This window comes from Schistocerca gregaria, chromosome X (genome assembly GCF_023897955.1).
Source record: "Schistocerca gregaria isolate iqSchGreg1 chromosome X, iqSchGreg1.2, whole genome shotgun sequence".
NCBI classification, from domain to species: domain Eukaryota; kingdom Metazoa; phylum Arthropoda; class Insecta; order Orthoptera; family Acrididae; genus Schistocerca; species Schistocerca gregaria.
The window spans coordinates 779,557,877-779,812,415 of record NC_064931.1 but is presented as its reverse complement, the minus strand read 5'-3'; the positions used below and the strand labels follow the sequence as shown (position 1 = coordinate 779,812,415).

The window sequence follows — 254,539 nt, the reverse complement described above, 5'->3', positions numbered from 1 at the left end:
AGTACATAAGCTTGGGCGGGGGGAGGGGGGGCGAAAGGGAGGGGAGTAGGGGGTAGGGCAGGGGGAGATGTGTTCTGGTGTAGAGTAAGTCACCTATGATGTCACTGGTAATTCATCGGATTTCCCCACCCCTTCCCTCTCCACCTTTATGATGTTCACCAATTTCCCTATGCATAAAATTGTGAGAAATTAAAAAATGGCGGAAATTAAAAACAGCCCTGTTGTACTTGCTACAGCGTTCCCCCCCCCCCCCCCCCAATAATATGTTGTCACTGTGGAAGTAGGGTTGTTGTCCTAAGTATAAATTGGTTGGAATTTCAAAAATTTGAGATGGTTCTTTGTCATGTTGGTAGAAGTAGATTTCTTGTGCTAAATATATAACCCAAGATGGCCACTGGGTTTTCCCCTTAAATCATTGTGGAAGTAGTGGTAGGTCACTTGCGCTAAGTAAACAATTCTCTGGGATACAGGCATAGGTCCTATGATGTCAGAATCCAAGAGGCTACGACAAATGGATGTAACCAGTCTGCTGACCTACTTAAAAAAATGTTCAAATGTGTGTGAAATGTTATGAGACTTAACTGCTAAGGTCATCAGTCCCTAAGCTTACACACTACTTAACCTAAGGATAAACACTCTCACCCATGCCCAAGAGAGGACTCGAACCTCCGCCGGGACCAGCCGCACAGTCCATGACTGCACTGCCTTAGAGTGCTCGGCTAATCCCACGCAGTGCTGACCTACATAACATGATTCCTGATGCTATCGTTCTCTCTGACATGTATGGTTACTTGTAGCAGTCAGGTCACTTGCAGAAATCGAGGGTTTTCCTCTCTGACATCACCATTTAAATAGCTTTCAGCCAAAGTTTAAGTTTTGTGGAACATTCAAAATGGTCAACACATATGTCTACAGCATTGTGTTATTTCAATTCAAATATCCTAAGGCCACTTTTCCCCTAAGTTTAAACAACTGCACCCTGGCGTTATAATTTAGACAGGTTGCTGTGGAGCTGATTTTAAAACTGCATGGTTGTCACTATCACGTGTACTGTCCCGTTCTGTGCTATGTTTGAACAATACTCTCTGACAGTAAAGTTTAAACAATTCTGCCCCTCACCACTCTGACATAACAGTTCAAACAATTTAACCGCCTACCAGCTAGGTTTCAAACCCAAGAGATCACTTCTCCTAAGTTTAAAATGCCAGGTAAATTCACAAAATTTTTTTGCCTTAGTTTTTAAAATGGGTGGGGGGAAGTAGAGAGCACTTTCCTTAACTTTACAACTGTACAACTCACTGATGCAGCAGCACTTGTCACTGTTGTGTCTCGTGGGAAAAGGAATAGGAGAGGTACTCTTTACTAAACAAACACCACACAGGAAAGGACCTCTTCCATGTGCATCATGAAGCTTAGCATTGGTCACAACCGCCGCTTTGCAGCTGTTAATTGTCCTGTACGCAAGGCAGCACTCGGGCCGCTGCCGCCGCCACCACTACCAGCAAAGGTGGCATCGTGCTCTGTGTCAGTCCATGGCTGTCTTCAAACTGTCAATAATCCCTGGCACTCAAATGCGCGATTCACTGTTATAGAGATGTCTCTCTTGTCTAGAACAGCCGGCGCGATTTCGTACAGTTATGAATGCAAGCAAAGCGCTCCTATTGTCCACTAAGGCAGTGCACCCCCAACAGTCGGCACCCTCTGTGAGATGACACAACTCAGGTAGATTCCTAAGGCTACAAGATTTTGCACTGAAATATGCTCTAATTTCTATTTTGAGTCCCTGACATTCACATTGCAAGTTTCTCTTGTACGAAGCTCCACACATTATGGTTCCAAACTTTAAGAGGATGAAACTACTGTCTCATACAACAAACACGGTTTCGATTCTGTCTGACACAAACCATTTATAGGTTTCTAGAGGTGTACAGCGTCAACTGTTTACGAAATTCACATCTGATTACGGTTCGGAATTTATGGTATGTTCACATCATTCCAATAATATGATTGTCTGCCACAGTAAATGAGATAAATGTCCCATACCCTCCATATCTATGGCATTTCAACATGAAGAAACTGGAATCAGTGTCAGATGCTAGACGAAGACACGTCCCTACCGAACGAAATACACATCGAAATCACAATCCAATGCCGTGGCGATCATTCGGCAAAAGCTGTAGGACAGATACTATTATTATCCTAGCAAAGCGTCTCTGATTTCGTTCGATAACCGTCGTCATACACTCTAGAACTGATTGTATTAGTGTCCTCAAAGCCATTTTTCCTTTACAATACATGTATTTTTCTGAGAACCATTCCAGGAAATCTAAATCCACCATCCGCTGCTCCTGTACTTTATAAAGTCAATGCCACTACATAGCAAACAAATTGTCGTTAAATATAGTTATTCCACCAGTTATAAAACCAATGCAATGAAAGCGAACTCGTTGACAGAAATATGCGAGTGCAGTACAGTTGCGTTTGACGTTTGAAGTTAAAATGTACACTGCACTAACATCGTGAACAAGAACTGAACGCCAGACCGCCACAATCTCTCTCTTTCACACAATAACTGTAAATAAATGGCTAGAGTAACGTATGCATAGAGCTGACAGAAAGTCATCGCATCCTGTCACTTAGAATAGTTTCATCTATGAAACTGAATGACTCAATTTAAGAGGGTGGTTTGATATGTCTTGTAAATTTCCATGAAAGAATGATACATTTCTAATGCACTTTCATGGTTGGAAAACTTGATTATTCCATGGATTTATGAAGAATTTCGACAATCTACAGTGTGCAGTTTATTGTTGACATATGTCTGAATGGGTCAGGGTATCAACTGCAATCAAAAAAGGAGAGAACACAGTTTTGTGCTGTTCAAAAATGGAGTGGGGGGAAGTAGAGAAGGGCTGGGCAGCCTCACAGTTCAAAAAAAAAGCACTGGGAGAAGTACATGCTAATTCTGCACCATGATTGAAGGCCACTTATTTTTGGATTAATGAATTTACACAGGGTTGGATAAGCACAAAAGACGAAATGCACTCCAGCCTTCTAGTTGAGATCGCCACAAAGAAAACCACTGACAAAACCCATGATGTGGTAAAGCAAGGCGGCCGAATAAAAATTCGTGACATTGCTGGGACAGTAGGTTTCTCAAATGAGCGACTGCATAATATTCTGGACGGAGAATTACCTATAGAGGGGCTCTGTGCGAGGAGGGTGCCACGATTGCTCACAGCCGACAAAAAGCACAACATTACAACACAACATCTGGTGATGTTTAATCGCAACACGCAATACTTTTCACCCCGATTTGTTACTGTTGATGAAACCTGGGTCCAAAATAACGCACCAGAGTCAAAAGGGCAGTCAAAGCAATGGACAAAGGCAGTTGAAAGTGCTCTGAAGAAGGCAAAGTCCATTCTTTTAGCTGGTGAGGTGAAAGCCATTGTTTTTTGGGATTCCCAAAGAAGAATCCTAATAGATTACTTGAAAAAGATAGAAACATAAGTGGACTCTATCATGATTCATTTTTGGATCTTTTGAAAAAATGCCAGGGTTGGAATGTAAAAAGCGTTGTTTCACCAGGATAAAGCACCAGGCCACACTTCAGCGATAACAATGGCAGAAGTGCATGAATTGAGTTTTAAACTGGTTCCTCATCCGCCCTATTCACCAGACGTTGTCCAAAATGATTTCTGACTGTTTTCTGACTTGAAACTTTGGCATGCTGGGAAGAAAATTACATCAAATGAAATGATAGTTGCAGTCAACGAGGATTTTGCAGAGTTTGACGGAACATATTTTTCCGATGAACAAAGAAGCTGGGGGATTGTTGGACCAAGTGCATATACCTCAAAGGTGGCTATTTCTGAAACAAACAGTTTCCAGACTTATCAAACCACCCAGTAAATCCTGAATGTTACAGGGCAATAGCATACTTAACCAAATCCCACATGCTTGTTGGACACTTAAGGTCTAGAGAGAATGCAACTTCAATTTCAGTTTAGCGTCAGAAAGGAGGATATTTACTTTGAAATAGGTTTAAAGTGGTTTGTATCTAACCTAAAGCAATCATGGTTCACATAGTCACATTTCAGCTTAGCAGAAGTAGTGTGAAAGCCTTGGACTTATAAGTGTTGAAAATAGTTCTAGATGTGGTAGACTATCCATTTTGATTTAGACTGTGAATGTTCCACATCTGATTGTACATAAAAGATTGACATAGACATCAAATATTTTTAAGGGATTTCTGATTAATTATAAGGGTTTTCGTACAGCAAATGTGCCATATAGTTTATACAGACGTGTGGTCCCTATGGCTCAGTTGGTAGAGCAGTAATGGTTGTAGTAGTGGTACTACATTCAGTAGATTGAAACAGTATGTCCAGTGGAAAATTCAGGAAGGTAGATTCTTACTATAGATTGCAGCAGGTTCCAGCTAGCTGTAGAAGTAGTTTCGTACCATGGTGTCTCAGCGAGCTGCGCAAGAGCGATCACACTTTCTTTCAATAGGTGACAGTATTAACTGACTGATTTTCGGTGTAGGTACGATTTCATGTGATAGAAATTTGATATCAATGTAGACGAAGAGTTGAACTTCAACCTACATTCCTATGAACAGATTGTGATCTAAGGTACAGGCTAGTACTATATTTTAAAGTGATTCCTCATATCATTTATAAGTGTTTTATACTGCACATTGGACCTCAAACATTCCCAGTTGATTTCTATCCACAACTCAACCCTAGCATCCAGGCTAATTAACCCTCAAGAATATATTGGAGCGGCATATAGAACTGCCTCCAGACAAACTCCGTTATACGCTAGAGTAGAGCACACAGAATTGTTTCCAGACTTTCAGTTTCCACTGTTTCCAATGTCTACACTATTAGCATCATGTAGTGCACCAGTCAATGTGGTGGTCATCTCTGTTCTATTAGATGTGTTATGATGGGATTGTCATCAGCTCAAGAGTTCAATGTAGTGTTAATTTATGAAAATCCACAATTTGCTGACATGAAAGTAGTGCAGTCAGATTGTAATTGGTATCAATTCTGTTGGGATTCAGCACAAATAATTGCAATGTTCAACTCTCAACTGCTGATAGTGTTACTGTATTATAGAGTATAAGAACCACTGAAGAACAGTGAAAATATGCATCAGTAATGAGAATACCACGCAATGGACTCACTTTCAGAAACCTGAGACGTCAGTAAAACCATCTAACATGTGATATCCTTACATGTCCAAATTTTATGGAAATATTTATGAAGCCTTATGGAACCCACCCACCAGAAAACATCAGAAGTAGTCTGGTATGAATGTCCAGAATGTTATTAAAAAACAATGCAGGTAGTAATCAGGATGAGCTTGTATAAACTAGAAGCACATTCAGTCAGCTATTTCTAGCTGATGTACTTCCCCCCAATACTATTTCAAGTCTACAAACACGTTATTCATTCGTATGGAATGTAACACAGCAAACCATTTAGCAGGGTAATGGTATTTCTACGATGTCACCGTACAGGTACTAACCTGCATGGTTCTAAGTTTAGAATGCAAGATAGCAATCCATAACATCATAGAAGATGTCAGAATCCAAGACAGCTGACCTGGGGATATAAGCAGAATCCAAAATAGTTGTTCTAATTTCTGCGCCACTGCGGTTGTCGACCCCCATCATTCATCTCAAGTGTCCAGGCTTTCTGGTCATTAGGCTATGCTCCATAGCGAAAGGTTGATCATCATGATGAGGCGTTATCAGAGATCTACCACCTCCAGACAGAAAAGATTGTCTCATGCACTCGAGTGTGAGTATTAAACCATTACTCTCCCGCAAAGTGTGCATTTTTCATGGTTTCCTTTTGTTTCTCTCTCAGTTCAACAGCTCCCTGGCACATCCAGTGCAGTTCCTGAAACATTTGAGCAGCAGCAGCTGCAGCAGCAGTAGCAGATATCAAGCCAGCACACTGATGCACTTCCCAACATGTTGGAGTGGAAATCAACTCAGCATGCAGACTGTTTTCACTATACCCATCAATGGCACCACTGAGTTGCCACACAGACAAGCTCACTGATGTAGTGCCTGATATTTCAGAGTTGGACATGTAATTGCTTCCACACTCTCCGTCCCCACTATATCCAAAGCCTGCTCCACTCACTGAGCCCTAGATACGTCATTTCACAATGCTCTTGTTCAATACTTTATAGCAATTGACCACCAATGGTTTGAAGTGTGTTAATGTCAGTTTAGCACCTGACATAGACCTCAAAGTTATAGAAGAAATAGATAATGTCCACTGGGGTACAAAAGTTCAGTTTAGTGATATGGAGTGGGATCGAATGTGCAGCATACTGAAATACATCGAGGATATCATGGCAATTAAGTACAATTCATTCGCTCAAGACATCAATATTTTCAGCAACAACATATTTAGGGGTGATACAATGACTGTAAAATCTGAAGACCCAACACGGTGTGAATATTTAAAGTGACCAAATGTCTAGAACCTGTATGGCTTGTACGGTGCAAAACGAATCTCTATGGAAAGGCTTAGTCTATTGTGGTTGTGTGTGTAACTTCTCTTTGATGATATTGTCAAGTATCTATTGGAACGTTAAGTTCATGATGACAAAGATGAGTTAAATGTGTGTATAGCATACCAGTGCATACTGTCATAAATCAAGTACTGTAATTGCATGTATGCTAATATTACTCATATAAACAGAAATTCCATAAACTGGAGTTTACAGATGGCATTCCTAAGTCCATTAGTGCTCCAATCGATTTGTGTGAAGTACACTCTGAATTTAAAGCATATAAAAACCAATTGTTTGGGAAGTACTGCAGAGTGATGAACAGGATCGATGTAGAAAAAGGATAATGTAAATGTTTTTTAATGACAGTGATTTATTTCCCACCGTTCACAAAGTACAAAATGCTTATTAACAATGTACAGAAGCTGTATATAATAAATAATATTTTTACAAGTTGTAATATGCTTTAACCATCATATACATATCCTGTGAGACACAATAGTACAGATGTTGGAGAGAGAGCTTTAGTGGTTCATATACTTGCAATGTGAGAGAGACTTTACAGTTCAGTTCTTGCTATATCAAAGAGACTTTTTATGTGAGATGAAACTTAAGAATTCAAATGCTCAAAAATGTTCAAATGTGTTTGAAATCTTATGGGACTTAACTGCCAAGGTCATCAGTCCCTAAGCTTACACACTACATAACCTAAATTATCCTAAGAACAAACACACACACCCATGCCCAAGGGAGGACTCGAACCTCCGCTGGGACCAGCCACACAGAACAGTTCCGCTGTTACAATATCAGAGAGACTTAACACTTTTTCTAGCATGTTGTTCACGTGTGACATTCCACCACAATGGACCACTTGAATGAAGCATGCTATTTCTCATCTACAGTCCCTAGTTCTGGTACAGAACGTCCCACTTTCATTCAACATAAGATCATTAACCATTACTTTTCTATAACATTCCTACAGAGGTGGGAAGAGTCTGTGACACATTCTGCTGTTGGGAAGGTAGATTTGCAATGAGGTAGCTAATAGATGTTTGAAATTCTAAGAAAAAAGCAGGAAAAGAATTGTAATAAAAACATGTACAAGAAAATACAAGAAATCGTTAGAATGTAAGTTCAACTGCGAGATGCTTTGATCCAAAAGGGATAAGACAAGGTTGCAGTCACACTAACCTACAGTTGATCATGTACACAAAGCAGAGCCATGCCTGAAACTTGGTATCCTCAGGACACTCTCGATACTGTGGTTTTTGGAATATTGAATTTCCAAACGATTTCTGAAATGGAATGTCTCATGCACCTAGCTCAAACTACAATTCCGTCTTCAAATTGTGTTAATTCCTGTCGTGCAGTCATAATCAAGTTGGATACTTTTCACATGAATCACCTGTGTGCAAATGACAGTTCCACCACTGAACTGCCCTTTTACACCATGTGTATGTGATGCTACCGCTATCTATATATATGTGTATCAGAATCCCATGATTTTTGTAACCTCAGTGTATAATCTCTAAGTATAAAAGGCAATGTCCTCACTGACAGTCATTATCATCCTGTCCGAACCACTAAGGATACAAACTTGAAATCTGGAAAGGGTGTTGATTTTATACTGTAGGTACTTTTTAAGAAGGGATTTTTCAAAAGTTCGACCCTAAGGGGTGAATAGTGGATGAAATAATTTTTTTTGAGAAATGACGCTATTAATGCAATTTTGAAGCTGGAACTACGAAAATTGGTATTTGGTTTCTCAGTCAAAAATAAAGATATACATGTTTCAGCATTTTTGGAAATCTAACCGCTATAGGGGTTAAATAGTTGGTGAAAGGTTTCTGAAAACAAACCATCATTAAAGAATTACTAAATCATTTTTAAACCTACACCTGTGAACAATGGTATTTGACTTCTCGGTTAGAAACGAAAAAAAAATATGTTTCAGTGTTTTTGGAAATTCAAGCTCTAAGGGGATTAAACAGGAGATGAAATTTTTTATTGAAATATTTCATCATATATGTTGTATGTTGTATGCTAACCGGGAACCTAGAAACGATGGAGAGGCTCCGTTCCCACAGCAGTGGTCCACAACCCCACGACGACCACCGCAGTTCACTATACCCCTCCACCACCCCACACCGAACCCAGGGTTATTGTGTGGTTTGGCCCCTGGTGGACTCCCCCGCCCCCCCCCCTGCAGGAATATCTCAAGCCACATGAGTGTAAACCCTATGTTTGCGTGGTAGAGTAATGGTGGTTTACGTGTACATGGAGAACTTGTTTGCTCAGCGATCGCCAACATAGTGTAGCTGAGGCAGAATAAGGGGAACCAGCCCGCATTCACTGAGGCACATGGGAAACTGCCTAAAAACCATTCACAGACTGTCCGGCTCAGGTCTGCTGGGGACCAGGTTGCCTCCCCACTCCGGAAAGCCGTGCGTTAGACCACTCGGGTAACTCGGTGGGCTTTCACTATGTAAGGAATTTTGAAAGTAAATCTCAGAAAGCTTGTATATGGCTTCTCAGTTAGAAATTTAAAAAATACATGTTTCAAGGTTTTTTGGGAATTCAGCCCCTAATAAGATGAAATAGAAGATGAAAATGTTTTTGAAAATATTTCATAATGAAAGTATTTTCTAAGCTGAACCTAAGAAAATTTGTATTTAGCCTCTGGATTAGAAATAAGAACACATGTATTTCAGTATTTTGGGAAATTCAGCCACTAATGTAGTCAAACAGGGGATTAAGGTTTTTATGTAAATATTTCAATAAAGCTAAATCTATTAATCTTTTATTTGGCTTCTTGGTGAGAAATAAAAAATAAGTGTTTCATGGGTTTTAGTTTTTATGGAAATATTTCATTAGAAAATAATTTTTGAAAGTAAATCTCTGAACATTTGTATTTGGTTTCACAATTAGAAATAATAATAATATTCATTTCGGTGTTTTTTTTTGGGAACTCATTCCCTAAGGGGGGTCAAATCAGGGATGAAAATCTTTACAAAAATATTTCATTATGAAATTATTTTTAAGATGAATCAAAGAAAATTTGTATTTGGCTTCTTGCTCGGAAATAAGGAAATATGTATTTCAGTGTTTTTTGTGAATTCAACCGCTAAGGAGACGAAATAGGGTATGAAATTTTTTATGAAAATAATCTGTAATGTTAAAACATTTTTAAAGTTAAATCTATAAAAACAGATATTTGACTTCTAAAGAAATATATGTCAGAGGATAAATGCTCCTATGGAATTATCATGACAAGTGCTCCAAAGGCAGGATTAACAAACACATCTGACTCTAGCTGCCAGAATCGCTTTTTGGTCAGAAGTACATTCGGAAAACACTATGTTCCATGGCCTTAATTAGCGTGAAAACTTTAGAAGATGTTCCAGTTTGTGAACAGCATAAAAACTTGATTGAAGGAAAAGAAAAAAATCTGTACATAGCAAACAGTCAGTATGAGTAAAGTAGTGAGGGCTAAGCTAGTAATGTATGTTCATGTGGCTCTACTGTTCTTTGTAATTACATTTTTGTTTCACTTTATACTCCTACATTTACTTTCGCTTTTTTAATTTATTCTGTAATTTAACTTCTTTTGTGTAGATACCTCTGACATTGCAAGTTGCTATTTTGAGAATGTTTTGCTACTCCAAACAATTGAACTTGATCCTTGCCGATGTTGTGTCTGTTAAATGTGTCCAGGTTTCTTGTTACTTGAGGCTTATGAATGAAGTTCTTTTTATGTGGGCGAGACCACAACCCAGACACATGACCCACAACCTGGAGAGCTGGTGGAGATTTCTGTTGGAGCATTGGATCCTTAGATGGCTGCCTTTCTTAGGCCTCAGACAGTCCACTTTCTGGATTATTTTCAGAGTTTCCTTCTCCTCCCATGTATAAAACTGCACGGAAAGGGCAGTTACGTATATTCCTTATGCTGAAGTGGGGATCACATGGTCTCACGTCTTCCGTAGCTTGGGGAAGTAGAAGATGAAGAGAAAAATGAAAGACACTCTTGGTCCTACAAAGCAAATATCATTGGTACTGAAAGAAACAAGAGTTGACCAAGGGAAGCAAAAAGAAAAGATAACCTAAAAAAATGTTACACAAGTATGCGGAACCAGTGTCAGACTTAGCTAAGGGTTATGTGGTTGCCGCCACATAACCTCAAGTAGGGAGACCCCTATGAGGCTACCCTTTGTCTGGTCACTCACCTACTGTACAGTATGGCATGGATGACCCTACCAGTAGCATATCTCCAGCCAGTGAAGCTCTGTGGATCATTGAAAAACACAAACCTCTTCACTAACTTAAGGTGACAGTCCATGAAAAGGATCGAACAACACCAACCTTCATAAAATCTTCATGGGTTCCTTGCTACATAAGCTCGCAATGTGAGTGAGATGTCTTCTGGTGAAGACAAAATATTAATCAGTGACAGATGATTTTGGAAGAGGTATTTACAGCTTGGCCATATGAAGTGTGCACCTGGAGGCAGCACTGTGCTGCATTGTGCTGTGGCGAGAAGGAGAAAAAGCTAGATGAGAATCAAATGCAAATAAGAAATAGAACAGTTGGTGTGATTCTCCTTCTTGGAAAAATAATACAAATATGTAACGAACTAAGACATCTAGTTATTACTGAAGACGGTTTATTGACGACGAAATGTCGAAATATGAATACAGTGTAATTAAAGTTAAACGTTTAATAGTTATTGCTTTATGCTAATGTAATTTACAGCACTCAAAAATGATGCAATGGATTATGCAAATGCTAACACAGAAAGAAAGTGAATAAGAGTTATTGATCATTAAAAACCATCTGAGAGACCTGAGTTTCTCCTGGCGTATACAACTTTCAAATAACTTCCGGGAATTCAGCCAGGTAACACTTTCAGCAACCGCCGATATTTCGGCGGGAGAACACCCCGCCATTTTCAAGGCAAACTGCAACGGACAGGCGGCGTACAGCTATTGGGACAGTGTTATTAGGGAGGCAGTTGAGGTTAAATTAGCGAGCAACCTCGTTAACAGGGATAGAGGTTTCTGTTTAAACTCTGTTTGGAATCCGGCTCTCTCCCTTGTCAAAAAACAGAGGGACAGAGTCAATGCTGCCTCACCTGCGAATTCATAGTCTCACTATCGATAGCTCTGACTTTGGTCATCTTTGGTGGCACTAGTGTTCTGTGTGTGTGTGTGTGTGTGTGTGTGTGTGTGTGTGTGTGTGTGTTATCTTTCCTGCTTCTGTCCGAGAACCGAGGTATTAAATTTGCATGTACGCCGCCGGTCCGTTGCAGTTTGCCTTGAAAATGGCGGGGTGTTCTCCCGCCGAAATATCGGCGGTCGCTGAAATTGTTACCTGGCTGAATTATTTGAAACATCTGAGAGAGTAAACAGACAAAAATATTTTAGTTCTTAGTGAAAAACCTCGCATTTGTAGACTTAGAGAAAACTTTTGACAATGTTGACTGGAATACTCTCTTTCAAATTCTGAAGGTTGCAGGCGCAAAATGCAGTGAGTGAAAGGCTATCTACAATTTGTACAGAAACCAGATGGCAGCTATACGAGTCGAGGGACATGAAAGTGAAGCAGTGGTTAAGAAGGGAGTGAGACAGGGTTATGTTATTCAATCTGTATATTGAGCAAGCAGTAAAGGAAACAAAAGAAAAGTTCCCAGTGGGTATTAAAATCCATGCAGAAGAAATAAAAACTTTGTGGTTCGCTGATGACATTGTAATTCTTTCAGAGACAGCAAAGGACTTGGAAGAGCAGTTGAACGGAATGGGCAGTGTCTTTAAAGGAGGGTATAAGATGAACATCAACAAAAGCAAAACGAGGATAATGGACTGTAGTCGAATTAAGTTGGGTGATGCTGCGGGAATTAGATTAGGAAGTGGGACACTTAAAGTAGTAAATGAGTTTTGCTATTTAGGGACAAAATAACTGATGATGGTCGAAGTAGAGAGGACATAAAATGTAGGCTGGCAATGGCAAGGAAAGCGTTTCTGAAGAAGAGAAATTTGTTAACATCGAGTATAGATTTAAGTGTCAGGAACTCATTTCTGAAAGTATTTGTATGGAGTGTAGTCATGTATGGAAGTGAAACGTGGATGATAAATAGTTTAGACAAGAAGACAATAGAAGTTTCCAAATATGGTGCTACAGAAGAATGCTGAAGATTAGATGGGTTGATCACATAACTAATGAGGAGGCATTGAATGCAATTGGGGAGAAGAGAAATTTGTGGGGCATATTCTGAGGCATCAAGGGATCACCAATTTAGTATTGGAGGTCAGCGTGGAGGGTAAAAATCACAGAGGGAGACCAAGAGATGAATACACTAAACAGATTCAGAAGGATGTAGGTTGCAGTAAGTACTGGGAGATGGAGAAGGTTGCACAGGATAGAATAGCATGGAGAGCTGCATCAAACCAGTCTCTGGACTGAAGACCACAACAACAACAGTGAAAAATGGTCTTGCACAGCAACTGGTAAGAATAATAGAAATAAGAACTGAGATTCCTTAGAAGTGTAGTGAGCTGTACCTCATTAGATAGGAATAGAAGTGGAAACATTAGAAGAGAATTGAAGAAATTTAACCTGAATGAAGAAATAATGAAATACTGAAAGAAATGGAATGAACATATGTCAGTAATGGCTAGAGTCCGAATACTAACCTTTAACTACGGTAGTGGCAAACATGGAACACTAATACCATGGTCTGGTCAATATGACCTTTTAATTATAGGTGGGCGTAATGTTAACAATTTGAATCCCTTCGAAATTCTCTGTTTTGCATATGGCAGAGTCTTTAATACAATGTAAACAATCATGAAAATACGAAACATAAACATTAAATAATTATTGATGTTGACTGCACATCTCGTAAACTAATAGATTTATATGTTTTTCATAAGCTAACAACGAAATTAATTCTTCGATAGATTTTGTATTTCTTCTTGGAGAACTAATGTAACAATAATTGTACTGTAATGTTTTTAACCTGAAAAAATACCTCGTAAAAAATCAGTGCCCTCGAAATCAGAATTTTTCACAACAGTGCTTGCAGACCTGGGAACAGCACTGAATGGATATTGGTGTCTTGCAGATGTAGCAAACATGCGAAGTCTTCCTTTTCTTGCTGGGCAGATTCTTCACGTTTTCCTATTCCTAGGACCTAATTCTGCTTCCTTTGCTTCTTCTATTGGAGCACTGGGGACTAAAATCCGGCCGGTCATCCACTCTCCTGAAGAAGATATGCATTTACTGTGCTGATGTCCAATAACCAGACTGCAAGAGTATGTGAATCACTTTTTGTCCACTTCGTCGACATCTCCAGTAGTGGCGTTGTAGTATCATGTTATTTCTGGTTTCTGAAAAGTTATCCTCAGCTGGGCTGCGATGCATGGAAGAGACAAGAAAAACCGCTTTGTTTGTCTTTGGTACATGCGACAACAGAGTGGTGCCTTGTGTGAAACCGTACGAAGACGAACCAACTGGCCTATGCTTATTTGGTTGGAACTCTTGCGGAATCTCTCATTCTTTTTTAAATTTCCAACAAAATTCAATCCTTTTTTCCGTAACTCCTCTACAGCCTGTATTGAGCTAAACTGGCAGCAGTAATGTTGCGATTACTGCCATAGATTGGTTTACACAATAGCAACAGAGACTGCGTTGGTGTCATCAGTTTCTTATCTTTGTCCGGCAAACTATCGCCATCAGAGCATTTTCCAGTATACATATACCCATCATTAATGTAACTGGCCCTTGCGTCACACAAGGACATTGTTTTAAACCGTATTTACAGGCTTCTTTGGCATGTAGACCATAAACGAGTATTTACCACGGAAGAAAACTAGTTACTCATCTACAGTAGCACATGTGCCTAAACTGAAACATTTTTGGGAATTTTCCACAATTTTTCTAAAGAGAAAAGAGGCTGTTGCCATTTTGCCAATTGCTGGAGCCCACCCACGGTCATCTTGTAGACATCTATTTAAGGATCTAGGGATCCTCACAGTAACCTCACAGTATATATATTCACTTATGAAATTTGTTGTTAATAATCCAGCCCAGTTCAAAAGTAATAGCAGTGTTCATAGCTATAACACCAGGAGACAGGATGATCTTCACTATGCAGGGTTAAATCTGTCTTTGGCACAGAAGGGGATAAATTATGCTGCCACAAAAGTCTTTGGTCACCTACTAAACAGCATCAAAAGCCTGACAGATAGTCAACCAACATTTAAAAATAAATTAAAAGAATTTCTAGATGACAACTCCTTCTACTCATTAGCTGAATTTTTAGATATAAATTAAGGGAGGGAAAAAAACTAACTTAAACATTAGTGTCATGCAATATTTTGTGTAATGTAATAACTTGTACAGACATCTTTCATTAACCTGACACGTTCCACATCATTACGAAGTGTCGTATTCATGATCTATGGAACAAGTATTAATCTAATCTAATCTAATCTAATCTTGACAACTTTAAAACTCTCTTTTCTAGTACAAAAGTCATCAAACCGTAAGCAGTTTTCTCTGCCTCGTGATGACTGGGTGTTGTGTGATGTCCTTAAGTTAGTTAGGTTTAAGTAGTTCTAAGTTCTAGGGGACTGATGACCATAGATTTTAAGTCTCATAGTGCTCAGAGCCAGCCCGTAAGCAGTTGAATAACATTAGGAAATGGTTGCTAGACATTACACATTTAAAAATTTCCCGACCTGAACAATCGGTTGCAAATACGTAATTTACATTTTCATGGTTGGATTTACAGATAGAAGAATATATCAGAAGTCCTAAAAAAGCCGAAAGTTCATCCAAATCAGGTTCTGAAGTTTAGCTTTGCTTTTGTCAGAGTACTTCTGCCTGAGACAATCCATTTTAGAATTTGTCCACAGTAGGATGTGATCGAGAACTTCGTCATCAACATGGAGATGCCACAATGAAAATGGGCCTTTTGGATCTCCTGTAGTCAACGTGGTGGATGTAAATTGTTTGATGATGTTATGGCGAGGAGTTCTAACAACTCGGATTCGAGGTGCTTTGGCCTATTTGTTCTCATTCTTGCCATAGAAGTAATTGCTTCTTCGTTGCTCATCATATGGATCACTACTTTCATCAGAGTAATTTTCTGTTGCATTTTGTCATTACAGAGTTTCATGCTCACTCACAATTGGTTCAGTTTCTTCAGGATTATCGTCACAGGCACTATCGTCTGATTCCTCTAACCATCTGCTCACAGTTTCCTCAAAGTTTCGGTCTGAAGTGTTCAAGTTGTCTGCTACTTGCATGAGATCATTGACCTGTAGAATTACTATGTTCCGCGATATTTCAGAAGCTGTGAAATGGAAAATATTGAGAACATGTAAGGAAAGAAATTGCAGAAAGAATTACATAGACAAGTAGTGCTGTCAAAATGACCGCGAGCGATTTTCAAAAGGACATCACTCACATTATAGAAACTCTGGAATAACACCACATGCGTTGCCGGTCCACTCGAAGCTAACGAGCCGAGGGCCGAAAAAATGGGTATGGAACAGGCTAAATCGCAATTGTCAAAAGCATGCGATAAAATAGACCGCACCACGTTAGTTGAAGGCTAAACATGTCGTTCAACTACACAAAATACGTAAGAAGCAAAATCGAACGAAAAAAGGAGAGATTATTAGACTAAAACTTTCGAGGGCAGAACAAACCAAGAATTCTTCAATTCTTCACAATGATGGTGATTCTCTGTTCTGTGGCATGTGTTGAGCATGACACACTTGCACATGATACATAACTCGCTCTAGTTCAAAATGCGCCAGTGACACTTCAGAGACACACTTCGTTATGTCGAACTGTGCGAGATTTAAAACTTTTTCAAACCATGTCGACCACTATCATTTCGCATGCTGCAAAGCTTGCCTTCAAATTCTGTAGTTCAGGGATAGCGATAATATTAATGTATTAGGTATACTGGGCTAATATAAATGATTCATTCGTTTTCAAAGTTCTATTTTTTTTCCAAAGTATTACATGCACAGATATGGTTGAAGTATGAATAGAAGCATAAACTCACCGAATTAGCTTTGTGTCCACCAATTGGCGTTACGACAGCAATGCCTTGACAAAATAGAGGCAATGCAAGAAAAGGGTTTGTGTGTGTTGGAATGTGTATCTTTTAGAACAGTCCAGTGTGCATTCAAAAGGAATTATGGGAAAGAACTGCCATGTAGACAGAGCATTGCGCGGTGGTATCCACAGCTTAGGGACAGTGGTTGTCTGTCTCGACAGAGAAATACCAGTAGACCAAATATGCCAGATGCAACCATATAAGGTGAGGGAAAGTTTCATTTACAGTTCCAAAAAAATGAGCAGCCTGCACAAACCATGGACTTCGAATACAAAGCAACCTGTGTGGAAAATTTTTAAATGGCGGTTACATTTCAGACTGCACCATCTGCAGCTGATGCAACAATTAAAACTGAAAGATTGTGACCGTCTCCTTCCGTTTGAACATTTCGCATCCAAAGTGGTATTCAGCTACGAAGCAACCTTCTATTTATCTGGAAAGGTTAATCATTACAATGCTAGAATGTTGAGCACTGGAAATCTTCATGAAATTGTGATGCATTAACGCGTATCACTGAAGGTTAATGTTTTCTGTCCAATGTAACAGACGAAGCTGCATGGGCCAGTTTACTTCTGCAATAAGACTGTGACAGGTACCTCTTACCTTATTATGTTGGCTGCTGATAGAGAGAATTTAGTCTTCCAGCAAGACAGGGTACCTCAGTCCAATGGGATGTACACTGGATCAGTTTAGGGAACGCATCAATGCTGTTGTGATGACCATTGACATGATTTTGCTACATATGATACAGGACGAACTTGACTACAACTTGGATATGTGGCGTGTGAGCAGAGGGGCAATCACAGAACATTTTTAGGGTGCAAACTGTGACTTTATGGCACTATTCAAGCAAAAATCATATTTATACATGTAATACTGCAGTAAAAATAGAGCTTCGAAAACGAATGCATCATGCATAGTAGCCCTACACCTAGATTACAAAACACGATAACGGAGACAATTACTTCAGTATTTGTAATTGGAAATGTTATCTGTAAAATAAAAAAGAGCCCAAAATGACTAACTTTCATTCACTTCAGAAAGAAAAATCTTAGCTATCACAGCTGTAAAAAATTAACAGGCGATTTTTCATCAGATCAGAAAGAGAGAGAGAGAGAGAGAGAGAGAGAGAGAGAGAGAGATATACACCAAACAGAGCGGGCAAATGACGAAAATGAGTTGCACGGCTTTCCAGCAGTGTAGTGCTGCAAACTTGAGTGGCTCCCGCCAGCAGGGAAAAGTGCAGTCACTACACTCTGATCATAGTGACCCGGACATTTATGCCAACAATGAGTTTATATTCCTCCACGCGTGTTGTTATGTCGTTGGAGTGTTCTCTTCGCGTACAGTTGCATATGATTGTGGAGGGTGATACTACGTCGTAGCTGCTGGCACATCGCCGACACTGTCCGGTAGCGTCATTTGCTACTGAAGTAATCGTCTCCGTTTTCGGGTTTTGTAATCGAAAGACAGGGCTACTATGAATGATTCAGTCGTTTTCGAAGCTCTATTTTTACTGCAGTATGACAGGTAATAGCTGAATACCACTTTGGAGGCGAAATGTTCATCCTTAAGTGCTGGATGTATTGTGACGCATTGAAACAGACTCTTCAGTGAGACTCGGTGAAAGAAATACATGGGTTAAACGTTTAGCCTAGCAATTAACAAAGTAACATACGACTTGAGTTACTTTAGGACGTGACAGAATTTCATTCGTGCGAGAATAGCAACAACAGACCTAATCCATAAGTAAGGCCAACGTCCAATATTCTGACAAAAGATGCCTGAGCAATGAAGACATAAAAACATATGTTTGTTTCCATGAGGTTTTAACATACCTTATCCCCTCCACCTATTTTGCTTGCTTGCTTCTCACTTCAGTAATCAGTCTGCAGAAATCGCCAAAAATTGGAAACGTTCAGTCAACTAACATATTTGTTTCAGTACTACCTCGCTGACACTTGAGATCCTATATTACCATAACAAAGTGGCAGCAAGAACTCCAGAGCTGAACATGAGTGAGAGCTCTGTAGGCAGCAGTTAGGTGAAGTTGTTTCTTTATGACGCTACAGAAATAACAGTGAAACGACAGCGTGCATTTACAGTGCTGTGTCGAGCTTCAACTCGTTGACAGAAGTTTGGTTCACAAGAGTTAGGATAATTCATGTACCTCACCAATTAATTCTTACACAGATTCTTTTTCTTTTTTTCTCCCCCATGGTCAGCTTTTGGGGCCTCTCTGTGCCTGCGCCTTTGACATGTGCCAGTCTCGCCATGCCCTCGGTACAGACCTGGACAGGATCACTCTTCCCCATGTACATAAATGGTCCATCAGAAACGGTGAGCAGAAATCTGAGATTGTTTACTAGTAATGTTGTTGTGTACAGGAAACTGTCATCATTGAGGGATTGTTGAGACTTTCAGAGAGACATGGATAAGAGTTCTATTTTGATGTAATAAATGGCAAAAGTGATTTAATTAAGACGTGTAGAAGAAACATTCGAATAATGCCCAATTACAGTGTTAATACTATGCAGTTTGACTCAGCTGTGTTGATTAAATACACTGACGGAAAAAACGCACACCATAAAATAACTAGAAGAGTAACGAAATTTTGGCAATACATTTGTCTAGGTAAGTGATTAACACAACAAGATCACAGATTAATGTAAGTGCGAGATAGCCATTGCAAATGTGAAGTGCTGGTACATTAATAACTGGTGTAACCGCCAGAATGAAAGGCATGAAAATGTGCATATATTGTGCTGTACACGTGTCTAATGTCAGTTTGGGAATGAGGTTCCATGACTGTTACACTTGGTCAGTCAATACAGGGACTTTTAACGCTGTTTGTAGATGATGCTGGAGTTGTCCGATGGTGTCCCAGATGTCCACGATTGGAGACAAATCTGGTGATCGAGCAGGCCAAAGCAACATGTAAACACTATGTAGAACATGTTGGGTTACAACAGCTGTATGTGGGCGAGCGATATCCTGTTGGAAAACAACCCCTTGAACTCTAACGCTGTTTGAATGGCAGTACAACAGGCGAATCGCCAGACTGATGCACAAATTTGCAGTCAGGGTGCAGGTGATAACCACGAGAGTGCTCCTGCTGTTATACAAAATCACACCCCAGACCGTAACTCCAGGTGTAAGTCCAGTGCGTGTAGCACACACGAAGGTTGGTTGCAAGCCCTGAACTGGACTTCTACTAACCAACACACAGCTACCACTGGCACCTAGGCAGAACTATGTTTCATTAGAAAACGCAAGAGACCTCTCAGTCCAGTCGCAACTGGCGATGGTTTTGGTCAATGGAATGCACGCTACAGGGGGTGTGGCTCGGAGGTGTCCTTGAAGTAACCGAGTTGTAACAGTTCATTGTGACACTGGTGCCAAATGCTGCTCGGATAGCAGCTGTCGATGTAGTCTCATGCGCCAGACTCATACGCTGAGCACAATGGTCCCCCCCTCTCAGTAGTGACACGTGACTATCCAGAGCCTGGTCCGCTTGCAGCTGTACATTCTTGTGACCACCTCTCAAATTATGTGCAGTGACTATATTTCTACCAAGTCTTTCTGCAGTATCACAGAAGGACGATCCAGCTTCTAATAGCCCTATTACACCACCTTGTTCAAACTCAGTGAGCTGTTGCTAATGGTGGTCACCTTAAAGACATTCTTGCCTAACATCAACTAACCACATCCAACTAACGCTAACGTCTGTTACGGGATGTATGTAAAGCAATCCTGATTTGAATCCTCATGGTGGCACTACTAGCGCCACTCTTATGCTACTCATGTGAAATTGGAACAGGCATCATCTTACAGATGTGGAAACATATCTAGCAACTTTCGTTGTACAAGTCTCACTTGGTGTTTTTTTTTTTCTCGTCAGTGTATCGACATGTAGTGTCGCGAAATGAAATGGAACAAGCAACACGCCAGTATGTCTTCACCACTGACATCCTGGACACATTGTATGTTACTGAAGCGACAGAAGACCAGTGTTGAATGCGCATTATGCCACAAGATGTTAACCATTACAACAGGCCTATTGATGTGTCATCTTCACACGATTGTAGTCGACCTGTGGGACGAAGCTTATTGCCGTACCCTGGACGACGTCACTCTCCAACACGCCATAGCCACTCCCCATCGCAGTAAAGAGGTAACAGTTGCTCGCCTAAAAGCACAATTCAGAAAAACTAAGTGAGATGACCATCTGTGGAGGTGAGGCCACCACAGATGAAAATCTGCGTGGCCATTAGTTACCAAGTTGACAGGAAATCTCATCAATGGTCAACCAGGTTGAGCGCTAGTCGACTCAGTGGCTCCTTTTACCATAATGTCATATGCTTACTATCGCCAGCTAAGAAAGAATAAGTTCTGCGATACGAAAGCAACTATGCTAAAGGTCGTAAATGGGAACTACGTCCAGCTTTAGAAACTTGTATTGCAAGAATAACTGTCAATGACAGAGCGCCGACTTTCAAATTTATCGTTTTAACAGAATGTAGTCCTGGTGGTTTTCTGGGATGGGACTTCTTGCACGTATAACAAGCTCTCAGACTGTGGATATGAGCTCCAGATAGATGAAGCTGTTCCAACAAACACACCTGACAAAGAGTGCTCTGGGTAGTAGTCCATTGAAGACATTGTTGTCCCACCATCATCAACGAGAAAAGTTCCAGTGAAACTGTGATGCTTTTGTTGACTGCAGAAAGCTGTTCTGGCTCACAGAAGAAATCTACATGCCAGTGAGAATCATAAAAGTTGTAGGTGGTCAAGGAAAAATTTGGATCACTAATTGTCATGCACATCCATAACTCATCCCTAAAGATATTTGTAGGAGCCAAACGATTCCAGGAAGGGCAGCTTAGTGCCGTCGGCAAAGAACCATTCTCCGCTACCTCTACAGACAATGTATGGGAGGAAACCACTGTCGAACTGCCAAACAATCTGGCCTAACCAAGGAACAATGTCAGTGAGTAATAGTTATTGTGCATCAAGTTTTAGATGCTTTCAAATCTGGAGCAAAGAAAAGATAGACCAAGTGGATCATGATGAAGCCGGCCGCTGTGCCCGAGCGGTTCTGGGCGTTTCAGTCCGGAACTGCGCTGCTGCTATGGTAGCAGGTTCGAATCCTGCCTCGGGCATGGACGTGTGTGATGTCCTTAGGTTAGTTAGGTTTAAGTAATTCTAAGTCTAGGGGACTGATGTCCTCAGATGTTAAGTCCCATAGCGCTTAGAGCCATTTTTTTGATCATGATGAAACACCCTAGCAACATTGGGTACATCTACCAATTAGCAAGTGTTCATATAGATTGTCACTGGCTGAGCTACGGATAACACGGGAGGAACTGGAGAATATTCTGCAAGAACTTTCATACAGTCCTTGGTGTACTCTGGTGATCACTGAAGGAAAGGACAGCACATGACATTTCTTCATTGCTATAGACGACTGAATAAAATCACAAAGAAAGACGTCTGCGCATTGCTGTGCATTGACGACACGTTCAACTGCTTTAAGGGAACAAACATTTCTTGCTACTGGCGTATTTAGGCTGACGAGGCTAACTGGGAAAAGACTGTCTTAACCACCTTCTAGCATAGGCTGACGAGGCTAACTGGGAAAAGACTGTCTTAACCACCTTCTAGCATACTATGAACAACCTGCTTTGACACTTAACTGGAAGTGGCCACCACAATAATGAATACACTCGTTTTCTGATCTAAATACATACGCTTCCACAGCCAGTGTCAGTCTCATTAATATCATTCTCGATGTACTGCACATCATCTTATAAAGTACTTAAAATGCAAAGTAGTAAAACAACAACAAACATTTCAGCCATTTTGCAGTGGCCTTCCTGGGGGCATAGACTAATGAGCTTGGTAATATTTGCTTCAATGTGCATTTCTGACAGTGTTGGTTCAAATGGCTCTGAGCACTATGGGACTTAACTACAGTAGTCATCAGTCCCCTAGAACTTAGAACTACTTAAACCTAACTAACCTAAGGACATCACACACATCCATGCCCGAGGCAGGATTCGAACCTGCGACCGTAGCAGTCGCGCGGTTCCGGACTGCGCGCCTAGAATCGCTAGAACACCACGGCCGGCCCTGACAGTGTCGTAAGACCACTACCATCATGCTTTTAAGATTTTATCGGCCCTAAAACATCACTGGTTGGTGTCAGGAGAGAGGAAGATGGTACGTGGCACACTATTTATGGATTACATAGTTTGCTGGTAATTCCTCACCAACTAAATAAACCAATTGGTTCAGAAGGGGTTATGCAATTCTTTTGACTCTTGTTTGATACTATTTTCAGCACTAATGTGGGAGCTCGGGTGGTCAGAACACCTTTGAGCTAGATGAAGTCGGCTTCAGCCTTTATGTAATGGTTGATGTGGGTATGTTTGCAATAGACCTTGTGTCCCAGTCTGACATGGGAGTTATGTAGATCTTCACGTTCGGAAATGGTATCACACCATTACTTTTCTGTTCTAGTCTGAACTGGATGTTTTTGTGCAGGCTGTAAATATTCTAATGTAACTTCTGCAGTGCTGCTTCTCTGCGCGGCCACATGGTGAAATTATTCACATATTGTAGCCAACAGCATAGGCAGAACTACTTGTAGTAGCTTTAAGCAGTTTACTCAAATGCTTGCATGAAGATGTCTTCTACTATCAGGGAGGGAGGGAGAATGAAATATGTTCCATAACTCTAAATCAGAATGATGTCAACGACATAGATCTATAATTGTGTACATCTGTTCTGCTGCCCTTCTTGAAAACAGGAAAGACTTCCACTTCTTTCCAGTCACTAGGCACCTATCATCGTGCAGTGATCTACAATCAACTGCTTCTAGAAGGGAAGTAAGTTCTTTAGCATTGTGTTTCTGTAATCTTATAGGTATCTCATCTGGTATGGAGACCTTTTTCACTTGTAAGTGGTTGTAGTTGCTTTTCTGTTCTGCAACCACTTGTTTCAATATCTGCCATTTCAACATTCATATGATGATTGAAAGGAGGGATTATGTTACGATCTTCCACAGCAAAATAATTTCAGAAGAGTGAAGTCATTATTTCAGCCTTCTCTCTGTTATCTTACATTCTGCTGCTAGTACGGCATTTGAGTGAACGAAGTGAATATATGATTTCAAACCAACTACTAATTTTACACAATACCAAAACATCTTAGGGTTTTTACTCAGATCGACTGACAACATTTTACTTACAGTCATTGAAACTTCTTTCTTTACGCTCATTTTCACTTTGTTCGGCTTTTGTTTGTTAGCTAGGTTTAGACTTCTCTTGAACTGTTGAATTGTGATGAAGCTCTCTTTGACTGTGGAGCAGTTTTATAACACAGTGGGTCTTTCCCATCTCTTACGATGTTGCTCGGAACATACTTGTCTAAGGCATATTGAAGGATGTTTTAGAATTTTTTCATTTGTGCTCCACATCTTCATCCCCATCACTGAATATCTGATGATAAGTACTCAGATACTCTGCAATTTGTGTCCTGTCACTCTTGCTAAGCAAAAATATCTTCCTGCCTTTCTTAGCATTCCTTGTACAGTCTGAAATCATACACTCCTGGAAATGGAAAAAAGAACACATTGACACCGGTGTGTCAGACCCACCATACTTGCTCCGGACACTGCGAGAGGGCTGTACAAGCAATGATCACACACACGGCACAGCGGACACACCAGGAACCGCGGTGTTGGCCGTCGAATGGCGCTAGCTGCGCAGCATTTGTGCACCGCCGCCGTCAGTGTCAGCCAGTTTGCCGTGGCATACGAAGCTCCATCGCAGTCTTTAACACTGGTAGCATGCCGCGACAGCGTGGACGTGAACCGTATGTGCAGTTTACAGACTTTGAGCGAGGGCGTATAGTGGGCATGCGGGAGGCCGGGTGGACGTACCGCCGAATTGCTCAACACGTGGGGCGTGAGGTCTCCACAGTACATCGATGTTGTCGCCAGTGGTCGGGGGAAGGTGCACGTGTCCGTCGACCTGGGACCGGACCGCAGCGACGCACGGATGCACGCCAAGACCGTAGGATCCTACGCAGTGCCGTAGGGGACCGCACCGCCACTTCCCAGCAAATTAGGGACACTGTTGCTCCTGAGGTATCAGCGAGGACCATTCGCAACCGTCTCCATGAAGCTGGGCTACGGTCCCGCACACCGTTAGGCCGTCTTCCGCTCACGCCCCAACATCGTGCAGCCCGCCTCCAGCGTTGTCGCGACAGGCGTGAATGGAGGGACGAATGGAGACGTGACGTCTTCAGCGATGAGAGTCGCTTCTGCCTTGGTGCCAATGATGGTCATATGCGTGTTTGGCGCCGTGCAGGTGAGCGCCACTATCAGGACTGCATACGACCGAGGCACACAGGGCCAACACCCGGCATCATGGTGTGGGGAGTGACCTCCTACACTGGCCGTACACCTCTGGTGATCGTCGAGGGGACACTGAATAGTGCACGGTACATCCAAACCGTCATCGAACCCATCGTTCTACCATTCCTAGACCGGCAAGGGAACTTGCTGTTCCAACAGGACAATGCACGTCCGCATGTATCCCGTGCCACCCAACGTGCTCTAGAAGGTGTAAGTCAACTACCCTGGCCAGCAAGATCTCCGGATCTGTCCCCCATTGAGCATGTTTGGGACTGCATGAAGCGTCGTCTCACGCGGTCTGCACATCCAGCACGAACGCTGGTCCAACTGAGGCGCCAGGTGGAAATGGCATGGCAAGCCGTTCCACAGGACTACATCCAGCATCTCTACGATCGTCTCCATGGGAGAATAGCAGCCTGCATTGCTGCGAAAGGTGGATATACACTGTACTAGTGCCGACATCGTGCATGCTCTGTTGCCTGTGTCTATGTGCCTGTGGTTCTGTCAGTGTGATCATGTGATGTATCTGACCCCAGGAATGTGTCAATAAAGTTTTCCCTTCCTGGGACAATGAATTCACGGTGTTCTTATTTCAATTTCCAGGAGTGTAGTTGCTAGGCCTATCACAGCAATATGATCACTTACACCTCCTTCTACATTAACTGATTCGATATGTTCAGGTATGTTTATTGGTAGGAGGTCTAAGATGTTACAATCACGTGTCGGTTCTCTAACTATCTGCTCAGAGTAATTTTTGGACGAGACATTCAGAATAATGTCACATGAATCCCTGTCTCTGGCATCAGTTTTGATAGCATGACTCTCCCAATCTCTATCAGGAAAATTGAAGTCACTCGCTTTACAACAGCATGATCAGGAAAATTATTAATGATATTCTGCAAGTTCTCTGAAGTGCTCTATTACTACAGTCCCCGATCCTGGTGCTCCATAAAAGCATCCGATTACCATTTTTGACTAAACTTTGATGCTTAACTTCAACCAGATTAATTCATAGTTGGGATCCATGATAACTTCACTAGATATAATAGAGTTCTTTCCTGCAATAAATAAGCTGCCCCACTACCCTTGGTGACTAACCTATCCTTACAATGAATATTCCAATTTGAACTTACGATTTCGTCACTATTCCCTTCTTCGGATTTCAACCAACTTTCTGTTCCTATTACTATCTGGGCATTATAACCTTCAATAACCGATCCTAACTGTGGAACCTTTCATTTGCTGTGAACATTGCAGCTGATGTAATTTCAATTTTGGATTCAATTCATCTCTGATCCCAAGGGGGGGGGGGGGGGATGTCCTCTAACCTAAAAACCTCCCATGTGCATGATACACACACTCTACTACCCTAGTGGCCACTTGATGATGATGATTGGTTTGTGGGGTGCTCAACTGTGAGGTCATCAGCGCCTTTACAAAGTCCCAATTTTTATACAACCCAATTTCTGTACACAGTCCAATGTAGCCGCTGTCACAAATGATGGTGAAATGACGAGGACAACACAAACACCCAGCCTCCAGCAGATAAAATCCTCAACCCGGCAGGGAGCCAAACCCAGCACCCCTGATCCAGAGGCAGCAACGCTAGCCATTATACCACGAGCTGCGGACGATAGTGGCCACTTCTTGCATGTAGTGCATGACTGATCTATTAAGAGGAACCATAGAATTCTCTACCTGATAGCGTTGGTTGAAAATTCGCAACACAATACTATCACCGAGTCATCTGAGCCTCTGGTTTAGACCTTCCACTCAGCTCCAAACCAGAAGACTGTGATAGACCCTGGGCATGATGCTATAAATAGACAGTTTACCTGCACCCTGTATGTGATGCTAGTTGCCTTCACCAAAGCAGCCATCTTGCAAAAGGAGATCAGGATGGCCTCAGAACACAAGTGGCAGGTGTCATTCATGCTGGTTGCACCCAGAGCACTTTATAGCTGCTGACAGGGTCTTATCCATGTCACTGACAAGACCCCCTGGAATTCTTTCCTATCCTGCTTCCCTTAGGGGCACCACAACCCCCTAATGTTGGAGCTCCCAGTGACCAGCATATGCACCCTCTGCACTTGGCAGTACTGGGCATGAGAACTGGCCACTGGCCTAACAGGTGAGGCATCCTGTGCCTCGCTCAGAAGTATTATCAGCTCTAGGTAGCACATTGTACCAGATGCTAATGCATAAGGAACTAACAGATTAGATTAGATTAATACTTGTTCCATAGATCATGAATACGACACTTCGTAATGATGTGGAACGTGTCAGGTTAATAAAAGATGTCTGTACAAGAAAATACATTACACAAAATATTGCATGACACTAATGATTAAGTTTTTTTTTTTTTTTTTTTTTTTTTTTTTTTTTTTTTTTTACTTAGTTTATATCTAAAAATTCAGCCAATGAGTAGAAGGAGTTGTCATCTAGAAATTCTTTTAATTTATTTTTAAATGTTAGTTGGCTATCTGTCAGGCTTTTGATGCTGTTTGGTAGGTGCCCAAAGACTTTTGTGGCAGCATAATTTACCCCTTTCTGTGCCAAAGTCAGATTTAACCCTGCATAGTGAAGATCATCCTTTCTCCTGGTGTTATAGGTATGCACACTGCTATTACTTTTGAATTGGGTTGGATTATTATCAACAAATTTCATAAGGGAATATATATACTGTGAGGTTACTGTGAGGATCCCTAGATCCTTAAATAGATGTCTGCAAGATGACCGTGGGTGGGCTCCAGCAATTATTCTGATTACACGTTTTTGTGCAATGAATACTTTTCTACTCAATGATGAATTACCCCAGAATATGATGCCATACTAAAGCAATGAATGAAAGTAGGCATAGTAAGCTAATTTACTGAGATTCTTATCACCAAAATTTGCAATAACCCTAATAGCATACGTAGCTGAACTCAGACGTTTCAGCAGACCATCAATGTGTTGCTTCCAGTTTAACCTCTCATCAATGGACACACCTAAAAATTTAGAAAATTCTACCTTAGCTACAGACTTCTGTTCAAATTCTATATTTATTACTGGAGTTGTGCCATTTACTGTACGGAACTGTATATACTGTGTTTTATCAAAATTTAAAGAGAGTCCGTTTGCTGAGAACCACTTAATAATTTTGTGAAAAACATCATTTACAATTACATCAGTTAGTTCTTGGTTTTTGGATGTTATTACTATACTTGTATCATCAGCAAAAAGAACTAACTTTGCATCTTCATCAATGTGGAATGGTAAGTAATTAATGTATATCAAGAACAGTAAAGGACCTAAGACCGAACCCTGTGGGACACCGTGCTTGATAGCACCCCAGTTTCAGGAATCAGCTGTTGTTTTAACATTACACGAACCACTTATTTCAACTTTCTGCATTCTTCCAGTTAAGTATGAATTAAACCATTTGTGCACTGCCCCACTCAAACCATAATGATTTAGCTTATCTAAAAGAATCCCGTGATTTACACAATTAAAGGCCTTTGAGAGATCACAAAAAATACCAATGGGTGATGTCCGGTTATTCAGAGCATTTAATATTTGATCAGTGAAACCATATATAGCATTTTCTGTTGAAAAGCCTTTCTGAAAACCAAACTGACATTTTGTTAGTACTTTATTTCTACAAATATGGGAGGCTACTCTTGAATACATTACTTTCTCAAAAATTTTTGATAGAGCTGTCAGAAGAGAGATTGGGCAATAGTTGTTGACATCCGACGTATCCCCCTTTTTATGCAATGGTTTTACAATGGCATATTTCAGTCTATCAGGGAAAACACCCTGCTCCAAAGAGCTATTACATACGTGGCTGAGAATCCTACTTATCTGTGGGGAACAAGCTTTAAGTACTTTGCTGGAAATGCCATCAATTCCGTAAGAGCTTTTACTTTTCAGTGAGTTTATTATTTTACTGATTTCAGAGGGAGAGGTTGGTGGAATTACAGTTGTTTCAAACTGCACAGGTATGGCCTCTTCTATTAGAAGCCTTGCCTCTTCTACTGAAGATCTAGATCCTATTTTCTCCACAACATTTAAAAAATGATTATTCAAAATATTTTCAATTTCTGATTGTTTGTTAGTGCACTTGTCATTCAGTTTTATTGCACTAAAGTCTTCCTGTGCTCTTGGTTGCCCTGTTTCCCTTTCAATAATATTCCAAATTGCTTTAATTTTATTATCAGAATTACTGATCTCAGACATGATACACATGCTTCTGGACTTTTTAATAACTTTTCTTAGTACCGCACATTAGTTTTTATAATATTGAACAATTTCGGGGTCAGTACTCCCTCTTGCTGTTAGATACAGTTCTCTTTTACGGTTGCAAGTTACTCTTATTCCTTTAGTTAGCCAAGGTTTTTTGTATGTTTTCTTGGAATTATGTTTAACTATTTTCTTGGGAAAACAATTTTCAAATACCCTTAAAAATGTATTGTGAAATAAGTTATATTTCAAGTTTGCATCGGGTTCCTTATACACTTCATCCCAGTCTAGCTGCTGTAGGCTTTCCCTAAAGTTTGCAATATTTATATTGTTAATTGAACGCACTGCTTTGAAAGTCTGATTTATTATACTGCATGGAGCTATGTCATGTACTGTAACAAGCTGTGCACTATGATCTGAAAGACCATTCTCAACAGGATAAGCATTTATGTCCTTAAACTTATCTTGGTCTATAAAAAAGTTATCTATCAATGTACTGCTGTTCTTTGTTATCCAAGTAGGAAAATCAATGACGGAGCTCAAATTGAAAGAACTGAGTAATACTAAAAGGTCATTCTTCCTATTACACTCTTTCAGGGAATCAACATTGAAATCCCCACAAATGATAATTTGCTTCCCCCTGTCTGACAGATAGCACAACAAAGCATCCAAGTTTTCTAGAAATAGCTGGAAATTCCCTGAGGGGGACCTATACACTGTTACAATTATGAAAGTGCCATCATTTAGTTTAAGTTCAGTGGCACATGCTTCCATATGTTGCTCTACACAAAATTTTTTAGTTTCTAAATTTTTTGCACTGTGGAAGCTTTTGACATATATGGCAACTCCTCCTCTCATCATATTATCTCTACTTACATGTGCAGCTAATTTGTACCCATTGATGCTAACCTTTTGCATATCAGTGACAATGTGATGCTCAGACAGGCATAGTATATCTATTACATTCTTGGTTTCTATATCTTCTAAACAAAGCAGAAGCTCATCAATTTTATTCTTCAATCCCCCAATATTTTGATGAAATATACTAACAGTATTTTTCACTTTACTTTTGTGAGTATCTTGAACTTTTTTAACATCTTTAGTACTTGCCTGGCTGAGTTTCCCACTGGACACTGATCTTACACTAAAAAAGAGTTTCCACCATGAGATGTAGTTCCTCCCCCCTTTAAATTTCCTGCTATCAGCCCAGCCAGTTTACCCTTCCCTTTCCTGTTGAGGTGTAGGCCATGTCTAGTATAGTCCCACCTACAGAGTGAATCAACAGGAACCACACCAATGTGTGACCCTGCACCAGATCCAAGTAGCCGTTCCAACTCCAAATTAACTCTCCTGACAGAAGAGGTCAAATGAGGTCGGTCGTGGCGCTCCAGAACCGACACAAACCCAACACTGGTATGATTTGATGCCGATGCAATCTTTGCCAGGTCACACTTTATGCTGTACCCCGGTTCTCTGTCAATACTGTTGCCCGGCCCACCCACAATAACCACGGTGTCTTCCTTAGTAAAACCTTTACATAGTGAACCTAAATCCTCTGTAACCTGCCCAAGTTCAGCACTAGGTTTGAAAAAACTTGTGACCTGGTAATCCAACCCTAATTCATCCTGCAGAAGTTGGCCCACACCCCTAGCATGCGAACTACCTAGCAACAAGACTTTCTTTCTCTTTGCAGACTTCCCTACATTCTTAATCAATTTGCTGCTGAAAGCTTGTTGAGCCCTGTCTACATCTACTTCTGTGAGAGGCTCATCAGTTTCTGACTCAGGCAACAGGTCAAACCTATTTTGTACATTAATAACAAAGCTGTCAGAAGAATTTCTTGGCCTGTTCCTCATGCCTGTTGCCTGTTGCCACTTCCCACCCCTGTTTACCCTTCTCCCCCCTTAACCTGCCCAGTTCTCGCCTAGCCTCATCTAACTCAGCCTGAAGGGCAGCAATTTTCCCCTCCTGTTCCACAATCTTCCTATCTCTACTGCATAGCCTACAGAACCACTGATGAGTCTCGCTCATTTTCCCAATTCCCACGCCACTACAGTCGCCCCAATGAAAAAAGTTACTACATCCATCACACCAGACCCCGGAGCTAACGATCCTACGGCACGTCAGGCACTTTACACTCATGGTACAAATCGATTTTAGTGACAGAAAGACAATTAAGTTACCGGAAAACAATGAAAATACGTGTACGAAAAATTAGGCCTACTCGCGACTATGTAAACAGTGGTTCAGAAGTTTTTTACTGGAAATTACTTAAGAGATGACGATACTCTACAGATATAAAGGGGCAGCAAACGTATTTAGCACACTAAACTATCAGTAAATGCACTTAAGATTGCGGTATGAAGTTTAATCTGAAAACTCAAAAGTTCGGCCTGGCCGCGATATGTAAACAAAACGAACTTTACGTGATTACTGTGAAAATACGCGAGTAAGACAAAAACCTTTAATGGTACGCTTGCAGAGCACTATAATTAACGTAATAAATTAGTTTAAAGTGTTAAAAAACAGTTTATTACTACTTAAATTACTTATCTTGTACAAGAGCTGTGACTCAGACGTCCGTGTAGCAGGCGCAGGGCTACCAACAACCAACAGTGCAGCCTATTCTCTCTTTTGCCTTCTGCTCAGTTACATGCAAACTCACCTTTGTCCAGTACTCACTCAGAGTGAGAACAGAGTGGTCAGATGTTGTGTATCAGAAGATTTAGCAACAACCAGGTCAACAAGGAATTCCAATGACCCCAAAGGTGTTGCAGGTCTCATTCTCTGTGTCCTGAAACTGCTGCACCTTTGACATTAGCAAGAAATCTGTCATATGTAGCCAGCACAGCTTTCAGCCATTTACTGACAGCAACCAATTCTTCTTGTGCCCACTCACAGCAAGCACTGTCGTTATCCGTGTAGTATTGAGTAAAAAATTGATCTATCTCAAAAAATACAAAAAAAGCAGCCAGGATCAACATAGAAAGTACTAGCGGACCCTGCAAAATAGACCATTACACGACTGTGGCACTACTGAGATTGAAATGTAGGTGAAATACAATGAGGAGAATAAACAAACACTGCTCTGCAACCTTCTCACTACAGCCTGAAGTCCCAAACTCTTAAAACAGATATTAATTTCTCTACTGAAAATGGATGTATCAACAGTTGCTTTTTACTAGAATCTTTGCTATCAAAAGCTGCTGCTGGAAATCAATATGCAAACTCCAATGCACTGATCTAAACTATATGCTGTGTATTACTGTCAGATTTAAACATAGAAATGTGATGTGGTATTTCTGGAGTCAGAATGTTACTTGAAGAATCCACCTTGCACAAGGATACGCACTAAGATTTATGCAAAAACAAAAATGTAAGTGTAATTTGCTAAACACTAATCCACACAGTAAAATACATAAGTATATTTCACTTCTTCACAAAAGTACATGAAAAAACAAAGAACACAAACCAAACTAGATTATTGTGTATCATATAACTACTGATACTGCGCCAACTGCTGCTTTTGCTGTTACTGCTACAAGTGTATCCTCTCATCTCGGCCTCTCTGCTGGACTGACTGTTGAAGCTCTGGAGTCAATAGTCACCCTATTAAAACTGAGCCAAGTTACAGGTGATGTGGTCGCTGTGAAATGTACCCCCTTGGAGAATAACAACATACTGCCTTGTTGATGATCTGTGACAACATGTTTAAAATGGTTTAGGGTGCCTCCAGTTGTGTCCTTGTACTATGTATCTTCCTCGTTAGTCCATTCAGGTCACTGATACAAATATGTTGTGCCATTGCCATGTAGCTTCCTCACCAGCCAGTGTTGGGACCAGCTAAGGAAATAGAAAATGCACAACTGGTGCCATTCTTCACAATTAACAAAAGGAAAAACTGACCCCCAGAAGTTTGTCTACTACCAGAAACCCTTGTGATCCACAAATAGTCTGCCACACATCCCTCTCCCCTTCCCTAATACTAAGGAGTGGTATTTTAGGCCTAATAAAATCTTAGAAATGTGATCTCCAAGGTCTTATGACAATTTTAGAAATGCTATATACTGAAGCACCCACTCACTAGTAAACTAGTCTATTCTCTGAAGAACGCCACTGCAACATGCCAAAGTGTCTGTTATTTTAGTACTTCACCATTTTAAGTATTTTATAAGATGGCAGTACATCCAGAATCAATTTAGTGAGACTCTTGGTTTCATTGTGGCATGAAAACAAACAGCCTCTGAATGTCATCCTGAGGAATTTCTTCCCATGCCTGAAACAAATGCCACATCAGTTCATGAAGAACGCTGGCTGGAAGCTGGTATGAAAGTATACATCTTCTTGTCACATCCCAGAATGCTCTATGGGTGAAAAATTAGGGGCCCGGACAGGCCAGTCAAGAATCTGCACATTCCTCATGATGTGTTTAGTGTGAACTGCAGTGTGGAGTCTTCTGTTGGGTGGGGCAAATAAAAGTGGACTTCAGTTTCTCCTGGTGTATACAACTTTCAAATAACTTCTGGGAATTCAGACAGGTAACACTTTCAGCGACCGCCAATATTTCGGCGGGAGAACATCTCCAGTTTTCATTGAAAATAGCTGGGTGTTCTCCCACCAAAATATCGGCGATCGCTGAAAGTGTTACCTGGCTGAATTCCCGGAAGTTATTTGAGAAAGGGGACTTGATGAGTGTATACAATTGGAAGTGAATGTATGCATATAACCACAAGTGCGGGTTGTGTCAGTGTGAGTGAAACAGTGCAAAGGGGACGATGGTATTCACAGTGGAAGAGCAGATGTTTGTTGTGGAAAGTTATGTGCTGACAAAGTCATGGAAACGGAGTGGTCAGTTGTTTGTTGAGGATTTTAATGGTATCAAAGTGTCAGCAAAGAGTGCGATGCAATACTTACTCTGAAAAGTGGTGTCAGACAGGATCTATTCTGAACAAATCAAAAAGTGTTTCAAAATGTGCCCGCACAAAAGAAAATGTGGCTGAAGATAACCAGAAAATGCTTCAGAGTCCAAGCAAATCAACCTGACAACTGTCGCAAGAGACCAGCATATCACATCGATGATGCAGACAAATACTCCACCTCGACCTGGACACACATCCCTACAAAGTGCCTGCTGTTTGGGCATTAAAACCAGCACCTCCAGTTTTGTGAGTGGTTGTTCATTGTGATAGCAATGAATGGCTTGGACATAAATCTGTTCTTCATGTCTGAAGAAGCCTTGTGTCACCTTAGAGGTTATGTCAACTCACAGAATCACAGGTTCTGGGCAGCGGAGAATCCACATAACTTCCACGAAACACCATTGCATGATCAGAAGGTTGGGGTTTGGTGTGCAGTGTCTGCATGTCGCATGATCTGTCCCAGCTTCTTTCATCAGACACTGACTTCAGCGAGTTACATTGACAACATTTTGAAAGCATTTGTAGCAGCATTAACGGAGAAGGAAAAGACCTTCAGTTACTTCAAACAGGATGGAGCAACTGCCCATACAGCCGGCTGAACCTTTACACAATCTTCATGCCTGACAGAGGTGTTAGCAGAAGTCAGTCTGGTCACGGCCCTAGCTGGCCACCCAGGCCACCTGATCTGTCAGTGTTTTATTACATTGTGTGAGGAGCCCTCAAGTATAAGGTGTATCACAAAACCTTCATAGTCTTCAAGAACTGCTGCAGAACATTTCAGATGAGACTGCAGCAATTCCAGCAGTCCAGCTACAATCTGCCTTCAGCAACTTGCCGATTGGGTTGTCAAAAGTGCCAAGCGATACTGGCTAGTCACTTTCAACATCTGCTAAAGTCAGGTTAGTACTGTATTTCCTTTCCACTGCTGTTTTTATTTGTACTCTGGAACTTTGTTCTCCAGGTCACTTTCATTTGTCCCACCCTACATTATTCTGCTGGAATATGCCCATTTGGTACACTGGTCATGAAAGGTATGACCACAGGGTTTCCCACACTTGCTACGTGCTGGCAACAGCTTGGTTCCCCTTCAACAATTACCAAATCAGTTATGCTGTCATATCAAATAGCTTCCCGCCACACGATTCCAGGAGCTGGTTAGGTATGACATCCAAGTCTAGACAACTGCCACTTCCTTTGACTTTTCACATAATCTACAAATTGGAATCAATCTGACCACCATAAACAGAAGTTAAGACTCATCACTGAACACCACAGAATGCAACACACTGTCCCATTTAACTCTGGATCTACGCCATGGACCATGTTGTCGATGTCGCGTCAGCAGTAAATGATGAAGGCAACTTGAGATCTCACCCCAGCTTTCACTGATCTGTGCCAGCAGTTTTTGACAACACTCTGCTGTAACCTCCACCTGGATTTCAGATTTTTTCATTTGTCTATTCATAGGGGCTAGTCGAACAACACTACAATTTTCTGCTAATGTAATCTTCTGGGAGGACGTGTACCTACTCTTCATTCCTCATAGCTGTCAGAGTCATGTAGTCAGCACTCTTTCTGCATTCATTGCACTACAGCAAACTGACTGTATGATCTGTTTATATGATGTTCCAATGTTTCTCATGCCAAGGATTCAATCTTCCTCAAAGCCTGAAAGATGGCACTAGGCTGCACATGCACCTCCTTTGGGCATGCTACGTTCTGATCTCTACCTAACTTACAGTGACATTAGACACAAGCAATAACCATCATGTACTTACAAAATTCTTCATCTGTAACAATGTCTTTTTTTCTGTACTGAAAATAAGCTCACATAAGGATGAAATTTTAAATCAACCTACAAGGCAAGGAACTACTGGAGTATCAGTTTGGTAGCACTCAGTCAAGGTGTTCATGATGTAACACTTTCCATTTCCAGCTGCCACGTCCACTGCACGTAAGTCATCCAAACACGGACATTGATTGATTTCAGGACAACTATACAAAATCTAAATCTAGATGTGGACAAGGGTTTGAACATTGCTCCTCTCAAATGAGAGTCTAGTGTGTTAACCACAGCATTACCTAGCTCAGTAGATATTGCTGGAGTTTTTCCTTAGCTTCTCTAGTAAACATATTTGATTAGTTGAATCAAATAACTTTCAAATTATTCTTGTTCTGTTTGTATGCTTCCTTTTAAACCAATACACCTATTGGTGATTTTACAAGAACACCTTCAGAGTTCCACAAAATAAAATTGTGTTGCCAATATGTATTCAGAATATGTAAGAACTAGTAACTCCTATTCTAAGCTGTGTTTCAGTGTCTAGCACATGAACTTCTGACTAGATAGTTTTAATATGGCCTATAAAATTTGAAATTTTGGTTTTGAGTCACTCCTTCAGTGTGACAGAGAGAAACTTTCGATTGAGGAAATATTTTTCTATCCCCATATATTTGTTAAAAAGTAACTTATGGTTCCATAGTGCCCATGATATACAAATTTCAGTACATAACATTTCATGTTCAGATGAAAGATCCATTCTAAATCTATTTGGAGACCTATCCTGTATTCCGAGTGACGATAAAAGTGTGGAGCTTAGTTCCAAAATCATGTGTGTCTTTGCCTTGATAAGCATTTGAGGTGAAGGATTTACTATATTGTCCTGTCTTAAGCACACTCAAGTCCAAATAGTAAAGGTGGGCCGACAACGAACTCACACTTACCATTGAAAGCAAGTTTATTAAGGCCACTTGTAAAGTTGGAACAGAACTGATCTCCGGGATAACATGTCCAGTTATTTAAATGAACATTGAATATTCCAGAAAGCTAGTATTTGTACAGTCATTGAATATTCCACATATACTTTCAATAAGGTATTTCAAGACTATTCCAGAAATGATAAATATGAAATAACAAATAATTGTTGGTGGTCAGGTTTGAATCGGCAACCCACAACACAGCAGGCAGTGCTGCTAATCAGTACACCACCCTGAGGGCACCAGAGCTTGTGGTATTGTTCCCTTTCATGAAGAACAGTGACCTGCTGTTTCAGAAGGCCTCAGTGGAGCCAATTACACCACCCCGTACTAGATCTCAGCAACAAAGTGCATAACAGTGAGATTTTGCAGCCATTTTTGTAAAGCACTCAAAAACTGGTATTACTCTTGACCACTGTATTTATTAATTTTATACTGCCTTATGTGTTTTGGCCTTATGCCATTCTCACAGGCTCTACAAGAGAAAATACATGAAAGGGTACCAGCGAAAATACTCTGGTACAATTACATAAAATGTACTTTGTACCATCAGTGAAAAACATTGATAAAATACATGAAACACACATAATAAAGAAAGCACTAAAGAGAGGCTGAACTCATCAAAATGTGTATAATAAACTCTTAAGTAAAACAAAACTGTTTTTGTCAAATATGGATTTCACTGAGTGCCTGTTTCTCCTACTCGTATGAAGTATGTCACACTGTAGCAGAGTATTTTCACCAATACCCTTTCATGTATATCTCTTGTAGAGCCTTTGAGAACGGCATAAGGCCTAAACGCCAAAGGCAGTATAAAATTAATAAATACAGTGGTCAAGACTACAATCAGTTTTTGACTGGATCTAGATCTTGTCACTGGTCCTCTGTATGGTGGTGCCTGTGGATCTAGTGTTCTGATAATATTGTTGTATCCTCTTTGCTATGATGAGCATCACTACTAGTCTCTTCCACTTTACAACCATTGGGTGGATCTTCAGTTTCCTTTAACCTACCATTGTCAGTTTTAGCCTCTAGACTGTAGTATGGGACATGGACAATATCTCTGCACTTTGTCTGCCTGATGTAGAGTCATAACTTCACATGTGACAGCTGACAAATGATGAAGGATACAACAGGGCTCAATACTTTACTAGCTTTTACAACACTCCCACTTCCTGCACAGGTTTAAAAATGCATACCAAGTCTCCCCAGCTGTATCTCACTTGCCGGTGGTAGGCGTTATAGAGCTCTCTCCGTCTTTCTCTTGCGCAACCAGAATTCGTGTGCAAGCCATCTGCCTTGCTTTTCTGGTCCTGGTGATGAGTCTGCAACATTCCCGTTATCTGTACCGCCCTTGGATTCTCTCTTCTTGAGGTCTCATATCTTGCTTACTGAATTATACTGAAAACTGGCTTTAGGGAGATAGTGCAAATAATGTACACTGTTCAGATGTTTAACACTTCAAGTGACAGTGGTTTCTGGCTGAAATCACAATTTGATTAATTTTTTATTGAAGTACCAGTGCCTTTCGCACGAAACCACTGATGCTGTTGCAAGACAGGGATAGCCAGTGGTATTTCTATGAATGTAGTGCACTGTAGCAGTCATTCACAGTGTTGAAAACAACAGTTGGCATGGGGATTATGCTACATGATTGTAGGAGATTGTGATCTCTCCCACCCTCCCCCCTTTTTTTTCCTTTTTCACAGTGGTCATATTGAGATAATTCATAGTGAAGTAAGTAAGAACATATAAAATTATTGTAATGTAAATTTGGGTTTGCACTACTGCTTTTATGAGTGGTTTCAAAATGAATAACCTGGAGCAGTGAGTGGGATTGTGTCTAGGAAAAAAGCAAAATTGCTTTTAAATATGTGACATGAAATGATGGGTGGTTGAAAACTGTATGTCCCAGTGGTTCCATAGTGAAACCACAACTTTAAAACAATTGATGGTTTCCTTTTTGCCGATTTCTTCCTGTGTTCATTGCTTACTGTGACAATAAAGACCAATTATGTGAAAAATTTTAAAATTAATCTTTTAAAATATTTTTGGAACTCAAACATTTAATTTTAGTGACCTTTCCAATTTTTATTAGCATTATGAATATTGTGGTGGCCAGTTCTAGCTTGAAAGTGCACAGTTTATATTAGTAAAGAGAGAGACCTCTTCATCCATTTACATGTCTATAATAGGATAACTCAATTATAATACAACAAAGGAAAATCCAAGATGGAATGTAACAATATTATGAGAAGAAAAGTTGCTACTCACCATGCAGCGGAGATGCCAAGTAGCAGATAGGCACAACTAAAAAATTTTGGCAATTAAAGCTCTTGGTCATTGGCCTTTGTCAACACTAGACACACATACGGGCGCATGCCGAAGTGTCAAGTCAGAATCTAACAAACACACACACACACACACACACACACACACACACACACACACACACAGGCAAAATCAGAAAGAGAAAATTTGAATGTAAGGACTTAATTTTAAGTAATTCAAAGTAAGATTTCAGAATGAGTGGGGTAACAGTGTGAGAAAGCTAAGTTAATCATTTATAATATATTTATGTAAGTGTCACAAACCATGCAAGTATCTACATTTAAAATAGAATATAATTGAGAAAATAAATTAATTATTGATGGGAGTAGAAATCATAACAGATTGAATGTTTCACAGAGTCATCCTGAGTAACATCCAGTTTAAACTGGAGCAGCATATTCACAGTCATTTTAGCTGTGGAGTAGAAAGAACAGTGTGAAGCCTGTAGTGTGTGCTTCGCTACATTGTATACAAATGCCATGATGGCCAGTATTGTATCCCATTCTCTCTGACAGACATCAACATACATTCAAAGCGTATATGGCAAAATCTTATTAAAGCATCTGTAAATGGTAAGCATTCATCCTGCAGGTAGTGTAACAATAGGGAATTATCTCCGACGTTTGGTTTGAATGGAAAAATTATACATGTTCAGAGATCATCACACAGGTTGCTCTGTGCTTTAAAAGGGTGTCTTCTACCAGAAACCTTGCAATTTTTGGCGTTTTGGCAGTCAGTACAGCTTTGGTGACAGCATAGCGAGTGAGGTAGTCTGTGCACACTATTATCCACCTGTTCCCATTTGTCGACTAAGGGAACCTCATCACGAGATTGATTCCAATTTGACGGGATGACACTGCTGCAGATAGGATTGGTACAAGGCACCTCAGAGGTAACTGAAGCACGTGCTTCCATCCTTCGAATTGCTTACAGTGGCTCACATTGTGCCTAACATATTGGTAGAACCTGGCCAGTGACACCTGCATCTCACTGAGTCTAGAGTCTTCTTGAATCCCAGGTGACCAGATGTTGGAGTATTGTGAAAATGCTTCAGGATCACTGGCTGGAGATGAGCTAGGATGATAAGCAACCATTTCTGCCCCATTGGATAGTAGTTCCTCCCAGTGATTCCATTTACTAACTGGAATCCTCCTTTGGTCAGTTCCTCATTCTTTAAGGCTTCTATGGTTTTCAGTAATGATGGATCTTTCTTCTGCTCAGCAGCAGTATCATTCAATGCAGCAATGACAGATTTTATCCACAATACTATCTTCTGCCAAAGGATTCCATGAAAGGCAATGTCCTTGTGTTTGCATCCACTTTTTGTATACCATTGTGACGTCATACTCTCAAAGCTTTATGGCCCATCTCACCTAATGATTGAAGGAATCCTTCAGGCACACCATCCAGTTCCGAGAATGGTGGTGAGCCATTACAATGGTGAATGGTTTGCCAAATAAATATGACCAGAACTTGTTCATCTCCATCTCCATACAGACTAGACAAACTATCAACAGTGGAAGGCACACTGTACCACTACTAGCCATTTTATTTTCCTGTACCACTCACAAATAGAATGAGGAAAAAATGACTGTATATACACCTCCATACGAGTCCTAATTTCTATGTTTGTGCTCCTTACACGACATGTATGTTTTCAGCAGTAGAATCATTCTGCAGTCAATTACAAATGCTGGTTCTTGAAATTTTCTCGACTGTCCTCCTTGAAAAGAACATTGTCTTCCCTCCAAAGAATCCCATTTGAGTTCTCGAGGCATCTCCATAATACTTGTGTGTTGCTTGAACCCAGCAGTAACAAATCTAGCAGCCTGATTCTGAATTGTAATTTCTTCCTTTAATTTGATCTGGTGCAGACCCCAAACACTTTATCAATACTGAATAAAAGGTTGTACTAGCATTCTATATGCGGTCTCCTTTACAGATGAACCCCTTCCCTTTTCCAAAATTCTTCCAGTAACCAGAAGTTGACCATTTGCATTTCCTACCACAATCCTCTCATGCTTCTTCCATTTCATATCTCTTTGATGGCCCAAACAACTGCAAGACACTCTTTCTCATTTGTATAGCAGTAGTTCTCAGGTCTGGAGAACTTTAAAATATTTTAATGGTTTTAAAAATGAGACATCAAATTTGGAAGACTGTTTCCATACAATATTGAGCCTGAACCCACTTTCATAACTTTTCATGTCTATACAGACTGGTGAGTTAAGCTTACCAATCAAATAAATGGCACCGAGAACAACAGGCTTAACTTACCAAACTTTATAGGCACGAAACATCGTTAGAGTGGTGTATTTTAGGTTCATGCAGAATATTCTATAGGAATTTAGTCTTACAAAATTTGACATCTCTTTATTATAGCCATGAAGATATTTTATCAATGGAGTAATATTTTAACATTCTGTTGGACATATGCTTCTACATCAATAACTTAATGTTTTATTATTGACATCTGCTCTGCACTCACTTTTTGAGGGGTGAAAGAATAAAATTCCACAGTGTGATAAAAACCATACATGTATGGATGATAATTTACAACTTGTGTGAATATATGCTATTTGTTGTGAATATAGAGCTTTGTCACAAGTAGTTCAGAGGCAGATGTACCTCCAATAATTATTCGTTACCTCTAATGGGTCCAATTCTATGTAATGGTTTTATAGCTGTGTCATTTTACCACTGCCTTGTCGGATTTTAATGGAACTGTTTTATACTTGCCTGTGTGATTTTATTTGAATGGAATGTGGCTTATACTTGACTATATGGTTTACCACTAATGGCTACCTTTAATAATCATTTTACACCTGAATGTATGGTTTTAATAATATTAGAGTTTCTTATCTTTTCTTAGCTTTCTTTTTAGTAATGTTGGAGCTCCTTACCTTGCCGTATTGTACATGATTGCCTCAAAAAAATTAATAATAATAACAATAATAATAATAATAATAATAATACTGGAACAGAGCCATTATAACAGATAAAACAACACCACATAACAAACCTGACATCATACTCACCAATAAAAAGAAGAAATTAACACAACTAATTGAAATATCCATACCCAATACAACAAATATACAGAAGAAAACAGGAGAAAAAATTGAAAAATACATTCCACTGGCTGAGGAAGTCAAGGACATGTGGCATCAGGATAAAGTTGACATTATACCAATTATACTATCAACTACAGCAGTCATACCACACAGTATCCACCAGTACATCAACGCAATACAGCCACATCCAAACGTATATATACAACTACAGAAATCTGTAATTATTGATACATCTTCAATTACCCGAAAGTTCCTAAATACAATGTAACATATACCATACAGTTAAAAGGAAATCACGCTTGATCAAGGTCCGCGTCACTTTCCATTTTTAACCAGACATAACGTCTGAGAATGGAAAGAAATAATAATAATAATAATAATAATAATAATAATAATCTGAAAAAAGAAAATATGTAAAATAAATCTGCTGAAAGACTGTGCAGTTCCAAAAAGTGCCCCCAATCCTAGTCTTTCTAATACCTTCCACATTTTGATGTCTCCATAAGAGAGAAATTCAGCCCTGCACTACTTTACAATGGTGTTTTTAACTAAAACAGTCATAACTGGTAGTATGGCATAGCTTAGTGGTATGTACCAGTTATCATCAGTTACCTTTGCAGTGTGGCATTGCTTTGCAATGTACAGAGTACTCATGGTTTGGTTTCTGTTTTATATGATATTTGATAATGAGCTTAGGGCTTGAAACAAATTCATATTGCAACTTTGACAGTTTTTTTTTTCCTTGCATAATTTGGTTATGATATACTGTGCAATTGAACTGTGCAACATGTAAATAACTAATGAACTCTGGGATGAGGGAGTCAGAATACCATTTTCAGAACAAAGAAAATCCTGAAATATCACACTTATTAAAACAATTAAAAGAGGATTCCATTCTTCAGAGTAGTTTATACAGCATCAATCTATTTTTTTGCTCTTTGGATTACTGTATTCCAATAAACATGTGCAAAGCCTTCAAATTGTTAATTTTCATTACTTCCAGTACCTCAAGGAATGGAAGTGATATCTACACAACTATTCTGCATTTTGCTTTCACAGAGACAGTAATTATGTCAGTATTCAGAGGTTCCAAGTGATTAGTGCAATTTGAGAAAAGAAACCAAATTTCTTAGAATTGAGGTTATCTTAGAGTGTGTAGGGCATCTATCAGTAACAGTAACCATTTTTTTTACCTGCTGCACACATCTCAGTCTCATGGGTAAGTATGAGGATGACGATGTTTTGTTACCAAACTTAGCATCTTGTCCATCAGTTCTAATTAGTCTTCCTCCTGTTAACCCAAGATGCTCTCTCTCACCAGGTAGCTGTCTGCTTCTGAGCAGGCAGTACTGTGGACCACTACGTATCCCTCTCAGTACTACTTGTCTGCCATATTATCTTGCTAGTTACTTGGATTCTAATGTATGCATGAGGAGAAATGGCAAATGTCATTAACCTCATTTCCCAAAAACTTCGTTCAGTGAAAGAGGAGGGGAAAAAAAAGGGAACTCATCTCGGCTTAACCATAGATACTCAACCATTTCTGAGAAAATAACTGTCAATGTTTTTGATGCAATTTAGCTGCCTTTTCGTGTGCGATAAGCTCAGCCCAACTGGTGGAATAGTAGCTAATGATACAGTCTCTCACTTTTGTGTGTTTGAAACCTGATTATTGTATTTATTTTTTTCCATTTATCTACCCAGGTCTAAGGAAGGTTACTACAGTTCGTGAGATGGGTGAGTGGTATTGACAGTTCAGGCAGGCAGAAGGCAATGTCGACAAACGTGGCTTACGGCACTCTGCGCCCTGTCTCTAGCAGCAGAAGCAAAAGAATTTAACATGCAGGTCATATTTGTGCGTGTGAATTTATTTACAGTTGCTAATAGTAATACATAATCTTGAAAAATTGAAAAGAGCTATTTAGTATCTAATATGTTGAAATATCATTATTTGTCAAACTTCGCAACATAAATGAAAACTATTTTCTCAAATTCTACCATGAGCGACTGAATAATCTATCAGTATATTAACAGTTATAATCTGAATATGGTTCTCACAATATGATGCTAAGTCGATGGCATGTTCACTCCTTACATTCTTGAGTGTGTTATTGTTATGCTAATGGGAGAACACCACTCTCATTACTGTCAGAATCTGATTTAAAATAGTCTTCTTCAGCACTGCTTGAACTATCACGGCTCCCTCCCAGTTGTATAATTAAATTTTCTTAGCATTATTCCACAACACTTTCATTTTTAGCTGCCTCTCTGAATTCACTTGCAGCACTGTTCACAATTTTTGTTCACGTCTCGCTTGTCACTTCATTGGTAGCTGTTACAAGAAGATTTTTCAGCTTCCGACATCATGGATTTTTATTGTTTGCACCAGCGTAAGTTTTTATTCATGCCCAAACCCCTTCAATGGCATTGAAGTGACAATGGTATGGAGGGAGCTGAACAATTTCATGCTCGTGTCTTTTGGAAAGCTCATCACTCACACGTGTCGGAAATCTTAGTTTCTTTTGTGCCACAATTTCAAGTAATTCTGCCTCCTCCATATCTTCTCTGAAATACACTTTTCTTCATTTCAGCCACTGAATAATATCTTCTTTTTTCATTCCCAAAGTTGGTGTCCTATTGTGAATAGTGGACTGATAAGGGGCATTATCCATGACCACCACTGATGGACTTGTCAGATTTGTCATAAGTTATGTTTGAAACCACTTTTGAAAAACCACACTGTTCGTCTCTTTGTGGTAATCACTTGTCTTTTTTGAACAAAACATTAACAAACAGTTTGGCTCAAAATCGTCCAATGTTCCTGCATTCAAAACAATAATTCACCCTCCTTTTCCAACAGGCACTGCCATAGTTCCCTCAGGTGTTCCATCACTTTAGCCTCTGCATAATGAATGACTGGCATTAACCCAAGTTTCATCTAGCCAATCTATATTTTTGAATCTCACACCAATGAGTCTGCTTACGAATCTGTACTGCCATGCAACTACATCTGTCCTTTCCATCAATATTTTGCATCCGTTAAACATTGAATAGCTGAAAGCCTCTGTCTCTCAGCACTGTATATAATGAAAATTAGATACAGTGGGATTTTACCTTTTCTTATAACAGCTATGTATATGACAACAAATAGCATCTTTCTGGAAATTGTCCAAAGCGGTCACTTGCTTCTTCCTTGGCTGCTTCTTTCATGGTGTGTGCAGGTTTGTTGTGCCACTCTCACCACAGTGTATACTGTACTACTGTTCCTTCTCTATTGTTACAACAGTGTTCTTGCTTATTTTCAATACTGCTTCAGTCCTCTTAACAACATGAGCAACAGGAAATAAGGGCCCACCTTTTTCTTTTCTTTTTCAAACTAGTCTCTCATCAAACACATGAATTTGTGTGCCTGGCTGCATAGCACTCTTTTCTTCCTCTGTTTCAATTCACGTGTTGGGCTGGCAGTACTCATTGCACTGGACATTGTTTAAAAGGAAACAAGCAAATGAACACTAATAACAATAAAAACGACAAACTATGAACTGAACTATTAACAGAAATTATGAAATGACAACACTGGTTGCACATGAGACACTTACTGGTATGTTTCTGGGGAGTGTGTGTCATGTTTGCAGAGTGACAATGTGGCTGCTGGTACCTGCTCGAGTGCAGTCCATTGTTGGCTGGCTACTTGCGGTGGCTAGGCAATGGAACGATGCTACTGAGCTTTCAGTACCAAAGAGTCTTCTCTCAGACTACACATGAATGTTTCTTATCGAGTTAGGGGATACAAGGGCACTATATTAATTGTAAAATTGCAACTGGGTTTCACAATAAGTGTCATATTTATTATATAATGTATGTGTGTGTGTGTTGTATTTTCAGGGGTTACTGTCTTTTTAAATTCTCATATTCTTATGTTTCATTCTAATATCAATTCTTAATTCTTATATTTTATTCTTATGTACATTCTTCAGGAGTCTTTGGTGATACTGATTGCGAAAACATTTGTAACAGAAAAATTCTGAACACCATGAACATTACATGAAGGCAGGTTTTCCACAATGACATTTCTTTATATGAATCTCACTCAGAAAAGAAACAGTGCTAACATTGCTGAAGATCTCATGCGTTGGCAATAATTTTGTGCTAAACTATCCACAACAGATCACTTTTCAAATAATTGATGCTTGCAGTTGATTACGAAGCAAGAAACTCTACAGGAATTTCACCGAAAATAATTTCAAGTAGTTTTTCCACTAATTTATATTTTTTTTTCCTTTTCTTTGTTTTTGTAAATTCAGTTACAAGACATACAATTAGTAGACACATAAGGACATTATTATTTCAATAAACACTGGAAAATATTTGTATAGTGACCTTCTATGGAAATAGGTACGTAAATGAAAAACAAAAATAAAAATAATAATTGAGTTTCGAACACAGGGGGCAAAAGTGTGAAGCTGCTATGCTAGTCACTGTGCAATCACTCACTAGAAGGCACCTAAAGTATCTGAGAATGGTCGAATATCTAAAGATAAGCCACGATGTGTGTCTTTTTTGACCCCTCTTCAACTGAGTAAGTTTCTGGGAAATTGGGTTTGGCACTTACTGTGTTCTGCTCGTCTGCTAAATACTTATTCCATTTCCTGATTTTGTAGCAGCAGAAGGAAGTAGTGATTTATCTGGAATATTTTGGTCTGTCCATTACATGAGCTGAATCACATCTAGAACTCTGACAGAACTGGAGGAAGCAGCATTTTATACATTCAATGCACCTGGGAGCATTCTACACAAACATGAAAAATGGCATGCCCCAACATGTTGTGCATGGGCATTACGTATGTACTAGATCCCATAAGCTTGTTGGCCCAAAACAGAGTTGCCATTCAATTTATGGTCAAGGACTATCACCTATTAGAGATAGCGTGGTAATACAACTGTTCCCCAATTTATCTATGGCTATCCTAAATGATTCCTTCATGGTGTTACAATGACCAACCACACCCATATGTGGTTCAGTGACAATCAAACCAGAATCTTACAAGGCTCCACAAAATTGGAGTGGACAACTGGCATTGAGCTCTAAATTTTCCATTAATTTGTTGAGAATGGATGTTTTAAAAATTAACAACACACATATTGATCTGCTTAGGGGGAGGAAGTTATATACTGTGTATAACTACTGTAGTCTTTGATGGCTGCCTATGACTTGACTCAATTTATATGTGTTGCCCTTTTGTAGGTATATTTACAGGAGCAGATAATGACCATGGCATAAATGTCAGTGTCAAAGTGACATATTTTTATGCAATACTCTTCATACACCAGAAATGACATTAAAAAGTTAGTGGTTGTGCACCAGGAAAGTGGGATAAGACCACTCTTATTCTCCACATACATACATGATCTGACAGATAGGTTGACCAGCAGCCTGTGACTGTTTGCTGATGATGCTGTAGTGTATGGCTAAGTGTCATCACTGAATAATGGTCGGAGGATATGGGCTGACTTACATAGAATTTATATTTGGTGTGAAGGCTGCCAGCTTGCTCTAAATGTAGAAAAATGTAAGTTAATGCAGATGAGCAGGAAAATCAATTCTGTTGATAAAATACCTAGATGTAGTGCTGCAAAGCAATATGAAATGGAACGAGCACATAAGGTCCGTAGCAGGGATGGCGAATGGTCAATTTTGGTTTATAGGGAGAATTCTACAGAAGTGTATCTCATCTATACAACAAAGTCCACATACATAACAATAGTGCAACCCTTTGGTGAATACTGCTTCAGTGGTTGGGATCGCCAACAGGTCAGTTTAAAGGAAGATATCTAAGCAGTTCGGAGGTGCTCTGCTAGAGTTGTTACCAGTAGGTTCAATCAACACGGAAATATTTCAGAGATGATTCATGAACTCAAATGGAAATATAAACTATTTTACTGACAAAGTATGTGCCTGAAAAATTAACATTATATATTTTCTAAATTTATGCCATTTATTGATTGTCTACATTTTCATAATGTAAGGAGAAATAAAATAAATGAAAAGAAATGGTCTACATTAATTTGTGGACCAATTTCTTTTCTACCTTTTTTGCTTATGAACCATGTTGTCAGTGGTATCACTATTTTTAATCATCATACTAATAGCACAGCTGTGAAATTTATATCTTCATTGTCACAAATATTTGGCTGTTTCTTCTGAACATGTTGCAATTTCTCAGGTTGTGTTTACCTTGGGACCTAATAACACAGCTGTTTTTATCTGAAAACATACTGGATTTCACTTCTATAATGATGTGAAAATGTTACGTTGTCCCTTGCTTCCCAACATATGGTCTGCCCACTGCTCTTTCATTGACTGCGTAGAATCAGCAGCTGATGTGCTCTTTTGTTCCCATCATACATCACAGTGAGTGTCAACAACATTACAGCACGAAACATGTGAGTAGGCCATGGGCTCCTATCTACACTTTTGCCACCTCCTATAGAAATCAATACTATTCTGGAGTATTTACCCGTTTTAAAGTCAATTCAATTCCAACTACAAATGGATTCAGACACACTACAGTTTAAATGTGGTAGGTGTTCCAAAAAGCCAAAGTATGGGCTATAGATTCCCTTAGTTGGCAATGTGATAAAACTTGCTGCTCACTCACAAACCCCCTCCCAGCACTCACGAAGTCCTCAGCCAAGTTTGTATCACTACTCGCCTTCCAACCTTTCCGTAGTACCATATTCGAACAACTGTATAACATGGACTGCAATATCTTCTAGGGTGGAAGTCATATGTAACAACAGGAACTAATACATGAATAAAATATTGCAATTATGATTTAGCCCAGTTCTCAAACTTTTGCTGTCCCGTTATCAACTAACAGCTGTTTCTACTAACTCCACGATGGATTTTGGAGCTGTAATTTATTCTCGAGACAACAATGACAGTCACTTTAATATTCTTTATTTCATTTGTTAAACATTTCATTCTGGATTTATTTTCCTTCTTGTTTCATCTGAATGTCACCATCATGTTGTAAAGCTGATTAAAAGCTGGTAACATTCTACTATGTAAAAAGTGACCAAATTTCTCATTTGTGACGCACTTAGTAAATAATTTAATTGGATAGATAAAAAATCTACTCATCAAATGGCGGCAGAACACACACATAAAAGATGGTTGTAATTGGCATGCTTTCGGAGCCAGTGGCTCCTCCTGCCTCAACAAGGGGCCACTGGCTCTGAAAGCTTGCCAATTACAACTGTCTTATGTGTGTGTTCTGCCACCACTTGGTGAGGAGATTTTTTTGTCTATTAAATTGAATAATTTTGTCAATAATTGATTGTTTTAGTTATTATATTAGCCCACTTAGTAAACAGTTTCAGTTGCTCACAATCAAAGAAATAATGATCTGTGTTCAGAATCAAGATATGTTTTTGGAGGACAACATTAACATTTGTTCACAGTATCCATACATGTAAGAGAAGTGTTGTTGCAAACCTGTTCAACAAAATTGACAAATTTTAAGCAGAGCAATAGACTGTTATGACGGCTAATTCATAGTTACTCATATACCCTTTGCACTACTGCTACGACTCAGCTGTCATGTGATTGTCCGAGCAACACATCGATGCTGTATTGAGAGTTTCAGCACATCGAGAAGTCTCAAGCCTATTCAAGCACAAGCATTGCTTGCTAAACCCTACCCTTTGGAATTCTTAAAAATAAATTTGTACAAAATCTCAATAACCACAGTATCATCTGTGAAAGTAACACAACCCCTATATTTATCTTTAACCAACATAAAAATGTTAACCTTAGCAGCAATAGTTTAATCTGTGAATATAAGACCACCCTGTAGTTTTCGAATGACGAATCTGAGAAAAAAACTCGTCTTATAATTGGGTGGATATGGTAGGTATGTACACGTAGCCTTCTTTAATTCTGCTGTATAGCATATACTTGGCGACTTCAATATCCTGTTCCCCCCCTCCTTTCAGTAATAGTACTGCATCATAGAACAAATGCAAGAGTCTGTAAATGAACAAGATATTTTTGGTCCATATGATGTTTCTCTCCATGCAAGTGTACAGTGTCCAAAACACAAGTATTTTAAACATCTTAAAGGGTCTGGTATATAAAATAATACAATCAAGCTGATAAACACTTCTTTTATGTACTTTGATATGATGTGTGCATTGAAAGTCAATAGAAACACTGCCATTTTCTGCAGTTAACTGCTTATTTCATTGTATGTTTTGCACTGGTGACAGCAAATTATTGTTCATTTTATATAAATATGTTCATAAAATTGAATGAGAATATTATAGCTGAACATAATTGAAAAATTGGGACTTCAATAAGAAAAACACAAAGTTAAGCATTCTATTTATCTTGAGTATTACAAAATTGAGATCAAATCAAACACAACAACGTATAATAAGCCTATTTACAAATAAATACATTAATGCAAAAGCATTTGAATAATAAATTATGACACTTTCTTAGTGTTGACTAGACTGGTAAAAATTATGGCATAAATAATGCCACTGAAACTGTAGAAATAATTCAGCTGCAAAGTGTAACTTATGGTGCGATGTCTTACTTTTTAGTAGGTGTTTCTAACACTTCATATTTTAAGGCAAAGTGGCACTCAATGACAAATAAAATATTTGGAAAGCCTCAGAAGAACATAAAAAATTGTTCATATTTACAATTTTTTTCATAGTTGTGGGCACTTTGATGAAGTTTATTTGGGTACAAGCCCCCGGGCTTTTGGGAACACAGCACCGGAAACTGTAACATTCGTTGCTTGGTCCAATGCAGTCTTCAAGAATCTCCCTCTGGAAATAAAGAAAAAAAAATCAACTCTAGAATCAAGTAAAATTTACTGTGGTTCTTAATTTGCAGCTATTTACTTAATCTTTTCTTGGACCTGTACAGGATTTCATGATGTGACCACAAAATTAATGGCTATAACTTAGGAGTGTAACACAGAACAAGTAGGCAATTAACGTTCATTTTAGTAGTAAGTACTTCATGATATGAGGGAAGCATATAATGTGTAATGTGTGGTGTACTTCATTAAGCAGGATGTAGTCCAGTGAAAGCAAAAATTCTCACCTACACTGTGGTTTAAAATTAATCCATGAACAAAGCTAGTCATACGTGGAACTCTGTAGTAAAAAAAAAAAAAAAAAAAAAAAAAAAAAAAAAAAAAAAAAAAAAAAAAAAAAAAAAAAGAGGACGAAATACTAATGTGTTTGTGGATATTCTTCCCAAATGTACTGCACAATGTGTGAAAGCTTTGGTTTGCCTAACAATTAATAGTTCAATCATTTACGTAACAGTTTATAAAACTGCAAGCATAAATCATTTTGAGTAGATATGTTAGCACTTATTGCTCCCTTTTCACGGAAGACAGCTCAAGCTTTCAATTCAGATTCACAATCTTGAACTATCACTAATAGGGGAATTTTATTCAAAATGTTCATACTCTCTCTTCTTATCTCAGCTATTATAGAGTTTTTCACATCTCTAACTCAGCCTTGACCCTGGCAGGGTTTGTCTTTTCCAAGCAAAACATAAACTAGAACTTTACAGTAAAAATGTCCTATGTCAGAAAGTATGATGCAGATTTTCCACTTTGTACCTATTGGATGGATACATTCACTGAAAACTTGGTAAAAGAGGGAGAGAGAGAAGTATAAGATATTTCATACAGTTTAATGACACATGCAGGAGATGCAATTAGATTCAGAACTTAAGACAGCAAAGTCAATAGTATAAAGCCTGAAATGAAAAGGAAAGGACATACAAAGAATAAAGTAGCAAATCATTATATACTCAACTACATCACTGTGAATCAAACTCCAAGGAAAGTGCCAATACCTGGAGAACTTAACACCACACTGGTGTGAAAGCCTTCATGAGGAAAGAACATTGTTAACAATTATTGTGTTAGGACTAATGGTTTTCTCAATGACCAGTAAATTAATTGCAGTGAACATCAGTCTCTTTCAGTAGAAAATCCATTTACCTGCAAGGGAGCCACCCAGCCAGGATCAACATCCCACAACAAATGGTTACGAGTAAAGAGAAAGTAAACAAGCTAATGGATGGGAATGTGGAAAAGTTGAAGATTGAGATCATCAGTACAAGTAAATACAAGAATATCATCATAGTATCAATGGGCAAGATTTGTTAACACTTGGGTACCTTGACTCATTCATCTATTCAGCACTGGAGTTTGAGCTCAGAAAGATAGTATAAGCAGTGATTTGGGACATAAAATTAATTCCAGGCAAAACCAAGATTTTATAAAAACTCTTAAGTCAGCCGAGGATACCACAGTAACTAAGCATTAAGAAAGACATCAAAGAGTGCAAAAGACTGCCACCAACACAAAATGATACATTACAGTCTTGCTTAGCAGTTGTGTGGCCAGGACATTGATAGTGAGATCAGTATAACCCTGGCTGTGGAGATCAGAAAATTACAGGAAGTAGTACAGGCAAATTATAGGAGGTAAAATACATGGTGAACTCAGGTGCGGCATCCTCTGAAGAAGACCAGAAAAGGACAATAATTAAAATGGTCTGGGACATGTGCAATGATGCCAAAAGACTATTTCAAAATTAATAAAAGAACTGAAGGAGGCAGAACAAAAGAACACTAATTTACGTTAACGTGTGCAGTTTGAAACTCAGAAAAACACCATGGGACAGGCAAACATTTCCTGTTTTTGGTACCACTTATCCTTTCCCGGCTCATAAAATAAATTCCTAACAAAACCAAGATTTTAAGTAAACCGTAAGTCAGTCCAGGATACCACAATAACTAAGCATTAAAGTTACAATGAGCTAAGGAAGAATACTATTAGAATACTTAGCAAAACATTATAACTTGGAAACATTTATCTAATTTTGACAAAAAATTTACTATTATTATATACTGAGCAGTCAAACTGATCAAGCATATAATTAGACACACAAAGTTGAAACTGCATGATGTTCAAAGACTGTCACAGGAGCAAAACTCAAGAATTGAGCACAAATTTGAAAACTTGTACACAACAAACAGATTGGCTACCACACAAAATGAAAGTGTGTTTAGTACAGACACACACTAAAAATTTTACATTTGCCTTGAACATTAAATTAAAGAACAAAGAAATTTCAAATACTTACCTGACTTTAGCAGATCTAGTATGTTTATCTTTCCGGGCAGTTTTGGTTTTTGTTGAATAATGGTAATTTATACTTGAAGCATCAAATTCAAGATCCCCTTCATCTCGCAGTGCTTCTTCAAGCAATGCCTGAATTTTTGGTGCAACTACTGGCCCTTGATAATCACTTGTAGTTCTAGTGTGTGATTCGATGTCCAAACTTAAAATATTTTCACCCTAGAAAGAACACAAGGAATGATCAAACAAGGCAGTGGGAATAAATGTCAACTGTAAGGTCATGCCCAAAGGCAAGCAAAACACCCCAATACTCATGCTGCTTCTTCTTCTTTCATCAGTGAACACACATATGAAAGAGGTTTGGATGGTGAAGGAAGGAAAAATGATTAGGAGCCACCAATAAGGTCATTACAAATGAATTTGGTGATGATACCTGTTTTCAATATGCACTGTTCATAAAATTCTTTAGCAATGTTAACGAAAATAAAATACATATGAAATTTACGGATAAAGTTAGACTAGGTAAAGAGGTTTCAAAGATTCAAGAAACAGTCATACACATTTGATGCCATCCCTCACTGCCATTTAGTGAAAAAAATTATGAGCTTACTGAGTATCAGACCAGATTTGTGAGTGGTTTCAAGACTCCTTTGCAGACAGAACTTAATGTGTTGCTCTTAATGGAACAATATTGACAGATGTGAAGGTAATTTCCAGAGCACCCAAGGAAGTGTGACAGGATCCTTACTGTTTACAATGTATATAAATTTATTTATTTAGTGCCTGTATTATCACATTCATGATATTGTACTTGTCAAAGTACAGGACAGTATAAAATATTACACATTTACATCAGGTACAAAATCTTATCATTGGTATCAACACATCTTTATAACAAAAACATTATTCTGCTTACATACATAGATAGAAGGAAAGCTTGCATAAACCCCTTGGTTGATTTTACTAAAACTATCAAATACCAGTACTTTAGTTTACTAGGCATAGTAACATACAGCACAAAAGCTAGCTCCATAATTACATATATACATGGATGAAAGAAGTTTGGTTTTATCTAAGTATGGTTGCTAATTATGAATTTTTGTTTACAGTTATGAAGTAGACCTACAGATATGAGCAAAATTCCAGATATTAGTTAATGCTGTAGAAGCTGTTATTTATTAGTAGATTTTTTAGTTCTTTTTGACTGTATTACTGTTTGGTCTTTTTTGATGCTATCTGGCAATGCACTGTACAGAATTTTTGGTTAGTAAACAGCACTGTCCTGATATATTTATTTTCTGTGCACATCCCTATCATAGTAATCCCTGTTCCTTGTTTGATAATGGTGGACCTCACTACTCAAAGCTGAAACTGGATGGTTTTTAATGAAGCATATGCTTTCAAATATAAATATAAATGGTAAAGTCATGATTTTTTAATTCCTTAAAGAGACCGCAACATGGTGCTTTGTAAGCAACATCACTAATCTTAAAGCTTTCTTTTGAAGTTTAAAAGACTGCTTTGGAAAAGAGGTATTTTCCCCAGAACACTATTCCATACTTTAGTAGACTACGCATGTATGTGTAATAAGCACTTAACACTGTTTTGGTATTGCAGCAATCTTTAAGCACTCTTAATATGTAACAGTACTTGCTTAATTTTTTGTTAAGCATTTCTACATGTTTTTCCCGTCTTAGATGCTCATCCACCCATAATCATAAAATATTTGTGTGATTCTTTTGCTAAATTTGGCTATTCGATAATGTGAATTTTACATTGGCCCTATTTTTGTTCCTCATATGGTTGAAGTTCATCCATACACTTTTCTTGTCATTGACAACTAGACAGTTATCTTTAAACCATATTTCTTCTACTTCTGCTGTTGTGTCAACTTTTGCTGCACCTCATAATCATTTTTCCCTTTTATAATGAAGCTGGTATCATCCGTAAATAATATGGTATCAGCTGTGGAAAACTGTTGTGGTAGGTCATTAATAAAAATCAAGAATAACAATGGTCCCAATAATGAGCCCTGGGGCACCCCATAATTAACTTTTTTATGTTCAGAATGGCACAAATTTCCAGCATGAGAAATTTGTACTCTTTTCCTATCAGTTAAATATGACTTGAACCACTGATCGGAAATTCCATGGACACCATAGTTATACAGTTTTGACAGCAGTAGTTTATGATTTATAAGATCGAACATTTTGGATAGGTCCAAAAACATCCCACAGATCAGTTCCTTGTACTCAATAGCTTTGTAAAGCACTCGTCTGGTATAAAATGTTCCCGAGGAGGGGAGTCCACTGAGGGCCGAACCGCACAATAACCCTGGGTTTGGTGTGGGGCGGCGGTGGGGTGGGTGGACTGCTGTGGCTTGGGGTTGGGAACCACTGAGGGCTACGGCAGGATAAAGCCTCTTCATCATTTCTAGGTATCTGGTTTAATACATACATACATACATACATACCCTCTATCATACACTGTTAACAGGGAACGGGTATCAGTTATTTGTAACAGAAGTACCCTCCATCACACACTGATAAGTAGTTTTTGATATAGATCTTTAGGTTGTGTATTTGTATAGTTGGCATGTACCACACAGCTCTCAAAATAATTCTTAAATGGCTGATTTTACAATATCTATGCTTGTGTGGCACATTTAAAGTGTTGCTCTAAACTTCTGACCAATAGTAGGTAACTGTCAGGAAAACAGCCATATCCATCAATGTTTCGGAAGGAAGTACGCAAATTAAGTACAACTTAAGAGAGCGTCTGGAGCAAGGTATGAAATGCAAATAATTAGATAAACAGTTGTAGCATTTGAATGGACTGAACTGATCCTGCTGAATGAGGGCGGTAAATAGACTACTGCAACATAAAATACACAATACTGCTTGCATGACTAAGGAGCCATTTGTGTCCTACATTGAAAGCAAAGATCACTAACAGAACTGGTGCCACTAACCAGCCCCCAGCTCCATTTCTATATGTTCACCACACTAGTGGTCACCCCCATCATCCAGTGGTTAACACTGCTGGATAACAGCACTGAGGTGTGGCAAATGTGGGCATGGGCACTAAGCTGTTCAGAGATCACACCTGTTTAATGGGGTATAAATTGAAACAGAATGGCTTAGATAATGATCAGTTCAACTAGTTTTTCTTCACTTGGTTTCACAGTTGTGAAAAACTTTAAAAAAGTGCATCATCATTGCCTACAACTGTTAAAATAATTTAATTTTATAAAATATTCTGTTCAATTTTCTCTTATGAAACATCACAGACAACAGATCTCGACACCATGATGCAAAGGTCGATCCTGTGCCACTTTCTGATACACACTGATAGTTGATATAGTACTGTTTGATACTATATTCCCAAAACACCATCACTGACCCCACACCAGAATCTGTTATCACTAAACACAACCTTGCACCATTCATCCCTTCAGTTGCATTTTTCACTATACCATCAGAGGCAGGCTGTTTCATTATAAGGAATGACAATAAGCCTGGTAAGTGGCAGTATTGTTCACAAACCACAAAGGATTTTTGATGGTGACACTTTATGTACTAGTTCTCATTTCTTCTTTGGTCACCGCACAATCATCAAAGGCTGCTCATCAGATGCAACAGTCTTGGCACATATGTTTGCTGCTGCTGCCCAGAAGCAGGGAGAGGAACATATTAAATCAAATGGAATAGAAATTGTCTCTGTACACAAAATGGTAGTCATGATTAACTACCAAGTGTACGCTGAAAGTAGTAATTGGATTCTTCAACTGGTCAGAAATAACAGAAAATTTCAAAGAATGCTTCGTATCACATCAATCCCACCCTTTTTAGCACCCTATTTATGACAATGAACAAATCAAAAACTTTACTGAAGCAAGCATGATTGGTACCGAAAGGCAAGCAACAATAACAAGATCATGACAGAATTGCTGAATATGAGATGGGTAGAGCATTACTATGTACTAAAGGACTTAGCTGGTAACATTAAATGCACACTGCTTTTCTACCGATGACTAAATTATGTATTTGGACATGTTACCTGACAATAATTTTAGTAATATCAAGTGAAACCTGGACAGAATACCAACTTAGTGCCAGGATTACCCAAGTTACAAATAGTGATACTATGGGTCAAGACATGTAGTGGAACAATTACACAGGTTCATCTATAAGTATACAATGACTGGAAATCTTTGACTTACTTATAAGATACTCGATAACAGGCGTTCCTAAGAAAAAAGATTTTTTACTAAACACTTCTAAGGCACATACGGGATACTACTAAAGCTTGCAAATCAAAATCAGGTTTCATGTCAAGGGCCATTGTTTACAGGTATCACACTTAAACTTTTGAATGCCAATATCTCTGGAACCACAATATAAATTAAAAAATGGCATTCATGGGTATGAATGTACAGCTGGGGCTCACAAAATTAAATACTACGAGACATTCTAAACTGTGTGCAAATATTGGTTTCAACACAAACTTATTTTCTTTTAGTCAACACCTTATATTATTCCATGTGCAATCAATAACACGAGAAACCACAATAATAATGGTGTTGGATGCAACACAATAAGTCAGTCACATTCCAAGAACGCAAAGTTAATGCATGAAATGAATGAAGCGCACCACTATTGCACTTCCAGTGATGCAAGCGTGACCTGCACGTTGCTAGTCATTGTCGTGTATGCTTTGCACCATCTGCAAAAGTTCAACTGTGTGGCAGTCATTAAAGATGTTCAGTGACATGTCTTTTACATGTCATGTACCATTTCGTAATTGATGTACAACTATGTACAAATAGCATATATCCCTCTGTGCATCCCTTTGATAGCTATTAATTTGATTTACTCTGGCCAGTGGTTATCAGTATTTTATTACTGTTATGACTATTGTGGTGCTGTTGAAAAGTTCAGTAAAGCATGTCCGAGTAAACCGTGTATTTGTTTTCATTGTGGGAGACTGGACATCCGTATGTTTCCTATGCCATGTTCTAACAGTGTACATAGCAATATGTAAGTACACCATGTGTCACATCATAATAGTATGTCAATCACATTGCAATTACGAGCAACATGCGGGTCATGCTTGCATCACGAGAAGTGCAATACTGAAGCATTTAGTTCATTTCTCGCGTCAACTTTGCCTTGCAATTTCTTGTGATATAATTGACGTATTGTAATGAAACCAATGCTAGCCCCTGCCATACATCATACCCGTGAAAGCCATTTATCAATATCTTTTGTGATTCCAGAGGTATGGGCAGTGAGAAGTTAAGGTGGGACACCTTTTTACAAATAAGAGCTGGTACAAAGCGTTATCAATTTATTTGACAAACAAAAAAATCTCAACTGGCATACACAATATAAAAGATACTAGCACTTTGCAGAAATCAACACAAAATTCCAGGAAACAATTTTCAGACTGACATTTGAGACTATCCTTCAACCCCTATGTATCACCCATGTACAGACAATGAAGATAAAACCAACAACAGCACCTGTAGAGGTATTCTTCCCCAGTGCAACAGCAAATGGAACAAGAAGTGACACAAAGATTCACCACTATCTGCCATACATTTTACAGCAATTCACAGTCGATGAATGTATTTAAATTGGTATCTACACACTGCAAACCACTGTGAAGGAGCACTGAGCTGTTACCACTGTACTACATTTTAGGCATTCATCCCCTTCCATTTTCATATTGCACATAGGAAGAATGATTGCTTAAATGCTGTGTGTGGACTGTAATTAGTGTAATCTTGTCTGTGATCCCCTTGGGAGAGTTAACTGGAGGGTTCTACTATATTTCTCGGTTCCCCTTTTACACTGACTCTTGAAACTTTGTAAGTTGTTTTTGTAGGATAGTTCGCATCTACCTTCATCTATATACCCACTCAGGCTTTTTGGTTACCCCATGATACTCTCCTAAGGATCAGACAAACCTGTGACCATTCATCCTGCTCTTCCTTGTATATGTTCAGTGCCCCATGTCAGTCCTACCTGGTACTGGTTCAACACACTTAAACAATATTCTAAGATAGGTACTTTGTAGACTGACTGCATTTTCCCAGTAGCCTACCAATCAACCAAAGTCTGCCAGCTGCTTTACTTATAACTGGGCTTCTGTGAGCATTTCATATCCCTAATAAGTTTACATCCAAGTATTTGTACAGAATGACCTGATTATAATTATGACACACTGATACTGTAGTAATAGGATACTACATTTTTTTAAGTGCATAACTTTACACTTCTGAACATTTAAAACAAGCTGTCAGTCTTTGCACTACTTTGAAATCTTACCAAGCTCTGACTATATTTGTGCAGCTTTCTTTCACATAGTACTTCATTACAGATAATTGTATCATCTGCAAAATTTTTTATTACTATTAATATTGTCTGCCAAAGTGAGAAAATCATGAGATGCGTTTCACATGACAGACATTTTCATAATCCATGCTGGCATGTACGTCAGTCAGTTTGAGATGCTAATTATGTTTGACCTTACAATATGTTCTACAATTCAGCACCAAATGGATGTCAAAGACATCAGCCAATCTTTTGTGTATCACTTCTGCTACCCTTCTTTTAGATGGGTGTGACCTGTACTTTCTTCCAACTACTGGACATGGTTCCTTGGATCTAATGATCTACACTCTATTATGGTTAAAAGAGGTAATTAAGACACCAATTCTGTATAAAATCTTATAGGGATTCATTTGGGACCAGGAGTTTTGTTTAATTTTGCGATTTCAGCTGTTCCTCAACACAAATAACAAATATCTACATCTTTCATCTTTGCTATGCTGTGATAATTAAACAGTAGCTGAACTCCTGGAGTTTAATTTATAAAGGAAAATTTAAAATTGGAGTTCAGCAATTTTGTTTTTGCTTTGCTACATACAGTTTTGATTTTATGGCATCAATGAGTATCTGGACACTAACTTTGATGGCAGTGAAATGCTATGCATATGATCAGAAACTGCACCCCCACTTCGCCCCAGTACTGTGGGCCAGGAAAGAGCTGGCAGTTGAATGAGCACAATGTAGGAAGAGAGGTGTGTGTGTGTTTGCGTACGTGTGCGGGCATGTGCATGCATGCTTCTCCTACAGCTTGAGCAAGGAATTTCATTCTGAAAGCTAGCAAAACAAAATTCTGTACCTTTTGTTTTGGTATCTGTCGACAGCACAGCGCTTCTGCCTTCCGGTGAGTTGTCTCTTTATTCCTAAATAATTCATTATTTTCAACCAGAACTTTCTGCGCATTATGAGAATTTCTTTGATTTTTGCTAGTGGTCTTTTCAAAAGATTCTGCATGATGGTCATTAAATCCTTCGCACAGTGGCCTTTTAACTATCAAAATTTATCTCTGTATACTCCCATGGAACATAAAACAATAGAAAATCTGGGATGGAAAAACAAAACATGAAAAGGATAGATTGCTACTGACCACATGACAAAGACATTGAGTTGACGACAGAGACATTGAAAGAAGATAGCTTCATATTATTTGGCCATCGGATAAAGTCCTTCATCAAATGTATCTGACTGTGTGTGTGTGTGTGTGTGTGTGTGTGTGTGTGTGTGTGTGTGTGTGTGTGTGTGTGTGTGTCTCATCTGATGAAAGAATTAGTGTGACAGGTAAAACATGTCTTGCAAGTTTTTTCAGTGTGCACTTATGCCCTCCACACATCATCTATGTGGTGAGTAGCAATCTGTCCTTTTTGTATTGTTGTTGTACTCCTATGTTTTTCATTTACAGCAACATGTACAGCAGAAGGTTTTTAAAAAGAAGACTATCCATGATTTTATAGAACTGTATATTGAAATTTCCTCATGTTTGGTCTATGTATATCTTCACAAATAAATTGCAGTTAAGCTTGTGTTTACAGATCAAACTGATTGCCTTGCTGTTGTTTTTAATACTATGGATAACTTTGTTCTTTACATTATTTGTTCCTCAGAAAAGGTTTGCTGCTTTATATGAAAGTATTTCTAAGTGTTGCACACTCTCATATTTTTCTGTGAGCTGTGATGTGGTGTTATTTGGGATTAGTTTGTCTCACGCTATTTGTGCGCGGAACAGGAGGGTAAATGACAAGTAGTGATACAAGGTACCCTCCGACATGCCCCTACAGAGGCTTGTGGAGTATTGATGTAGATGTAGACTGCAGTTCAGCAGATGGGCTGCGGTGAGGCGTTGTGTCAGATTGGTTGGGTAGATGGAGGAAGAGGCAAGAAACAGGAGGAGAGGTTGGGGACGTGTAGCTGGTAGCTCAGAGGGAGGCAGCATGTATGCAGGATAGGAATGCATGGAACGGTAGCAGGTGTATGGGCTTGCATGCAACATATGGACACTGAGGCCCAAGAGTTGATGCAGCACATGAAGAAAATGCCATGGAAGTGTGGAATGGGAGGGGATGTTAGGACAGAGGAAGGGGAAACAATTGGGTAGAGGGTGTGGATCCCGAGGGTTAATGAAGACTGAGGCCAACAGCATTAAAGAAGCAAAGGATGTGTTGCAAGGCTCCCATTCACGTAATTCAGAAAAGCTGGTGCTTGAGGGAAAGCACCAGATGGCACCAGTTGTAAAGCAGCCGATGCTGTGCTCAGCAGCATTTTGTGCAACTAGGTGGTCAACTTTGTTTTTGGTCACAGTTCAGTAGTGGTCATTCATTGAGATGGATAGCCGGTTGCTTTTCATACCCACATAAGATTCTGTGCAGAAATTACAGCAGAGCTGGTATATGACATAGCTGCTTTCACAGGTAGTCCTTTCCTTGATGGGATTGGATAAAGCTTTCTTGGATGTTGACCCCCACTTTCCTGATGGCTCCATCCACACCTCTATCCATATTTAGCCTACTAACCAATACCCAACTGTTTCTGCATTTTGGCAGCTTTCACCCCTCACACACACACACACACACACACACACACACACACACACACACACACACACAATAATCACTCCCATATAGCCTGGACACACAATAATCACTCCCATATAGCCTGGCCATCTGCAGTGAGGAGAATTCCCTTGCCCAGTATGCTGAAGTACATAAACAGGTGTCCAGGACCATATCCTCAGTGTCTCCTGATACTCTAACTACACCATAGAATTAGCTGCAATGGAGCACCCAGCACCTGTCTCATCACCCAACTCCACCCCAGACTGGAGCACCTGAATCATGTTCTTCACCAGGGCTTTTATTAGCTACCATGACGACCCGTAATGTGGGACCGTCTACCCACAACCCTTTCCACCCATCCTAAAGTGGTACTCTGTCACTCCCACTACCAACCCCTTGCCACAGAGGTTATATGCCCTATGAAAACCAATGTGCAATGCCTGCCCACTTCACCCTCAATGCACTCCTACTCCAATCCTGTTGCAGGAGTCCCCAATCCCCCCCCAAACCACCACTACCACCACCACCACCACCACCACCACCACCACAACCTGAAGGGCCACCTGTGGAAGCAGCCATGTCATAAATCAGCTCTGCTGCAATTTATGCACATCATTTTATGTGAGCATGACCACCAATCAGCTGTCTATCAGAATGAATGCCCTCCACCGAACTGTGGACAAAATCTGAGATAACCACATAGTGACAACATGCAGCCGAGTTCAATGGCTGATTTATAACTCCTGCCATCTAGAGCTTTCCTGAACTTTGTAGATGGGCATTATCCTGCTTTGTGCACCACATGAACTCACCAGCTCTGGTGCCCATTTGTCGCATGCCTGTCCCCTCCACCTGCTGCCCCTTCCTCCAGAATTCCTATCCTGAACACATGCTAATGTAAGTGCCCAGGTGCACTTAGGCATACATGCTTGGGTGTACTCTAGCTCATTAAAGGAGATCTTTCAAAAGGTAGCAAAGTTTTCAGTCTCTTCTGTGTGCCTGGTGATCACTTGATGCTGCTGCTAGTTGGTAAGTGTTTCCTTATTCTGCTGGAATTTTCCTCGCTAATTTTTGACTATGGCTATTATTGTAAGATATTATTTTAATGCTGTTTAGTTTTTACATTTGGCCATCTGGTTCTAATGAGATTTTATGCACTCTCTTCAGAGTGCTCTGTAGTAAGCCATTTCATGCTTATCTGAGTGATATTAGATTTTACTGATTGTGTCTCCAACGAATGCAACACAAGAAATTACAACTTACACTATAAAGATTAATGAACACATTTATTAATTAAAATAAATATACAACTCAGGAAAAGTGGATACTAAATTCATTGTTTTGCACAGGGCAGCTGCAGTGTTCAAATGCAGTCAACATAAAAAAAATCTTTAAATGCAGTAATTGGATGACAAAAATTGTCAAAACTCAGGTAGCAGTGTTCAAATGCAGTCAACATAAAAAGTAATTCTTTAAATGCAGCAATTGGATGACAAAAATTGTCAAAACTCAGGTAGGAGGTAAAGCCATGAATGTTGTCCAACTACATATCATTTAAATCAGGCCAGTTGAGGATGTGGCTAGGCAAGCAAGAGCACTCACACTCGCTCGGCAACCTGGGGCCAAGCACTTGCAGTAAAATTGGGCAGTCAGATGTCATTAAACAGTACAGGGAAAGTTTTCAGAGGCATGGCCATAGTTACATTCGGCATAGCCTTAGGTGTGAGTGTAGATACTTACGGCACAGTGCTTACTGTGGAGAGTAGCTCCTTTTAAATCACTGAAAAACAGCATGCTAGCTGGGTTACATACTTCAAAATGAAGGTCAGACACACAAACATAGATTTACAACACGTTATTTCAGGATGCCTACATGTTTATGGGTGTGATGGTGTTGAGATGTTTAGTGCACTTCAAACCTTTGACCACACACAAAAAAATTTCTCTTTACAGTGACACTACAATGCATTACATGCAAAGGATTAGGGACATTTTGAAGGCCGGGGTGAAAAGTGGAGATGCAAAAATTAAAGAAAGCACTCTTAAGTGATGGACCAGAGTAAGTGTTATCACATGGGAGGAGAGAAATAAATGACTGAATAATTTTCCCCTACAGTTTCACTACGAAAATAAATTTTGTTGTCAGGAGCAGCACTCAGCAAATTATTCTGTAGTTTGAGCAAGTAACCATATTACTTTTCAGTTTGGCAAAACATGGCACAGTTTCACTGAAGAAAGCTTATAAAGATATGTTTAGTATCTGCAGCTAAGCATATAGCACCTAAGAGACTTTAAGAGTTTCAGGCAGTTTATCTCTCGTTCAACTATCAATGCAGAAGTCTAGAAATCATTAATAATGTCTCAAATAAGCTAATGGTTCTTGCAAAAAAAAAAAAAAAAAAAAAAAATTATTGCATTTTCTGTGGCACTTTATGAGTGCAAAGACATTTCTACAACGGCTCAGTCACCAGTTTACTTAACTAGTGGACTTGGTTCTGATGAAAGATACAACATGGGCAGAGATTCTTTTGTGTGTGTGTGTGTGTGTGTGTGTGTGTGTGTGTGTGTGTGTGTGTGTGTGTTGGGGAGAATCTCACTTTTGTGGTTACAAATGCCAAAGTGGCTATGGTTGGCCATGTACTAAGAGTGTGAACACGAAGGAAGTGATGAGTGTACCCACTCATACAACAAATTTCATCTGGGTGATGTGCCATATCACAATGAAATACTCTGGCTAAGTCTAGGTAAAGTCCTTGAGACATTTTTTTGAATGTTGTAGGCAAACAGATGTATCTATGGGTATAAGTGGTACGTCTGTAGTGGAATTGAAAAATGAACAGAGGATCGGAGATTTAGTCTTCCTCTATGACATTATTCATCATATTAATGTTTAGAATTTAGCATTGCATGGTAAAAATATGTTAATTTCAGAGACGTATGACTGTGTCCAAAGCTTTAAGATGAAACACTCTTTTTGGAACAGACAGCAAGGAAATAGGATCATTGCTCATTTATCTACATTATCATCTTTAACAGTAGGTGCAGAGCAGAATTTTGAACAGTGTCAAAATGCACTGATTTTTCTTCTACCTAAATTTGAGATTAATTTCCACGATTTTGGAAAGTTAAATGTCTTCTCTCTTCCCTCTTCATTTGATGTCAACAATGTGTTACAACTTCTAGACCTACAGTGTCAAGCAGCTGTGAGATAAGTTTCACAACAAAACTGAACTGACTGACTCTTTCGTCAATTATTGGTAAAATGGAAACACACAAAACACTGGTGTAATGTTCTATAATATTTATTCGACAAACCAGTGCTCGGATGTCATGCCATCGTCAGGTACAAAGGTAAATAGTAAATATTGTAGAATATTACACCAGTGTGTTTTTTTCCCCATAATACCATTATTAGTCTTGCAGGCTTTACAAGACTTTTCCTCAACATAAATTTCCATGACTTTACAAGTCCACATCTATGATTATGTCTATGTTTGGATCTACATACTTTTGAAAGCAACTTTTTTCAACACTGAAGAGAATGAAATCTACCCATAGAAGCTCACTGAAAGATTTCAGCTGAAAACCTTGTCTTCAATTTCACAGTGCTCAAAAAGTAGTACCAATATTGATGCTTTAGTTAAAAGTTAAATAAGTAATATTCGTTGACATTTTTTGGTTTTATGTTTGTTTAAATAAAATGGTCATGAAAAATGAGTTTGTCAATTTAAATTTCGTCTTGTAACAGCATTCATCACAGAGTTGCATGACTCATAAAAAATATCATTTTTTTGTACTTAGCTGCCCCATGTTCTTCATTTCAGCAATATATTAAAGAGCTATTTCAACTCACTGTTGTTTCTCATTACTACAACGGTCTTAAAAAATAAATTTGCCATTAAATGCATTAGTGAACCATCGTGAAGTGATAAATTTCATTATAAGATGATATTAATGGCTGTAGATGTAAGACTTGGTACAAAGCTATCTTGTTCCAAACCCACCCTCCCTCCCTTCACCAACCCTTTCCCCATCATATGACACCATAAGCCAGCTGGTTGTTCACTCTGTGGTGTGAGTGTGAGCCAGCTGACACAAACAGATCGGTGAACAAACCTGATTTAAATTATCTTCTGCAGGTTTTAATGTTTCAGTCAGGTGTGTTCGAGAGATCTATGTGGAAAGAGATCTATGTGGAAGAATCTAGAAGTGGGTTCTTTTTCTTTACCTACAATGTGCAAAGTTGGAAGAATTTGTTCAAGCCAAGTTTGGGGTGTATGCTGAAATGCTAAAAATGAGTGAGTTTTATCATTTCACTAACTCATTAGAGTAACTTAAAAGCTGTGTTTCCTGCATAACACTGTGTGGATGCTATACAATTACACTTAATGGGTTCTGTGTCACAAAAAAACTTTCCTGCAAGAAAGATATATGGATGGGGAGAAGCCATGGAGGAAGGGTGGGTCAGCTGTGCTCAATGCATCAACAGAATTAATGGAACTAAAAAGCAGCAATAGGAGAGGATCAGATAAAGGCAAAGTTGGAGGATTTGTGAAACAGTATACCAGCAACAAGTGATTAACATTGCAGAAAGGTACCATCCACTAATTTCACTCATCAACATAAAATAAAACTAACTGGGCGATACTTCACCTTCATGTTAAAGTATTAATAATTGGCACATGAACAGAGTTACTGATATGCCTAGTGGCAAAATATAGTGCTTTCAGACAAATCTCACTGAACTCCCACCAAACAGTAACAGATGTATATATGTTACACACTAACATGGTAATTGCAATGCAGGATCTCACATCACTGATGGCGTAATATACATGCCAAGCCGGGTGGTTTCGGCTGTCACTGGGTACATGTGACTTTTGCTTCTACATACTGAGGGCAAAGCAACTGCTACATGAGGGACATTTTAGAACTCTAAGCACTTTTGTTCTTTTGTGACAACTCCACATACCATATTTCAACAGGAATGTGTGTGGTTGCAGGTGTTGCGAAAAACCTAAAGCTGGAGAGTACTGTCCTCTTGCAATGCCAACAGGTAGCTCTATTTCTCTGGTCTGCAATTTACATGACATATTGCCCACAGAACATGCCTGGGATATGGTTGGTCTGCAATTTGTTCATCAAGGCCCCTCAACAATCCCTGTTAATGCTTTGTCGACTTGTATGGAAGGAGATTTTCCCCCCACACACATGCACCCTCCCTCTGCACACCATTGGTCATGGGAGTGCTACATCAATCTTATCTCCCCAACATCCTTACTAGCTTTCCCTTCTCTCCTTTTTCTTTCTTGAAGCATCTATTTTGCCTCAGGTTCTCCCCATGACATGACTTGCCCACTGAAATGTTAGTGTTTTGATCTGGGCCAATGCATCCTTTACACTTATTTTATTTCATATGTATGAGGTCTGTTCAAAACATTCCAGAACATTCGCAATTTCGCACCAAAGGTGCGAAGGAGTGAAATGCAGCTGGCATCCCTGCAAATGTCTGTGTTTAGTGTGTAACTGCTGGAGTTCCATTGTATGTCTGATAGTTATTGTTCAGTGCTGTATTTAGTAGAACGTTGTGTCACTGAGTTTGGGAATTTTGAAATGGTAGACTTAGAGGAGCAAGGTGCCTGCATTAAGTTTTCCATGAAACTCAAGAAAAGCTTTACAGAGGCACACCAAATGATGCAAGAAGGCTACGGTGATGAGTACTTAAACTGTACTTGGTGTTACAAATGATTCACACGGTTTAAAAATGGTTAGACAGAAGTTAAAGATGACCCGCATTCAGGACATCCTTCGAAATCTACCGACAACACTCATGTCAGGAACATCAACAAAAATTGTACGTGCCAACTGAAGACTGCCTGCCAGAGACTACATAAGAATGTAACATTTCAGTTGGATTACGTCATGAAATCTTGACACAGCGGCCTGGAATGCATCATATTACTGCCTACGTCATCTCACGGCTCGTGAGACAAGATCAGGAAGACCTTTGTCTTGCAATCTTTGAAGAGCTTTGTGGATTGCACAAATGAGAATGAGATGTTCCTTAAGAGGATCATAACTGGTGATGATACATGTGTCTACGGTTATGATGTTGAGATCAAGGTTCAGTCTTCACAATGGGCTGGAAAAAGTTCTCCAAGAAAGACAGACAGACAGACAGACAGACACACACACAAAATGGTACTATTGAGGTATTGAGATGTGTTGCGACACCTATAAGAAAATGTGAGAAGAAAATGACCTGAAATGAGGTGAGACACTTCATAGTTCTTTTATCATGACAACATACCTGCACATTCATGCCTCTTGGTGTGTGTGATTGTTGCACAAAAAATGAAATCACTGTGCTGCCTCATCCTCCATACTCTCCAGTCCTGGCCCCTGCAGACTTCCAACGATAGACAAGATAAAAGAAAATTTGTGGACAGCGCTGTGATTGATCCAGAAAGAGGCATACCAAGACTACTTGTGGAAGTGGAAATGGTGTTGGGAGCAGTGTATTAACTGTGGAGGAGAATATTTCGAAGGAGACCATACACAATAAGTAAAAGGTAAGTGTAGAAACATTTTTTGGGCAAAGTTTCACGATTTTCTGAACATAGCTCATAATATTTCTATTTCTTTGTTTTCAATTCGGTGTACAACTTTTCATGTTCCTTTTTGTCACTGACTTTTTCCCTGTTTGTTAAAGGTGTGGTCTGTACCCTTAAACAAGGGTAGGAATTATAAAGAATTAAATATGTTTTCTACTGAAGGAGGGGGAGAGGAATCTTTATATGAAACCGGAAAGTCCAGTACTACTTTTTTTTAGATGATTTTTGTTTAGGCATGAATTTCCTGCTCCTTACAGTTTTTGTTCATCTGACATGACTCTCACAGATAAAGGTAAGGGTAAGACCTGGGGGAATTACCAGGCATATGTGGGTGAGTATGCATGAGGAGATATATGAGATGGACAGGTGTCTGATGTGGTATATAAGGTATGGAAAGCCAACCAGTAGAAAGTAAGTGTGAACTCGTGGAACAACAATGGAAGTAAATACTCGTATGCTGGTAGAGGAGCAAAGAAGTGGAACAGTTTACCAGATGATATACTTAGTTCATTTCCAGGAAGTGTTAATACATGTAATATCCGATTTAAAAGCAGTGAAACACCAAAAGTTGTGGAAAACAGGATACCGGTAAGAAAATGTGTGCTGGAGTGCAGCTTAGTTAGTAGAGCAATCACCTACGCAAGGCAGAGGTCCAGGGTTCAAGTCCACACACACACACACACACACACACACACACACACACACACACACACACACACACACACACACACAGCACAGCACAGCACAGCACAGCACAGCAAAATGAAAAATTCATTCAGGATAAAGGTAAATTTAGTTTGATCTATTGCACAGTAAATTACTGAATAAATATAATAAAGACATAATGTAGTCACATTCACCATCTTGGCAAGAGTCATATTTGTGATAAAATAAAAATTATCTGTCTATAAAGTGAAATTTCCTGTTGCTGGAAGAAATGCTTTACGAGCTGTGAATTTGTGAGATTATGAGTAGCCCAGCCCACTTGATCGCTTCATTAAGTTATTCTACAATTTCCTGTAGTTCAGCTGGGCTATTTATAAAAAGCACAATGTCACCTGCAAATCTCAGGACACTCAATAAATGTCCCATTGATGATATGGATAAAAGTATTATTAGACAGAAGTGTTTGCAGTCTTATGAACAATATAAATAAAAACAAACTGTGTGAAAATTTCACAGCTTGTGTACCACGGCACTGGATTTCAAGGCTAGCATGGAAACTGAGAAGAACTGTTCTGTATATGTGATTTCGTTTTAAAAGGTGTGAGAATAAATGAGTCATAAAGTGTGCACAAGGTGACAGTTTCAAAAGGCAATCTACATTAGATTAAAAAAAAAATTAAGCATCAGGATCAAAGCAGTCAATAGTTTATTCAGATGAAATGCATATTTATTCACATTACACTATGAATTGTTTTCAATGTGTAGATTGGCTATGCAGGTATTAACATACAGGTATGAAGGGTGTGACAATATTTCACTTCTAAGAATACTGGTGTGTACACTATTGCTATGTCCCCTCCATGTTTCTTGGAGAACAAGTTCTACAAGTGCTTCCAGCCTGGTCAGGTCTTCAGGCCTCTTTTCTTAGTAGTAGATGGGACTGGACTAACCAATTACTACTGATTGGGATGGAAAGCAAAATCTGGAACAAGAGTCCCAAGCACTGACTAAATATTTTTTATGCTAATGTATTATACTCTGGATTGCCTTTCTCACTTTATTACAGTTACTTAATGCATGAGAGAGAAAATGTTAGGAAACAGAGGCTAATGATGAATAATACCTGATATCGACTACAGCTTCCAACTTTAATTGCAACTCGACCATAATCTGAAACAGGGCGGCGTTCATTTTCGCTTGAAACAGGTCTTTTCTCTAGTACTATGTTATCTGGTACTAGTGGCAACAATTCCCATGTATTGTTTTCACGATCATAGCAAATTCTTTGGAGAAGTTTGTTTTTTTCATCAGGAGGAATGAAATTTTCAATGATCAAATATTTCACCTTCAGTTCCCTGCAAATAAAAAAATCAATCAAGAATTATGTGATAAATATTCTACACTAATTTGTAAATGGCTTTTTGATTTTGTTATTTTTCTTTCAAAAAATATTTGGTTGCAAGCTTCTCTTCTGTCACACAAGAAATAAAACCCTCAAAGAAAGTAATACATTATGGTTTTCGTATACAGAACAGCAGCCTATGTTCAAGATATCATAGAAGTATTTTACTCTTACGGATTATTTTACTTTTTCTGGAAATTAGTACAGTTAAAACATCTGTTAAAAATGAATTCATGCTCATTGTAACAATATGTAAGACATGGTATGATACTTTGAACAACAGCAACAACAACATAGTTGGAGGATCCTTTAGTTTGATTGATGACAATTAATTGTTAGGTGTACACACACACACACACACACACACACACACACACACACACACACACACACACACCAATACCCACGAATGTGTACACATGCAAAACAATTATTTACATGATGATATACGATACGAAAAAGATCTAATCTTATTGACTTACTTTAACAAAAGATCTTGCTCCATCTGAAGCTCACGCCTTTCTCTATTATATTCTTCAGCAACATCTTTTATTTCCTGTTTGACATCAGTCATCTTAGCAAACAGTTTTGTTAATTTCAATGTTTTAAACTCAACTTCATGTACAAGGTTCTCATATGTAACTCTTATGTCATAAGCAGTATCTGCCTGTTCTTCAAGTTTTTGTCTCATTTCTACTTCTTTTTTCTGGAATGAACAAGAATTCAATTACACTTAGTACTGTACATTAATAACATATCTTCATGTATAATCCCTGGTCTATTTGTTAATCCTCTGACATCACAGCCAATTCAAATGCCAGTTTCAATGTGTAGTATAATTCTCACACACATGAAATTTTGTTTTTGGTTTATTTCAATGAAAATTTTGTTATAACTGATTATAAATAATACCTTGACTATGACCAACATGTAATTAAGGATTTGCTTCAATACATTTGTAAAGTACCAAGAGAGTCTCTAAGTGAAGGAAAATTTGATACAAACTGCTATTAGGATTGAAACCAGCAAAATAACCTGCTACTGCCTGGATACTTTTACAAGACATCCCTTCAGTATTGTACTTTCTGAGCTGTCCACTTGCCTAAAAATCCAGCTAAAGATCTTGCAAAATTTTATGAGCCTAGGTGATCAATTTTTTGACCTTATTAAGTAGTGTCACAGTGCACTGATACTTCACCACTGTGAGTTGGAGGTTTGCACGATGAGTTATCTAAACTTGATCCATTGCAACACTAATTACTTTTGATTACTGTCTCCTGACTGTAGAGTGACACACACAACAGCTGCATAACACCCCCCCCCCCTTTTTTTTTAACGAGTGTTTGCCTGGTAAGCAACTGGTTGGTTGTATTGGGAATAAGAAACCGAAGTACAAGGTCAGTCAGTCACTTGTTGTCAATGCAAGTGTAGAGAATGGTGTTACTAACCACAATTATATGACATCTCGGAATTTTACCATGGCATAAGGAAAATAATAAGTAGAGATGCCCAGAGCATTGCAATGCTAAGATGTGAAAGAACTGTCACAAAATGTAAAAATAGGCACAAATCAAGCTATCATGTACATCAGAGGAAGATAAGAGGGCCCTAGGGGCTCAACTGGGGCAACTGGCAACACTCCCCCAAATTATGTCTAACTCCCAGTCAACAAGAGACATTTGAAACAATCATACTCTTCTAAACAGATAAAAGAGAAGATAAGTAGAGGATGTGGCATGACTGCTTGACCCTGTCAGTATAGCACTGAGGAATTCTGTGCTAGCCAGATAAGAGATGAGAGAGATACATGCAGTAATGTTAAATTTTGGAGTGCCTGGGGCATCCATTGTACTGTTTGTCTGAACACGAGCTGTACTAGTATTTGAAGTGTGTTACTTATCTGAGGAGTTGTATCACATAAACCATGTGAAGTACTGAGAAGCACCATACATACTTTTTAACAGCACAAAGTACTGAACATTTCAAAACCAGACATTTAATGCTGTAAATTTCTGAAGTATCATATGGTGAAGTACATTGTAGTGGAGATATTAACCAAGGCTGAGACAGTAACAATCAAAGGTTTCAGATTTTTTTTTTTAATATAAAAAGGAGGATGAAACCTATCTTCTGAGGTGCCTATTTTTGTTGACTACACTATACTGAGCCAGTAAAACATATATAAATTTAATCAAACAGCTATTCAATTAAACAAAGACAGCTACACCTAACAGCAAAACGACTTCTGCTAGCATAATACTTTACAAAACACACAATTTATCATGTTACTTTGGACCAACTGATCTTTCAGCAATTAAAACTGCCCTTAATTCAAATTCTGAAAGGAGAGGTTGATTTCCATTAGAAAGGTGTGTCACTTTGTTAGTAATAAATTTTAGGCACTGTTGATCTAGTCAAACTGTGCAATCATGCTAATTATAATTTTATTAATTGTAGGTGCACTATCCACTGCATATCTTGAATTAATCGGCAAGAAAGTGTCTGTCCTCTCATGTGATTATATTTTAGCCAGCAGTAAAGATATGGGTAGGGGGGAGTGGGGGAAATCACTGCTGGGGCAAAATCTGAGGCTGGTAACAGGTAACTGTTTTAACCCCATCCTGAGAGTATTTAAGGGCCAGCTTGACACTGCAGAAGTGACCATTTTCAACCATGCTATGGGCAGGAGGTGAGTTAACCTGCGAGGCGAATGAATCACACATTTCAGCTGGAACACAGAATTATTCCGGTGTGTAACCTCAGCATTTGTAAAGATTTCACTGTTGAAGCCCAGTTGGGATTATAACTACTTGATGGTGTCATGGAAAATTTCTGATTTCTCAGGAGTAGTTTTGAGCACTTTGAGTTTTTCAAGAATTAACCAGTCAGGACTAGAATTTATATGCTGTTTGACAAATGGTCAGGTACTTCTGTTTAGCCACAGTTGGTACTTCTCTGTATTTCATTCTTAGTTTGCTGAACATTGATTTACTTCGAGCATCAGTGCTAAGAACTTATAAATTTTGCACTGTTATGCACACTTCATGGGGAATCACAAGCTAGTCTATGGAGCAGAGCATTTCAGTCTAAGCACATTTGGTACAAGACTTTGCTCTTAACAATTTAGGCTCCCAATAGGCACCAGTGAACAGCGTTTGTTAAATATGACTAAATAAACTTTCAGTTTCATCATAAACAGTTTGTCTCAGCTACAGTAATCAATAGAACTTTTAACTTCATTTTTGTTTATTTGTGCACTTACAGGAAATCTGATACTGCTAACTCATTAACTGAATTAAAAGCAATGAGTGCAACCAACACACTAGACAACAAAGCAATAGCTAGAGCTTGGTTACATTCCAGTTCAGCCGTATTCCAAGTGACAGTATCAGTAGTTGCTGTTATTAACTGTGTGGTAGTGCCACACAGTGACTTACCTAGTTTGGACTCAGTAAATTGCATACATTTTACTACCATTTTGTTATTGAATATGGACTTGGTGTTAACTACCCTATACTAGTCATTTGCTTGCAAAGTTAGTGAATGTGGCGCAACAGTGAAAACAGTTCATTCTTCAAGGAGTCAAAATTACAACTCTGGGTGAACAAATCCTGTCTTAATTTAAATGTGTACTGCTTTGTGCACATCACTTTAGAATTTGTGCTGATCCAACAAAATGAAAAGGAAGTGTCAATCTGTTCACACAGAACTTCAGAAGATCAAAAAGGAACCTTTGAGTTTACTGTCCCAATGATGGTGACGACTTTAAGAGGTGAAATACTTGCATGGACTGAGTAATGAAAGAGAAAGATAATGCCTATAGCCTTGTTGAAAAACCAACCTCCTAATTACCTGCAGTGATTTAGGCAAATCACATCCTACTCAGGTACATATCTGAACCCCACTCTTCAAGGGAAATTTGTCCTGTGTCCTACCCTGTTCAGCACCAGAGTTCTGCATGTCTGGGCACACCTATTCCAACCTGTGTGCTGTAGGTAACACATACGTTGCACACTAGTGAATCTTGATTCAACACTAATACATGCCAGTTTTGAACTGCACACCATTAGGTTCTTATTTGGTTGGTTTAAAGGTGGGAGAAAGGACCAAACTACGAGGTCATTGGTCCCTTGTTGCTAATAAAACAATGCCACAAGTGTGAGAATAAAATGGATGAAACATATAACACAAAACAGAAAGAAAGGAAAAGCCACAACAACAAAGGGAAAGCAACGAACACTAAAAGAAACAAAAGGACAAGAAAACAACGGAGAGATGCTAGAAATAGAAGAGAGTAAAACATGAAAGCAGATTACAGTGACTGGCCTACCAGAAGCGGTTTCCGCATCGCCTGTTTGGCCAGCCTGTCGGCAAGTTCGTTGGAGGGGATTCCGGCGTGCCCTGGGGTCCACACAAACACCACGGAACGGTGGGACTGTTACAGGGCATAGATGGACTCTTGAATGGACGCTATCAGAGGGTGGCGAGAGTAGCACTGGTCGATAGCTTGTGGGTTGCTCAATGAGTCAGTACTCAGGATAAATGACCCGCCAGGGCACGAGCGGACATACTCAAGAGCAAGAGATATGGCCGCCAGCTCTGCAGTGAAAACACTGCAGCCAACTGGCAAGGGGTGCTGCTCAATATGTTCTCCATGAACATATGCGAAGCCTATGTGACCATCAGCCATTGAACCATCAGTGTAACCCGCTTCAGAGCCCTGGAACACGTCAAGAATCAAGAGGAAGTGACAGCGGAGAGCAGCGGGGTTAACAGTGTCCTTAGGGCTGTGCAAAAGGCCCAGACGAAGCTGCAGCTGAGGTGTACACCATGGAGGCATATGTGAATGGACTGCAAGTAGAGGTGGTAAAGGAAAGACTCCAGTTCGGAGAGAAGGGACCGGGACCGCATTCGAACTGCAATTGTTAGCGCCAATTTGGGCCACCGATGCGGGAGACGGACTGCAGCAGGCAGGAAAAGGAGACGGTAATTCGAATGCTCAGGGGAACTATGAATGTGTGCTGCGTAACTGGTGAGCAGTTGCGCACGTCTGATCTGCAGTGGAGGGACACCAGCCTCCACCGATACTCTGGTCACCTGACTTGTCCTAAAAGCTCCTGTCACTAATCGAACCCCACAGTGGTGCACAAGGTCGAGTAAATGCAATGCTGAAGGCGGTGCCAAACCACACTCCCATAGTCAATTCGGGATTGGACAAGGGTTCTGTAGAGCTGCTGCAGCAGCGTACAGCGACCTGCACCCCAATTGGTGTTGCTCAGGCAAACGGAGGGCATTGAGGTGCTGCCAGTACTTCTGCTTAAGCTGATGTAGATGAGCGAGTCAAGTCAATTGAGCACCAAAAGCCAGTCCTAGGAATTGATATGTCTCCACTACAGTGAGAGGATCATCATTAAGGTAAAGTGCGGGTTCCGGATGAACGGTATGATGCAGACAGAAGAGCATGACACGTGACTTTGCAGCTGGAAACTGGAAGCCGTGGGCTAGAGCCCATGACTGCACCTTGTGGATGGCTCTCTGGAAGCACCGCTCAGCAGCAGCAGAAGCACAAAATGCAGAAGTCGTCTGCATACAGAGAAGGTGAGACAGAGGGCCTGACAGCTGCTGCTAGACCATTAATGGCCACAGAAATAGACACACACTCAATACAGAGCCCTGCAGGACTGCATTCTCCTGGATATGGATGGAACTATGGGAGTCACCAACTTGGACTCAGAAAGTACGGAGCAACTGAAAGTTTTGGATAAAAATCAGGAGTGGTCCCTGGAGACCCCACTCATACAATGTGGCAAGGATATGATGATGCCAAGTCGAGTCGTATGTTTTATGTAAGTAAAAAAAACATGGCAATCAGGTGTTGCCATCTGGAAAAGGCTGTTCGGATGGCAGACTTGATGGACACAAGATTATCAGGGGTAGTGTGGCCCTGGCGGAAGCCGCCCAGAACTGGAGCCAGCAAGCCACGTGACTTCAGGACCCAACCCAACCGCCGACATACCATAAGTTCCAGCAGCTTACAAAGAACGTTGGTGAGGCTGATGGGCCGATAGCTATTGACATCAAGTGGGTTTTTACTGGGTCTGAGCACAGGAATGATGGTGCTCTCCCACCACTGCGATGGAAAGATGCCATTTCACCAGAGCCAGTTGAAGATGAGAAGAAGATGTCGCTTGTAGTCAAATGAGAGATGTTTAATTGTCTAGCTGTGAATGCAATCAGGACCAGGAGCTGCGTCGGGGCAATCTGCAAGGGCACTGATGAGCTCCCACTCTGTAAATAGGGCGTTATAGGCTTTACCGCAGTGTGTAGTGAATGAGAGGACTTTCCCTTCCAGCCGCATGTTTGAGTGTGCAAAAGGCCCAATTCAGAGGCTCGAGCAGAGTGCTCAGCAAAGTGCTTGGCAGTCATGTTTGCGTCAGTACATAACTCACCATTTGTGGTAACATTGGGGACAGCTGTTGGGGCCTGGTACTCGAAAAGACTTTTTATCTTTGCCCAGACTTGGGAAGGTGACGTGTGGCACCCAATGGTGGAGACCTATCTCTCCCAACACTCCTTCCATTGTTTGATAAGGTAGCAAACACGGGCACGAAACCATTTAAAGGCTATGAGGTGCTCCAGGGAAGGATGCCGCTTATGTCGATGCAGAGGTCGCCAACGCTCCTTAATTGCTTCAGTGACTTCGGGTGACCACCAAGGGACTGCCTTACGCGTCGGGCACCCTAAACAGCGAGGGAGCGTGTTTTCTTCTGCAGAAACAATTGTGATAGTCTCCTGCCCAACCATCACATCGATGTTACCGTGCGGGGGAGATTCAGTGGTGACAGCAGAGGTGGAAGTTCCCCAGTCCGCCTTGTTCAAAGCCCATTTGGGCAGGCGTCCATTTGCCTGATGCTGGGGCAATGACAGGAATATGGGGAAGTGGTTACTACCACACAGGTTGTTATGTGTTCTCCAGTTGATAGATGGGAGAAGTCCTGGGCTGCAAATTGATAAATCAATGGTCAAGTAACTACCATGAGCCACACTGAAACGTCTGGCAGCCCCAGTATTTAAGAGGTAGAGGTCGAATTGCGACAGTAAAGTTTTGACATCTCTGCCTTGGCCAGTAAGCTTGGTACCGCCCCACAAGGGGTTACGGGCATTAAAATCTCCCAGAAGTAGGAAAGGTTTAGGGACTTAATCAGTGTAGCTAATACATTCAGGGGCACTGGAGGAAGATATACATTGCAGACAGTTATTTCCTGCGTCGTCCTTATTCTAACAGCCACAGCTTCAAGAGGGGTTTGAAGGGGCACATGTTCACTACAGACCGAGTTTAGGACATAATCGCAAACTCCACCTTGTAATGGATCTGGGAGATGTGTTATTTTCTACCGGATTTGTCGATACCAAATCTAATGAGGGAGGTTTTAAATGTTTTCTTATATTTTTGTCAGAATATTTTTTTGTGAATTGTAATTTGCCTTATTTTATGATAATTTGCTTGTATGTTAGAGAGTGACAGCATATTGATTAATATTAGCAGATGTGACAAAGAATATCAAAGAGACTGATTACAAGTGGAAGCTTGTATGTTGTGTGAAATGTCTTTGACGCTGGAGTCGTCTTTGACCGTAGTCAGTCGGCAGTGAACTCTCAGTGTGTGTGATGGTGGAACAATGTGCAGTCGCTGTTTTAATAATTTGCAAGTGAACAGGAAAAATGAATTATGTTACTACTTTTTTATATAAACATCAAGAAGGAACCATATTCGAAGAAATGGTATTTGAAGCACCAAAAATGAGGCAAACGCATTGAACCAGGTCATTTCTGCAGCCGACGAAACAGCATTGTGGAATCATACTTTCACTAGACGACTGAAGCCAACACAGAAAAGTCAAATATCATCTTATAAACATTTCACGGAAAAGTGAGTACTGTCACGAAATATGCTAAATTCAAGTATATAAAAATAGTGAGCATATTTCAAGCTGACACTCAATTATAGTCACTACGGTTAGGGCAGTGGTCCGCATTGCTGGGAACCACGTTTCCTGGAGAGCAATGCAAATAGGAGACGTAAAGCTTAACAGTTGCTGTAGCTCAGACAGGCGGCGGAAAAAACCACCGCAATTCCACTGGAGGATGACCTCATTACACTGGGAAGGCATTGAACATTCAATGAGGCAGTTTACGCCTGTCTATATCCATTGTGTCTGAGTGTCTGGTGAGATCTAGGTCCTCAGTGGATGCCAAAATCTCCACCCCATCATCAGCCGCAGAGCTTGTAGGTAGCAGTGGTGTAGGTGCCACCGCAATTTCCTTCGTCTTAGGGGTTTTCTTTTTGGATTTCTCTCGCTGCTACTTGCGTTTCCTTGGCTGGGAGGACTTCACTGGCTCTGTCTCCAGGACTGAGGATGAGCGTGAAGCCCTATGACCATCTGCTTTTGGGCTCTTCAGCCACTGGCGGGTGTCTTATTTCCCACTAGAAGAAACCTGGGAAGGGAGAGACCCAAGGGACGCTTTCCTAGCGAGAGAAACCGAAGAAGACTTACACTTCTCTGGCTTAGAAGTGGGGACAGATGTCTCTGATGGTTGAGGGGGTGTTGCTCCTGAAGTAGGTGGTGCAGGAGCAACAGGGAGGGAAATGCCCCCCACCATCAAGGGGGCAGGTGCAGTCTTCCGGTTCTGAGAGGTGACCTGGGTTGGCAGAGCTGATGGTGCCAGAACTGTTGTAGCAGTGGTGTAAGATGACGTCATATGCACAGGATGCAGGTGTTCAAATTTTCTCTTAGCCTCAGTGTAGGTCAGTCGGTCCAGGGTCTAGTACTCCATGATTTTCCTTTCTTTCTGGAAAATCCTGCAGTCAGGCGGGCATGCAAATGGTGCTCTCCGCAGTTGACACAAATGGGAAGCGGGGCACATGGAGTATTGGTATGTGATGGCCGTCCGCAATCTCGGCATGTGACACTGGAAGTACAGTGGGAAGACATATGGCTGAAATTCCAGCACTTAAAGCACTGCATCGGGGGGGATATAGGGCTTAACATCACACCGGTAGACCATCACCTTGACCATCTCTGGCCATGTATCTCCCTCAAAGGCCAAGATGAAGGCACTGGTGGCAACCTGATTATCCTTCGGACTCCGGTGGACAAGCCAGATGAAATTTACACCTCGTCACTCTAAATTGGCGCACAGCTCATCGTCGACCTGCAGAAGGAGGTCTCTGTGAAATATGATACCCTGGACCATATTTAAGCTCTTATAGGGCATGATTGTTACAGAAACATGCCCCAGCTTGTCACAAGCGAGTAACTCCCATGACTGGGTGACTGACCCAGATCTCATTTTGGACAAGCCCTCGACCTCCTCAAACTTGTCCTCTAAATGCTCAACAAAAAAATGGTGGCTTCATCATCATGAAAGATTCCTCACCAGCTCTCAAACATACAAGGTACCAGGGCAAATAAGATATGCTGCCATCCTTAGCCTGATGTTCCTCCCATGGTGTGGCCAGGGAGGAGAACGATTTGGGGTCGTAATTCTGTGCGCTGCATTGAGCTTGTGATCGCTTAGAGACTGCTGGTGTTTCACCACCACCAAGAGATAATGGACTACACTTCATCGTGTGTCATCTGCCCTGATACCACCCACCCCGACCAGGGGCCCTCCCCATGGGTGCCACCCAGCCACAGCAATGGCCACCTGGCAGGATGGCCATTGCCGGGAGTCCCAATGACCCAGGGGGATGGGCATCTACCTCTTGGCATATGTGGGGAGTTAACGGCACAGCCATCAGCAGAGCGATCCCTGTGTGGTAAGGGGGCTACAACCAACAGGGTACATGGTGACCCCACCACAACAGACTGGCTACCATGCTGGATATCAGGTGCAAAGAAGTCCATGGTCATTGTCGATGCAGAAATCGACACTGCATAGTGTGTGGCGGAAAATGCAACTAGAAAGGTGTCCTTGCCCAAGAGATGGAGAATGGGCAGGACTGCAATGCGATGACGAGAAAGTGGGCTATAAAGATCTCAATGCACGATGGGCATGACGCACCTTATAAGGCGCCCCTCCCCAATTGGCTTGCTCTTCGGGAAAATTTTGAAGAATGGAGATCAAACCCTACAGGGGACGATCACATAAAAGCCGAAACGTGTGAAACTCCTTTTAGTCACATCGTACGACAGGCAGGAATACCTCGGGCCTATTCTAGCCCCTGGACCCGTAGGGTCGGGGGGGGGGGGGGGGGGGGGGGGGAGTTCTTATTTCATGAAGGTTCTACCTACAATTCATATAAAGGAAATACATTCATGATTTATTTCTACAATATTATTTTTACGTGCTTACCTATGGGAGAGGAGTACTCAAGGTTACCATCACATCTAACTGCAAGATTGACAGTTAGCAACTAGGCACACTAGATAACCTAGGCGTAGGCTCTACGCAGTGTTACGAATCCATTTAGATGAATACTTGACTGATTCCCCATTTCTGGTTCACAGTGTTTGAAAATTTCAAACAAGCAAATTTGTACATTAAACAATTGTCAGATTACTCAGTCTGATCTCTTCCCATGGTGAAGGATAAAATGGTTATATGACATCCAGAAATAGAAAAAAATGTTCAATTATCACAATAAATTAATATCCAAAAACTGATAGCACATAGGAAAATAAAAGAAGCATGTACGAAAGAAAAGTGAGGTTTCAGCCTTATACATACCTTGCGTTCAGCTATCTCCTGGTTGTGCATTTCTAATGCTTTCTGCTGTTCATTTGTGTGATCAATTATATTTTTTCCTCCACAAAGTAATCTGCTTTCCATTTCACGTATCTGTGATTCAAGATGTTTTGAACTGAGTTTTTTTGAAGACAGCAATACCTTCTTTTTCTCAAGAGTTTCAGCCAAATTGTCTGTATCCTAAATGCAATTTGGTCTCTGATTAACAATTACTTTGAAACAGGAAGTGGCTTTAGTAAATACATGAGCATGATTACAGTGTACAAATTAACATGCATATGCACTTACTGCCACGAAAATCTCAAAAATATTTTGTTATTTGATTTTGTGTTCATGATTTAGTTGAACTCAAAATTTTTACCAGACTATATATTGTTTCATAATCACAACTTCAGTAATCTAAGACAAATGTGTTGTCATTAAAGTTACACAAAATATAAAAAGATTATTAACTTTATTAAGTATCATCTTCCGCATATCTAAAACTTGGTGCAATCCTGTTGACCCCTTTACAACGAAGAAAAAATTTAATTTTTACTAAAAATTTTTATCCTTGAAACCCAACACACTACATTATACATATTATTGTTACACTAACAATGACCTGATATGGCTTAGATTGTTGAGAAATTGTTTTGTATCACACAGTATGGGTGGTGTTGGGTGAGTGAGGGGGACAGGGAGAGAAAGGGAGGAGAGGGAGACAGGAGGAGGGAGAGAGAGGGGGGAAGAGCCGAGGGAGGCAGGGGGGGGGGGGAAGGGGGAGTGGGACCTGAGGGGTGAGGTAGAGGTAAAACTAAATCTGATGATGTAAAGAACTGCATTTTTAATCATCAGCTGTATAAATAAATCTTTATTCTCTACCAGTTTCAGTCACCCAGACCATCGTCACTGGAAGAAAAGGCAAATACATTAGGTGGAGAAGCAATTAACTTTTCTCTTAGATGTTTTGAAAGTCCATAATGTTACAATGCTTGTACATACCCATATATTCTGTGTCATGACCTTAAATAGCAACAAACTGGCCTCACAATAATGCACGATCAATTGTAAAGGAACTATCATGAAGACTAGTCTGTTCCTGAAGAGGGGCAGCAGCCTTTTCAGTAGTTGCTGGGGCAACAGTCTAGATGATTGACTGATCTGGCCTTGTAACACTAACCAAAACGGCCTTGCTGTACTGGTACTGCGAACGGCTGAAAGAAAGGGGAAACTACAGCCGTCATTTTTCCCGAGGGCATGCAGCTTTACTGTATGGTTAAATGACGATGGCATCCTCTTGGGTAAAATATTCTGGAGGTAAAATAGTCCCCCATTCGGATCTCCAGGCGGGGACTACTCAGGACGACATTGTTATCAGGAGAAAGAAAACTGGCGTTCTACGTGTTGGATCGTGGAATGTCAGAGCCCTTAATCGGGCAGGTAGGTTAGAAAATTTAAAAAGAGACATGGATAGGTTAAAATTAGATATAGTGGGAATTAGCGAAATTCGGTGGCAGGAGGAACAAGACTTCTAGTCAGGTGAAAAAGAGGGGAATGCGGGTAAGCTACTACAAACAGCATAGTGAACGCATTATTGTGGCCAAGATAGATGCGAAGTCCACGCCTACCACAGTAGTACAAGTTTATATGCCAACTAGCTCCACAGATGACGAAGAGATTGATGAAATGTATGATGAGACAAAAAAAACAGATAGTGAAGGGAGATGAAAATTTAATAGTCATGGGTGATTGGAATTCGATAGTAGCAAAAGGAAGAGAAGGAAATGTAGTAGGTGAATATGGAATGGGGCTAAGGAATGAAAGAGGAGGCCGCCTGGTAGAATTTTGCACAGAGCATAACTTAATCATAGCTAACACTTGGTTCAAGTATCATAAAAGAAGGTTGTATAAATGGAAGAAGCCTGGAGATACTGAAAGGTTTCAGAGAGATTATATAATGGTAAGACAAAGATTTACAAACCAGGTTTTAAATTGTAAGACATTTCCAGGGCCAGATGTGGACTCTGACCACAATCTATTGGTTATGAACTGTAGATTAAAACTGAAGAAACTGCAAAAAGGTGGAATTTAAGGAGATGGGATCTGGATAAACTGACAGAACCAGAGGTTGTAGAGAGTTTTAGGGAGAGCAAAATGGAACAACTGACAGGAATGGGGGAAAGAAATACAGTAGAAGAAGAATGGGTAGCTCTGAGTGATGAAGTAGTGAAGGCAGCAGAGGATCACGTAGGTAAAATGACGAGGGCTAGTAGAAATCCTAGGGGAACAGAAGAAATATTGAATTTAATTGATGAAAGGAGGGAAAAAAAATTCAGTAAATGAAGCAGGCAAAAAGGAATACAAACGTCTCAAAAAAGAGATCAACAGGAAGCGCAAAATGGCTAAGCAGGGATGGCTAGAGGACAAATGTAAGGATGTAGAGGCGATATCACTAGGTGTAAGATAGATACTACCTACAGGAAAATTAAAGAGACCTTTGGAGAAAAGAGAACCACTTGCAAGAATATAAAGAGCACAGATAGAAACCCAGTTCTAAGCAAATAAGGCAAAGCGAAAAGATGGAAGGAGTATATAGAGGGTCTATACAAGGGCGATGTTCTTGAGGACAATATTATGGAAATGGAAGAGGATGTAGATGAAGATGAAATAGGAGATATGATACTGTGTGAAGAGTTTGACAGAGCACTGAAAGACCTAAGTCGAAATAAGGCCCCAGGAGTAGACAACATTCCATTAGAACTACTGATTGCCTTGGGAGTGCCAACCCTGACAAAACTATATCATCTGCTGAGCAAGATGTATGAGACAGGCGATATGCCCTCAAACTTCAAGAAAAATATATTAATTCCAATCCCAAAGAAAGCAGGTGTTGACAGGTGTGAAAATTATCGAACTATCAGTTTAATAAGCCACAGCTGCAAAATAATAACACGAATTCATCAAGGGATCATCAATTTAGCACTGGAGGGCAGTGTGGAGGGTAAAAATTGTAGAGGGAGACCAAGAGATGAATACACTAAACAGACTGAGAAGGGTGTAGGTTGCAGTAGGTACGGGGAGATGAAGAAGCTTGCTCAGGATAGAGTCGCATGGAGAGCTGCATCAAGCCAGTCTCGAGACTGAAGACCACAACAACAACAGTCTACAGCTCATGGTTAAAAATGCAGTTCTTTAAAAATCTAATGGCTGTAAGACTGTCACCTCACTAAAATATTAAAAACATAAAATCTGATGAAACTAGAATATTAGAATGAAGAAGTAACATACCTTGTTGTCCATTTGATCATCTGACATTTCATCACTAGACTCTGACAAGTCATCTTTGCCAGTATCTTCTGCTGAAACTAAAAGATCTCTCTGTCTGGCACGCTCTGCTAACTGCGCCTGGAAAGGGATAACAGATGTTGCAGATATACCAGTATACGGTAATATAGCATCACTTTTAATGGAAATGTGATTTCAACTGAAACTTTTATGTATATGTTGACATGCTGCATTCATTTGACAGTGATAGAAAAGAAACCAATATTACTTCAGTTTCTTTTTCCATGTGTTCCAATATTGTTAATTTTTTGTATTTATTAAATACATACATTCAAAATTTAATTTGTCCATACTTTTGTGAGGCCATATGCTGTCCAAGTGGAAAGGAAATCCCCTATGTACATCTCGCTAACAATTGTTTCTCCTCTGGAGAATTTCCGGACTGTCGCAACTGCAATGATGCTTCATTAGGATGCTTGAAGGCATTTATAAGCTCTTTATAGTCTTTATGAAGTCTTGCGACACATGTCTCCATTAGAGATTGCCCTATCAGACAGATTCTCATAATTCAACTGTGGGACTTCTTCCACCAGAACTTTGTATGAGAGACTAACTCTCAATTGTCTCAATAGAGCAGCAACATAATCACTAATTATTTCAGCTTGCATGTTAATGGGTTTGTATATCAGCAGCTGCTGATTCTTGTTTTTGAACTAGCATTGGATCAGATCTATAACACATTTCTCCAATGGGTCACGTTTCATTTATAGTTGTAATAGTAGTAGTAGTAGTAGTAACAGTAATAGTAGTAGTAGTAACTGCAGTTTTGCCAGATGGGTGGGGTTAGAAGGCACTAAACAAAGAGGCCATCGGTCTTTGCCAAGTGGCAAGTCTACTTGGAATGGTATTATACGAATTTACACAACTAAACATTGCATACTTAATTGATTTAATCACCAATCACACTTCATTCACATTATTTAGAACCATCTTCAATGTTTGTAACAAATGCTTATTGTCATTTTTTCTAACTTCAAATGCTACAGTAAACTAATCACTCTAAGAATACAAGGAACAATTACATGGTGGAGGCATTGTTGTCAATAAAGATTTACTGAACATCTACAGAAATGTCCAAAGACAACTTTTGTCCTACAATGTATGCTTAGTAATGCAGTGAAAGATGAATCTACGTCTACATCCATACTCCGCAAGCCACCTGACGGTGTGTGGCGGAGGGTACCCTGAGTACCTCTATCCGTTCTCCCTTCTATTCCAGACTCGTATTATTCGTGGAAAGAAGGATTGTCGGTATGCTTCTGTGTGGGCTCTAACCTCTCTGATTTTATCCTCATGGTCTCTTCGCCAGATATACGTAGGAGGGAGCAATATACTGCTTAACTCTTCTGTGAAGGTATGTTCTCGAAACTTTAACAAAAGCGCGTACCGAGCTACTGAGCATCTTTCCTGCAGAGTCTTCCACTGGAGTTTATCTATCATCTCCATAACGCTTTCGCGATTACAAAACGATCCTGTAACGAAGCGCACTGTTCTCCGTTGGATCTTCTCTATCTCTTCTATCAACCCTATCTGGTACGGATCCCACACTGCTGAGCAGTATTCAAGCAGTGGGCGAACAAGCGTACTGTAACCTACTTCCTTTGTTTTTGGATTGCATTTCCTTAGGATTCTTCCAATGAATCTCAGTCTGGCATCTGCTTTACTGATGATCAACTTTATATGGTCATTCCATTTTAAATCACTCCTAATGCCTACTCCCAGATCATTTATGGAATTAACTGCTTCAAGTTGCTGATCTGCTATATTGCACCTACATGATAAAGGATCTTTCTTTCTATGTATTCGCAGCACATTACACTTGTCTACACTGAGATTCAATTGCCACTCCCTGCACCATGCGTCAATTCGCTGCAGATCCTCCTGCATTTCAGTACAATTTTCCGTTGTTACAACCTCTAGATACACCACAGCATCATCTGCAAAAAGCCTCAGTGAACTTCCGATGACATCCACAAGGTCATTTATGTATATTGTGAACAGCAACGGTCCTATGACACTCCCCTGCGGCACACCTGAAATCACTCTTACTTCGGAAGACTTCTCTCCATTGAGAATGACATGCTGCATTCTGTTATCTAGGAACTCCTCAATCCAATCACACAATTGGTCTGATAGTACGTATGCTCTTACTTTGTTCATTAAACGACTGTGGGGAACTGTATCGAATGCCTTGCAGAAGTCAAGAAACACGGCATCTACCTGTGAACCCGTGTCTATGGCCCTTTGAGTCTCGTGGATGAATAGCGCGAGCTGGGTTTCACACGAGCGTCTTTTTCGAAACCCATGATGATTCCTACAGAGTAGATTTCTAGTCTCCAGAAAAGTTATTATACTCAAACATAATGTGTGCTCCAAAATTCTATAACTGATTGACGTTAGAGATATAGGTCTATAGTTCTGCACATCTGTTCGACATCCCTTATTGAAAACAGGGATGACCTGTACCCTTTTCCAATCTTTTCAAGCATTACGCTTTTCTGGAGACCTACGGTACACCTCTGCAAGAAGGGCAAGTTCCTTCGCTTTGACGTAAGGCCAAAATTTCTTTGGATTTTCTGCCAAGTCAGTACAGAAAACTTTACTTTTGAATTTGTTGAACGTCTCTTGCATAGCCCTCCACACACTACATTTCGCTTCGTGTAATTTTTGTTTGTCTGCAAGGCTTTAGTTATGTTTATGTTTGCTTTGAAGTATCCTTTGCTTCCGTAGCAGTTTTCTAACTCATTTGTTGTACCACACTGGCTCTTTTCCATCTCTTACGATCTTGCTTGGCACATACTCATCTAATGCATATTGTACGATGGTTTTCAACTTTGTCTACTGATCCTCAATACTATCTGCACTTGAGATAAAACTTGTGTGTTGAGCCATCAAGTACTCTGAAATCTGCTTTTTGTCACTTTTGCTAAACAGAAAAATCTTCCTACCTTTTTCAATATTTATATTTAAGGCTGCAATCACTGATGCTGTAACTGCCATATGATTGCTGATTCCCAGTTCTGCATTAACTTTTTCAAATAGTTCGGACTGTTTGTCACCAGAAGGTTTAATATGTTATAGCCATGAGTCGGTTCTCTGTTACCTGCTCAAGGTAGTTTTCAGATAATGCACTTAAAAAATTTTCAGTGGATTCTTTGTCTCTGCCACCCGTTATGAAGTTTGAGCCTCCCAGTCTATATCCGGCAAATTAAAATCACCACCCAGAACTATAACATGGTGGGGAAATCTACTCGAAATATTTTCCAAATTATTCTTCAGGTGCTCAGCCACAACAGCTGCTGAGCCTGGGGGCCTATAGATACATCCAATTACCATGTCTGAGCCTGCTTTAACCGTGACCTTCACCCAAATCATTTCACATTTCGGACCTCCGTCAATTTCCTTCGATACTATTGCACTTCTTATCGCTATAAACATGCCTCCCCCTTCACTGTCCAGCCTGTCTCTGCGGTATACATTCCAATCTGAGTTTAGGATTTCATTACTGTTTACATGTGGTTTCAGCCAACTTTCTGTCCCTAGTACTATATGGGCGTTGTGACCGTTTATTAATGAGAGCACTTCTGGGACTTTTCTATAGACGCTCCTGCAGTTTACTATTAGTACATTAATATTGTTATTCCCTGTTGCATTTTGCCTAATCCTACATTTCCGCATTTCAGGAGGTGCCTTGTCGGGCCTAGGGAGGGAATTCTTTAACCTAAAAAACCCCTGTGTGCACTCCACACGTACTCTGCTATCCTTGTAGCCGCTTCTGGCGTGTAGTGCACGCCTGACCTATGCAGGGGGACCCCACATTTCTCCACCCGATAGCGGAGGTCAAGAAATTTGCACCCCAGATCTTTGCAGAATTGTCTGAGCCTCCGGTTTAAGCTTTCCACTTGGCTCCAAACCAGAGGACCGCGATCGGTTCTGGGAACAACACTACAAATAGTTGGCTCAGATTCCACCCCGCGAGCGAGGCTTCTGCCTTTACCAACTTCGCCAACTACCTTTTTGATACAAAGAAATACCAAGCTTGTGTTTATTAACTCTGTTTCCACTTGATGCAAACATCTCAAGGATTTATCCTATTTCTCACATCCCAAGCTGAGTATTTCAGCTGTTTACAACCAGTCATATTTCTTTTCCTTTGGCATATGTGCTGTGGATCTCTTGGATTCCAGAATCACGCATGATATCTACATTATACTATCAGCAACGTTATATTCTCTTCGGACCACTCCATTGCTCATGTAACTCCTGTCAACAACAATAAAAGTACTGCTAGTGCCAAAGCAGAGCAGAGAGAACTTCTTTTGATGATTCGCTAGAAGACTGACAGTCATTGGAATACAAGCGAATGAAAACTTAAGACGACCGAATGCAGTTTGCTTGCACTCTCATACTATCCACAACAGGGAGAATTTTCATTTGCTGATGCTTGTTTGCTTGTGTTCACTCAGGTGCTAACCAGGCTCAAACCATACCAAAAATGTCTCATATCAACAGCTAAACTTTTGCAGAGTAATTCTTACAAAGGTGACTTGCAGAGCAAATAAAATCAAGGCAGTGTTTGAGGTCACATTACACACTTGTTCCATCAACTGGTACTTTTATTACACATAGATAATTTAACAGTTCCTGTAACACAGTTCTTATGATAATTTTTGAATACTATACATTTTACAAACGATAAAACAGCTCTATGATTATTTCCTATAGTTATCACAAAAATGGCAAGTGCCTATTGAAGCACAAAACCAAACATTTTCCTTACATCAGGCACACCAGACAAAAGAAAAATTAATGTATTCATGCATTTCACAAAAATTGTGCCCGCTCTTTGTTCTTCATACTGGGCTGCTTACCAGGCATACTAGATCAAATTTGCAAAACATGGCAATGCAAACTGATAATGTGCAAATGACTGAAGTTTAAGAATACTGTTCTGCTGATAGATCTGAAATGACAAAGACGTACTGGAAATTATATTGTCTGACAATTTCCTGAAAAATGCTTTCCACTGTCAAACACGTTCTTTACTGAGGGGTTGAATCACATTAGCAGTTCAGCATGGAATACACGTGATATCAGCAGCCTTTTCATTGTAGTACTCAAAAACAGAGGTATCATATGATAGAGAGAGAGAGAGAGAGAGAGAGAGAGAGAGAGAGAGAGAGAGAGAACAACTTCTAAGAATACATTTCCAATGAAATGTTGAAAGTTATTCTTTGTCATTTTTCCATATTTTGATATGGCAATTACAATTTTTTTATTTTATTTTTGGTCCTAACTTGCCTTCAAGTTCATGAAGACAGATATAAAGCTGTGGTAACAGTGAACCACTCATATTTATCACTGGCATTATTGTATACCTGTGTGTGTCAGTAGTCATCAACTGCACAATCAGCTCTGTCTTTATTTCTGCCTGAAATTATGAAGTGCAGTTCGTATGCAATTATTTCACGAAATCTGATGATCAACATTATACACAACAGTTGCAGGGATAACAGAAAGCTTTATCTTCATGTGAGCTATGAATTTCTCTATAGTACCACTCATTAACGGCAGCTCTACATGTTTACTTCAAGTAAACTCCGTAATTTTGTGACTTCAGCACTGTGAGATATTGTGAATCATCTTAACAAGATCAAAGAAGTCTGGAAATCAGCTATATTCCTCTCACTTGCAATTCGGAGGGTCCAGTCTACAGATCTTCATCGGTAACTGTGCAGTGTCTTTCACAAGCAGTTCTAAATATTTCAAACAGTTTTTCCTTCACACTTTTGCCGAGTTTCATGTTGGTGCATATTTTTTATTTCATGTAAATGTTTCTTCCATTGATACAGTTTGGACTCAGATTTTATGAAAAGAAACCAGGTTTTTCACAATGCTTGAATTTAAGCGTTTTTTCTCTCCTTAGCGTAATCAAAAATTTACAGCCTTTTCTTTATCACTGAATGCTATTACGGGATTCTCACTGGCACAACTATCACTTTCTGAACCACAATTCAGAGAATCATTACAGTTACTTCCTATTTTTTCTAAAGTTTTCAGAGTTTCTAAAGAAACATGGACACCATTCAAATGAATGTCCAAGAAATTAACTAGCAAATATAGCATATGTAGTTCTTCAGGAGAAGTAGGTAATTTCAATAGCACACTACATTTGTCATACTTCATCTTTGCAAGACTGAGGACATTACTTTGATTCCTCATTACTGTGAAGCCCTGGAACCTACACAAAGGCAGATACTACTAGCAGGTATATGTTAGGAAAAAACTATGAATATTAATCCAGTTTTATCTGTGTTGGTAACATTTAGTAACTGGTAATTATTACAGATATTAAATGAGATTTAGTTTCAAGTGAGTAGTAACTGTGAAAAATTGTCAGAGAAACTCTCAAACATATACTGAAAATCAATTTACAAAATACGATCGGAATGTGCTGTTGTCCAAGGATGTGCACCCACCTCACTGCACATGCGCTGTCTATTACAGCTTCTATAGGGAGTTTACATTTTTTACATTTCTTCAGTCACCTGGCGGGCTACGAATTAGGCAGTTTTTAACCATGGGGGAAAAAAAACTTGCAGTGCATCTTAGCAGCTAAATTTTTACAGTGTATTTTTTTGGTGTACTCTCCCAGTATAAAAAAATTTAGGGAAAGTTTTGACATGTCAAATTGGATCATTCCCTTGTATGTTTATAGCATTTGTAGACTTAGAGAAAGCTTTTCACAATGTTAACTGGAATATGCTCTTTGAAATTATGAAGGTAGTAGGGATAAAACACAAGGAGTGAAACACTGTTCACAGCTTGCACAGAAACCAGATGGCAGATATAAGTGTCAAAGGGTATGAAAGGGAAGCAGTGCTTGAGAAGGGAGTGAGAAAGGGTTGTAGCCTATCCCCAGCATTATTCAATCTGTACATTTAGCTAGCACTAAAGGAATCAAATAAGAAATTTGATGGAGTTAAAGTTCACAGAGAAGAAATAGAAACTTTGAGGTTTGCTGAGGACACTGTAATTGTGTTAGTGACAGCAAAGTACACGGAAATGCAGTTGAATGGAATGGACAGTGTCTCGAAATGAAGATATAAGACAAACAACAACAAAAGCAAAACAAGGGTAACAGAATGTAGTGTTATTACATCAGGTGAAGCTGAGGGAATCAGATTAGGAAATGACACAGAGTAGTAAATGAGTTTTACTATCTGGGCAATAAAATAGCTGATAACGGCTGAAGTACACAGGATTAAAAAAAAAAAAAAAAAAAAAAAAAAAAAAAAAAAAAAAAAAAAAAATACAGACTGGCAAAGGCAAGAAAAGTGTTTCCAAAAAACAGAAATTTATTAACATCAAAGACAGATTTAAGTGTTTGAAAGTATTTTCCGACAGTATTTGTCTTGAGTGTAGCATTGTATGGAAATGAAATGTAGGTGATACACAGTTCAGACAATAAGAGAATAGGAAGAATGCTGAAAATTAGATGGGTAGATCACATAACCAATGATTAGGTACTGAAAAGAATTGGCGATAAAAGAAATTTGTGGCACAAGTTGACTAAAAGAAGAGATCAGTTGATAATACATATTCTGGGACTTCAAGGGATCACTAATTTAATACTTTAGGGAAGTAAGGTGGGGGAGAGAATGGGAGAGGTAAAAAATTGTTTAGGGAGACCACAAGATGAATACAGTAAGGGGCATCAAAAGGGTGTAGGTTACAGCAGTTTTACTGAGATGAAGTGGCTTGCACAGGATAAAGCAGCATGGAGAGCTCGGTTCTATGGGTGTTTGGACTGAAGGCAACAACTACTAGATGATGATGATGATGATCATCACCATCATCATCATCATCATCATCATCATCATCATCATCATCATCATCAACAACAACAACAACAACAACAACAACATCTGTAATATTTGTATACAGGACAGACAGAGGAAATAAAGTCTGATGTATAATCTGTCAATCTTATCCCTTTATTTATCTTTCCGTACTCATGTGGATGACTTCATGCTTTTCATTATTTACAGTTAACAGCCATTGATGACTTTACAAGAGGCTAAATGCCATAATCTCTAAACAGCCTACGATGGCTGCTCATATTGTCTGCTACATAATTTATGTAAATCAGAAACAGCAGAATGTCCATAATACTTCCTTGGGGAATGCCAGACATAGCTTCCACTTTATTCAGTGACTTTCCATCAGTTATTATGAACCGTGACCTTTATGACAGGAAATCACCAATCCAGTCTCTCAACTGAGGCGATACTCGATATGCATGCTATCTGATTACAAGATGCTTCTGAGGGATAGTGTCAAAAGCCTTCTGCAAATCTAAAAATATGGAATCAATATGACATCCCCTGTCAATGGCACCCATTTCTTTGTGAGAATAGAGAGTTAGTTATGTTTCTCAAGAATGATATTTTCTGAATCTGTGCTGACTATCTGTCAATAAATTGTTTCCTTTGGGATAATTCATAATGTTCAAAAATCCTACTGCAAATTGTTTTAGTGATATGGGTCTGTAATTCAGTGGATTATTCCTAGTTCCTTACTTGGATAGTGGTGTGACATTTGGAACTTTCCAGTTTTTAGGTACTGACCTTTCATAAAGTAAACAATTGCATAGCATTACCAAGTATTAGCCTATTGTATCAGCATACTCTGAAAGGAATCTGACTACTACAAAATCTAGACCAGAATCCTCACCTCTATTAAGTGATTTAAGCTGCTTCACTACACCAAGGATGTCCAAGACACTCATGTTGGTGGATGTTCTAGATTCGAATTCTAGAATATTTACTTCATCATCTTTAGTTTCGGAAAACTGTGTTTAGCAACTCCGCTTTCATGGCACTGTCATCAGTGAGATCACCACGAGACAAATTAACTGATACAATTAAATTTTCCATGATAGCCTTGCATTAAGTGGCTATATCTCTGACTTCTGTATTTACAGATACACATTTTCCTTCTTGAATAGTATTCATTTGTCATATTCTGCACCAATACTAAGTATTTACACATAGTTACAGTCATTTTATTTATCTCTCATTTGTTTCTTAAACTACTATTACATAAATAATCAGGGAAGGTGATTTTGCATTTTTCAATAATATGTTAATATTTATACGAACTAGTCTTTTTTGCTCAATGTTGTCTTAATTATCTATCACCACCATTGTTTTTCTTACTTTTGACACATACCATTTTCTGCAAGGCATTTTTGATACATTCCACTCAGTATGAAGCCATTTTGGAAACTGATATCTCAATATACTATTATCTTCACCAAGCAAAGCATAAGTTATAAGCCTTCCTAAAATTAACGCAGCAGTAGCAAGGTAAACTAATAGTGTGTGCTGCCCTATTCAGTCTATTTGTGCACAAACAGAGGCATAGACTACTGTGCATTACACTTTATGCCCTTATTTATTTATTTAGTGTGAAACAGAACTCCTTTAACTATCTGACCACTAATCATAGCGTGTAGGCTTTCATTGTTGTGAAGAATGACTACGCCAGACAACAGTTCCCTGTGGCACTGATTTTGGACTGTTGTTCTCAGTGTGGCTCACATTTCACAGTATATGCCAGGTGTAACTGTTGATCCATGGTCCATGGAATCAATCAAAAGAATGCCCTTTTTATCCCAGACAATGGTTGCCATCATTTTTTCAATTCGAGAATGGAGATAGCTTAAACTTCTTTGGTTTGGGTGAACTTTAATGGTGCCACTACATTGGCTGTTTTGATTCTGCATTGGTGTAAAATATCCACATCTCATTGCCCATATCCAAGCTGTTTCTATCTTCTACAAGAAAGGTGGCCTTCAGAATAGAAATAAATAAATGTCATATCTATAGGCTGTATCTGTTATAAGCATTGTTCACATCATCTCTCAAATTTTTTCTCCAGAGCAACCTGTGTTTTTATCTCTCATGAATGTCATCTACCTTGCCTTCAAATCTGTCATTTTGCTAAATGCACTTCGGTAACACAATTTTTTATTTATATTTAAAGATTCTTGTGTCACAGAGACAACATCTTCAAAACAGCCATTTTTTTAATCACATCTTTCTTCTTATTAGATTAAAGACTATAACAATACTATTAAGACAGACTCCCTCACGAATGATGAACCAAAATTAGAAATTAAAGAGATTTTCTTTTCTTTCTTAATGCACAAAATCCATATTTTTATTCTCTCCTTTTTGCTAAATTTTGCCATGGGGTAACAACAGAAAGCACAGTGGTATTTCTGTTCATCAAGACGATGCTAATTTTACTAGAAGCTGCAGAAAAAATATTGATATTCATAATACCTTATGTCTGTAATATGAAAATGTTTATACACTGCACTGACATTTCCAGACTGAAAACATGGGAAAAATTAAAAATTTAATGTGACTTATGTTGAAGAGCCAACTACTACATTGTGGAGCAACATATTTAATTGTGGGTGACTGGAAATACTACCTAAACATTGTTTTTAAGTGCTATGCTCAAAAAGAAATTTGTCTGCTTTTAGTGAATAGCAAGATGACAGCTGGTAGTGTTTAGTAGTTATTCAAGTGGTCTATACACAATAAAGGTAAAGCAATATGCTGAATAGGTGAAAATATTAATATAAAAGATGAAAAGTATTGTGTTCTTCATGATTTAAGTGCAAGTACCAAATAAAGAGTAAAAAAGTTCTGAAAAATTACATTCCACAATCAGACATGTCCGAGGTTTCAGTGATGAAATCGAGTGGTGCGTTCACAAGAACCAAAAATGAACTCTTCAAAGAAATTTTGTGGTTGCAAACTATCGTAGTTATGATTTGTGATCAAATTAGTGATCTGCAGAGTGAACAGGGAGAACTTGATCCTGAAAATCAAGCATTATTCTGCAACATAACAAAACGGAAGAAAATCTTATGACTACATGAACAGCTCAACAAAAACTCAAGAGAGTGCCACATGTAGCTCAGAAATGCTTTAGTTCTAAAATAAATGTATGAAAAACAAGCAAAATTTTTCATTCTGCAAAAATAATAGCACATAGCATGAAAATGTGTGCACATTTTATATTATCAAAATAGTGGCAGAGATGAGCAATTATCAAAATAGTGGCAGAGATGAGCAATTATCAAAATAGTGGCAGAGATGAGCAATTATCAAAATAGTGGCAGAGATGAGCAATTATCAAAATAGTGGCAGAGATGAGCAATTATCAAAAAAGCAGCAAGCCTGCTGGAAGTGGAGATAAAAGAAACGTCTATGTCCAGTACATCATCAATGAGCCATGGAAAACAATGAACACAGATTCTTACTTCTGCAAGAAACATGCTATCAAAGGTGTAATTTGCTTAAATTGCAGAACAATATATAACACTGTGTCAGCATAAATCTGAAATGAAAAGTAAGTTTTCCACAGAATATGATGATCTGGGACAACAACTGAAATTTGATAACTATAATATAGCAAATAGTTACTGTACAAAATTGCACATATGAAGTGATGTTGCAGTCTATATTAACCAGAAACTCTGTTGATCTATTCATTTGAAAAACAGAACTTTTAAGCTGCTGGAACAGTTATTGACAATTTTAAGTTAGCAGTAACATCTTTGTACAGATCACCTATGGGTATCATAAATGCGTTTTTAGAACAATTTGTTGGATGAACTTAGAGAGACTACATGGTTGCATTACGAAACTGTAATAAGTGGAGATCTGAATGCAGATTTTGATGTAACACCACATACATAGTGTCACAGAACTGAAAAGTCAACTAAGACAGTGCAACATACAATCAATTAATAATGGGCCCCACAAGAGATCAAGTCTGTTCTGACAACATTGTTGTCAATTTTAAAACTACAGAAAAATAATGTGATATACACTCCTGGAAATTGAAATAAGAACACCGTGAATTCAATGTTCCAGGAAGGGGAAACTTTATTGACACATTCCTGGGGTCAGATACATCACATGATCACACTGACAGAACCACAGGCACATAGACACAGGCAACAGAGCATGCACAATGTCGGCACTAGTACAGTGTATATCCACCTTTCGCAGCAATGCAGGCTGCGATTCTCCCATGGAGACGATCGTAGAGATGCTGGATGTAGTCCTGTGGAACGGCTTGCCATTCCATTTTCACCTGGCGCCTCAGTTGGACCAGCGTTCGTGCTGGACGTGCAGACCGCGTGAGACGACGCTTCATCCAGTCCCAAACATGCTCAATGGGGGACAGATCCGGAGATCTTGCAGGCCAGGGTAGTTGACTTACACCTTCTAGAGCACGTTGGGTGGCACGGGATACATGCGGACGTGCATTGTCCTGTTGGAACAGCAAGTTCCCTTGCCGGTCTAGGAATGGTAGAACGAAGGGTTCGATGACAGTTTGGATGTACCGTGCACTATTCAGTGTCCCCTCGACGATCACCAGAGGTGTACGGCCAGTGTAGGAGATCGCTCCCCACACCATGATGCCGGGTGTTGGCCCTGTGTGCCTCGGTCGTATGCAGTCCTGATTGTGGCGCTCACCTGCACGGCGCCAAACACGCATACGACCATCATTGGCACCAAGGCAGAAGTGACTCTCATCGCTGAAGACGACACGTCTCCATTCGTCCCTCCATTCACGGCTGTCGCGACACCACTGGAGGCGGGCTGCACGATGTTGGGGCGTGAGCGGAAGACGGCCTAACGGTGTGCGGGACCATAGCCCAGCTTCATGGAGACGGTTGCGAATGGTCCTCGCTGATACCTCAGGAGCAACAGTGTCCCTAATTTGCTGGGAAGTGGCGCTGCGGTCCCCTACGGCACTGCGTAGGATCCTACGGTCTTGGCGTGCATCCGTGCGTCGCTGCGGTCCGGTCCCAGGTCGACGGACACGTGCACCTTCCGCCGACCACTGGCGACAACATCGATGTACTGTGGAGACCTCACGCCCCACGTGTTGAGCAATTCGGCGGTACGTCCACCCGGCCTCCCGCATGCCCACTATACGCCCTCGCTCAAAGTCCGTCAACTGCACATACGGTTCACGTCCACACTGTCGCGGCATGCTACCAGTGTTAAAGACTGCGATGGAGCTCCGTATGCCACGGCAAACTGGCTGACACTGACGGCGGTGGTGCACAAATGCTGCGCAGCTAGCGCCAACCGCGGTTCCTGGTGTGTCCGCTTTGCCGTGCGTGTGATCATTGCTTGTACAGCCCTCTCGCAGTGTCCGGAGCAAGTATGGTGGGTCTGACACACCGGTGTCAATGTGTTCTTTTTTCCATTTCCAGGAGTGTATTAATGTCTCAATTTTTAGATCATAATTCCATATCTTTGAATTATAGAAGTTGGTTCTCTCTTGATAAGAGTAATGTACAAGGTGTATTCCAAAACTAAAGTCCATTTTATAAGTGGGGGGAGAAAAGAAAAGAGGAGGGAGGTAGACAGGGTGGGGGAGAGAGGGTGGGGTGGGGGGGAAGAGAGAGAGAGAGAGAGAGAGAGAGAGAGAGAGAGAGAGAGAGAGAGAGAGCAACAAGCTCATGAGAAAGGCTTTTATTAATGGTAATATTTTACTACATATCTACTTTTCAACATAATTGTCATTCACATCTATATACTTTCTGTAATGCTGCACCGGCTTCTTCAATCCATCTGCAGAGAATTGCTGCCTGGCAATTGAACAAATTGGTAATATTAGTCTTCAGTGCACCATTATCTTTAAATCACTGCTCATTCAGCAATTTTTTCAAATGCATGAAGAAGAAATAGTCACTTGGTGCAGGTTCGAGACTGTACGGAGGCTGACCAAAAAGTTCTCAATTGAAATCTTTAATCTCCTCCTTGGTTTTGGCAGTTGGGTGAGGCATTCATTGTTGTGAAGGATGACTACGCCAGACAACAGTTTCCTGTGGCATTGATTTCGGACTACTGTTCTCAGTGTGGCTCACATTTCACAGTATATGTCAGGTGTAACTGTTGATCCATGGTCCATGAAATCAATCAAAAGAATGCCCTTTTCATCCCAGACAATGGTTGCCATCATTTTTCGATTTGAGAATGGAGATAGCTTAAACTTCTTTGGTTTGGGTGATCTTGAATGGTGCCACTACATTGGCTGTTTTGATTCTGCATTGGTGTAAAATATCCACATCTCATTGCCCATATCGAAGCTCTTCAGTGACAATCCTGTGAACTGTGGTTTGACTAACATTTTGGAATTCATTAGCCAGATCGCTAAACGTCAATCACTGATCACTTTTAAGTTCTTCTTTCACTTTATCAATGATGTCGTCAGTCCAAATACTGGGCTTGTCACACTGTTGTTCATTGTGAACATTTATGAGGCAGTTTTGAAATTCCCAACACCATTTTTGATCTTGTTTGTCACTCATTATTTCGGGTACATAACTCACAATGCATTTCAGAAGCTGAAGATCCATTCGTCAGTATAAATTTAATCATACCATACACTTAACAACTGGTTGGATCTATGATTGTACCAGTTATTGTGATCTGCTCTCACTGAATGGCAGATAACTACTGAATCAAACCAACACTGCAATAGTTTCCTAGAGTTAGTGGACAGCAGTGCATCCATGAAACTTCATTCATGCCTACCATCAATTAAATATTGGCCAGCAGACATTAATTTTGGCATACAACATGTAACTAGGCCTGTCACAAAATTTTTCATCGCCAAACCTGTCACTCATGATAAAATTAAGTCTCTTGCTTAAGAGACTGAACTGGCCAATGTTATTGTCCCACTACACTTTAAGTAATGATTTCTCAGCAAAGATAACTTTTGAAAGGTTTCTTAAATCAGTTCTGATGCTATTTAATGACAACATTCCCATTCAAAAATACAAAGTAACTGACAAAGCCTTTAACAGACAAAATCAGTAGCATAGTAAACAATTAGCAAGTTTCAAAAATTAAGTCATGTTGTGCAATATATTTAATTAGTCTGAACCGACTGTATTGTGTACCCATTAACATGTATAAATAAGTGTATGCCTGAGGAATATTTTCTTGAGCTTTAAGTGTCTAATGTAGTTTCAATATATAAAAATGGAGATAAAGACTCACTGTAAAGTTCCCGGCCAATTTCCATAGTACTAGTCTTTTTTAAATACATATACACTGCATGTCAGTGTATTATTTACTAACAGTTACATGTTTACTTTGAAAATATGGCTTTAGGAAAAATTTATCAACTGCTGAGGCATAGACTCTGTAGTCACACATCTACTTTTGAGGGTTTGTGGAAAAAGGTTTTGCTCAAGTAACTTTTGTGATCTACGTAAAGCCTTTGACTGTGTGGGGTGTACAGTATACACCACTTTTAGGGGAAAAAAAAATATTACTTCTATGGCATTATAGATGGTAGCCTTAAACTATTAAAATCATATCTACAGAACTGTGAGTAGTTGACTGTATTGGCAAAGACATGTCCAATATATAACAAGTTAAGGTAGGTGTTCCACATAGAACTGTACTGGATCTTTTCTTGTTCCTAATAATAATTAATGACCTGGCATAATTTATGAAATCTAGTACACAGCTTTATGCAGATGATACACAACTTTTCTTTACAGTGTTAATGATATTAACAGTTTTGAAAGTTGTGTTGCATAACAACTGCTCAAGCATCCTAATGCTTTGAGGCAAATGGATTCCTGATGAATGAAAAAAGAATGCAGCAGATGGTTTTTAGTTGAAAAGACAAGCATCCATCAGATGAGCCAAGTTATATAAGTTTTTGGGGGTATATTTAGATGATAAAATATCTTGGGGTCACCATGTGCAATATATTACTGGTAAGATGTCAAGAGCAATTTATTTGTTAAAATGACTTATAGACTGTGAAGTAAGTTAATACATCCTACTTTATATAGCATAATATCATGAAGTATTATTTTATAGGGAAATTCTAGTTGTGGGCATGACACTGCAGAAGAAAGCTATTAGGGTAATTACTGGCTCTTCATATAAGCGACACGGTAAACCTTTGGTATGTGAACTAATAATATATACACATGCATTTTCATTTATGCAAAGAAGAAGTTACTGGAAGCAAAACACAGAAAAACATGTACAATGTTACAATACAAGAAGCAATAGATGTGTTTATACTCCATTCACCGATGGTCAAAATCATTTAACAGCTATGAACTCACTGGGCACAAATAATTCAATAAGCTTTCACAAACTGAATAAGGTTTAAAAGAAAAGGGTTCAAACACACACTGCATGACAAGTTAGTTACCCACCCATTTTATGATACAAAGGAGTTTATCAACTGTAGTATAAAACTGTAATGTTAATAATTAGCCTGTTGTTTCTTGTAAGTTATCAGCTTTAGTATGTGTGTGACACTATCTACTGCTTTAATGGCCTCATGACAATAAAATAATATCATCATCATCAAATTCCTTGAGACCACAAAGCTGATGCCTACAAACCAGCATGGTTTTAGGAAGCATCACTCATGCGAAGATTCCATATTTGTAAATTTCCAAAACACATTTGACACAGTGCCCCACTGCAGGCTGTTAGATTAGAGATTAGATTAGATTAGATTAGATTAATACTTGTTCCATAGATCACGAATACGACACTTCATAATGATGTGGAATGTGTCAGGTTAATAAAAGATGTCTGTACAAGATATTGCATTACACAAAACATTGCATGACACTAATGTTTAAGCTAGTTTTTTCCCCCTTAATTTATATCTAAAAATTCTGTAGAAGGAGTTGTCATCTAGAAATTCTTTTAATTTATTTTCAAATGTTGATTGACTATCTGTCAGGCTTTTGATGCTGTTTGGTAGGTGACCAAAGACTTTTGTGGCAGCATAATTTACCCCCTTCTGTGCCAAAGTCAGATTTAACCCTGCATAGTGAAGATCATCCTTTCTCCTGGTGTTATAGCTATGCACACTGCTATTACTTTTGAACTGGGTAGGATTATTAACAACAAATTTCATAAGTGAATATATATACTGTGAGGTTACTGTGAGGATCCCTAGATCCTTCAATAGATGTCTGCAGGATGACCGTGGGTGGGCTCCAGCAATTATTCTGATTACACATTTTTGAGCAATGAATACTTTTCTACTCAACGATGAATTACCCCAGAATATGATGCCATACGAAAGCAGTGTATGAAAGTAGGCATAGTAAGTTAATTTACTGAGATTCTTGACACCAAAATTTGCAATAACCCTAATAGCATACGTAGCTGAACTCAGACGTTTCAGCAGACCATCAATGTGTTGCTTCCAGTTTAACCTCTCATCAATGGCCACACCTAAAAATTTTGAAAATTCTACCTTAGCTACAGACTTCTGTTCAAAGTCCATGTTTATTACTGGAGTTGTGCCATTTAGTACACAGAACTATATATACTGTGTTTTATAAAAATTTAAAGAGAGTCCGTTTGCTGAGAACCACTTAATAATTTTGTGAAAGACATCACTTACAATTACATCACTTAGTTCTTGGTTTTTGGATGTTATTGCTATACTTGTATCATCAGCAAAAAGAACTAACTTTGCATCTTCATCAATGTGGAATGGTAAGTAATTAATGTATATCAAGAACAGTAAAGGACCTAAGACCGAACCCTGTGGGACCCCGTACTTGATAGCCCCCAGTTTGAGGAATCAGCTGTTGTTTTAACATTACATGAATCACTTATTTCAACTTTCTGCATTCTTCCAGTTAAGTATGAGTTAAACCATTTGTGCAATGCCCCCTCAAACCACAATGATTTAGCTTATCTAAAAGAATTCCATGATTTACACAATCAAAGGCCTTTGAGAGATCACAAAAAATACCAATGGGTGATGTCCGGTTATTCAGAGCATTTAATATTTGATCAGTGAAAGCATTTATAGCATTTTCTGTTGAAAAGCCTTTCTGAAAACCAAACTGACATTTTGTTAGTACTTTATTTTTACAAATATGGGAGGCTACTCTTGAATACATTACTTTCTCAAAAATTTTTGATAGAGCTGTCAGAAGAGAGATTGGGCAATAGTTGTTGACATCCATCGCATCCCCCTTTTTATGCAATGGTTTTACAATGGCATATTTCAGTTTATTGGGGAAAACACCCTGCTCCAAAGAGCTATTACATACGTGGCTGAGAATCCTACTTATCTGTGGGGAACAAGCTTTAAGTATCTCGCTGGAAATGCCATCAATTCCGTAAGAGCTTTTACTTTTCAGTGAGTTTATTATTTTACTGATTTCAGAGGGAGAGGTTGGTGGAATTACAGTTGTTTCAAACTGCACAGGTATGGCCTCTTCTATTAGAAGCCTTGCCTCTTCTACTGAAGATCTAGATCCTATTTTCTCCACAACATTTAAAAAATGATTATTCAAAATATTTTCAATTTCTGATTGTTTGTTAGTACACTTGTCATTCAGTTTTATGGCACTAAAGTCTTCCTGTGCTCTTGGTTGCCCTGTTTCCCTTTCAATAATATTCCAAATTGCTTTAATTTTATTATCAGAGTTACTGATCTCAGACATGATACACATGCTTCTGGACTTTTTAATAACTTTTCTTAGTACCGCACAACAGTTTTTATAATATTGAACAATTTTGGGGTCAGTACTCCCTCTTGCTGTTAGATACAGTTCTCTTTTACGGCTGCAAGATATTCTTATTCCTTTAGTTAGCCAAGGCTTTTTATATGTTTTCTTGGAATTATGTTTAACTATTTTCTTGGGAAAACAATTTTCAAATACCCTTAAAAATGTATTGTGAAATAAGTTATATTTCAAGTTTGCATCAGGTTCCTTATACACTTCATCCCAGTCCAGCTGCTTTAGGCTTTCCCTAAAGTTTGCAATATTTATATTGTTAATTGAATGCACTGCTTTGAAATTCTGATTTGATATACTGCATGGAGCTACGTCATGTACTGTAACTAACTGTGCACCATGATCTGAAAGACCATTCTCAACAAGATAAGCATTTATTTCCTTAAATTTATCTTGGTCTATAAATCTATCAGTGTCCTGCTGTTCTTTGTTATCCAAGTAGGAAAATCAATGATGGAGCTCAAATTGAAAGAACTGAGTAATACTACAAGGTCATTCTTCCTATTACACTCTTTCAGGGAATCAACATTGAAATTCCCACAAATGATAATTTGCTTCCCCCTGTCTGACAGATAGCACAACAAAGCATCCAAGTTTTCTAGAAATAGCTGGAAATTCCCTGAGGGGGACCTATACACTGTTATAATTATGAAAGTGCCATCATTTAGTTTTAGTTCAGTGGCACATGCTTCCATATGTTGCACTACACTAAATTTTTTAGTTCCTAATTTTTTTACACTGTGGAAGCTTCTGACATATATGGCATCTCCTCCTCTCATCATATTACCTCTACTTACTTGTGCAGCTAATTTGTACCCATTGATGCTAACCTTTTGCATATCAGTGACAATGTGATGCTCAGACAGGCATAGTACATCTATTACATTCTCAGTTTCTATACCTTCTAAACAAAGCAGAAGCTCATCAATTTTATTCTTCAATCCCCCAATATTTTGATGAAATATACTAACATTATTTTTCACTTTACTTTAGTGAGTATCTTTAACTTTTTTAACATCTTTAGTACTTGCCTGGCTGAGTTTCCCACTGGACACTGATCTTACACTAAAAAAGAGTTAATGAAGGTGTGAGCATATGGAATAGGTTCCCAGATGTGTCAGTGGCCCGAAAACCATTAAGTAATAGAACCCAGAATGTTGTCCTCGACAACAAGTGTTTATCAGAGAGAAGGATATAATCATCAGGAGTGCCCCACAGAAGTGTGATTGGAGCACTATTATTTTGTATATACATCAATGATCCAGCAGACAAGGACGGCAGCGATCTGCCGTTGTTTGCAGATGCTGTGGTGTACATTAAAGTATTGAAGTTGAATTACTACAGGAGCGTACAAGATGACCTGGACAAAATTTCTAGTTTGTGCGACACATAGCACCTAGCTCTAAATGTAGAAAAATGTAAGTTAGTGTGGATGAGCAGGAAAAAGAAACCCCTAGTGTTTGGATACAGTATGAGTAGTGTCCTGCCTGACACATTTACATCATATGAATATATGGGTGTAACACTGAGAAGCGATATGAAATGGTAGGAGCATGTGAAGATTGTCAAAAGTAAGACGAATGGTTGACTTCGGTTTATTGGGACAATTCTGGGAAAGAGCGGTTCATTTATAAAGGAGCTCACATATAGGAAGCTAATGTGACCTACTATTCTTGAGTACTGCATGAGAGTCTGGGATCCGCAACAGGTCAGATTACAGGAAGATATCAAAGCCATTCAGAGGCAGGCTACTAGATTTGTTACTGGGAGCTTTGAACAACATGCAAGTGTTACGGAGGTGCTTTGGGAACCCTAATGGGGAATGCTGCTGGGATGGCAATGTCCTTTTCAAGGAACGCTACTGAAAAAATTTAGAGAACTTGCATTTGAAGGTGACTGCAGAATGATTCTACTGCTGCCAACATACATTTCACGTAAGAACCACGATGATAAGATGTTAAAAATTAGGGCTCACACAGAGACATAGAGACAGATGTCTTTCCCTCATTGTATTTGAGGGTGGAGCACAAAAGGAAATGACTAGTAGTGGTACAGGGTACACTCCACCATGCGCTGCATAGTGGCTTGTGTAATGTGTAGGTGCAGACGAGTTTTTTCTTCATCATCATCATCATCATCATCATCATCATCATCATCATCATCATCATCGACCTCCAATATCTCTGAATTCCCACTATAATGGGACTGTGCCTATTCAATCCTGGAATATTGTAGTCACAAAATGATTGTATGTTACATCATGTATCCCAATTATATTACATAGCTTTGGCAATACGTATTTTTTCAATGTGTGATTATTGGTTAATATCCAGGTCTGGAGAAGGAGGAGGAGATTAGTGTTTAACTTCCCGTCGACAACGAGGTCATTAGAGATGGAGCACAAGCTCGGATTAGGGAAGGAAATCGGCCGTGCCCTTTCGAAGGAACCATCCCGGCATATGCCTGAAGTGATCTAGGGAAATCACGGAAAACCTAAATCAGGACGGCCGGACGCAGGATTGAACCGTCGTCCTCCAGAATGCGAATCCAGTGTGCTAACCACTGCGCCACCTCGCTCGGTCCAGGTCTGGGAACCTATATTTTTTGTCATGTTATTTAATATCTTTTGTTTCAAAAATCTTCCAAAAACTATCTGATTATTCAAACTTAAGGAAATGTAATTATATCTCAATGTACAAAGTGTCTCACGATAGATGGCTGGGAGGGGTCCGCGGGCACGAGGCACAGCCATCAGTCACCGCTGCTGCGCCAGACACACTGACTCTGATCTGCAGGTAGTTGGCTGTGCATGTGTTTCCCCGAAGTTAAACAACATTGCAATCTGATTAACTTAAGCTTACCTCTGTTTACAGTAAGTGCTCAAAATGATGTCCCTCTGTGATAAGGGCAGCCTGGCATCTCCTGAATGTATTACCAAACAATCAATGAATTTTGGCTGCTGAAATTTGGGAAATGACTAACCAAACCCAGTATTCCAACTCTTGGAGTGTGTTGGAACTAGTTGCAGACATCTTGTCTTTTAACATTCCCCAAATATAAAAATTACACAGATTTAGATGTGGAGAACGAGGAGGCCAGTCAACTATCCTATCATCAAAAACACTTCATATTTCCATCATAGAAGCATTCGTAATGTGTGGTCTTGCATTGTCTTGCATGAAGTAACCATACATCTATTCATTAAGCATTAGCTCTTGGGGGGGGGGGGGGGGCCCTGTCAGAACGTATTGTTTTGTGGAAAAAGACTGGTCCTATAATTCATCTTGCACTAAATTCACACCACACTACTCTTTCCACATCACATACAGAGGTTGTTAATGTAATTCATGAGGATTTTTGGAGTGCCTACGATGACTGTTGTGAGAATTTATGTACCCTAACCAACCCAGCCATGCTTCATCAGAGAGAAAGCATCTCAGGATCGACGTCCCCATTGTGCACAGGCTGCAACAGCCAGTTGCAACAACAACAACAAGCAACAGTATCCAAGTTCCTCAGTTGATGCATTACCGTTATTTTTTATGGTTTCAATATCAGTTTGTGCACAGCTCTGTGAGCAGATGCTCTTGACACACCAATCTGAAGTGCCAAAAGGTGCACAGGTTTTCGTGGACTTCTTTCCAAGGCATCCCGTCTTGTCTAATTTATTTTCGCTTAAAACACTAGGTTATCTACGCCTTTGTTGGTGTAACGCAGATCCAGTGTCTTGATACCCTGTCACTGACTTTCCATTCATCTGTGTAGATATATACTGAATTAGAGTAATCATGGAGGACTGAAAGAAACAGGTGTTGGAGAAGGGTAGGATTAGCATCCTTTGGGGAAAGAAAAGAGGTCTATTCGCATCACAGGACATGGTACAGCCCATTGGGGGTGTCTAGAGGGGGCTCTAGGAACACAGACTAAGGGAGGCTGTTGGAGGTCCTTCAGTAGAGTTTCGAGTTGGATCCCAGTTTGGGGCGATGTACACACACTCTGAACTGCTGCTTGTGGACTGGAGTTGAGTGACATGGGTGGGTAGGCAGCTGACAGACTGACTGCATAACTTGCCAGAAGTTGCTGCCACCTGACCCGCAGCAGTGGGACACGGGCTTCCGCTAGGAGGCAGTCAACAGGGCTCGTGCGGAAGGTACCCACTGCCAACCGCATGCCAGTGTGGAGAACAGGGTCCAGCAGGTTCAGTACGGTTGATGTTGCACACCTATAGGTAACACATCCGTAGTCAGAGCTTCAAAAAATCGCAGATGGCAGTATGTAATGTTTATCTACCCTATCTGCCACCAGGCAGGCCTTTCCATTATCACGAGCTGTAAGAGTTAGTGGCACAGCTCCCTGCCCCCTTCCTCCTATTGGGGGACTTCAGTACCCATAATCCTCTGTGGGGCGGCAACACTATAATCAAATCGTGATCCATGTCCCACAAGGAGTGATAAGAAAATGGAGAACATTCAGCTTCTTCATGTAGGCAGTCTTACGCTGACTGATATGCAGCAGCGAAGTTAGCCTGTGGTCAAGTAAAATACCTAAGAAGTGGAAACTGCCAATGACTTCAAGTAACTGGTCACCAAGATAAATTTATGGGTGTGGGTGCACAGTCTGGAGTCAAGAAAAATGCGTAACTTGTGATTTTGCAGGGGAAAACTGATAGCCTTGGTTCAGGGTCCAGTCATGGACTCACCAGGCAACCCCCTGAAGCTGGCACTCAGGGGTGCGCAGTGATGCAAAGGCATAGTATAGGCAAAAATCATCCATCTACAGTGACGGAGACACTGTGGGGGCCACTGCATTTAAGATACCATTGATGGCGATAGTAAACAGCATTACACTAACAACCCATCACTGAGGAACTCCAGTTCCCTGTACATAGTGGTTGACAAGAGTCAAATCGATCCAGATCCGGAAAAAAAAAAAGAAAAGAAAAAAAGATAGGAAATTCTGTATAACAATGGGTAAACTGCATCGGAAGCCCCACTCATGCAGTGTAGAGAGGATGTGTTGTCACAAGGTGGTATTGTACGCCTTCTGTAGATCAAAGAACACAGCAATCAGATGTTGGCAATGTGCAAAAGCATTGTGCACTGTGAATTGCAAATGAACCAAGTGATGTGTGGTGGACCCAAAAGCAGCTTTGGAATACGCCCTCCATCTTCAAGGCACCAACAAAGATGGTGAGTGACCATTTGCTCAAATAGGTTACACAGCAAATTCATTAGAGAGACTTGCCAATAGTTAAAATACGTGGGCCCTTTCCTGGATTCAGGACAGGAATAATAATACCTTCCTGCCCTATGGCCAAATGCAATTAAAATGTGTGGATTTTGTCGAGTCCAGGGGCCGTATCATGACACTCTGCCAAAGTGCTGTGAAGCTGCCATTCACCAAAAGTGATACTGTATGACGGGGAGCCACATGCATGGAAAGATAGCAGGCAGTGCTCAATAAGGCATTTGTGGGCCAGGAAATGAGGATGGTAATTACAGCAAGTTGACGCTTCTGTGAAGTGTGCTGCAAAACATGACAAGGATGCCAGGAATTGCCATGGGTGGTGGATGACCATAAATGCAGTGGAGTTTATTCCATACTTGGGACGATGGGGTGCGAGACTGAAATGCTCCCAAACCCTGCTTCCTTTTCTTTATTAAAAACCACACTTTTGCCTGGAGTATTTTGAATGTCATAAAATTATCCATAGAAGGAAGATGCTTGTGCTGTTGGAGCACCCTGCAGAATTCCCCGATAGCTGTGGCTATATTTTCAGACCACCATGGCACTGGCGGTTGTCGAGATGAGCCGGAGGAGTAGGTTATTGTCGCTGCTGCAGCATCAGTAATAATATCAATAGAATCTTGTACCAATTTGTCAATATCCATCACAAGACTAGCTGCAAAAGTGTCAGCAGAGGAGAAAGCCTGCCAATCAGCTTTCCAAAATGGCCATTGTGGAGCATGTTCTAAATGTCTGTGAAAGGACAGGGAGAGGGAGAGGGAGAGAACGATAGGAAAATGGTCGCTGTCACAAAGATTGCCATGGATGCGCCACTGAATCAGGTATAAGATACATGGGCTGCAAACTGTGAGATCAACAGCTGAAAATATTCCATAGGCATAACTGAAACGGGTTGCAGGTCCAATGTTCAGTAGGCAGATGTTCCAATTCTGAAAGGAGGTGCTTTAGTACTCAGACTATGTGAGGCATAGTGTTGCCGCCCCACAGAGGATAATGGGTACTGAAGTCCCCCAATAGGAGGAAGGGGGCAGGGAGCTGTGCCACTAACTCTTACAGCTCGTGATAATGGAAAGGCCTGCCTGGTGGCAGATAGGGTAGATAAACATTACATACTGCCATCTGAACTGACAGGTAGACACTAATGGCCACGGCTTCTAGTGCAGTGGTAAGGGCATCTGCTCACTGAAAATTGAGGTCGTATGAAGGTAAAGCCCCACCAGACGCTCTCTCAACATTAACAGGACTGGTACAGTAGGGTGGTAGCTTTTCAGAGCAGGGAGGTGTGCTGCTTAAACTGTGTTACCTGAAGTGCTACAATAGTAGCTGTTACAGTTCCATTGAAGGAGCATTGGTGTTAGGTCTGAGAATGTGGCAAATGGGTAATATGAGTGTGATTACTTTGCTATCAGACCGAGGTCCACCAGACTGACCAATCCATTGTCTGTGTGCTTAGGCTCGACTGCGGCCTGTGAGGTGTGGACTATGACATGGCAGTTGCGAAATTGGAGACCATGTCAGTCAGATGAAGTTTTTCAAGCTTTTTTTCTTGCATCTTGATAAGACAGGTGTTCAATTTTCTTTTCTGTCTTTAACACTGAGAATTACGGTGGATGGGGAGGGAGCGGTTCTGGACAGTACAAACACTGAGGGGGTTGGTCACAAGGGCTGCCCTTGTGGGACACCCGTCCACATGCCCTACAGATAGCCTCAGAACAGTGGGAGGACATGTGTCGAACCTTCGGCACCTAAAGCATCACATCTGAGGGGCAAAGTAAGGCCTGACATCACACCCATAAAGCATTCACTAGCCTTCTCAGGCAAAATGTTGCCATAGAAGGCTAGGAGAAAAGCTCCAGTGTCCACTCTATTATTCTCGGGTCCCTTCTGGATGTGGCAAACAAAATGGAGTCCACACTATGCCAGATTATTACGCAGCTCTTCATCAGTTTGTAAGTGTTAGGTCCTGTGGGAAGCTAACACTTTGAATTCTATTGCGCTTGTTGTGAGGAGAAATGGTGACTGGTGTCTCATCTAACTTGACACAGGCCTGAAGGGCCTGTGATTGGTTGGTGTGTGATGTTTCAATCAGCAAAGATCCATTTCTCATCTTCTCTAGTGCCAAAAACTCCCCAAACCAATCTTCAGTATTTTCAATGAAAAACACTGGCTTCACTGAAGTGAAACAGCCACCATCAGTGTCGGAACAAATCAAGAACTCGGCAAACTGTCCACTTCCATTTCTGCTTGCCTGGCTCTCATCTTGAGGCACAGTCAATGACGAAAATGCTGTAGGATTGTAAACTTCTGCATTAAAGTAACTGTTCCTGACTGATGAGACAGCCGTGTTTGTACGGCCACCATAAGTTTGTCCTTTTCATTGTGGATCATCTGCCCCAAAGACACTCACTCCAATTGGAGGCTCTTCTTATGGGTACCACCCCACGAAGGCCAAGACCACCTGACACAATAGCCATTGCGTGGAGCCTCAGTACCCCGAAGTGGACAGGCACCTACTCCTTGGCTGACATGGGAAGGTCATAGCTTAGGCATCGGCAGTTCAATCCCTGCATTGTCAGGGGGCTACCACCAAGAGGGTACATGACAACCCCACCACAACAGACAGTCTGCCATTCTGGATTTCGGGTGCAGAGGTAGATCCACTTGATTGGTAGGTGCAAAAGATAACAGCACACAGTGGGGAGTTAGTGCCCAAATGGCCCACACTTAGGTAAAATTTGGAAAGTGGAGGTCAAACTCAAAAAGGGGACCAGAAATTAAAAAAGGCGGGTGGGAGTGGCCAGGGGGGAGGCGGAGGGGGAGGGGAGGACAGTTAAAAATAAAAACGAGAAAAGTGAAAAAAAAACCTTCAAAAGTCCGAAAACAATCACAAGACGGGAGAGGGGGGCCCTTGATTAGTTGCCTCTTATGACAGGCAAGGAAGGGCCGCAAGTCTATTCTAGCCCCTGACACTGCAGGGGTTATTTCCTGAGACACCCTGTGTATATCAATGTGAATCATACTCCATGAACTATCAATATAAATGTTTACACTACTGTGAGCAGTAGTAGTGGGGATCCAATATTCTGCCATGGAAGAGAGTAGTCAAAATGTAACCTGTCTCCGAAGTGTCCAAGTGATATATTATTAATGTATCAAGAAATGTGGACATTGTTTTTTATGATTACTTAAAAGTGAAGAAAGCATGATTACGTTATTTTAATCTGATGCCTCATTTTGAGAAAGTTAAATTTAATACCAGTTTATGTTATTTTGAGAGCACAGCTAATCGGCATTATTGATGATTTTGCTTAATGAAGACGATTAACATATTGCCATTAAACACTTTCTGGACCCAGGGAATATCTTGGAGATAACATGTCCCAATTTATATACAGAACAACAAGTTACAACAAAGATGACAACGATGACAATGATGATGACAACAGTGACTTCAGCATCAAACAAAAAGATGAGTAATCTCATAATTATGAACATTGCACACCAAAGCGTATTAACAAAACTTTTTTCTAGATTCCTTGTCCAGCAACTAACTGAAACAATTCTATGGCAGGTAAACTTTCTGCAGCAGAACTATATTTGAATTTTCTTTTGTCAGACATATAACAATATTTGGATTATATGCAGGACAGAGTGCCATGAGACCGCCCTCAACCCTTTTTTATGTTTTACATGGTTATAGGTGATAACTGAATTTACTGTCTGGAAATAAAGGGAGTTCAATAAAAGTGTTGAAATAAACTAAATATGCTTTCCTCTGAGAAACTAGGGTAAAAACAGAGTGTAGTGTGGAAGAATTCGCACACATATCTTTATTCTCTGCACTTCTGATAACACATCATGAAGATGAAACATTTGTTGTTATGTAGAATAGACTTAATCACATCCATCTGGATGCTTGAATCTGGTACAGATATTTTTAGACAACTCTTAAAGTTGACAAAATTCAAGATGTACATTTCCAGTGTACGAGAAAAGCCTCTCGTGACACTTCTCAATAATCACCATGGGATTTAAGTTTTAGGTTAGTCTAATACTGCAAGGTATGTACACAGATAAAGTATTTTTCCCAACCACCACTGTAAGAGTTTGTGGAGGGTATGATATTGCACAAACGTGTCAATGAACTGTAAATGAGAGTCCATCCTCCATCTTAAAATATCACGTTAACATGCCAAGGGTCTACAAAGAGGTGTTCAGTGGTGCAATGCATTTACATGTCACAAGCATGAGTAAGGCAAAAAATGAGTTAACATGTTGAGGCAGATGAACAATTAGGGAGAAAATGTAAAACAGTTACATATGGTAATAATTATTACTGATCAGTCTTTATACTACACTATCAAGGAGGTGCCACGGTGTAATAGAACAATATATAAATAAAACTCATCCCAACATACCTTGAGTCGAGCTATTTCCATTTGATATTCACGCAGCAGGGCATCTTTAGGATCTTCATTAATTCTGGGCTGATTCTTAATGTTTTTGGCACGATTGGCATATCTCAGTGTTGTAAGTGTTTCATCATAATTGTAGCTAGCTGGGCCTATATTTGCCACCATCAAGGTTTTAGAATTTCCACCAAGAGAATCTGAAACATATTCACATAAACATAAAATTTAGAGCAGAAAAAAACTAATTATCGTGCACAAAAAGCATTTTCATACAGACCTACAACAATATTGGCTATGATGCTGCACTGACAGTGATCAACTAATGCCTGCCAACCTGCTGTCACTCACTCTCCAACAAACAAACAAACAAACAAACAAACAAACATGCACGCACGTGGTCAATCTGTGAAAAACAATGTACATATGGCTCTGGAGAAGTGTAAAAGCAGAAAAAGCTTCCTAATGTGATTATGAAGCTCTATAGCATGAAAGCAAAATAAATAGAAACTGTTTCTCACAATCTTTCATCCTTTGAGAAGAGAAGGGAACTTGTGCACTTTGAATCAATAAAATTGTGAAATGTATTTCCACCAGCACATTCATCTTTGTAACTTAACTGAGACGAAATACTGTCGATTTTATTAATGCATTGGCAACACCACTGACATAATCATGGAATTTATCAATATTCTTTATTGCTTTACATGTTATTGAAATTACTTCAATATCTGTTATGCAAAGAATCTTTTGAATGGAGAAATCAGTCTCACCTCTCTAATACTTTAAACTTCATTGACTTAAATCATGATGATGATTTTAAGGCACATGGTTACCAAGTGTCCAAACAGAATATTAACTAAAGGCTTAGTGAGAATAAAGCATTTCCTCAGAAGCAATTTCCTTGAGACAATGACCCATGACGCATGGATACACATGAGAGACTTGATAAGACAGTCTTTCAATGACAACCCGGAGCATGGTTACTTATCAATATATTAAAATAGACAGTAAATTGCACACAGGGGAGCGCATTTCTACATGCATATTTTATTCCCTTACCTCACGCTTTTACAAAACTGTAAATATTGGCCTCATTCTGACAACACACTAAATCATGTAATGCAGTACTGAAGTTAAAGAAATTTGAGAAAATATTGGGCAGTACTGGGAAATCATTCGGACAGGGGTGAAAAAAGTTTTTTTAAATGGAGATATTTTCTTAGTGGATCCATTAACAAGAAACAGAATTTTAGATGGTAAACAGACGCCTATGAAGCCCAGTTTATCTTGAATGAGTGTTTGCCAGTGAACACAGATAATTTTGGAAGCAGAGATGTTACAATTCCCCAGGGTACCACACCTGCCAAAGTGCACAAAGCAAATAGTGATGAGATAATAGCATTATAAGAAAATGAACAGCCTGAAAGGACAGTTTCCATAAATTCTGCCTCAGTTGTGTCCCTTATAAAGGCGGAAACTGGAAAGAAACTTCAGCACCTGTATAAGTCAGATCAGGAAGTATCTTTCCCTATTCTAGCTGAATTCGCAACTTTTTTTGAAGAAAATAAACAATTTCTGGCAAAACTAAGAAAGAACCATTCAGATAAAAAGCCCATGTGCACCGGAACTGTTACACAACAACCAATGAGTTCCCTTCGCTATAATTTACATTCTACCCCACTGTACAATTAGCGGTCTACACTGAGATCAAATTTTATCATGAGTCTTAGGTGGCAGATAGCACTAGTATTTCTATGTCACTATTTTTTAGCTATATCGATAAGTCTGTTGTGTCTTTGCCTCAATCAGGCCCTGACTAGTTAAGATATAGGCATGTTAATTTGATATAACCACTGCCTGGACAGAACTTCTCCCCAATGCAGTGCTGCTATTGGCAACAGCCTACTCGGTGCAGACATCTGGCCTTCATCAAAAAATGCCAGCCACACAGCTGATCCTGCTTCTCCACTGTGCACCATTCCTTTTTATTGAGGTTTACTTCAATTCCCCACAACAAGCATGCATGCCCCTGTGCTACTAATGGGTCATTACTTTTACATTTGCATGATACGTGCTCCCCATCATCCCACATCTACTTATTTATTTACATTTTATCATCTGCCTCTACTAGTGAATGGCTTTTTCATATGTTGGCATTATTTTGCTATGTTGAGACACTGTTGTTACATAATTTTCACCATTGTCTGGTATGGTGAAGTTATGTTCCACATTTATGAATTTGAAAACTTGCTTTACAGAAAGTGCAGATCACACGCCAGTTTTGCACAGTACGCTGCTTTGTTGTTTTGAAGCACTCTGCAGAGATATCATCCCACACACTACCAAACTGAACCACCTATTGTTCAACTGCCACTGAATAAGCACAACACAGCATTGCTCCATGCGCCCATTCACTAAATAGACATTGGTTTCGCATTTCAGAATCGTTTTGTAGGCTCTGTTTCTTCTTGGAACATACTGAAGACAGTTTGTCTCAGACACTACAAATTCAATTGGTCCCTGACTGATTGTCGAATTAACAACAATTTTTGTCTACTACATAAGAATTAGCTAGTTGTATGCCATTCCATACCCCATTGTGGCTACACTCTTGTGTTACAATCGTAATTTCACCCCACACACATACCAGGTAATGCTGGCTAACAATGGTCTTCCATTCAAAGCATTCCATTGCTATATCCTGGGAGATAAATTCCCTTCTCCACACAGTTGAAAGAAACTTTGGATACCACTACCAATCCATCGATGTTATTCATTCTGGGATTTAACTTCTCTCTCAGTACACATTCTGCTTTATCATTTCTTCTGGATATTAACAACACTGAATTGTTTAAGTCCTTGGACTAGTTGATGACACAGGCACACCAACAAATCTCAGTATATCAAGTTACCACCCACATTACAATATTCTAGAATATTCTACTTAACATAACTGTTCCAACAGTAACTTCTGTCCTGCTTGATTTTCTGACACTGAGCACAAAAGTATATTGCTGTCTCACACAGTAGTAGAATGTGTACAGCGACTCCAGCTCATCGTGTGCCTTGGCCAAATTCTTGTCGCCTGTAATGAGGTGAAATGTAAAAGTTAAAGATGACTTATTTTTGCACTGTCATGAACTCTAATTTTGTAGTCTCAAATGGTTCAAATGGCTCTAAGCAAAATGGGACTTAACATGTGAAGTCATCAGTCCCCTGGACTTAGAACTACTTAAACCTAACTAACCCAAGGACATCACACACATCCATGCCCGAGGCAGGATTCAAACCTGCGACCATAGCAGTCACGTGGTTCTGGACTAAAGTGCCTAGAACCGCTCGACCACAGCAGCCGGCTTTGTAATATCACCTAGGATTTTTTTCCTTCAGTTAAAACTATTACTATTCTGTATTTGTCATATGAAATGCTTGCTTTTGCCACTGTTTCAATTAATAGTCATTTATGATTGGCCTCATTTGTTCATTTGATGTTTTGCCACGAGCTATTTTTACAGTCTTTCTATTCAGTTTAACTGAAATTAATTAAATTATTGTTGTGATAGTCGAACTTTGAGTCAATGAAATCACTCTTCAGGTGTTTATTGTAAATGATTTATTATTTTTTTTATAAGATTCATTACAGCAATGAGAAGTGTCACATTTTGCAATTGTCATTTTAGACTTTTGTTACTTAAATCTAATTTCATACATCATTCTGGCCAATGCTCAAAAAGATTTAATCAATTAACAGCCTTTGTACCTTCTGCACACTGCTATATTTTCAGTTTTGCAACTTCTCTTTGATCAATTAAATAGTTAAAACATCACTTAGAGGATGTAATCAATGGTGCAACCAAACTCTAAATACAGTTTACTTGTAATGCTTCCTGATTACATTTAAAACAAACTATTGTGCTCCAAAATTCTGTTCCATGACTTCAAACTGCCTTATCATCATGTAAACCACTTGGTGTCACCGAGGTGGTTACCAGGCCACTGTTGAGCACATTGGATACTGTGTGCCGATGCTGTCTTAAAAAACTGCCTGCAGTCTGATAAGAAGACCTTCCAATGTCACAAAACCCCTATTCTATTACAAATTGACTTGGTCTGTAACATCCTTTAATAATGCTGGAAGTCAATCATTCAGTTCCTTTAGAAATCTTAAGAACCGACCTGTAAACATGTATCAACCAATTTTATATTATGGCCTAATCCTTGTACGAGTGTTTCAGATGCTTGTATTCCTTAAAGCTGTCTCTGAAACCAGGTTCATCTAACTTTGTAATGCAGCCACCATCTCAGTCCTGTGTTGAGAACTGTAGTCACCACACAGTGACATAACAATTACACTCACATTCCAAGATTTGAATTGTTAAATGAAAATTGTATATTGTCAATCCCACATCTGACATCCATTGAGACTGTTGAATTCACCTGTGTTGCATTCTTTCAGAGAGTGGGGAGGAGGCATATGAGGTGCTCCCAGCTCCTGAATGCAAGTAATTTCTATAACTTAAATTTTACAAAGATGCCGCCTTTTCGTATGTTGCCCTTCAGGTGATGCAACAACAATTGACTGGCTCATGCTGGACTAGGCCAAATAATCATCAGCAAAACCACCCTGCCAATCAAATCACATTGCAGGGTCACCTGACTTGTGAGACTGAGGGCTCTTGGAGCCACGATCAAGAAACATCTCTTTTGTTATGAGCTGCCACCTAGAGCAGATGATAAACGGCTTAGTCTCTTTCACCTGGCATTTTCCCTTCTCCTCTAAGAGGTTACAGGAGTGAAAGGTGTGCTGTACGTGGTGGTGGTGGTGATCCAGATGGCACTAGTTGTGAAGTAGTCATTGAAATCTTGCACGTTGAGCTCTGTTGCATGCCATGCCACTGGGTGGTCCACCATAATTTTTGCAACAGTTTGGCGGCGGCTGTTCATTCTAGTTGACACCTAAGGTAACTGTACCTCTTGTCTGTGTACCTATCAACGACACAGTGCTTTTGCCTTTCGGTGAGTCGTCTCCTATATTCCAATATAATTCACAATTCTCAACAGAACTTTTCATACATTATTATAATATTCCATTGCAGTATAGGAGCCATTAATCATGAGTGGTTTTCTTCTACCATGTTTTGTTCAAATGTGTTGTACAGTGGATGGAGAAGTACAATTACCTCCCACTTTGGCAGTGTATGTATCTAATTTCATTTCATAGTAATCTTCATTGATTACCACTAACCTCCACCTATCTGATGCTTTCGTGCTGTGTTTCTTTGAATTACAACAGTTTTTGGGCATGGATTTCATCTTGTGTCATCATGATGCTTTTTGCATCTGTCTTTGTAGCTGAGTGTTGTTACCACAGTTTGGCAGGGGTCTTGGTTGGAACTGATTTAGAAGTAGCTGCAGGCTTAATAGCATGGGTATTACTGGATGTACGTTTAATGTATAGGAGTTTGTGCCAAAATCTGTTGGCTGTGTTTTCGTGACAGAATTAACTTTTACTACAGTTTTTCTGAGTGGCAGCAAAGACAGTTGAGAAAACATGAGGTTGCAGGGCCTTGCGTTCTTGTTTTGCTTCTGTACAGAAAATTCTCCTTGTCACTTTCCTTTCCTGAATTTTATTTTCATCTAAAAACACCAGGAAATTCCTGGTTGACTACCTGAGATGTTTACACAGAAGTCTATCACCGAATACCATGACTGCTTCATAGGCAACTTTCTTGTATTTGCCACACACAAAGCCTTTCCATCATAACTTACTGCGGTGTGAGCAATCTTTGATATTTACAGCACCAGACTGGATTGGGTACATAAGGTCTTACTGCCAGTCAAATAAATGCAGCCTTGATGTGTTCTGAAAGTAAAGGTGAGTTGAAAATTAGAAAGAAAGTGGCACTCTTCAGCAGCTCACCATTCACTCTCCTCATCATGTTTTGAACTTCTGTTATGCCTTCCATTTTCCACTCTTGGGCGATTTAATCTCAAATCATACAGGTCAAGAGTGAATGTGTCATCACTATTTCAAAGTTTGCTGAAAAGAACATATGTTGAAGTTCCACATGATACCTCTCCAAAACGACAATATTTTTGATTTTCTGATGATTTGTTAAAACACTACAGACCTCTCCAACTGAGAGTATTTGTGAAAATGTCATAACGAAAGCGAAAATCGAAAAATTATAATAAGGAAACCAAAAGTAATTGAGATCTGTATTTATTTTTAATAAATACTTTGTTCTCAACACTATGAGACATGATTAATGCACACACACTTCTAAATTTTCCTTGTTTTTGAAAAATAAGCTATGAAAATTTGTAACTTTTTCAAATTTCTAAATTGTGTTTTGAAAATATGAATAGTCACAGGATGTTAACTGCTTTGAGAAATGATAAAGTGCAAGGACTGCTAACTGTCAGCTATGACATCAATACATGAAATTCGTAAACTGTCAAAATATTGTACATAAAGATGAGAGAAACTGAAATCTTTTGGATATTTAGAAAGTATTTTCTCCAAAACCCCCATTCTAAATCTTCTAAAAATTTCATGGGACGTTAGTTGGTCTTTGTACTTAGGGAATGTACAATCAGAGTGGGCAATACTTGTTTGTACAAAATGTGAGAATTTTTTTTATGTAGATGTAGCTCTACTCTCTAGGTCAAAAAACAATGGACACTTGAATATTTAAATTAAGCCTTGATTTTAAGTAAATGTTGTGCAAAACTGGTATCTCTCAATCAAACTAATTACTTCACAACATTATGAGTGAGGGGTAAAACAAGTCATAATTTTGTTCGAAAGAATTTTGTAACAAAAATAACATATATAGAATGTTTATACCCATTTTCCTTTTTATGATATTATTCACAAAATTATCATCATCTTCTGTCATGATTTTACTTGTTCATGACTTTCCATGAATTAAAATTGCCTACAATGTAACAAGCAACACTGCACTGTTGAAAATATTTCATTAGTTTTTTCATCTGCTTCTCATTGAACTTGAGTAACTGAGCTGAATTTGCACACGGACAAGGATGATCCAACAAGAGCAGTACTTGGGACGGCACATTGGTCTTTGGATGATGGCCATTTGATATCATTAGCAGGACCATGGTGTGTCATAATAAAGGAGACTGTTATATCTGCAGCTCATGAGAAGACCTATTATCTGCCCCACCCACCACTGATTGTCACACACACAAGAAATGAAGTAGCTCACTACAAAGTCTCCTAATATATACATTGGTCTCTGCATTTCAGATACAGTAACAGGCTGCATTTCATGGAGAACTGTTCTTGCAATGTATGTGCCATTCTAGGATGCAACCTATTAGTGACCTGATTGAACTTCTACCACGCATTTTGTAGCAGAACAATCTTCTCTTTGTTTTAAATGGGATTCCCTTAATGTACTTTCGTTTAGAATTAAGAGTTTCGTGTTTGTTACTAATGTTGATATGATTTGTACAAATCCAGTAGCATCTCTTATGGCATCAACAGCTATATGCTGGAGATTAAATCTTGTTGCAATATGTTTACTGAGATCTCCTCTCCCACCATATGCACTTTCTCCATGACCTGTTGCTGAAAATATTCCATTTTTGTCTCAATTCCTGCACTACAGTGTTGACCACGCTCATAAAGCTGAAAACTGTTTTTAAAATGAAATTCTGCACCATAAGTCACATACATGTTTAGGAAATGCATGGCTTCTTGATGCTTTGTCATCAACCAACATATTGATAGCATGACATGCATGTGCATTGTTATGAACAAGAGCATCACTGAAAATAGCAAAACACTGTGATGTTCCAAGGAAGTAAACAACACATGTGAATATTGACACCTGTGATGTATGCCAGTGGTAACTTTGAATTTCAGTCTGCAAAGCAACAGACCAGTTCTCAGCAAAGTCGAAATGAAGAACTAATGTGTCAATCTTCTGAGATGTGGCTGATTTCACTTCTGCTATGGCTTGTCTCTGAATCCTCTGGATATGATGGTGAGCTATTCCTTTCATGACCCAATGCCTAACCCCTGTAACAAACTTCTCTGGCTCTATCGTCTTCTTCACCAACCCTCCTCCCTCCCACAATGCATAGGTTATGCCATTGTCAGCATCCTTATGGTGTCATGTTTCAATAGTCATCACTTCAGCACCAGGACACGTTGCACACTTCTGCAACCAACATTTCTCTTACAGCTCTTGACATATACACAAACACATCAGGTCTAACTCTGCACACTTCTTCCCTGTGACACTGCTTATGGCGAAACAAACAAGTTTCAAATTAGTGCAGTAAATAAATTGCATACTTCCTTCACAGATTGTTATTTGACCCATTTTGGCCGTAAGGAGTAGAATTTTGTGAGACTAATTTTTAAATTCAGGTTCTCCTTTTCCATTAAAAGATATGCTTCTCTTATTGATCTTGTCATTTATCTTTTTAACTTTTTCACCATTCTCACTAAAAGAGATAACATCAGCCTGGTTAGGACTTTGCCTACTGCAAACTTTGTCATCACTTAAGTAATATTGCAGAGCACCAGCATATCATCTTGCAAGAGATGCCCATAGTGAGAATCTGGGCATGCCCAAATACGTTTCTCATTCTTTATTTTATGATCTTTTGAAATCAAATAATGTGAGGAGGCGGATATGTATATCTGCATCTGCTGCTTAGAGCAGCTATCTGGAATCCATGTCAGTAACTGTACCTTGTCAATGTAGGTGGCTACTGAGTTAGAAGTATTCAGGTTTTGAAACACACATCACATTTCATGTACGTATCACTATCTTCAGGTTCTGCACCAAGTGCATCTACATTATTATACACTTCACAAAGTTTTGAAGATGTTGCTTGTGTAAAACTTGTTTCAGTTTCTTTCACTTATCTTTTTATATACTGTTTTCTTCTTGGGCTTCTTACCTTTCCTGGATGTTTAAGGGGGGATATAGAAGGGACTGCAGTAGAAATGCTAACATTCAATACAACAACTTCACACCCAGGAATATTAACATATGCACTGCTTTATTCAGTTTCACATTTGGGTGATGGTGATCGTTCAGGTGGGTTGTCAATAAATTTCTCTTGTAGTGAGTGTAACAATTCCCGCACGATGGATGTGATGCTAATACCATTACTTGAGGACCAAGATATTTCTGCAGTACCTCTGACGGTGTTCCAACAACTCTTAAGTGTTTAACACTTTTCTTAAACATCACCTTCTTGTGTCTTTTTTCATAGTCCACACACACCTCACTCTTTCACTATTGTATTTCCTCACCTGACATCGTTGTAACAAAAAGTTCAAACCACACACAAAACTCAATGGAGAAGAGTTTATGTGCAAGTTTTCACACCTTTGTTATAAACAGAAGAGCACTGGAAACAGTGTTGCCAACATGGATATTTTACACTAGAAATTTAGTGATGTGAAATATGCAAAATGTTGAAAAATTTTTAACACTGTACACAGTAAAATATTGCCCACTGTGTTTGCACTGGCTACTAACATATTAACCAAACGATATTTTGTGTAATTTTCAAAAGTTTTCAGTTGGAGTTATTGAGTAAATAATTTGTAAAAGCTCATTAAAATGTATTTTTTGTAATAAATATTTACATAATACAGATAGCTGGAGCAGAGAAGATTCTATTTATAATTACATCAGTAGTATCTGTTAACATGACAGGAAAAATAGTGTTCTGTGACTTTAAAAAAACTGGAAAAATGAACTGAAATTTCTTATTTTTGTCTTAAATTTGTAAGTTAAAGGAAGCCCACAAGTGTGCAGGTATCAATTAAATTTTGACACACTAAGAGGGAGCTTTAACGCAAAACATATGCCAGGTCTCCAATCCATTAGGTTTATTAGTTATATTTTTTTTGTTCTCTACTGTTTCAGAATTATTTACAAAATATACATTTTTCAAAGGGCAGTAGCATTTACAAAAACCAAGATAAAACAAAAATTCTTTCTTCTGAACACTTATGATATAGAGGCCTAATACATATTTTTTCCACAGAAATTCATGACCACGAGTTGACAAGACTCGTGTGATTTGAGATGGAATCACCCTCTTCTTGAAGTTCAGCATTGCACATATCCACAATGTCTACAACTTATTACTGAAATTTAAAGTACTGCATTTTTCTACTGACAGAGCATTTTGACCAAAATTGTTAGCAAGCAAAAAAGCCTGTTCACTGGGCGAAACTTAACAGTTTCAATCAAAAGCATATCACTGCAAAGTCAATTGATTGATTTCATTACAGTACCACTTATATTTCCCAGTGTTTTCTTGATTAAGGGGGATACTTTCTCCAAAGGCCACCCTCCTCTCACCATTACAACAAAGACTATCTGACTGTGTCGTGGCCTGTTACAATAATCAAGATTAAATTTTCCTTCAGGATTTACAGGGAGATTTTTGTGCCACGTCAATTTAGCTGTGTGGGTATCTGTGATCTCTTAATGGCTCACTCATAATATTGAGATTTCTGTGTGTCTTTGTGAGGCTTCGTGGTGTTTCTGTGAATAGCTAGGGGTCTATAGAGTCCACCCACGCCCTCTGGCAGCGTAGTTCTTATACAACTGAGTTGCAAATGGATCTCCAGAGGTTGCCCACTAATAGTTGTTTTAGCTTAGTGGTAATTCATCCAATCAGTACACAATGAGACAGTTTTTTTCTATTTTTTTGAAACAGAGATTTGTACCATCTAGCCTAGACTACCTCTCTCTGAAACAAACATTCCACTGCAGTTATGCCTCATGGTGGTTGTTCAGACATGTTGTTGTGACTCGCCGATCATTCATTACGCATCCTCTACATGTGGCGCTGTCTGCCAGCCATGCAGCAGCTGCGCCACCTAAGCGGCCAGCTGAGCAGCGGCCGCTAGACTGGGACTCAGTGCTCATTCAAATGCTAACATGTACACTTGTCTTGCTTGTCAACTTACTCTGTGACTTATATGTGTTGGTGTCGTTCTGAAATATATGTGTTAAACTTGATGTTATAACAATTGGCAATGAGATAGTGGATTTTTTCCTTTTCACCTTTGACCCACAGGTTTCCATGGCTACTGTCGAGCAACTATTGCAAAATCTCCTTGAACAGCAAATGCTTCTAACAGCGGCGATTAGTGATTTTATTGCGGCGTCAAATGCGGGGCATTTCTCGGCGTTGGCTATAACTCCTTTTCCTCCTTACAATGAGACGGCGGAAGACTGGTCTGATTATGAAAAACGTCTTCGACAGCACTTCTTGGCACTTCATGTCACGGACGAACAACCATGTAAGTCTCTGTTCCTTTCCTGGATTTCACCTCAAATGTATCAGTTGTTGTCGCAATTGGCTCCTTTGAAGGATCCTGCGTCTTTGTCCTTTGCTGAAATGTGCTCACTTCTGTCTGTCTATTTTCAAAAGCAAACGCATGTGGTAGCCTCTCGTGTTGCCTTTTATCGTTGTCAAAAACAGCCACGTCAATCCTATCGCACTTGGGCTGCTGAACTTCAAGGCCTCAGTCGAAAGTGTTAATTTGTTACTGATGCTCACAAGGAATCCTATGTCGATTCCATGGTACGGAATGCTATTATCCGGTCGGCGCCCGACAAAGAAGTTTGGCAACGTGCCCTTCAGTTGGCAAATCCGAGTCTAGATGAAGTTCTCTCCATTGCGCAGTCTTTTGAAATTTCTCACGCCGCTGGGGCACAAATAGAGGCATGGGGTGATGTCAGGGAAATACAACCTCTGTGCGCCATTGACGACGCGTGCGGCACGTCCCTGCCGGCCGACGTGGCAGCAGTGCGCTCCCACGCGCAGCCTCAGCCTAACCGTAAACAACCCACTAAGAAACTGCAGCAAAACCCCTGACAACTTCCTTCATGTCCGCGGTGTTTTACGAAACATTCACACGAGGATTGTCCCCAACGTTGGGCTGTGTGTCAAAATTGCAAAAAGGAAGGTCATGTGTCTTCTGTTTGCAAATCCGACCGCATACATGATGTTCATGAACACGACGCTGATTCTGATTCTGTGTTGTATGTCAATTGCACTTCTTCCCTTTCAGGGAAGTTATTCCTCACTGCCCAAATCCTTGGTCGTGATGTTCGCATGCAGGTGGATACCGGTTCTGCTGCCACTATAATTAATTCTCAGACATATCTTCAGTTGGGTTCTCCACTCCTGTCACCTGCCACTCGGCAATTATGGACGTACAATAAACAGAAGATTTCTCTCTTGGGACAGTTTAATGCTAAGGTAGCTTACAAATCCGTCATTTGCACTGTTCCCATATTTGTGGTCTACCAGAGTAATGCAGAGAATCTTTTTGGTTTCGATGCCTTTCGTGTTTTTGGGTTCTCCATAGATGACTCTGTCAATATCGTCTGATGCTATTCCTTATGCCAAATTGGATTCCTTGACGACATTTTTGTCCTTTTTTCTCCTGGGTTAGGCCGTGCAAACGACTTTGAAGCTCATATTATGCCCATTCCTGTGGCCCTTCGTGATCGGGTAAAATGGGAGCTGGATCGTCTCACTACTTCAGGGATCTTGCTTCTTGTCACTTCCAGTGAGTGGTCCCCTCCTCTCGTTGTTGCTAAACCAAATAGTGATATTCATCTCTGTGGCGATTTCAAAGCCTCTGTAAATGCTCAGTGCCTCATCGACACTTACCCTATGCCGCGTCCTGAAGAACTGTTCACTAAACGTGCTGGAGGCCAGTATTTTTCTAAAATTGATCTGTCAGAAGCTTATCATCAACTTCCCCTCGACGCTGCTTCCCGGCAGTTTCTGGTCCTTAACACACCTTTCGGCCTCTATCAATACCAACGCTTGCCATTCGGGATTGCTAGCACCCCTGCTCTCTTTCAACTATTCTTGGAACAATTATTGCTCCCTGTCCCTGGGTGTATCAATTACATGGACGACATTGTTGTCACTGGGTCCACCACTGAAGAACATCTTCAAAACCTCCGCACACTTTTTCATGTCTTACAGACTGCCGATCTTAAGTGTAATCTTCGGAAATCACAATTTTTTCAGGCATCTATCACGTTCTTGGGGTTTCAACTCTCTCTGGATGGTATTCATCTGCTTCAGCAAACTGTCACTGCGATCGATGCCCTTCCTCGCCCTACATCTGTTAAGGAACTGCAGGCCTTCTTGCGGGAAAATAGCATACTATCACAAGTTTTTACTGTCTGTGGCTTCGGTGGCTCAGCCGTTGCATCGCCTGTTGCATAAAAACGTGCCTTTTCACTGGTCCACGTCATGCGATGCGGCTTTCCAGAAATTGAAGACTATGCTGAAACAGGCCCCGTGCCTGGCTACTTATCAACCTGGCCAACATCTTGTTCTTGCCACAGATGCCTCTCAATACGGGGTCGGTGCACCGTTTTTCTGATGGTCGCCTACCACTGTAGCAACCACCAGTGCTCTCACCCACATTTTTTCTTTGGAATGCCTCCCCTCTAGTTACTGATAATGGTCCGCAATTTGCCTCTTCCGAATTTGCATGTCACGGCCCCACCATTCCATCCACAATCAAACGGTGAGGCCCAACGACTGGTCCGCACATTTAAGGCTCAGATGCGGAAACTTCTGACTACTTCTGCTGCTGATGATGCGCTTCTCCAGTTTCTGGCGTCTTACCGTTTCACCCCCATGGGTGACCACAGCCTGGCTGAGCTCTTACATGGACGACACGCTACTGCAATTTCTGCAGCCTTCCACCTCACGGCCGCAGGTGCCTTCACTTGGCCAGTTCACCGCCAACGACCTCGTCTAGGTACGGGGATATGGCAGGCGGCCAAAATGGAGCCCGGGCTGCATCTTACGACACCATGGCTGACGCATGTATGAAATCCAGATGGACACAGCTGTTGCAGTGCATCATTCGGACTAGCTTCGGCCTCGTGTGCCGGCAACAACTGTTCCGAATGTCGCTACACCACCTTCGGCTCTACCTGATGCTCGAGATCTTGGCATCTCTCAATACTCACAACGCAGCCCTCTCACCGTCATCGCGATGCCAGCACAAGAACGGATGCCACCGGGAGATGTGCCCATGCAGGAACCAGATGACCATCCTCTGTCAGAGCTAATCTACTCATCTCCTCCTCCAACGGACGCCGACACATCGCCCATGTCTCCTGTTATATCAACTGGACTTGCCGCAACGGGCAGATTGGTGCATGGAGCCCCAGCAGATTCGACCCCTACGTCTCCTGTCATCTCAACCCGTTATCATCGGGGTCACTTCCATCCGCACGGGAAGCCTCCTCCTCGACACTGGCCTATGGACGTTAGCCATCTCCAGAACACCTCCACCAGGACCAGCGCAACAATTTCAAAGGGGGGAAAAGTGTTGTGACTCGCCAATCATTCAAAGCGCCGCCGCGCAATTACGTGCGTCCTCTACGTGCGGCGCTGTCTGCCAGCCATGCAGCAGCTGCGCCACCTAAGCGGTCGCTAGACTGGGACTCAGTGCTCATTCGAATGCTAACGTGTACACATGTCTTGCTTGTCAACTTACTCTGTGACTTATGTGTGTCATTCTGAAATATATGTGTTAAACTTGACGTTATAACACATGCCAGAGTTTAATGTAACAGAAGGCTGTCTGTACTTAGTAGTCCACATTTCAGGAATCACAGGATCACTGTGCTTCCTCCTGGCAATCAATGTGTGAGCCCCCTGACAGGTTCATTAACTTAATACACAGATCATGTATTTCCCCACAAATAGTTCAAGAGTAGATGCAGACATATTACTTCTCTGCCACAAATGAAGGCTTAGCAAGGGCAAATCAGTCAGTCAATAAGCAGGAAACGAACATGTGTATGCACATGAGGTTTTGTTCAGCATATCGAATGAATCACAGTGCCACCATAGCTGACAATGGAACAGAAGGAATATGTTACTAAAATAGAATTTGGAACACACATTAAGATAAATATTACATTAGCTATTCTGTTACTTTTATATTACTTTTTAACTTTATAATTGTAATTCATAATACTATTTGTAACAATAAATAAATATAAATAAAAAATCCATGTACCAGCATACTAAGGTGTGGTGTGAACTGAACAGGAAATATATGAACAACAACTGTGGAATGTACATGAAACCAATATGTATCCAGCAAACAGTGATAATTAAAAATTTGTCAAGGAGCTGAAGAACATAGTAAAAGTAGCGAAATGTGACAATAATATATTGTTGTACATTTCAATTTGCTTTTGAATTTTAAAATATTAATGGTTCTTTGAACAACAGAGAAAGGAAATGGACTTCATAATTATAGTGGAGTTACATTTTCAGTTAGATAGCATGGACACTATGTTGAAAAATAACAACAGTCCAGAATTCTATGCAGTACACATGCATTTACATTGAGAATAATGAGGGCATTTACTACCAAAAAATTACAAGGAGTAGAATTGACTACTGTATTTTTTGGCACGATACAACACAATTTTGACAAAAATCAATGGAGCTGTTTCATGATTCAGAAGTTAAGTTGCATAGTGCTCAGAGCCATTTGTTTCATGATTAAATAAAGATCTTACCACAGTGTCTAGTAAGAATGTGTACACTAATATAGTGCAGTAGTGTTTGAAACATTACTTTTGTGAAGAGGAACATTAACAAATGCTAATTAGAATTTGGGTTGAAGGTTTTTTTTTTTTTTTAGCAGTGTCAATGTTGTTTACATTTACTGTAATCGAGCTTTGGTGTCCAAGTTTTTATTTAAGTAGACCTGGTAACTGAAAGATGTCTTTATAGCATAGTGCAGTCACAATCCTGTGAAAACAGCAAGAGAAGAATCACATAGTCTAGATCGGTCATTTGTAGATTTTGATTTAATTTATATTACAGATAATTTGATTATTTATGTAATAGTAAGTGGTTCCAGTGGGACATTAGGAGGTATTATGGATTGTTATTGTAGACTGTGGCCCACAATTTACAGGAAAAATGGAGACAATTTGGTCATTTTGAATATCATTGTCGAGACTGATAATGACAGGAAAACCCTGCTGGAACCTGTCAGTGTTTTGTGCATCACTACAAAGCACCTGCAGATTTGGTATTTACATACACTTTTACTAGTAATTAAACACAGGACAACCAAATGAATGCGCAGACAGTGATCAAAAGATGGCATGAGCTATCAGCAAAACCATAAGAAACTTTGTAATTATGTTAAGTCATCCAGCTTATTAACCAATAATAGTCAAACCAAACACCAAGTTCACAATGGGGAATAAAAGGGATGAAAAGCTTCCTTTTGTGGATGTATTGGTCTACAAGAGGGAGTATGAGACTCTGGAACATGGTGTTTGTAGAAAACCAACACACAAAATCCGATAGCTACATGTCGTGTCATCATACATAATATCAGTGCACAGGTGTCATGAGCATGTTGGCAAGGAGGGCTTCACCATCTCAGATGCACAAGAACAGTATCAACTTAAGCTTGTGCTTAAGGAGAATGGTTATACTGCCATACAGATCTGTTGTGCTTTGGACCTTTGCCTGAACCAGTGAAGGATGTACATAGATCTGTTGCTTGTAGTATATCTTCAAAGACTGGAAGGATTTTAAAAAGATAATATCAGAAGTTAGTTTTATCTGACAGTTAAGGCTAAAGTACTCCTTTGCTCAGTTAAATATGACCTAAGGCAGATGAGGTCTTGCGTTTGCAGACACTTTTGCCATTGCAGGGAAACATATTGGACAAGCAATTCACAGTGTTCACGGTAGATGTGTTGAGCACCATAGCCACACACAATTACTACAACCTGAGGAATCTAGGGTGGCAAGAGCACTATCTAACCGAGGGACACAGAACAATGTATGGTGAAAAGCAGATAGTTACTTGTGCATCTTCAGGGTGAATACGTGGACAAGGAAAAAAAAAAACCCGGTTCCCGGTTAAAAATACACTTTCTCCCGGGTGGAAACATAGTTTTTCCCTGTTAATTGACAGTATATTTTCTCTCGGAACTGTATAACTTATCAATCCTTTGAATGGTTATGGTTTTATACATGGGCGTACTTTTTCCCGGTGCTTTAGAAAATGAAACACCTTTTGGAAAGATGTTTGATGTGCAGTAACATGTACGCTCCATATTTTCATATTACGAAAGTATAAATTCGAATTCCACCAAACACCGCATGTTACTTTCCGAAGCATTGAAATGGAGACTGCGATGCGTATTTGTAAAGTGTGACCTTCTGGGCTATAAATTCTTCTACATGGCTCGTAATCAAAGAGCTGATTTTTAAATGAGTCCCAGATTTCTAGTGAAGTAGGCATCGACCTGATGTTAAACTTTTCAATGTGGTTTCGGGATGTAAATTTTCTCGGGTACCAGTACTTTGTTATCTCATGTCTGTTTCTTTGTTATAGCATAATGCCATACGTGCTAGAAGATGAAAACGTACACTTGAAATGCAGTGAACAATTGAAACTAGCCAATAGTTTGAAATCAAACCCTTTGTTTCAAATATATTGACTGCCTCAGCGGAAAAGATTAATAGAAGAAAATTTCTTCAGCAAACCCATAAAAATAACTTCATTGTTCTGCATGGCAATTAATGCTTGACTGTCAGAAAGGTGGAAACAAACTAAAATCTGAAACTAATAACGTATTTTAGCCTTCCGTAATTGTGTGACTGTCTTAATTCACATGATAGCTCCCGGCCAAACAAATCAATTTTGTTTTCGTTTGCCGTGAGTGCAGTAGACAAAGAGGAAACAGCAAAATCACTAAATGTGAACACGGGTTACATGGAGACTATTATTCTATTATTATTCTATTATTATTCTATTATATCTCAGACTTCTCTGGGCATCAGACCTGTATCTACGATATTTCCGAACCGGGGCAATAGTAGATAGTGGCGTCCATCAAGCGTTTGAGAGAGCACGTCAAAAATTTAAAAATCGAATTTTCAAAAATACGTTCAATTTGTAGCACACATCTTTCTGAAGACGCTGATACATAAAACATGCGTGTCCGAGGAATTGTAAGACATGTTATTTGACCTTAAGTGTGCCAAAGTGCAGCGCCATGCCTCTTCACACAGCATTCTTCTATCACACATCACTGTATTTCGGTCTGTGGAATTGAAATGTGTATATTTTGTACTGGAAACCATCAAACTACATTCAGGACAGTGGAAATTAAAATGTCCTATGGTGCCTCTCCTGCTTCCAGTCGGCCGATTTGACAACCTGCCCCTCTTCTTCTTCTTCTTCTTCTTCTTCCTTTTTTTTTTACCCTCTTAAGAAAATTTGTACTCTTTATTCCCTAGTAGCTAACAACTTGCTGCTTCATGTGACATAAAATTAAGTATAGGATACATAAAACCAGTAAAGAGAAGAGACAAGCAAGGCAGTACACATTTCTTCAATCCTTAGCTCCTAGAATTTTTTTCTCTCTAATCTTGCTATCGCTACAGCTTTACATGGCGTGCTTTCTGCGAAAGGATCTGTTACCTCAACAAAGTTGGTCAATCGTTTTGCTACACAAAAAAATCGAAATGTCGGTGTCTAATACTGAAAAAGCTGCAATTACAAATAGGCCCCAGCCTGGTGTGGTTTCTCGACCTGATTACCTATATTTTGTCACTGTCTGCGAGATAAAACAAAATAGGTCTTTATAATACTGCAGCAATTGCAACACACGCCAACTAAACGAGATTGTTTTGGCAGAAATGGTCATTTTTATAACAGGGCAGAATATAATTCACAAAGTACCAACATCAAATGTCTATTAGGCCTATTACAAGCAAAAAGCTTTACGTTAGGAAATAGTTTTACACTTCATTCATACGCTCCAGTTTCTCAAGCACGAGATCGAAAAGTAGTAGTGCGAAATTTTTATATACATTTGGAATCGTCATATTCTGCCCTAATTTATGTGATGTCACCATTTCTTCTCCTTCCTCGTTCTAACAAACAATGTTGTCATCACTAATTCTGTATCTATTCCTGCCAGTGTCAAAGCTTATTCGCCAGTTAACTTGACTAACTCTGCCAGAATCACCAGTTTAGTTATCCCGCGATTATTCTTGGGTTAGGTGTTTACGTGTTCGTACAACACATTTTCCACGCTACTTCCAGAATAGACCTTAAAGCGGCTGCTAGCCGGAGACTGTACAACTGGCCCTTGCTAGTATATTGATCTGGCCAAAAAAATTCTGTCAAAATTTCATTTTCTTGGACACACCGAGAAGATAATACGTAATCTCTCTTACCACTTATTCCCGTTAGTTGTTTATTCTCACTCTGGTAGTCTGAATCAATAGATTTCGCTAGTAAACATATCGAAAACCCAATCAAATACATAATTGGACAGTGGTTGGCTTTCTTTCATTCCGCTTTACTCTGCTTGGCTCGTATAGCCCCTTTTGTCTGCAGGAAAGTTTATTTCTAGATGTGACGAGGTTTCCACTGACAGACATCACATACACTATGCACGCATTCACAAATCAACTTATGATTCATTCAGAAATCAACTTAGACTGTTTTCAACAATGTTCAATAACCGACAGGGACACGTTTCAAAGTCATACGAATAATCGATAGACAAACGTGCCCTAGATGCTAGGTGCTTTGTGAAACAAGGTTTTTTCAACAAGAATACCACAGACACTCCTAGATCCAGGGCTGCTGCACAATCTGGCAATTTGGGCTCGCCAGTATTATTTTTCCCGGTAGCACCTAGCAGATTTTTTTTTTTTTTTTTTTTTTTTTTTTGGCTGTGACTACTTACACAGCCAACAGCCACATTTCTGCAGCCACAAGCAGAAGAAGGTACTACACAATTGTGCATGTGCATGATCCCACTTTTAACTGCTAAAACAAATCTAATGTTAACAGTTGTGATGTCATGCTCGTCGGAGACAATTTGTTGTTACGAAGCATTGCATAGTCTTCCTAAAGCCTTTGACACATTTTGCTGTTGGCAGACGCTTGTATGAGCACTGTGTTTAGTTGCTGTATATGGCGCATTTCCTTTGCAATTTAAGTTTTATTTCAGTTTTTCTCTCGTTCATGTTTTATTGCTGCAGTGTTATTCTGCAGTAGCAGGCTACAGTAATATCCTTTGTCAGAGTATTGGTTCTTACCAGTCAAAATTACAAAAATTTAACTGAGAACAAAAACGATGAAAAATTCGCAGAATTCAAAAAAATTCCTGGGTTTTTCCCAGTTTTCTCCCGGATGAAAAAATTCCCGGGTTTTTCCCTGATCTTGCTATTAGGATTGTGTCTGAAAGAAACTGTTTGAAATTAAGACTTGTGGATAATATAGACACAGAGTCTATCCTGTAAGTAAAGTGTGGAATCCTGTTTTATTTGATATTAAAAAACAACTGTCTTTGACATTGCTGGCAGAGGCACATATTCTGCAGTGATTCATCATTTTTGTCTGCTTCCACCACCCGAGCACTGTACCTTCACTTTACATTATGAAGCAGCAGCGGTGATTTCTTGTGCAGACACTTTTTGGTTCTCTGTGGCTTAAAGTGGTCACACCATTCATGGTACGAATCAGTTCTGGCAAGATTAGCAAACTGTGTTCCCACCTAAAGATGGTGGCCAGATGGACCACTGAAATAGTGTGTCCAGATGATTGAATGATTGAGTTGCATTTTTGAGAAAAGTTGGGTGTGATTTTGAAGCTCTTCAAATTTAGGGGCTACTCTTATTTATGACTGTTAATATGATATAAACAGCATAAACATGTTTTACACATTTTGTTGCCACACAAGAATGCTCAACTCATAATTGCTCATGCAAAACTTGCATCCATGATGGATTTCCATTCAAACTGTTAGTAAATTTGTATTTCAGTCCACATTAAACAAATTACATCTCAACTTAATGTGCTGAAAACATTGCCCTTACTAAACAACAGACCTTTAGATGTTTCTATAACTCAGTTGGTATTCCAAGAGAAAGATTTCATTAAGTTCATGCCTGAAATGAAACTGGCACTAACCCAAATGCTTATCCTACTTACAGAAATACCTTCTACCATTTAACTCATGTCTAAAAATACTTTTAAGGCACAAGGAAAATTCAGTTTTCATACCACATGATTCATATATATGTGAGTGTCCTTGTTGCTACATCTATCCTATGTACCCCAACAGCACCACACTCGAGTCCAAACAACGGGTGATGGAAAGTAAGAGGAGAGTTGGCTTTGACAGTACCCATGTGATGTATCAGCAAAATTTGTCCAAAATTTATTAGAAGCATAACTGTTGCCCAACTATCAGAAAGTATGAGCAGCCACAGACAAAATGTCTCCACCAGTAAAATCTAATACAATGTTGCCAAGTGTGTTGTGGCATCTCAATGAATATTCCAGTTTTAGGGCCTTTCTGTTTAACTTAAATTAATTCAATGTGTTTTGTGAGATCATGTGAGCCAAAGCTACTTGCTAAATGAATGGCACTAAATAATTCACATAGGCTGACAAGAAAATTTGAAAACCAGATATATGACTATAAAAACTTAAAAAATACTGACAATAAATAAAATGCAGTGTAAGACTCTAAACTAAGGAACAAACTACAGTGCAAAATAACAAGAGCCTGCCACAAGGAAGCCTTTCTACTTAGATTTGAAAATGTGGAGTTTAGCACTGAAACCCCTAGTAACATCAGCACTTCTGAATTCTAAAGACATAAACTAATTGATTAATACAAACAATCCTGCTGGAGGAACACCTGCAAATGACCATTTTAGTAGAGGCTGAAAATTACGCTTCAGTTATAAGGTGGTTTTTTTTGTTTTGAAAAAAAATTATTTTATTTTTCAATGCTTAAATCAAAATAAGTTTTGGGCTATTATTTGCCCCTCATCAAGTGTGATACTGAAAATAAATAAGAGACCACAACTAACAATTTTTATATGCAGTATTGAACATGAAAAAATAAAAAAGTAGTACCACATAACATTTTTGAAAATATGTGCACAGGCTAGGTGTATACCTTGCCAACTGCTGTTTTTAAAATGTTATATTTTTTTTGTTTTCTCATGTATACTAGTACTTAAAAATATTAGCATTGATCTCTTGTTTATTTTCAGTATCATACATGACGATGGGAATGCAAGCTCAAAACCAGCCGCCACTTAAGCACTGGAAAAAAAGTTACTACTAAAGTGGTATTTTCAACTTCCACTAAGTCAATAATACATATTTGTCTGCTCACTCGTCTAGCCTTAGTATATCCTCATTTATTATTGATTTTCTCAATTAATACTGCTTCTCTCTTCTTACTTCTATTTAAAGTAAATAAATCTATCATGAATCTAAAGTTTGGTTTGAACACCATAGTGGAGGTGGTATGCTGCTACCTTCCTCTGACCTTACACATTACTTACCAAGCCAGTTTATCATCAATTCAGAATCTTCTAGTTTCACAATATATTTTCTCTTTAAAAATGTCCTCTGGCAATTATTCTAACAAAATGGCTTTGAGCACTATGGGACTTAACATCTGACGTAATCAGTCCCCTAGAACTAACAACTACTTAAACCTAACTAACCTAAGGACATCACATACATCCATGCCCGAGGCAGGATTCAAACATGCAACCGTAGTGGTCGCACGGTTCCAGACTGAAGCACCTAGAACCGCTTGTCCACATCGGCCGGCTAATTATTCTAACAAAAAATTTCTTTATTTTTATGTGAGCAACACTACCATTTCTTTTAAATGCCCCCCCCCCCCCCTCCCCGCAAACACTTCACCTAACATTGGTCCTTTTTTCACTCCCCCATTCCTGTTTAAATGAAGCAGTTTCGTTAAGTATGGCTCTTGTCTTTGACCCTCCAACTTTCTGTACAACATTTATACCCTACAATTAAGATCTTAGATGCCACTCAGTTGTTTCTTCTGACTTTTTTACTTCATCCACTCCTTCAAGCTTCGCAACATTATTTCTTCATCACAATTTTGTGTATTTTCCCTTTACTTTTTCATACTTTCTATCTACCATAATCTCCTAATGCAAAAACTACTAAGCTTTCAAAGGAAGGAATTCTACGACTACTTTTTTGTCTTCACTGCTGAGTTGTGGTCATGTTGTTCACACTCAAGCCACAGATTTTTTTTTTTTTGGTCACAAATGGGTTTATATACAGCAACTAGTTTCTCCTGGAATTCCTGAGTAACTCCTAAGAGGGATTAAACAAGAATTCTCCTAGCACCAATTGCGCAAAACATAACTCACTTTGTTCATTCAGAGGACCCAGAAGACTATAGCAAGACCAAGAGGATGCAGTCTTTCATGACAAAGTGTTTGCTAGAGTTCCACATTACCACTCATAAACAAAGCACATGCTTAAAAGCATGTTGGACCAGCTACGCAATCTGACTGAAGAATACTTAGTAAACATAACACATCTTTAGGGAGACCTGATGACATGTAAAAGTAGGGTTGGGTGTAGTGAAGGGAGTGTGACTGGATCACTGTTGCTTCTTCAATACAGAAAAATAAATAATCAATTTAGACTACCATTGCAGTTCATCTGTACACCTTATGGAGTTACTGAGGCATTACTGGATGTTGTACATGAAAAGACTAAATAATCAATGGAAACACAAGAGCCAAACAACATGCCTATTGAATTTACAAACACAACAGACACTAAATAGGGCAGTGATTGTGTTAGGTTTCTTTCAAAATAATTCTAGAAATAGACAACAGAAGGCAGCACAATTCATGGGGCAGGGCAAGAGACATCTGCACATTGTGTTCATATGAAATGAGCCACGTTTCCAAAGAATAGGTGCCTCGCAAGTCAAGAAAATCACAGTCAGACCTATACCCACGCATGGTCTTTTTTAACACAAAGTTGTGGCTCAAGCTATGCTCAGACATTCCAAACTTTAATAAGTCAAGATATCTACTCACTAATATCCATAACATTGCCTATGGTAATCACTGAAGCAAATATAGAGGCCAAAGAAGTTGAGAGCTTCCAGAGGGGCTCAAAACTTACTGTCACTCCAGGATACATGTAACTTATGGGAAGCTACAAATGTGGACATTTGGTTGTCACCCCCCCCCCCCCCCCCCCCTCTTTCAACCCTTCTCCTGAGACAAGATGTGGCTATGCTGCAAACGCAAATGGTTTAAGTTTGCAACAGATCTATGCATAAGGAGCTTGCTTGCTATGTCAAAGATATCAGTATTTCTATATTCATGTGGGGCAGCAGTGCTATTGAAGAAAGAGCCTAATTACAGAACAGACAACTTAATCACAGTGTACTGATGCTCCACACATACTATCTCGTGTAAAACACAACCTTTCACTTTATGGCTTGCCTTTAAAGTAGATTGTTCTTCCCACTGTTTGTATAGGTACTAATACTCACTATGCAATACTGTAGCTGCAAAAATTACACGAATATCACATAATTTAATGTTAGCTACTTCAGACAAGTTTTGTTTGGCACTAGGGGCTAAGAATTTTATATTTCATAAAATATCTTCCCTTCCATTAGGCCATCTGCTACAGCAATCATATGTAGAATGCTTGAAATAAAGAGTCTTGGTTGCAATTTATTCTTTTATTAACCAGGCATTTCGCCTTCGTGGGTTAGCTAAAGATTATCTAGAAGGATAACAAAATAAGAAAAAATTAGAATATGGTTCTAGCTTGCATGATTCTAAATGTGAATTTTCCTTTCACAGCATAGAAATTTGTGTTAGACTGAAGCAAGTGTCAAGCCAGATAAACCGGCAGAGGCCTAGACAAAAACAACTAATGTGATATTCCAGAATGAGATTTTCACTCTGCAGCGGAGTGTGCGCTGATATGAAACTTCCTGGCAGATTAAAACTGTGTGCCGGACCGAGACTCGAACTCGGGACCATTGCCTTTCGCGGGCAAGTGCTCTTCCAACTGAACTACCCAAGCTGTGAGGACGGGGCGTGAGTCGTGCTTGGGTAGCTCAGTTGGTAGAGCACTTGCCCGTGAAAGGCAATGGTCCCAAGTTCGAGTCTCGGTCCGGCACACAGTTTTAATCTGCCAGGAAGTTTAATGTGATATTGTTTAACAGTGGGGCAGAATATTAAATAAATACTCAAACTGAACAAAACATATCTTAAAAAAGTGGTACTGGCAGGCCAGAATGGTGCAACGGTAGGATCACACTCACAAAGGAGGACACACATTTAAACAGAATACACAGAGGTGCCATTGCAACTTCCTGGCAGGAGTGTCAAGTGGGCACAAAGGCAAGCAGTGGATAGAGGCTTGCATACAGTGACTGCTGTGGGCACATACAGGTGGTGCTCAAAGCAGTTATGACAGTCCGCATATTTAATGCTCACGAAAGAAATCTAAAAATGGTTGAATCACTGTAATGAAATTAAGATGTTACAATTAATCAATTCTGAGATGGTATATTTTTCAAATCGAGTGGGGAGTTCTTGATTTAAGAATTTGTTTTATCCCCAGTTATTGGGAAGAAGACCATCTTTGATGGTTATCTTATTACCATTTTATTTAGTTATGGCTGGTGTCACTATTTTATTTATTTGGAGTAACTTACAGGTTTCCTTTTATGTGCAATTATGTTTTGATTAATTGTATCCTAAAAATTTCATTATAGTCATCTAACAATTTTTAGATTTTTTGTATGCATTAAGTACACTGGCTGTCATTAGCTGCTCTGAGTACACCTATGTTTGTTCTCTGCAGTCATTGTATGCAAGCTTCACCCCATTTCTCGTCTGTATGCCCACTTGACACTATTGCCACTAAGTTGCAGTGGCGTTTTTGTGTATTCTATGTGTATACTTCCTTGTTTGTTTGGTCCTACCACTCTGACCTGCACGTGTGACTTTAATAAGGAATGTTTCATCCAATTTGATCAACATTACATTATTTATTAGTTGTTTTTTACTAGGACTTCTTTGCGGGTTAATTTGGTTCGACATGTGCTTCAATCTAGCACAGATCCATTTTATGATTTTTAAAATGCTCTAACAGGAAAATTTTACAGTTAGTAACAATTTCTTGTTCACGTTTAGAATCATGTGTGCTAGGACTGTACCCTAACTTTTGATTATTTTGTTAGCCCTAGAGATAATCTGAAGATACCCCATGAAGATAAACCACTTTTAATAAAAGAATAAATTGCAACCAAGACACTTTTTAATTCAAAAATGTTATATTTCACTTTCTGAGAATCTTCAATCTCTCATCAAAACAGTGGTAACATAAATTGTTTTATTATATGAAGTACAGTCAAGGTTCTTTACAATGTTATTTGATTGCAGTAACTCCTACATATCTCAAAAAAATTAACTATACTTTGACCAGAGCAACAAAGAGACAAAGCTGGGCATGGAAGTTGGTCATGTCCTTGGTTCACTGTTTCCCACCTGCTTATTATCACTGCAGCAGTAATAGATGTGTGGGCTTATGTATAGTAGTGAGATTGCTTGACAGGATCTTATCACTTCTCTGCACACATTGTTTGCTTCAGACATTCTATTTCACAAAGTTGAAACTCCACATACATAAACAAAATTTCCCAGAACAGTTATGTTACCAACCACAACTGTCATCTCCAGCTAACTGTGGTAAACGACATATGACAATGGTGAACAGAGTAGAAGGCATGTACATGATCATTCTTGGATTTGTTTATGGTGTGGTAGCTGTTCTCCAAACTGCTAATGGTCAATCACTTTGTTACTCTGTCCCAAGTATATAAAAAATTCTATAAAATGATTACAGACAAATTTCCAATAATCCAGGATACAACACTGGTTTTCTTGCAGACTGCCATATGTATTATCAAAGTCATAGTGCTTGAATTGAAGAGAAATTTGACATTACCTTGTAACAACCTTGTAAGTTTAGAATCTCTGTATGGTATATGAGAATTCTTTCCATCCACTAAAGCAGAAATTACATTGCCTAGTGCAGACAATGACAAATTTATCTTTGTAGCCTCTTTCAATCTTTCACCCTGTCAAAAAGAGTTAAATAGTAAATATTGACATTATATTCTAACTCACACTGTAAGTGAATAAGAATGGTGTCCTACAACTAATTAAAAGTAAGTATCAAAGGAGCATTTCTTTTTTGTTTGTGTACTTTGTGAGAAACAATAGCTCAAAGTTGCTTCCCCATATTCAAATTACAGTAACATCCAATGGTGTAACCACAAACCTAGGCTAAAATAATGATACTATTTCTTTGCTGGAAATACTAACAAGAGTTACAATCTCTTGTGATGCCAGTTGCTATAATGTACACAGGTGTTGCATTTAGCATTGCTGAACAGTGATATATGCATTAATTTATTAAACAGCTAGACATTCAAGCACAAATTATCCTAACATCTAAAATAATTAAACAATGGAAAGTCCAGGACAGAATATCAACAACATTATGAGAAGGATATATTCTACTCACTGTAAAGATGACACGAATTGCAGACAGGCACAACTAATAGACTGTTATACATTGAACATTCGGCCAAAGCCTTCTTCATAATACAAACAAACAAACAAACAAACACACACACACACACACACACACACACACACACACACACACACACACACACACACACACAAAACCAGGCATACATGACTGCTATATCTGGCCACTGGGACCAGGATGCACATCTCATGTTGAATGAAAGCAGCTGTCCAGAGTGGGGCAGAGAAGGAGAAGAAGGGATAGCAAGATAAGGGTGGGGGGACAGAGAGAGCATCCAGTTATTAGATGGCAGAAGAACAAAGCTGTCAAGAGCAGTGTTGGGAGGCTGTGGGGGAGGGAGGGGGAGGAGGGAGTAGAGTAGAAAAGGATAAGAGCAGCAAAGAGGAAAGATGGGCAGTTGCAATAGCAGAGGGCAGTACACAATGAGAGTGGGGACATTGGGACATGAGTAGTGAGGAGGTGATAGGGGGGAGGGGGGGAACTAAAGTGGAGGGTGTGGGGACCCTATGCTACCGTAGGTTGAGGCCAGTATTATTTCAGAAGTGGAGAATATGTTATAAGGATAATTCCCATCTGTCCAGTTCAAGAAAGCTGGTGGTGAAGGGAAGCATTCAAATGGCCTGTGTTGTGAAGCAGTCATGGAAATCAAGCTCAGTTTAACATAACATGCTGGATTTCCACGGCTGCTTCACATCTGGATGTGCCCCTCCACCACTAGCTTTTTTGAACTGTGCAGATGGGAGTTATCCTTACAACACATCCATCGCTGCCCTAATGGTCCTTGCCTCAATCTCCAGTAACCTACTGTCCCCACACCATCCACCCAACAGCTTCCACCCCTTCTGTCCAATCACTTCCTCCCAATTCATGTCCCCTCTCCTTCATTGTGGCTGCTGGCCAACAATGCACCCACTAATCTTTTCCCTTCCACTGCTCCTCTCCCTTTTCTGCTCACCCCCCCCCCCCCCCCTCCCCCACCCCAGCACCTTTTAGCCTTGTCCTGCTGCTGCCGTCTAATCCTTCCACATTCCACCAGACAGCGCTCTTCTTTCCCCCTACCCATACCCATACCCTGATATCCCTCCCCCTTCCCCCACTCTGGATTGCTGCTTTCGTTCAACGCAACAATTGTATTCTGGCAGCAGCCAGAGATGGCCGTCCTGTGTGCAAGATGCGTGGGTGATAGAGTGGATGTGTTTTTTTCTTTTCTGAAGAAGGCTTTGGCCAAAAGCTTAATGTGGTACAGTCTTTTAGTAGTGCCTGTCTACAACTCAATGTGTTATCTTTATGGTGAGTAGCAATCTATTTAAAATAAGTAGGTAGAGTTCTACAGGAGAGAAAGTTAACAAGTGTTTTATTTTCTCTTAAGTATTGGTAACATGTTTTATTTTGTCTGATGTACTAAGATATGGTTGGTTGTATATTTAACTTCTTAAAAAAAAACACACACACACACACACACACACACACACACACACACACACACACACACCCTTGGCATGCATGTCAATCATTAGTCACAATTCTTTGTGACAAGTTGATTGCTGCCGGCCCCCCCCCCCCCCTCCCCTCCCAGAGTGCATTAGTGTCATTCATGTTTACTGTTATTATCAGGCCTGGTACAGTAAATAAGGTGAATGAAAAGTGTCAGACACTGAGCCTGTGGAGCACATGGAGGTGTTACACACTTGTGTGAGAGACAGTTATCAGCACCTGACAGATTGAAAGGGGCCTCATTCTGGATCTCCATTTGACTGGCTGGTTAAATTGTGCAATATCCAGATTTCTGGGGCTTTCAGATGTGACACTGGTCTGATGTTCGACTGCATGGGAACGTCAGGGCACGCATACTCATTGTCAAGATTCCAGTCAAACATATCTGATCACCACATGGGAGAATCACCATATTGTGCACCAAGCACATTGCAACTCATTCAAATCTGCACTTGGCATCTCAGAACAAACAAGAGAGACTCCATGCATTATTCCATCATTCCACACCATTGTTCGGAGACTAGCAGAAGCCATGATAGGGAATTACCATCCTATGCATAGGCTGCCATTAACACCACAGCACAAACCACTGTACTTGGAGCGATGCTGTGGTGGGGAAGCACGGGCTACTGATTAATCACGTCGCATAGTGTTCAACATGAATATGACCATTGCCGATGAGTGTGGCACTGACCTGAAGAGAGGTCCCACTCTTCCAGTGTTTGGAGGGGGCACAGTAGTGTCACTCCTGGCATCATGTTGTATGGAGCCATCGTGTATGACTTCAGGTCACAGCTGCTAGTGGTATACAGACATCCTGCATCCTCATGTGTTATCTCTCTCACAACAGTATTGTGATTTTTCCAACAGGATAACGCTCATTCGCACATGGCATGTGTCTCTACAAACCATCTGTATAATGAAGAAGTACTTATGTGGCCAAGAAGATACTAGATCAGTCCCCGATAGAACAAATGTGTTACCAGCACGGATGTTAACTCTGTTCCAGTGCTAGTATCCAGAATATCAAGGATATGTTACGCCAGTTTGTGTCAGGAGGGGATGCAATGGCTTCATGACACCCTTTCCAACCAAGTATGTGCATTCATCTAGGCCATAAGGGATGCAATGTAATACTGACAAATGGCCTTGTACTGCCAAATTCTTTGGAAATTTGACTCAATTTGTAATCATTAAAATAATATCACATACCCTTTCAACTTGTGAAGTTTCATTTTGTTTTTTCTTCCACTTCTGGTTGCTCCACTTTCTTTTGTCAAACATTGTCTAGACCTTTTACTTAAAAAATGTTTTATAGCTGTGCTACTCTCTTCCAATAATCTAAAACTGAGGTAATTGTAGATTCACCCTCCTATTGGGAAATAAATTACAAGCAACTAAAATGCAGTATACTGTCATAAGTGCATCACAAGCACCTGATTCATCCTCTAATTCAAGATAAAAAAACCAATAAACCAGGGGTTCATGTCCATTACAAAGGTGTTGACTATAACTTTGTGGACCTTTTTTCTGAATGAGAAAATATAAGATTTACATTAATTCTCATGAAATTTCAGCAACTGCAGTAAAAATATGGCTCTAAATGGTTTCAGATGCTGGAATTACTAATAAACACTTATAGAAAATGCAAAGTTCAATTTATGATACTCATTCCCAGCAGACACGAGTCATTCCCAAACAGCCTGAGAAATCAATCAGCATTTTTATCTGCAGCAGAAGATTCAGTAAACAATTATGCCTGATGTACCAGAATACACATTCCAACTACATAGTAGCTCTTACATTAATCTGAATCTCTTCAAAGTGTGTCATCCTCCAATAAGCCCACTGTAATATTAAGTGGTGAAATAGTGCTGGAATGTTGTATAAGCTAAAAGATACAATGAATGATGGAGTACTACTGCAGTGTATTGTAACAATGTTATATGAAATATTCAAAATGTGTGTTTGAAAAATACAGAGAAAGAGATTTTACCTTTGTTCCAGTTTTACATTGTTTCTCACTTCCAGCAAGATCTACCAGATTCAATTTTCCAACTTTGACCATCTTCTGACAGCTGTCAACAGTTGGGCCCATCTCTACCGTAATCATGAAAATGGCATGTGATCGAGAACTTCTTTCATTCATATTAGTAGTACTGCAACAGACAGAATCTCTATCATTCCCATAGATAAGAACTGAACCACTGCACTTTTAGAGTTGCAAAAACATTAGACTGAAGAATATGGATGGAGCAACAGAAGCAGGTATTTCAGACAGAATATAAGTAGATTTCTGACAAGAAAGACAGAAAGATTTTCTTAAGGCTAGGAAGAACTTTCCTATGTATATATTAAACAAAAAACAAAAAACAACAACAAAAAATCACACTTATGCCACATATATACACAAGGGTGGATACAGAGTTTTTCACACACACACACACACACACACAATATATATATATATATATATATATATATATATATATATATATATATATATATATATATATATATATATAGGTGATACAGATGCCCCATTCTTGGTTATATGCAACCAGTGCAGTGCTTCCAAATACCATGTGCAAGATTTTCATACTCTCTCGCTCTCTATGTGCAAACTATTAGTCCTACAGGAAAAACAGAACATGACCTTTTTGTAGAAAAGGTAATGTAGTTAAATTTTGTATTGGGATGTATTTTCACTAGAGGCCATAGTTTTCGAATTATTCAAGAAAAATATACAAAAGCGATCTTCAAATGCATTTTTCTTGAGTAACACAAAAACTATGCTCTCTAAAGAAAGCGTATCCCAGTACAAAAGTTAGCCAGATTACATTTCCTACATAAAGGCCCTGTTCATTTTTTCAGCAGGACAAATAGTTTTGCACACAGCAAGTGAGAGAATACGAAAATCTTATGCATAGTATCTGAAGGTGTTGCAGAGAATCTGTAGGTAGGGATAGCTGAATCATCCTGTATATATATTGTCAACAATGTAAGGAAAAGCTAGACTGCTATTTACCATAAAGATGACACGTTAAGTTGCAGACAGGCACAACTAAAAGACACCTACAAATTAGCTCTCAGTCACAGCCTCCATCAGAAAGGAAACACACATTCGTTCACACAAGCAAGCACAGTTCACACACACGAAGGCCATCTCCGGCAGCTCAGACCAGGTACTGTACGCTACACATTACAAATTAATTTTATTACAGTCATTACTGCATATGGTACACACATAAGAAATATAATTTTATTACAGTCATTATTATATATGATAGTATGAAAGTTTCCTCTTCTGTTTCCTACATAAGATATCCAACACTTCCTCAGCATTCATCATAGATGCAATACCTTGATGGATATGCATAAGTGACAATCCATTTAAAGAATCTTCCCTCATCCTGCTGCGAAAATATGCCTTCAGATGGCATAAGGTTGAGAAAGATTCTTCTGCAATACAGGTTGTTGTAGGAAATGTGCACAATAACTAACACAAGACTAATATATGGCAGTGTCATTGCTCTTTTATAGGTCTCTTTCATCAATTTGTTGAAAAATTTTCAGCTCTCTCTTCAAAGCTACAAAACATGGGAGATCATCATTGTATGCTTCAGCATTTTGCAAAACATGCCCTATAACTTTATCACTAAAGAATTGCAAAAGCAATTTTTGTAGATGTCAGATTTTTTAACTGAGTTGTAGGGAGTCTTAATGACATTTTATTTAACAAATGATCAAGAAAACATATGAACACCGACAGACTTTAATACTCTTCTACAGACTATGTCTGAAAATTGGGTCTGTTGGTTTGTTCAAAGCATAGCTGTACATTGCTACGTAAACAGAGAGCCACCTATAAGAGTTTCTGAAAGTTCTCCATTGATTATTAATATTGTTTGTCTATTTATATATTCAATTAGCTTTTACCACTGGCTTCATTTGGGTATCAGTAGTACTCTTATGATGAGTGAGTACTAGAGCAGCACAGCTCATGATATGCACCTTCTCTTCCTCTGCCCCATCACACGCAGTCAAAGTTTAATGTATTTGTATTGTAACACCAGTACCGATTGTAAGTAGTTTATACAATGTAATTATGGGTATGTAACTATGAAGTAGTAGTTCTTTACTGATTAAGATCTTTGAATTGTTAGAGGGAAGGGGAAGTTTGTGATGTGTGTGTTGCAAACACTTAATAATGCTTAAAAATAATGAAACTTTATAAAATATGACTGTTTATAAAAGAGAAAGTGTATGTAGAAAACTGGTTCATACTTAGGGAAGTTGTATTGTAAGGAAGGAAAAGGTGTAGGGAACCACCTATGCTACAGAAGGGGCTTTGAACGTGGGAAAAGGTGGATCTGGCGGTCAACCTGGCAACCTGGCCAGAGAGAGAGAGAGAGAGAGAGAGAGAGAGAGAGAGAGAGAGAGAGCACACATTACACAGTCAGTGGCTAGACGTTGTACTGGTTAACAACACGGGTGCCAAGTGAGGCATTTGGAAGGCAATTGATGTTGAAATTGCCTTGGATGTGGCTTTCGCTGTCATATGGTGCTCCTGTTATCATGGACTGGTTCTGAAATGAAGGAAATACGTTGCCAAGAAGAATTTATAAAGAGCATACAACTTCAAGAGCATGGGTCCACTTAGCTGCCACCTGCTTGCCACCACTATTGCGCCAATGCTCCACCAACTGCAGGAGTTCAGATATGTATCATAGTATGGACCAGTATATTGATGTGAGTGTTTTTCAATAATAATTTCAATGATAAGAAATTTGTGTTTGAACTTTGAAACTATCCTGTTCATGAAACCAAGCAGGGTCCTATCCTAAACATGCTAAAGTCAGAGTATCCTGTTTATGAAGAAGCACTAACTTGTTTCTATTTGAATGTGCCTAAGTTTCAGTGTTAAAGCATATAAATGTTGCTAGTTAAATTACTTATTTCACAGGTAAAGAGAGAGGCACATAATTTGGAACTTACAAAAAACTTTATTTCGCTTTTAATTGTTTCTACTTTGAATGTGCCAAAGTTTTAGTGCTAAAGTGCATAAATGTTGTTAGTTAAAATCACTTGCTTCACAAGTAATGAAAGAGTCACACAATTTTGAACCTACTTGAAACTTAACTTTACCTTGAACTTATTTCTGAAGTTACTTAAGAATATTGTTAGTGTAAATTGCTATGAAGCATTGAAAGATAAATAATTTCAAGTGGGGATAGAAATCAGTATTAGTATGATGCAAATTGTTTAAGAAATGTGTGCATAGTTTGCTTATAAGGGAAGTGACTGTTTATGGGTCCCCACTATATTCTATTCTATTATGAGAAAGTTAAACTAAAGATTGTTTTGCTGAAGATATCTGAAGTATTTCCAAAACTGAGAGAGCGTAAAAAAAAATAATGTGTTTGTACAGTGTTAGCTATCTGCATTTGTGGTGTGTGTGTGTGTGTGTGTGTATGTGTGTGTGTGTTAGTTAAACCAGGACTCTTGTCATACTTCATTTAGTCTCATGAGGTCTTTGATAACCTTTTGGTGCTGAACTGGTTAATGGTTGAGGTGGTGATTATTATCCATAGGAGGAAAGTGGTAATTAGCTTTCTGTGACTGCCAATTTATGCACATGATAACTACTGTTTACCAAGGGTCAGTTCGTCTGGTATTTGTGTGTGTTCATTACACTTTGCCAAGAGAGAAAGAATGAAACCTCCTTTTGCTAAATTATATTTAAATTCTTTGAGATTAATTTTCCAAATTATTATGCCTAATTAGGCTGGTGACTGTTCATTATTCCATTCATAAAAAACTTTCACTACTTTCATTATTTCCTAAGGTAAAGTCTTTAAACTTTCTATTAATTGTCACAGTTGCAAAATTCATGTTCAATGCCCTCTGTCCATTAGGTTAACTCATGGTCAAACATTTCAAAATTCCTCCCAGAAGGTAATACTTCTTGTACGTTAACGTCATATTTGGCACAACATACGTACATAGGTATAATAGTATGTCTACGGCTTCAAAGCTCTGACAGGAATGCATCAATTCCACTTCAGATTTCTTTTCATTTATTTGAAAACTAGTTTAATCAGAATTTTCTTGTCATATGTTTAATGAAAGTTTGTTCAGCCATTACCAGGTCATCTGTTATATACAGTAAGAAGTTTGCTGGCAAGAAAATACTGTCTAATCAATATGTGGTTCATAATGCAAGTGGTTCATAATGCAATGACCCTCCCCCCATGAACCATGGACCTTGCCGTTGGTGGGGAGGCTTGCGTGCCTCAGCGATACAGATGGCCGTACCGTAGGTGCAACCACAACGGAGGGGTATCTGTTGAGAGGCCAGACAAACGTGTGGTTCCTGAAGAGGGGCAGCAGCCTTTTCAGTAGTTGCAGGGGCAACAGTCTGGATGATTGACTGATCTGGCCTTGCAACATTAACCAAAACGGCCTTGCTGTGCTGGTACTGCGAACGGCTGAAAGCAAGGGGAAGCTACAGCCGTAATTTTTCCCGAGGACATGCAGCTTTACTGTATGATTAAATGATGATGGCATCCTCTTGGGTAAAATATTCCGGAGGTAAAATAGTCCCCCATTCGGATCTCCGGGCGGGGACTACTCAGGAGGATGTCGTTATCAGGAGAAAGAAAACTGGCGTTCTACGGATCGGAGCGTGGAATGTCAGATCCCTTAATCGGGCAGGTAGGTTAGAAAATTTAAAAAGGGAAATGGATAGGTTAAAGTTAGATATAGTGGGAATTAGTGAAGTTCGGTGGCAGGAGGAACAAGACTTCTGGTCAGGTGACTACAGGGTTATAAACACAAAATCAAATAGGGGTAATGCAGGAGTAGGTTTAATAATGAATAGGAAAATAGGAATGCGGGTAAGCTACTACAAACAGCATAGTGAACGCATTATTGTGGCCAAGATAGATACGAAGCCCACACCTACTACAGTAGTACAAGTTTATATGCCAACTAGCTCTGCAGATGATGAAGAAATTGAAGAAATGTACGATGAAATAAAAGAAATTATTCAGATAGTGAAGGGAGACAAAAATTTAATAGTAATGGGTGACTGGAATTCGAGTGTAGGAAAAGGGAGAGAAGGAAACATAGTAGGTGAATATGGATTGGGGCTAAGAAATGAAAGAGGAAGCCGCCTAGTAGAATTTTGCACAGAGCACAACTTAATCATAGCTAACACTTGGTTTAAGAATCATGAAAGAAGGTTGTATACGTGGAAGAATCCTGGAGATACTAAAAGGTATCAGATAGATTATATAATGGTAAGACAGAGATTTAGGAACCAGGTTTTAAGTTGTAAGACATTTCCAGGGGCAGATGTGGACTCTGACCACAATCTATTGGTTATGACCTGTAGATTAAAACTGAAGAAACTGCAAAAATGTGGGAAATTAAGGAGATGGGACCTGGATAAACTGAAAGAACCAGAGGTTGTACAGAGTTTCAGAGAGAGCATAAGGGAACAATTGACAGGAATAGGGGAAAGAAATACAGTAGAAGAAGAATGGGTAGCTCTGAGGGATGTAGTAGTGAAGGCAGCAGAGGATAAAGTAGGTACAAAGACGAGGGCTGCTAGAAATCCTTGGGTAACAGAAGAAATATTGAATTTAATTGATGAAAGGAGAAAATATAAAAATGCAGTAAATGAAGCAGGCAAAAAGGAATACAAACGTTTCAAAAATAAGATCGACAGGAAGTGCAAAATGGCTAAACAGGGATGGCTAGAGGACAAATGTAAGGATGTAGAGGCTTATCTCACTAGGGGTAAGACAGATACTGCCTACAGGAAAATTAAAGAGACCTTTGGAGAGAAGAGAACCACGTGTATGAATATCAAGAGCTCAGATGGCAGCCCAGTTCTAAGCAAAGAAGGGAAGGCAGAAAGGTGGAAGGAGTATATAGAAGGTTATACAAGGGCGATGTACTTGAGGACAATATTATGGAAATAGAAGAGGATGTAGATGAAGACGAAATGGGAGATACGATACTGCGTGAAGAGTTTGACAGAGCACTGAAAGACCTGAGTCGAAACAAGGCCCCCGGAGTAGACAACATTCCATTAGAACTACTGACGGCCTTGGGACAACCAGTCCTGACAAAACTCTACCAGCTGGTGAGCAAGATGTATGAGACAGGCGAAATACCCTCAGACTTCAAGAAGAATATAATAATTCCAATCCCAAAGAAAGCAGGTGCTGACAGATGTGAAAATTACCGAACTATCAGTTTAATAAGTCACAGCTGCAAAATACTAACGCGAATTCTTTACAGACGAATGGAAAAACTGGTAGATGCAGACCTCGGGGAGGATCAGTTTGGATTCCGTAGAAATTTTGGAACACGTGAGGCAATACTGACCTTACGACTTATCTTAAAAGAAAGATTAAGAAAAGGCAAACCTACGTTTCTAGCATTTGTAGACTTAGAGAAAGCTTTTGACAATGTTGACTGGAATACTCTTTTTCAAATTCTAAAGGTGGCAGGGGTAAAATACAGGGAGCGAAAGGCTATTTATAATTTGTACAGAAACCAGATGGCAGTAATAAGAGTCGAGGGGCATGAAAGGGAAGCAGTGGTTGGGAAAGGAGTGAGACAGGGTTGTAGCCTCTCCCCGATGTTATTCAATCTGTATATTGAGCAAGCAGTAAAGGAAACAAAAGAAAAATTTGGAGTAGGTATTAAAATTCATGGAGACGAAGTAAAAACTTTGAGGTTCGCCGATGACATTGTAATTCTGTCAGAGACGGCAAAGGACTTGGAAGAGCAGTTGAACGGAATGGACGGTGTCTTGAAAGGAGGATATAAGATGAACATTAACAAAAGCAAAACGAGGATAATGGAATGTAGTCAAATTAAATCGGGTGATGCTGAGGGAATTAGATTAGGAAATGAGACACTTAAAGTAGTAAAGGAGTTTTGCTATTTAGGAAGTAAAATAACTGATGATGGTCGAAGTAGAGAGGATATAAAATGTAGACTGGCAATGGCAAGGAAAGCGTTTCTGAAGAAGAGAAATTTGCTAACATCGAATATAGATTTGTGTGTCAGGAAGTCGTTTCTGAAAGTATTTGTTTGGAGTGTAGCCATGTATGGAAGTGAAACATGGACGATAACTAGTTTGGACAAGAAGAGAATAGAAGCTTTCGAAATGTGGTGCTACAGAAGAATACTGAAGATAAGGTGGATAGATCACGTAACTAATGAGGAGGTATTGAATAGGATTGGGGAGAAGAGAAGTTTGTGGCACAACTTGACTAGAAGAAGGGATCGGTTGGTAGGACATGTTTTGAGGCATCAAGGGATCACAAATTTAGCATTGGAGGGCAGCGTGGAGGGTAAAAATCTTAGAGGGAGACCGAGAGATGAGTACACTAAGCAGATTCAGAAGGATGTAGGTTGCAGTAGGTACTGGGAGATGAAGCAGCTTGCACAGGATAGAGTAGCATGGAGAGCTGCATCAAACCAGTCCCAGGACTGAAGACAACAACAACACAACAACAATGCAATGACATACTACAATATAGATCTCAGATATATCAACCAAAAAATTACGCGAGAATGTACATTTATCTTTTATGGTTAATCCATGATCATTTTGTAATGTCTTTCAGATTCACTGTGCGAGGTGAAATCAAAAGGTAGAAATTATGACTATGGGTGAACCATGAAAGATAAGCTTATGCTCTTGTGGAGTTTTGTGCAGATCATCTTAGGATCTACAGTTTTGTGCTTGCCGATCTGATATAGCTCTTACTGCTTGCATAGTGTATCATAAAAGAGTGTATTGTCAACAATTTTTTTGCTGCCCTGATTCACAGTTATCAACTATTATCACCTATACCTACTGATTAATTCTTTTTAAGTAGCCTATGTTCCTCCTCAGTTTCAAGCTATCTCCATGCCATGGAAAGGTGAAAGACAAGAGTTACTTTCACTATTATAATATTGGTATCTTATGCATTACACACTGTGCCTTTCAAAAACAAGCGAAGTGGTATAATGTGACAAATACACTGGTCCCTGATGAAAATGTCAAACCGGACAAGTACTACTTGCCCAACAAGATGACTTTGGCAAAATGCCAAAGCACATAGAATACCAAATGTACTGATTATGTTGGGAAATCAAAACATGTAGCTTCAAATAAAGCTGTTTATAACAAGTAGTGGTGGTACTATTTCTTAGTATATAGGAAAAGAATCCAGAAATATCAAATATTTACTGAAAATATCTGAATGCGTGAGCCTGATCGAAGCCCTAGAAATTCACAAATTTTTCACAATGGAAAAGATTTAACATTACATGTGTAGCCAGTAAAACCTACACGGTAAATCATTTACCCGCTATTCAATCACAACACTATAATCATCATCATGTTTTGGTGTGCTTTTATCGTAAATTCTGATAAAAAATAGAAAGAAGAAGAAGAAGAAGAAATGAAATGGAGATAAAACACAAGCCACACTTACCTTTCATTAATTCCAGGCTTTCTACATTTTTTGAACTCACAATTCCCGTAAGTGCAAATTGTGATTATGTCAAGTCTCTCTCTCTCTCTCTCTCTCTCTCTCTCTCTCTCTCTCTCTCTCTCTCTCTGCATGTGTTTGGCATATTCAGATGACACAGTTAATTATTCATTAATGCTAACTGAACACATTAGCGTAGTTTGTGTACTGGAGTGTATTCAGAACATCAAACCAAATTTATAATTGAATAAATGCAGATTTGCTGAGTCCTACATCATGTATCTTGCTCACACTATTACGTTTGAAGGAGTAAATCCAGTCCCTCAACTAAAAAAGTGCCTTGGAACACTTTCCTACTTCTAAAAACATTTAGGAGTTGCAATATTTTTAAGATTAATTGATTAGATTCAGTTTTCGTTCCATAGACCCAAAAATGAGATGATTCTCAGGGGTGTGGAACATGTCTAATTATTACTTTTATTTTGTTACAGATAACACAGCTGCAACCAAAACCATTACAAAATTGTTAACAAAGCGAATATCTTTTCTATGGCAACCAGAATATAAAACTTTGTTAATAAAGTGGTGACAGCAGAAAAAGCATAGTGATTACTGATCATGCTACAACTTCTTGGCTACTAAATATTTAAAAACTCTTTGCAGTCAATTAATGTGTAGGTTATTGAAATTCAGTGAATAATATTACATTATACAAAATGAAAAGGCAAATCATCACCAAAACTCTGATGAATGAGGTAGAAAAGTCTGAATTTTAGGAGCAGATGAATTGCTCATACTGATTCAGAAACGTTCATAATATTGACAATGAATGCTAAAAATACTTCATTTTGCCACAATTTATGACACTGGATGGATGTGTACTGCAAGATATCAAACAAGAATTGTCTAGCAGTACTGAAGTCACTAGGTCAATGAATTACCCATCAGTGCCATCATACCCTACAAGTATGTAGCAAAGGTAAGCAAAACACCCAGCATCACCCTGTAAACCAAGTAGAGGTGGGCATTGTGCAAATGTTTTGGAATGAGACATATGTGCACATTGGTCCTAGGAAGTGTGTGTCCAATATGCATCATACAAAACTCATTTGCAAACCTTATCCAAATCATATCAAATAGTAGATCTTGATGCAACTTCTGGATTTTTATTCATGATTTATTTAATTAATATTACAGAAGAACTTGTTGCCAAAGCTTTTGCTAATCATTAAGTAATGCTTTTTTTATAGACTATAGGCTATCACAACTACCAAAGGAACTAATTTTATGTCAAGTCACTATATAAATTTATGAAGATTAAGAAGTGATATAATACCTGATTCTACCACAAAGGCAATGTAACAGAAAAAAGAAACCACAAAACCATTACAGAACTGTTACCATAATCTTAAATCAAACTGATGATGGGTATAACAAAATCAATCTAGATCGAAACTAATGTTTATTTGTTCTGGTAACTGGTTTCAGTCAAACATGACCATATTCAGACCACTAACTCCAAAATTAACAAAATGATCCAAGTATGATACAGCTCATTACCATACAAACTAACATACAGTAAAGTATTTACTGTTACAGTTGAGATCTTCTCCATTAGAGTTTGCTGGTGCATGAAAATATTCCAAAACTCACCCAATACTCCTATTTTGGTTTCCACGTGTCATAATTCTTTCAATTTCTTTAACATTTCTACATATATACGACGAAAGATCTTGTACATAAACACCTTCTGCTCCTTCTCTCAACTCATGTTTCTTTTCTGGATTCTTGTTCAAGAGATCTCTGCAAATGATAAAAGGATAAACTGATCAAAAAATTCCAAGTTCTTAGCACAATTAAAAAAAGAACAAAAGAAAGGCTACATGGTGAAACATGACAATGGTGTATGGGCCCCACAAACAAATTTATGTTCACTGAACAATAATGAAATCAGTGTGCATTGATAGCTCAGTTGTTACACCAGTAAACCACCAAACTTGACTGTCATGTATAGAACAGCTTCAAACATCTGATTACTTTAGGAATAAGTTACCATGTTAAATACATGCCTTGAAGCACAAAAGTGAGAAAAAGTTTTGATGAGATTTGAAATTATGCTTAAAGTTTGTTGGAAATGGCTAAATGCTCCATTATGAAACAGTTTATGAATATAAACTGAGTAGGTTGCACTCCATTTTAAGCAACAGGCAGTTTTTCTCGCAATAATGTAGTAAGTGACAAATTTTTGTAAAGCTCGCTGCAAGTCACTAAGTGCTCTATCAAATACTGAATGAAGGGAGTCTGTGTATTTGTACATCATCAGTTATGCTGCCCCAAGCCAAACTTACAGGTTTTAACTGTAATACCGCACTGTGTTAAACTTTTAACATAAGATTATACCTCTTAATGAGTAAATTATTACAGCATTTGAAATTTCAAAATTTGGAAATAATTACACGAAATAAATTAAAATCAAATTTTTGTTGCCCTTACACTGTGGTCTGTACTGGGTTCTGGTATAGCATTTTAATAATATAGATGCTGGTCCAGAGGCCAATTCCAAGTCAGTTCTACAATTTTTTTTTTGTTGTTGTTGTTGTGCTTTTCACATCATTCGCCAGTGGTAATGCTTGTTTATTTGCAAAATGCAGTCGTTTAGATTACACATTAAATTATAGATCCATCTGGATGTGTAAGTCTGCTTATAAGTCTGAGTACAAGAGTATGTGACTTCCAAACAGGCCACAACTAGAAAAACACTGTAGGGATCAAATAAACCTTCCTAAACAGACAGTGCAAATATATACCACATAATGGTCAACACCATATGGTCATGAATTATCAGTTGCTGAACAATGTATTCTCCATGGTATCGTTTAGAAAGATAATTAAGACAACACCCCACCAGAATACTCCACTGGCTGTTTTCCTATGTTCTGGGCCACTGTGACGGGGTGTGTTCTCTGTTCATAAGACTGAAGCATGGAGAATTATACTGTTTCTTTTCATTTACTTTGCAGATTCCCAACTACTTCAATGCTTTTCAGCTGTAGTGAATTTCTTCCACTTATTTTCCTCTATCTTTACAATATGAAACCTGCAATAATAAATACTATGTACCTACAATGTACAATTAATATCTGCAGCCAAAAAATGATAATTGTGCCAACAGATGATTTAATGGTGTTGCCATGTGTTTCTTATGCTAATTTATTACCTGGATCATTTTCTAAATTAAGGTCAAAATTGATCTCCAGCTAGTGACCTATAGAACTGGCTCTTAGTTTCTTCATTTTTTGTTAATTTTTTATTTAGGATTCATTTCCAATGATCAAAGTACATACGAATGTTTGAAACTTCTGAAGGCTACATGTGATACTTTTTCTGCCAAAACAATTATACGTAATATCTAGACAGCTCTTCATGTAATTGTAAACGAAGAACTGTAATACTTTCAAATTTAATATGCTCCTCTTGGATAATTCACAAAATAACAAACCATAAACTTTTTTCCTAGTAACTTCAGACGCATTTAATCATCACTTAAAGATATAGCTTACTACTTTTTTTGCCATTATAAGTAGAAAACATCCAAGTGGAGAGATTTCAACAATTGAACTCTTACTTCTTGTAAGATTATATATTTCTTTATGATAATACTGGTTGCACCAACTGCAGTTAATGTGCTTCCAAAGGGTTGTACAGGAAGGCACAAAGTAAGAGGTCAATGTAGTTAAACAGATTACTGTCTCTGTATAAACAAACTGCTGAGCACAAAAATGCATTTTAAATTTTTGTAGAAACAAAATTCATTCACACAACTATTACATTTATTCCAAATTTAAATACTAGCAGTCATTTGCATGTTGAAATAGGATCAATATGAAGAAAACAGGATACCTATTATCCTCTGTACACCAATCAGTTTCCCACCACCAGATCTAGTCACTTTTACAGAACAGAAACATACTACCTTTTTGAAATGTAAAACATTTCTTATTTTTTCCTTCATGACCATTAACTGTACCCAGAAAGCTCACAGGTTTTGCTAAAAGTCCAAAAATTCTTGATCATGTACAAAACTCAGAGGAAGCTGTCTAGGAAAATTCTAAGTAAACAGTCACACAACCCATTCAACATTTAGCAAGCAAGCCTAAAAATTATGTTAAGTACCAGACATATTATAGTGTACATTATGTACACATACCTTATTTCTTCTTGATAGATTTCCAAATATGAGGATCGGACTAAATATTCCATATTTGAGGAACGGGCAATGTGACTAAATATCTGATCAAATGAACGGGGTATTATTCCTTTCTCAGTCTGATTCAGCCGGGACCCTGCAACATTACACAATATCAAAATTTTTTGTTATGGGATTGAATTGCCTCACTTTTTTTACCTAAATGCGGCAAATATATGCCAAACAGAAATTTTATATGCCATGATTTATCTTCTGTTCATTGCTAATTTGCTTCACATTTTCCTCTGCAAAATTACCAAGCAAACTATTTTCTTGCTTATCAGTGTATTTCATAATTGTCTAAAATCTAGAAGTAAATTTAGTGACATATGTGAAACAAGAAGTATCTGCAAGATTATACAGGAATTTACTCCTCTGTGATTAAAAAAATAGGTTCAGTGAACGTAGTAGAAAATACATTCAAGATAGTACCATTTAAACATCACGAAATATTTATGACCCTCTTCTGCATAGTGTAAATCACCAATGAGGAAATGTTAAACAACTCTCAATTAAGTCTAATTAATCCACAAGAAACTATATACATTTCATAGTATAGTAGTTTAATGAGTTTCAGAGAAGTAAAATCCTCCCACAGATAGGTAGTACATACCTATAAATGACATTTAACAAGAAAATGGACACTGTCAAATGACTAACTGAAACAAAGTAATTTAAACTGGAAGTATTATTGTAGGCCTAAAATGTTTGTTACAACACATTAAAGAAGGTGAATAATGAGGGTTATCAATACTGATCCTAGTTTTGATAGAGACAGCAGATTAAGATTTGACATATTATAGTCTCCTTGTGCACATCAGACTGTTCGGTTTCAACAATCCACATTTATCTGTAGAGGCAATCTCCGTTGTATTCTATATACAAGCCTTTAAACATCACCTGTACACAAGGTTACACCATGCAAAGAGTGAATGTAACTGAATTCTGACAGGGGTATATTGTCTATCAAAAATTTAAGGTATGATCTTGTAGTTTCGGCCTTATGCAAAATACATCACAATGCAAAACTTTAATGGTGAAGTAATAAAAGTAAAGGGGGCAGAAAAAAAAAGAAGTTTTGGTGTGCAAACTAGCACAAAAGAAATGAATACATGATCAGATCTTCATGCCTTAAAATTGGAATCTATTATGAATTATGAAATATCTTCTAATGTGATTGTGACTGCAAAAAACAATTATTGTAGTTTAACTGCAAAACGGTTATCGGAGGTGACACATACAATATTACAGATATTTAGTTGACCACTCTTTGAACATTTTGTGGTTCATGGTATGAGTAGTGTTCCCACACATTTTCTAGCTCCAATACGGAAAATATAATGGTTGATTTTATCTGCTTGAAAATCATGACCCCCACATATCTGGACAGTAATATCGTTGCTGATCAACAAGCAACAGTGTTTTAATATCATCTGCAGTAAATAACAAAAGCATGCAAGGTATATCAATAAAGGGGCATTTGGTATTACTGAGATGGACAGCAGCAAAATAAGCACACTGATGAGGGATGACAGTCACTGTGAAGCTGACAGCGATCCCAATTTATGAAATTTTGTTAATGCCACAAGTGACTGATTGTAAATACGAAGGGCATTCAATAAGTAATGCAACACTTTTTTTTCCTTCTAAAAGCATGTTGGTTATATTCCGTATTCCAGTACAACATATTATTCCCCATTCTTTTGGCTACAAACCCCTATTTTTCAACATAATCTCCATTTAATGCAATGGCTTTACGCCACCTTACTGTTAGGGCCTGTATGCCTACATGGTACCACTCTACTCGTCGACATTGGTGCCAACATTCACATACTGTTTCATGCAAAGTGCATTCTTTACTGGGCCTAATAGACAGAAATCTGAAGGCCTGTGTGTGGCTGGTTGGTCAGTCAGATTTTTGCAACTTTGTTGCAGTGACAGATGCCTCACCCAACAACTCACCAGGCTTTTGTTCACTGCCAAGTCTCTCTAGACATTCTGCAAGTGCCTATGAACATATCTGTGGTGCTCTTGATTTCCACCAAAAGAAACTCAACAACAGCTCTCTGCTTGGAATGCACCTCCATAACAGATGCCATCTTGAAGGCAATATATAGTGCTGCCACCCATCTGAGCTTCGTGAAAGCACAGGGGCTGTAGCACGAATATTTTACAACCGACAACAAATTTTACAACCAAACTTGACTGGGAAAAAACAAATGTGTTGCATTACTTATTGAACACCACTTATATTTGTTTATTCAATTACCAGTTTTGATAAATTTGATCATTTCCAGATTGGTCTTATTTGCAGCTGTCCTTCAGAATTTGAATTATTATTTCTCTTTTGACTCTAGCTCCTTTTTAATTGTTTTTTAAGTATTAAATTTAGTTGTATACATCTACATCTATATCAATGTGGATAATCTGCAAATAACATTTAAGTGCCTGGCAGAGGGTTAATCAAGCTTTCTTCACAATAATTCTCTGTTATTTCAATCTCATGCAGTGCACAGAAATTCTAACACCTATATCTTTCCGTGTGAGCTCCGATTTCCCTTATTTTATTATGATGATTGTTTCTCCCTATGTACATTAGCATCAACACAATATTTTCACATTTGGAGGAGAAAATTGATGATTGAAATTTTGTGAGAAGATTCTGCCGCAAAGAAAAATGTCTTTGTTTTAATGATGTCCACCCCAAATCCTGTATCATTTCAAGTGACTCTTTCCCCCATATTTCGCGATAATACAAAACATGCTGACTGTCCCTTAACTTACTTTATGTACTCTGTCAATCTTATCTGGTAAGGAGCCCATTCTGTGCAACAGTATTCTAAAAGAGGACGAACTAGAGTAGTGTAGGCAGTCCCTTTAGTAGATCTGTTACATTTTCTGAGTGTCCGGCCAATAAAACACAGTCTTTTGTTAGCCTTCACCACAACATTTTCTGTGTGTTTCTTCCAATTTAAGTTGTTCTTAACAGTAATTCCTAGGTATTTAGTTGAATTTACATCCTTTAAATTTGATTGATTTATCGTGCAACTGCAGTTTAACAGATTCCTTTTAGCACTCATGTGGATGACCCCACATTTTTTGTAACTTAGGATCACAATTGCCAAGCATCATCAGGTTACCTTCCATTCAGAAAGTGGGTGCACTCAGCGACTTATGAGGCTTACAAATTATAGAGTACAGCAATCAGTCGTCTTTATTACATTTTCTTACGCAAATCCAGATTTCGGTTAGTGGCTAGCCATTCTCAATGCCCTATTTTCTATTCTCGATGCATTTAAGTCCTCATTGTTCGGGCATCAGTCACATTTCTTTGAATGCTACTGTCCACTAATGACAGCATCATCTGCAAACAACCTGAGACGGCAGCTCAGATTGTTTCCTAACTCATTTATATAGATAAGGAACAGCAAAGGGCCTATAACACCACCTTGGGGAACACCAGAAATCACTTTTGTTTTACTTGATGACTTTCCATCAATTACTACATTTCTAACTTTGTATTATACTGTTCTAAATTCAGAGATATTTCTGTTCTATCTGATCTGATCGACTAAATTTATAAACAGCTTCAGCATTTTATTGCAACTTCACTATCTTTATTTTTGTGTACACCAAAACATATCAGTATACTCGCTGTCAATGTCTTCATGAAAAGTTTTAAATTGTCTGTGATTGAGACCTTGATACTTCATGAAATTAATTGTTGGAACCACATCTAATGACCTGCTGCACAAACTCTCCTGGTGGATTATATGGTGTAACTGCATGAAATCATCACTGTGCACTCCTAAATACTGATTTAGTACTGATACAAATCCATAATTAATTTGTACCATGGAAGGCACTTTGTCAGTCTTGACACCTGTTAACTTAGCCAGATCTAAATCAATGTTCAAACACTGATCCAATGAACATATCACTATTACTAGTTTGTCCTGACAGTAAACTCAATCCAATAAAATCTTCGCAAACTTAAAATTCATTAGTGTTTATACCATGTGCAAGTAGTAACAACAGGGGTATGGAGGTGGTGTAAATTGATTCATCAACGGCCAATGAAAAGTAAGCAGATTTCTTTGAGCAAGTTTTTAATGCATCCTTTATATTTGCCACACTGCAGTATCTTTCCTTTGCACAGTCATTCAATTTAGCTGAATGTTCTAAAAATGTTTAACTGATTGTGGGCAAATCTTTTTAGCAGCTATTTTGAAACAATTTACAACAATCTCAGTCCATAAATGACTAGCGACTTTCTGCTATAAAGCAAGATACTTCCAAACTTATTTCTATTGCAGTTTCTGAATCTTTACCAGGATTTCTGAACATCGCTTGCTGACATGTCAATTGCTGTTTCTAAAATTTTTCTGTTTATGTAGTTCTTTTAGCAATTTAGAAAATTCAGAATTCAGACAATCTTAGTGTCTCTTAAAGTTGTATTTCTGTGGGAAGCCTACAACACTTTTCCAAGTAAGGCAAATGATGATATTCAGGAATTGCACAAAAAATATTTTTCAATTGAGCTATTCTGAAACTGCCTCTTTTTGCCCTGTTATTTGGGGTTTCTACTTGATCCTGCTTTATGTGGTTTAGGTTTAATTTTAGCCAGTGAAGCTTCACAACTATATACAGAGAAACAAAAATGTCTGTACTGAAAATGTGGGAGAAAGAATGGTTACAGTATAACACTTTCTTATATTATTATATTATTATTATCTTCTTTCCTTTCTCAAACCTTAGGTCTGGTTAAAAATGGAAAATGATGTGGACCTTGATCAAGTACGACTTCCTTTTAACTGTACGGTATGTTATATTGCATTTAGGAACTTTTGAGTAATTGAACATGTATCAATAATTACAGATTTCTGTAGTTGTATATATACGTTTGGATGTAGCTGTATTGCGTTGATGTACTGGTGGATATTGTGTGGTATGACTCCTGTAGTTGATAGTATAATTGGTATAATGTCAACTTTATCCTGATGCCACATGTCCTTGACTTCCTCAGCCAATTGCATGTATTTTTCAATTTTTTTCTCCTGTCCTCTTCTGTATATTTGTTGTATTGGGTATGGATATTTCGATTAGTTGTGTTAATTTCTTCTTTTTATTGGTGAGTATGATGTCAGGTTTGTTATGTGGTGGTGTTTTATCTGTTATAATGGTTCTGTTCCAGTATAATTTGTATTCATCGTTCTCCAGTACATTTTGTGGTGCATACTTGTATGTGGGAATGTGTTGTTTTATTTTGTTGATGTATTATTTTTGTTACATTGTCATGTCTTCTGGGGGATTATGTGTTTGCTAGTACTGTACATCCACTTGTGATGTGATCTACTGTTTCTATTTGTTGTTTGCAAAGTCTGCATTTATCTGTTGTGGTATTGGGATCTCTAATAATATGCTTGCTGTAATATCTGGTGTTTATTGTTTGATCCTGTATTGCATTCATGAATCCTTCCGTCTCACTGTATACATTGCCTTTTATTAGCCATGTGTTGGATGCGTCTTGATCAATGTGTGGCTGTGTCAGATGATACGGGTGCTTGCTATGTAGTGTTTTCTTTTTCCAATTTACTTTCTTTGTATCTGTTGATGTTCTGTGATCTAAAGGGTTGTAGGAAGTGGTTATGAAATTGCAGTTGTGTAGCCGATGTATTTATATCAGTGATTGCTTTGTGTATTTTGCATATTTCTGCTCATTCTAGAAAGAATTTTCTTAAATTGTCTACCTGTCCATAACGTAGGTTTTTTATGTCTATAAATCCCCTTCCTCCTTCCTTTGTGCTTTTTTAATGTGAATCTTTCTGTTGTTGAATGTATGTGATGTGTTCTATATTTGTGGCATTGTGATCATGTTAAGTGTATTGAGTGCTTCTAGGTCTGTGCTACTCCATTTCACTACTCCAAATGAGTAGGTCAATATTGGTATAGCCTAAGTATTTATAGCTTTTGTGTTGTTTCTTGCTGTAAATTCTGTTTTCAGTATTTTTGTTAGTCTTTGTCTATATTTTTCTTTTAGTTCTTCTTTAATATTTGTATTATCTATTCCTATTTTTTGTCTGTATCCTATATATTTATAGGCATCTGCTTTTTCCATCGCTTCTATGCAGTCGCTGTGGTTGTCCAATATGTAATCTTCTTGTTTAGTGTGTTTTCCCTTGACTATGCTATTTTTCTTACATTTGTCTGTTCCAAAAGCCATATTTACATCATTGCTGAATACTTCTGTTATCTTTAGTAATTGGTTGAGTTGCTGATTTGTTGCTGCCAGTAGTTTTAGATCATCCATGTATAGCAAATGTGTGATTTTGTGTGGGTATGTTCCAGTAATATTGTATCCATAATTTGTATTATTTAGCATGTTGGATAGTGGGTTCAGAGCAAGGCAGAACCAGAAAGGACTTAGTGAGTCTCCTTGGTATATTCCACACTTAATCTGTATTGGCTGTGATGTGATATTATTTGAATTTGTTTGGATATGAAGTGTGGTTTTCCAATTTTTCATTACAATGCTCAGGAACTGTATCAATTTGGGATGTACTTTGTACATTTCCAATATTTGTAGTAACCATGAGTGGGGTACACTATCAAAAGCTTTTCGGTAATCAATGTATGCGTAGTGTAGCGACCTTTGTTTAGTTTTAGCTTGATATGTCACCTCTGCATCTATTATCAGTTGCTCTTTACATTCTCATGCTCCTTGGCAACAGCCTTTTTGTTCTTCATTTATAATTTTGTTCTGTGTTGTATGTGTCATTGATTTCTGTGTAATGACTGAAGATAATATTTTGTATATTGTTATATTGTTGGTAGGCATGTTATGGGGCGATATTTTGCTGGGTTTGCTGTGTCTGCTTGATCTTTAGGTTTCAGATAAGTTATTCCATGTGTAAGTGTATCAGGGAATGTGTATGGGTCTGCAATGTAACTGTTAAATAATTTAGTTAGATGTGAGTGTGTTGAGGTGAACTTCTTTAGAAAAGAAATTTGCTATTTTATCTATTCCAGGGGCTTCCCAATTGTGCGTAGAATTAATTGCTCGGGTGACTTCATGTTGCAAAATTATCACTTCAGGCATTTGTGGTATCATCTTGTATGTGTGTGTTTCTGCTTGTATCCACCGTGCATGCCTGTTATGTTGTACCGTGTTTGACCATATGTTGCTCCAGAAGTGTTCCATGTCTGTTATGTTTGGTGGATTGTCTATTTTAATGAGTGTGTTATCTATTGTCTGGTAAAATTTCTTTTGGTTTGTGTTGAATGTTTGGTTTTGTTTCCTTCTATTTTCACTTTTTTTGTATCTTCTAAGTCGTTTGGCTACTGCTTGTAATTTCTGCTTCTTTTCATCTAATTGCTCTATCGCTTAATGTTGTGAGATTTTACCTAACCTTTTTCATTTTTTTGTCTGATATTTCATTTCTTATGAATTGTGTTAGGTGTCCGATGTCTTTTCTCAGTTTTTCTATTCTGATCTGTAGCCTGTGTTGCCATGCTGGTTTTGTGGGTTTCTTCTGTGTGTTGGTTTGTTCTGATCTCTGCCTAGTGTGTATATTTAGAGTAGTGAGTGCTACTATATAAATCAGTAGTTGTAACTCTTCCTTAGTTGTATTTTCATTTATTTTGTTGTGTTAGTTAGTTATATTACTTGTTCCAAGGATCATGAACACGATTCTTTTGTAATGATGTGGAACGTGTCAAAGTATACAAGATTCATTTATCCCAAATAATCATTGTTAGTCTTAAATACGGTACAATTGTTAATGCTTACTGTATTTCTTTGGCCTATGTCTACAAATTCATCTATGGAGTAGAAGGAGTTGTCATTCAGGAATTCCCTTAACTTACTTTTGAATGCCGATTGGTTGTCTGTCAGACTTTTGATATTGTTTGGCAATTGACCAAAAATCTTTGTGGCAGTATAATTCACCCCCTTTTGTGCCAATGTCAAATTCAATGAACGGTAGTGAAGGTCACCCTGTCTCCTAGTATTGTAGCTGTGGACTGTGCTATTAATTCTGAAGTGATCTGGGTTACTAACAACAAATTTCATTAGGCTGTATATATATTGCGAAGCTACTGGCAATATCCCTAATTCTTTAAATAATTGTCTACAAGATGATCTTGGATGAGCCCCAGACATTATTCTGATAACACTTTTTGTGCAATAAATACCTTCTTTCTTAGTGATGAATTGCCCCAAAAGATGATTCCGTAAGAAAGCAACAAATGAAAATATGCATGGTAAGCTAACTTACTGATGTGCTTGTCTCCAAAATTTGCAATGACACTAATAGCATAGGTAGCTGAGCTCAATCGTTTCAGTAGATTGTCAATGTGTGTCTTCCAGTTTAAATTCTGATCAATACAGACACCCAGAAATTTTGAACAATCTGCTTTAGCTAAAGATTTTCCCCAACACTCTATATTTATTTCCAGTGTTATGCCTTTCCCTGTACTGAACTGTATGTACAGTGTTTTTTCAAAGTTCAATGAAAGTCCATTTGCGGAAAACCACCTAATAACTCTTTGAAAAACATTATTTGCATTTTCCTCAGCTGATTCTTGCTTTTTAGGCTTGATTACAATACTTGTGTCATCTGCAAAAAGAACCAAGTTTGCATCTTCATGAATATAATTGGGCAAGTCAATAACATATATTAAAAACAATAAAGGCCCAAAGCCAGAACCCTGTGGTACCCCATTCTTGATACATCGCCAGTCTGAATAATCTGATGCCCTGTGTGTATGATTGTGTTGATACTGTTAGTGTTGTTTCGACTTGTGGGTTATTTGGTGGTCTATGCAAGAATGGTCTAATGTCTGTATTTGTGTCTTTGTATTCTATATATGTTAGCTGAAATTTTTCTTCTATATCTAACATGTGTGTCACTTCATGTTCTATTTGTGCTTGTTCTGGTGGCTGTCTTAAGATTTCGTTTTCCTCTGATTGTTTAATTGATGCGTGGTGTTCTTTGTTTGTTTGTGCTGGGATGTTTGAGTCAATTACTGTATTTTCTTCTTCTTCTGATTGCACATTATTTTGTTCCAGTATTTGTTGTACATGTTGTTTGATGTTTTCTAATTCTGACTGGGGTATCCTGTTATTGTTATTATTATTATTATTATTATTATTATTATTATTATTATTATTATTATTATTGGCTGATGAGTGAGAAGTAAATTCTTACAGGTTCACAGAAAGATGTATAAAACTGTTGCTTACCTTCATGGCAAAAAGTTCAACACACTGATAAGTAGGCTGATGAAGCTCACTGACTGCAGAATACACAAACCACTGATGACTAAACAATGTTGTTACCTGCAGGCCCATAATGTAGCTTTTGCTGCCACAACTGCACTCTTGGCGAAGCGTGTACATTCCAAAATAATGTGCCATGAGACAAGATGATATTCCGAATTAGGATCCCTGCCCCCAGTACCAGCTAGACTAGAGTGGATTAAATGAACTATTTTCAAAGTTCCCTCTCCTTTCTGGGAGGGAAGGAAAGATGAGTAAAAAAAAAAAAAAAAAAAAAAAAAAAAAAAAAAAAAAAAAAAAAAAAAAATATTACAAGAACAAATGGTGAGGGGTAGGGCCCCCCCCCCTCCCCATTAGATAAATGGCATGCCTCATTCTGCTAGTGGGTTGTGGTCTGTCATTCCTGCCACAGAGCTACCAAATTGCAGGGAAGCTGATGGCTATGTTTCATTCGCTGTTCCAAATAATCATGGACATTTTATATGGCATTAGGATCGGATCACTCAAGGTGCTACAGGTTACTTGGATTTTCAACAAACCAGGAATGTATGCATGCAATCCTGTGACCATGGCTGCTGCCGTCTTTGATGACAGGAGTGTTTACGTCACTCACTGAGGTGACGAAAGTCATGGGAAACCTCCTGATATCATGTCAGGCCTCCTTTTGGCTGGCATAGTACAGCAACTTTATGTAGCATGGACTCAACAAGTCACTGTATGTCCCCTGCAGAAATACTGGAGCTGTCCATGACTGAGAAAGTGATGCCAGTGTAGGATTTTGTGCATGAATTGACCTCTTGATTATGCCCCATAAATATTTATGGGATTCGTATCAGGTGATCTGGGTGGGAAAAATCATTTACTCAAATTGTCCAGAATGTTCTTCAAACCAAACGCAAACAATTGCGGCCCAGTGACATAGGGCATTGTCATCCATAAAAATTCCATCATTGTTTAGGAACATGAAGTGCATGAATGGCTGCAACAGGTCTCAAAGTAGCTGACCATAACCATTTCCTGTCAATAATTGGTTCATTTGGAAGAGAAGATCCAGTCCACTCCACAAAAAAACAGCCCACACTATTATGGAACCTCCACCACCAGCCTGCACAGTGCCTTGTTGATAATCTCGGTCCATAGCTTTGTGAGGTGTGTGCCACACTATCCCTACCATCAGCTCTTACCAACTGAAATCTGAACTCATCTTACCACACTACCATTTTCCAGTCATCAAGGATCCAACCGATATGGTCACGATTCCAGGAAAGACAATGCAGATGACAACATACTGTTAGCAAACGCATTCACATCAGTCATCTGCTGCCATAGCCCATTAATGTCAAATTTCACCTCACTGTTCTAATGTATACATTTGTTAATATCCCACATTGATTTCTGTGGTTACTTCATGCAGCATTGCCTGTGTGTTAACTCTACACAGCTGCCACTGCTCTTGGTTGTTGAGTGAAGGCTGTCAGCCACTGTGTTGTCCGTGGTGAGCGGTAAAGCTGAAATCTGGCATTCTTGGCACACTCCTGGCACTGTGGACCTCAGAATATTGGACTCCCTAGCAATTTCCAAAATAAAAGGTACCATAAGTCTACCTCCATTTATCATTTCACACTCAAGGTTTGTTAATTCCCATTATGTGACCATAATCATGTCTGAAAACTTTCCACTTTTTGCTAATACACTACCCTTTGATGCATAGTGTACACAATACTATGACCATTTGTGTATGTGAATATCAGTATAATGGCCTTTTGTGAGGAACCTATCTCCTAATGTCCATTGCATTCTATTCTCTTCACAGTGTTCACTCCTAAACTGGTTGAGATGGAACTGCACACACCACGAGCAACAATTCCTGTGTTTTGAAACTGAATGCCATTGAGAAGATGTGATACTTGTTGCAAGTTCTTGATGGTTAGTATGCTATCATGACCGCTGTTCTTACAACTTGTCATATGGCCACAAGTGGTGTACAATTCCTTATAGACATGTTTGACAGTGCCTGTTGATACCCCATCAAATCAGGCAACTTCATTTGTGGTGTGATCATGGGCATGTCCAAACAAAATACAGTAGCGTCTACATTGTCCAATCTTCGGTTATCCGACCTTCTGTGTTATCTGACCCTTTCACCACACCGGCCATGCGCCAGCTGACGACAGGTCAGTGACTAACATGTTGTTTGTTGATACTCAGTTCATTGTCGCCATCTGCCATTCCTCACTCCTCAGTGCTAACTTAGATCTGTAATGGAGTGGATGTCTTGCACTTTGTTTATTGTAAAAATTTGTGGTGATGGCTTCAAAATGGAAAAAGCTGGTAGTTTCAATGGAAGAAAAACTTAAAGCTTTAAAAAGAATAGACAATGGTGAAACTTTATTAAAAGTGGCGCAAGATTATAACATCGGGAGAAAAACAGTTGGAGACTGAAAAAGGAATGGCAATGAAATTGAGAAGTCGTGTTCTCAGTGAGCAACCTTGGCTGTTTTGGAAGATTGGAAAACCATGAAAAAACGTGATTATGAAAAAGTGAGTGAAGCTTTGTTCCTGTGGTTTACTCAACATAGAGATAAAGGTGTACCCATGTCGGGACGTATTTTGCAGGAAATAGCCTTAAAGTTTCGTAACGAACTAAATGAAGGTGAACCTGATTTCACATCTAGTGTAGGCTGACTCGATAGATGGAAGAAAAGATATGGAATTCGGCAACTTAATGTCTGTGGTGAAAAGCTTTCAGCAAATTTTGAAGCTGTTCAATTTTTTAGGAAAAAAACTTCATGAGGTATTGTACAAGGAAAACTTAACAGACGATCAAATTTTTAACTGCGACGAGACTGGTCTCAATTACAAAATGTTACCAGAAAAAACATTAGCTTCAAAGGCCAAAAAGGTAGCGTCAGGCTACAAACGTAGCAAAGAAAGAGTGACAATACTTGCATGCAGTAACGCCACAGCAAATTTGAAAATGTAACTGTCTATGACAGCTAAGCCAAAAAAAACAGGGAGCATTTAAAAATGTACCTAAAAATGCTTTACCGGTGAAATATTACAACCAAAAAAATGCTTGGATGAGCTCAGACATTTTTAAAGAATGGTTTTTTTAACGAGTTCGTGCAACAAACTGAAAAGTTTTTGAAAGCCAACAACTTGCCCCCAAAGCACTGTTGCTTCTGGAAAATGCCACTTGTCATCCTAATGAAGATGAACTTCAAGATCAAGATATAAAGGCCATGTGTTTGCCTCCAAATGTCACATCCTTATGTCAGCCTATGGACCAAGTGACCTTAGAGACACTGAAGAGAAACTACCGCAGAAACTTGCTTTCCTCTTTAATTAATGCTATGGACAAGGGAGAAGACATGCTAGAGCAGTTGCGCCGTATTAATTTGAAAGACGTAGCTTTTGACATGATCCAATCTTGGGAGAGTGTTGTAGCAAATACAATTGAAAATCCTGGAAAATTTGGCTACAGGAAAAATAAAGAAAATTCTCCAGATGATGAAAATCTACAGCAGCAGACTGAACCAGAAAATACTACCCTGCTTTCATTGCTACAAAAAGTTCTGGGATGTGCTGACGCCACAGAAGATGACACAAATGAATGGATTGTCCAAGATGAAGAATTTGAAGTGACAGATGAAGAAATAGTCAACATGATAAACAAAAAAGAATATGACGAAGAAGCGGATGTAGTGGAGGAAAGTGCGCCCAAGATTTCTCACAACGAAGGACACAAGGCCTTAGAAACTGCTTTAAAATATGTAGAGCAACTGGAGAAACATTGTCTACCGAGGTTTTACTTCTTAAGAGACTATGTGATTTAGCGGCAAAAAACGGCAAACAGCAGGCTAACAGAAGATGATTACTAACTTCTTCACACAGTAAATATCTATTCAGTCTAATTTGATATGTATTGTATTAAATGTTTAACTCATTTGGCCTACTTTAGTTTCATTTTTGTGTTTTTTTGTATTATTTTCCATGTTATCCAACCTTCCAGCTTATCCAACCTTGCTGCTGGCGGCTTAGGCCAGATAATCGAGACTCTACTGTAGCTCCTTTCTGCCATTCTGCCACTTCTTCACTTCCACCCATCTTATTGTGCCAATTCCATAAAAGTAACTGGCACATACACACTGCTTTGCCCAGTCAGCTTATTAACCAAGTCCCTTCCTAACGGAGCACCGTAGTCTCTAGTACTGCCATAAGAAAAGTGAATATTGGGTTTGCCCGTAAGTACAAGCTTTTATTTTTTAAATATTGAAAGTGTTGTGTGAAAACAAAATGTTCTGGCAATGTTTATTATGTTCTTTGACAGAGCATTATGTGCTATACAAAGCAGTGTGATTAGTTTTTTATACTGCTATACTTTTTTCTTTTAAGGATATTAAAATGGAGAGTCAAGTTGACACAAAAGAACATTTTCAACACCTGCCTTCTGCATTTACTCTAGGTGCCAAAGACACAGAAGCTGCTCGAGGGATTTGTGACTGGAATGGCAAAGAAATGATGCCTCTTAAGATCACTCCAAATTGGTTTAAGCGATTCAAAGACTGCCATTTTGACCTCAAAGATATACATGATCCAGCACGAATTTCAGAACCAAAAATTGGATATGGAAATTTACTTGCAACAAATGCAATGAACTAACAATGCTATCCAGTAAAAATGATCTGATCAGCAACATGGTGTTGTCTACAACAGAACTATTCCCTCATATTGCCAAGGAATCCATTCATATGTTTCGCTGGGACGTGCTGCCACATCCTCCGTATTTGCCTGAATTAGTGCCTTCAGATTTCCATCTGTTTCAATCCCTCTCGGATGTATTGCATGGCATTTCACTCCATAGTGTTGTGGAACTGAAGGCTAAGCTGGACTATTTCTTCAAGTGGAAACCAGGTAATTTCTAGTGTCACAGCATTAAACAGCTTATTGGAAATTGGAAAGAAGTTGTACACAACAATGGAGAGAACATTATTGACTGATTTGTTGTCCATATCCTATTTATTTTAGTGGAAATCTAAACGTAAAATATATCATGACATATGGGTCAACCCAGAACATACGATGGCCCACAAACCTGATAAACAGTTTGGATCCAATCCTAAATCATTTAATTTGGTATGCAGCCTTAGTACATTTTGTGTGTGGAACAAATCATATGAAGCCCTGGATCCGAGATATTACCAAATCATTGTTCCATATAGCACTGATTCTGTGCTTTGGGATTTATTTTCATGGGATGGTTTGCCTTCTGGAGAAACTGAACCACCAACAATCAAGTGAGAAACAAAAACTAGACACATCAAGACCGCAGATAACTCATTCCCTACTGGTCGCAAACAAGACACTACAGGAAACTGCAAAAAACATGAACTTCATCTTTCAGTAATGTTTTCTTTTATGTTTAAAGAATATCAATCACTATACAAGTGAATAAAACAGCAAAAAACATTTCAAACACATCTGACCAAACTGCACAGTCTCTACAGTTATTCCAACTTTTTGTTCTGGTTTTGCAGCGGTCAATCCCATTGCAACTACTAACACATTTATTTATTTATTGACAGACTTACCTTCCATTGTATATGTCTTGCCAGTACCAGTCTGCCCATATGCAAATATTGTGGCATTGAATCCATCAAGCACACAAGAAACAAGTGGGCGTACAATCTCTTCATATAAGTCTTCTTGCCGAGAGCTAAAAACCAAAATTCACTAATTTATTTAAAGACCACAAATTGATTATAACTGCACAAGAGAGTAATTAAACATAAAAAGGTGAAGACTGTTACAATGCCTTCAGGTGTGCAGCAGTTAACCTTAAACTGAAATGCACTTTCATGTTTCACACAGTTATTATAGAAATATTTTTGTATCTATTATTACTATTTACTATTAACAATGCAGAGCAACACCAGAAATCTTAGCCAGAATTGAAAATGATTAACTATGTCAGTGAAATTGCACTGAATACAGTGCCTGCCAAAAAACGTAAAGCATCCACAAGGCGAGGAGAAATGAAACGAAATTCCTGAGTTCACAGAGTATGTGATGTCATTTCAGTGATTACAATATTGAGTCAAATTTACAAAAGAAATTGGCAGAATGAGCTCACTTTACCAGTTGCACTCCTGCTGGCCTCATAAGTACCATAACTGTATCTCTATAAAACATTGGAACAATGGGCCCTCTTCACAGTCGCCACCATACTTGGCAATCACGGTCATTTTAGGTAGTGATGAAATATGATTCACTGCTGTACACAATGTGATACCAATCAGCTGCAGTCCATGTTTCCCTGTCATAGCACCATTCCAAATGCAGCATTTTGTGTTATGTTCGTATAGGCAACCTATGCATAAGATTGGAATTCTGTAGGGAAAAAGTCTAGAATAGGGCTAGTAGCATACTTACGTTTTCCATATAGGAAAATTGTCAGCACTTTCTGTGAGATATGATGGGAACAAAATAAAGTGTTTCAGCTGTTTGTGTTACACAGTCAATGAGAGAGCTACAGGCAGATTGTGTGTTTTGAAGTAACACATTAGAAAGAAAGGGTGACACATTATTGTAAGTGAGGTTGTCTGAGTTAGTTAATTTAAACTGTGCTAATATCTGCAAACCGAGGGTAGCGTCACAACCCAAGTTATGTTCAGCCAGTGAAATATTTCTTTGGTGTTACACAACAATCTGCATGAGCACATGGGAGTATGTAGGCGGCTCAATAATTTTCAATTAAATCATGGGAGAAGATAGGTGGATTAATGATTTTCTAATTAAACCATGGGAAAAGGTAGGTAGATCAGCGTTTGTTAATATATCAAATGTATGACTGTTTTAATAAACAATGATTCACTTACCTTATCCCATTATATGATTTAAAAACATTGATAAACTTAAGATTGCTTGTGCAGATTGATTATGTAGTCATTTCACCACCACATTTGATGCAATTTCATGTCTCTGCAATTATTCCACGAGACATGCACCAACGATTCAACAAACGATGTCGCCATGCAGAACTAAATCACTTAAATCAGCCCACTTTATACCACTTGCTGACATAGTCGCACAACATTTCTCTCAAAACTCACTAACAGGCCGAAAAACAGCAAACAAGACAATAATTTCAATTTTGGCACTAGAAATACATTGCCTCACTTTTCACCTCTTAATGGTTATGAGAAAGAATTATCCCACTGGCTACACAAACGGACGCATTGAAAACCTATGAGCAATAGATGAGCAACACCATGACTGTCATTGTCCCCGATCTAGATTTTAGCCATTCTGTACCTTTTTTCTCAGATGGCAGGCACAGATGTGAAGGGGCTACAATGGGCTTGGTGCACAATACAGATATCTCCTTTGTGGCGGTCAGACAGGGCAGACTAGAACCTTGAACATGAATACAGCTGCACTTAAATTTCCATTCATTTCCATTCAATCCAACATTAGACCTCTGTCACATCTGAATACCCCACAAATCTGGATGTTGCAATGTTAAACTAGCCAGCCAAATGGAGATCCAAAACAAGGCCCCTTTCAAATTCTGTCAGGTGCCGATAATGCTACCTTACACAAGTATCCAACATCTCCATCTACTTCACAGTGATCACTCAACATCTGATGCTGTTCACGCACCTTATACACCCTACTACGTCTGGTAACAACACTAAACACGAACATTAATACACTCTGGTGGCTATTCTGTGTGTCTCTGAGAATTGCTTCTCTAATTTTTTACACACCCACTGATTGTGTGTACATGCACAAAGTTACAATGGCATCCAGCTGTGTCTTCTGGGTGCTTCACTTCTTTTGTCAGGCAGTGTATATCAAAATTATTTTTATAACTTCAACAAACTATAGGTTGAGTTTTTGGGAAAAAAATACATTTCATTTAAGGAGGCTGACTGACTAATTATAAAGTTTAATCCATTTTTGAAAATACAACTTAATTGGATAGATGAAAAATCTACTCACAAAGCTGCGGCAGGAGAACACACACGCTTTTTCTATGTGTGTTTTTCTGTTGCTCTGACACAATAACTTTTTATGACACAATCACAATCAAGTTTGGCCCACAATGGCAACCTTCAGATGTTACAATAGGAAAAAATAAAAAGGTCATATTAAGACCTTAAAATAAGTAAAAATATTTTTACCAGGTCTACTTGCGAGTTATTTAAAGTGCAATATAAATACATGTGGATCACCCTACTGACTGTATATGGTAAACTAAAGTTTGGCAAACTAAACATAAAATCAAAAATATAAAAATTGTACAGGCTGTTACAGCAGTAAAACCATACTGAAAACAGTCTAAGGTCTTTACGATGAAAGGAACAAAGGAGTAAACCTTATGGTACATATTTTTGACAGCTGAGGATGCTGTTCCTTGGGGTACTAGATATTTATGCCACTGCCCACAAAATCAGATGAGACGACACAGACTGGACACAAGTTGGCATTCTGCTGCCATTCCTCTTCTGGCTACAAGATGTTTATGTTGGATGGGCAGATGCTCAGAAGTGAAGATGTGGCTTGGACATCATAATGAAGCATTTTGTCACAGGCAAGCCCCTTCATCAACTGGAGAACACATGCACGACCCTGAAACTACTTCAGCTGAAATGATTGTTGTAAATATTGAAGTATTTAACCCATTGCAAATTCATTCAGCCCACTGAGAAGTTTGTCTAGTTCCTTCCATTTCATAATATAGGTCTCCAGTTGTTCTAAAAGATCTAACTGCTAAGGCTAATGCCGTTTTATTGCTGCCAGAGGGGCATTCCTTAAATCTTAAGCCAAAAGTACCTGACTGACTGGCCAATTTAACTTCTTTCACAGTCACAGCGTGATATTTTATGGGTCCCACAAATCCCATATTTATTTTTCTTACTTGGCTAGTTATGATGCATTTCTTTTTTTCTATTGTCTGATGTCCTGAAAGCAATTTTAACCCCATTCCTCTGGCTAATGTGCTCAATTTTATCTGATGTTTTGCTTATGGATTTCCTAGTGGCATACTAGACATTATTAGATGCCACCTGCACATAGGGTTTATTTCGTATCTTTATATTCTTTCTAATATGGTATACATGGTGTTCACTATTTCTGTGTCATATTCATTTGTAAGAGTGATCCGTCTTAATATACCAATTTCCTTCTTCACTTCCAGCTATCATAAGGCAAGTTGTATTATTGATCCTGACATGTATACTCCTCAATTTTTAGCCAAGTACTATATCTGCATTTTATCTCCACTGTAAAGAATAACTGAACACATCTTTTACAGTATACTACTTCTGTAACAATGTCTGGATTCAGCTACAAAAAGTCTTTTCTAGCTAGTTAATAAAATTATTTGGTGTAGTTCCCACTAAGCAGTTTCACAGTCTGTATATTGCCTCTTTACATTTACTGTTAAACAGAAAATAGTTATACGACAGAACAAACTGTAATATTTCTATAAATTCTACAGCTTTACCTTGCTCAACGCATTTACTACACAGAAGATTTATTTATATTATATAAGGCTTTGTCAATAATAATGTTTGTATGCAGTTTCTCGATATCCATTGAAGCAAACGTAGCACAATCTGCTACCTCAATTTTTTATTTTCTGGGCAAAGGTCGCACTGTTTTTAATATTAAAAGAATTCATCACAATTAAAATTCACTTTCAATAGTTTGTTGAGCTCCCTATTAATTTTATACATAGGACAATCCGCGTTGTTAACTACTGCCTTGATTGAATTTTCTTCTTTATGCAACTTAATTTGTGGCATCTCAACAGGTGTTCATTCATTCACAACCTTTAGGTACCTTTGATCTTTAACTGAAAACAGAAAATCCAATCTTCTGGTCACTTCTTTAAGGAATCACTTTGTTGGGTCTTTAACTTCTACAACATTACTCCACTTACAGAATTTTTCTATCTTTGACTGTAATCATTGTTGTGAAACATCATGGCTGTTTTCCCCTTGTTTGCTCTAACAGGCTGAACTTTCTATCTTGAAGCTCATTATTTGGTTTTATAAAAATTTTATTGGCAGTGAGTTCTTTTTGCAAAAGATTCTGTGGACTTCCTACAAACTTTTTGCTTTTGACCACAGTAATAAATTGCTCACACCACTTAATTTTCCTATCCTACTTGCATTTTAACCTCAGCTATTGTATTTCTAAAAACTATAGTTCTGTTTTGCTTTCTCCTTGTATTATAGTGTAAACCTTTGTTTAAAATGTATAAACGTTATGAAAAATTCTTGTCAGAAGCATTGAGTTGTCGACAGATGCACCCAAAATGATGAAAAATTGCTAGCTTTCTGATTTTATCCAAGCTAGCAAGTTTTCTTCCTTTTTTGTGTGCCTATCAACAACTCAACGCCTCTGGTTTTCAGTATGTGGACTCCTTTAGGATTAAAGTGTTTGTTTAAAAGGTAATGTTCATCATTGTGTAAAACATGGCAGACAAATTACCAGCTTGTAAAAAAAACCGATGGACTTCTTGAACTTTACTTTTTTGCTGTCCAATTCTGATAAGACTTAAAATTAGTTTCTTACATACATCATCCTATTCCACACAACAGGAAACTACTGTAAAAGCATATTACTGACTGATAGGTGTCCTCTAATTATCTTTTCACTTATGAGCTGTTGTAAGTTACAGGTCCCCTTCAATTCTATTTTTACTCACCTTAACTCATATTTGTGCTCAATTCTTTGCACTCTGAGAAGAATTATTCATCTGAATAGGTAATTTTGGGAAAAATGACATGCCATTCCTGGGGAATTTGCCTGACTTCTTACCAATTTCTGTTTATTTTTTACACTATCACAATACATTGAAGATTTTGTTATTCTGTACAGAAGCAAAAATCTAACAGTATGCATTCCAAGATAAAATTGATTGGGGGGGGGGGGGGGAGGAGGGGAGGAATATGAAAGGCAGAAATAAATTTTTGATTTAGATTTGACTTACTTATATTCAAAATGGCATAAATGCATTTCAAAAATATAGAATACTTATATGTAAAAACATGATTATCAATGTCCATTCCAATCATCCTCTACATCAGAAACAAGCATACTTTTACTCTAGGATACATACAATAATACAACTTCCATTGTGCCAATCCAAAGTGAAGAAAGAAACTGGCACATTAACACAGGTCGCCCTTGCAAATGAACATGATATACAAGTAGTGAACACCATATATATTAAATTAGAAAGAATATAAAGACGAGAAATAAGTCACATGTACAAATGGCATTCATGTACACTGCTACGAAATACATACTCAAAACATCAGACAAAATTCAGCACTTATTCTGCACAAGTGGCTTTAAAATTGATTTAAGGATATCAAATAACATAAAAACAACAGTGTGCTATAACTTGCCACATAAGAATAATAAATACGGGAAATCTGGGGTCTAAAAAATATCATGCGGTGAATACAAAAAAAAAAAAAAAAAGAAAAGAGGCTAAACTGGCCAGTCAGCTCCTTTGGATTGAGGTTTAAGGAGGACATCTAAGCCAGCAACAAGACAATGTTATCTTTACATATGCAAAAGAAGGGTAACAATATTGCTAACATTGATAAACAACTACAAATTTTTCATACAGATGAATAAAGTAAATGGTTAGATATTTTAGAACTCTCGAGCTATATTATGAAATAGAAGGAACCAGTCAACCTCTTCAATGAGCTGAACGAGTTTGCAATCGATGAATATTTTAATATTTATGACAATCTACTCAAAGCTGAGGTAATCGTTGCATCCTACATGTGTTCTCCAGTTGATGATAGGGATTTCCTGCAACAGGGTGCTGGCTGTGACGTCCAAGCCACATCTTTACTGAGCATCTTCCCAGCCAATGTAACCACCTTGTAGCCAGAAAAGGAGTGCCAGCAAGCTGCAGCAGAATGCTGACTTGGGTCCAGTCTGTGTTGCATCCTCCGAGCTTATGGGCAGTGGCAGATATATTTAGCAGGCCACAGTACAGAACTCTCAGCTGTCAGAAATATGTACCATAATGACTGCTCCTTTTTACTATAAAGATCTTAGGCTGTTTTAAGTATGGTTTTACTGCTTTAATGACCTGTACTCTATTTTTAAATTTTATGAATAAATGATTGAACTATTACTGCAAACTGGACATATATTATGGTTTTCACAAACAAAGATTGTCTTACAGAGGACATGCACATGTAGAACAACGAATAGGGAAAGAGAAGTACACTTAGTTGTAGCTATATAATTCCATGAATTTGGTATTATGTTTAGTTTGACAATACATGAACTATTTTTCCACCAAATGCTGCCAATGGGTATGACCCACATGTATTTTAATTGCACTTAACTCACGAATAGATCTAGTAAACATAATTTTACTTGTCTTATGGTCTTAATACGAGCTTTATATCTTTCCTATCGTAGCATCTGAAGATTACCATTGTGGGCCAAAACTGGTTATGATTGTGTCAAACAAAAACTTATACTCTTATTAAGTAAAAAAGACATGGCAAATTATGGCTGACACATTATAATGATTCAAAATAATAAATAAAATACAATCAACTCAATGTGTGTTTGCATGCACTTACTTCCAATCGTAGACAGCATCGAATGTAAAAACTTTCTTTCGAGTATTAGTTTCATCCCTGGGATCTGTTATTTCTATGACACCTCTTGATGGATCAACATCCACAACCCTAAAACATTAAAAATGAAAGACAGTTAGTAATGCATTTCAGTGCTTTTGTTTCACACACCATGATCAAAATGTAAAACTCATTTTGAAATACTATACAAAAGAATTACATCTGGCACAAACATAACTCTGTTTCTCCTCACTTTAGAATGTACAATACACAGAAATTAGGCGATAATACATTTGAATATAAATTGGGCCTAACACAATCCAGAAGCACTCTGGTAACTTCCAAATAGCCACTAATCTCTTATACACATGCAAAAGCATGCAAAATTAGTACATTGAAATCAAAAATATAAGCCATTTCAATAGTAAAGAAAAATTAAATTGACAACTTATTATTAAGGAGCTTCCTACAAAAAGAATTATTCTCAATGTCCCTGACAGCAAAAATGATAAATTTTCTAAACAGATATATTTTCTAAACGGATATTGCTACCATGGATGCAGAAAATGAGAAATAGTGTGGGGAATTGGGGAACAGGCTGAAGGAACAAGTTCTCCACAGAGGTAGCAATAATGTGAAAAACTGTATGAGAAATTGTAATTTATAGTGGGGATGAAGACAGACTACATGGACACACTGATCATTACAAGTGATGAGGCTTGGATTTTGGACCAAATTATTTATCTGAGGCTATACAGCAACTGCCAACTGAAATAATACTATACTGCTGAATACAGTACCAATAAGAATACACCAGTCCATATGACTATATGTTTTAAGAATCATTTGGTAGTATCAGGACTATTTTACAAATAGTTTATGGATGGAATTTGAAATAATTCACGTTGTTTGACTGGAAGAAAGCAAAAGATTTGAAATACTGTGTAAAGAAAAAGTAATAATCCATCTGTCCATCACCTATATGCCTTTATGAAATAATTCTCTCTTTTACGAAGCCCATCTGCAACACCCCAAGACAGCATCATTTTTAACTACGACAGATTATGTTTGTATTTAACATTTCTACAAGCTAGCTCCAAAACAACAATGTCAATATCACTTAGATTCACAGGTGTATTATTCAATGTGTTGTTGGAACTTACTAACATTCGTTGCAATGGTCATCTACAGTGATCTGCTGCTTATTCTTTTTCACATCCTCCAATTTTATTACTATTGTTAGCATCATCATAACCTTTGATTCTTTTTTGATCAAATATAGGTAATAAAAAGCAGATATAAAGCCAAGGGTGGAAAAAAAACTATTTAGTCACATCAGACAACATAAAAATCTATTAATAGAGAATGAAACTACAGAAAAATGTATTTTCTTAATCAGATCCTCACCTTCGATGGCCATCTGCAGTCTCTCTCTCATTCATAGGTCTGCATCTCACTACTACTTGGACAGCCTCATTTGAAACTTCACGAGAGGACTGAAACTTTAGTACGCAGGGTGATGTAAACCGAGAAAAGAGAGAACAAATACACAAAATTACACAATAGATAACACTGACATTCAAGTTTTAGTTTTATCTTTTATAATAATGTGACGCTTAGCACATTTATCTCAATTAGGACACAAAAATTAACATGCATCTCAATGATGCTAACTGTTGCTCAGGAGTGCAGAATACTTTAACAGTTTTACATAACTGAAGCTATAAAGGACATACAATGAAGGAAAATGTGAATGGTTGTTGGTGGGTCTGATTATTATGAGTGTCATACATATGATGAAAAACTTTACTGGAATACACTAAAAAAGAAAGATATAATATTTAAAACACACTACACCCTAAACTCAATAAAAATTCTTTTCAGAATGAAATCTATGAACTTTATCCAGTCCATGAAGATAGAATTACATGAATAACAGCTTTCATAGAGCCTAGAGCCATATAAGATATTCTTTCTATGCTCCATCACAATAGGAAGGAAATCTTAATATCTTTGCACCTTACCCACTCTAAATTTTTCGCTTCTTGCAATATTTTTCTAGCAAAATATTAATTACAATCAATTATTCACTAAGTTTCCACTCACTGGCCCAATTATGATACCGTTCCATGCAATGTGTATATGAGAGCTCCAGTTTTAATTCACACACGTCAGGTTTTATGGATTTCTGGAGAAATAACAAGTAGTAAGAAAATGAGATATAGGCCATAACCAGATAACTATATGGAGTTGGCTTTCACACCAAACTAGCCAAGTTTTACTTCCAAATTTCTTTGTGAGTTATCTTAAGACTTCTACTTTTCCTTTGCACAGACTAAAAACATTCAATTGTAGTGATTCTCCAACGGACATGAATACTGAAGTTTACTTTTAATACATAAACTTGATCATGTAACCAACATCAACTATCATCACTTTCCTCCTACGTAATAACAGATGCACTACCAAAGTTAAATATTTTATGTATAGTTCCAGCAAATCTTAGTAATGGAAATAAATATATTTCATAACAAATACAAAAAGATCACACACAAATGGAAGTAACAATCATCTCTTATACACGGTCCAGTCACATTAATGTGATCACTGCCTATGTTTGACCTCAACGTGCAGTAACTACTCTCAGATGGCAGCACTAGCAGAGCAGGGTATATAGCATGTGTTTGGGGATGTAAGAAACAGCACAGTTGTTATCGTAGTGCTTGAAACTGAGTAACTTATTTGACTTCCAAAAGGGCATGATCATTGGCTTTCGGGCCAAAGATGGAAGCATTTCCCAAGGGGCTAAGTTTGTAAGCAGTTTGCGTGCCACCGTGGTTAAAGTATACTGGGCATGGCAAAATGGTGATACCCAAATCCAGCACTGAGGCAAATGTAATGCACTGTGGGCCATTTATGGCAGGGGTGAATGATGATTGCAGAGATGTGTATGGGCAAACAGACGTGTAACTGTTGAGCAACTGACCACCTAGATGAACCAAGGGGCAACCAACAGTGTCCCTTCAATGACCGCTCAGCAGACATTGCTACATACGGGCCTCCACAGTAGGCACCTGGTTCCTGGCACTGAGAAATCTAGTGCAGCTGGCAATGGCATTAGAGTCAGCATGGCTCCACATTTCTTTTGGTACCTTCCAGAAACTGATTGTCCCCCTACATGTCTCGCAGTGGTCCGCTTTGCAAGAAGTGGTTATTCAGGCTTTCAACAAGTGGTAATTTTAATGTGACTGGACAGTCTAATACCGTCAGGCCTTTAGAAATATCAGAACTAAGTAGTTGATACTGAGAACAATAACAACAAATGAATATTTGGTAAGTTCCATTTTCACTTACAAAGCAAACTCTCGTGTAGAAAATGTCCTGATGCAGAGGTAGAGTCCCCATAGCTACCACATCACGGACTTCTTACAAGGTCATTAGAGAGGGCATACATACTTAGAATGGAGATGGACACAGAATGAGTGACGCCAAAAATCATCGACATCATTTGAAAAACAGTCACCCATGAACTTGCTTTAATTGGTTCAGGAGAGCCTAGAAACTCCTAAACTTGGATGGCCAGATATGAATCCAGTACCTTAACCACTTTCACCTGGATCAGTTTGTCTCTAATGTATGTGGCTGGCAATGAACAATTCCATATGTAACTTAGAGCAAGTTCATGTAGAAGAAACCTAACCAGCTATCTGCCAGGCAACATGAGTGTAGTCTGCCAGATAATTTTCCCGTATAACTCTCAGCAACTACTGTTTACTGAAAAGAAATATACAAAGTTTGGAGGTTTCACTAGTAGATGGCATCGGCAGCTTTGTTAGGCAGCTGATTTTTCTCAAACACACAAACTCAAGCAAATAAACATTTACTTTCTGCTGATAGTTAATAGGCAATTATGGAACGAAACCAATAAGAAGACAGAGAGAATAGAAAAATCACCTTAAGAAATTAAATATTTCAGTTACTTTGTATATAAGCATGCATAATCAAAATGTTGTGGGGGATAGAGGATGACAACATTTCATTAACTTTACTGTCTGACTACTTTCACATACACAGACAGAAAAATAGTCACAACACCAAGAAGGAGTTGTGTGACAAACACAAGTTGAAGGTAAGTTTCTACATCTGAAAGATGTCTATTCCAATTTCACACTAGTTGCATACGGGTGACACTAGTAGTGCCACTTTAAGGATGCACATCAAGTTTTCTTTAAATACACACTGTAATGGATGCGAGTGATAGTTACCTTTGAGACTGGACGTGGCGAGTTGATGTTGGTCAAGAATGCCTTTAAGGAGACAAAGATGCCATTATCAGCACATCACTGAATTTGAACGAAGTCGTGCAATAGGGCTACAAGAGGCTGGATGTTCCATCTGTGATATTGCAAAACAGCTTGGCAGGAATGTAGCCACCATACACAATTGCTGGCAGTGGTGGTCATGAGAATGTACAGTCACAAGAAGACCGGGCTTCAAACAGCCACATGGCACTACTGAGAGGAAAGACCACAGTGTTCGGTGTGGGGCTCTGGCACATCATACTGCATCTGTAGCAGCAATTTGAACAGTTTTAGCACCAGTGGCACAATGAACTGTTACAAATTGGTTACTTAATGAACAGCTTCAAGCCACATGTCCTGTGCATTCCACTGACGCCAAACTGACACCATTTGTGACTTCAGTGGTGTCAAGCGAGAGCTCACTGGTTCTGCCTTGGTACCAGTGACGGTTGTGTGTTGGTGACAAGGAGGCCAACTGAAGGCCTGCAACCAACCTGTCTGCATGCTAGACACACTGGACCTAAACCTGGAGTTATCGTCTAAGGTGCGATTTTGTATGGCAGCAGGAGCACTCTTGTGGTTATCCCACATGCCCTGACTGCAAATTTGTACATCAACCTAATGACTCTCCTTCTTGTACTGTCATTCCTGAACAGTATCCTAGGGTGTTTTTCTAACAGGATAACGCTTGTCTGCATAATGCTGTTGTAACCCAACATGCTCTACAGTGTGTCGACATGTTACCTTGGTCTGCTCAATCCCAGATCTATATCTAATTGAGTACATCCGGGACATCATTGGACAACAGCTCTAGTGTCATCCATGAACAACATTAACTGCTCCTATATTGGACAACCAAGTGCAACAGGTATCCCACAAACTGACAACTGGCACCTGTACAAAACAATGCATGCATGTTCACATGCTTGTACATGTCATTCTGATGATTACAATGGTTATTAATGTGCCAGTATTTCACATTTGCAATGGTTTATCTGTTGTTTATACTAACCTGTGATCTTGCAATGTTTATCACTAAAACATATTACCTAAACAAATGTATTCCCAGAAGTTCATTACTCTACATTAATTATTTTTGCTGTTCTGATTTTTCCCATCCACATATTTTTCATAATTTTCTTCACAGCTACCTCATAGTTACACTGCATTCTCTATTCCTAGGTCCCTGTTGATTATTTTTGAGTTGCCTTTGTTATGCCTTGAAATCTTTTACTTCCTATTCCATTAGTAAGTTTAGAGAAACTCTTCAACTATCACCATTCTCTGGTTCTTCTCTAGCACCAAGTATTTTTGCTCTCCTCTACTGGACTGCTTACAATGTTTTCATCATATAGAGAGTGGTCTCAAAAATTCCATATTTGCTTCACTCTGTACAGAACCACCTTTTTGCACAGAATATTTTATTTACTCTTCCTAACATATTCTAATCTTCACAAACAACAGATTATAGTACACATTTTTACTATTTTTCCAATTATTTTGGCTCCTTTATGTTGCTTCATTATGATAAGTGTGTCATATTGAGAACTGAATCAAAGTCTGTCTACTGCGGATTAGGTACTGCCTGAGAACTGAATCAAAATCTGTCTTCTTAGGTACTACCAACAGAATTAAACATGCAATCCACATGAGTCAATGTATAGATTCACTCTCCCACAACCCCCTTTTATTCTCTTTAAAACTTCATGCCCATACTCCTGTGATGCATGTAAGACTATACTGTGAAGTAAAACAAGTCAGTCCTCTTGCACTGAATTTTATTTCAGTGAACCCTTAACTGCAGAATGAAGGCTTTTCTTACCAAAGCACAATTACAAGGTACTTACGCAGTCTTGTGTCACAGTCTCCTTCCTAAAGGTGACAGAGAAAGTGAAAGAAAATCATATAAACAAGAAATTCTATGACACAATTCTCCCATCCTTCTCACTACATTATGAAAACACTGTAAGCAGTCTAGCAGAGTATAACAAAAATACTTTTTGCAAGAGAAAAGCCAGAGAGCATTCATAATTACTGCTTTATACTCAGTAGATTTTGAAACAGTAGGCGGAAGTAGAGAGTTTGATATTGTCAACTGATTACATGTAATTAAGTATATTGTAATGTGTGAACAATCAATAATGGAACAGGAATTAAAATGAAGTGTTAAATTGACTCTGCAAGCAAGCTTCTTAAACATAATACAATCTGCCCTCTTGTTATTTACAACTTAACAAGGCAGACTGCTAAGTTACAGTGTACTTCTTCCTAAGAACTTGTTTCATAGTTGCACATGAAATGCCACAGTTTTTTTTTCTCTTTTTTTGTTATGGTTTTAGGGCGCAAAACTGCTATGGTCATTAGTGCCCAGTCTGTGGCTTAGGGAAAGGTAAAAAAAAACCAAACTGGAAATCAGCAGCAATGGGAGCGAACTCAAAAAGTGGGGAAACTAAAAACCAGAAAGAAAGTGTAGAAAACCACTAAACAAAGGGAGATTGTTTCCCCCAAAAAGAGCTTCAAATGACCGACGTCATCTCACTGACACTAATAAACTTGAAGACGCTATCGACTGAGTGGGTGTCATCTGCTAAAATGGAAGATATATCAGGCTACAGCTGTAGACGGGCGCATAGCAGAGTAAAATAGAGGCACTCAAGTAAAAGGTGTCAGATACCAACGTATCCTGGGATCCAGAGGAATACCACTGAGACGCCCCCAAGTGGAGCAATTGGAGGCAGACCTGAATCCGGTGGACCAGAGGGTGGACAGGGTAAAGAGCTTTGAGACTGAGGAGAGAGCTGAGCGAATCTGAGCATATAATATACTGTATCCGCTGATGCCAACAGATGTATTGGACAGTCTGGAGAATAGCGTAAAGCTCCGCAGTAAAAACCGAACACTGGTCGGGAAGCCGAAATCGATTAGGGGTGTTGCCAACAATATAGGCACTCCCAACACCAAATGATGTTTTTGAGCTGTCAGTATAAATTAATGTGGCATCCTTTACTTGTGCGCATAGAGCAGCAAATGCCCGATGATAAATGAGAGAAGGGGTACCGTTCTTGAGAAGCTAACAAAGGTCACAGAGCAGGCAGGTCCAGGGCGGAGCCAAGGTGGTGCTGAACCCTAGTTGTCAAGAAAGTTTTAGGAAAGTGGAAGGAAAGAGAACAAGGCAGTTGACGGAAGCGGACTCCCAGAGGAAGGGCTGCCTGCGTACCCTAAATCCAAGGAGGCGTCGAGAAAAAAGGTCACGGGCCGGATTAGCAGGCATCGAAGACAGATGACTAGCATAACAACTCAGAAGGACATCTGCCGATTGGACAGCGGAGGGTAGGCAGTCTCAGCATAAAGACTTTCCACAGGGCTGGTGTAAAAAGCTCCAGACGCTATACACAATCCACGGTGATGGACAGAGTCAAGATGCCGAAGAATAGATGGCTGAGCAGAGGAGTAAACTGTGCTTCCATAGTCTAAATTTTGAGCACACTAAGGTGCGATAGAGGCGGAGAAGGACCATTCGGTCCGCTCCCCATGAGGTACCATTCAGAACACTGAGGGTGTTGACGGATCGCAGACAGTGAGCCGAAAGATTTGAAACATGGGAGGACCAGCACAGATGTCTGTCAAACATAAGACCCAAGAATTTAGCGACGTCCGTGAACGGAAGGTCAACAGGGCCTAGATGCAGGGAAGGCGGAAGAAACTCTGTACGACGCCAAAAATTGACACAAATGGTCTTACTGGGAGAAAAGCAGAAACCAATTTCAATGCTCCAAGAGAGGAGGCGATTGAGACATCCTTGAAGACGTCATTCATTCAAGAAGTCTGGTCCATTGAGAGCTGTAGTAGATCGCAGAATCGTGCACAAAGAGGATCGACAGCAGCATCTCCATACATCTTTCTCAACCTCTTGTGGATGTTTCCCACTCTCTCGTTTTCACAGCACAGGAATTCTATGACAGCATATTGCTTCTGACAAATGTCAAGTGTAGCAGCCTTCTTGAAGACATGCTGTGATGGCACCACTCACGGGAACAGGTTGAACTACGTTTGAAAACAAGCGGGAAGGATGTGTCTACTCACTGTAAAACTTTCACACATGGAGAATGAAAACTGTATTTTTACAAAAATAGTTTGTATTTCTTTAGGAGTGACCCTCGTAGATATAAGATGAACCAGCTGAACAGACCATGCGAGAGTGTGGGAGGAAGAGCAAAAGAGCAGGTACAGTGAGGGCTGGAGTCAACCACCAAATCCTGACAGTCACAGCCCAGTCAGGGCAGAGGAGGCAATAGTGTTCCACCGACCCCTCAATGGGGCAATAAAAGGTTAAGTGCCCCCTCCCCCCTTTAAGAGAGTGGTAAAAATCCCCTCACAAAATGTAAAACTAAGTCAGCCACTGAGACTTCGTCTCCTAATACCAGGGGTAGCGAGTCAGGGAGACTAAGATTTCGCAGCAGTGCAGCTAGGTTGGGACAGTCCAGCAAAATGTGGACCACTGTCAAACAGAAACCACAATGACAGTGGGTTGGGTCCACACAACAGAGGAGATTACTGAGTCAGCCAAGTATGGCCAATGCAGAGCTGGAAAAGGACAGTAGAGTCCTTGTGAGAGGCCTGCATGGAAGACCTCCACGGATTTGTTGTCTCCTTTATCACCAACAGTTTGTTTGTTGTTGAAGAGCCATTCCATTTTCCAGATCCCTAAAACTTGATACCAGTCGGAGGTCTGTTACCAGAATACCTAACTCAAGATTAGATTTATTGGTAGCCAGTTTGGCTAGTCTATCAGCAAGTTCATTCCCCAGAATCCTAATGTGGCCCAGAGTCCAGAAGGAGGTCACTGAGCATCCACATTGTTCAAGGGGCATACAGGGAATCCTGTATAGCCACGATCCAAGGATGGCAAGAGTAACACTGCTCAAGAGCTTGCAAGCAGCTCAAGGAATCACTGGAGTTGTGAAAGGACTCACCAATGCAGGAACGGGTACACTCAAGAGCACAAGAGATGGCTACAACTCCACAATGAACACAAAAAAGCCATTCGGCAAGGAGTGCAGTTCAGTATGTCCCGCATGAGTATACGCAAAGCCTATGCAACTAGCAGCCATCAAACCATCAGTATAGACTACTTTTTGAACTCTGTAATGCACCAAGGATGTAGAAAAATTGGCGATGAAGGGCCTTGGGATGAAGTGAGTGTTTTGGACTTTGTGATAGGTCAATACAAAGGGACTTAGGGATGCACCACAGAGGTGTATGAGAGTGGACCTAGATGAGAAATGGTGGAGGAAACAGGTGGAATTCAGAGAGGAAGGACGGGAAGTGAATTGCTATCATAATCCCTGATCCGGGCTGCCATTGTGTGAGATGGAGTTCCTTGTTTGGAAAGAGGAAACAGTAGTTTGCACGCTTAGGGGAGCTGCGAACATCTGTAGCATAACTGACAAGCTTTTGTTGGCACAGGATCTGCAATGGGGCGACCGCAGCCTCCACAAGTATGCTATCCACAGGGCCAGTCTGAAAGGATCCCTTCGCAAGCTGAACCCCACAGTGGTGTATCGGATCTAGTATATGCAATGCTGAGGGTGATGCCAAACCATACGCCAGAGTCCCATAATCAAGATGGCATTGTATCAGGACTTCACAAAGCTGCGGAAGGGTAGTGAAATGTGCACCCCAGCTGGTGTTACTCAGGCAGCAAAATGTATGAAGGTGCAGCCAGAACTTTCACTTAAGCTAGTGACGAGGGGAATCAACATCAGTCGCAAGGATGGCTGACATGGTGTTTAGTGTATCTGGGATTGTAAAACAGTTAAGATCCTTAGACGCCAGGAAGGCATCTGGCCCAGACGGTATTCACGTAAAATTATATGTTGACTATGCTACAAATATAGCACCATTCTTATCCATCATCTATCGGAGATCATTGGAACAGCAAAAAGCTCCATGGGACTGGAAGAAGGCCCAGGTCATAGCTATCTATAAAAAGGGTAGAAAATTGAATGCTCGTAATTACCGGACAATTTCACTGACATCGATTTGTTGTAGAATCATGGAATATATTTTGTGTTCAAACATAATGACCTGTCTAGACTCTGAGAAGCTCATCTGCAGAAACGAGCACGATTTTAGGAGACGGCAGTCATGCAAGATACAGCTGGCCCTCTTTGTGCATGATATACAACAGGCTGTAGATACCGGCTCCCAGGTTGATGCCATATTTCTCGACTTTCGAAAGGCATTCAAACTCAGTTCCGCACTGTCACTTGCTCCAAAAAGTGTGTGCTTAAGGTCTACCAGATGACATATGTGGTTGGGTAGAAAGCTTTCTAACAGACAGAGATCAGAATGTCATCCTGAATGGGGTGACTTCAACAGAAACAAGAGTGACTTCAGGTGTGCCCCAGGGCAACGTAATAGGTCCACTGCTTTTAACGATTTACATAAAAGAGCTGGTTGATGGTATTGATAGCAGCATTAGACTGTTTGCTGATGATGCTGTAGTCTACAGGAAAGTAGTATCAAATGAAAGTTGTGAAGAAATCAATGAGGATTTGCAGAAAATAAATGCGTGGTGTAATGACTGGCAGTTCTCTCTCAATATTAGTAAGTGTCACTTACTGCGTATAACAAGACAAAATTCCCCATTAATGTACGAGTATAAAATAAATGCCTAGTCTTTGGAAGCAGTAACATCCGTCAAGTATCTGGGTGTGACTATGAGAAATGATCTCAAATGATTACACAAGTAACGGGCAAGGTGAACTCTAGATTGCAGTTTATTGGTAGAATCCTGAAGCGATGCAGTCCTTCAACAAAGGAAATTGCTTACAATACATTACCTCATCCTTTATTAGAGTATTGTTCGTCTGTATCGGACCCTTACCAGTTGGGTCTGATTCAAGAGATTGAGAAGGTCAAAAGAAGAGTGGCAAGATTCGTGACTGGTACATTTAGCCATCAAGAGAGCAATACAAAACTCATAGAAAGTTTGAAGTGGGAGACACTTGCAGACAGACGACGCGCTAAACGGAAGGGGCTGCTCACTAAATTCCAAAATCCGACCTTCGTCGAGGATGTAGAGAATATATTATTATCACCAAATTTCAAATCGTGCAATGATCACCATTCAAAGATAAGGGAAATTAGAGCTCGTAGTGAGGTGTTCAGACAGTTGTTTTTCCCTCACGTGATCCGTGAGTGGAACAAGGAGGGGGGGATATGACTTTGGCGCAAATTGTGCCCTCCGCCACATACCGCTTGGTGGCTAGCGGAGTATATATGTAGATGTAGACACACTAGAGGAGGTATAGCAAAGGCAAAAGTCGTCAGCATATAAGGAGGGTGATACTGGGGACCTCACAGCTGCTGCTGGACAATTGATGGCTATGAGAAACAGAGGAACACTCAGTACAAAGTCCTGTGGGATCCAGTTCTCTTGGATATGGAGGGTGATGCACCAACTCAAAACCCGGAACATACAGGGTGACAGGAAGTTCTGGATTCAAATCAGGAGCAGATCCCAGGGACCGCAATCACCTAAGGCTGCAAGGATGTGGTGTCACAGCATGGTGTCACAAGCCTTTTGCAGATTGAAGAAGACAGCTATAAGGTGCTGAAATCAGGCAAAAGCTGTTTGTATGGCAGACTCCAGATAAAGCAGATCATCACTAGTGGAATGATCTTGGTGAAAACAACCCAGGGACAGAGCCAGAAGACCCCTAGACTCAAGGAGCCAACACAGCTGCTGGCTCACCATGCATTCAAGCAACTTACGAAGAACGTACGTGAGACTGACTGGGTAATAACTGTCCTCCTCCAGAGGGTGCTTACCCAATTTCAGCACTGGGACAATGATGCCTTCTTGCCATTGTGATGGAAAGTTGCAAGGATATAACGCTGAAAGTCTACCGATAGGTGCTTTATCATCTGATTGTGGATGCAGTCCAGCACTGGGACTGTATCAGAAAGTGGACTAGGACACTGACGAATTCCGTGTGGTGTGCAGTACAAGAAAGTGGCTTTTGCTCCACCTGCAGCTTTAGAACATGAAAAGGCTGGTGATAATTCTCAAATGCTTAGGCTCGAGCATAATGCAGAGCAAAATGTTCGGCAATGGTGTCTGGGTCAGTGCAGACAGTGCCTTTCCAGGTAAATGAGGTGCTCCATCGTTGGGCACTGCTTATGGCATTCGAGAGCCTGCCTGCAATCTGTGATTTCTGAAGACCATCAGGGCAATCTCTTCCGTCAGGATGGACCCGAGGAAAAGGGGATCACTAAATCAGCTGCTAAAGGGATGGTTGTAAGTGTACTCTGGACTGCCTCACTGACACCTCCACAAGGCAAGGAGCAAAGGGCAATAGCAGAGGCAAAAGAACACCTCTCAGCACTGCTGAGAGGCTGTCTTGGCAGGCATCCAGGGAAGTGACGCTGAGGGAGGGACAAGAAGATCGGGACGTGGTGATTACTACACAGGTCATTGTGTACTCTCTAGTGGATGGATGGAAGAAGACAAGGGCTGCAAATGGAAAGGTCAATGGCCGAGAAAGTTCCATGTGCCAACTGAAGTGTGTGGGTACCAGTATTCAAGAGGCAAAGATCAAGTTGTGCCACCAAGTTTTTGAGATCTTTACCGCAGCCAGCGATCATGGTTTTACCCCCACAAAGTATTATCCCTATTGAAATCACCCAAGAGGAAGAGTGGGGAAAGCTGATCCACCAATGCAAACAATATGTTCAGAGACACTTCACCACCATGAGGGAGGTAAACATTGCAAATGACAGTATCTTGAAATGCCCTTACCTAGACAGTCAAAACCTCCAAAGTTGTATTAAGAGGCACAAGTTCATTATATAGTGTGTCCAGAAAAAATGTGTGAACTCTGTCTGACATCCTGCCATAGGTAGTATGTTCTTATAATATCCCCAGCATTCATAAAGGGCTGGGGTATGTGTTGCTGACAACAAAGTCTTCTGAAGGGGAATGCAGAAGGCAGGGAAGTGTTTAAAAGATGATGTAGCTTGATCAGGTGGTGGAAAAAAAAACAGCTCAAATTCTACCAGACAATAATGTTATTGATGTACTGTGAGCCCACAAAGTGACCACAAATGCAGATTAGGCCTTAGTGTCACCTGCTGCCACTGGTTCAGTAGTTATGGCATCAATATACATAGGTTCTGGGTTCTGTTGTGCAGTGTGAACCAGTGTCTCAGGGGCTGCCAGACTCTCCACCTTGGGCACAGGTGTGGAACAGGGGGAATCTGGTGGCGCGGGGGCCTCCGGAATGTCCTCCTCCTTCGAAGGACTTTTTCTTGCCTTTCCTCCTCTTAGAGGATTTAAATGATGACGAGAGCTTCTCTGAATCAATTTCAGGTAAAGATTATGAGCGTGAAGTCTTGTGACCAGAAGCCAGCGGCTCCTTCAGTCACTTGTCTAGTTGTAGACTCGGAGAAACCTTAGAAGGAAGTATCTCAAGGGACCCCTTCCTGGAAAGAGAAGCTGGAGGGAGGTGGAGACCAATGTCCCTGGAGGGTGGGAAGCCATTGATCCCAAAGCAGATGTGGGAGAAGCAACAAGAGGGGAAGCCCCCAACTATGAGGAGGAGGCATGCATAGTTAAGTGGCCCTGAGGGCCAACTGTAGGAGGTGTAACAAGTGGGAGCACCAACACAAAAGGGGGCGACATTGTTGTAGCTGTATCATATGACGTCGTTGTACATGCTGGGTGCAACTGCTCATACTTCCTCTTGCCTCCTTGGCAGTGGGTCTGTCCAGAGTCTTTTATCTTCTTCTTCTCTCTCTGGAAAACTGTAATCTGGTGAGCAGGGAGAATGGTGGTTTCCACAGGTAATACAGATGGCACAAGGAGCATATGCATGCAGTACTCATCCACAATCTCTACAGATGGGGCTAGGGTGGCAACACAAAGACACATGGCCAAATTTCAAACACTTGAAGCACTGCATGGAAGGGGGATCATATGGTTTCACATCGCATCGGTATAGCATAAACTTGAACTTTTCAGACAATTAATTGCCCTCAAAGGCCAAGATGAAGACACTTATCAACCCTAATGTCCTTTTAACCCCTATGTACAAGGTGTACAACTTTGCTTCTGCCGTTTTTCCCCAACATTTGAGGCTTTAATGAAAGAAATTGGTTACACAGGTATCATTCAAAGTATTTGCCATCACTGGCCACTACTTTCTCCCATCTTTCGGGCAGTGTACGAACCCTGCATCGAAAAAATTGTTCATCTTTTGAATCAATCCAATCTGTAACTTCTTCATGAGATCAGAAGTGTTTGTCAGCCAGGCCATATGCCATTGATCTAAACAGGTGATAATCAGAGGAAGCAATGTCTGGAGAATACAGCAGGTGGGGTAGGACTTCCCATTTCAATGTTTCCAAGTACGTTTCGACATCTTTTTCTTTTGCAACGCGAGGTCGAGGGTTGTGGTGATGCAAAATCACTGCATCAACGGGCCTCTCGCTGTATTGTGGCCATTTGTCTTTTAATGCTCTGCTCAAATCCATTAATTTCATTCGGTAACTAGCACCTGTGATTGTTCCACTTGGTTTTAACACCTCCTACTACAGACGCTGAGCTGGTCCCACCAAATGCAGAGCAAGATCTTGGAGCCGTGACTATTTGGCTTGGCCGTCAACATGGAAGCATGGCTGGGATATCCTCATGATTTTTTGCATTTAGGGTTATCGTAACGAACCCATTTTTTGTTACCAGTCACAATGCATGTGATGCAGAGATCCCTTCCACTTTTGCCTCTGAAGCAACTGTTCACAAACACACAAATGCCGTTCAATGTCTTTTAGTTTCAGCTCGCACAGAGCCAAATTTCCTTCTTTCTGAATCATGCCCATAGCCTTGAGACGTTTTGAAATGGCTTGTTGTGTCACTCCCACTAATCTTGCCAATTCTTCTTGAGTTTGAAGCAAGTCTTCACTCAGCAATGTCTCAATACTGCGTCTTCGAAAACTCACTCTCTTCCACCACTATGCCAGTCTATGATGTTGAAACCATCGTTCTTGAACTGTTGAAACCACTCACGACATGTTCTTTCACTAACAGCATCCTTACCATATGTACTTGAGAGCATTCAATGAGACTCAGCAGCTGTTTTCTTCATACTGAAACAGAACAGTAACACCTCCCACAAATGATGAGAATTTGGCTCGTAAACTGACATTTTCAATCAAGAACAACTTTATCACACCTTGTACATGACTGACAAAGTGTACATCCCGTCACCCCAAGTTGGCGTGTAGCTCATCAGACTGTAAGAGCAGGCCTCAGTGTAAACCAATGCCCTGAACCAAATTTGACTGTTATGCAGAGTGACAGTCACTGATATGTCCCCCACCTTGTTACAAGTGAGCAGTGCCTGTGACTGGGCAGAGGATGCTGTTTCAATCAAACATGACCCACTGTTCATTTTGGTGATTGCTGAACCTTGCTCAAACTTTTCCTCCATAGTTCCTACAAAGAATAAAGACTATGTGGCCAAGAAGGAATTCTTATCAGCCCTTGCACTAACTCATCATTGGGGGAGGGGAATATTTTTCTGCTTGTTGCTTAGCCCTACATTCTTTCCAAGGCACAGCCAGGGAAGAGAAGGGAACATTTTAGGGTAATATTGCTCTGCATTAAAAGAGGACTGCCCTTTCATAAAGACTGCTGGGACCATGTGGCGACGAGTGGGAGGTAACTTCATCTGCTTCATTTGTCGCTCATCTGCCATAATGCCACCCACTCTGAACTGAGGCTCTCCCCATGAGTGTCACCCAGCCTCAGCAACAATCATCTGGCCAGTAATCTGTTGCTTGGAGTCCCCATGCTCCAGTAATGATGGGCACATACTCCTAAGCAACCACGGGGAGTTTTCAGCTCAGGCACCAACAGTGCAATCCTTGCATGGTCAGGGGGCTACCACCATGCAGGTATTTGATGATCACCCCCCCCCCCCCCCAAAAAAATGGGATGGCTTCAATGCTGAGATTTTGGTATATTACCTTATTAAAGGGAATAGAAGAGCACAAAGGTGAAGCACGTACTGCACTGGCAACCTTCCCTGCACAATCCACACTTCTGGCAGGTCAAACTCAACTATGAGACCATGTGTGCGGTTAAAGATAAGTTATAGAAAACGTCAGATGAGGAAAGCCACATCCCAATCATAAACCAGGTCCATGTAGATCTACATCAAGAAAACCATCTGATGGAAAGGAAGAGGGGGAAAGGGATAGAGGAAGTATAAGCTTGCAGCATGGGAAAGAAGCAATGCTGCAAAGGTTGCAGTCCAATGGTATCCAAGCACATACTCTCAAAAAAGTTGTGAGCCACCTGGGTGGGTGGGTGGCTCCTTTCAAGATCTGCTCCATATGGCAGGTAGAGCCAAATGAAACAGTGGTAGCTACTACAAAGGTCGTCATCCATTTCCCACTGAGCAGTGTTTACAAGGAAAGGTGAGCATGAGAGGTCAATGGCAGTAGAAAAACCTGTGGTGGTGCTGAACAGAGTGATGTGACCCACGTTCATCAATACATTGTTTTCAGTTTGTGTGAGATACTCAAGTATTCAACTCCTGGGGCAAGTGATGTTGTATGCGCATAGTGCACTGAGAGCATTAAAATCTACTAGAAGGAGACAGGAACAGCACATTTCAGCAAAACACTTTTTGAGGATCTCACCATTTGGCTCATTTGGCTGCAGGTACACACAGCACACTGTGATAGTATCATGGACCTTCAGCCTGACAGCCACTGCTTATACACTCCTGGAAATGGAAAAAAGAACACATTGACACCGGCGTGTCAGACCCACCATACTTGCTCCGGACACTGCGAGAGGGCTGTACAAGCAATGATCACACGCACGGCACAGCGGACACACCAGGAACCGCGGTGTTGGCCGTCGAATGGCGCTAGCTGCGCAGCATTTGTGCACCGCCGCCGTCAGTGGCAGCCAGTTTGCCGTGGCATACGGAGCTCCATCGCAGTCTTTAACACTGGTAGCATGACGCGACAGCGTGGACGTGAACCATATGTGCAGTTGACGGACTTTGAGCGAGGGCGTATAGTGGGCATGCGGGAGGCCGGGTGCACGTACCGCCGAATTGCTCAACACGTGGGGCGTGAGGTCTCCACAGTACATCGATGTTGTCGCCAGTGGTCGGCGGAAGGTGCACGTGCCCGTCGACCTGGGACCGGACCGCAGAGACGCACGGATGCACGCCAAGGCCGTAGGATCCTACGCAGTGCCGTAGGGGACCGCACCGCCACTTCCCACCAAATTAGGGACACTGTTGTTCCTGGGGTATCAGCGAGGACCATTCGCAACCGTCTCCATGAAGCTGTGCTACGGTCCCGCACACCGTTAGGCCGTCTTCCGATCACGCCCCAACATCGTGTAGCCCGCCTCCAGTGGTTTCGCGACAGGCGTGAATGGAGGGACGAATGGAGACGTGTCGTCTTCACCGATGAGAGTCGCTTCTCCCTTGGTGCCAATGATGGTCGTATGCGTGTTTGGCGCCATGCAGGTGAGCGCCACAATCAGGACTGCATACGACCGAGGCACACAGGGCCAACACCCGGCATCATGGTGTGGGGAGCGATGTCCTACACTGGCTGTACACCTCTGGTGATCGTCGAGGGGACACTGAATAGTGCACGGTACATCCAAACCGTCATCGAACCCATCGTTCTACCATTCCTAGACCGGCAAGGGAACTTGCTGTTCCAACAGGACAATGCACGTCCGCATGTATCCCGTGCCACCCAACGTGCTCTAGAAGGTGTAAGTCAACTACCCTGGCCAACAAGATCTCCGGATCTGTCCCCCATTGAGCATGTTTGGGACTGGATGAAGCGTCGTCTCACGCGGTCTGCACGTCCAGCACGAACGCTGGTCCAACTGAGGCGCCAGGTGGAAATGGCATGCAAGCCGTTCCACAGGATTACATCCAGCATCTCTACGATCGTCTCCATGGGAGAACAGCAGCCTGCATTGCTGCGAAAGGTGGATATATACTGTACTAGTGCATGCTCTGTTGCCTGTGTCTATGTGCCTGTGGTTCTGTCAGTGTGATCATGTGATGTATCTGACCCCAGGAATGTGTCAATAAAGTTTCCCCTTCCTGGGACAATGAATTCACGGTGTTCTTATTTCAATTTCCAGGAGTGTAGTATTGTGGTTATCGGCACAAGTGAGGAGTGGAATGTGTCCTTTAAGAACTCTCCTACACCATCTTTCCTGTGGAGGTCATAGCTTCCGAGTAGAGATGAGTCAGTATTTTTAAAATGAGTCTCTTGAAGTCGTATGCAGAAAAGTCTGTCCTGCATGAGAAATCTCAGTTCCTCCAAATGGAAGTCATCTTACTGTCATGGATTTAATTACCCCCATTTTTTGCTGCGATGGTGAGAGACAGGTAGACTGAGGGGGAATGAAGGGGTTGCCTGTGTCTGGTGATGAGGCATCTAACTTCATGATGTCCTCCTCATTAATCAGATGTCAGTATGGCACTTAGGACAGCTTTTGACCCCAACAGCTTGATAACTTCCCCACTCCTTTTCCCTTTGGGGAATGTTTTGCCTGTATATTGTGTTGTGGCTGTATGTGCTGCTATTTCTTCACGCTGTTTGCTTTCTACATCTCCATATTTATCCAAGTATAAGAGACCATTGTTATAAGGCGACCCCCACCCCCTATTTTTCAAGAGGCTTCCTAAGAAAAAATTATTTTTGACATACTCTGACTAATCAAAATTACTAACTGTTTTATTAATACACAGAGTATCTGCCTAAAAAGTTATTATACCTTTTCCAAATGTATGCAGTTTATTGGTTGCATAGATTTTCACAAAACAATCTTTCTTTCTTTCTTTGTTTGAGCCTTGTCCCGTAGTTCCGCAGGGCCGACCATGGTTAATCGGACATGGCATGGTAAGTGTAAGGGGTGGCCGGATGCCCTTCCTGCCGCCATACCCCCCCCCCCCCCCCCCGGAAAGGAATTAGTGTACCCCAGCTGTCTGTGTCTAATGTAAGCCATGGATTAGTGCAAATGTCTGCGAGTCGTGTAACTGAGGCGGAACGAGGAGACCAGCCTGGCATTCACCTTGGGGTATGTGGAAAACCGCCTAAAAACCACATCTAGGATGGACGGCACACCGGCCCGTCGTCGTTAATCCGCCGGGCGTATTCGATCCGGGGCGGGCGCGCCTATCCGAGTCCAGGAGAGTTAGCGCTCTCGGCTACCCTGGCGGGTTAGATTTTCATAAAACAATGAGAAATAAAACAAAGAAAATGGTTCGCAGTAATTTGCGGACCGTTTTCTTTTCTACATTTTTGCTTACTAACCCTGTCGCCTGTAGTGTCACTGTTTTTAATAATAATAATAATAATAATAATAATAATAACGGCACAGCTGTGAAAAATTTCTTCGTTCCCGCAAATATTTGGCTGTTACTTCCGAATATGTTGCAATTTCTGAGGTGGTTGTTACCGTGGGACCTGAAAAAACAGCTGTTTCTATCCGAATACATGTCGGATTTGTTTCTATACTGAGTTAAGAACGTTGCCGGGTCGCCTGCTGCCATACGCATAGTCCGCCCGCCGCTCTCTCACTGGCTGCGTACAACTAACAGCTGCCACACCCTCTTTTGTTCCCGACATATGTCACGGTGAGCGCCAACAACACTGTAGCACGAAACTAACAAGTACGTCACTGGCCCCTAGCTAGACTTTTACCGTCTCCAACAGAAGTGAATACTGTTGTTGAGTATTAGCACAACTTTAAGTCACTTCAATTCCGACGACAAATGGATTCAGATAAACTTCAGTTTACACATAGCAGATGTTGCTAAAATGTCAAAGTACACGGTAAACATTCCCGTAGTTGGCAACATGAGGTTAATTTGTTGACAGCTCATTAATCCCCTCGCCGTACTCGTCTAGTTCTCAGCGAAGTTCGTATCACTGTTCCCCATCCGACCTTTCCGCAGTGCCATGCTTGAACGACGACGAAACACTGACTACAATATCTTCTACTGTGCAAGTCATCTGTAACATGTGCAACTAATACATAAATAAAACACCGCAATCACGATTCTGTCCGATTCTCGAATTTTTGCTCGACCCGTGATCTACTGACGTCTGTTGGTACTATCTCCACGAACGCTGTAATTTATTCTTTCAACAATTACAATCATTTTAATATGAATGATTTAATTTGTTAGACATTTCATTCTGGGTTAATTTTCCTTCTTGTTTCATTTGAATGTCACCACCACGATCTAAAGCTGATTAAAACCTGGTTACGTTTTTATCCAGTATTGTAGTACGTGAACGACGACCTAACTTCTCGTTTTCAACCCACGTAGTACATCATTACGGTCTCTCGTAATCAAATAATATACAGGTCCGGATTCAGACTCAATGTTTTCTGAAGGACAACATTTCCCCTCTGAAATGTTTCCTTTACTTAAAAAGCAGTGTTCATGTTTGTACGCGGTATCCATGGGAAATGTATGAGACTTTCACTGCAAACCTGTTCAAATACAACTTCTTGTATGATGGTAGAATTTAGAGCTAGGTGTTTCGCAAAATTGTCAAATTTTAAGTTAAGCAATACGTTGCCGTAAGTGACTATGTAGTTCATGGTTTCTCGCGTATCCCTTGCACTGGCGCTACGTGAGTCAAATGTCCGAGATTGTTCGAGCAACGTTGATACTGTATTGCGCGCTCCGGCCTATGGGGAAATCTTGAACCTGTTCGAACGTGATTATAGTCAGTCCAGCACTGCCCTTACGAATCCTTCAAAATACATCTGCACGTGACCTCACTATCTAAAACATCTGTTAATGAATGATGACCCCTATGTACTCTATCCAACGTAAAAAATATTCGTCTTTTAATCACGTAAATAAAGTACACGCATACTCCGCAAGCCCCCGTACCGTGCATGACGGAGTGTACTCTGTACCACCAACAGTCATTTTATTTCCTGCTCCACTCGCAAGGAAAAAAAATGACTATGTATATGCCGCTACACGAGCCCTAATTTATCTTCATGGTCCTTAGGTGAAATGTGCGGTGGCTGCCTTAGGTACAGGTTCTGCTAGTGGGTATTGTTTCAGGACGCCGTTTACATCAACGCGTCTACCTTCGCACCTGGTTTCTTCACCAAGGAAGCATAGGAATGTGGCAAAGACAGGGGTTTTGTCGCCTTATATTCACTTAAGGCTTCCGCACAGGGATCCGCTTTGTCATTTTTATTTCCTGAATTTTAACGTTCCTCAGCAAAAACTGGACAGTCTCGACTCCAGATGGAGTGACTCACAGAGCAGGTGATACATATTGATGCACATAGGCAGTAAGTGCCAGATTCATGTACTGACTTTCCACATTTTCTGCAAGTCGCTTCACCTCCTCAACTTCACACTGTGTGGCCAAATCATTGGCATTTGTAACACTAAATAGTGTTAGGTATGTAAGGTCTAACCCAAGTCAGAGGAATCCTACCATGATGTGTTCAGGTAGTGTTGGAGAACTGAAGGTCTCAAATAAAGGTGGCAGTCTTCCAATCTCTCCATTATTTCTCCCTGACCTTTGTTCCACACTGACTAACCCCCATGACACCCATTCTTGTTTCAGTTCCAAGACATCTATGTCCATAATATCACGGCACCTGAGTGCATCCTTGCTTGAGTTGCAGAGTTGTGCACCTCAACAACTATGTGACAGTCACCCAGATTTTTTTTTTTTTTTTTACTTCCTTAGAAGTTCCATTTGTTTTGACCAGTTAGTTTCATCCAACGAGGAATCATTTCACAATCGGTTGACAGATTTTATGGTATCAGCAAGCCCTTCTAAACCTTTATAAACATAAAAGGGAATACTTTTCAAACAACCCCTCTCCCTCCTCTTTATCACTACAAACACATTCCGATTTATAAATTTGTGACACCAGTTACTAAACAAATTCACAGTATCAGGAGGACTAACCTCCTTTAGTCTCGTGCGAATACTCCCAGGCAGTACACATATTGCATTGGGAGGGCTTTAGTTTTGTTGATTTGCAATGGTGTTACGGTGAGCAGTTATAGATACGAACATGTCCAGACAAAGCGACTGCTTGCTTGGGAAGCCTTTACAACCGAGGCACGGCACGTTCCTCAGAGTTGCCTGATAATGGCTGTTCTGTCTCAACAGCCATGTGTCACATTAGTGAGTAGCACACCTTGAGATTGAAAGTTTTTCATATATGTTTTTATCATCTTTGTGATCTATTCAGTTAAGCTTAGATCACTGTTCCCTGTGACACACAATATTTCAACGTCGTACCACATGGTGGTTGCTAAAGCATGCCCAGAGCTTACAGTTTACAGAGGACTGGTGGTACTCACCAACCCCAACTGAGGAAACACAGTTTTTCCAAACCCTACCCAGCAAGCAAATGAACACCACTCCAAGAGGCTCGCCATTAACAATGACCCAAGGGACATACATAGTTTTATTGAATATAACATGGATGTGATGATCATTACCCCTCCCCTATCAATGACAACTGATTTCAAACCTAACAGAACTTACTGCCATTAGTGTATTCAAGTTCATCTCAATCAGTTTGCATGTGAACAATATGAACTGCATACAATATACTTTTGGAATTGGGTAAATCAGAAAAGCCATTGCTCACAGCAGCATATAAAGCTGCATGTCTTCAATGGGGCAAACAACATAGAAATCTGAAAATATCTTCAAATGATGCAGCATAGCTGTGGACACACGTATCTTCCAAGATAACAGCCACATTCAAAGGGCTTCATTCATATGGTTCTGGCCTGAAGAACGCTCAAGCAACCTACCACAGCTTGATTTGCCCAATACATCACCTGTTCCTAACACCATAGAAAACATATGGGACAATTTGGAACAACATGTGAAATGTAGAAATCAACATCCCTGCAATTTGAAAGCTTCACCTAGATATGGCGTATCAGTACCTACGGAAATTTGTGGATGCCCTTTCTTGCAAAACTGAGGCTATAACTGAGTGTTACACAGCATTAGTGTGGTGTTTTCTGAGTAGGACTAATTTCGTTGTCCTCTTTTGTCCTGTAGACTTGTAATGCCAAAAACAATAGTTCCCTCAACTGGTAATGAAAGCATCACAATCCCAGTAGAGATGCACCTATAGATGCACAGGTAAGTGAAATTTTCACTTGTAATAATGACTGGTCCACAGTAAGTGGGCAATCATTTGACTCAGAAATTAATACAGAACCTTTAATTCTTCAGTTATTCATTAATAACAATAGATGAGAAAAATGAAACACATGAAACTTGGTATTCAAAATTCTCAACACTTAATTCAGATATGTAGGGTGCTGTGCTGTAGGGTGATTGATGTGGTTGAAAATGAACACACTTTGTATGCACCGATCACAGTGTAAATGCTTTTATTGTTCAAATATGACTGGTTTCAACAGTCTTACGATATCATCTGATCTTAAGGAACTTGTTATAAAATTGCCATGTTATATTACATGAAGCCAAACCAAAGAGCACTCCCCACCTATACGTATGTCTTGATAAAAATTCAGTTGATAAACTGCGCACGGACAATAAAATCCTCTGTCATCCATGCATGTTTGTGACGAACATGATTCTCACAGTCTTGCCCCTCAGCATACATTTTATCATCTGCGTGTATTTTATTATCTACAGAATTTTTACCAAGACATATATAATGGGGAGTGGCTTTTATGTCTGACTTCATATAATGTAACATTGTAATTTTATAACAAGTTTCATAAAATCGGATGATGGCAACTTAAGACAGTTGAAACCAGTCATCTTGGAACAATACAAGGGTCTACACTGATCAAAGTGTATGAAATTTGTTCATTTTCAACTTAAACTGGAACACAGCTTCTCTGGTATACAACATCTAGCCCTACAGGTATTGTCTAAATTACAGTGGTTTCACTGATATTTTATTTCTATCAGCTGCACTCTCAGCAAAACTAGCTCATCGCAAGCCAAAATTAAACAAACAACTACTTCCAAGCAGATCAAAACCGTATGCCAGACCAAGACTTGAACTCGAGACCTTTGCCTCTCGCGGGCAAGTGCTCTACCAACTGAGCTATCCAAGCACAACTCACGACCCAGCCTAGCTTTACTTCCACCAGTATGTCTCCTACCTTCCAAACTTCACAGAAGTTCTCCGGTGAAAGCTGTAGGCCTGGCAATCCTGGAAGAAAGGATACATTGGAGACATGGTTTAGCTATGCCCACGCAGTTTTGATCTGCCAAGAAGTTTCATACCAGCACACATTGCACTGCAAAATGAAAATTTCATTCTACTTCCAGACGCTGAAAACGTGATCCTCTTCAAATGATTTATCTAGAACTCTACTCACTCCAATATTAAATAAATATTGCAACAATAAATGAGGCCATGCAACAAATGAAAGAAGCAATACCCTTACAAAAGAATAACAAAACTATTCATTATGTGCCACCTGCATTAACTTTTCACTTACTGTGTATTTCTCCATATTTATTATATACTGATGGGGCACAACCGCTCATCTGAAATTCAGAAAATTCCAATTAAATAGAACTACACCTGTTACACCAAAAATATAAATGAACACTACAGTTAAACAATGAATGATTGCCAAATATATTTGTATCACTTTGGCACTGCGCATGATGAAAAATTAAGAAGAATGAAATCAAATGTCCTGCAAAAAGGCCAATACTTATATGGAGAACACATTCACTCCTACATTAAGCAAAAAATTCACTTTGCTCAGAAATACTGAGCAATACGTGTCATGCACATCAGGACAAGTGTATCTAGCCCATTATGACAGTACAACAGATGATCTTGTGGATAACATGGGAATCTACACGAGGTGGATATTTCTGTCATCACATAAGACTAGAAAATTGTAGCAAAATGCAGGAAGTTCTGAAGATGATTGGTATTTGGTGCATACAGAGGCAGCAAGTTTCAACATAAACAAACAGTTATGAATAGCCATTATTGTTCACTCATAAAATTTGCAGTCAGTCACTAGAAACAGTAACAACTGCACAAACTACAACAAGGGCAAAGAAAAATAGAATGATTGCATAAAACTACTTGTAGGAAAAGCAGATGCCCAACTGTGCTCTGTTGGAAAACTGAAAGAATCAAGTAGGTTACAAATTTGTCACCTGACCGATTCTGGACTGTTGCTTCTCAGTATGAGACCCATATTATACAAGATAAATAAAGAATCTGACAAAGAGCTTTTTTTATTAGAAAGAATGGGAGCACAAGTTGAAGCAGTATTGAAAGCTTCTGTTAACCCAAAATTCTCATCCACCTCAATGGCAGATGCTAAAAGAAAGGTGCTGTGTTTTGCCAACAGGCTTAGTGTTAAAATTCAGGGTGTGAAATCCAGTAAGTGTTAGGCAATATATTAGTTCTTACTGCAGACATCTGAGAACCTGGCCATGATGGTTAAGTCAGACTCATGTTAGGGTTTAGTGCTAACTGTTTTTCATGCTCTCTTTTCATAAAAGTAACAGGAAAGGAAAGGAGAAAGAGGTATGGAGTGCAGGAGCAGGAAGTAACAGTGGAACCCATAATACCTGAATATGGCTTGTGGAATACAGGTGCTACAACTTGTGAACAAGAACATAACTGTAACCACAACAGAGATATGTTTAACAATCAGAAAAACGTCACATTTGTAAAAACACAAAATTACTGATGTGTGCCACAATGCCAATATTCATTTCTTAACAGCAACTCTCATTTCTTTATAAAGAAATACTTACGTAGCTGCTGCAGAGAAAAGCCACTGCAACTAATTTATTAAATTTATCATGTTTTCCAGTTTTGTTCCTATGATCACTTGTGTGTTCCTGTCATGCTGTAAAGCACAGATGTATCTGTATCTTCTGACAAGATTTTGAAGCCCACTCTTATGTAAGGATTCATTACAGTGAAAGAAATTGGCAACTGGATCTTTGTAATGAGTGACACTGGTAATTTGAACAGGTTGGCTTTTTCCTTGCTAGTGTCATCTTTGCTAACAAATAAAAAGCTATTAAATTGTCCTACATGAGTATCTACGATTTCCACAACGTAGAGTCGTTCCCACTGACATGATAAAATTACAAGTGGCATTTCAGAACCATGCTATGTTTGACCTAAAAGTGATTGAAGGGTACAACTAAAATCTGGGCAGACATACAGGGATATGATGCCTGCTCATCTATAATGTAAGTCATAATTTCACTCAATGATGATTCCATCTTAACATTTGATGAAGCAAACTAAAAATCCCCCCTCCTCCGGCAATTCAGTTTAGTTTTGTATTATTTTCAAAGAAATGATGTTAAAGAGCGACAACAGTGTTCAACAATGGAGTAAAAATGGGCAATTGCATCAAACTTTCTATGAAAGGTAACGTCTGCAACTCTGTAGTTAGACACTGGTGATGACAATCAACCATACTTTTCACATAGGAAAAAGTTCGTGTACGTAACCAGGTCTGGCGGAGAACCTGTAACTACAATGAACCAGCCTTGTCTCTGACGGTCGGTTTACATCTATGGGTCGCCAGGTTTCCCAGAATGATTATACAGATCCATTCCTCGTTTCTAATTCGAACGTACAATTTATCAAGACCATATACGGCAGGCAGTGAACAAATTTGGTCTTTCTATGTTACAGGCGGCTGCCTCTTATTAGATATGCAATGAGCACAGCTGACATTCAACGGCAAAAAGTATCAAATGCCACATTCGCGTGGGGGGAATATTTACTCGAGACATTTCGAGGTATCACCAAATCAGTTGGTGCAAGATATAAAAGAATACTCAAGTGACGCGCCGAAAATGAGTTTTTAACAAATATGTCACACAAAAAAGCCAAAATGGCTCTATTTCTATGATCTCTCATAATAAAAACGCAATCAGTTATAGGGCATAAGAGTCTGAAGAGAGCTTATAAGGATACTCACACTACAGTAGCAATAAATAAGCGATACTGCCTACAATGCGATGAAATTTGTAATGACGCTTAGCAGTCGACTTCTTGAATGTTAAATTACAATGTACAAAGAAGGTCCATGTACACTCATTGAACGTCAGTAAAACGCACATACCCATTTGAACGGTGTCTCAACCCCGACGTTTTCTTCACATGCCTTTCCGACTTTTTGCAAAAATATTCATCTCCTAACACACTCAGTTTTCCTTCGTTAAACTTTCTGTCAATAACCAAACAGACACCAAAGACTTCCGAATCGGATCTGCAGAGATAACACACCGAGTGGTTTCTTTTAATATAAAGTTAATCAATTACCTATTTATTAGGGATTATTATATTAATAATATGTCCAGGTGCGATTAGATCACTAGGGCTCGTTGTGCAGGGTAAGCAATTTAGAAATTTGTCATGATGTGACCTTTCCTAGCCCAATGGACTAGCCGGCTATTACGACGTAGTCTCTGGTAAGGACCATCCACACGCAACGATGTATGTACGCAGATATTTGCGCAAATGTCTGTGCATGCAGTAGATGGCTGCAGATGTGCTGTGTAGACACGACCCAAGCCGTAGCCTACGGGATATAAAGCCTGCGACAACTAACAGGTAGACCGTGTGACGTCACGAAGTCCCTTAGGATTCCAGTGCAGGATTCATGCGTTCAGTAAGCATTTAGCAACAGTCTGAGCTTTCCTTGAATTGTTTTGAGACTTGCGTATCTTCATATTAGGAAGCAGGCCACAAACTGATGGAAATAATACGTAAGTAGCTACAAACACTCATTACTTAATCAGGAGTAGTATGTTTTTCTTGCTGCTGGAAAAGATATATCGGTCTAGTACCTGCTGTGCCATAGCACCACAACAAGATATTTACAAACAAACAGGAGAAAATGTTCGGCTCAACTACACAAGAACACGTTTGGTATATAAAAACAGACCTGTCACAGCTACAGAATAGCCAAATACTATAATGACATTATGTACTAATTTAGTCCTGTGACAGGTTTTGGTTGGCAGCCTAGGACACAGCCAACATAAAATAAAAGGAAAATAAAATTAAAAAACCCACTGATGATGCCACAACTGTCGTGAAACATGTTTAGGTGATAAAACATAACAATAATTCATGTACTTGCAAAAAATTCATAATTATTTTTCTGCAAGCACAAGAACTGAGCTCAAAATTCCAGTATGACAGTTTCAACATCTTCCTTTAAAAGAGCTGCAGATATCCGAACTAAGTAGTTGCAAGCTATCCATCGTGCAAATTTTATACCTTGGAAGAATTCTGTACTTTATGCTGTGCCTTGCGCCCAGAAGCACTTAGATGTTTTTGTGCTAACAGTTAGTTGGACAGTTCTCAAGTTAACACCAGACGTTCCTCCTTCTTTCTTCATGGACAAAAATCCTACGTGTCTGTTCATCTTACTGCTGAATGTAAATTGCTATAGGACAGCGCAAAAGAGTGTTGCGTCGGGAGGACAGAATTTTAGCGAAGGTGTGACCAGGGCTGGATTACAAATTATGCTGATTTCAAGAATAGAGTAAAAGAGCTACGTTTGAGTGACTTTTCCTATAAGATTTTCACGGATTTCATATTATTTTACGGTCTTTGTGTCAAAGACAACCCATTTATTCTGTGTTCTATGGAGCTGTTAAGGGATTTCAGTGCAGAAATATATTTGAACGGCTGAAACTTGCCATCCAACAACTGCAGATGATATTCTACTTTGCGCCAGGCACTCTAAATTACCATATGAGTAGAGGTCTGCGCGGATAAGAAAAGTTCAATCCGCATCTACACCACATCCGCAAGGTCCTAACCGCATCCACAGCAATTAATCCGCATCCGCAAGTTCCTTATCCGCATATATTTACGTTTTGAATGAGTAATTAATAGTAAGAGACAGTAGTATTTAGAATTATGGTATGTAATGACATAGTTATTGTTAGGTGCCATTTCTGCGACAACTTAACTACTTTTGACTTCTTAAATCACAGGAAATGCTCTACACCTACTCTAAAGTAGACCATTCCAAACAGGAAAGCATTGGCGCTCCAGAGCAGATCACACAGTAGCGGCTCGGATCTCGTGAGATTGGAAACGCTATTTAAAAAAATAAAATTCAATATAGTAGTATTAAATGATGAAAATACGTGTGTAGAAACAATTATATTTCGCTGCTCTTGTGCCAAGGCAGCTGAAAATGACGATGGTTTTAAACTGTTACTAGCACATTGCAGCATTTACTGACAGTGTTTTTGTACTCACTGCTTGGATGTGTCAAATTTTGAAGCCATTCATGTCAGCTGATGATTATATTATAGCTTACGCGTTCAGTCCTCGTCATTTCCAGGTGAAAATATTTACAGTATTAGGCCTACACTGCAAAACGCTGGCGCACCTGTGAAGAAGTTAAATTGCCAGCAATAGTTGACGTTGTCTGGATGAAATAACTCGTCTTCCGAACAGTGACAACAAAATCAGAGGTTATAGAAATTAGGAATCCATTTCGATTTAGCTAAAAATACGATTTAAATCTCGAACCTCACCTTATGGCTGATTTATCGAATTAAGACCTAGCGATAAATGACATGTCTGTTTCATTCTCAACTAAACAAAGTTTTTCACACTTTAAAACATCCTCAACATTGGTCTAAATTACTAAGACAAAATTTGCACTAGATTTCGCAGTTAATACTTTCAATGTTAAAACTTTTTTTTTCAGAGTGTAATGGAACTGCAAACGGTTTCAAGATGTCTATATAAAAACCGCTGTCCCATAACTTCAAATGTTAGGCACTGTTCCCTGTTAAGCAATACTGAGTTACAGATAAAATGTTCAATTTTGTTACGAATTTCAGCCCTTATCTTTACTAATTGGCTGGTAAATTAAAAGACACATTATTATTTTGGATGATTTGAATATTTTGTAAGTTTTCAATGTGATCAGAATAATCTTTCATGGGCTATCGCAGTCACAGCTTGTTGGTGGTCGTGAGCCGTAGTTTGAAGTCCCACTTGTAATTAATTACAAGGCCCACCATGCCACCACTCCAGCCGGGCTGTTTCACTGTTCACAAAGAGCGACAATTCTTGGCGGCTGCAAATGTTACTGTAGTGCACACTAAAGTTTAGGTAGGCACTTAAGAGATCATCATTACCTAGTTTAATAATATTGACGTGTTAGCTGTTGAATGTTCTTTTTGCGAAGAGTAAAAACTTAAAATTGAGCTCTTTAATATGAAAATTATGGCAAAACAAATTGCTTGTTAAATATTTCCTTCTTTTAACTAATGCTACTTAAATGTTCTTGTTGGGAATAGTAAAAATACTAACAATATGTCGAGGAAATTCTTTACTATAAATATTACAATAAAAACTCACTGACTTCAGATTAAATATTTACATCTTCTGCTTGCTTCTGATTCAAATTCTGTAAAAGAAAGAATCAGATGAAAAAAATTGTAACTAACTCAGATAAGTCCAAAAAATACAGTGAAGTAAGAGAAGCTGTACAAGTACCTTTCTGCTTTACTATGCAGGAACGTGATGTCATCAATCGTCTGTGGCTTCAAAGACGTGCGTCGCTCCTGCATTATTTGTCCCGCAGTAGAAAAGCTTCTCTCAGATGGCGTGCTGGACGCTGGAATGCAGTGCACGAAGTATGCGAGTTTGGAAAGACGCTGATAGTCGTTTTCACGTCTATGCCGCCAAGCTATCAGTTCGATGCCTTCCGAAAGCTGGACTTTATCATTCGTATATCTGAGAATTTCGTCTGATGCAAAGTCAAGATCTCTCGTCGGTTCATCTTCTGAGGAATCTTCAAATTCATTAAAAAGTACGTCAGACTTCTGTTTTTTCTTTGCAGGAATTCCAGCAAATGTTGTTTCCTCCTTATCTTTTAACTGTACACAATTTCTCGTAAGATAATTTTTCGCTTCCTTTACAAATTCATCTTTTTCGGCACTGCTAAGAAATGTTAGGTTTTTATATTTTGGAAGTTTATGGGTTACTGTTATGTCCCATTTGCTGATCAAAATAGATTTGGCTGTACTCTTTAAATCTATCAGAAATGGGCGCTCGCAATCATTTTTTACAAGGAAGGAGAGAAGTTTTAACTTAAACAACACACGTAAATAAAGCGTGGGGGTTTTGGAGGCTTCGAGATCACAAGTAGCTATTTTAAATGGCGTCAGAAAGGTTATTATATCTTCCAACATCCTCTTGTCTATGGAATCAATCAAATTATCTTGATTTTTCTCTGACAAAATTGATAGAACTTCAAACGATTGTGGCCAGCCAGTGTGGCCTTGCGGTTCTAGGCGCTTCAGTCTGGAACTGCGTGACCACTACTGTCGCAGGTTCGAATCCTGCCTCGGGCATGGATGTGTGTGATGTCCTTAGGTTAGTTAGGTTTAAGTAGTTCTAAGTTCTAGGGGACTGATGACCACAGATGTTAAGTCCCATAGTGCTCAGAGCCATTTGAACCATTTTCAAACCATTGTGAATTAATAAACTCAAACATATCCAATTTACTGTTCCAGCGTGTGTCTATATCTACATTCAACGACTTCTGAAGGCGATTCTGAAGACCATATCTTTTAAAGAAAGTTGTGATAGCTCCACAGGAATTTATTAGTCACTGCACGTCACTCTTCTCACCATTCGCGTCTCCTCGAGTCGTGTGCTCCAACACAGTATTAAGAATGTGTACTGAGCACAAGAGCTTCTTGTATTGGCGAAGTGCTGCCACAATATTTAGGACTCTATCCGTAACGAACACGATGTTATTCGCAGCACTGAATAAATCGAACGACTGTAGTATCTTAATTAATTCAAGTTTAATGCTTTCTCCTCTTTTTTTAATCTCACTCTCAAAATTTCTGGTGGACAACACGCGATCCTCAAGTTTTACTTCTTCATAATTGACATAATGTGCAGTCACTCCCATATAATTTATTTTACGGTACGAATCAGTCCTTAAAACGACAGTTAGTGCTCCACCTACACCTCTGAATATATTCTTCACTTCTGTGGAAATAGTTTCACACAGACGATCGGCCGTTTCCTTCAAATTTCTGGATATGGTGGTTGGATGAGGTAGCAGTTCCTTAGCACTCACTGCATCGTACTTGGTCCCCACATCAATAAAAAACTGTGCTGTCTCAAGAAACCCAGATCCACATGCAACTTTGATTGGTAAAATGTCTCTGCTGACAAGATTGATAAGTTTCTCTGTCACGGCTGTCTTCAAATTTGGCCAATTATGCTACTTTGTCCAGCCTCACACGAATGTTTTAGCATATTTGAAGTTCCACTTTTGTGTCCAGTGTAGAAATATTCTTTTTTACATGCAAAACAGGCCACTATATCTTTTATCTTTTCGTTGCCATCAAATAAGTATCCGAATTTTTTCCAAATTTTTTTCCTTCACTAATGTAAAATCCCCTTTTTTCCCCTTACACGAAATTGTATCCATCGATATGGTGTTCATTTGAAGAAAGAAGTCTCACTGAGATTTGCTACGATGCACGTTGTCACTCGGTCACTACAAAGCGCTAACTGAAGGCAGCGGAAAATTGTAACGGACACCTGTCTGGTAGACAGTGGGCATATTTGACACCCAGAGAGCACTTCACAGGCCACACAAAAGACACGGTCGCGGAAACGGATTAGGCGCAGGTCTCTTGGGTACAGCTATGTCGGTCGTAGCCAGGGGCTGAGGACAACAGACACCCGCTCTACACGGGCCCTGCAAGATTCCAAGAATGTCAACAAACTTGAAGTTTTCAACTAACACTGCAACATACGTACTGGGCAGATGCCTTGCTCATTATCCGCAGATGACCCGCGGATACCCACGCCGGTCGCGATTTTATCCGCCAAGTAACAAATACATCTATCTACATGACTACTCTGCAATTCACATTTAAGTGCTTGGCAGAGGGTTCATCGAACCACAATCATACTATCTCTCTACCATTCCACTCCCGAACAGCGAGCAGGAAAAACGAACACCTAAACCTTTCTGTTCGAGCTCTGATTTCTCTTATTTTATTTTGATGATCATTCCTACCTATGTAGGTTGGGCTCAACAAAATATTTTCGCATTCGGAAGAGAAAGTTGGTGACTGAAATTTCGTAAAAAGGTCTCGCCGCGACGAAAAACGTCTATGCTGTAATGACTTCCATCCCAACTCGTGTATCATATCTGCCACACTCTCTCCCCTATAAAGCGATAATACAAAACGAGCTGCCCTTTTTTGCACCCTTTCGATGTCCTCCGTCAATCCCACCTGGTAAGGATCCCACACCGCGCAGCAATATACTAACAGAGGACCAACGAGTGTAGTGTAAGCTGTCTCTTTAGTGGACTTGTTGCATCTTCTAAGTGTCCTACCAATGAAACGCAACCTTTGGCTCGCCTTCCCGACAATATTATCTATGTGGTCCTTCCAACTGAAGTTGTTCGTAATTTTAACACCCAGGTACTTAGTTGAATTGACAGCCTTGAGAATTGTACTATTTATCGAGTAATCGAATTCCAACGGATTTCTTTTGGAAGTCATGTGGATCATCTCACACTTTTCGTTATTTAGCGTCAACTGCCACCTGACACACCATACAGCAATCTTTTCTAAATCGCTTTGCAGCTGATACTGGTCTTCGGATGACCTTACTAGACGGTAAATTACAGCATCATCTGCGAACAGTCTAAGAGAACTGCTCAGATTGTCACCCAGGTCATTTATATAGATCAGGAACAGTAGAGGTCCCAGGACGCTTCCCTGGGGAACACCTGATATCACTTCAGTTTTACTCGATGATTTGCCGTCTATTACTACGAGCTGCGACCTTCCTGACAGGAAATCACGAATCCAGTCGCACAACTGAGACGATACCCCATAGCTCCGCAGCTTGATTAGAAGTCGCTTGTGAGGAACGGTGTCAAAAGCTTTCCGGAAATCTAGAAATACGGAATCAACTTGAGATCCCCTGTCGATAGCAGCCATTACTTCGTGCGAATATAGAGCTAGCTGCGTTGCACAAGAGCGATGTTTTCTGAAGCCATGCTGATTACGTGTCAATAGATCGTTCCCTTCGAGGTGATTCATAATGTTTGAATACAGTATATGCTCCAAAACCCTACTGCAAACCGACGTCAATGATATAGGTCTGTAGTTAAATGGATTACTCCTACTACCCTTCTTGAACACTGGTGCGACCTGCGCAATTTTCCAATCTGTAGGTACAGATCTATCGGTGAGCGAGCGGTTGTATATGAGTGCTAAGTAGGGAGCTATAGTATCAGCGTATTCTGAAAGGAACCTAATCGGTATACAATCTGGACCTGAAGACTTGCCCGTATCAAGCAATTTGAGTTGCTTCGCAACCCCCCTAAGGTATCTACTTCTAAGAAACTCATGCTAGCAAATGTTCGTGTTTCAAATTCTGGAATATTCCATTCGTCTTCCATGGTGAAGGAATTTCGGAAAACTGCGTTCAATAACTCCGCTTTTGCGGCACAGTCGTCGATAACAGTACTATCGGCACTGCGCAGCGAAGGTATTGACTGCGTCTTGCCGCTTGTGTACTTTACATACGACCAGAATTTCTTCGGATTTTCTACCAAATTTCGAGACAATGTTTCGTTGTGGAACCTATTAAAGGCATCTCGCATCGAAGTACGTGCCAAATTTCGCGAGTCTGTAAATTTTATCCCATCTTCATGATTTCGCGTTCTTCTGAACTTGCTACTATATCTTTGAATTTGAGCCACATCTCGTCTACATTCGCATAGTCAGTTCGGAAGGAATGGAAATTGTCTTTTAGGAAGGCTTCTAGTGGCACTTTATCCGCTTTTTTAAATAAAATTATTTTGCGTTTGTTTCTGATGGATTTGGAAGGAATGGTATTGAGCCTAGCTACAATGACCTTGTGATCACTAATCCCTGTATCAGTCATGATGCTCTCTATCAGCTCTGGATTGTTTGTGGCCAAGAGGTCAAGTGTGTTTTCGCAACCATTTACAATTCGCGTGGGTTCGTGGACTAACTGCTCGAAATAATTTTCGGAGAATGCATTTAGGACAATCTCGGAAGACGTTTTCTGCCTACCACCGGTTTTGAACAAGTATTTTTGCCAACATACCGAGGGTAGGTTGAAGTCCCCACCAACTATAACCATATGAGTGGGGTATTTATTTGTTACGAGACTCAAACTTCCTCTGAACTGTTCCGCAACTGTATCATCAGAGTCTGGGGGTCGGTAGAAGGAGCCAATTATTAATACAGCGGATATCCGCGGATATATATGCGGATATCCCCATTCGCGCAGACCTCTACATATGAGTAGTTAGTTGGTTAGTTGCATGTTCCATAATTCATTTGCACAATAAATCGTAATGATCTGGAATGAGTCATTTTACATTTACATCGCAAATTCATTAGTTAATATGGCTACATGCTGAAAACTTCAAAGTTTTTATTTCTTTTCCTTTCTTTTAAAAAAAAGAAACATGCAGATATGTGTTAGTAATTCCTGTCCACCACCTTCTACTCATTGCAACAGCAGAAATTCTTCTACTGAATAGGAGTTCTCAAGGAGAAACTTTTTCAGATCCTTTTCATATTATACTTTGCTGTCTGTCACACATTTTAGATCCCTGAGTAAGGGATCAAAAATTTTATTACAGCACTGCACACCCATTTTTGTGCAGAGTACAACCTTAATGTGGAGTAATGAATATGGTATTTCCCTCTGGTATTACATTATATACACCATTGTCCCTTTTGAACTGTAGCGGATTATTTACAACAAACTTCATGAGGGAGTAAAATTAATAGGAAGAAGTGGTTAGAACGCCCAACTCCTTAACCATATGTCAACAACATCATATATCATTTTGCAGCACGTTTTTGAGCTATCATCCTTAAAGATAATTTATTCCAAAACGTTATTCCATATGACATCATGGAATTTAAAAAAAGGAAAATTTTTCAGCTTACTCTCCAAGATCTACAATTATTCTACGTGCAACTGTGGCTGAACTAAGTCGTTTTAGATGTTCCTAAGTCAGCTTCTTCCAGTTTCAATTCTCATCAATATGAACACCTAAAATTTCGAAGTTTCCACACTATTTTTTACTTCCTCGCCATATGTTACACTTATCACTGGTGTAGTACCACTCAATGTGAAAAATGAATCAGTTATTGATATTTTTGAGAACATTGTTTACTATTTCTTCTGTTTCTATATGTACACTTGTATTAGAAAGCTAATCTCACCTAGAAAAAAAAAGGATTCCGGTTCTTCTATATTAGATGGAGTATCGTTTACATTGATTACGAACAATACTGAACCTAATATTGAGCCTTGGGGCACTATATACATGATTTCTCTCCAGTCAGGATTACATCTCCAGACTACATTGGTTGATTTAATAAGTACAACTTGCTGCATTCTTTTGGTCAGATAGAACATTATAAACGTAGGGTTCAATGGCCATTGTCACATAAAAATTTTTTTGTATTTGTGACCACATTGTCAATATGTAGGACTACTGACATTTCGATCCCTGTTGCAAGTGACCCTCTGAGTGTTATTGTTTACTGCTGAATGAGAAGACTTTGTTTCTTATATACCTGCAGACGTGGCTGTTTTCTGCTTCTGGTAGGCTGCTGAGGATGAAGGACAGGGATGTTATAAGTCTCTATTGGTGTTTCTGTTATTTCTTTTCATTGGTGGGAACCAGACGTTTTGATTGGTGTTTGCATTACCGGTTGTAATTGGTGGAAATCGGCGAATGGAAAATCAGGCAGCAGTTGTGACATGACACTGTTTTCCTGATTTTTAGTGCCAGCTAAGGCGCACCAGTACTCAATGTACCTGCGGCTGCTGCGGCCTCCCGTGCACCTGTGTGTATTGCTTCAGGTGAGCTGTTATCCTGTAACGCTGTTATTGCTGGCAGCTAAGACGTTGGAAGTCGGTACCCATCTTCTTCTCATTTCATGTTGGTGGATCGCTTAGCTATTTCTATTGCCATTCTTCCTCCTGAGAATAAGACGCTGTTTCGCCAGTACGCGAGCTTCACCAAAATCAATCTGTTTGCCGCACTCATCCTGGTGTTCTGCCAACGCTGACTTGGTGTGTTGTCCTAGTCGGATATATCTTTCATATTCAGATATTCGTGTGCTGAAGTGTCATCCCATCTCGTCTACATACACTAATCCATATTTGCAGCTAATTTTGTAAACTCGAGCACAGTGTAGTTAAAAATTGCATGTTTTGTTGTACGAAGAACATCTTTTATTCTGTTGCTGCTTCAGAAAATGGGTTTGATGCCTGATCAGCGGAGAATTTTGCCCATCTGTTCAGTGATACGTTGAACATGTGGTAATAGAGGGATGTTTTGTGCTTCCTTCTGCTCTCCTCTATTGCCTTCATTTTTGTAACCATAGTTTTATTTATTAGTTTGATTCCACAACCACTGGTACCAAAAATTGACTTGGGGTTTTTAGTTAACCCTTTAAATGTTCCTCATCGTTGATCCTCTGAGCCCTCTTGGTTAAAAGTGTGCAGGTCGGATTTCTCCTGCATAGGGTGACGATGAGAGGAAGCAGTACCTGCCGGTACTGGTTGTCTTCGTATATACTCTATGTCCCAGTCGAGGAAAGACATCACCCCATTCTTTTCTATCTCCATAGTGAATTGGATTCTGCTGTGCTGCTGGTTGAGGTGTTGGCGGAAATTTCGTAACTCTTCCTTTCCATATGGCCAGATTACGAAGGTATCATCAACATCTCGGATCCAAAATTCTGGGCATAATGGTGCGGACTGGAACGCTGTTTCTTCAAATGTTTCTATGCATATGTCTGCTGCAATAGGTGAGAGAGGGGAGCCCATAGTTACACCACCTGTCTGTTCATAGAATTCCCCTATCCACCTTAAATAGGTGGTTGTTAAACAGTAGTGCCCTGGCTCGCATATACTGGGTGTCATGCAGTCCTCTTAGATGTTCATGGTGTCTTGTACTGGTACATTCATGAATAAAGACTTCACGTCGAAGCTAACAATCAGGTCTGCGGCTGAAATACACTTTTCTTTTAAAAGTTCTACAGAATGGATTGAGTCCTTAATGTACAGGTTCGTATGGCCCACCATATGTCAGAGCTTTGGAACCAGTACCGTTGATAGACTGTATGTCGGTGAATTAATGGTGCTCACTATCGGTCGTAAGGGAAAGACCTCTTTATGGACCTTCGCTACACCATATATCCTTGGTGTCTTTGGAACTTGTGGGATAAGTCTTATGGCCATGTCGAAATTCGTTCTAGTTTGCTTTAGCAGTGCTTGCATCGATTTGATTATCTTGGTCGCCTGATCGCCCTTAAGCTTCTTATACTCAGAAGATCCTCCATTCCTTCATTGCAATCTTCAGTGTCCAACACAATGGTCGCATTTCTCTTGTCTGCTCATGTTATTATTAAATGAGAGCTTTCCTTCAGTTTCGCGATAGCATGACGTTCTTCCTTGCTGATATTTAGTTTTGGAGGTTTTGCGTGAGTCTGGACCTGTACCATTTCTTGTCTAATCTTCTCCACCTCAGCTTGTGTGGCTGCATCGCTTAAGATGTGACTAGAAAGCTTAACCACCATCCATTGAGTGTCCAGCACAGTCCTTCCTTGGTGATTATCTGCTGCAGTTTGTCGAACTTCCTTATCTGTTGGACGATGATATTATCGCTCGACATTATGGCCTGTTGAAAGATTAACACGTCGACAGTAGTAGGACAACAAGGACATCACCTTACATGGCGGTTGACCTACATATGGGGTAGGTATGCACTCAGGGACAAACCTACTGTTCTCCTTTGATTGATAGGTACTTAAACTATTGTTCTCCTTCGATTGACAGGTCCTTAACCTACTGTTCTGCTAAAAAGATCCTTCCTTTTGATTGATGGGTCGTTAACCTATTGTTCCCCCCACGCCTTCCCACTCCCCTCCCCCTCAGGAAACCTCCAATCCACCCTCTCCCTACCCCCAAGCTGCTACAGGTACACTTTCAGGTGTGAGTTTTTGGAATAGCCCCTCTCACTCTCATCAGATTTATTGACTACTTAATTAAACTGAGCAATTAATTAACCCTTACCTGTCTGGTACACCACCCTTCCCATCATCATTTCCGAAAAATGGCGGGAAAAAGACTCAGTTGATCGGTCATTATAAGGGAATTCGATTGCAGGGTATGGAAAATTGTTTAAACAATTTAGACTATGTATGGAATAATGTTTATTTCAACAAGTGTATGGGACATATGGAAATATAATAACAGTAAATTAAAGGATACATTGCTTATTTATAAAAAAATCAGTTTGAAGGGGTTGGTTTTCTGTTGCTCATCATTCTCTGCTATTTAGAAAGATATAGGTCTTGTAAGGAGTAATTACATGGGGCAAACATGTTGCAAAACCTAATGCTTGGCACTTTACTCTAGGTGTCTTAACCTAATGTTTGGCCCTTTGTCGAAACTTAACCTATTGATTTGTTAAGTGGTTTTCCATGTCAGTCCCATCTCCTTAAACTATTGTACCACCTTTGATATCAAATTAAGCATTTAGTTACGTCCTTTCACCATTTTCTGGTACACTTTTCGAATTTGGCACGCTTTTGAGTGGCATTTCTGGCGCTCACTTCTTTGTCAGCCAACCCCACTCCCTTGAACTATTGTACCGCGTTTTACACAAAAATTATGCTAATAAATTATGCAAATTAACCTAGTGTTCTGCACTTAACCTGCTGTCCTGCTCCATGTCACCTACCTACACCCTCCCTTTAACTATTATACTGTTAACATTATGTTGATATAAATAATTTATGCAAATTAATCATGCAGATTAGGTAAATCGATATCATTCACATGGATGGGCCCACCACCTGATGCCCGATGCTGACACTGCTGACTCCACACATGCCCCAAAGGAGTTGGGATACATTGGCGGCCCCCCGTGAAGTGACAAATCATGCATAAGTGTCAGTTCGGTCTCCCGCAAGGATGACGTGGCAGCATCTCTTTCATACATGACACCAGAGAACTACCTGCCAAAACACCTAGACACTATTGCTGGCGCAATGATGCATAGCTGCGGGTCCAGCATCAAGAGAGATGTTTGCATAGCGGCTCACCCTCACAGACACAGCTAAAAGGTTCTCTATGTTATGACTATGTCACTCACTGTTGCAATTCTTCTAAGAATAAAACAGGTTGATTTCTTCCTAGCAATCCTAATGGGATTGCCTGTCCCACTGACGTATAGTGGAGAGATGTTTGCGTAGTGTGGTTGGAATTTTCGGTGTCCTACAGCTGCTGGTCTGCAGATATCCTAATGCCACAATGGTGGATGACGGACAGCATCCCGCTAGAGAGGATGGTCTGCTTCAGCTTGACTCTCTCAACTTTCCATACATACCTTGCTCTCCGTCTTGTTCAAATCAGTGGAGGCTCCTATGCCCCAGCACAAACGATGTCTTGTGAATGAATGGAGTATTTAGATTGGCCCTTACTGAATTAACCCGCCAAATTACTGATGCTGCCGAGTCTGACACTGAACAATATACTGGAAATGTCTCCTCTTGACCACTGTGGTTTTGGAACGAATCTCAATATCTATAGTGCACATAATTTTCTACATAAATAAAAAAATCTTTGATATCCCTAACGGCTATCAATTTACTGAATCTATACCTCCCTCAAGATAGCACACACAGGAGTGACCAACAGACACTCGTACATACACCGCGAAGACTGTTGTACAAAGGCTGGGTCGGTTCCCCTCGGCGCAAAGGCGTCACTTTTTCTGGCTACTACTTGCTTGGTTGCTTGCTTTCTGCACCCATCTCCAGTCTCTTGGATTACAAGAACACATGTATTTTCACATGGTTTGCCAGAATTTTATACCATTTACGCGATACTTCTCGATATCATGCACCTAGCAGTATGCTACCAATCGCTTGTACAGTATAATTCGGAAGATATAGACTGGAAATTATTTGTCTAGAAGCCCAAAACTTTGGCGAGGTGCAGTAGCCAGAAACTTATTCCGTCTGCGAAGACCTTTACATGAAAACTCGAAAGAAATAGAGGAAACTGATATTTCCACTGGCAAATACCGATGTCGGTGATATAACAGATTTGAAATCGTCTTTATAATTTACAAAACCAACTAAGGTGTTTCTCATGTCTAGAGAAGCTGCAAAAGTGTCTTCAACCTGTGTTTCACCTGCTAGATGTGCAAATCACAATCGATGTTTTCTCAACCAAATAAAGATGGAAAATGTGCAGAAGCAGTCAACCAGATAATTTACACAGGAGGAAACAATGGTCCAGCACAAACAAACATACATATCGAATCTTACCAAATTTCCACCGAGAACACACACTATCACAAAGGCTGCCCAACACAAAATGAATGCTAGTTCGCTATTCGGACGTCTAGAGTATGACATAGTTAGGTTAGGTACATTCCTGTACCCAAACAGACCTTTCCATTCCGATAGCTCCTGCAGCAAGCCGGAAAAGTGAATCATTACTGCCAAAGGCCACTAGCCCTGTGTACCATGCATCCCCTGACAGAAACATCCTAGGAAACTAGCCACATATATACCGGTATTTTATCATTGTACTTACAATTAAATATTACGATTGCGGTCTCAATTGAACGACATTGGACAATGTGCGAAGTATCGTTAATACACCCTCCTGACGGCTGTGGCTCTGGAAATAGAAATATCTGTACCATTCTTATGGCTTGACTCACTTTTCCCTTTGCTATCACAGTATTCCTCATCAAATCCTTCACACACACACACACACACACACACACACACACACACACACACACACACACACACTTTATAAGCCAGATGCTCAAGGCGAATCTATCACACATGCCCTACTACCAAGTACAATACTTCACCAATAACTAAGTGCTGACCATACGAAACAATACTGAGAAAAAATCAGCGATGGGTGGCCATGTCTCACACTCCTCCTGGTGTTCTGCCAGCGCTGATTTGGTGTGTTGTCTTAGCCGACTATATCTTTCAAGTTCAGATATTCGTGTGCTGATGAATCGCCCTGTCTCGCCTACACACACTAATCCTCACTCACAGCTGATTTCGTAAGCTCCAGCAGCATATAGTTTGTCAACTGCATCTTTCGTTGTTCAAAGAACATATTTTATTCTGTTGTTTCGGAAAATCGGCTTGATGCCTGCTTGGTAGAGAATTTTGACCACCTGTTCAGTGACACCTTGAATACATGGTAATAGAGGGATGGTTTGTGTTTCCTTCTACTCTCCTCTATATCCACGGATATCTGAACACGAAAGACATATCCAACTAAGAGAACATACTAAGTCAGCGTTGGCAGAACACCAGGATGAGTGCGACAAATAGATTGATTTTGGTGAAGCGCGTGTGCTGGCGACACAGCCTCTTACTTTCAGGTGGAAGATTGGAGAGGCAACAGAAATAGCTATGCGACCCGCCAACATGAACAGAGAAGACTGGTACCGACTTCCGACATCTTGACTACCGGCAATAACAGCGTAATGGGACGACAACTCACGTGGAGCAGTACACACAGGCATGCAGGAGACCAAAGCGGCTGCAGGTACACAGAGTACTGGCGTGCCTCAGCCGGCGCTAGAAATCAGGAAAACCACGCCACGTCAAAACTGCTGCCTGGTTTTCTATTCGCCTATTTCCACCAATTACAACAAAATATGGCAAACAATAATGCAAACATCAATCAAAACGTCATGTTTCCACCAATGAAAATAAATTATAAAAACATCTGTAAAGACTTCTAACGCCCCTCCCCTTCGGCCTTAACAGCTTATCAGAAGCAGAAAACAGCTACGTTTGCAGGTGTATAAGAAACAAAGTGTTCTCATTCAGCAGTAAATAAAAATACCCTGAAGAAAGTCACACACAACAGTTTGACAATACAGTCATAAACCCAGAAAATTTTTATTGAAAGATAAAACTTATCTATACTTTGGCTGTATCATGAACACCATAAAAGTTCAATTCATCTAGAGGAATACTGTGGTTCACACAGTCAAATGAATTAGAAAGGCTGCAGGAAATACCAACTGGCGCTGTTTTATTATTTAATGCTTGTAAAATTTGGTGAGTAAACATGAGAATGGCACTCTCAGTAGAGCAACTTTCTGGAACTCAAACTGTGATTTCCTGGTGATGTTATTGTAGCACAGGTGAGATACGATTCTAGAATACTTCACCTTCTCAAAAGTTTGGAAAATGATGTTGGCAGTGAAACTGGTTGGTAGTTATTGACATCTCCCTATCATCTTTCTTAAATAGAGGATTGGCAACAGCATGTTTCAGTCTCTCTGGGAAAAGATCTTTAGTTAGCGATGCGTTACATATTCCAGATAAGACCAAGCTTATTGTATGGGAACAAATCTTTCGTACTCTACTGCTAATACCATCAAAGCTAGATGAGCTTTTATTCTTGAGAGAATGTATAATTTTCTTAATTTCAGAAGGAGGAGATAGTGGTACGTTCATATGATTTAATTTTGTGAGGCTTACTTTCAGAGTGGCGATTGTGTGGATATTAAGGTCAAATTGGACGATATTTACTCCACTGGATCAATGCATTAGTGATCAGTCAAGTTTTACTAGAAAGCTACAGTTTGTGAAGGAGCAAATTTAAAATAGTTTAATTAATAGACCACAGTACTCCCTAGAGACTATCATGAGAGCTTCTTCAGTATCTTTTTTCCCATTTCCTGGTGCTTACAACCACAATTGAAATTTGAGCATGTTATCATTACCCCATCTGTAGTATTTGAGGAAACTTCCAGGTGACATCAAGAGTGAAGTTAGATTAAAAACGGGCCAGGATGTATATTTATGAGAGAATATAATCAGCTACATCCACATGAGAAAATTGTGAACGTGCTTTTAGATGAAATACATATTTCTCCAAAAGTTACTTACAGAGATGGGAATTTAGAGGGAATATTGGAAAACAATGAAGTTTCTACTAAAATCCAAACATACATGCTGACTTTGAAGAAACAAGTGGTCTTAGTTGTGGAATTAAATTTTTATTTTTTCTCAATGGCGCGTTTCACCTTCATTTAGGCATCTTTGCATTGGCTGGTATTTGGTAGCGGTCTCCTTTACAGATGGACCAGACTTTCCCAAAGTTCTCCCAATAAACCAAAATGACCATTCGACTTCACTACCACAATCCTCATATGATCATTCCATTTCATATCGCTTTGCAATAACACATCCAGATATTTAAATGTCATGACTGTCTCAAGCAGGACACTACTAATATTGTATCTGCAGATAGTGAGTTTGTTTTTCCTAATCATCCACGTTTTCTTACATTTTTCTACTTTCAGAACTAGCTGTCATTCATCACACCAACTACAAGTTTGGTCTGAGTCATCTGGTAATCTCCTACAGTCACTCAACTTTGACGCCATCCTATACACCAAAGCATCATCAGCAAAAAACTGCAGATTGCTGCCTACTCTATCTGCCAGATCAGTTATGTACATAGAAAAAATAGTTATTCTATCATGCTTCCCTGGGGCACTCTTGATGATACCTACAACTTCAAGTATATAGTCAAATTGCTCTCAGAAGAATACAGACGGAGTTAAACTACTTACTTTTCTACAAGTTAACATCTGCTGTATTAGAAATAAGATTTTAGAATTAGGACATTTATGTAACACTGAGCATGTAGATGTTATATGTGTATCTGAGCACTGGTTAACCCAAGAACACGTAAATATGTTTGTTCCCCAAGGATATCTTGTGGGAGACATGATATGTAGAAAACAGAGAAAGAATGGTGGTGCTGGAATTATTGTCAAAGAAGGAATAAGGTTTTCCAGAACTGATGTGTCTATATGCTCAGAACTGGATGGGAAGTTTAGTTGTGTAAAGTTAATTAATGAAAATATAGTGGCAGTTAGTAAATATAGGTCGCCAGATGCTGATGTAAATTTGTTTATTGAACAATTTGAATTAATAGTTAAGAAGATATTGAAGAGTAAAACAAGAATTGCGATACGTGGCAATTTCAACATAGAAATAGTAAACACACAGAGGCCAGTTGCTAGGACATTTTTGAATATGCTAAGATCATTAGACCGCTATTGTACAAATAACCATGCCACATGTAAGAATGACTGCATAGACAATATTGTTGTGAATTTTCATAGGGAAGATTTTAGTCAGACTTGCAGGAAGTGAACTCGCAGATCATGAGCCAATATTCCTTACACTCTGCATGAGGCAGCCAGTTAAAATGGAAGAACCTAAAGTAGTAATGGTATGAGGACAAATGGAAGAATACATAAGTACGTTTGTTGATAGATTAGGAAGTGCAGATTGGGACTTTATATATAATTGTCAATCCAGAAAAAGGGAACCTGAAATTACCTTTGATAACTTCTTGAAAAAGTACACAGATTTATGCTATTTTTGTTCAATAGTAAAAGAAATTAGGTATCCAAATGAAATGAAAAAGAGAAGTCTGAACTAGTTTACAGAAGAGCTAGCACAAATTAGAGGAAACATGCATATGCTGTACCAGATGCATAAGCAAGCCGCTAACCAAGGAGCAGAACAGAGCGTGGTCATTCATAGATAATATCTGAAATGCAAAAAATACTACAAAGCTAAACTTCTTCTGACAAAAAAAGCAAACAGTGGAAAACTAAATGGAAAAGGCTCCCAATAAGTGTAAGGCAGCATGGCAGATAATAAAACAAGAGAATACACCAAAATGTACAGAAACAGCTCTGCTTGAACCTGAGGAATTAAATCAATACTTTTTTAACGCTGTTAAAGAAATAAGTAACAGTATTAAAGCAACAAATTCATCTGCAATGGACCTTGTTGGGAGTTTTTCGAGATGCACTTAAGGTATCAAAAGTGGTCCCAGTTTTTAAAAAAGGGTACAAACATCTTACCCAAATCTACAGACCAGTCTCCATTGTTCCAATATTCTCAAAGATATTTGAGTCACTGATACACAATTAAGCAGCTTCTTTGAAAAACACAATATCCTATGTAGCAATCAGTTTGGTTTTCGCAAAGAGAAAAACACAACAGCGGTCATCTTGGAAATCATTGACCAAACCTTAACAGCTTTTGAAATCAATAACACGGTATCACTGGTATTATGTGACCTAAGTAAAACTTTCGATTGCATCCCTGTTGGCGTACTACTGGGGAAACTAAAGTTTTATGGGATGAGAGGGAGCACTTTAGCTGTGATAAATTCTTATTTAAGTGACCGAAAACAATTCGTTTCCGTCAGAAATGTAAATTCTTGCGTAATGGAAATCAGCACAGGTGTGTAATGGAAATCAGCACAAGGGTCTATCCTTGGACCTTTCTTCTTCGTTTTAGCTATTAATGATTTACCTAAAAACATAGTCCACCCTTTCGTGTGTTATGCTGACGATACAACACTACTTACCACACATCAGAACATTTCAGATCTGCATAAACTAACAAAAGAAACACTTGATAAGGCCCGGGGCTGGTTTGCAACCAATAAGCTCCTGTGCAATCCTGATAAAGCCCAACAACTTTTAATGGGAACTCAGTTGCAGTAGGTAGTAAGTTGGTAAAACTCTTAGGTATTCACAGTGACTCTAAACTCTATTGGAAGGAACATGTCAATCACGTATGTGAAAAAATATCTCGGGTGGCATACCTTATCTTGAAACTAAGGGAACCTTAGGGTGACATACTTTGCGCTATTCCAGTTACATATTTCATATGGTCTGATTATATGGGGGCACTCCCCTCACATCAAGAACATCTTGAAATTACAATAAAAAGTCTCTTGGATAATATGTAAAAGAGGTCATAGGGAGCACTGTCATCCTCTTTTTTCCAGACTCAGAATACTCGCAATTATAAATTTATACATTTATGTGTCTGTACTCTATATTAAAAATTATATTTCAGACTTTATTTCCAGAGGGGAAATACATGTACACAACACCAGGGCTAAGGGTAATTTAGACATACTGCGCCACAGATAAGCAAGAATATGAAATTCCCACAAAGTTAACCCACTCAAAATGTTCAATAAACTGCCAATTCATGTTCAGTCTATGGATATACATGTTTTTTTTTTAATTAAGTGGTACAATTGGCTGTCAGACCATCCATTCTATGACATTAAGGAATTCTTTGAGCTGCCTGAGAAGGATATTAGCTTTTACAAAATTATCTGTACTTCAACATATTATTGTGTGCTGTGGTTTATAGTGTGTAATTACATAGTGTATACAATAAACAATACAATAGTATATTATATTAGATTATAGTATAGCTTATTGTATTAACTTTTAGAAGCTATCCTGGTGTAATTTGGTACAATGCCATGCTTGAACTGTATTCTATAATGTACTGACACTTGTTTATTTTATTATTCTGTATGTACTAGTACATCCTGTATGACGAAGCCAAAATCATTGTAAAATTATCCACGGTGAATAAAATTCTTGATTCTTGATTCATGTCTCTGAACACACGACGTCGAAGACAACATACTGGCTTCTGTTCAGTGCTGTTTTTCTGGGGGACCGCTGGGGGATGCATACCCCTAAACTTTTCCGTCGAGAAAGTAATCCTGGTATCATCATGGCGACTATCGTTACGAAAGTTAATAAATCAGTTAATAAGGCTATGAATATGTTTATAATAGAGAGAGCAGATGTTAGCATCTCACCTCAGAATTGACATAATTTAGTTCCAGTATGATGGAAGTAGAGATATTATGGGCAAAGTGTAAACAGACTGTTAGTCGTGCTCTCGAAAGTATTGCCAAACAAGGCCAAGGTTAGGAGACATTCGCGTATCTGTGAAAATATGTCTGCACGAAGCTTACAATAACTACCACTGCCATACCTTAGCAAAATATCTGGCCAAGAACCTGAGAAAATTCCGGTCCCATGTAAAATCGCTAAGCGTGTCTAAGACTTCCATCCAGTCACTCGTTAACCAGTCTGGTGTGACAGTAGAAGATAGCAAAAGGAAAGACGAAGTCCCAAGTTTAAGAAATCGTTCACACAGGAGAATCATACAAACATACCATCATTTGACAATCCTCTATCGATGAAACGATTATAAGCATTCCTGGCATAGAGAAACAACTGAAAGTGACGGAAGCAAATAAGTCGCTAGATCTGGGTGGAATCACAATTCTATTCCCTTACTTAGCTTGTATTTAGCGTAAATCTCTCACCCAGCGTAAAGTCCAAAGATACTGGAAAAATGAGCAGGTGACTCCTGTACATAAGATGGGTAAAAAAAAGAGACCCACAAAACCACAGACCAATACCTTAACATCGGTTTGCTGCAGAATCCTATAACCTATTCTGAGTTCAAATATGATAAATTTCCTAGAGACCATAACGGTTATGTCTACCAATCAGCACGATTTTATAAAGCATCGCTTATGTGAAACTCAGCTTGCACTTTTCTTGCATGATTTAATTATGGATGAAGGGCAACAGGCAGATTCCATATTTCTAGATTTCTGAGAAGTATTTGACATGGTGCTCCATTGTAGACCGTTAATGATGGTACCAGCATACAGTATACGTTCCCAGATATATGACTGGCTCAAAGCCTTCTTTAGTAACAAAATCACTGCATCACTGCTTTTTTTTCCATAACATAGTTTGAGGGTACTCCGACATTGGATATAATGCAGCGACAGTTAACTGAAGCATGGGATACTAACTGTCTGCTTTTAACCGTGACGTCATCATATCGAACTACAAAAACAATGGTATTGGACTCTCCAGTTGACTTAAAATAATTCAAGGAAATATTACCAAACACATATTTTAACCTATAAAACACCACTAAAAGACACAATACAACAAATACCATCCACACCTATCATCAACAACAATAGAAACTACACTGAAAAAATCTTTTGTAGCCTCGTTTGGCTCCCAAAATGGCATAGATGATAGATGGTATCCGTGTTTCAACTGACCCAATTTTTAATACAGTTGAAATTTTTTAAACTATAAAACTACAGTATAACTTACATTAATACCCTTACAACAGTTTCCAAACTGACTTTAGTTCATGGGTGCTGTAGTCTTCACATCTTCTTACTTTACTCTTGCTATCAGTAGCAAGACGTCTGACTTTCATAAACCAAGACCATATGTAGTCCATGGGCTGGAACAACATCAGTGGAGGACCAATCAACATTATGAACATCAGATTGCTGACTGTGGAAAGATAAAATGAAGCTCTTGTTAGCTGGCCATTGTGGCCGAGTGGTTGTAGGCACCACAGTCTGGAACCGTGCAACAGCTACGGTCGCAGGTTCGAATCCTGCCTCGGGCATGGCTGTGTATGCTGTCCCTAGGTTAGTTAGGTTTAAGTAGCTCTAAGTTCTAGGGGACTGATGACCTCAGAAGTTAAGTTCCATAGTGCTCAGAGCCATTTGAACCATTTGAAGCTCTTGCTGGCGAGACGATCAGATTCATTTGGGAAAACCCACATTCACATTCACTCGTTAATATAGGAACACATTTCAGGGCATTCTGAACAGGAAGGGGGGATGCTGGAATTTTTTTCTCCATCAAACAATGAAACAAAGATGGCAATGAATCGCGAAGGATCGTGGTAGCGGGACCATAGAGATATCTATCGGTTGCTCGGCGTTTGTGCGTATGCATATCTGTTTAGTACTACCATCGACCACTATTAGCGGGCAAGGCCACTACAGGTTTGTCGAACTGGCTGCCAGCGATTCAGTTGTCGAGAATGGTTGTCGCAGCTTCGAAATGCTTGAAACAGTCAATGACATCGCTTTTCCCACCAAAAACTGCACTGGTATCGTTCGTATATCAATTAACAACACGAAAACATGAAATAAAAATTTACGTCCTTGAAATAAATCTTTGGCACTCTTCCAAGTTCTCAGCAATTGGTAAACGGTCAATTTTAACACGGGTCAAGTATCACAGAGCAAATACCGTCCGCACTGGCGGGATGTTACGTGATACCACGTACTTACACGTTTGTGACAATTACAGCGCCATCTATCACAGAGCGAAAACAGTAGTCCAAGTAAAACATTCATATTTCTTTATGTACTACTCGAATATGTAATAAAAATGGGGATTCCTATTTAAAAAATCGCCCGGTCTCTATCAATGGACCACTCTGTGTACTTACAAAACGCTAAATAAAACCTGTTAAATACAAAAGCAAGCACAAAATTTAAGGAATATATTCTACTAAGAAAACACAGGGAAAGTTAAATACACATCTTGCTGGCCTGGAGATGTGTCACAAATGACAGCTGGAGCAGGTTTCCTTCATGTAGGCCTCATATAAGTTCCAATCTACTGTTCGCACGCCATCTGTCGGTATAGAAAAGAAATTTCAGTGGCAAACAGTAGGCTCAATACTAAACTGGAGAGACTGCTCAAAGGCACTTTTGCCTAGAAAACCGTGACGCTCTTTGGAAGAGTCGCCATATTCTAATGGGACAAAAGAGATCGTCCAAACAGTTACTTCAAGGTTTCAGCTATCATGGTTCCAGTTATTGGTTCATATCAGATTTTTTTAACCATTGCAGATGACTGTCAATTATTTTTTACTACCAAATTCTCCAGATGAGGTTACAGCTAAATAACTAGGTGGAATCCATCAATGAAGTTTGGTCAGTACAGCTGCGAGTAGTGCGAAGTGGCAGGAATGTTTCATGAATCGTGCCATAATGCTAACATATTAACTGTCCAGTATATTTTAGTTGACCTTTTGACGGTTACTGGTTATTCATGTTACATGTATATAGTTCTCTGTCGCTATTAGAAATATTATCCTCGCAGCTGCAGCAGAAAGTACATGGATATTTGCTGCAGCACTGTTAATGGATTTTGGTCCAAAAAATCGATTTCTCAGATATATTATTTTCTTGATCTCCACAGTTAAATGTACATTCTGTGTGAATTTTATGGTGATAGCAGCTTTAGAAATGCCTTTAAATTGTTAAACTGACTAACTTTTCACTGGTGGCCACTCCCACCTTTTCCGAGATTTGGGAAATTGCTTGCTTCAGCGGAATTTTTGTCAGTTTGAAGGCTATTTTCTATCGATATCTTTTACTGCCATCTATACCTCTGGCTGACATCTATATCTATGCCTGAAAACTTTCTTGCATGTAGTTTATTTACATTTTGACGATAGTAGCATTTATTAATAGATGGAAGGTTGAATTCGCAAACCTTTACGTGGAAGTCAAGATTTACACAAAACGGGTAGTGGAAAAACTGTGTTTAGGAAACGTTTGTTTTATGGAAATCGGTTTACCAACAAAGGCAAATGAGGAACATAAGCTCTCAGCTTCAGCATAGAATCTTGGGACAGGAGAATTGTACAGGTGTGTGAATGATGTTGATATGGTTTCCACTGGATTCAGACTTATTGATCTAGAGCTTCACTGCCAGGCTATAAAGTTTTCACTTTCATGTGTTAGCTGTGAAAATATGGAATGTATGATTGTTGTTGAAGGAAGAAGTGGGAACAGCTTGTGATTTTAAATTAATTTGTAATTCGTGTGGCTATGATTTTTCTTTTTCAAAAATCCTGACACTGGTACCTACGAAAATAATTTTAGATTACCATATACTGTGAGATGCTTTGGGCAGGGGAGGGAAGGAGGTAATTTATTGTGTGGTTTTCTGAACACGCCTCCACCTTGTGCAAGGTTTGAAAAAATAAGTAAACAAATGTGTGATGCTGTATGTGATACAGCCAAAGTTTCTGTGAAGAAATCAGTGGAGGAATTGGAGGAACTAAACCAAAAAGAAATAGATCCTAGGATACATATTCATGAAAGTGACTCTCCTACAGATGTTATTGGCCTGTGTGTGTCTGTAGATGGGACCTGGATGAAAAGGGCTCACACGTCTCTGTATGGAGTTGCATCTGTTATTGGTACTGACTCAGATAAAGTTTTAGATGTAGAAATTATGTCTAAATACTGCCACCAGTGTGCAACAAGGAAAATGTCCAACAATGAAGACAGTGATAAACTGTTGTAAGAAAAGCATGCTCTAAAATTGTAGTGGCGCAAGAGAGGGCATGGAGGCTGCTGCAGTTGTGCAGATGTTCTCCAGATCTGAGGGCTAGTATGGTGTCAGATATACTAAATACCTTTGTGATGGGTACTCCTCTTCGTTCAAAGATGTAACATATAAAAATCTGTACGATACAGCAATAGAAAACCTGGAATGTGTTGGCCACATCCGAAAGAGTCATGGTGGTAGGCTTTGTTGCTCGCTGAAAGAGAAGGAAGGTGAAGTACTTGATGATGGAAAACCACTAGGAGGAAAATGCAGGCTTATTCTGAAAGAAACTGATTCACTTCAGTTATCTTATGGGGGAGCTATCAGGAAACACACACATAGTTTAGAGGCAATGATACGTGCTGTGTGGGCAGATTATTTCCACAAACTATCCACTGACCAGACACCAATGTGCAATCTGTGTCTAAAAGGCGATTGGTGTAAGTTGAACAACAGAAATGACATGTATTCACATAAACACTCATTACCAGAACCTGTTATGAATGCAATGAAGCCCACATTCAGGTTTCTTGTAAATCCTGATTTATTGAGGAGGTGTCTTCATGGAAAGAGAAAAAATGCAAATGAAAGTTTCAATAATTTAATTAGGATTAGATGATCAAAAAGGACGTTCTGTGGACTTGAAGTACTCATAACAGGCGTCTATGGTGCAGTTTTATGTTACAATAACTGAAATAATGGGAGAATATTGTGTTAAAGGGAGATGTGCTTACAACAAAAGCATTTTACACCACCGACGATAGCAGGGTCAAGAAAGCGAACAGATCACTGTCTTACCTGCAAATACACGCCAGGCAGATTCGAAGAGGAGAGAAGAGAAACCTGGAGGATGAGGAGTATCAGTACGAGGGATTTTAAAATTGAGGTAAGCTTATTACATGCAGAAGTATGAGAAGAAATCTTTGTACCTCATTTTCTCTGATTTACATTTTTTATACTATTAGAAGCCTTTTCTCAAAACATATAAGACTTACTGTTATAAAGTTTTCAGGAACTGTTTACAACGTTTTGCTGTCTTCCTGGAACTAAAAAATACGAGATCCTGTAATTACATTCTGATTTTTAGATGACTGTATGCAGAAAAAAGTTAATTTTGGATGTGCAAAATTGAAAACTCTGTTAATGATACAGTTTGTACCATAAATTTATAGCTGTAGTTCAGTGGTCTTATAACCTTCTCGGGACACTACTTAAAAGTTTCAGATTAATTGCATGATTAGAATTTGAGTTATGGCTTTTTATAAAAAAGAAAATAACAAAATTCAAATTCAAATTTCTGGCAAAATATTAAGCGTGCATATTTTATTATATTTTTCCATTAAAACACAGCTCTTTTGCTTTACATATGCGAAATTGTAGACTTGTGCATTAATAAATATGGCTGTAATGAGTTTTTAAATAGATGTTTACATTTTCCTTTACAGCCCCTCTTAAAGCGAAATGTTAAAAACGCGCTTTCTCAAGTATTAAGTATTAAGGGTGCAAAAAAGGACAGCTCGTTTTGTATTATCATGTTATAGGGGAGAAAGTGTGGCAGATATGATACACGACTTGGGATGGAAGTCGTTACAGCATAGACGTTTTTCGTCGCGGCGAGACCTTTTTACGAAATTTCAGTCACAAACTTTCTCTTCCGAATGCGAAAATATTTTGTTGAGCCCAACCTACATAGGTAGGAATGATCATCAAAATAAAATAAGAGAAATCAGAGCTCGAACAGAAAGGTTTGGGTGTTCGTTTTTCCTGCTCGCTGTTCGGGAGTGGAATAGTAGAGAGATAGTATATTTGTGGTTCGATGAACCCTCTGCCAAGCACTTAAATGTGAATTGCAGAGTAGTCATGTAGATGTAGATGTAGATGTAGATGTGTTACCTGAATACTGTGGGTATAATTGGAAGCTTAATTTCTAGTGCTGTTCACTTTACGGAATAAGTGTAGGGCCTTGTAACGCAATACAAAAGTATATGCAGTGTGACAGATTTGTGCAGTCCTGTACAAGATAATGCATTTGAGGGAAGTTTTATGTAACCTGGAAAATTGCTCGATTTCTTCATATACCGAGAGGGTCTTTATTTTTTGATGGGAGCATGGCTAATTACATTTCCCCAAGCCTTCAATTTGTTATCTATCTCTTACTTTTGACATTACTGTACGCAAAATTCCGGTGGATGATTGGTTATGTTAACTTCATATGAGTAGCATATTTAAACGCCTCAGATGTCATTATTATATCCTTTTATTCTGTTGATCTAAATCTTCTTTGGGTATCCAGATTGTGAGATTGTTAATTAATAATATTGATGTGGGGAATACGAATTTGCAGTACGTTTTCAGAAATTTCTCAATAACAGAATTTGCTGTGCTGAGGAATACTTCAGCTGTCGATTCTATGTTTTGCCTGTTTTAACTTAAATATGATGGCAGTGTTCACATTCTGTCAAATATATGAGGCAATAATATTCACCCTTTCCAATATGCTGCATCTGTGAAGGACTAAATTTAGTATATAAAAAAGCTCAACATGGTAATGAGTGCACCTGGTGGAAAGTTTTTCAGTCTTACCTAACATAATAGAAGATTAACTTGAGCTCTCTGAAAACAAAAAGCATATATTATTCAAATATTATTCAAATAAGTTCATGTAGTATACACAAGAACTGGTAGGCCCTAATGTAAGTAAATCTATACTTTTATTTAAATACCACCGACAGATATCTGACCTGATTATTATTGAAAATATTTGTATTCATTCCAAAAATGCCTGCATCAAATGCTTAATTTACCATATGTGTGTCTGAAGTGTAAATATTCCATTGCACAATTTTCCTGTATAAAGCTGATGTGCTTAATACTTTGTAGGAATTTTTTCCAAGTAAAGAGCCAAAGACTAATTAAATAAATGACCCCTTGTGTAATGGGTGTATATAAACTGAGAAAACTTGTTTTTCACTTAGTAATGCCTCAAAGTTTAATATCACCACATTACACAAGGTTTTTGTACTCATCAGTTGAAAAGATACACTTTAGAGAGATTGATATGTGATACAGCATAGCTCACTTTTCATGGTAATGATGTCACTGAATATTAGGGATGTGGTATACTTTGAGAAGACAGTCAACTATTTCCCATTTCAGATCACCTACAACATTCAAATACTTCAGTAAGTGTAACAGCTTTAAAAAATACTGACTTATTGCAAACGCTTTATTATACTTCATAGCTTTCCATACAGTGTATGAGATAAAACACAGTGTCTGTTTTCCCTCACAGTAATGCAACAAATTATTAAGCACATTTGTTGAGAAGTTTGGAGATGTGCTACATCTTGTGTTACTGCTGACATGAGTTTCCTACACTTACCAAATTTAACACAATATATTTTAAAAAAATTACTACACATCTGTGTGATTTTTGGCCAACAGTTATTTCCATAGCAGTACGAAAATACGTGTTCACTTGAACAACTACACTATCTGAAAGTACTGCCAGCTTCTACAACCTTTAACGGGAGTCTGGAACACAGTTACCAAATTCTAAGTTACCTGCAGTGGTAGCCCGACAACTCCCAGGAACCAGAACTGTGAGTGAATACTGTAACTGCCACAGAAAAATACCGACATCTGACGATTATTTCCATAGTCGCAAGAAATTCCGTAAGATCACTCCACCTTCCCAAACACTGTCACACGGCACAGTGGCTGATGGGAACGACAGCACATGTAAACTGACTTTAGTGTCGCTTCCATCAGTCACTGTGCGTACTGTAGTAAGAGTGCATTAAAGCATAGTACACTTATATCAACTGATTAAGCTTATCCATTATGGGTATTATGAATAGGGCGATATCTAGTAAAACATTACGGATATTTCAGAACCCATGACCACTGATTGAATGTAAGTACATAAAACTACAATCATTCGCTTTTTGGAATAGTTCTTTATTATTCCATGAACCTGTTTTAGAACCTTTTCAGGTTCATCTTCAGATAGTCTTCTGGAAGTTACATGACTATTTCTAACATAATGCTTCCATTTTGATGGACAGTTTGTACATCACTTCACACACTTTTACACAATCTTTATGCATTTACACTGTGGTAGTGAAACTTTGCCAGCATCCAGCATGCACTATACAATTATTACTTGTTACAAACAGACATCACACAGTCTCACACAATATTCCATGAGCTATAGAACACCTCCTAGATGGTCCGTCCTTCTGTTTTGTGGTCAGATTTCAGATGACGCAAAAACGTAGTACAATCTTCAGTCAGCAGATGGCTCAATGCACTATTGGCAGTTATTAAGATAACTAGTAGTATCAGGTGAGCGGTTATTACAGTAACTGCCACACCTCAGTAACTGGTTATTTCAATCAGTTATTTTTTGTCACCCCTACAGGACAATAGTACTTGTCATTCTTCTGCTTGTGAATTTAAAGTGATTCTTCTTTTAATAAACATGGTCAACAGTTGTGTTGCATATAGATGCAGTAATAGGTGGACAACAGGAAGTGGTATTCAATTCCACTTATCATTTACATATACTTTAATATATGGTAAAAGAAATAATGTTCGAGAACTTCAAATACCGTTGAAAGATATCTAAAATCTTTTTACTATTCCTCATTCACGTCCAGAACATTTAAAAAATGGGGGCATGCAGTACAAAGCGAATACTTGGCTCCATCGAAAATAGTGTCATTTGTGGCTCCCATTGTACAAAAGATAGCCACATGTTTCGACCAAGGCCCATATTCTGTATCGTTCATTCCGATCGGTGCAGTAGGTTAGACTCAGTAGTGACGTCATTTTCGGTTCTTTACCCGAAATTCCTATCCAGTAAGCTTTTGAGACCTGTTACCGATCGGTCCTCCTGCCGATTTTTCGACAACTGTACCCAGAGGCTTTGGATTTCAGAATGGCCCTCTCGTTCGGTTCGGTGTGGTTTATTTACACCTAGAATTTGTTATTTTAAATATATTGAGTGGTTTTAGCTTCAAATTTAGTGATTGTGTTACCGAAGAATCACCAGGACGTGTCTGGGTGAAAAGTGAGTTGATAATACTCTATTTTTCTTTGGCACAAATATAGTTTGTATTGTTGTTACTGTGAATGATTATAACATAAAAATCAGTTTCGGTCAACATTCTCACAAAATACCTGTTATTTTTATGTAATTAAGAATTTAAAAAAATCATTAAATTTCCGAAGGTCGGATCTGCTTACGTATATCACACGAGTGTTAGCTGAATTTACTAGTGACTTTTCGTACTTTTTTCCGCAAATGGTTTAGTTAATAATTATTGAAACGCATTTAAAACTTCTAAGTAACAATGCAAAGGAATTTTGTGAAGCCTGATACACGAAACCTTCCAAAATGTAATGCATTTACGGCTTACGCCCGCATCATTCGGCAACGAAGTCAGCCTGCGTCTCTCTCTACTGGAATTATGTGTAATAAAGCACTGAAGTCATGTGAGTTGTAGTAGCGAAGTTTAGCAAGGCAACGAACTGCCGTGTCGAAGGCCATAAGTTCGTATGAGGTTCATTCTAATGAAACCTGGTCAGTCATGCAGGGGAGTAAGCAGGGACAACGAGGAGTGATTGGATTTTTGGCAGTGGAGGGAGTTAGAGGCCTCGAAATGTATCGACGGATGAAGGCTGTGTGTGGTGAGCACAGTCTGCGTCGTTCAAGTGTGGTGAAATGACAAACAATTCCTTGAGAAGTGCGAGTCACTGGAAGACGATGCTCGTTCTGGACAGGCTCATCTTGTCATCACACTGGAAATGGTTGCAGAAGTGAATGCATTAGTCTTGGACAACTGCAGAATCACCATGGACGAGATCTATAGATCACTGGGTATTAGCGTGGGCACCGCCCACACCCTAATGCATCAACACTTGAAATTCGAAAAATCTGTGCGCAGTGGGTTCCCCATCAACTGACCGCCGAACAGCGCAGTACTCGAATGGCACTGTCTTTGAATCATCTGCAACGTTAACACGAGGAGGAATACGGCTTTCTGTCGTTTATTGTCACAGATGACGAAACATGGTGTCATCATTTTGAACTGGAAAGCAAGCATCAGAACAAGCAGTGGAAACATGCGACTCCACCACCTCCATAGAAATCAAAGGCCTTGCACACCAGTTCTGGTAAGGTCATGATGTCCATTTTGATTACAAGGGCCCACTGCTTTTCGAGTTTCTGGAACGGGGAACCACCATCAATGCCCAGTATTATCAAGCCACTTTTCAGAACCTTAGACGAACCATCAAGTCAAAACGCTAGGCATGTTGTCCAGTGGCGTTATCCTCCTGCATGAAAATGCCCGCTCAGACACGGCCAATGCTGTGAAGACGACACTGCAGCAGTTTCGGTGAGAAACGCTAGAACATCCACTATACAGTCTCAACCTTTCACCGTGTGACTTTCATGTGACTCTAAAACAAGCTATTCGCGGATATCGGTTCGCAACGGACAACGAAGTGTATGGCTGGGTCCTGGCCTGGATCCGGCAGCAGCCTACTAGCTTGTTCAAGGATGCAAAAGACCGGCTAATGGCGCAAAGAAATAAATGTGCCAACAGTTTTGGTGACTATTTTTGAGTATGTGTACTGTCTACAACTACATTTTTTAGTTATAGAATCGTTACCGTTACTTTACACTAGTGACCGGATTTCATTTGAATGCCCCTTATATATAGTTGGGTACGAAAAATATTTTTTTTCTTTTCATGTTTGTAACACATTCTGAGACTTCGTTAATCGTCAAAGTTAAGCATTTTTCTGAAATATTCGTTGTTATTTACACGTAAGAGCCCACTTTCTCAGTAACGAGTATTTTCAATTTTGTGACTTACATATGGTTAAGAAATGAAAGATGAAATTACTGTGCGTGAAACAACTGACAGTGACATTTATACTTTTTCTTGTCACAAATAACTCAAAATTTTTTTGAATACATAGCGATTTCCGAGAGAGTGGTCAGACAGGACAACTTAAATTATTGCGAATGAAACTGGCAGCAATCGTCTTTATGCTCTAGCCTGTCACAAGTATTTATTTGCGATTGAATCCATAACAACAGTAGACAGAGATGAAAAATTCCCGCCACAATATTTTCAGACTATACCACCATATACGAAACATTTTTACTCATCAGATGCATGTTATAAACTACAACGAACTTCTATAGCTGCACTCGCCACACACTCTAAAAAATGCTTTTTTTTTAATATAGGGAAGTAGGCTGCTCTATCATTTGGATCTTTAGGAGCGATTTACAACCACATTCTGTGCATTTTCTTATTCTTTGACACTTTCTTAAACACTTTTTTTGGGTTCTTGGAGAAGTGATCCGTCAATGCAACTAATTGAAGGCAGTTTGTTTATTACCAAAGAAGCGAAATGCGTATGGCAATCTCCACTAATAAAAGAAGCGAAAAGCGTGTGGCAATAAACAAATTGCCTTCAGTTAGTTACATAGAGTGAATGTACCTCCATGAATTTCCAAGCAAATAAGGAACGCCGGAAAACAGAGAAAAGACGAAATTTTCGGGTGTTACTACAGATGTATTTGTACAATGTGGTACTACACTCCATTAATAACTCATATTCTGAAACGTAAAATCCAAACAAGACGTCGCTGTGAATGAGAATAAAATGACATAATGCGACATTTATGACAGTTTCCAGAACACGGCCAATATTCTATAGATATCATGCATTCATGGAAGCATGTGGTCAGCGAAATTTGAGCAGTAGTATGTACTCTAACCACACTTTTCGGTACTGTGAAGAATAGCGTGCCTGTGTCAGCTGCTAGCCGCTTTGAGTTCTTGCCGCTGGGGCGCTGCAGTGCACATGCGCGGATCTGAAGCAGATTGCTTTTGATTGGTTGGCAGGAGGAGAATTGACAACAGCGTTTCGGTTCGCTAGGACCGTTCGGAATAATGCTGGGGCTCTCCTTCGAAAACAAGACCGTTCAGTACGCCTGTGTACCGAACCGATCGGCAAAATGACGGAAAGATACAGAATAGGGCCCCAGGAGCTGATACACAGCTGCTGAAGGATGACACTATTCCAAGTTTATTCATTTTTTCAGGCCATTTACAAGCGAACATTAATCGGAGAAGGCAACTTGTCCAGAATAAACCATTAGTTCCTGAGTTAAAACCTTGTACTTAACTAGCAACAAGGATACACATTGATGTTAATGTATCTTTCTCAATTTCTAGTAGCTCGTAATTGTTGCTGATGGATTCCTTTAACTTTGTTTCAGGAAATTAACGACATATGCGGTGTGTGAATCCAATGGCAATCATGGAAAGTGTGATGAAAGTGTTCAGATTGATAACTGTCACTGAAGTATGGCTCTTGGGAAAGATGTGAGAAGATTGCATATGAAAGTGGAGCACTGTGAAAAAAGATGGAAACAATAGCAGAACTTATTACAATGCTGGAAAAAAGAAACTGTGTAAATGACAAAATGGAAAGTGTTCTTCAAGAAAATTTTAGCTGTTTTCCTTTAGAATTTATTATTACGCACTTGAAAAACAGTGGTGCAAAGAAGCAATCCAGGTGCTACAGTGAACTAACCAAACCATTTTCCCTCACTATGTATTTCTTTTCCCATATGGCATATAGATTTGTACACTCTATGTTTCTTTTGTCCCGCCCTAGTATTCTTCAGGATTTGGTGTCATCAGTAAATTGTGAACCTTATTATCTACAATAGGTTTTCAAGTATCTGAAACATAATGCCAGTGACAAACGGTATCTTAAAGATAGTGTCCTTATTTTTGATAGTATGTCAGTTAGGAAGCACATTGTGTCGAAAAAATGTGCAGGCTATGTTGATTTTGGCAACATTGTGAATACAGATGCAGAAGAACTGGCTACTGAAGCTTTAGTATTTCAGATACAGTCATACACCGAAAAGTTTAAGTCCCCAACTGTGTATATCTTTGTGAATAAACTGTAGTGAGATGTAATAACTGAAATTGTGACAGTTTGTATACTGACTGTAGATGTTTTTGCAAGGTCAGTGACATGTGATGGTGCTGATGTTAACATTCAGGCACTGAAGGTCGAAACTTTTGCCCCTTACTTCAAGAATCCTGCTAATGAATGTAATGTTCATGCAATTCTTCATTCATTCTATAGGCTGAAATTAGTTTGTAATACTTTAATTGCAAAGAAAACTATTAACTATGAAGCTGGAGATGTGAAATAGAACTATATTTTGAAGTTACATTATCTCCAAGAGTGCAATAATTTAAAATTTGCCAATTCACTCTCTGGTTCACATGTGAATTTGTGTAGTAAGAAAACGAATGTCTCTGTAGCAGCCCAGACAGTGAGCTCCAGTGTTGCTGATTCCATTGAAATTCTAGAGAGTTCCCAGCACCCAGACCTTCAGCACGCCTCTACCACTGTAGGATTCACCAGAATTATTGATAAACTGTTTGATGTGTGTAGCTCTAGGAATGTTCGTCCTAAGGGCTTTCAAAAACCTATAGAGAACTGAAAATGTAAACTATTGGCCTGAATTTCTTCATTGTGCAGAAAAATTCCTTCAAACATTAAGGATTGATGGTGTGTGTGCATTAGTACATCCACAAAAAACATTTTTACTGGAATTTTTGATGTGCGTGAATGGTGGCAGGAACCTCTCTCGCCAGCCGCGGTGGCCGTGCGGTTCTGGCTCTGTAGTCCGGAACTGCGGAACTGCTACGGTCGCAGGTTCAAATCCTGCCTCGGGCATGGGTGAGTGTGATGTCCTTAGGTTAGTTAGGTTTAAGTAGTTCTAAGTTCTAGGGGACTTATGACCTAAGATGTTGAGTCCCATAGTGCTCAGAGCCATTTGAACCATTTTTTTAACCTCTCTGACATTTCTCTTTTGGGATACTGAACCTCAAAAGTGTTTTTGATATACGAACTCTCACAAGATCATCTAGAACTCCTTTTTCTTGCATCAGATCTAGGTTTGGTTGGAACAATAATCGCACCACATTATAGCTCCAGGTTGCCATGAGAACAAAGTTGCTTAAGAACAATGTTACTGTAAGTGATGTAGGTGACATTGGGAAAGTGAGATCTTTCGGTGTTCATGAATTCTAGTGCCATATCAAGCAAAGTGATAAGTTCACTGATGATACTGAAGATACTAGTTTCTTTGAGACTTTTGATTCAACACTACTCAGTGAATAAAATGTATTACTTATTATATATCAATATATCTTATGAGAAATATTTTGCAAATTTTAAGATGTGCTGAGAGCAAAGGACTTATCACTGTTCCCTACATGTGCCCAAATGATACACTTACTACAAGACTCATGTTGCAAATCCAGCTGCCTTTGCTATGGAGGTTGACAGAGGTGGTTTGCTTCACCCATATCTAGCAGTGTTAAAAACAGTTGAGCACACAGCAATATGCTTTTGTTCTGCTCTAGTGACATTTATTTTAAAATGAAATCTTTTTTTTTTTTGCAAACTTATTAATCCTCTGTTTTGTGTTTTTGGTGAACAAGCCAAAGTACCTTGCAAAGTGCATACGCTAGTTCCTGCCACTGACTGTGAAGATATGCATGAGTCACAGTTAATACGATTTATATATGCTACTGTGTACCTTCAAATAAGATTAAAAGCACACACAAAAAAGCAATAGATGCTGCAGATGGTAACTATTCGGGCATGAGGCAAAGGTTGGGGAAGCTAATCACATTTGCCAGTGTAAGACATGTGAATATACACTGAAGCGCCAAAGAAACTGGTGTAGGCATGTGTATTCAAATATAGAGGTAAGTAAACAGACAGAATATGGCGCTGCAGTCGACAATGTCTATATAAGACACTAAATGTCTGGTGCAGTTGTTAGATCAGTTACCTCTACAATGGAAGATTATCAAGGTTTAAGTGAGTTTGAACGTGATGTTATGGTCAGCGCACGGGCTTTGAGACACACCATCTCCGAGATAGCGATGAAGTGGGGATTTTCCCACAAAACCATTTCACAAGCGTATTGTGAAAATATCAGGAATCCTGTAAAACATCAAATCTCCGACATTGTTGCTGCCAGAAAAAGATCCTGCAAGAACAGGGCCGTACGAACCATTCAATGAAACATCATCGATGGGCATCTCCAGCCAAAGGCCCACTTGTGTACCCTTGATAACTGCACGACACAGAGCTTTATGCTCTTGCTGGGCCTGTCAACACAGACATTGGACTATTGTTGACTGGAAACGTGTCGCCTGGTCAGACGAGTGTCGTTTCAGATGGTATCGAGCAGATGGATGTGTACAGGTATGGAGACAACCTCTCGAATCCATGTACCCTGCATATCATCAGGGGACTGTTCAAGGTGGTGGAGGCTCTGTGATGGTGGGTGGTGTGTGCAGTTGGAGTCATATGGGACCCTTGATCCGTGTAGATTCTACTCTGACAGGTGACATGTAGCTAAGCTTCCTGTCAGATCACCTGCATCCATTCATGTCCATTGTGCATTCCGACGGACTTGGGTAATTCCAGCAGGACAATGCGACACCCCACATGTCCAGAATTGCTACAGAGTTGCTCCAGGAACACTCTTCTGAGATTAAACACTGCCGCTGGCCACCAAACTCCCCAGACACGAGCATTATTGAGCATATCTGTGATGCCTTGCAATGTGCTGTTCAGAAGAGATCTTCACCCTGTCGAACTATTACGGATTTATGGATAGCCCTGCAGGATTGATGCTGTCAGTTCCCTCCAGCACTGCTTCAGACATTAGTCCAGTCCATGTCATGTTGTGCTGCGGCACTTCTATGTGCTTGGGGGGGGGGGGCTACTCGATATAAGGCAGGTGTACCAGTTTCTCTGTCTCTTCAATGTATATTGAACGAAGCAAAACAATATACAAAACTTAAAATTTGATGTTTACATGTTACTAATTTGACCAACTCCTACCTTTCTCAAAATTTTTGTCCGCAAATTGTTAACATAACAATCTGTAAAGTGATTTGTATTAACATTAAAGATTTTTTCTCCTGTTAGCAGCTGAAATAAGCAACAAAGCAATGCTTCAGCAGTTTTGTTGCCTAATGTTGTGTGCAGAACATTTCTCGTCAGGTGCAAAGAGAAATGCACTTTACATCATATGTGTTACTGTGTGAAAGTTCGCTACATATCTGATGATGTTCTTATAGTAAGAAGTTTTTCAAGTCAATGTTTTGGTCATTCTGTATCACTATATAGTTTCTTCATACAGGAAATAAAATGCGAAAGTGAAACCAAAAACAATTGTTTCACAGAGGTAAGATTTTTGAGAAACATTATTCGTCAGCAGCCTTAGCAGTAGTACGGAAATTACTTAAGTAAACACGACAGAATAACTGCGAAATTAGTCTGGCAGTGAAGGGTTAGAAGATACAAGGCAATAGCTAGCAGAGAAAATTAAACTAAATACACACAACATCACATAGTTGTCATAAATGGTAACTGTATTTTTTCTATGTAGCAGAAAATTTTGACACCTTGCCCCAGATTAACAGGGCGACTGCGACGTCATGCAGCACGGCTTTGATTCGTGTAGTAGTCTCTCCAGTTTAATACTGAGGTGACTGGTAGCGAATGGAGCTCACTGGTAGTATATGACGATCCTCTCGTAACCCCAAGGTTTATTTCATTTGTTCACAGATGAAGAAAATTGTCTTATAGTCTATGTTAGCAATTTGTGTTGCATATATATATATATATATATATATATATATATATATATTAACAGCTTTATTCATCCATAGATCTCTTTTTACAAGGATATAGGACATGTCAAAGTATTTACAAATTTAGATCAATTTAAAATAAGCTAATTTGTATATGCATATATTTACAGACTTCTAGCTAGAGACAATCATTAGATTTACTTCTGACATACAATACTTTTTTTACAAATAACTTATTAAATAATGTAATGTCACATTGTTCACTCATATCTCACTATCAGTCACTGCATACACTATACACACATTGTTTCATAATTCTTCACTCACTACAGACACACACACACTGGTGATCTCTGGACCATTTTCTGTACCGAAACTTCCCATTTGCTAACCTGAAAAGCTGAGTCAGCATCCCTCAATAATGAGTGAGATGTTGAGCTCAGAGAGAGGAAGAGGTGTTAGTACTGTGAAATGCATAGTTTGGGGGTAAGTTTTCCTGGAAAGGAAGAAAGAAGGAAAAAAACCATAAAGTGAAGTGTTATGTGGAATGTTGGATATTTTATAATCATTATTATTATTATTTATTTGTATAACATTTTTTTATCAAACCCCTACTCTGTTTTAGCTAAGTAATCCTTCAATGTATAAACTGTATTGCACAACAGATACTTTTTAGCTGCCTTTTTAAATAAGTGTATTTTTGCAATTTCTTTAATCTCTTTTGGTAATTTAGTGTACAGTTTTATTCCTTGGTAGAAAATGCTGTTTTGAATTATATATATATGTATATACAAGCAACAGAAAGACCAGTCAAACTGATCTAGACATTGGCTGCATAAGTGAAAGTACTCTTTGCACATAAAACGCTACTTCACAAGATAAATTACATTTGGTGGTCTTCAGTAAACTTGTTGACCAGTTGACCACTTTCTCATCACACACTGGATAAAAGGATTTCAATCAGTGTTTTTCCTATTGTTACAGAAAAGTTTCTATTGTATCCATAGCAAGTGCAATGCAACACCATCTATCTACTATGTTGTTAAAAAAAATTCGCTCTTTTCAGTTATGAACAGCAGTGTTCAGTTCAACTTGCTATTAAAAGAGTTTCAAAACTTTCCATACATCAGAAAAGGATGAAGCACGGCTATTTCCTAGAAGAAGCTGAAAAAATCTACAACTTTGCTGGGGTTTCTGACTTCCTCCCTCGTGTAGGCTATACAAAGATATACATGCAATATTGCCTTTCCAAAGTTCAGAATTAATTTAACATGTACATTTACACGTTCTTCTGAATTTGTGCCTTTAAACGGATGGAAATTGCGTTTTTAACAACAGTGAAGAGACGCGAAGATGCTGTGTTAACTTGTGGCATAGGTTTATCTGTGTCTACTACATTGCATACCTATTTGGCTGCAGCTCCTCCGATCCCACTATTCAATCAATCTTTAGTTTATGTTTCTATTTTCACTCGAAATTACTATGAGAAGATATCAAAAATCAAGGAACATGCACATTGCTTCAGAAATCGGTAATTCTGACAACAGTCAGCATGGAATGTAGTGAAACAAGAGACAGCATAACAGGTCACAGAACAGGATAATATGATTAATAATTTAAATGGAAAGCTTATAAATGATGAATCACATGTAGCAGGTATGTTTAATAATTATTTCTCAAATGCAGTAGAAAATATAGCGACAAACAGCTGAAGAAGAAGATCAGAGCGCTATGCTGGTATAGCAACTCACATAAAATTCAATCATATCTCTGTCTCACCCATTTCTAGTTCCGAAAGTAATGCAATTATATATTCTGTCAAAAATAAAAGTTCATTAGGACTTGATGGTGTTCTCAGCAGAGTACTAAAGACTTGTTCTAATACAAGAAACCCTGGAGGATAAAATTAAATTTTGTGAGGGGTAAAAGCAAAAAGATTCAGTTGTGTTTCGATCACAAAACCAGGTCATTGCCATCATCACTATTTTATAAGAGTGTAAAACTGATAATGTAAGTTGCCAACAACTCCATTTTTGGAAGTAATAGCATTAATGTGTGACAAAAGCTGTTGGAGATGACAGCTTTTGAAAAGAAAAATGACCACCTTGCTAACATACTCCACCAACTACACACATACTTTGTGATTTGTACCATCTGTTACCATAAAATTCAGTCATATACGTCACATTTCTTTAAATATATCATGAAAATATCATCTCTCAATTTCAGGTAGTTCCCACAATGAAAGAGCACACAGCCTCTCTCTGTCAGTGAGTACAGTATAATGGACTTGGCTATGGAACAGTGACCTCTGAACTTTGGAATCAGTCAATGGATCATGCTACAAATGGTGCAGAGAAGGTACGAAAGCATTTTGTAAAAATCAATTAAAGAAATGTATTCATTTACGGTATGGTAGGAGCTGTAGTAAGTTGTAAGGTGCTGTGCTAACATTAATTCAGACATGTTTTTAAAACAAAATTTATTAACAAGAAATCGCTACTCAGCATTTACAAAAAACATATGCCACCCAACCCTTGATTAAATATTAACCTTGCTCCAACAGTGAGGCCAAATGTAGGTGATACAGTGAATTCAAATTTAAGCTGAAGACTATTACATCGACATCAATTAAACGTTTCAGCAGAAAGTAGGTAAAATTTAAATTCCCAAATCTTCCTTAAAAATGTGTATATTAGATCCTTAAACAAATTTATAATTATAAACTTCCATCAATTCAAATTTGAAAGCAATCATAAAATATAATCATTTTAGCAACAGAACTTAAAATACACAATAGCAATTACAACAGGACCCCTACTCACAAGTTTTACACACATGAACTTCACTCATAGCACAATTTATGGTTCAAATAATGTTTCAAATGGCTCTGAGCACTATGGGACTTAACATCTGAGGTCATCAGTCCCCTAGAACTTAGAACTACTTAAACCTATTTAACCTAAGGACATGACATACATCCATGCCGAAGGCAGGATTCTAACCTGCGACCGTAGCGGTCGCGCAGTTCCAGACTGAAGCGCCTAGAACCGCTCAACCACACTGGCCGGCGCACAATTTATAATTTACTCAAGTAGTGAACGGAAGTACCAGACAATTTCAGAACATGGATAGACACAGAGTACTTTCAGATGTGTGACAAATAATGAGATGTGAATTGTTCAATTACAAAAGGTGATTACTTAACTCGAAGGTTGATCTGCAGTATTAGAATTCAGCATTAGAATTCTTCCATGGCCACATCAGTGGGTTTACACTGACATAAGCTTGCAGTCATATTTTATTTCTCGCTTTTGTCTCGTGTACACTTCTTAGTGATACATTATACACATCATTAAACTGGCATGATAAAACCTGAAACATAAATAAGTTACAATCGGTCCCACACATACACACAGCACAAATGGCGCCCACAAGGGCAGCCTCAATGACAAGGTTTACAACATGAACAGATAAAATAAACATATCACCAGCTATTGAAAAGTGTAACTACTCAGCTTCACATGGAGTGAACAGGTACTCACCCATGAATTCAACTAGTGCACAGTAAAAGTGTAGTGAAGGCTGTGCAGACGTTCCAGTAATGCTTTGACCACAATGGCTTTCGGAGAAAGGTTGCAGGATCTGAAAGCATAGACACTGTTCACTGTCAACACATCTAGAAACATCAGTACAATGCGACCAGTGAACACTTGAATCCAGAAGAGATGGTTCTTTTCAGACAAACGGCCCTCAACCCCAAAGGGGTCACCCTATCACTCCATGTCCTGACAAGACGATTTCAACGTAAACATGGGTCTGTTCCCAGCATTGGTCCAGCTTGCCACCTTCCTTATGCCATTGGCTGCTAACCCAAATCTTCTGCACTGACCTGTGTGCAGTGCAAATCAGACCACATTCACATTACAAGTTACTCTTTGACAAAGAGAACCTATACCAGCACTGACTCAAACAGAGGAGCACATAGTCGGGAAAGTACAAAATAACTCTTGGGAGGGTTCTGCGGACAGCCCAGTTTAATCAAACTTTTGACGAATTTGAGCCAAATGAATGCTTTGATGAGGTTACATGAGAATGTTGAATGGGGGTTGGGGTATGGGCCTGATGAATCAGTTAAACGGTTCCTCAAATATGGGAATATGTTGGACAGGGCTTTTGAAAGAAATAACAAACAGAATTTTGTTTCAAATCATTTCAAACAGTGGAGTTACAATGGAAATTGCGGAAAAATATTTATCATGGGAGAAATGAAGGTAACATACACAGTGTAGAGGATCGAAGGATGAGACTGATTAAGTTTGTTAAGCGTAGGAGTTTAGCAGTAATGAAGTTAGTTAAAATGAGAAGGAATATTTGGAGCCTAAAGTCGTATGTGTGTTATATTCTGTCGTACAGTTCAATGTTATGATACCGTGGCATAACTGGGTCGCTGGAGCACCAACTTAAGCGACATGAATGAGAACACTGTGTCAACGGCCAGCTCGCTACACACCACGGTGTCAACATTGAGGGCGGTAATCGCGTCAGTAACGTCAGCCGAGCAACACCAGAATATTCCACCGCCCTACTGGGAAAGAAGAAAGAAAATGGTTCAAATGGCTCTAAGCACTATGGGACTTAACATTTGAGGTCATCAGTTCCCTAGACTTAGAACTAATTAAACCTAACTAACCTAAGGACATCACACACATCCATGCCTGAGGCAGGATTCGAACCTGCGACCATAGCAGCAGCGCAGTTCCGGACTGAAGCGCTCGGTCACAACGGCTGGCGGAAGAAGAACAGAAGACATCAGCAGCAGAAAGCAAGTATTTAAGGACCAGCAGCCAATTCATCAACATCGTCCGTTGTGAGGTGTTGGAATGACACAGAGCCTGTGTCATTTAGCACAGTCACTAGTTCGGAGTCTTCACTGCCATCACAATGATCGTTGTAATACAGGTCGTCGCCTAGGGGGCGCCATAGTGACGCCGCTGCCGTATCTATCGTCAGACTCTGTCAACATGCAGCCACCTGTTATGGGAGTCATTGCTTGGTGCGCGCTGTGGTAATGCATTAACGTCATCATCCTGGGATGCTGCCGCCACAAACCAGGGCAGGAACCACGGACACTGGCCTGCCAACGACACAAAGCTGCCGCTCAGGATGGTCACTGAGACGGCGCACTGACCTGTCCCACTGCCACCATGCCCTCCCCCCCTCCCCCCCAATCCCAGCTCAACCACAACAGAGGTTCATGGCACGTGGTTCCAGCCACTGCGGTACGTCCCCACCAAGACCAGAGTGCCGCTGTTGAGGCAGCGGAATCAAGTTACGTCGAGTTAGACCAGTGCAGATACAGACGGAGCAGCAGCTGCAAGTATGAACATCCGCTGGCCACCTCCGTCACCGCCAAGAATACTATAAGAGGAAGTAAACCTCCAACACAAAGCCCACGTTCAATGTATTGCAGTCGATCAATAAATGTTGTTATTCTGTCATCAGGAGTAATCCGAGAATACATCCTCATTATCCTCTTCCTTACGCCCACAAGATAACCGACGTTTGAATCTAGCGATAGGCAGTCGAGTCACGTACCTGTAAACATGGCGTGATTATGCTTGTATCAGACGTGGGCGATTACACTGGTGTCAGGAAGACTTCTGAAACATTGTGGAAGATGGATCTCGTGGAGTTAAAGAGGTAGCAGTGTGGAGCACCTACAGCAATGGTGTGACAGGCAGGAAAGGAAGTAAGTGCCGATTGTAAGTTATTTTGGTTTCAAAAATGGTACAAATGGCTCTGAGCACTATGGGACTTAACATCTATGGTCATCAGTCCCCTAGAACTTAGAACTACTTAAACCTAACTAACCTAAGAACATCACACAGCACCCAGCCATCACGAGGCAGAGAAAATCCCTGACCCCGCCGGGAATCGAACCCGGGAACACGGGCGTGGGAAGCAAGAACGCTACCGCACGACCACGACATACAGGCATTTTGGTTTCGAGGTTCTAGGGTTTTCCCTTCTCTTGTCTTTTGTGTGTATAATTTTTTGTGTTCTTTGGGTATACTTTCCTCTTGACGAAAGTCATGGCAAAGGAACTTTCAGCCACTGAGGTTATCAAGCAACCTACGGAACAGGTGGAGAAATTACAGACACAGGTAAATATGCTCAGGGGGATGGAGAGGGAGCAATGATATTCCAACCAACCCAGCATTGATGGCACCTCCGTGATATTGGTTACCCCTTTCTCAAGGAAACCGGGGGAAGTTGTTTCAATCTTTTTTTGACAATTTGGTTACAGCCGCCAAAGTGGGGGTACAGGGTGAGGAGCAGTTATTAAGTGTTGCTAGATTGAAGTTAAGAGATGCTATTGCACATGTTATGGGTAATCAGAGTCTGTGGGAGGCTAAAATATGCAGGATTCTCAGGAAGGCTTAATAGAGAGGCTTAGGAAGAAGAAAACTGCAAGATATTGTTGGGAACAACTTGGTGCAGCTTTTCGTAAGCAGGATAAATCGATTGAGAGTTTCACCGACCGTATTAGTAGGATGATTTGTATGTTCTCGGACACTCGCAATTTTTTTTGTTTTTCACGAAATTGCCCCAATCTCCCAGAACACAGAAAATCATCCTACTATCCATTTTACCTCATAATAATATAATATAATAATAGCTACAATAAAAAAATCATTTATTTTACATACATTTCCCGTAATTGAACGTAATAAAACAACTAAAATCAATTACTTAACAAAGTACATTATGTAAAAAAATCATATTGTGTATGTGAGTAAATAATTAAAATGTATTTAACAATCATAGATGTCTATACTGTTCTGAAACTACAGCTTGAAACGTAGAAAATGCAACAAGTGGATAGCTTGAAGTATATAAAATGCAACAAACCCAATTTTTTGTTATAAAATGCAGAAAAAAAGAATTTTTTCTTTAAATCCCTTTGTCTGGAAACTGCAGTAGCCCATATACCGAATTTCATCGAAATAACTTAATAACCAAAAAAAGTCGATTTTCATGACTGAGCACTTTTTGATTTTAGATTAAGTGACGATTACTCAGCCAAATATTAACCGATTTTAACAATTCAAAATGCTAACATAATCTACATAAAAAGAGCTATCCAGAAAAAAATATATTGAATAAAATTACAAATCATGTAACAAGTAAGAGATTAAAATTTTCAGTTTTTGTCTTCTATCTTTCTTAAAATGTTTCAGAAATGTATATAAACATGAAATTAACACTTATATTTTTCTTTAGTTTTTCATTCATTTATATGAAGCAAATTTTAATAATTAAAAATATTCAGTAAGTAATCTATTTTGTGCATCATATGTAAGATACTTTTTACCATACATAGTTACATAAGCAAGTGTATCAGTTGGAATTTTATCATTAAAAGTTGCACAAAGTTACATAGTTGTTTTCTGTGTAGTTACAACATCATTTCTACATGTCATGTTGTTGTTGTTGTGGTCTTCAGTCCTGAGACTGTTATGATGCAGTTCTCCATGCTACTCTATCCTGTGCTAGCTTCTTCATCTCCCAGTACCTACTGCAACCTACATCCTTCAGAATCTGCTTAGAGTATTCATCTCTTGGCCTCCCTCTACGATTTTTACCCTCCACCCTGCCCTCCAGTACTAAATTGCTGCTCCCTTGATGCCTCAGAACATGTCTTACCAACCGATCCCTTCTTCTGGTCAAGTTGTGCCACAAACTCCTCTTCTCCCCAATTCTATTCAGTACCTCCTCATTATTTATATGATCTACCCATCTAATCTTCAGCATTCTTCTGTAGCACCACATTTCGAAAGTTCTTATTCTCTTCTTGTCTAAACTATTTATCATCCACGTTTCACTTCCACACATGGCTACACTCCATACAAATACTTTAAGAAATGACTTCCTGACATTTAAATTTATACTCGATGTTAACAAATTTTTCTTCTTCAGAAACGCTTTCCTTGCCATTGCCAGTCTACATTTTATATCATCTCCACTTCGACCATCATCAGTTATTTTGCTTCTCAAATAGGAAAACTCCTTTACTACTTTAAGTGTCTCATTTCCTAATCTAATTCCCTCAGCATCATCCGACTTAATTCGACTACATTCCATTATCCTCGTTTTGCTTTTGTTGATGTTCATCTTATACCCTCCTTTCAAGACACTATCCATTCCATTGAACTGCTCTACCTGTCTCTGAGACAATTGCAATGTCATCGGCGAACCTCAAAGTTTTTATTCCTTCTCCATGGATTTTAATACCTACTCCGAACTTTTCTGTTGTTTCCTTTCCTGCTTGCTCAAAATACAGATTGAATAACATCGGGGATAGGCTACAACCCTGCCCCACTCCCTTCTCAACCTCTGCTTCCCTTTCATACCCCTATACTCTTACAACTGCCACTTGCTTTCTGTACAAATTGTTAATAGCCTTTCGCTCTCTGCATTTTACCCCTGTCACCTTTAGAATTTGAAAGAGAGTATTCCAATCAACATTGTCAAAAGCTTGCTCTATGTATACAAATGCCTTTCCTTATTCTTTCTTCTAAGAGAAGTCATAGGGTCAGTATTGCCTCACGTGTTCCAACATCTCTATGGAATCCAAACTGATCTTCCCCAAGGTCGGCTTCTACCAGTATTTCCATTCATCTGTAAAGAATTCGTGTTAGTATTTTCCCGCCATGGTTATTAAACTGGTAGATTGGTAATTTTCACACCTGTCGACACCTGCTTTCTTTGGGATTGAAATTATTATATTCTTCTTGAAGTCTGAGGGTATTTCGCCTGTCTCATACATCTTGCTCACCAGATGGTAGAGTTTTGTCAGGACTGGCTCTCCCAAGGCTATCATTAGTTTTAATGGAATGCTGTCTATTCTGGGGTACTTGTTTCGACCCAGTTCTTTCAGTGCTCTGTGAAACTCTTCACACACTATCATATCTCCCATTTTATCTTCATCTACATCCTCTTCCATTTCCATAATATTGTCTTCAAGTACATCGCCTTTGTATAGACCCTCTATATACTCCTTCCACCTTTCTGCTTTCCCTACTTTGCTTGGAACTGGGTTTCCATCAAAGCTCTTGATATTCGTGCAAGTGGTTCTCCTTTCTCCAAAGGTCTCTTTAATTTTCCTGTAGGCTGTATCTATCTTACCCATAGTGAGATAAGCCTCTACATCCTTACATTTGTCCTCTAGCCATCCCTGCTTAGCCATTTTGCACTTCCTGTCGATCTCATATTTTCTCCTTTCATCAGTTAAATTCAATATTTCTTCTGTTACCCAAGGATTTCTACCAACCCTCATTGATCCTCTGCTGCCTTCACTATGTCATCCCTCAAAGCTACATATTCTTCTTCTACTGTATTTCGTTCCCCCATTCTTGTCAATCGACCCCTAATACTCTCTTTGAAACTCTCTACAACCTCTGGTTCTGTCAGTTTATCCAGATCCCATTCCCTTAAATTCTCACCTTTTTGCAGTTTCTTCAGTTTTAATCTATGGTTCATAATCAATAGATTGTTGTCAGAGTCGACATCTGTTCCTGGACATGTCTTACAATTCAAAACCTAGTTCCTAAATCTCTGTCTTACCATTACATAATCTATCTGTGACTGCTAGTATCTCCAGGGTTTTTCCATGTATACAACGTTCTTTGATGATTCTTGAACCATGTGTTAGCTGTGATTAAGTTATGCTCTGCACAAGATTCTAACAGGCGGCTTCCTCTTTCATGTCATAGCCCCAACCCATATTCATCTACTATGTTTCCTTCTTTTCCTTTTCCTACTCTCGAATTCCAATCACCCATGACTATTTAATTTTCGTCTCCCTTCACTACCTGAATAATTTCTTTTATCTCATCATACATTTCATCAATTTCTTCGTCATCTGCAGAGCTAGTTGGCATATAAACTTGT

At 39.3% G+C, this 254,539-nt stretch overlaps 1 protein-coding gene across 3 annotated transcripts; it reads right to left on the bottom strand.

Moving 5' to 3' along the window:
* Nucleotides 1-50,551: 50,551 nt before the first annotated feature.
* LOC126299453 (kinesin-like protein KIF3B) lies at nucleotides 50,552-207,063 on the bottom strand. Of its 3 annotated transcripts, none has more exons than XM_049991368.1 (16): nucleotides 206,769-207,063; nucleotides 204,144-204,192; nucleotides 180,683-180,777; nucleotides 179,279-179,386; nucleotides 172,235-172,359; nucleotides 157,325-157,460; nucleotides 154,771-154,920; nucleotides 144,606-144,768; nucleotides 140,504-140,636; nucleotides 113,596-113,786; nucleotides 85,228-85,344; nucleotides 81,940-82,137; nucleotides 71,691-71,914; nucleotides 70,930-71,161; nucleotides 53,590-53,804; nucleotides 50,552-51,243 (listed from the first exon to the last, which is right to left on the bottom strand). In XM_049991368.1, exons 2-16 carry the CDS (start codon nucleotides 204,156-204,158, stop codon nucleotides 51,150-51,152), a joined length of 2,196 nt encoding a protein of 731 aa, XP_049847325.1. In that variant the 5' UTR covers nucleotides 204,159-204,192; nucleotides 206,769-207,063; the 3' UTR covers nucleotides 50,552-51,149. The 3 variants fall into 3 exon arrangements, with proteins under 3 accessions (XP_049847325.1, XP_049847324.1, XP_049847326.1); XM_049991367.1 differs by having other exon boundaries at nucleotides 206,625-206,911; XM_049991369.1 differs by lacking the exon at nucleotides 204,144-204,192 and having other exon boundaries at nucleotides 206,769-206,911.
* Nucleotides 207,064-254,539: the final 47,476 nt, after the last annotated feature.

What these genes read in the sequence shown, in the direction of transcription:
- LOC126299453 (XM_049991368.1), bottom strand. An exon ending in TGGAAATAGCTCGACTCAAG is followed by an intron (nt 85,345 to 113,595) that starts GTATGTTGGGAT and finishes ATCCCTTTCCAG; the next exon opens with GCGCAGTTAGCAGAGCGTGC. An exon ending in GAGCAAGATCTTTTGTTAAA is followed by an intron (nt 71,162 to 71,690) that starts GTAAGTCAATAA and finishes TTTTATTTGCAG; the next exon opens with GGAACTGAAGGTGAAATATT.